Source organism: Papio anubis, chromosome 7 (genome assembly GCF_008728515.1).
Source record: "Papio anubis isolate 15944 chromosome 7, Panubis1.0, whole genome shotgun sequence".
NCBI classification, from domain to species: Eukaryota; Metazoa; Chordata; class Mammalia; order Primates; family Cercopithecidae; genus Papio; species Papio anubis.
In genome coordinates, this window is record NC_044982.1 from 7269365 (window position 1) to 7556236 (window position 286872).

At 48.0% G+C, this 286872-nt stretch overlaps 1 protein-coding gene and 3 long non-coding RNA genes across 10 annotated transcripts; all 4 read left to right on the top strand.

Moving 5' to 3' along the window:
- The first annotated feature begins 19656 nt into the window (after window positions 1–19656).
- On the top strand, window positions 19657–123907 carry BCL11B (BAF chromatin remodeling complex subunit BCL11B). Of its 5 annotated transcripts, none has more exons than XM_017960318.3 (4): window positions 19675–20772; window positions 34067–34432; window positions 60653–60865; window positions 116992–123907. In XM_017960318.3, exons 1-4 carry the CDS (start codon window positions 20715–20717, stop codon window positions 119034–119036), a joined length of 2682 nt encoding a protein of 893 aa, XP_017815807.1. In that variant the 5' UTR covers window positions 19675–20714; the 3' UTR covers window positions 119037–123907.
- An 11060-nt stretch (window positions 123908–134967) lies between these two features.
- LOC116275687 lies at window positions 134968–139418 on the top strand. The gene is made up of 2 exons (XR_004184779.1): window positions 134968–135443; window positions 138596–139418. It is a non-coding gene; the product is annotated as an uncharacterized LOC116275687 (long non-coding RNA).
- A 14465-nt stretch (window positions 139419–153883) lies between these two features.
- On the top strand, window positions 153884–178170 carry LOC116275686. Its single transcript, XR_004184778.1, has 2 exons — window positions 153884–155803; window positions 175837–178170. It is a non-coding gene; the product is annotated as an uncharacterized LOC116275686 (long non-coding RNA).
- Window positions 178171–193267: 15097 nt separating this feature from the next.
- On the top strand, window positions 193268–239268 carry LOC103886488. 3 transcript variants are annotated; one of them, XR_004184777.1, is made up of 6 exons: window positions 193268–193365; window positions 194395–194475; window positions 210068–210260; window positions 235310–235406; window positions 237458–237542; window positions 238754–239143. It is a non-coding gene; the product is annotated as an uncharacterized LOC103886488 (long non-coding RNA). The 3 variants fall into 3 exon arrangements; XR_004184776.1 differs by adding an exon at window positions 239222–239268 and having other exon boundaries at window positions 235310–238861; XR_004184775.1 differs by having other exon boundaries at window positions 235310–239143.
- The last annotated feature ends 47604 nt before the right edge of the window (window positions 239269–286872 follow it).

Sequence of the window (286872 nt, forward strand, 5' to 3'; positions counted from 1 at the left end):
CTGGTTCCTGGGCTTCGGAGTGAGCTCGGGATCCCTGGCTCTGCTCCAGAATGAAGGAGGCTGGAGGTAGAGGGGAAGGCCCCATCGAAGCCCTTCTGCCACCCTAGGGCCCACCTTGGTTCAGGTGGGCCTCGCCTTCTTATGTCTAGATGAAGGCATGGCCTCTCGCTGGCCTTTCACCCCATCCTCTAACAATATCTACAGGCTGACTCCAGAGGGGCCTTCCCGACCCTAGCCCTACCAAGTCTCGCCTTGGCCTAAACCCTTCAGCATCAAGTTCGCCAGCCTAGCACCGCTCCTTCTGGCTGCCTGTCCCCCCTCCCTCCCTCTGCCCCCTTGTCTTCTCCCTTCCTCCTTCTTTGTCCTTCTTTTTTCTTTCTTCCTTTCTTTCCTTCTTCCTGCCTTTTTCCCTTTCTTCCCTCCCTTTCTTCTTTCTCTTTTCCTCCGTGCCTTTTATTTTTCTTCTCCTTTTATTTATTTATTTTTTTAAATAAAAGCTATCGAAAAATTAGTAAAACTACTCTGTATTATACTTAGTGGTGGATGCATGTCATTACGCATTTGTCCAAATCCAGAGAATGTGCAGATCAAGAGTGAACCCCTGATGCACACGGCAGATTCGGTGATATCAGCGCATCAGTGCTGGTTCCTCAGTTGTCATGAAGGCACCGCCCTGGTAGGGGATGTTGATTGCCTGTGGGGGAAAGGGGTATAGAGGAACAATATGACTATACGTCGTACCATCCGCTCAGTTTTGGTGTGAACCTAAACTGCTCTTAAAAACCAAAGTCTCGGCCGGGCGCGGTGGCTCACGCCTGTAATCCCAGCACTTTGGGAGGCCTAGGCGGGCGGATCACGATGTCAGGAGATGGAGACCATACTGGCTATACGGTGAAACCCACGTCTCTACTAAAAAATACAAAAACTAGCCAAGCCCGAGATGGTAGAGCCTGTAGTCCCAGCTTCTCCGGGAGCTGAGGCAGGAGGTGGCATAGCCCGGGAGGTGCTGGGGCAGTGAGCTGAGATCAAGCCACTGCACTCCAGCCAGGCGACAGAGCCGAGACTCCATCTCAAAACAAACAGAACAAACAGTAAAACAAAAAGAAAAAACAAAGTCTCCAAAAAAAAAGGAAAGATTTTCAGGTTTCCAGCAAAGGCAGACAACCATATAATAAACAGCATGTGCCCTGCACTTGCTTTAGGAGAAGATCTTTTTGGGAGGCGAGTCTCGCTCTGTCATGAGCTGGGTACGTGTAGCGATCTGCGGCTCACTGCAAGCTCCGCCACCTCCCGGGTTCCGCCATTCTCCGCCCTCAGCCTCCGAGGTAAGCTGGACTGGCGCTCCTCCCTCCCGGCTAAGTTACACTGTTTCCATTACAATAGAGAGCAGGGGACTCTATATTCTTTCAGGATAATCTCGATCTCTGACCTCGAAGATATTACACATGTCATTGAAATTATAGTGCCTGCAAATCTTTTTGTTTGCTGGCCTCTCCTGGTGGGGAGGCAGCAGGCACGCGGCCACTCACTGTTTCACCCTGCATCGTTCCCTCACCCATTCACGCATTTGCTGACTGGTTCAATCCCTCATCCATGTATCCATTGAGTTGAGGGTCCATGCATTCATCCACATTTCCTGGGAGTCTCCTTGGGGTGGGAGCTGGGGACATGCAGCTGAATGAGCTGTAGTCTCTGCCTAAAGTTACTCAAGGTACAGGGGAGGGACAGAAAGAAAGCCCAGCAAAACCTGGGACCCAGGGGGTGCTGTGGAGCTGGAGCAGGAGCAGGACTAAGTGATGCGTGGGCTGAGCAGACAGAGTGAGTGTCTGCTGGAAAGGAGACTGTGAGGATGGCAGACTTCCTGGAGGAGGCAACCCTTGGCTGTCCGGGCTCTGAACAACCAGCTGCAGTGTTTTACTCGCTGCTGAAACCTGGCCAGAGCCCGCCAGGTGGAGAGAAATAGTCCAGTGATCAAGGTGAGCACAGTGCTTGGTTTTCAGGGATCAGAGGGTGGCTCAGCTGGGGATGAGGCTAAGAAGCCAGAGCCAGACACCAAGGGCTCTCCTCCTCCCCAAGACTCTGAATAGAGGCAGTGGGGAGCACAGGGTGCCTTACAGTGGGGGTGGCACAGGCTGATTGGTGGCCTTTTGTCCTCCCTGGCTGTAGTTTCTCCATTTGTGACCTGACAATCCCCAGGATTACCTGGGCTCTGGAAGTGTACTCTGGAATCATATCCATCCTGACCCATTTGACAATGAGCTTCCTTAGAAACAGTTGCTGGATCCCTGGCAGTTTGCAATGTTTTGATTTTCCCACACTTAGCATCAGATCAAATCTTGTGGTCCATGAGGGCACAGCTCAGCCACTGAGAGATGTTGGCATGGTGGCAGCAGGGCCTGTTGGGAGGCCCCTCTCCCGGCTTGGGTCCTGATACATCTCAGTGCAGTGCTCTTGTGGAATGGCATGGTTCTTTTGACTGCTTGTACACCCACTTTCTCATGAATGAGCCCTGGTTTCTTTAAGAATACAGCAGCCTCCTGTGGAGAAAACTTGTCTGGGTTGAGGGCCAATCTCTCAAGCCTCTCCCAGGGCACAGTGAGTGGAAACTAGGAACAGAGCACATGGAACATCCTATGGTGTGAACGTGTCCCCTGCAGCCCCTGCCAAATTTATAATCCTAAAAATTAAAATCCTAGCCTCCAATGTGATGGTATTAGGAGGTGGGGCCTTTGGGAGTTGATTAGGTCATGGGAGTGGAATCCTTTTAGATGGGATCAGCTCCCATGTGAGAAGGCACACTGGAAGGATGACCACTCTCTCCAGTGAGGACACAGCAAGGAGGCAGTCTGCAAACCTGGAAGAGAGCCCTCACCAGACGCTGGCTCTGCCTGCACCTCGAACTTGGACTTCCCAACCTCCAGAACTGTGAGAAATAAATGTCTGTTTAAATGTCCGTTGTTTGAGTCACCCAGTTTACGGTATTCTGTTATAGCAGGCCCGACTGAGACAGAAGGAGTGAAGCCCTGAAGTGCTCTGCTTCTCTTCTCTGATCCATGAGGATTCCCGCCCTTTTCCTGTAAGTCAGGGTCCCTCCTAAATGACTGGAATTGGTGAGCCTTTTCTAAGCCTTTGTCAGGCCTATTGGAGACAAAGTTCTATGGTTTCCCAATGCTTATTTCTCCTTTGTTGATTGACGGATGGAAAAAGGATTTGGGGAGCCATGAGTTGAGGAAGGAGTCCTGGGCCTGGGAGTCAGAGGCATCAGGGCCACCCCATGGCTCAGGCACTACCCCAGGCCTGTGACTCCCCTGCCTCCCCCTGGCCTCAGACTCCCTCCTGAAGTAGGTGGACTGCATTATCTCTTGGTTCCTTCCAGCTTAAAAATTCTGTGTTCTAAATCCATCCATCAAACCCTATTTTGAGGGCTTTGAAGTGAAGCCGGGGTGTTTTTACCTTATCCCACACACCTACCTCACACCTTCCAAAGTTCCAACGTCTCTTTTGATTGGCATGTCAAGTGGACACATTTCTGGACTGGAGGGGCCTGACTCTGAGTCTCTGTTTCCAAGGAGCTAGCTGCTCACTTCCAAATCCTGCAGATTTGTTTGCTCCTGAGGGCACATTGCACAACGAGGAATAAAGTCTCCTAGATTATTGCCTCTGTATTACCTTGAAAGCCCCATGCTTCTTCAGGGTGATGGCAGCAAGCACAGTGAGTGATGGATAAAGGAAGAGTGCCAGCAGTGAACTTCAGAGGATGGAGGGAAAAACCCCAGTCAGCTCAGAATAAGATCCTGCATGTGTTATGTAACAAACCCAGGTGTGCGGGCACTTCCGTTGACCCATGGTCCTGATTCCGAAATTGACTGGTGAAGAAATTTCTAGTCAAGGCCCCTTCAGTCAACACAGAGTAACTGTGCACACTCTCTTCCTGGACATGGCACCAGTGGGCACTGCCAACCACACTCGGGTGCTGGTCTGCATTTCCCAGCTTCTCTGGAGGTTCGGGTTGGGTCATGTGACTGGCTCTGGCCAATGGTCTGTGAGTAAAGGTGATGAGTGTCACTTCGGGGCTGAGGCAGTTAAAAGCCAGTGGGACTCCTCCGTCTCCCTCTTCTCCTGCCATGGAGACCCTGGAGGCCATGAGGGGTGGCTACAGGGATAGGAGGACCGCCAACAGCCTAGGGCAAAAGAGGACATGTGAACCTTTCTTGTGTAAACTTCTTAGATAAAGAGATTAAGTTGTGTAGCAGCACAGCCTGAGGTACCCTAACATGAGGAGGTAGACACAACAGGACCCGTGTCATTGAAAAACCCGACTTTGAACCCTGGGTCTGCTGCTACTGCCTGTGCAGTCTTGAGCTGGTTGCATAGCTTTACAGGCTTCCCTCCTGTAAAATGAGACGGATGTCTAACCCGGCGGTGGGGGGGTGTGGTGTGTAGGAAGAGTGGATGTCAAATGTCCAGCTGCTGCCTGGTGCATAAGAGGGGCACAGCCTGGGTCTGAGTCAGCCCTCTGTGAACCCTGCCCCACGACTTCACTCCTGCTGAAGGCTCAGTCAACTGGGGGAGACCGTTCCATAAACAGCGAGGTCGCATCCACCCCACCATATGTGTCTTTGGTCAAAGTTGCAGAAGCCTGTGGTTGGGCGTGAACCCAGCACTTTGCAGAAGTGTGAATTCTTAATTTACCTCCCCGACAGTCACACACACAGGAGAGAAGGCAGCAGAGCCAAGCAGGAACCCATCCTGCCCCAGGCCTGAGCTTTCTTAAGAGGCTCGTGGGGCAGAAAGGTAAAGCAGTTTCTTCCTCATCTTCCGTGTGCAGGAGCAGAGGCGGATCTATGTGCCTAGATAATTTCATTTTGTGGGGCACTCAGTGGAGGAGTGAAAACAGGGTTTCTTCACTCTATTATGTCCAGGAGGGTTTTCAGTAAAGCACCAGAGAAATGTGCCTTTTATGTAATTCCATTTTCCTGTCCGGTAATTTACTCCTAGTTAGTTGTTTCTCTTGTTTTTAATTTTTTATTTATTAAACACAAAAATGAAAATGAAACCAGCTACACACCAAGCTAACACTTCAGTGGCTGAAGACTTTCACAGGGGTGCAGTCTTATTTTAGGGTCAACTTTGTATGTGGTTACTTGGAGGGTGTGATTTAAGGGCCACTACAAATATTCAGCCCTTAAATATTTCCTCTACTGAAGCATTGTTTTCCCCTAAACCCTGGCTTTATAACTGGAGCTTGAACTATGTGCAAAGTCCCAAGCTAGGATGAGAGGGTGGCAGGGGATGTCTGAGTGGGAGTTCAGGGCAAACCTGCCACGGTTTGGGCCTCAAGATATTCACAGTCCAGTCATTATTGCTCTTTTCTGAGGTTGACAAGGAGGGCCACCAGTTCTTGTCAACATTCTCTTTGCAAATATGAAGTGCAGGGAAATCTTTACTTATGTATTTTTAAAGACAGAGTCTGTCACCTAGGCTGGAGTGCAATGGTACCATTAGAGCTCACTGCAGCCTAGAACTCCTGGGCTCAAGTAATCCTCCTGCCTCAGCCTCCCAAGTCGCTAAGACTACAGGCCTGTGCCACTACACTTGGCTAATTTTCTTTTCAAATTTTTGTAGAGATGGGGTCTCACAATGTTGCTCAGGCTGGTCTTGAACTCCTGGCCTCATAAGGTCCTCCTGCCTCAGTCCCCTACAGTGCTGGGACTACAGGTGTGAGGCACTGCACCCCGGCCTTGGGGATACTTTCCACTTTTGCCACTTCGTAGAAAAGGCCTGTGACCCCTGAGCCTCCGAGGGCAGGGTCTGTGTCCAGATAGCTTGGCTCTGCTGGCCTGGCCCTGGCTCATTGTCCAGCACAGGGCAGGAGCACGCATTCATTTCCTGGGGTTGGTGTAACAAAGTATTGCTAACTGGGTGGCTTAAAAAAGAGGCGCTGATTGTCTGACAATTGGGGAGGCTAGAAGTCTGAAATCATGATGTCTCCATGCCACGCTCGCGGTCCGGGGGAAGATCCTTCCTTGCCTCTTCCTAGCTTCTGGTGGTTGCCAGCATTCTTCGGTGTTCCTGGCAGCTGTCTGGGTCCAGTGTCTACCTCCGTTGTCACCAGACGTCCTCCCTGTGTGTCTCTGTGTTCACATGGCTGTGTTTTTAGGAGGATACCAGTCATTGCATGGAGGGCCCACCCTGACCCAGGATGACCTCATCTTAACTAATTACATTTGCAAAGATCCTCAGGCAAATTCACAGGTACAGGGCTTAGGACTCCAACATATTATGGTGGGGTGGGGGGCATGATTTGACCCACAACAGAACACAATGCATAGTTACCAAGTGACCATGAGGTGCTTTGGGAGCAGGGAGGGCATTGGTAAACAAGGGCGAACGGGTCACAGAAAGGAGGGATTTGCATCTAAAATGTGTCTATGTATTCAAATATTGCGTGGCACTGTGTTGGGTGAGAAAGGGAGTCTTTTAGTCAGTTTACCACTTTGCCGAAGCCCAGGGTTTTTGTCTTCCTAGGGCCATTGTGCATTTTTGTTGACTATTGATTCTCCCCTTCATTGAGCAACTGCACTGAGGCCAGATCCTAAGTTGAGTTCTGATGAGACGGAGAAGCAAAGGACACAGTTTCTGCCCCCAAGGAGCTCCCAGCCAAGCAGGAGAGAAGGCTGTGGAAATGATCCTTCTGATACCACAGCCTGCCGATGTCATCTGGAACTCTGGGGGGATTGGGGGAAAACAGGCAGAGCCAGATTTTAAAAAACCCTGTCCTTAGCCAGGTGTAGTGGGGGGCGCCTGTAATCCCAGCTACTTGGGAGGCTGAGGCAGGAGAATCGCTTGAACCCAGGAGGTGGAGACTGCAGTGAGCCGAGACTGTGCCACTGCACTACAGCCTAGGTGACAGAGCGAGACTCTGTCTCAAAACAAAAAATGAAAAACAAAAACAAAAGCAAAACCCTGTTTTGTATTTTTGACTTTTATTTTATCCAAGTCAGGACTCCTGGTATGAAGAATATTTGACCTCATGACTATTGGGGGACACTGGGGCTCCCTGCCTAGGGTCAGGATGTTCTCTGTAGATATCAGGACGTGGGTGCCCATGACAAGGGTGCTTTGCTGCCATGGCCCAGGGCTGGAAGCACAAGCTCTCAAAGGTTGGTTGTGAAGCTTCCAGGGGAGATGGTCCTCTGCAGGAAGAATAAGAGCCATCCTGTAGCCTTCGCTGTTCCAGAAGGCTCCGTGGTGAATACATAATTAGGCCCTCTGTAATTACCAGTTTGAATCTGCCTAGGACACTAGGGCTCCCACCCCCTAATTTACCTTATAAATTTATTCTGCTAAAAAAGTCGAAAATGTCAGTCTTCTGTGAATGCTGCATAAATGAATTATCTCCCCGATGACAGAAGGTGGGGAGCGGGGAGGCTTCCAGAGGACATTTCTCACTATGAGTGTCGGAAAGTGCTCCACGCTTCACGAGCACCCAGCAGAGAGCCCAACCGGCTGCTTCCCGTGCCCACGGAGGGCCAGGTTCCAGCAGGTTCTGTGTAGCTGGTTGGCTCACCCCAGCAGGGCGAGCAGAGGTGGCTTTAAAATCAGCCTGTTTGGCCGCTGTGAGAGAGCTTTGCCTTAGCGTGCAGTCTCAGGTGACGGAGGGCCGCAGACAGAAGGAAAGGAAGGAAAAAGCATGGCAGCTTCTTAAAGAAGGTCTCATCCAACCACGTCCCACAGACCTCCCCGACCCAGGATGGTCTCACATCACAGCATGGCAACCATCTCCTTGATTCTTTCACAAAGAATAGTTTTACAAAACGATTTATTACAACGTACAAGGCTGGGCGCGGTGGCTTATGCTTGTAATCTCAGCACTTTGGGAGGCAGAGGCAGGCGGATCACTTGAGGTCAGGAGTTCGAGAGTAGCCTTGCCTATATGGGGAAACCCTGTCTCTACTAAATATACAAAAATACAAAAATGAGCCAGACATGGTGGCGGGCACCTGTAGCTCCAGCTACTTGGGATGCTGAGGGAGAATTGCTTGAACCTGGGAGACAGAGGTTGCAGTGAGCTGAGATATTGTGCCCCTGTACTCCAGCCTGGGTGACAAAGCCAGAATCCATCTCAAAAAAAAAAAAAAAAAAAAAAGTACGGCAGTCTTTAGTGACATTCTAGGAGGTTTGGGAAACAAAGTTCTTTTTTCTCTTTTAGAGATGGAGCCTCACTCTGTCGCCTGGGCTGGAGTGCAGTGGTGCGATCTTGGTTCACTGCAACCTCCACCTCCCGGGTTCAAGCGATTCTCCTGCCTCAGCCTCCCGAGTAGCTGGGATCAGCCCGCCACTACGGCCAGCTAATTTTTTGTATTTTTAGTAGAGATGGTGTTTCACCATGTTGGCCAGGCTGATCTTGAACTCCTGACCTTGTGATTCACCCACCTCGGCCTCCCAAAGTGCTGAGATTACAGGTGTGAGCCACCACGCCCGGCGGGAGACAAAGTTCTTTTAAACCCCCCCCAATCTCATAATTCTCACACAATAGCTGCTGTTATTTCTGAATCTCCTTCCAGTCTTTTTTTCATATGTAGTCCATTATTTTCGCCCTGAGTAATTAGCCAAAAGGTTCAGCTGCTATACCTTTAATTTTTAATTTTTGGCGGCTGATAATAAAAACCATAAATGCAGATTATAGAAAATATGGAGACTGAGAGAAGAAAATGAACAATGATTCCACCACCCGCAAACTCCCATATGCTCATCTCTGAACCTGAGAGCTTTCTTTCCAGTTTTTGTCCCATGGCCGTAGTTTTTCTTTTTCTTTTCTTTCTTCTTTCTTTCTTTTTTTTTTTTTGAGATGGAGTTTTGCTCTTGTCCCCCAGGCTGGAGTTCAGTGGCCGGATCTCGGCTCGCTGCAACCTCCGCTTCCTGGGTTCAAGTGATTCTCCTGCTTCAGCCTCCTGAGTAGCTGGGATTACAGGTGCCTGCTGCAATGCCCAGCTAATTTTTGTATTTTTAGTAGAGACGGGGTTTCACCATGTTGGCCAGGCCGATCTGGAACTCCTGACCTCAGATGGTCAAGCCGCTTCGGCCTCCCAAAGTGCTGGGATTACAGGTGTGAGCCACCACGCCCAGCTGGCCGTGGGTTTTCTAGTTTGCCTATGTATTAGGTCTTGTAGTGAGGTCCAGCTGGCTCAGTCGCTGATACCCTCCTATGTGCCTGTCACAGGCACAGAAGACAAGGTAGGATCTGGACTGCCTGCTTTGAGAAGTTCAGAGCCCAGTGACCTGCTACTAGCAGATAACACCTATAATGTTTTCCTCTGGGTATTGGCAAAGGTCAGCCTGGTCCCTGGCACAAAGTAGGTGTGCTATGATTTGAATGTGTCCTCTCCAAAATTCGCATTGCAACTCAGTCCTCATTGTGGTGGTATTCAGAGGTAGGGCCTTTGGGGAGATGACTGAGTCACAGGGGCTCTGCCCCATGAGTGGATTAGGAGGGAAAGGGCTGGAGGGAACAAGCTTAGGCCTGTTTGTGCCATGTGAGGCTATAGTGTCTGTTACCTCTGGAGGATGTGGCAACAAGGCACCAACTTGGCAGCAAAGACTGGGGACCTCACCAGACACTGAACCTTCTGACGCCTTGATCTTGGACTTGCCAACCTCTAGAAATGTGAGAAATCAATGTCTATTCTTTTTTTTTTTTTGAGATAGAGTCTCGCTCTGTCACCCAGGCTGGAGTGAAATGGTGTGATCTTGGCTCACTGTAACCTCCGCCTCCCAGGCTCAAGTGATTCTCCTGCTTCAGCCTCCCGGGTAGCTGGAATTACAGGCACCTGCCATCATGCCTGGCTAATTTTTGCATTTTTGTAGAGATGGGGCTTCACCATGTTGGCCAGGCTGATCTTGAACTCCTGACCTCAGGTGATCTGCCTGCCTTGGCCTCCCAAAGTGCTGGGATTACAGGCATGAACCACTGTACCCGGCAATGTCTATTACAGCAGCGCTAAGACAAGGTGCTTCATCAATATTAGTCGATTATGTACACCAGTGAAATCTGGGGGGACGTTCCCATTTCATTCCCGAAAGGTTGACGTGTGCACCGGATTGAGTTGAATGTGAATCTCCTGTTTCATGAGTATAGCGCCTCCGTAATAACATCTGTCATTTATTCAATGCCTCTTCTGTGCCAGGCCTGTGCTGGGGGCTTTCTGAGAGGTCATCTGATGAGATGCCCCCAGAGGCATTGGATGTAATAGAGGAGGACCTGGGATGCCAAGAAGAGAAACCGCATGAAGGCTTGTAGCTAGCAGCGAGCGTGGCGGACACTTGACCCTGGTGATTTCAGAGGCGTACTTCAAGCTGTGTGTGCCCTGTCCTGCTTTTCTCACAGGCTGCTGGGAGGACAAACTCAAGTCCGGGAAGCAAAAGGACTTTGAACAATAAAACTCTGTCCCCCCGTGAGTTGTTTGTCTGTTTCAAATTTCACCAGCAGAAACTTCTGTCTTACCCCACTCTCTCCACCCCATTTCTCTCTGCCTCAATTATCTAGTTTCGTAACTGTGGTGTGTCTTGTTGGATTTTGCTGTCTCAAACAAACAAACAAACAAAATCTCTTCTACTAACTGAGTATACTGTTTCCTTATTGCAAACTTTGTTTCTTTCTAATTCTCTTCCTTCCTCCATGTCTTGATCCAGCATTGACTTTGTCTTTGCTGTTCTAGTTCCACATCTGGTAATGTTTTCAGCGGCCTGTTATTGGCTTGCAGGATGGCTGGAAATCCAACCCGGGTATAGGACAGTGTAGTGGTTATACACAGAGACAGACCTGGAGCAATTTGGACTCTACCTCGTGGTGGCTGACTTCGGGCTTCCTGTCTAAGGCGGATGAAAGTCTTTCTCTTCTGAGGATTAGATAAGATAAATGGCCTAACAATGTAATTAGACAGAGTGTCTCTTTGAATGAGCAGGCCTTGGGGGTCTTGGAAGAATTCTGCAATCTGTGCTCAGGACCCCTGAGCCCTGCTGCTTTGCTTCCATGGCACTTGGGACACACGACCATGAGTCCATGTGATGGGCTGTACTCTCACGACTCTAATCGCCGAACTCTCACTACTCTAATCGACTATGTCATCAAGTTTTGTTTTCCCTTGCTCTGTTCCTTGGAGCTGGGGTGGTGTGTCAGATTCAGACTTGCCTGAACTTGGAACCTCGGTACCGCCACCTCACAATATTGCCATCTTTGGGCCCTGTCCCCTGTGGTGTGCTTGGCATACAGCAGGCGTCCCATCCGTGTGTGTTGTTGAAGGAACATATCACAACCATGCTTATGATGCAACTGCTGCATGGCGAGAGACCGGGCCAGGCGCTTTGCTAAGACCCACTCATCTCTGCTTATACAAAGCAGTGAAGCCCATCTGACAGGGAAACCACAGAGCCTGAGAAATGAATGCCCTTTTCCCAGCCGACTCAGCCAAAGCTTGAGCCTCCAGATGGGCACCCCTGGCAGCATGTAGCAGGCCAGGGTTTTCAGGGCAGGAGAGCCATTCTAGTTCAAGGCAGCAGGCAGCCCTCATGGCTGGTGGGGAGGGGGCTGACAGTCACTGGCCATTACTACTAGCAGCCAGGTTTTAGGGAATGACGCCTCCATTTTTCACTTAGAGGAAACCCTTGATGTGCACCGTGGCAGTGGCAGAGGCTAATTGCGCGGAGCTGGGCGCTAATGCAGCCGCTGTAATTCCTGTCACCTTCTCACAGCTCAGTGGGAGCTTCCGATGAATAACTCGTGGCATTCAGGGGCTGTGTACATTAGTGGCAGGTGTCACCGTCAGAGGTCGGGCAGGGCACTGGTGCTCCACCTTGCCTTGTCTTTAATTAGTGGAGGAAATGTGTCAGAACCGACACGACCACTGACCAGCCTACCAGGTCCTTTCCAATCTCAGTGAAATCAGCCGTTAAAGATGCTCATCTCAGGAGGAGAACAAGTCTCTTATGCTTCTGGGGAGAAATCACCATCTGGCAAGGGTTTCCTGGCCTTTGGGGGTCCCCTTGCCACCTCCTCTGGGCCATCTGGGGCTCCCCTGCATTTGCCCATTACTTGGGAACTGTAACCCTTAGGGATCAGAGGGAGCATGGGAACAAAACAATTCAATAAAGTCACAATAAAGCATCCAAAGCCCTTCATACTTTTTCACTTTCTTTAACTCAATTTATTTTTCATTTTGTGGACAGAGATTTAGTCTGGGTATTAGTTTATGATTTTTACTGAAGGAATTACTCAACACACACACATATAAAAAGGAAATATTATTTTTATCATTTATTTTGTGCCATGTATACCATAGGAGAAAAAAAAAAACAGAGCGAAATCACTTCAGCACCGCTGTGTTTTTCATTACAAAGTTATTACATATAGAAATTACTCCAAATTATCTGAAATGAATGGAAATTATGAGGTTTAAATTCCCCAGGTTACTGCAGGCACAGCTCTGGAAATTTATTTTGTCATCTTGCTGAACATAATTGCTACAACAAAATTTCTTCCATTTTACAACTGCAGCATAACTTATTTATACCGGTGTAGCTGTAATTTTACATCAATAAGTTGCATGGGAAGGAATACACAGGTGGTAATTGAAAACAATAATTTGTACTGAGGTCCAGGTGGAATGGTTGGCTCAGAAAAAGGCTCCAGTTATTATCGGCAACAGCTTTGTGTCACTGCGGCCTCTTCTCATCCCCTTCGCCAACACCGGTCAAACCATCCAAACACCTTCAATCACATCCCTATGGCTGCTGCAGTGAGAGCTGCAACTTGTTTGACTTTCCACCATGGCCCATGTACTCTGGTCTGGAAAGTGAGGCCACAGGGTGCTGGGGGTACCCAGGGAGGCCCGTGCCGCCTCTGTGCCAGCTCCTGCCCTTTCCTTCTGCTGCTTTCCAACTTGCCTCTGGGTTGGGTGCATTTAGGTACCCGGAGCTAATTAAGGTGTTTGATAGATTTCAACTGGAGTATGAGTTCTTGCCAGAAACATCAACAATTCGATTCCCCAAGCACAATGCAGAGTGTTAAATCCACTAATGCTTTATACATTACTGTGTTCCTTCCCAGCCGGAATGTGTGGTCTGGGTACAATACCAAACTGGTCCCCAAACAGGCGTCCTCACTCTTCAGTCTCTAATTGTTCCTGTTAAGCAGATACAAATAATGAAACTGCAGATGCCTGTGCTAAATCCCAACAGCTGATGAATCTACCCATTTGAATCCAGAGGTCCAAATACAGATTTAAAATAATTGACCATAAATCTGCCTTATTTAGAATCCAGATCATCAGAGTGGTCTGGGAACAGGTCAGAGATGATCTTTTTTGCTTCTGTCTAGTGTTAATTTCATGATACATGTGTGTGTGTGATGGGGCCGGGGCGGGGGAAGAGGGAGAGAGAGGGAGAGAGAGAGAGAGAGAGGCAGGCAGAGGGGCTTTGTCACAAGTTCAAATGGGAAATGTTTTTGCCACATCCATATTATAGAAGCCATTCTTGTTTCAATGATTCCAAAGGCTTCAAATCACAGTGAAATCATTTTTGTAAAAGGATCCAGATTAAACTAATACAAGAATGCACAGTAATCTAGTGTCTCGGTTTTCCCTGGGCAGCATTAATTATCTTTTGTTGTAGCAAATTGTCTGCCTTGTAAATTGAGCTGAAAGTGCATCTTCAAGCAGAGGCAATGTTTTAATATGTACATAATGGAACAACTTTCATAACTTCCACATACTATAGAAATATGATTTCATCTTCAATCATGTGCCTGCAGTTAAAACTTTGTGGCGCAGAGCCTCGTTTGTCAGCTTGCAACCTTAGCCCTTCTCTATTAAACAGAGAGAAACCACTTACGTGTTTTCTAGGATACAAACTACCTTTGTTGAATTCACTCGAAAGCATCCGTGGCTGTTTCTAAAACTACAAAACAACAGTTGAGATCTCCCAGAGCTCTCTTTCTTTCCTAGCTCTGGAAGGCATATCTGAAACAAGGTGTTGGCTGATTTTTAGTTTTGTTTATTGGTAAGCTCCCCCATTGCAGCATCCTCATTAGCTGAGCCTGTTGGAGGGATGCTAGCCTGACTCATGTCTCTCTCTCCTTCTCTGTTCTTCCATAAGTGAGTGCTTCCCCCTCACTTCCTTTGTAGTGCATCACAGCACAGATAGGAGTTTTCAGAGCCTGGGATTGCGGGTGGGGGAGACCTCTCTTCTGAGTCAGATGTCTACAACTCCAGCTTAGCATTTACTGAAACTTCATCTTTCTCAAACTGCTTAAGGATACAAACTAACTAATCCTCACAGCATCATCAACCCCTTGTTAGGAAGGTGATCATTACTGCCTCCATCCCTAGTCCTCCCTATTTCCTATCACCAGACACCTCACTGTTGCTCGGTCTCAACGATAGCAGCTGACAGCCAGAGTCGGAACTGAAAATTCCCTTCTGAGTCCCTCGTTTGAACCACTTTAACTCTCTCTTTTTTCCTTGTCTGTGCGCTACACTGGGCAGATGGATGGTCACTAGACCCCTGAATTCAAACTCATGGATGTGTGTGTCTTCAAAACAGAGCTCTCAGCATCTTCAGGAAAACGGTCTTCCTTGCAGTTTCAGTTACACAATTTGGAGACTTAGTGACAAAAGAGAAAGCAGCAGAGAGACCCTTTTGCATAACACACACACACACACACACACACACACACACACACGTGCACTCACACTACAGACGCTCAGATCTCTGTATATGTGAAGGGTGGGGGTGGAATTTGGTGCAGTCTGATCATCTTCATGAACAATATTTCTCCCAAGTCGACCAACTGGGTGATGCCAGTCCCTACCAAATTTGAATTGATGACTCAACTAAAGAATTAAAATTAGCAAGACAAGAAAATTCCAAATGAGGTGAGAAAGCTGTAGAAATAGTTCCAGATCCTCTAGTACTGAGCCATTCAATATCATTTCTGATGACAGGGACAGAGCTAGGAACATTCAATGTGGGTGTGAGTCCTTTTCATATACGGGGAGCTGGGTAAGTATTTTTTAAGGAAAATAATACATGAATCAGGAACAGTGAATTTGATTTAACCCCTTGTAGGCTGCAGATACAAAGGCAGCAGGCAATGATGCCTCAGTTTTCCTACAGCTTATCTATGCTTCATACAGTTAAGCAACAGTCGGAAATATACTACTGTTTCAAGGCCAGATATTACTTGCAGAAAAAAATAAGGTGCAAATGATGTCATGTTTTAACAAAAGCAATGTTGTTAAATTCAGTACACCAAAAGAATCCACCAAACAACTGTTGAAAGGCAAGTTTTGTGGTCCTGACTCTGCTATCAGGTGACAATGTGAAAAACTCCTCTAAATCCAGCAAAGCTTTAACTGAGTGCTTATGGCGCCCAGAAATTTGCTGTAATTTTCAGAAATGACATAAAATAATTCTAGAAGATATGGCAGGAAACCCAAAAGGCCTCTTTTGTCTTTTTATGCCTCTGTATTTGATAGCTGCTAAAGATTCTAGAAGCGTAAGGAAAGAGATAAGGACCACCTTGGGAGCCTTATTAATATGTACATAAATACGATTTGCTTGGTGCCTCCACTGTGGTTTCCTCACAAGTTAGAATAAGTCCATCCACTGATCAGATCAGAACATCGTATTCATGTTCATCTTCACAGTCAAGAACACTTATAGACCCGGAGGAACAGAAATGAACAGACAGGCGTTGCTTCTGAGTCTGCCCTGTACCTGTGAATATGAAATGATTTAGCTTCTCTTTGCATGGATTTCTTCTTCTTTGTTTTAAAGCACCAAAAATGAAGCCTAAAGTAATTTGGTAAGATGTGCTGTTGTATTGCTACAAAGTTGACTGCGTTTTAGAGGGTGGATCTGTGTTATAAAGAAAACAACAAAAACAAATGAAATGTCAGTTTTCTTTCTGCAGAAACATTAGGACTTCCCGTTTCTACTGACACTTCTTATCTTGATTCTTTCCAAATTTTTGTAAAGAAGTAAGAGATAAAATATAACAGCTCAGAAGGCAAAGATAACATTGTAGAATCTCGAATAGAGTCCAACCTCAGCTGAGTTAAGTATTGAGAATCGTTCAAAGAATTTTAAACAAAAAGCCTGGCTTGGGGGTCACGTGTCTGTTTAATCTGCCCCCACTGCATGGCGTGTTACATGCAGCACACACAGGGAATTAAAGCCCCACATAAGGTTAATAAAAATGCACTCTGATTTGATGAAATGATTTCTGATTTCTGAACTATTCCTCTATAAAGAAATTTAAAGTGACTGAGAATATGGAGGATTATCTGCTGGAATGCACTGTGAAGCTAGAAAAAGAATAGCAGGGAAATATTTGTGAGTTCAAAAAGCTTTTTGACATCTGCTCTGTGTGTGTGTGTGTGTGTGTGTGTAAAGATAGTGCAGAAAAGGTGGCATTTATTTCCATCTGATTCCAGCATGCACAAAGCCCCAGCTTTGGGCCCAGCACACAGTAGGTCTGCAGCAGGTGCTGCAGGAATGAATCTGGTTTTATATCAGTTCAGGACCACATTTGGACCCACACTTTTTCCTTTTACATTTTCATATGTGAGCCACCTGCACCCTCTGTTTTGGGGTGGGGAGGGGGCAGGAGTGACTTGTATTTTAAACAAAGGCTTGGTGAAGAAGAGGTGGGGTGGGGTGCGGTGGGGTCGTGCAGTCACCTTCTCAGGAGAGTCCTGGATCTCCTCTCGCCTGCCTGGGGTGCTAAGGCAGGGGTGGGGACGGGGCTGTGGGCCGAGGTCGGCCACCCTCCTCTCGCCCCGCCTGCTGTCTGGGCATCTAGAGAGTGGGGAAACATTAGTACGGGGCCAGCTGCGGAAGCCAGGCAGGGTCGAGGGAGAGGTCAAGGTCGGCCGAGAGGCGGCTATTGATCCGGCTTGGAACGCGAGACAGGGAGCGCAGCAAGACTAAAGGGGGAGCTGTGAGACCAGACATTAACAGCTTTGCGCGCTGATGAGGCCCGTGCCAGACGGGCAGAGGGAAAAAGAGGAGACTGGAGTGGCAGCTGGGATCGCTCCCTGCCTGCGCCCGGCCGCCTCTTGGGAGAAGAGGAGGAGGAGGAGGAGGGGAAGGAGGGGGAGAAGGAGGAGGAGGGGGAGGAAGATGTGGAGGAAGCAGGGGAGGAGGAGAGCGAAGGGGCCAGCTCAAGGCTGGGCAGGGGCAGGGCAGCCTCTCCCCGGCTGCCGCGAGGTGGAGCGCGCCGGCGGGCGGCGGCGTGTCCGGCCCTGCGCCCTCCCGCCCGCGCGTCCCTCTTCCCGCCGTCGGGGCAGCGCGGGGCCAATGAGGAAGTGCTCTTCGGGTCGGTGGGGCCCTCGCTGGCCCACGCCCGCTACTTCCTGCTGGGGGTGGGGAGGGGGTGCCCCCTCCCCAGGCACGGCCCCTGACCGCACGCGGGGTGGTGGCTGCAACTGGGACTCCGAGAGCCCGCCTGTGGAGGGGCCCCCTTTTCCTGAGGGGTCCTCCCCATCCCTCCTTGCCACTGGCGGGGTCTCCCTTCCTTGTAATCAACCTGAAGGTCGCGTGTCGGGATTTCAAGTCCCGGATCGCCCGCGGCGCTGGGCTGCAGGCACGCTGCGATGTTTTGGGTCCAGACCTGTCCCTGATGCGCTGTGTGTCCTAGGGCAAAGTGCTCACCCTCTCTGGGCTTCACATCGCCAGTTCTCAGAAAGAGAGCGCGAGCTGATCTTTCAAATTTAGAGTCTGCGCGAGTAGGGATGGCCAGTTTATGAATGTCTTAATAAGTTTATTAAAGGTGGGTGAGGGCATATTTTTCTTACTTAAGCCACTTTCCTGGAAAGATTTTTGCAGTGAGAGGGATGGCAGAAGAGGGAGGCCCTTGTAGACTTTGGACCACGTGGAGGTGGGGTATTGGGAGTGGGCAGCCGGGTGCAGCCTGCCTGGCCAGGGCGAGGAGGTACAAGTCCGCGCCCCGCCCCCGGTCTCCGTCCGCTCGGCCTCGCGTCCGCCCACCCTGGAGCCCACAGTTTACAGAACTGCAAGCCAGGGCACATTTTATTGTTATATTTTTTAGGGTATGGGACTGGAAAGGATCTCTTTCCATTCTCGCTCAGGGACGCTGGGCGCTGTTAAATTGTTGGTGCCATCGCCCCACCCAAGACCTTCGGGACGAAAACAAAAACCCCCGTGTGCCCCCCGAGGAAAAGGCCCCGAGGGAGGCGGCGCCCCTGGAGGCGTCACGGCCTCGCTATGCGTCCGGGTGAAGCCGCCGGAGCCAGGCCTGGGGGCGGAGTGGGGTGGGTGCAGCTGGACTCGCCCGCGAAGCCCAGCGGGAGCCAGGCCCCGACCCGCCCTGGCCGCCTCCGGAGAAACCCTGAGAATGGAGAGGAGGCCAGCCGCGTGGCGCGCCCAGCCCTGGAGGCCAGGTCATCAAATTCACAAAGTTGGCCGCAGCCTGGGGAATAGGGGGTGTCCACGGGGGCCGTGGTCCGGCCTTATCCCCGGGCCACGGACAGGCCCCACAACTCCTCTTGTCCTCGCCGGCTGGAGATCAAACGGCTGACAAGGCAGCTGCGTCCTTCCCAGTCTGACAGGCATTTTCAAGTCCTACCCTGGGCTGAGGAGCGCGGGGGGCGGGGTGTGACTTTCAGGTTGCTGTGATTGTCAGGGGCGCCTCCTGGAGTCACCCACCCGAGTATCTGCGGAGATCTGGCCACACCTACTCCTGGGCCGGCAAGTCCAAGTCCCTCTCCCACGTGCAGCGCCCCGGCCCCTTTACCCTCTCGCTTGCCATAGACCCGGTTTAGGGGGTGGGGCCGTGTTTGACCCCTAGGAGTTAATGGGGGTAAGGTGAGGGGAGGGGACAGAGATTTGAGTGAAAATCCTTTTCCAAATGGGACTCAAACAAGGTCTCAAACACTTCTCAGCCCCTCACGTGTTCTTGATTCTGTTCTTTTGGTGTCGTTTATTTTGTCTTCCTCACCCTCCCAGAGTCTGTAATACCAGGATTTATATGGAGACACTTTTTGGAAGTTGAACTCCAACATCCACCACCCCGCCCCCGCCCGCGACCATAAAACAAAAGTAAAAACTTCCAAGCGACTTTTCCACGGAAACGAAGCAATTCTTACTGTCCCCCAACTCCCATGTCGACCCCAACCCTTTTCCACAGTCCACGCCCCCACCCCCAAAGTCCAAGTCCGAAAGAGCTTTTGGGCGGGTGGAGACTTGCATTGATTCAATTTAGTTCACTCACACAGTATCCCGGCCCCCTTCTCAGGGGGTCCTGCTCCCAGGAGGGAGGCGATATAAGGACGATTTTTCTTTTATTTTAAAATACGCTGCCCAGTGTCCCCCCCGCCAACCCCCTCCTGCTTTTGCGCAGCCGGGGCTGGGGGGAGATGAGGAGCGCACAAAAACGCGGTTTGCACGTGTGTCCGGCTTGGGCTGCGGGTGTGCGCAACCGGCGACTGTGTGTGTGTATGTGAGTGTGCGCGCGCGCGCGAGTGTGTCTCTGTGTGTGCTTTCTTGTTCTCTTACAGGGTACAATGTTAAAAAGCCACCGCTAGTCGCCCCCAGTGCTCCGACTCTCTGGGTCTTTTTGTCTCTAGTGCAGATTAAACGTCACGTCCGCACTTGAACTTGAATTTTATCCCATTGTACAGAGGCAGCCCCAGCCATAGAGAGACCGAGAGCTCCCAGAGAACCCGGACTCCGCCATCTTCACGTTGCAATCTATAGCTCCCAGTCTGCGCCCGCACCGACCCAGGCGCACTGGGCGAGCCGCCCCTCCGCCCCGCTCCCCCCGGGCCCGCGGCGCCAGGGGAGCGCTGGGGAGCGCTCGCGGGGACTCGGCAGCCCCTCCGGCCGGCGCCAGCCTGCCAGGTGAACTGGGAAGGAGCCTCTCTTGGTGTCCCCCCAGAACCTCGGAAGGGTCAGTCTCCGAGAAAAAAAAACAAAAAACAAAAACAGGCAGCCCGCAGAAAAACCCAGAAACAACCGAACCGGGGCAGTTTTACATTGCTTTGGGTTTTTTGAGGGGGCGGGGTGAGGGGGTACGAGACAAGTCCCCAAGTTTTCTTTGCTTTTTTTTTTTTCCTTTGCTTTTTCTTATTCTTTTTTTTTTTTTTTTATTTGTTTGCATTTTTTTTTCTTTTCCCCTCCTGGTAGAAGTGCGCTTTCCACCTACCAGACCCTGAAAGAAAGTGTCAGGAGCCGGTGCAAAATCCAGTTTAAGTTCAAGAAGACATTTGCAAGTGCAAGAGGCCAAGCAGTTTGAAGAAGTGTAAGAGATTTTTTTTCCTTCGAAAGAATATATTTTTAAAGAAACCAGCCAGTCCGCGGAAAGCAACAGCAGTTTTTTTTTTTTTTTTTTTTTTTTTGCCTCTTTTTCTTATTTTAGATCGAAAGGTTTTTCTTGCTTTTCTTCCCTTTTTTTTCTTTTTGCAAACAAAACAAAAAACAGCATAGAAGAAAGAGCAAAATAAAGAAGAAGAAGAGGAGGAAGAGAGGGCAAGAGAGGAAGGGAAAAAAAACACCAACCCGGGCAGAGGAGGAGGCGCGGCGGCGGCGGCGGCGGCGGCAGCGGCGCGGCGGCAGCGGCAGCTACTCGGACCCCCTCCCCCGGCTCCCCCCATCAGTGCAGCTCTCCGGGCGATGCCAGAATAGATGCCGGGGCAATGTCCCGCCGCAAACAGGGCAACCCGCAGCACTTGTCCCAGAGGGAGCTCATCACCCGTAAGTGTCTGCGGAGTGCGCGCGAGGGGCCGGAGATGGGGCTCCGGGCGCCTGGGGCTGGGGACACGGAGCCCGGAACAGCCGAGCTGGGCCAGGCGCCGGGGCCGCCCGCTGGCTGGCAGAGTCAACGGCGTCGGCCTGGAGCATGGCGGGGGGCGGGGGCCATAGGAAAGTTTCTTTGCAGCCGGGGGAGTTGGGGCGCCGAGCAGCCGGACGCGCCTCGGGCTCGGGGGCCTGCGGAGCCGGCTCCGGGCCGGGGAGGGGGCGTGCAGGCTAGAGGAGTGTGTGTGTGCGCGCCGAGCCCGGCTGGACGCTCGCCCCTCCGAGCGGCGTGTGTGGCGGCGGCGGCGCTGGTGGCGGGGTTTGGAGAGGAGGGGGAGGGGGCTGGGGGAGCGGAGGGGGAGGGGGGAGCCGGGAAGTGGGGAAAAGTTGGCGAGCGCGTGGGTCCGCGCTGACGGCGCGGGCGGAGGAGAGCGGGGTGCGCTCCGGCTGGGGGAGCCGTAGGGCCAGGGGCGGCCGCCGGCTCCGGGTTCCCGGTCCCTGCGCCCGGCCCAGCAGGGTGCCGGCCACGCCGGTCCTAGGATTCCGCAGCCGCCTTTCTCTCCCCTCCTCCTGCTATTTGCAAAATAATCCAGCTGCGCGGCTGTTTGCAGGGCTCAAGCCCCCCTCCCCACCCCCCATTTCCCCACCTCCGTCTGTCTCTTGGGATGATCTTGTCTTCTTTCCCCCACTTCAAAAAGGTGGGGGGATTGGGGTTGGTGAAAAATCCCCGCCACGAGGAAAAAAAAAAAAAAAAAAAGGTTGTCAGTTAGGAGTGGGAAGAGAGTGATGCGCTCGTAAAATAGTAAAAGGAAAAAAAAAAAAAGAAAGAAATAAAAGGAGACCCATCAATCTCGTATCCATCTTTCTATCTCAGTATCTTTCATCTTTCCTATCTAAATAAACAAGGCAGGTCGCAGTGGAAATCCACCGGCTGAAATCGTGTAGATTTCAAGCATGTGGCTGGGCGGGCAAAGTCAGGCAGCGGGGCAAGACAAGCAGCAGCTTCCACCGTCCCTGTTGGGTTTATTTAGCAGAGGGGAAAAGCGAGCGCGAGCGGGCCAGGTACGGTGTTTGCAGGGGAGCCCGCTCCGGGTCCCCGCACACTTGCACCGGGAAGGTGGCATCGCCGCGCTGCCCGCCCGCCGCAGCCCGCGGGGCCGCTTCTTCGCTGCGCGCGAACATTTCCCCGCCGTTCTTTCTCTCGCGGTGCCTGGGTCGCCGTTCCTTTTTTTTTTTTTTTTTTTTTTTTATTGCATTAAAAATAAAACATCCTCTGGGTGCCATCGAGACCGCGGGCAGGTTGTATGTCTGCAATCCGCCGCGCACCTCGCCGGGCTGGGGCCGGGCTGGGGCCGGGCTGCCCGCGCGGAGCTAGAGAGGGCTGCGCGCCCAGCCGCCGCAGAGGACTGGCTGCGGGGCGGCCGAGAGCCGAATATTTATGTTATATTTTAAAAAATTTAAATAAATAAATAAATATATAAAGGGGTTCTCCCCTCCCCTGAAAATCCAGCATAGGAGCCATCTGCTCGGAGCAATTGCTGTTGCCATCTCTCCTTTGTTACAGCAGATACATTAGTAAGAATTTGTGGATTTATTATGATTATTTTTTGGGGGGGAATAGAAATTAAAGTGGGATTCGCCTTGGGAGAGGGATGCCTCTTTGGAGGGAGGGAAGAGGACTTCTCTTTTATTTTTCGCCATTGTAACATCAAAGAAGACTCGCCGGCTGCATTTAAAACAAAATGTTTTGCAGCCAGATTTGAGCTTGGTTTGATCAAGGTCTTTTTTGCCAGTTGACATTTCGATCCTTTACCAAGCCACAGCAATCGCTTATTCTACACCCTTCCCCCTTTAGATGGGGTGGTTGTTAAAACGTCTATACTTGCAGAGGCTTAATTTCTCCAGGAGGCAATTTGCCCCACGTAGCCTCTGTATAATTGCAAGGGTTGTTTTTGAGGAGGGGGAATTGGGGGGGGGGGGGGGGAAGGGGGAGTGAATGGGGGTGCACTGCCAAGCTGGCAGCAGCGGCGAGCCAGGAGTGGTTGCAGTTGTGTGTAAGGGAAGAAGCAGGTAGGTTCTCTTTGCTTTGGCTCTCCCTCTCCTGGCATTCCTGGGACATCAGGCGAGAGCCCTGGCCAGACCACTGGTGGCAGCTGGGCATGAGGGTGAGGGGTGCCTGGTGCAGCACTTTCCCATCCTTCATTTGTTCCCTGTCTCACTCAGCCTTGCTCAGAGCTGCACTGGGGAAAGCCAGCTGACACTGGAGCAGTGGCAGGGAGGGAAAAGAGAGAGGCAAAGGAGAAGAGAGGTGAGGAGAGAAAGGGGAAGGAGACCAGAGGGCAAAGGAAAGCCCGCCTGCCTTCGAGGGGTACATGGAGCCCAGGCTATGTGTACGGGTTTAAGCTAGGAGAGTGGTCCAACCAGTTTTCAGACAAGGCTGTTTATTATCCAAAAGCAGCTGGCTTTTCGTCTGTCCTGTGTCACCCCGGAGGGAGGTGGGAGTGCAAGCAGGGGAAAGGCAGGAATGGGGTGCACTTTAGCCTCTGTGGCCTCTGGAGGTGCCTCTCCACAAATGATGCAGGAGCCGTGGACTCAGGGTGCTTTGGAGCCCTGGTTGGCAAAGCGGGCGCTGTCGCAGCCTCCACTTGGGGTTCACATTTTAGATTTTAAATTCAAAAGATACCCCTTAAAACATGGTCCATCTTTATCAGTGGGGTGGCAGCTCCCAGGCCTGTGGGGCAGCAGCCTCAGGTCCTTCAGGGATGATGCAACTGCAAATAACTGATGGCCTGGGAAACAGGAGGGCACACAAATAGCACGCATGGTCTTTGTGGGTGGGTGGCAGGCGGGCGGGGGGGGCGGGGAGAGAGGGGGGAGGGAGCGTCTGAGAAGGGCTCCATAATGAGCTAGTTAAATTTACAGACAGGACCAGGGACAAGAGGAGTGAGGTAAAAAAGAGTGAGAGACAGCTGGTGATGGAAACCTGGGCTTCTGGTTTGCTTCAAAATGTTTGACCCAGATGGATATGGCTTTTAAAAGCAGAGGACAGACACAGCTATTAATAAAAAAACAAACAACAAAACAACACAGTGGCAATCGTGCCGAGGGGAGGTTAAGGGGGATCGACTGACCAGGCAGAGGAAAGGGCCAGAGCCTGCTGTGCCAGACAGGGCGAGGGTGAAGGCAAGAGTGCTTAAGCCGGAGAAGGAGCTTGATGCTTTCTGAAGAGACCAAGCAAAATAAGATGTCCACGGTCAACTGCGTAACCCCAATCAAGATGATTTTCTCAATAACCCACCAACAGGTTTCCTAGGAAGATTAGTAATTTTCCGTATGAATTCACCATTTTGTAAAACAACTAGAGACCCAATATTCAATGCAAAAGTTAGGCTAACTGTTAATTCCATGGTTGCCTTTTAAATTAGATTTTGCTGTAGCTGTATGTTTTGAAGGCGGCGGTGTTCACAATTATCTTGACTCCCCAGGGTACAGTATATCTCCCATGGTCCACATGTCTTTCAAAATTGGGCCTCCGATAAATTTCATAAGACATAACTCTCTTTTTTTTTTTCTGGTTAGTTGGTGGGGGGAGTGAAGTTCCTCTCCCTTCTGCACAGAAGGGAACCCCATATCATTAGAAGTGTGATATAAGTCAGCTGCTCTGATTCAACGGGAGAATAAAAATGTGTTCATCAAAGGTGTTATGCCAGGCTGATTTTATTCATTTGTAATTCACACCTGAGAGAAAACAGCAGTGAGCATATTTTAACAACCCCTAATATTTTTAAAGGGTCTTTTTTTTTTTTCCTACCTGAATGATATGATGTATATATGCATATTTTTTTTCTTTTTTTTTTTTTTTTTTTTTTTTTGATGGGGAAGTTGCTATCTGCCTGTGCCTGGCCTTGGCGATTTTTTGTCTGGCCTTCGAAATATTTCGTAACAGAAAACTAGTCATTTCTGAAGTACTGGGGTGTATGCAGTTGCTTTTGTGAAGCCGGCCTTAGAGACATCGAGGCTGGGGTTAACTGGTTGTGTGTGTTGCATCAGTGACCAGTGCGGAGGGCTAAATGGGTCCTACTCAACCCAAGGGAAGGCCAACTTTGGGTGCATTTGAGAATAATTAGAATTATGTCTCAGGTGAGACCAAAGCACAGAAAACAGTGGTTTACAGATACCAGTTTCCAGCGCCTTCTCAGAATCGAGTTCTTGGCACTGTCTTATAGCTTAGAACACGGCTTGCACCAGCCTTTACTTATCCCCTTTTCATCTCCTATCTCGATTGCTTTGCATTCTCTGTTGCTTGTTGTGATAAAATACTTTCCAAAATAAACTTTCAGTTGAATTGGCTTTTGGTTGATGGCAAGCTGAAACGCCGAGCCGCGCCTAGCGCCACTTGGCAGCTAGGGGGAGCTCGGTGCCCGTGTCATGGCTTGGCGCCTTCGCTACAATGGGCTAGGAACGGGCTTCCATCAGCAGCGGCGGCAGTTTACGTTGCTGCAAAATGTCTTAAGTGTGAAGTTGTAATATTGATTTTCCAGCAGAGATTCGTGCAGGACAAAATGAGAATATAAGTTTGAGAAATCTATTTTCAAGCTATCGCCATTGATTTACAAGCCCTCACTTGGCAGATGGGGGCATTTTCTTTTTCTTTGATTTTCTTTCTTTCTTTCTTTTTTAACAATTAAAATTGTGAGTTTTGAATGGGTGTGTTTTCCCTGATTTGTCCATGGTTTTGACGTTCTGAAAATACTGCTCCGTTATTAAGGCGCTGGTGATCGGGCTGGGGAGGTCTGGGAAGAGTGCACATCATTTTGGGGAAGGTGTACTGCTCATTTCTGTCTTGTATGTCACAGACCCAGGGAACAGTCGAGAGTTGCTGCTTTTGGGAGTCGTGTACCTAAAACAGCTTGATGAATGGAAATCCTTTTAGCTCAAATTTTATAACACTTGGATTCTCAATTCCATTTATTAGGTAATGTTCCCACTGTACTAAGGGAAATAGTGCCGTTCCCCAAAGATTTAAAATGCCAACTCAAATTACATGTAAAACTTTGTTTGGAAAGAGTATGTGATTGCTAGAACCAATGTTGATCACATCTTTCACCCCAAACAGTTGTCCTTTATGGATGGTTTTCAATGAGACGATTTCTCCCCTAAACATGTAATTTAGTGATGGGGAATATATGTGCTTTTGATCATAGGATTTCTAGATTTATAATGTCTTCTTTCCCAAGTTCAAGAAATCTGCAGACTGCACCCTGAGTCTTATGCTAGAGTTCAATATATGAGCAGAAGAGGTTACCCTGAGACAGGAAAGAGTGCTTTATTCTAACCTAAAAGAGAAATAAATTAGGTCAGACAAAAGCCTAGTGCTGTCATCAGCTGGAGAAAGAGCCTTCACTCTCCAGAACAGAGGGCCAGCAATTTATCTGATTATTTCTCTACTTCATTTAATGTTTGAATCGAGCCAGTTGTAAGCATGTAGTGGCAGCGAGCTTACTGGACCACTCAGAGATGAAGAGGCACTGTCACCTCGAAGTCTTGGGCTGGGCGGTGGTCTCTGAGCTGCAGACAACCGTTAAAAAATCAGTTTAGTAATCTCCAATCCTTTGCCTTAGAACTCAGGGGAGTTTCACAAGCTGTAACTAAACACAGATCATAGATAAGACAATGCAGGAAAAAAATATATGGGGGAGGGAATGGGAGGGGGTCAAGTTCTTGTCCCTTGGAGACTCTCCTTCATCTCCCGCAGCTTAAGGATGGACCCTCTGGCTGCCTGGTTAGGCCTCACCTTCAGCTGAAACTCTCCAAGGACTTTGGCCTCTAAGTTAATGCTGGCTTCACATCTGGGGAGGACAAGGAGAAAGTAAATGCTCTTTGGGGGCTGTACCCTGAACCACATGCTTGAGTTATTGATACCCGCAGAGCATACTTCTCTGAAGACGGTGTTAGCTGTAGACACACTTTTGTATTTATTAATGGGGAGGGGCACCGAAGACACTAGAAATGAATGTCTGTGTCATCCAGCTGCCGTGAGTATGCTTTGTCACTTTGCGACACTCTTTTGACTCACGCCATTCGGTCTGAGGTCCTGTGCGCTCTGTCCTGTCCCTACTCCCTGATCCTTCTCAACTTCCTTCCGGTCCCAGGGAGCCAAATGTCAGGGAGATGTGCTCAGGCTCAGTCCCCCCCCCCCCCCCCGTTTCTCCATCCCTCCCCAAGAAACGCCGTGTGCTGACTGCCTCCCTTGAGCAGTAGGTTTCCCAGGACGTGGGTAAAAAGTACCGAGAGCAGGCTATTTGGAGATGCGTGGAAAGAGAAGGACACATTTCTTGCTGCTTCTGCACAGCCAGTGAGGAGGGTGAGCAAAGCAGCCTCGTTTTTTACTGGCAAAAGTGACACTAGATGGAGGCTCGATGAATGGTGCCACATTCACGGGACGTTGGTCCAGCATTTTGACATATGCAAAATGCTTTTGTGCAGTTGCTGAAATTCAAGAAATTCAGTCTTTTTTCTTTTTCATGTGGCAGCTGATAATTTACTTGGGTGTTGAATTAGCCAGCCTGAACTATTTTACTGTAATGAAATCCCAGACCACACAAAATTAAGTCACTTCAAAGTAAAAAAAGAAAAAAAATCCTCTCTTTTACATAACTTCTTTTTTATGCCCCCCTCCCACTGAACTGCTGAAATACAAATACATTTGTGAAATGTTCTAGTGAGTTTTCTACTAAAACAACACGCAGAAATGACCGAGAAAAGTTGAATGCCAATATTGTTGTGATTAACATGTGCCTCAGAAATGGATTCGCTGCTAAGAATTAAAAAAAGAAGTGTGTGTTTGGGGGTCATGTTTAAATTCCTACCTTGGAAAAGAGATGTTGAAAGTACTCCTGCCCTTGCTGTTTGCTGTTGGCCTCAGAAGATCCAAACTCCTCCAACTAAAGCCTTGAGGTCCAGTGTCCTGTGTGGAGGCCCCTCTTTTCTTCCACACCTTTGAAAAAAGCATAACATTAAATAAAAACAAATCTCTTCATTTGGCCACAAAGAGTGCTTTTATATCACATCATTAGGAGCCTGTTGTGGCTCTGAAGATGGAAGGCATTTGCAGTTTTATAGAACCTGCTAAATGTGTTGAGAAGGACTGCTATTGTGGTAAATCTTTTCCTTTTCTTCTTCTCTAAAGCGCCTGTTTTATTAGTCAAGCCTTTAATTTGTAACCTTTTAGTGATGGCCGAGACCTGTGGATATACCTGAGTACTGTTTTCCTTATTCACTTGTTCTTTTTTCTGCTCTTGTGTTGGGGAGACCCAGACTCCTGGGCTCAGTTTTTGGGGTTCTGGAGAGGTGTGTGCAGTGGGGGAGAGAAGGAGGTTGGGCTCCGTAAAACAACTGAGAAAATGTTTCAGGGAGCTGCTTCAGCATTCTAAAATCAGGCTGGGGTCCTGCAAACAGTCTGTACATTGGGAGGTCCTCCCCAAACATTCGACTTTCCCGCCTGGAGTCTGTAGACCAGAGGTATGGGAGGGACGCTCTTCCTGTATCTAAACCCTCTTCGGGATCTGGAATTCCCACCTTCTGGTCTGCAGGCCAGCCCCAAAGTTTCCCCCGCTGACAGAGTCAGCGGGACCCTGATCATTTTCCTGGGAAACCCACACTGGGAAGCGTGTTTTGCACTGGCCGCCTTCCCTTGCTCTCCCTCCCACAAGTCAGAAATGGCTATCGAGGTGTGTGCCTCAGTTGAGGAGGGGCAGACAGGACCTCCTGGGGTGGTGGCTGTGGTATGCATCTGTCCCTCCAGGGAGGCAGCCTTTGGAGGGTGTCAGGGGGCTGCAGAGCTGACCTGGAGCAGGCTGGACTCCTCTGACTGTCTACTGAGAGGGTCGAGGGTCAGGACAGAGAAGGGTGATCTGGGTCATGCTTCCTGCTTCAGACTCCGCCTGGTTGTGCCCTCCCAGGGTCCCCACCCCCACCTTGTGCCCCAATAACCCTTCAAGACCCCTCGTGGACATCCTCCTGGCACCTGCCTCCCTCTTATCTCCATTTCCTTCTCTGCTGGGCACTTCATTATTCCCTCCGTTAGGGGAACTTCATAAAATCTCTTGTCGTGCCTTTAAGCGTCATCTAGTCATAGATTATTTTCTCCACCAAGAATTGATTCCTGCTCTCTCCCCCTCCACCCTTCTCGTCCCCCCTCCCTACGGTTGTTATTTTCTCTTGGATCCAATAAATTAAAAATGGATGGCAGCTCAGAAAGTGTTGTGTTCCGTCGAGTGTGCGTGTGGTGGCGTTTCCGTGTCGCCTGGAGTCCCAGCCCCTCCCCGAGTGTTCACGGAGAGGAGATGAAAAGATCTCTTCGTAGATTATGGGTAAGCATGGGCTTGCTGGCAAGAGCTCCCTCTTCGTAGGAAGCAGGTGTAAAGTCTCCAGTCGGATGCAAGCTCAGGCGGATGGATGCTGAACATTTCTTGTAAACATGCGTACACATCATGATGGCGGTTGTGACGTTGGTGGCACACGATTTTAAGAGCCTGGGACCCATCCCCCCACATCCTTCCCCTTCCCACCCCCGTCATCACTGAAACAATAATCCTGTATATGTTTCTCCTGGACTGTAGCTTAGCCATTAAAGATAAGAGAGTTGGATTTGAATTAATGCAGGGTAAGGAGGAGCAGCAGCCCATGTGCTATGTATGTAGCAATGTACATGTGTGTGTGCAGGCAGCCACGCACATGCCCGGTGCTCTGGGGACAGCAGGCAGCAGACCTCTCGGCTGGAGTTCCCCTAAGGGCAGGTGCATGGGCAGTTGTTAGAGATGGAACAGGGAGGGCGGGGCCCTTGGCACCCTCTGTGTGGGGGAGTCACTGGCCAGGTAAGGCCCTGCTGAAAGCTTGCAGCTGCTGGGGGCTTGTTGGCTGCTTGGCTGGGCCTGTGTTAACGATGTCTTTCCATTTCTGTCTTCTGCCTCAAATTCCTTCCCAGCAAAGCCCAGCATGGGGAAGTTTGTCTTGGGATCAAGTGCTTCCCTTTTCACTTAACAACGATGTCCATTATTATTTGTGAAGCCTGATTTCATTGCTTCTAAATGCATTTACCAGCTGGGAGGAGGCCTGGCCTTGTAAATAAAATGTGGTTTTGTTGTAAAAGAAAATCTAACTCGTGTGTTTGTGTGTGTGTGTGTGTGTAAATACAGATTTGTCCCTTCACTTTAGGATTGAGCATTTCAGAATCCACCTCAGCCTTCTGATAGCTGCCTTTCGAACAAGTTGCCTGCTGCATCCATTCATTTTTCCTCTTAATGAGTCAAACATTTGAGCAATTGCTCTACTTTATTCGGCTCATAATACATTGAGAGCAGCAATATTCTGCAGGGCTGCCCGACACTTGGGGAGCTTTTCATGGAAGCAGAGATCATCTCAGAAGAAAACCTCGTCTTGCCTTTATTTTTTTTAAGGCCCGAGTTTGCTGGACAAGACTGCATGAGAGGCTGGTCTGTAGGGTCTGGGAATTTGAAAGGCTGTTTTCATTGGTCTTTTTCCTGGTGCTTTTTCGTCTCTGGGTGGCAGGTTGGACCACTCTGCCTGTTAGAACAGAGGTCTGGTTCTCTGAGGCTGTGCAGAGCCGGGAGACTCAGGTGTCCATAGGGCAGAGAAAGCGGGGTGCCCCTTTGCCCTTCCCAGGGCTTGGCCAAATGTTTTTCTCCTTTTATTTCTTCCATTATCGATACAGTTCTAAGGAGGGACACATGCACACTTATGCAGGCACCCTACACGCCCAGCTCGGTATCAGCTTGCCAGCGGAAATGAAACCACAGTCTTTGGGGGTGTCTACAAAGGCCTTGAACGTGAGCTCTCAGGCCCACTTGGTCCACTTACTCTGACCCAGAAATTTGGGGCTGGGGGTGACTCTGCTGCCTGATGTTGGGGGTGACCTTGCTCCCTTCCTGGGAAGTGTCGCACACAGCAGGCCAAGGCACAGCCCCACAGCCTGGGTGGTGGGGAGAGGAAACCCTGTTCTTTGGAATCGGGTGAACACCCTGTCATCTCAGGGGGTTTGACTTTCAACGCTGAAAGTGGGAGGGGAAGGAGATTGTTTTTGTCTGTTTCTTTTCCTCCCAGACTCCCTTAGAGGCAGGGAGTTGGATCTCTGGTCTGGGAGGTGGAGATCCCAGCTCAGAGCTGAGCCCTGGAGCCCTGGATAATCCCGGGGCTGTCTCGGGGACGCCAGCAGGGCCTGGCTCCCAGGTTGGTTGGCTGCTAGGACTTGACGCAGAAATCAGAGCTGCAGCACAGCAAACGGCTTTGGACACCTTCAAACCCAATTACAGGGGCTCGCAGGGCTGCTGCATGAGGAAAGTGAAAAAGCAGAGACTGCCAAAAAAAGGAAAGAATACCAGATGTTACCAAAAATAAAAATAAAAAAAAAAAAAAAGGAGAGAAAGGAAAAAGTGCTGGTACATAGTCTTGGCAAAAGAGGAAGCTGAGAAGGAGAGGTGCTTGCGAACAGGCATGTGTGACCTCTGCTAATTTTTAAATTCATCTGTGTTTCTTTTGAATTAGAAAATGAATATGAAATTGTGTAGTTGAAAACCTCCCAGCAGAGAGGAGATACTTAGGCTTGCTAGAACTACTCAGGAGGGCGGACGAGGCTGAAAAAGTTAATAAAAAAAAAACAAACAAAAAAGTAAACCGAAGATTAAATTTAAAAAACCAAGAAAACCTCTTCGCCCTCAGAAAGGACGGTCAAGTTGGCCCTGTGGATTTGTTGTTGTTTGTTTTGATCAAATCTTCCCTCGATGCAGGAGTTTCCCAGGCCTGGACAGGGTGGCATTTAAAATAGTACCAGGTACCGCACCTCGCCCCTTTTTCATTTGAATTCTCAATTTCATTATGTCCTTTTTTGCTTTTCAGCTCGTTTCTTTTGTGCTTCTCTCTCTATTTTTTAACAAAACAATATTTTGACATCCTCCTCCCATTTATTGGAGCACCTTCTGTAAAAATGGCGCACAATACATCCTTATATTTCTAAAGAACTGTTTTTACAGCCCTCTCCTTTGGCTCTGAAATTATGTATATGTAATTGGTAATTAAAGGTGCGAGCTTTTCAATATAAACAGTATTGCTCAATGTTAGATCATTAAAGGGAAAAAGAGGCACCAAATAATTACCTTTTACATTCTGACAAACCGTTCACAGGAATCCAGTCTCCCCTAGAACCTCTGTTCGGTGGGAAGGTTGTGATTACATTTTAACCATAGCAAAGCATCTTTTCATAAAATAAATTGGTAAATTAATTACGTGGCATTGTCTTCAAACCCCTTTTTAAGTAAACTCCTATTTCTTTTTAAAGTGTAATTAATGGTTTCTGGGACTGGCTTTGTGAGGACTGTTTCTTTACCTTGTAGGTTCTTTTTGTTAGAGAGATGCAGACAACAGATTTAGGATTTCCTCGTCTGCGGGGCGTTTTTGTACTGCCACATTTCTGATGCATTCTACATTTAATTCATCGAGGGCTCTGTCTGCTTTTCTGTAACCACAGATGGGATCTCAAACGGTAGTTTCTCTTCTTAGCGATACCTACATCGCTACCTGTCCACACACAGTTCATACGTGTGCGTTGTACGTCACGTGTCGTTGTATATTCCATATTCAGTTTCACACATGGACTCTCCTAGGCCCTGCATAGGCTCGTGTTCAGAAAATAGAGAACAGTGATTTATGTGTAGGATGGGAGATGCCACAGAATTTTTTCCTTAAATTATCTGTTCTTTGGCTCTGGCACTTCAATAACTTCACTGCCACGGAATGTATTTTCCTCCCTCCCATTCCTTCTCCCCGTTCCTCTGTGGTTTTCATTATCCTTTCCTAAATACCATACAACTTCAAATTTACCTGCCTCCTCGGGTTTCAGACCTTTGGCTGCCCTCTGGCTTCTCTGAAGACCCCGCCACTCGTGCCTTCTCTACGACTACTGACATTTGCTCTCGAAAAATCCAGCCCGAAGTTGCTCAGACCCCGAGGGGAATGTGAAACCTCCACACTGTCCACTTCTCTTTATTTATGACACTTTCTGCTGCTGAATCTTCCAATTTTCCCTTGAGGAGGTTGCTGCTTGTTGAGGCATTTATTAGCTTCCAAATATTTGGGTCCTAGGTTCCCTACTCCCCCCGACCCCCACAAAAAAAAACCCAAGAGAAATCTATCGGCTGCTAAAGAAAAATAAACACACACAGTCCGTTGAAAGTGTGGTTTGATATCTTCTAAGAAATGCTTTTGGAGTCTGGAGAATTTTCTTTCTTTCATTTTTCTGGGAGTGAAAATAAAATCAACAAACAGAAAAGGACAGTGGGGAGTTGATGAGTATGGGGAAATCTACAGAGAAAGGGAAGTCTGACCGGGCCCCGGGTGCTTGGCAGGGAGAGCCGGCTTCCCAACTCTGCAAGCCGGTTCCAGCCTCCCTTCTGCTGCAGTGCTTTCTCCTAAGATATTTTTTTGGAACCTGACACTCACTTGTTGCTTTCTGAGCATGTGGGCTTCCTTCTCTCCTAAGGACGGACCCCGAGACGCCCATCTGGGTTTCTGTTTTCTAGTTTGGTGTGTTTCCAGGTCCCAGGTAGAGGAATGTCAGTGGGATTCGCATGAATGGGGAGGGCATGAATGAAGGTGTAAGGGATGGGAGGGGTGGGGCTCCAGCCCAGCAGGGGGAAAGGGTTCCAGCTCACTGGTTCTCAGCCCTGGCTGCCCATTGGAATCACCTGGGGAGTCTGAAAGAATATTCCGATGTTTGTTCCCAGGGTAATTGGTCAGGGGGATGCTGCCTGGACCTTGGGATTTTTCAAAGCCTCCAGGTGATTCTCAGATACTGGAAACTTTCAGAGACATGTCACGATCTCATGCTGTCAGCAGCCACGGTGTGTGTGTTTGCGCGTGTGTTCGTGTGTGTTCTTATACTACGTTGGTGAGAAACTGGCAGAAAATAAACTAGAATGCAGTAAGATCAGCACTACTTATGTGGCAATGCCCAGGGGGCATGACGTTGCTCCCAGAGCCTCAGTGTGTGCCCGTCTGTCCCGTGGGGGATGCTCACCAGCCCCCAACCCCAGGGAGGACCTGGTGAGCTCTAGCAGCCAGCAGCAGTGGGGTCTGCTTCTTGGTGGGGATGGGGTGGACCGGAAGTCGGGTGCTGTGACCGCCTAAGCCCATCTCTATCTTCTCTGCCCCTTCCCTTTCTTCTTTCTGTCTCCAGCAGAGGCTGACCATGTGGAGGCTGCCATCCTCGAAGAAGACGAGGGTCTGGAGATAGAGGAGCCAAGTGGCCTGGGGCTGATGGTGGGTGGCCCCGACCCTGACCTGCTCACCTGTGGCCAGTGTCAAATGAACTTCCCCTTGGGGGACATCCTGGTTTTTATAGAGCACAAAAGGAAGCAGTGTGGCGGCAGCTTGGGTGCCTGCTATGACAAGGCCCTGGACAAGGACAGCCCGCCGCCCTCCTCACGCTCCGAGCTCAGGAAAGTGTCCGAGCCGGTGGAGATCGGGATCCAAGTCACCCCCGATGAAGATGACCACCTGCTCTCGCCCACGAAAGGCATCTGTCCCAAGCAGGAGAACATTGCAGGTATGGGATGCTGTGCTTGCCTGGTTGCTGCAGAAGCCACCGCCGGGGTCCCACGCCCTCTGTCTGAGTGTACTGGTGCAGGGGAAGGCCCAGGGGCTTCCAGGATGGCCTCTGGGCCACCAGCCAGGGCTCCCCCTTTCTGAGAGTCCACCATCCAGGTGACCTTCAGGAGGAGACAGGCCTGGGGCTCGGGGAGGCCCAAATGACTGATGGCTGCTTGCTTTTGGTGAGGGGACTCTGTCTCAGGGGCTAATCCAGAGGTGGTCAGAAGCACAGAATGAAAATTTGGAAGTCTGGTTGGCCCTCTCTTTGCTACTGATCTCGGCTTAGTCCCTGATTTTGAAGCTACACAGTCTTGGGTTAGAATTTGTCTTCACAACTTGGACATGTCAGTTTGCCCGTCTATGAAATGGAGCTAAGGAAACCCACCTATTAGGGTTGCTGTGAGGATTAATGAGCTGTTGCATGCGGCATGACCTGGTAGGCACTTAGGAATGGGAGTGCTTATTCTCTCCCCTCTCCTTTCTCTCTGGACTCAGTTTCCCATGTGTGAAAAGAGGAGTTAGGCCCCCTGATCTCAGACGTTGCTTCTGATGTTGCCTGACCCCAGGGGCCGGTCCCAGGCAGGGGTGTGGGAACTTGTTGGAGCACTGTGCCCGTTGGGGGAGGTTGGACATGCCCTTTGACATGCTCACTCATTCGACCACTGGGACAGCTGGTTTTACCACCTTGAGAACAGGTCTAGGGCCCCTCTGTCCCCAGGCATGGGTCTGCTCACCACAGTGAGTTAGCATGAAGTCCCTCCCTCTTGGCCAGCACCATGGCATGCTGGAACCTCTTCCGGGGAGCCACTGCTTTCTGTGCAAACCAGAGTGTTTGTTTCTGGTTTATACTTCTGAGCCCAGGAGGCCTGGGGGAGAAAGGAGGGCCTGGCCAGCCTGGGTTCCCTAAAAAGCAGCAGCCCGTCCTGGAGCATGACGGGCATCAGAGTTTATGCAGACGAGTCTTCAAATCCTGATGGTTGACTTTGGGTTAGCCACTTCATGGGTCTGAGCCTCAGTTTCCCCATCTGTCAACAGAAATGGTAATACCAGCAGGCCTGGTGTGAGGATTAGATGAGCAGGGGCTCTTAATCAGTTTTTTGCCTGTGGCACTTCTCTCTCAGGGGCCTCCTCTGGCTCTGCGGCATGCAAGTAGGTGGCTGGCTGGGGAAACGAGTGCATTGATCATTACCATGCTTCCATCATGGAAGGTAGCATGGGCTCTGGAGGGACTCAGGCTTTGGATGCTTCTAGGAGGGTGAGACAGATGGGCTTGGGCACTCATCAACACCCATCACCCAGGACGCAGTCAGGGTAATGCTGCAAGCCTGTCTCCCCCAAGTCTCCAAAGCTTTGTGACACTGAGCCTCACTTTGCTCACCTGTACAAGGGACTTAGTGAGCCCTCTCTTTTGTGGGGAGACTGGTGGTATGTAGATTCCTGCAGCCTCCTGCCAGGCACTGGGGAGGCATCAGTGAACCAGATTGGCCTCTGGGCCTTGCCTTGTGATGGGTGCCCTAGCATGAAGTGTCTCATAAGCTTTCCAAGATGCAAGGGGCTTTGAGACATGTCCAGGCCACAGGCATGTAAACACTGGCTTCTCAGAGTGCTATGAACACCCGAGCAGCGTCTCTTCACCGGGCTGAGCCACCAGGCCAGAGAGGTGCTGGGTGCCTTTTGTCTTTGTTGATTGATGTTCTGGGGACAGTTTCACCTGTAGTGTCAATGCCTGGCCTCAGTGCACATAGATCTTTCAGGGGTGGCCTTGCCAGGGAGACTTGGGCCACCTATTTATGTTTCAATGGAAAGATTGGCTGCTTTTGCCAAAAGCATCCAAATCCTCATTTCACATTGAAGGCATTTCCCAGTGAGAGGCTGCAGATCACTGTGGCAGGTTTGTTTAAGAAAGTGACTAAATGTGATTTCATAAAAGGCAAAGTTAATCTCCAAGGCAGCTTTGTCCTCATCCTTCCACCCTCTGGCTCCCCTGTTTTTTTTTTTTTTTTTTCTGGGTTGTGATACTGCAGCAGGCTACAGTATTTTTATTTTATGTGTGACGAAAGATATTCTTGGCCTTTCTGTTCAGCAACAGGACGAATGGATTTCTTCATTCTAGAAGAAATATGTAAAATAATCCCTTAGAAGTCTAAAGAGATATGTTTGTTCAAAGCATTTAAAATGTTATTTTAATCAAAGGCACAAAACAGTCTACATGCTGTGTCAGCTGAAGACGACCATCCCATTTTAACAGCACACCATGCGCCTGCCTTTCTAGTTCCCATTCCTCCTATTTCCCTGCCTACTTGGGCACCAACTTTTCTTTTCTTTTCTTATTTAATAAAAAGGAAAGATTAAAGAATAAAACTTCAGTGGCTCAAATGTATAAAGTAATTTAATATGGTGGGAGCATTAATTATTTTAGCTTAATTGAATTCTGAGGACTGCAGTAGTTGCATTTTTGTAGACAAGCCCTGTTTATTATTTCTCTGTGTAGATTAACAGTAAAGGAAACACAGATAACTTTCAGTTATTTATTGTAAAATAAATGTGTCAATTCATGTGTAAAGCAAGCTGCTCAGAGATAATTGAGTCTTTATATTTTAAGAGGGGGACTAGGAATCACGGGCACTTCTCCGCCCAGGCTTCCGGAAACCCGGCCAGCTGCTGCCCACGCTCCTGGCCCCCGGGCCGGCTGTCCCTCCATGCTTCTGCCTCCCGGCCGGGACTCCAATGAGTCCTCCAATCCCTCCATGACCTGCTATTGTCCCCAGGGCCTTGCTGGCCCTGGCCAGTAGCTGGTGAGTGGGTGGCTGTTAATTCTTGGACTCTACCTCTGGCTTTGGCTGTCCAGGCGCAGAGGAGTCCAGGGTGAGGTGACCTCGAGGGTCCTGGTGGCCCTGAGGGTCCTGCCTTTCCCAGGACCAGCAACATTCCCAATACCCAGGCAGGTCCCCGCTCTTCCTTGCTACGAGGTGCTTCTAGAAGTGGGGACTCCAGAGACAGACCCGAAGGGGGTTCCTCCCACCCTTAAGGGAGATCCCAGGGTGAGAACTGCAGGCGGATTCTGTCAATCATCACACTAGGTCGTGGACCCCATATCAGCTGTTTCCTCAGGACAGTCAATCTGGAGAGTAATTACTATTAATTTTTATTTTTGGTAAATGATAGAGAAGTGGGAAGGTAGAGGGAGGAAGTTTCTGAAGCTTTGTTTTCTGGAGGGCATTCATTCATTCATTCAGCAACTGAGCACCTGGGACCCTTCCTCCGCCCTGGGTGTCCCCACCTGGATCCCCAGGTAAAGAGCCCCCAGAGGAGGGAGCAGACGTCTGACATGGGGATAATGGGCAGAGCGTGAGCTGGCGGCAGCCCAGCTCTTGACGTGTGCATTCTGGGTCCAGGACCCGGCTCCCTGCTGAGCATTCGCTGTGGACAGAGGGAGGTCCTTGGAAGCTTGTTTCAGGCCTGTCTGGGGATGGGGCGAAGCTGATCAGAGGCAGGGTCTTTAGCCGGTGGTCTGACTCAGGGCAGCTATGGTGCCTCTGATACATTGCTGCCTATAGGTTTACATTCTTTATGTTTCTTAAGGTTCCTGCCTGTGGCATCCTCCCTGCCTCTGTGGGGGTTCGGGGGAGCACAGGACCCGTCCGTTGGGGGAGCTGAGAGGTGTTCCAGGGTTTGCAAAGGGCACGTGGCGCTGCCAAGCCGTTATCTGGGGGGGGGTGTTTTGAGGACGGGTGAGGAGAAAGGGGCTTTCAGGGTGTTTGGGGTTTAAAGGCTGCTGCTGCTGTGTGGGAAAGAACACAGCCCCAGTCAGAGCCCCACCCTGCTCCCTGCCAGCCTCCGGCAGCGACGTGACCTTCTGAGCCGCGGTTTCCTCATCTGTCATTGTGACATTTATGATGAGTGCCTGGCACACGGTGGGGGTAGGTGTGCTGCAAATAGGAGCTTTTCCTGGCGCTCAGCTTTCCCTCCTCCGCGGCGTTTTCGGGCGTTAGAGCAGCTTGTACCGGTCTTCTTGGCACTGAGTTCCTGTCAGGGTTGGGACAAACCTCCACTGGGTTGTGGGACTAAATCCACCATCACAGGCAGTGTCAGCATGGGGGAGACTCTTCCGTCCGATCTGCCTTTTGTTAGGTGACTGTCCCTTGAGGATCTCTTTGCTGGCGGTGCACTCTGGGGAGCTGGCGGGGGGTTTCAGGGTGAGGGAGCACAGGCTTTGGCGTCTCCCGGGTCGAATCCCAGCCCCATCACTCACTGCTGGCCACCTGTGTGAGTCACTTCACTTTTCTGGGCCCACGTTTCCTCGTCTGCACCTCCTTTTGGGTTATGCTGAGGATGAAATGAGGAAGCACCCACCTGGCACAGGTTGGGCCTGAGGCAGATGATCGAGAAGTGGATGCTTCTGGAAAGCCAAGCACAGGAAAGCGTGGACCCTGCTTGGCAGCATGCCGAGTGCGTGCTTTCCTTGGTCACTTAACCTGGGATTGCTCTCACGGTGATTTCCTACAGGTTCCTCTGTATAATTCCCACTTGATAGTCGCTGAAGGGGAGGTGCTTGATCACCAGGAATTTGGTTTTGTCTGTTATCAGCCCTTCCATAACCAAATGAAGCTACAGAGGGAGGAATTAACTATCAGCTGTCACTCATAAGCCTGCCTCCCTAACCCTGCAAGTCCCAAATGTCAGTTTTCTGGAGAAGTGTGGAGATAGGCAGCAGGTGACAGGAGGTGGCAGGTCCCCCTGGGCTTGGAGGTGGCAGGCAGCCCTGGCTGCAATGCCCCTGCCCACTTGATATGTCCTCATCTGTAACCCAGGGAGGACCCGGGATGTACCTGGGAGATTCTCTTAGCAGGTGGGGCATAGACAGGGTTTGGTTTGGGGTCCCAGTGACCCATTGCTAAGCAAAACGTGTGAGAGGAAAGGACTTCTGACGAGCCCAGGGATTTACATGCTGCTTTGAGAATGTTCTCTCCAGACTTTTAAAAATAAATAAAATAAACGTGAAAAAAAAATTGTAGCTTGGCCAGTGAGAGAAACTAAATCACTTGCTTGTGCTGGAAACTGGAGATAAACCCCACTTGCAGGTCGCCTTAGAAAACTTGTGCTTGATCTATTTAGAGTTGTTATTTTCCCTTCAAATTAAGATGAGTTAAATCCATGTGTGTGGTGGCATGGATTATCTTTTTTTATTATTAAATCGTGACAGCTAATTATTAGTTCTGTCTGCACTGAGGAATAGTGCGGTGTTCTGTCTGAGGGACATGGCCCTGGGCTCAGGCTGGGGTCTGGGTGTTGGGATGACTGAACAGGGCAGAGTTCGGGCTGGGCTGGTGGGTGGTGGGGAAGAGGGGGCGCTACCTAGTATCCCTCATTGTGCTAGATCCTTTTCTTGGGTTATCTCACTTAATTCTCCAACCTTGAAATATATATGTCTAACCCCACTTTGAATTGGGGCTCAGAGAGGTTAAGGGAGTTGCTGAAGGTCACACAGCAAAGCAGAGTCACACCTGGGTCTGTCTGGTTTCCTTGGATAGCAAGGGGTGTGGAGGATTTTGGGGATGGGTATTCTAACTCTGTCTGTCTGGCTGGTAGGGCCTTGATGGCAGGCACTACCTCTAACCCCATCCAAAATGGTTTTTGGAGTCCATCCCAGATAGGAACCTGTGGACACAGCCAGGAGTCCTCAGACCCCCAGGGACTGTGACCTGCAGTCTGTGGCTTTTGTGTATACTGTCCTGTACTTCCTAATGAGGGCATTGGAGAGATCAGTGATGACAAAGAACGCAGTCCAATGTAAATTCAGGTGCACCTGGGCCGGAATTTTAGATTTTTTTCCATATATTCAATTATTTCTTTTATTTTATATTGACTGTTGTATAGACTTTTCCCCCATACATACAAATTATTTGTTTTATTTTGTGGAATTGTGGTTTTGCCAGGGACTTGCTATGTGACTGTCAGCCAACTGTTCGCCTCACCAGGTCTTGGTCCCTATAACTGGAGATACACTCCTTGTGTTTTGGGCTTGTTATAAGGTTTGAGTCAGACAAGGTATACATAGAACAGGTTCCTGTGGGTTTTAGCTGTTGTTAATAATGCACATCCTACCCGTGGGATCCAGAGGAAGGGTCAGGCTTCCTAGCCTCCCGGAAGGACCTTGCTGCCAACTCTTCCCTTTTCACCTGCTTTTAACTTGCCTGAGCTTACGTAACTAGTTACTGGCAGAGCTGAGTCCAGACCCCAATTACCTTGAGTCAGGACAGGTGACTTTTTGCCATCCCAGGGTGCCCAGCCCTGTAGCTTGAGGCCATCTCCCCTGGTGGAGTCCCATTTTTCTCAGCTGAGAAAGGGGGGAGCCCTTCCTGTCCCGCTGGCCTTCCAGGGAGACGGCAGACCCACCTGCCATGTGAACTGTGCAAACCAGCGTCAAGAGTGTGTGCAGCTAAAATAGGTGACATCAGCACCAATTGTAGTTGAAAGTTTTTTGGATTAAAAAAAAGAGACCATACTGGTCACATAAATGGGTGGTTTTTTTTTTTTTTCCTCTTAAGGTTTGAGGCCTTATTTATAATGTATGTGGTTCCATACTTCCAGCAGTAATTCAGGAAACAGGAGAGAGAGATAAGGTAAGAAAAAGAGAGAAAGGCAGCTGGGCTCCCAAGGGGTGAACTTAACCAACATTCAGCCTGAGTTAATACTATTATTCTTAGTTTGTCTATTTGACAGTAAATAGTTAGTAATTGACTAAAGTTTTTTTAATCAGGCATTTGACAGCTTTTTTGGGCGGTTGTTGCTCATTTTCATGCTTGGCTAATGCATTAACCACCAGGTCTAGAATCTGTTAGGAGTGGGTTCTGCTGATAATCTATAGAAATAAGGCTGGCTGGCTGTCACCCCATCTCTTTGGGGTCATCTTTTCACTGAGGAAACAAAGAGATTGAGTTTTTCATAATTTCATGTAAAATTTATGTATTTATTTTTGAGACAGAGTCTCGCTCTGTTGCCTAGGCTGGAGTGCAATGGCGCGATCTCAGCTCACTGAAACTTCTGACTCCCAGGTTCAAGAGATTCTCCTGCCGGCTGCGGTGGCTCACATCTGTAATCCCAGCACTTTGAGAGGCTGAGGCGGGGGGGATCACGAGGTCAGGTGATTGAGATCATTCTGGCTAGCACGGTGAAACCCTGTCTCTACTACAAATACAAAACATTAGCCAGGCGAGGTGGCGGGTGACTGTAGTCCCAGCTCCTCGGGAGGCTGAGGCAGGAGAATGGTGTGAACCCGAGAGGTGGAGCTTGCAGTGAGCCGAGATCATGCCGCTGCACCCCAGCCTGGGCGAAAGAGGGAGACTCCATCTCAAAAAAAAAAAAAAAAAAAAAAGATTCTCCTGCCTCAGCCTCCTGAGTAGTTGGGATTACAGGCGCCTGCTTGGCCAATTTTTGTATTTTTAGTGAGATGGAGTTTTGCCATGTTGGCCAGGCTGGTCTCAAACTCCTGTCCTCAGGTGATCCGCCTGCCTCGACCTCCCAGACTGTTGGGATTACAGGCACGAGCCACCGCACCCAGCCTGATGTTGAATTTAACTCATACTTACTAGATCTTACTTTGTGCCAGACACTACTCTAAAGACTCTGCAGATACTAACTGGTGTAATCCTCCCTATGACCTTATGACATACTAATATCAGCCCCACTTTATAGAAGAGGAAACTGAAGCCCAGAGATGTTAAGTTATTTACCCAAAGTCACATAGCGGTGAGTAGGGTCCCAGGGTGTCAACTCTGGCAGTTATGTTCTTCACTGTGGTCATAAGTGTGCCTACATTCCCATCCACTGTCTCTGTCCCACGAGGGTGGTAAATCAGATATTACTTTCATTTTGCAGAGGAGGCAACTGAGTCATAGAGAGGTGCCTTGCACAGTTGTCCTGTGAGTCACCGGCTCAGTTATGCCTAGAGACCAGGCTCCTGGGAGGGAGAGCATTAAGAAAAATAGCGAATGCATGCTGGGCTTAATACCTAGGTGATGGGTTGATAGGTGCAGCAAACCACCATGGCACATGTTTACCTATGTAACAAACCTGCACATCCTGCGCATGTACCCCAGAACTTAAAATTAAAATAAAGAAAAGAAGATGGGCTCCTGACTTCCCAGGGAGGCCCTGGGTCTTCACTGGGTCATGTCCCAGGAGCCCAGGCCTCATGGGATCCTGTGTTCTTGAACTGGGGCTGGTGCAGGCCCTTTCTGCTCCTGGCTGGGCAATGAGTGATTTCCACTCTGAGGTCGAATCTTGGTGATGGGACTTGGGTTCCAGAGTGGGGTGAAAGAACCAAGACAGTGGGCACCTACCTGTCCTGTACATATCGGTAGTTGCGTGTTGACTGCATTTTGGGAGGAGCTGGCCCCCTCCTCGTCATGAGTTATAGGCAAGTGGCCCTGTTGAGTCCAGAGTGGGGAGAGGCAGACACAGTGGACTCTGGCCTGAGACCTAGAATGGCATCCTACTGTGGCTGGCATGCTGTGTGACCTTGAGCAGACAGATCTTCCCCGTCTCTGGGGCTGAGCCTGCTGGGCTGAAATGTGAGATGGAGCCACCAGTGGTTTCTAACAGCTGCAAGAGCCAGGCAGAAGGTCATGGATTGCCCACCTCGATTCCTTTCCCACCTAGTCGTTTCCCCAACTTTCCTCATTTTTCACATTAATGAGACTTAGGAGTCAGTTTTCTCTGAAGAAATTGGTGGTGAATATGAAAACTGTTAGATTGAAAGCTTAGGTCTTTCTGCCCCAGGCTGTGAAGATCCGTCTGGGAGAATTTGGTCCACTCACTGTGAGGTTAACAGTTCAAGCTCAGAGCCCCTCATGTGACCAGGCCCAGTCCCTAATGTCCCTGTGTGGTTTGGCATTCTTTTCTTTGTGATGAGTGTACCCTGAATTGTATAAACCTTGGGCCCTGCAAGATCTGGACCCACCGTGGCCCAGAGCCTGCTGGGGGTGGCCAGTGACCTCTGGGCACACAGGGAGTGGGAGCCTCCTGAGGGCAGGGTGTGATCAGGACTTGTGAGCCTTGAACTGGACCCAGGGAAGAAGAGGCCTTGCTGGAGAAGGCAAGGCACCCTAGGCTTCATTTTATTTATTTCTTTAAGTTTTCTTGATGCCTTCTTGCTGGTCTGCTCGATTTGGTCTGTAGGGCCCTGGGGTGTCTCAAAAGGAGGAATCTGTGCTGAGGGTTGAGAGAGGAGAGCAGGAAGGGAGGGAGGTGGGACCCCTTGATGAACCCCAGGTCTGGGAAAGCATCTGCCTCTGGCTGCTCAGACAGCTGGGAAGCTGGGACCACAGACTTCTCTGGGCGGAAAAATAGTAACAAAATAGCCTTTTTGTTGGAGGTGAAAAGTCAGACTCCCCCACTCCTGGTGTGGAGAGAAGGCAGCTATTCAGATGCACCAGCCAAGGGCAGGGTGAGCCCCCCAGCCCAGGACAGCCTGCTTGGTCTCTAAGCCAAGGCAATATTTGATCAGGGCTGTTTTCCCCCATCCCCTGCCCTGGGGGCTGAGAGCCTGGGCAGCTTCCATGGCCTTCAGGTTGCGGGAGTAGACACAATCTCAAAGGTGCAGGCATACAGGTGCGTGGGTCAGAGTCTACTCAAGATGAATCCAGAGGCACAGAGCCCTAGGGGCTGGTAGCCCCAGTGCCTAGGCTTTGCTTCTAGTGATATGGCACAGACGAAGCCATCTGTCGAAACCACAAGAGTGTCCAGAAAACACGAGTCTACCTCCTGACGAAGGCAGGTGCCAAAGGCATCCTGGAAAGGAGTGGAGAAGGTGGCTTTATTTCAAAGTCTTTTTCAGGGCAGAGCACATCTTCTGGAGAGTGTAGCCAGCCAACCAGGGATTCCAGGCTCCTCCCTTGGGGTTTGAGGGCAGAGACTGGCTGTCCCGGGCTCAGAGAGACAGCAACTGTCTGAATTCTTCTCTGTTCAGGAGAAAATGGGACAAACCTTCAGCGACTCCTTCCCACCTTCAGCAGCTGGCTAAAAACTGTTGACGTTGGTAAACCCAGCAAAACTAAGTTTTCCTGGGGCTGGAGCTGGTTCTTTTCTCCTCCCACCTCAAGTTCAAAGCCAGCCAATTAAGAAAGCTAAACAGTGTGGTCTTCTCTCTGCATCACTGGCTTGTAAAACTTTCCCTGCAAACTAGGCGACTTTATTTGTTGGGAAAACGAAGTATGTAATTTTCCTGACCTGGCCTTTGCTTTGAGGAGACGGGGAAAGAGAGAGAGAAGTAATTTCCAGAAACAGACGGCCCCGAGGAGCAAAACAAGGTCCACACTCCAGCGTCAGGGCAGCGTAGACTGCAGCGCGGTGGTCTGGAACGCTGAAAACAGCGTGTTGCGGAGAGGCGGGACGCGAGGCCCCAGGCTGCGAAGTCCTCTGGGGCCTGGGTCACTGTCTGCGGGGTGGACATCGAAGTCCTCCTAATTCTGCTTCGGAACCTCTGGGCGCCACCTGCCTCCCCACTACTGCAATTTTCCGGTTTCCTCGACGATTGCAACTTGCAAGTCTCCTTTCGCTTCCTTCCATCTTCAGCAGCCCCTTCTCAAGCTTGGCCTCCTCCCCTCCCCGCGACGGTGCCTATCCTGAGCAAATCATACCCATCCCCTCCGCCGCCCGTGAGACGGCCTCCCCCTGCCCGGCCCGCAGGGGACTCAGGCCCTCCGAGGGTTCAGTGGTTGGGGTCTATAGCCCCTTTCATTGCCACACCGGAGAACACAATGGCCTTCCCCGAGGCCAGGGGCGCAGAGCTCCGCGGGGGCAGCTGCATCTCCCGGGTCCCCGCACCCGGCACGGCGCGGACACTTTGGCAACTTCAAAACTGCGCGGGGGCCTCCCCTGTGAGCGGTGCCCCTTTCCCGGCTGGCCCTGGCCCGGTCGGGAGGCTCCTCGGCACTGCTCTGAGGCCTTCGGGCGCGCCTGGCCCCCGCCTGGCCGCCGGCCTCTGATTCGCCCACGGCCTTGTGCCCATCGTCCACCTCCTTCCCTCTCTCTCTGACCCGGGCCCGCTGCGCAAGTTGATTGTGCCTTGGTGGGGCGGGAGGGCCGAGAGGGCTCAAGGTCCATGCATAATTCGGGGGCTTAATGGAGCAGCTGCCTGAGCCGGGCGGCGAGGGGCGGGCGGAGGCGCAGCTGACCCAGCCAGCGTCTGGCCTCCCTGGGAAGGCGCGCTCCTTTCTTCCTCCCCTGACACTCCCCTCCCCCACTCGGCCTGGGTCCGAGGAAGGCGGGGGGTGGGCGAGTCGAAGGGCTAGCTTTGGGAAGGGGTTTCCCTCGTGCATCCGTGCAACTTTTGCTTTGGGGGGCGGGGGCACGCAGTGAATCGGAGCCGCCTCGAGACCGGCTCTCGAAGGAGGTGGAATGCAGGTTTCTTCGGAGCACTCTGCAGCCCTGGAGTCTTTTTTCCTGGCCCCTTCCCCCCCGCCCCCTGTCGGCCCCCTGTCGGTCCCCAGCCCAGCAGCAGCCCTGCGAGCACGCCCCTGGCCTCGGGCCAGCCCCCTTTCCTTGCAGCCGGCGGAGATGGATGGAGGCGGAGACCCAAGGTCAAGGGCGGGGAGCCAGCCGGCCCCGGGCCCCTTTGTGCGCACGGGGCCGCCCCTCCTCCACCAGTCGCCTCCTCTCTGGCCCTTGGGCGCTCTCCCGGGTGGGTGACCTTCCCGGGCATGGGGAATGTGGAAGTGGTCCCCTCCCCGAAACCGCTCCGCGCCAGTCAGGTCGCCTCGCCGGGTGGCATTCTTCCCGGGTGCTGGGGGCGCACGGGGATCTCTCTTCCGCCCGCCGCCATTGCCCTGATGAGTGGTGCCGTCTTCCTCAGCCCACCTTGGCGGGACAGAGCGGGCGGTTCCCGGGATCCAGGTGAGGCCGGGACGGAAGGAGCCTCCGGGAGTTCCCTTGCACAAAAATGTGATCATCCAGGGGCAACAGCCCCATCTCAAAGTGGGGACTTCGTGGGGACCTTATTTTCTTCCCGAGTGGGAGGAGAGTAAACCCGCTTTTCTCAAGGACAAAAGTGTTTTCCCAATTGTGTGGGAATGGAACCCTCCACTAGAGTGGGACACCGAAGCTCCTGGAATCACAGGGATTTAATGTCAGTCCTCCTTCTAGCCTGACTTCTCTTAGGGTAACCCCTTCCAGCAAGAATTTGTATGCAAATCGTCACCTTGCTAGGAGTCTCTAGTTTTGTGTCTTAAAAATTGGCCTCCAATTGTTTAAAGCACTTCGTCAGGCCCTTAAAGGTCCAGAGAAGCAGTGGTTGGACGCCCAGCCTGTCCACCACAAAGCTCTTGAGAAAATGTTCGAACATTTTCCCAAAGTTGTTACTCTGGAAATAAAATTGTCTGCTGTTCGCCTGTAGCCGATTAGAAGTTTACCTTCACTGTGACAGCTTTTCCAGGCTAGGATTGGAGCCACATCTCTATTTTCCATTTTTCAGAAATAAATCTGAAACAGGCAGAATAGATTTGCTATAATAAGAGTCAAGGTAGTTTTAAAAATATGCGTATACATATATACTTATAATATGAAACAGTATATTACACTTGCTGTGCTCTCAAGGCTACAGTATTGTGTAAACGGCACCATCATGGCGTTTTGAGTAAGAGTTGATTTTAAAATCTCAGATTTAGCTAACCCGAACTTTGAGCAGCCAGCTTTTCTGGTGGAGGAATCTGAAGGCATTTGTCAATTTATTTTTTGAAAGGCCTCCGGAAAAGGTAACAAATTCAACACTTGGGAGCTCAAAGCTACTGCCAGTCCTGGACAGGAAGGTTTTCATATCTGTCTGAACTTGCTCGCTGATTTCTCAGACGTCCATTTATAACAGTTCTAACAAGATAGAATCTGCCTTTGAATATCTGTAAATACGGGTAAAGATCACAATCCAGCACTCATAATGGTCCAAAACGAACTGGCAGATTCTCGTGTTTGATTAGTATTTATGTTACCGGATTCCTTTACAGAAAGAAAGATGAAACGCTAATTTTGTGTGTGTGTTTGAGGGGCCCCATCCTAGGTCTCTGCAGTTCATTTAAAGGGATGTACATTTTAGGATTTTTGGAGACCAGGGGTGTGTATGTTGGGAGGGGCGGGTAGTTGTTCATGTTTTGCTTGAAAGACAGGTGACCTGTGGTTGGCTGAAGTATTGGCTGGTACAGTGACGGGGAGGCTGACTTTTCATTTTCCTTTTCTTTATTTTGACGGCTCAACAGTGATCAGAATTACGCGTGATTTCTCCCTCTAGGTTTGGGCTACGGCTTGGACAGTGTGGTGGAAGGCTCTTGCTCAGGATCTTCCTCGAGGAAAACTGGTAGCCCCCAGGGTGCTCTGGCGTCTTTGCAGGCCACACACTTTCCGTGCTTGAGTGGCAGGGTGGGCTGCCCTGCAGTGTGTGGTTCCGAGCCCTGCCATGTGTCTGTAGGGCACTTGCCTTGCTTTTTTTTTTTTTTTTTTTTTTAGGAGCAATGTGTGGAAGATTTGCCTAGAAATGGGGGGTTCTGTCAGCTGGATCATGTTGAAATACCAGTGCAATTGGTAGCCAAAGGGATCCTGGAGAAGCCTCCTTCGGAGGTGCTGTGTTAAGCATCTTCAATTTTATTGCTTTGAGAAATCTGGATTTTCGTATAGGATTTCCTACAAGGGTGGCTTCCGGAGTGGCACCTGAGTCCTGCTTAGAGGTTCAATAATATTTGTTGTTGCTGGAGCGTCAGGGGCCGTCTCCCTGCTAAAGCAGCAGAATCTAGAGGTTGGCCTGTGGTGTGGGGCAGTCTCAAATGCATTTACTTCCTAAACAGCCCAGGGCAAACCAGTTCATCTGTTAGTTTCTTCATCTATAAAATGGGGCTAGCCAATTGTTTACTTCCCTGTCCCTGTTCAGATATGAAAACAAACCCGTAGGTAGGAGTGAAGCAATTGCTGATTTCAAAGACATCATAAAAATGGAGAACTGTTATTTTTCAGTCCATGGGGGCAGGGTGACTGATTTGCAAAAGGGAAAGGAATCAAATAGCTACTTGTAGAGGGTGTAATTTTTTACTGCAAGGAGGAAGAATTAGGGGCTTTGGGAGGAGGTTTATGTGGGGAGGGGGGCGCTTGGGTTTTCAATATAGTAACCGAATACCAATAGGAAACTCCCCCCTTCCCTATTCTTCATTTTAGAGGACTGTTCCCCCGCCCCAGCTCCTTGTTATTGTTGGGATTGTCACGTGATTCAGAATCTTGACACTGAATAGTGTCACTGTTGACCTTAACCCGAATACCCCAGAAAAGGTGTTTTTCCTGATATTTGGTCTCAGGCCCCAGAAGGAGAGTTGCTGGACAGGGGACATACGGACTTGGATTGGGGAGGAGTGCATACAGCAAGCAGTCTTTAAATGCAGAGTCTTGCTAGGTGCCGGTGAGGAAGGAACTCAAAGTGGACCGGTGAGGAAATTCTCACTGCCTCTCAGAGCTCACAAAAATTGGTGCTCATCCCCATGGAGCACGTAGCCAGCTGCTATGAAATGGTACCTTCACTAGGGAAGCCAGAGGGCCTAAGCGTCCTGTTGGGGCTCCATTTTACTTTTTGGTTGTTGCTTTTCTTTGGAAGAGGCCTGGTTTCTTTTTCCCAGCTAAAGCTGGATGACTTGAATTAGATTTTTAATAAAATAACCTCTGGCAGGGCCCAAAACCTCTGGATTAGTCTTGTTAGTTAGGAAATACAGAAGCTTTCTTTATGTATTTGGTTTGTTCACCCTGGCTGGGCCAAGACTTCGGGACGGAGTTGTGGGGTAGGGGTGGGAGGGTGTGGCCCTCTCCTTTCTCCATGGGGCCTTGACCCAGCCCCTGTTCACTGGCAGTGGGTCTGGAGTGAGGAACGGCAGATACCCGGAGTCTGCGATGGTGCAGGCTTAGAGCCAGGAACTGTCTGGTGCTTCTTAATTGAATACAGATCTAAGTAAATTCCACGTGGGCATGCAAGGCTGGGCAAGGAAGGTAGTGATATTCCCCTCTCCATGGCTGGACTCCTAACCCAACCTGACGGGCCTCTCCGCCCGTCGCTGTACCCAGCCCACATGGTTTGCGAGAAAAGGTAGGGAAGCAGGGGGACAAGATCACGCAACGCCCATGTAAATACTGTCTGTATGAACTGGGTCTTCCATCTTTTGTTAGTGGCAGCTCGTTAATTAACCAGCAGATTAGTGCTGCCTTCTTTTGACACACGCATGTATTTTGGGGTAGAGGATTCTTGTTCTCCTAGAACTCTGAACCCAACCGTTCAGGAAGTCTCCCTTCAGCGCCGCCTGCGCCTGCTCCCTCTCCCCCGATGTCCTCCCCGCTCCCCTTTTCCTGTCCCCTTCTACCCACCCTTTCCTTAAACCCAAGTGGGCTTGTAGTCGAGTGGAGGACAGACACGTTAAACACAGCTAAATAAATCATGTTTACGCTTGGCGTTCTCGGTAGTGAAAAATCTGTTGGCTGTTTTTACTTCCTTATTTCTCAGCATTTGCTTCCTACCTGCTTTTGAGCACATGCCCAGAAATAGTAGTTTTGTCAAATGAGGGGATAATGCCAGCCAGCCTTTCTCGCTGCCAAGGAAGCTGCTGGATTTTGCAAAACAGAGTGACGTTTTTTTAGTGACACTGATGTTTTTTTCAAAGAAATTAGGATGTAGAATAAGGATATTAAAATGCACTTAGGGAAGGGCAAAAAAGCGACGTGGTCACCCCTGCAGCACAGGGACAGCAGGTTTCGAGAAGAAAGGTCTCATTTTTGTTTGCATTTGGCCGCTCCAAGGGCAGGAGGCAGCTGTCAGAGGCGGAGGAGCTGAGTCAGGTTCCCTTCGTCTCAGCCCCAAGACTTAATTTTCTCTGCCATTTTGGTGATGTGGTGCGAAGATTTTTTTTTTCTTTTTCTTTTGGGTTTTGTGTCTGTTTAGTCTCTGAGGCCTCCTGAGCGATGCTTGCTGCCTTCTTCCTCTGAGATTACAGCTAGATTCTCGCCCCGATCAGGAATTGAAGCTCGTTGGGATCCTAGCTACACTGTGATTGCTTATGTGTGAGAGTGGCCCCGGAGGCCTCCCCGCCTCTGGGCTCTTACCTACGATGTTGTTTTGGGGTATATTTCATGATGGGGTGCTGGGCAGAGAACTTCCTGGATAATTACAGCCTAACAGAGGCTGTAGATTTTTAAAAAAACAATAAAAAAACAGTTTCAAAACCAAGTAAGTGGCATATAAATACTGGGCACTCCTGTAGGGAGAAGAGGCTTGTCTTATCGCGGAATCTTTGCAGAGTTTCTGCAGTAAATTCTGTCTGAGGTCCAGCACATCAGCTCTGTTTCAAAGACAGCCGAGGAAAAATAAAATTACAACAAAATCAAAGTCAGCGTGCTATGATTTCCCCCAATTTCTAATGGGAATACTCTGCAATAGAATTGATATTTCCATTGAGGACTGCGCTGCCGGTTTCTTTAATTACATTAAATAGCGGTATAAACCTCAGCTGAATGTAAACCTCTGTTACAGCGGCGTCTTGAGCGTGGCTGGATGAATCGGAAGGAGCAATGTTACTAGTGTTAATGTGCTAACAATCTTTATTAAATTAATCCCGTGAAGTGTTAATTTTTACAAATTTTGTTGTGCACACACTGCACGTCACCGCTAGTGTGTTAGGAGATGAAAACAGATTTCACGTCAAAAAATAAGTAAGGAGGTGGCTGTCAGACTGCTCCCTTAGAGGAAAATTTGTGATTTTTGTCATCAAATGTTACCTGTGCTGAAAAGAAGGCTTACAATATGTATATTAAATGCCATCTACCTACAGAAAACGCAGTTAAAGGAACTACTTTGTTGAAAGTAATTACAGGCCTGTTCAATTTTTTAGTCAGTGACATTTCAGACTTGGCTTAGGAACATAAAGAGGCCATAGAAAGATTTTGTTCTTATGTAATGCAAAGCACTGAACCTCAGTATTCTGTAAGTCCATTAGGAAAAGGGAAAAAGAAATGAAAGGGAAAAAAGAGATTTAATCATCAACAAAACCCAGGGGAGAGCTGGATTTTTTTTTTAATTACAATAGTAGAAATCAATTGTCTATAATTCTATTAAATGCAACCCAAAACAAAATGTGCATTTAAACTATAGCAGGGTCCTCCTTTTTACAATTTGATTTCTTCTTTCTTTCTTTCTTTCTTTCTTTCTTTCTTTCTTTCTTTCTTTCTTTCTTTCTTTCTTTCTTTCTTTTTCTTTCTTTCTTTCTTTCTCTTTCTCTCTTTCTCTCTTTCTTTCCTTCTTTCCTTCTTTCTTTCTTTTTAACCTTCTACTAACCAAGTTTATTTCTGTTCCATCTGAAGCAAAAAACCCTGCTGGCCCTGTGGTTGTCTGTTCCCTTATTGCTCAGGTAGAGTTTTATGGTCTGATCTTAAAAAGGTCGATGATGCTTACATTCCTCATATCCATGACTCCATCTGCACCTGAAATTTCTGCTCCCTTTTTTGGCTGCTTTGGGCTTGAGTCATCCCAATAACCTCCTTGCTGGGCACTCCGTTTTCTTTATGTTCTTTTTATTGGCTGTGCTGTTTATTTTCATTCTTAATTCTCCGGGATTCTCGCAGCTTAGCCTTCCTCCTCCTGTTTATTCCATTGCACTGTCTGCGCATGGCCATTGAGCAAAAGCCAGCACTGGAGTTTGTGGGACCTTGGAACCACAACTTCCTGAACTCCCCAGTTTGTAAACATGTTTTATAGAGGGCCACATTCTTAACACGCGTCAGGATTCAGTGTTTTCTGGGTCATTCCTCAAAGGTCAGGCACAGTGGATGCCGAGGGGATAGAAAAAGGTGTCCTTAGTTTAAAACTCACTATAGGCACCCAATCTGAAGATGAGTTTCCTGGTTTTTGCCTTGTGTGACATGTGACTTCTATCTTAACTGTGTATTTCCACTCCCACCCCCAGCTCTAAATTAATGAAGAAATAGGAACGTATCTGAGGGATGCCTGGCCAAACTTGTCATTGGAGTCTGGCCCCTAAGTTCTGTCTGGGAAAGGGCTACAGGGTCCCAACCCTAAGTCCTACATTCTTTATGCTTGGAATCCAAATGATTTATCTAACAACTTTACTTTGGTTTGCAGCCTGCCCTCACTCCTCATCGAGTTATGCTTCATGCACATGACATGTAGGATACTGTTTGTGGCTCTGGACGCAACCAGAGAGAAAATTATTGCAGGATCTTGAATTAAATTGTCTTAGAAAGCAGAGACTGCTGAAGGTTGAAGCAGCTACCACATCTCTGATAAGAATACCTAAATTGGGAGGAAAAGGGGCAATTCCTCTGTTAGGTATTGACTGGCTGATGTTGCTGGTGAGATTTAGAGAATCTCTCAGTTGCAATTTGTCCTTGGCGTCTATGGACTCTGGTTGGATGCACGCAAGACATCTTAACATGTGCACATTGCTGATAGATGAGTGTTTGTGTGTGTATGTGCATATGTATGTGTATATAGAACCTCTCTTATAGGTAATAGATGTGCATACACACATTTTTCTTACCAGTGCGACACATGGCTTCACCTTCTGTTGTCCTCAGGTCTGCCCATTCCCGGATGGTGGGCCCCAATTTGGTGGACCCTGCCTGCCTGAGGTCATCCGGAGGAGTTATATTCATGTTTGTATCTGTGTCCTGAAGCCGTGATGCATAGGAGCAAAGGAATGATGAGCATCCCGGCTGGAGGACAAGTGGTTGTGGTTTATTTGCATTTCAGTAGTTAGGAGCACGGCAGGATTTTCCCCGAGAGACAAGCAAAAGAAGAGTCCAAGCTGCGTGTCCCTCACCGTGCCCCCCTACCCCCTGCAGATGCCCACTTAGGGGCTGGAACGGCCAGCCCCCTCCACCTCCGTGGTTCACAGAAGATGGCTGAGGGATGCCCTTTCTCCCCAGCAACATCTGAAGTGTCCTCTGCTCCCTCACAGGGGACTTGGTGCTGGAATTTGTGATGTAAGCTCACCAATCCTTGGGTCAGGGTGCAGAAAGGGGATTGGCAGCCCTGGAGTATTTCAGCGGCCTGCGTCTTGAGGAAACTGGAGTTGGCAGTCAATGACACAGGTGCTTTCGGACCTGGGGAAGGGGTGTGCCCAAGCGTGCCTGCTTCTAAATTGCAAGAGGCAGCTACTGGGGAGGATGTTCCCTTTCCAATCTCTGGTGGAAGGAGGAGAAAGGTTTCGGTAGTGTCGTTGGGGGACACGATCACTCCTTTGCTCTGCCTCTCCATTTTCTGGGACGAGATTTCGGAAGTGCTCCAAGAGGAGGAGCTTAGACTAGGGCAGCCTGGCTCAGGGTGCTCCCCGAGGTGTGCTTCTAGTCTCTCTCACGGCCGAGCCTTCTCACGGTGGGTGCAGAGCGATACCCTGGTGGCCACACAGGGTTGTGGGTGGCCTGTGGGGATCTCTGGATGGTCATTTGTGGAAGTGATGGTAGAAGTGGTCTCAAGCCCAAAGATGAGCAACTTGCCCATGTTCCTGGAGGCCCCTGGCGAGCCCACCTCACTTCTTACAGCCTGGCACCCATCAATGACCCTCTTTGGGTCCATTAGGGCCTAGATGGTTGATGAGGGATGCTGGACAGGCTCTTTCACCTGCATTTGAATTCTTACCGTCCTCAGCCACCTGCAAGGACTGCTGTCTTTCAGCCAGCTGCCCGCGTAGAGGCCAAACGTAGGTTCGAACTGTTTTTATGTCTCCTGTGTAATGACCCCGAAGGAACTCTTTAAACACAGCTGTGCAAACCCTTGTGAGACCTGATTTTCCCTTTTCGTTGCTCTTCTTTCCAAGGACACCTACATGTTCACCCCCAAACCAAAACCCATGGCAGCAAGGAACTAGAGATCTGTAATGGCCATCGGGTGCCCAGACAAAACAGTGGTGTCTGATGGAGAATGAGAATCCAGGAGTGGGAGGTGGGGCCTGGGGATCCCTGTTGCCCTGCCTGGCATTTCTAGGTCCCCCAAATGCTCCGGGGCAGTGAGCTGAGCCATGTGGCACACCCAGTCCCTGTCTGGTCCTGCCTTGGGGACCCAACCTAGACTTGCAGCTTTTCATGGTATCCTGCCTGTTCACTTACATGCTTGGCTTTCCTTTCTGCGTTATGATGATGATGATTGTTGGTATATATTTACAATGAAATGGAAAACAAGTTCCAGTCATTGCTGGTTCCTAGACCTTCATAATTAAAAGTTAAAAAAAACTTTGGGAGGCCGAGATGGGTGGATCACAAGGTCAGGAGATCGAGACCATCCTGGCTAACATGGTGAAACCCTGTCTCTACTAAAAATACAAAACATTAGCCGGGCGAGGTGGTGGGCGCCTGTGGTCCCAGCTACTCCGGAGGCTGAGGCAGGAGAACGGCGTGAACCCGGGAGGCGGAGCTTGCAGTGAGCTGAGATTGCGCAGCTGCACTCCAGCCTGGGCGACAGAGTGAGACTCCATCTCAAACAAAACAAAACAAAACAAAACAAAACAAAACCTAAAAAAAGAAATGAAATAATACCTGTGGAGTGAAGGAATTTATTTTTTGAGTCGCCCCTACCCCCAAAGACCTGTGTAGCTCTGAAAGTGAGCAGACGAAGAAGGCTCCCCTAAAATTGTTCTTCTCTATTCCTGCTCTCTCAGCCACTCCCCCTCTACACCCTCCACAACCCCCCCAAAAAAAGGGAATTGAGAGAAAGACAAATGATGAGAAGGCCGGTCTTGTCAGGTGAACGCCCAGTACCTGTCTCATTTAAGGTAGCACTCCACTTCTTTCAAATAGCAAACTGCCAAAATGGATGTCATGGGCTGCTAATTAGATGTATTTTAACTGCAGGATCATTTTACCAGCTAATACTGTTATTATGTGCTTCAGTGTGAACCCATGGTGGAGCTGTTAAAATATGAGCGTGCAGTCTTAGCAGACGGCTCTTGGAACTGTTGGGTTGGGTGGAGGGGCTTGTCCTTACGGCTCTGAAGATCCCCGGGCCAGGCCCTGTGCTGAAGGTCTGCACCCTTTCAGCTTCTCAAGAGGTGCCCCCTGCTCTCCCGAAGACCATCTTCTCCTTGTGTTTAGACCAGGGCCTGAGCCTCCAGGAGGCCTGAGCTCTCCAGTGTCACGTCCCCTTCCCTCTAGACATCAGGGTTCCCTCTGGACCAGCCTGGAAGTGCCAGATGACCACAGTTCATTCCTACCCAGAACAGGCAGGCCTGAATCTCACGCATTGGGGTTTTCAAGTCTGTGCTGGCTTCTCCTCCATCTTCCCTCTGTAGCAAACCGGAAAAAGAATCCTAATTTCCCGTTGGGGTGGGAGAAGATGAGCTAGGATCAGGATAATGATTTTTAAATGCGAGCCAGGCATTTGACTTCATGTTATTTCTTTTCCCCCTCACCCTCTTAATACATAGCATTTTTTTCTATCATCCTTAAGACAAAGTAGCTGGCAAAATATTTAAGTGATCAGAAAGAAATATTTTTATTTGCCCGCGTGCGAATTGGGTTATCTGCCTATCTTGTTTATGAAATTTGGCGCTGCCTTTCCTGCACAGTGCGTTCGCCTCTCAAATCTTTCCCGGCTCCCATTTCCATATTTCTGCGTGCTTGTTCTTTGTTAATCACTTGGCAAGCGCTTATTTGAATATTAAAAATTTCTTTAATCATCAAAGGCAGGAGCACAGTCTCATGAATATTCATATTTTTCCCCCTCCTCAGACTGAATTCTAGTTCATTACCCTGCAGTAAAAGCCAAACAGCCATCAATCGCCCTCATTACAGGCTCTGGCGTTTTGATTGGCTGCCTGCTGCCCAGAGCTTTTTTTTATTTTTTTAATTTTTTCCCCCTACTCCTATGAGCTGTCTTGTACCTGCCAACAACCAAAAAAAGAAAAAAAAAAAAAAATCAACAATGCAAGAATAAATTTCTCTGGTTGGAAAACAACTTTGCAAACTTGTCAAACAGTCCTTGTGGCTTGCTGCTGCCACCGCTGTAGCGTCCACCAGCGCCACCTCCTTCCCTCCCGCCGTCCTTCTCCCAACCAAAAAAAAAAAAAAAAAAAAAAGCCCAAGATAAAAGAGGGGGGGGAGAGAAAAATAAATAAATAAATAAAAAGGGAGAAACTTGAGCCTCAGAGATGAATATTTGTCAAGAGAGTTGACGTAAGTTTCATTTGCATAATGACTTTGTACTTCTGCATTAATAAAATTTGCATATGAAGCCATGTTAATTACTCCTGATCATGCTTTTTGCATTCATGCATAGTAATTTTCTCCGACTTGTGAGAATTAATGTCTTGGCATGGGGGGAGGGGGCGCGGGGACTGTCAGGTTCCCTTGCCAGTGTCCCTCACTCACGCGCGCTGCCTCCCTGGCTGTCTCCTTCCTTGATCTATGACTCATTTCTGCACTATGGTAGGAGTTCTCAGCTTAAAAAAAAATGTATCAATTGAAAGGCACCAGTAGGGAGAAAAATACACGTCTCCTGCACAGTGTCTTCCAGACCACCTCTCTCTAGCTCTGAACATGGAATCTGTAACCCTCCCATTTGGGAGGGGACGCCCCAGAGGCTTCAGGGGTGGGAAAGGCTCGAATTCCCCCCAAAACAAGGCTGGGGCTTTTCCAGGCGTTTTTATGTCTCCACGCTCCTTGGCGGTGGGCGTGTTCGCTGGGTGAGTGCGCATGTGTGAGGAACGGAGCCGGAGCATCTGCAAAGTCCCTCTAGAAGAGAGAGGGTGACAGACCCCTGTGGAATGCTTAAACTCGTGAAGGCATCAAGAATGAGCTTATCTGTCATTGCCCTGTTTTGGAGCCTAAGAAGCGGGATTTTAGGGGCCTTATATTTAGACTTTTTTTTTTTTTTTTTTTTTGTGCATAGACCTCCAAAGAAAGCATTTTTTTAGGAGTGTCTTGCAGGTCTTTGTAGGGTGATTTGCTGTGTTCAGAGCACATTCTCTTGCTTTCTTTGCTGGGCAGTGATGATGCCTTGGAAAGGACCGTAGGGAGTGGGGAAAGTTTCAGAATGAAAAGTAAGAGAATGATAGTGACTATTTGGTGAGTGTTTCCTGGATCCCTGGCTCTAGCTCAGCGCTGACCTGACTCTTCCTTTAAAGTTGAGGGAGCTGAGGCTCTGCGAAAGTGACTCACCTTTGGTCACGAGGCCAGGAGACTGCCAAGGAGGAATTTGAATACAGTCCTCTGGCTGTGAGGCCTGGGAGCTCTGGTGGCTTCCTCTGTGCGTCTGTGGGTGCATACCCTCTCCCCCAGTCTCAAGGACTCCTTAAGTGCTTTCTGGATTTCCCAGCTACACTTTAAAGGCAAATAGCCCTCCTCTGAGGAAGGGTGGGGGCTGGGAGGTAGCCTGGGACAGGTACTGAGGCTGTTTTTTTTTTTTAAGTTAAGATTCACCAGATATAAAATTGACCATTTTAAAGTGTACAAATCAGTGGTTTTGAATCTGTTCACAATGTCGTGCAGCCGTCACTCCTGTCTAAGTCCCGAGCATTTTCATCACCCCCCAAAGAAACTCCATACCCATTAGCCACCCCTCCCACCCCTACCGGCTCCCCCCAGCCCCTGGCAACCACTGCTCTCTGTGTCCATGGATTCGCCTCTTCTGAACATTTCGTATCCATGGAATTATGCAGTATGTGGCTCCTTTCATCACTTTGGGCGTTTGCAGCAGCTTCAGATTTCTTGAGTTGCACCTTTGGGAAGGGCTCTGGGTTTAAGCTGCCCCATGGGGAAACCTCTCCCAGGGTAGAAGGTGCTCTGGGAGCCCCAGAGAGGCCCTGCAGAGCTTGGGATTAGAAGCCTCTCTCCCGGCTGCCCCGCTCCCCTGCCTCAGTTGAGCCGGCCCCTGGAGCAGGTGCACTTCAGCAAGGTCAGAATTCCTAGTGAGGCTCTGGGGAAACCTGTCCAGGGCGGCCTAGCCTCTGATCCCTATGCAGGGAGCAAAACGTGGTGTGTGATATCGCCTTTACAGACCCTGGCCTGAGCCCCACCTTGCATGTTTCCAGGAGAAGGGTGTGGCCAGATGCCTGTTTTCTACCTGCTCTGCAACTGTTCCTCCCATCACGGAGGCAGAGTCAGCTCCTTAGCACCTGGGACATCCCTTACCAGGCCTCCAGGTGCTTCTGCTGGTTTCTCAGTCGTGTTAAATGGTGCCGGCTGTGTTGTGGCCTCACCCAGAACCCAGGGACCGGAGCCTGGGATTGGCCTTTGCAACTTCCAATGGCTGGATTGAGCCCAGGGATCTCAGACTTCCGCCCACTACGTGGCCCTTGCTCTAGAGATCCCAGGACCCCCGGTCACGTACCCAGCTGCAGCCCTAGAGGGAAGCAGAGCATTGCGGGCTTTGGGGACACAACTGGGTTCCAGTCTCAGATCTCCCTGAGCCTCAGTTTTCCCCCAGTGGAATGTGGATCTCTGCTGAGTGAGGTGGCCGTCATGACGATGGATGACCCAGAGCCCTCGGTGGTCTGCAGGGAAGGCCTACAGAGGGATTTGAGACCATGTGTGGACAGGATCAAATGCAGCGTCCGGTGCTGGGAGCTTCAGGCTAGGGCAGGCTTCCAGGAGGAGGCGGGCCCTGACCTTCCTTGAGGGACGTCACTAAATCTAGCATGGCTTTCCCATCAGCATCTGAGGCTGAAACCGTTTACTGGTTCCTCAGCCACATCCTTCCAGGGCTATCCCCAGCTCAGAAATACCCTGGGCCCTAGGCCTAACCTAGTATGAGGTCTTTGTTGGCTCAGAGGGGTCCGAGCAGTGTTAGTGTTAGCTTTGACCTCTTGACGGGACACTGACAGCTTGCAATCCCTAAGCAGGGGGTCTTCTTAAATGCCCTGATGCCTTGATCCTGGATAACCCATGTTTTAGAGGAACCAGGGCTGCAGAGAAAGAACCCTGGTTCTGGGGCCAGACAGCTGGGGTTTGGATGGGGCTGCTGATGCCTGCAGTTTTCTGCAGTCACGCCATCAGTTTCCTGGTCTGTGTAATGGGTGTAATGGGTATTCTAAGCCACAGCCGCCGTCAGTGTGTTAGGAAGTTCAGTCTAATGAAGGCTGACAGGCTCCTGGCTCATGGTGGCTTGCAGGATCCCGTGGCTCTCCTTGCGATGGGGGAATCCACGTGGGGGCCCTGGAGTGGGCAGACTCCCACCCATGCAGACCTGTGCTGGGCCTCCCTGGCAAAGCCGGCTGGGCCCAGCTGCCCATCCTCTTGTTGACGTTTCCTTTTTGTCTTTCTGATGCTTCCCTGCTCAATTATTTACCCAGGGAATTTGGGCTTCTTCACTTGTGGTTTTGGCAAGGGCTTCACACAAATGTTTTGCCCTGGTGGTCTCTTAGCCATTTAAGATAAACGGCTAAATCAAACGCAGGCCTTGCCGCGGAGCTGAGCGAGCTGTGGGGCTGGGCAGAGGCGGGGTTGGCCCTGGCCCTGTGTCCTTGCTGTCACATGGCGGGAGGCCTCCCAAGCCAGGCCGAGACATTAGGAGGGGGTGAGCAGCGCCAGGGTTTTCTTGGGGTGTGGTGGGGGGGTGTGAACCTTCTGAAGGGCACTGGGGCTTGGATGCAGCATGCTCGGTGCTGGGGGCTGGAGAGAGCCCCCAGCTGGTGGTCTGCCCGGCAGGAGGCTAACAGTGCCAGACACCTGGAGGCGGACCTGAGGTGTCCCGGGCCTGTACCAACAGCCCATCCTGATATAGCAAACGGGAGGCTCTGCGCTTCCCAGCTCTTCCAGGGAGGGGTAGCCCGAAGTTTTGGAAACAAATCCCCAAATGGAACCTGTTTGCTTGCTCCAGAGGCCCCCACGTGGGGGGTCCTTCCTGCGAGTGGGGCCCTGACAGCCCCCATTCACCCAGCCCCCTGCACTAGGCCCTCAGAGGCGGAGTCCTGCCTCCCCGACAGCCCAGCCTGGCAGCTGTGGAAACAGGGCCCTCCCCAATGCCCCCTGCCAACCTCCCCGAGCCCATTCCCTCACCTGTGTCCCGATTGCCTTCCCTGCAGGGCCTGGCACCCCGGGGGCCTCCCACCCCCGAAGGGTGGCCTGAGCCAAGCCCCACGCCCCGAGCCCCGTCCCACCCTGTGCCTCTCACACAGTCCAGGGCCCGACTGACCAGTCTTTTCTATTGTTTTTTCTCCAGGGCCGTGCAGGCCTGCCCAGCTGCCAGCGGTGGCCCCCATAGCTGCCTCCTCCCACCCTCACTCATCCGTGATCACTTCACCTCTGCGTGCCCTGGGCGCTCTCCCGCCCTGCCTCCCCCTGCCGTGCTGCAGCGCGCGCCCGGTCTCGGGTGACGGGACTCAGGGTGAGGGTCAGACGGAGGCTCCCTTTGGATGCCAGTGTCAGTTGTCAGGTAACAGACGACGCCGCGGTGGGGGGCGGGCCCCCGGGATGGCGGGTTGTGCCATGGGCAGCGCTGGAGCAAGGTGGGGACCCAGGGAGGAAGGGCAGCTCCCACCCAGAAGGTTTTTTGGGGTGCCAGGGGAAATGGTAAAGAATGTTCGCTGAACTATGAGCCAGGGCCCGGTGCCCCTTGGTCAGGAGTCCCCCATGGTGCCCCCACCCGTTCTGAGAGTCTTGCTCCCAGAATGCATTCCCCAGCCACCCAATCCCGCTTCTTTGGGTTGTTTAGCTACAGCTTAATTGGATAACACTTAACATCTGATATTTTCTTCTGCCCTTGCCACTGCCACCCCTTCCCCCACCCCAGACAACCCCCTGCCCCGCCAAGACAAGGCTAGGGGAAGATTCCTTGGTTGTCTGTGTACATTGCTGGAGCCGTCCAAAATGCTGAGTTTCTCTTTGGGAGAATGTGTTGCCCATTAGCTTTGAAAAAGAAAAAAAGTGGCTCAAAAGGAGCCTCTTAAAAAGCTGCGGCCACGAGAGGGAGTGAAACACTGTGGGGTGTGTGAGGGCTGGGGGTGGGGGCTGAGTACCTGCTGTGCGTCCGGCTCTGGGCCAGACCCAGACACAGCTGTTTGTGCCGACTCATCCCGCTCTCCTGGGAGGGCGGTGTGGCTGCCCATTCTACAGATGGGCAGATGGGGCAGTGTGGTGACACGAACTGGCCTCCTCTACATGCCCTGCCTCTCCCCAAGTGGAACCCAAGATCTTGTTCTGCCTAGCGTCTCTGGGAATCCTTGGAGTCCCTGGGAATTCAAGGGCAGAGGGCCCTCTCACAGGTCTATCCCCCCAGCATCTCGGTAGGGCCTGGTGTGAAAGCACTGTGGCCACGCAAGCCAGGATGCTGACACAGACACATGTGGTGAGCGGCCGTGGCCTGGTTTCTGTGGCAGGGGCAGGAAAGGAGAGGGGGGGATGCAGAGCTGGGGCAGATTTGATTGGTCCCTGCTTTGTCACTAGGCATGTTGCAGGCTTTCTCTTGACTTGAGTTGTGAAAGGAAGACAATTTTTATTGGGCAGGTTTTGTTTTTAATTGAAGCTGTCCCCAGGGACGGTCCCTGTTGGAGCCACAGCTCTGCAAAAGGCCATGGCCACAACTCTGTAAAAGGCCACAGGCAGCCCCTGCTCCCAGGTTCAGCACTCCCTGGGCTGCAGAGCTCCCTTGTAGGGTGGCCTGGAGCCTTTAGTATACCCTCCCTGCTGTGACAGGTGGTGACATCATAGGGTCTGGCTTCCAAGAGGGAGTTCTGGTTTCTTACTGGACTTGTGCCTTAAGTGCACAAAGCAAAACCCAAAATCTCCTGGGAAGGAGTCGGAACCACTTGCAAAGACGCCGGCTCCCTTCTCTGGGCTGTGCTGGTCCCCAGGTGCTCGGGGCTCCTGTCCTGGCTCAGTAGAACTGTTCTGTGAGTCTGTGGAAGGCCCTGCTTGCTGAGCAGGGGTGCCTGCTCTGTCTGGGTGGTTGCCCTGCTCTCTTGGCTTCCTGTCATTAGCGCTGCAGCCCCTGCAGCTACTGGGGGGGCCGTGCTATCAAAGATCAGCCTGAGTGTTTATTACTGGACGCGGTCGAGTTCTGTGGTACAGAAATCTGATCTCGCCAGAGGCTCACCCAGGGCTTTGCTTAACCCTCTGTTGGCCCTACTTAGAAGTTGCTGAAGTAGATGAGACTCATCTAGAGGACTGAGCCCTTCCCTCATGTGGCCAGGCCCGCTTAGCATCTTTGTATGGTGCTGAGCAGGAACTGTTACCATCCCCATTTTGCAGATGGAGAAGCAAAGGCTCGGGGAGGGAGAGTGGCTGGCCAGGGTGGCAAAACTGGGATTTGTCCTTGGCTGCCTCCTGAAAGGCCACCCCTCTTCCCGTGGAGCCACACTGCCTCTGCTGACATCCACAGGAGGTCAAATGAGCTTTCCACTGCCTTAGCTCTGGGGGACTCTGCCATCAGCAAGTCCTCATACATGCCATTAGGATCCTTGTGAGGGCTGTTTATGGAGGGCCTGCTGTGTGCTGCATTGTGCTGGGCATTTGTGTGCCTTCTTGAATTTAACCCTCACAGCAACCCTAATACTTTACTCTCCTCACTTTGCAGATGAGAAAATGTTCAGAGACGTTGAGTTCTCACAGCTCATCCATCCATCCATCCATCCATCCATCCATCCATCCATCCATCCATCCATCCGTCCATCCGTCCATCCATCCATGCATCCATCCATGCATCCATCCATGCATCCATCTATCCATCTGTCCATCCATCCGTCCATCCATCGGTCCGTCCGTCTGCTTACATCCGTCCGTAATGTCCGTCCGCATCCATGCGTCCGTCAAATCCATGCGTCCAAATCGATCCGTAAAATCCATCCTCGATAAAATCCAAATCCTCCGGGTCGTCAAATCAAATCCATCCATCCGTCCGTTCGTCCGTGTATCCGTCCAGCGTCCGTCAGATCCGTCATCCAAATCCAATCCAAATCCGTCAAATCCGTCCGTAATCCATCCATCCAAATCCATCCATCCATCCATCCGTCAAATCCATTAAATCCATCCATCCATCCGTCCAAATCCGTCAAAATCCATCCAAATCCATCCGTCCATCGGATCCGTCCAAATCCAAATCCGTAATGATCCGTCCATCCATCCGTCAACCATCCATCCTCCGTCCATCCATCCGTCAACCATCCATCCGGTACTCGTCTATTCCATCCGTCCATCTATCTGTCCATCCATTGCGTCCGGGCGTCCAAATCCGTCATCCGTCAAATCCAAATCCGTCCATTGCGTCCATCCGGTAAGTAAATCCGTCCATTGCGTCCGTCCGTCCGTCCGTCCGTCATCCATCCATCCATGTATCCATCCATCCATCCATCCATCCATCCATCCATCCATCCATGCATCCATCCATCCATCCATCCGTTCATCCATCCATCCATCCGTTCATCCATCCATCCATCCGTTCATCCATCCATCCATCCATTTATTCATTCTTTAGCTTGAAGCCATTTGGAAGGCCCCTAGCTTGTAGCACTGTGCACACACAGGAAGAGTCGGCAGGCGGGTCCCTGCCCTCTTGTAGCTTGCAGTCTGGTGGTGGGGAGAACAGAGAGTGGGGACCTGCAGAAGGGGAAAGAGGAGCAGGGAGGGAGGGAGTGGCGGAGGTGGGATTTGATCCCAGGCTGTCCATCCAGCACCTGCCACATCTTCGGCTTTGGCTCTTCATCTGGCATTAAAGGCCTTTTTCGATTTTACGCCTTGAGAGCTGCCAGGACTCAGAGCCTGTGAGCAACCAATGCTTGATTGCAGTGCTCTGGGAGGGGCGTGAGGAAGGGCAGTGTCCTGTTCCTGGGGTTGGGACTGCAGGAGGCTGAGCCCCTAGGACTGCTCCAGGAGACCCTTCTAAGGGGCCTGTTCTTACCTCCTGCCCTCTACCACCATGTCCAGTACAGTTTTCTGTTTTCATTCGGTCCCAGTTCATTGGCCCGCACCAGCTTGCACCACCATGTTTCCTGATCAATTTCAATACCTGAAACTATCCTATTCTGGTGTTTTTTTGTCCCTTTGTGGTTTGTGTCCCTAGCACTGGGCTGTTTGCTTAAGTGTTTTTAGTGCCTGTTTAATTAGTAGTTGGAATGGAGTCATTAAGTTCCCAGTAGCCTGTTAGGAAGAAGCAGGCCTTTGTAAAGATGGAATGGGCCTGCCGTCCTTACTTGGTTTTGTCCCTTTTCAGATCAGGATGCGCTGAACCCATCTCTTCAAATTAATACGGAGAACCCCAGTGTAAACGTGTTTCACACAGGTTAATTGCGTGCCTGTTACTGCATCCGCAGTTATTTATAGAAGGATGTGATTTTACCGGGGGGAGAAAACCACACAGGTATGTGTGTTTGTGCACACCCTGGGCTGGCAGCATCCCAGGTGGTCCTGCCTCCCGAGACCCCAAGCCTAGACCTCCTTCCAACGGTCGCAGTGCGGAGAAGGGACTCGGGGATCCTGACTCTTTTTGACTCTGCTGAAGGAATGTGGGGCTTTGAGTCTAGGCATTCCTGGGAACTGAGATTTCTTCCCTGAGAAATTTCACGTAGAGGATTTGGCACAGTGGCTGTGGGGTCAAGAGCCTCAGACTGTGGTCCTGGTCTTTGCTTCAGCTGGCCAGAGGCCCTAAAGAAGTCATTGCCTCAGTTTCCCCTTCTGTAAAAATACATCTTTGTGTGTATATGCGTATGTATGCAACATTTGAAAACGAGGCTCATGTTATTTTCTGAGACAGGTCAGCGTGGAGCTGCTGTGGGTGGAGTGAGCATGGGGCTAGCTAGGTTCCCAGGGCAGGGCGTGGGGCATTCAGAGAATGGTTTGGACACTCTTGGGCTTTGTGCCCCGCATGCTGGAACCCTTCCCTGTTCTGAGGCTTCCACGATTGGAAGGCGGTCGTCAAGTGTATGAGATTGCTTGGGGGTGAAGGCTGTTCTGCCCCGCGTAGTCATTTCCCCTCTCCATTCCTCAGTTTCCCCATCTACAAAACGGAGCTACGGATAGGACAGGCTCTGAAGGGTCGTTCTGGGGATTGTGTGAGATCATATGGGCCAGGTGCTGAGAACAGCGCCATGTGCCGAGTGAGCCCTGTCGAAGTTAGAGTCCATGCACGAGCCGAATGGGTTTCACAACACTGGGACTCCGTCAGGTCTCGTGGCAAGCTGGATCCTCGCTTTCCATTCTTAAAAGTATTTAGCCTCTTGGCTGGCTCAGATCATGTACCAGCTTTGGGAGGTGGAATAGGAACTGAGACACTTCATTGCATATTTAAAAGCTGCAAATGGTCATCAGCCACAGTGATTAATAAGTGTACTTGGTGAAGTTCAAGGTCTCACGCAAGAACACACAGGATCCCAGCTCAGGGAAGTGGAAGTGTTTGGATTTAATAGAGGGAGTCAGTTGCAGTCATTAGTATATGCTGAAATCACAGGGCAATCTTGTAAAGTTAAATTCAATTTACTTTTCTACTGAAATTGTGCTTGCTGTGTTATTTAACTAGTCTGGGGTTTCTTGGCATGGGTTAAAGGGACAATAAAGATAAAAGAATACCTGTAAGTAAATAGTAGGGTTTAACCATAGAATCTATCCTTTTCTCCTCCTTCAATTATATCCCAGTGTTCATTTTGTGTTGGTTTTATAACCAGAGCCGTCCAATGGGGCGCCGTGGATTAGACCACCCTAGCTGTGGAAGCCTGATGCAATTAATACAGTCTGCCTGGAAAGTGGCCTTATTTCTGGAAGTTTTATGTTAATGATATGGTCTGTGCTTTGCACATTTCATACCAGAACAAGAAGCAAGCTGTAGTTTCATTCTGGACTGGGTTTGATTAACACCGGAGGATCCATGGGAAGCCAAACGGTGATGCGGACAGAGATGGTAACCTCACCAGGCCCCTGCTGATGCGCCGCCTTGATTCTGGTGCAGGGGGTGCCAGAGGCACTCCAGGAGGGCGTTAGATTGGCCACTGAGACTGGAGGGAGGGGTGAGTATGGGGGTGAAGACAAAAAGAACCGTGTGAGTGAGCGTGTGTGGACAGCAGAGCTCCGTCATGGGAACGTTGGAAAACGTGCTCATGGGATTCCCTTTGCAAAGTAACGTTTGTTGTTAGGATCCTTCTGGGCTAACCAGACAGGTCCCAGGGTTGATGGGGGCTGGCTCGATGTAGGAAAAGGGCTTTCAGGGGAGTTATTAAAAATTTAGAGAGTCATCTGTATGCCTTGCAATGTCTACATCGCCCAAGGGCCGGTGGTCCCAGCATCCGCAAACCAGCATTTACAGCGCTGTTGCTCTTCCCGCATGCAAGTGCCATTGATTCCACCCTAGCACCTGCCTGCTTCTTGAGGTCACACTGCTGCAGAGGCTGTCCCTGCCCGCCTGCCTCGAGAACCCAGATGCCTCTTTCTGTGACCGGAGGAAGTGCCAGGAGAAGCCATGGAGAGCTGCAAGGCCCCCAGGGTGGGGGAAGCTGATTCTCAGAGTGCTGGAGGTAGCCAAGGGTGGCAGGGCTTGGTGGATGCCAGAAAGTCCCCTGTCCCACATAGCTGGAAAGTGACATTTCCTACAGCATCAGCAAGGGCCAGAGGAGCTGAGGAGTTGGGGGCAACAGAAGGGCTGCACTGTGGCTCTGTTGGGGGTGGGGCACCTACCAGCATGACTGTCCTTAGATAAAAGAGGCCCCAGCAAATCCCTGAGTGGAGATCGCTGCAGCCTCGCCAGATTCCATTTCACTCTCTGAGCTGGCCCTTCAGACGTTCTGAAGGCAGAGCTAAATCAAAGAATTCTGTTCAAATCCATACAAGATGTTGCTGTTTTTCTGCTCTGACAGGAGAGGCATTTGGAAGTGCAGTTTCTTTCTTTCTTTCTTTTTTTCCTTTTTTTTTTTTTTATAGCTGTCTTAAAAAGGAGTTTGGCTGTTTAGCACAGCTGGTGCTCATTACATTATGCACTGGCAATAAGATAGCATGTGTAATTAATTTTTAATGCAGTGCTGGATGCAGCGCTTTCAAGCAGTTAGTGGATGTGAAGAAGCAGCACTGGCCATGGACATCAGAGACCTCAGAGCAAGGCAGCCCCGTTCTCCTTTAAAGGGACTTGGAAAGTGGCAGAGGAGGCTGGCATTGCCCTCTGTGTGCAGCAGACTGGCCCAGAAATGGGTTCTTGGGTGACCTGAGGTCAAGTCAATCTTTAACAATCCAAGACCAGGGATCCCAAGAGATCATCTCCTCCAACCCCTTCATTATATAAATGGGGAAACCAAGGAAGATAGTGGGGATGAAGCCATGACATGTGGGTGGCAGAGCTGACTCATATACCTGGGTCTGCCCACTAGGCCATACTGCCCCTCTTGAGTTTTTATTGAAAACCAGAAGAGGAAATTCATCACCCAGTGGAAGCCACTTAAAGATGGATCTCTGCCTGACCGTGAGGCTCAGTGTGAAACCTGCAGTGAGACTGGGCAGCAGGTAGAGCTCTGATGTTGAGGAGCCCCACGTTGGGCGCCTTGGACTTCAGCTCTGCTATCTGCAGTGGGAGCACACTGGGCACATCCTGGGTTTGAGACTCTGGGGTTGTGCTTTGACAGCTGGCTGCCCCGTCCCCGTGGGGCTCTGTGGCATGGATGCGTGTTTGAAGTTAAATGTTATTGTGGACCCATATTAGACTGCAGGCATGGTGGGAAGCTCTAGAGATGGGGCCATCTCGGTCCTTCCCTTGCAGTGAATGGGTGTGAGTATGTGATCCTAGGCTAGCCACTTACTTCCTCTCTCCAAGCTTCAGTTTCACCATCTGTAAAATGGGGACACTGAAGTATTCGCTCACCATCCCTCCACTGGCAGGTCCCATGAACAGCTACCATCTGGGTGTGGCCATAGCCCATGACCAGCGCCTAGGGGAATCAGAGGGGAAAGGCCAGTGGGAGGGGAAGGAGGGAGAAAGCTGAGCTGCTGGAAAGCCTTTTGAGACCGTGGCCTTGGGTACCCAGCACACCGGTGATGACTTAGCTCTTGGAAAGCCACTTGCCTGGGAGAGTTTCTTAGTATGAATGAAGGCAGAGGAAGGGCCAACATCATCAGCATTCCTGGGGCTTGCCACTGTTTGCTAAAGGGCCAGCTCAGTCCTAGGCATGACATCTCATCGTCATAATGCTCCCAAGAAGAGGCACTCCCCCACCCTTTTGCTTATGAGGATAGTGGGGCTCAGAGAGGCCACACAACCCACCAGGGGTCACACAGCACACAAATAGCAGAACTTGGACAGAGAGTCTCAAAACAGAGATTCACACTCAGGTCTGGCCAGCCTCCCAGCTGTGCTCGGAGCTCTCCCCTCCAGCTTCCTATTGGGCTGTAGTGGACAACAGAGAAGGAGCTGCTGGTAGAAAACCAGATCAAACTCCAATTTATTTCCTGGGAGGGTCCTGAAGGTCGTCCTTCATGCACTGGTCATCCTTGTGCCAGACCCTGGGCTAGACTGAGGGATCTGGAAATGGGCATGACAGGGTCCTTGCCCTAGAGGAACTCACCATGGTGGAGGTGCCCATGGAGGGCCTCCTCACTCAGCGGATATGAAATGTATGTCTCCATGGCGCCTTTCTCTATTTGAAAAAAATGAATAATTTGGCTGCCGCCCGGGTGCTCTGTCCCTTATTGCCATGGCGCAGCTCAGGAGCAGATCTCAGGATGGGGAGGTGTTCCGCCTGAGGACAGCTTGTCCCTGTGCTAACACTGCTGAGCGCAGGGGTACCTTCTGTGAGGATTTTTACCTGAATGAGGCACAAGTGGGGCCTGACTGCATTGGAATCCACGTGATTATTGGTGTGGTTTTGACTCTCGTTTTATCCAAGGGTGCAGGGGGGCCAAGGCTGGTCCATAACTGTGTGTTATGTGGAAGAAGTGAGAGAGTAATGGGTTTTCCATGAAAGGTGGTGCTGCTTCTGGAAACGGGGCATACGCATGTTCATCCTCATGGAGCAGCGCTGTATCACACCGAATTGTGTGAACTGAGGGTCACCTGGACCACTCTTGGAAAATGCTCCTGACCCCCATAGGGTTCCTTTCAGAGAATCTGTGTTCTCTGCACCTGAGATCAAATGTGTGCCTAAGCAATTCTGGTCCCTGGCTCCCACCACCCTACCCTCTCCACAAAATGGTAGACATGAGGGGCAGGTAAGGGAACAGAAGAGATCTCTTTGCAGATATTATATTTTTTAAAAATGGTCCTGTGTAATAAGCAGCAGCTAAGGAGACAGAAAGACAGTAGATGAGGAGAGTGCCGATATCTTCCATGGGGAAAAATGAATGAACTGAAAGAGAATATTATTTTTCTAGAATACAGAAAGCTGTCCTCTCACAGATCAGCTGGAATTCCAAGGTGGATTACGGACTTCTTCCAACTCCCATTGACAGTGTTTCTTACTAGGCAAAGGGAAGGGCCACTTTTTCCGAAAGGGGAAAAAAGCTTTCAGACAAAGCTTGGACCAACCCCTGAACTGCAAATTAGCTCAAGTGACCATGCATACTTATATTCCTAATTTAAATAATTATTTATGTCAAATACTCATTGTGAAACTTGAAAATGTGGTATTACATTTACATCAAATAAAGTTTACTTGTAGCAGAAAGAAAGAGAGAAAGAAAGAAAGGAAAGGAAGGAAGGAAGGAAAGAAAGAAAAAGAAGGAAATGAAAGGGCTGGGCTTACGGGAGCTGGGAGGGTCGGGAGATCTGCTGGGGTTTTACCGCTGGGAAATGTGAGGCCGAGGGTCCAGTCCACTGTGGGCAGTGACACGTGTGGATGTCGTGTCTTCTGGGAAGGGGCCTGCTGACTCCAAGCTTCCTCCAGCCCTGGCTGGACGTAGAGGGAAACAAAGTCACCGATCCTCAGTCCACCAGAAGGCAGTTTTGACCTTGAAGAAGAGGGCTGGAGCATGGGCAAGATTTTCTCATCCGATCACCTCAAATTGGGTTTTGGGGGTCTGACTGGGAGTCAGGGACTTGGCATGTGGTCCCACGCCAGCCTTGACCAAGTCCATTTCCTCGACCAGGCTCATCTCTGTGTCTCCAGTGGCTGGGGCGGGGCTGAGTCCCAGCAGGTGCCCAGGAGATGCTGGGGGATGATGAAGACCCAGAAAAGGCGGTGTCTACACCCATGAGAGAAAGCAGAGGAAACACAGAGAACGCTGCTAGCCACATTCTTTTATGAGCGTCCTCCTTGTTTTTGTACACAGGGCAGTGGAATCCATTTTTTTTCCCCACGTGAAAGAAATCACAGCCCTTATGAAAGCCTGAGGCGTTCTTTGTTGTTTTTATGGTGGGGGGAGAGGGGAACCAAATGTACTTGACTTTTCAAACCTGAGGGCAGGGTTGGGGTGGAGGGGCTGTGTTCTGTGTGTATTTCACAATTAAACCCAAATAGTCTAAACCATGATATATAGTTTATTCCAACATAATCAAGGCTGGTCACTTTTACCCAAAAAGAAGTGGGACTAGAACCCTCGGTGGGCAGGGGCCCCTCTGTGGGGCCAGCGTTATCCCGGGGAAACCAGATCAAACTCAGATATGGTCCCTGAGAGGGTCCCCCAGGTCTTCCTTCATATGCTGGTCATACATGTGCCAGACCCTGGGCTAGAGTGTAGGGATCCAGAAATGGGCATGACAGCGTCCTATAGGAACTCACTGCGGTAGGGTGCCCCAGGTGGAGCCTTCTCTCCCAGATCTGAATTTGGGCTTTCCAGGCAGCTCCTTTCATAGTTCACAGGTGAGAGGTGACAGGACCTGCTCCTGGTTTTTGCAGATGTGAATTTGTTTTCCTTGCGCATCTGGTGGACGGCACAGGCGGGATTTGAATTCAAGCCTCCTCGAGCCTGCGGCCCACATGGGCATCCTGCTCCTGTCCTTGCGTCTGGCTCCTGGCCTGCCCCTCCCACCCGGCCTCGTACCTGGCAGGTGTGAGTAGGAGCAGCCAAGGGAGAGGAGTGAGCTCGTGAATCATGGAGCTGCTGCTGGGCCAGCCTGAGCCCCGGGTAATTAGAACGCCAGTATTGTATGATTCTTAAGGAAGGGATCAGAGGGCTCAGGACTTCTCCAGGGAGGTGAATGCAAAAATGGAGTCACTACCTGCAGAAATGGGGGCCCCTGGAATCTTTTCATAAAACAGGACATTTTTAATTATTGCCTTTGTTAAGAAGTGAGGAATGGCTGGTGGGGCGAGGCCCGCTGGGTGCGTGAGTCTGCTCTTGGTGTTGTATTTAACCAGTCCTTTCTGACTCAAGTTCTTTTGCATGAATTTCCTTGCGTTTTATTAGCCAGCTCAGTTATTAGCATTTTAATCTTAAAAAATACCATTGATCAAGGGTCCACTCTGTGCTGTGGGCTTTCTGTGTATCTCCAGTGATTCTCACAGTGCTTCGATGGTGAGTTTTTTAAATTGTGGTAAGATAAACATTAGATTTACCATTTTAACCATTTTTAAGTGCACAGTTCGGTGGCAATAAGTACATTGCAATTGATATGCAACCATCACCACCGTCCATCTCCAGAGGTTTTCCATCATCCCAAACAGAGCTCTGGCCCCATTAAACACTAACTTCCCATTTCCCCTCTCCCCAGCCCCCCATTCTCCATTCTGTCTCTCTGAATGTGACTATTCTAGGTTCCTCAGGTAAGTGGAATCATAGTGCTTGTCCTTTTGTGCCTGGCTCATTTCACTTAGTATAGTGTCTTCGAGGTCCATCCTTGTTGTAGCATGTGTTACAATCTCCTTCCTTCTTGAGGCTGAATAATATTCTATCATATGGATAGACCACATTTTGCTTATCCACCCATCCGTAGATGGACAGTTGGGCTGCTTTTGGCTATTGTGAATGGCACAACTAAGAACATGGGTGGACAATAATCTGTTTGAATCCTTGCTTTCAGTTCTTTTGGGTTTATACCCGGAAGTGGAGTTTCTGCATCAAAGGGTAATCCTATATTTAAATTTTTGAGGAATTACCAGACCGTTTTTCACGGTGGCTACACGGTTTTACGTTCTCACCGACGGTGCACAAAGGTTCTTATTTCTCCACATCCTCATCTGACTGTTGGGTAATTTTAGTGTTTTTTGGACAGTTGGAGTTGATAGCCAAGGAACCTGCCTCTCAGGGATGCGACAACTGTCCCAAGTTAGGTGGGTAACAAACCTGAGGGCGATTTGAATCCAGCCTCAGCCGGCCTGGGTGTGGCACCTGTAGTCACTGCCAGACTGCTGGGGGCTACTACCTTCAGTATATTTTAGTTGAGGGTCTTGAATCCCCTTTGTCTTGGAAATGGTTCCCCAAGACAGTTCTCAGCTCTGTCTCCCAGGACAGCTTTTTTTTTTTTTTTTTGGTTAACAAAGCTGAACATTTAGCTACCTTGATAGTTTGGGGAAGAAAATTCTAAAAATGGACAATTTCCATTGTTCTTTCTGTTGTGTCTTCAGGATGTTGATTTGAGTGTGACTTAGCAGAAGGAACCCCGTATTTGGAATCAGAATCCCTAGGAGCGAGGTAGAGCTCACTCGGTGTCCTGTGCACGCTTTGGCCCTCTCTGAGCCTTGTGGGGTCTTCCTGCCTGATGGGAATCATCACACTGGTTTTGCCTCCTTGGCTGGGCTGGGAGGGACTGGGGACAGGGAATCTCAAGTGAGTGGCCTTGAGTCCTTTGTGTATTGGGATGGTAATTGCAATGATTTTTATTAGTGGTTGTGTTTTCTCTCTATTGTCCTGTATTAGTGTCCCAGGGCTACTGTAGTAAATGGGTACAGACTGGGTGGCTTAAGACAATAAGAAATTGATTCTGTGGTCGGGTGCGGTGGCTCACACCTGTAATCCCAGCACTTTGGGAGGCTGAGGTGGGTAGATCTCTTGAGCCCAGGAGTTCAAGACCAGCCTGGGCAACATGGCGAAACCCATTCTCTAAAAAAATTAGCCAAGAATGGTGGCATACACCTGTAATCCCAGCTACTGGGGAGGCTGAGGCACGAGGATCCCTTGAGCCCAGGGAGGTTGAGGCTGCTGTGAGCTGAGATCGTGCCACTACACTCCAGCCTTCGGCAACACAGTGAGACCCTGTCTCAAAAAAAAAAAAAAAAGAAAGAAAGAAAAGAAATGTATTCTCTCACAGTTTGGGAGGCCACAGGTCCAAGACGGAGGTGTCGGCAGGGCCGTGCTCCCTGATTCCCTGCCTCTGTGGGCACACAGCTTTCTGCTCTGGGTTTGTCTTCTCTTCTGAACAATTAAAATAAAAAAGACAATTGTCTTTGGATTCAGGACCCACCTAGACCATCCGGAATGATCTCGTCAAAAGCCTTCACTTAATCACACCTGCAGTGATCTTTTCGCCAGATAAGCTCACATTTACAGGTCCTGGGATCTGGCTGTGGCCCCATTCAATCTTCTCTGCATGCCTCTTGCTGGATTCTAGGCCCTTCCAGGGCAGGAAACCCAGTTGGTCTCCTCGGTGGACTGAGGTCTGGGACAGGTTCAGGCACTTACAGGGGATTCCCCAAGTGTCTCCTGCATTGAACCTGGAGCTGGTTTTTGACAAGATGGACACATGTTCCTTTTTTCTCAGGAATGTGGTGGTTCTGAAATGCCTGGCCCTTCGGCACTCAGACTTCTGTGTTTCTGGAAGGCAGTGTGGTCACATGTGGCCCCCAGCCCTGCCACCACGCTGAGTCAGAGCACAGCTATTAACAATAGGGCGGGGGGATGGTTTCAGAAAATCTGCGGCTGGGCGCAGTGGCTCATGCCTGTAATCCCAGCACTTTGGGAGGCCGAGGCGGGCGGATCACGAGGTCAGGAGATCGAGACCATCCTGGCTAACACAGTGAAACCCCATCTCTACTAAAAACACACACACACACACAAAATTAGCCAGGCATGGTGGCGGGCACCTGTAGTCCCAGCTACTTGGGAGGCTGAGGCAGGAGAATGGCGTGAACCCGGGAGGCAGAGCTTGAAGTGAGCCGAGATCGCTCCAGTGCACTCCAGCCTGGGCAATAGAGTGAGACTCTGTCTCAAAAAAAAAAAAAAAAAAAATCTGCAATAATTATTATGAGAATTAACAGAGTTGAATAGGAGCTAGAAATAACTGGACACACACTTGCCTATAATCCAGATTTTAAAAGAAAATATAATTATTTTTGTAAACTGGCTCTGAGAAGCCAGGAGTATTTTTAGTTTGCATCTTCTAAGATACGGTACATGTTTTCAGGGGGAGGAGCTTGGAGCCCACTGGCATGTGATGATGTCACCAGGTCAGAGCACACCTGAGGCCTGTGGGGAGGGGGTGGTGGCAGGCGGCGGGGTCGGAGGTTAAGGAGCCCAGTTCTGAGTACCATTTTACTGAGCTTGTATTTGAGGAGAGGTGCTCCACCAGCCTACCGCGGCTTCTGTGGGTGCTGGAGCCTGGGATGTCCCGGCTACTCCCCATCTGGAAGCCGGTAGCATTGAGAGAACAGCAGCTGGTTCAGCTCAGAGGCCTGGGGGTGGGAGTTCCCCCTGGATGAGGTGGACCTGACAGGGTCTGAGCGGACCTGCAAGAAATAACCAAGACTTGAGGGAGAACATTCCACGGCTTTTTCATTTGGAGCCAAACATTGCCTCATGTAATTTTCTCCCTGGTTTTTCCCATTGCCTCTGCCAGGGTCCTTGTGCCTGGCACAGATCCATAATAAAAGGCCCTGTGTGTGTGTGTGTGTCTGTATGTGTGTGTGTTTGTACGGGTGAGAGTGTATATGTGCATACATGTGCATGTGTGTACACGTGTATATGTGAGTGTATGTGTATGTGGGTATTTGCATATGTCAGCATATGTGTATGTGTGCACATGTGTACATGTCTGCATATGTCAGCATATGTGTATGTGTGCACGTGTGTACATGTCTGAGTGTATATATAAGCATGCATGTGTGTACATATCTGAGTGTATATATGAGCATGCATGTGTGTACATGTGAGTGTATATATGCATATTTGTGTATATGTGTGCATGTACACACACGTATTTGTGTGTGCACATGTGTATGTGGGTATTTGTGCATGTCAGTGTATATGTGAATGTGGGGATGTGCATGTGTGTACATGTCTGAGTGTATATATGTGCATGCATGTGTATGTGTGTAGATGTGAGAGCATATGTGCACATGTATGTATTTGTGTGTATGTGCACACGTGTGTGCATATGTATGTATGTGGATAGTTGTGTGTGCATATGTGAGTACATATGTGTATATCTGAGTGTATGCAGTATATGTGCATATATGTGTGTGCATGTGTGTATGAGTGATTTTGTGTGTGAGCATGTATGCATATGCATATGTGCATGTTGAGTGTGTGTGTGTGTGTGTGTGTGTGTGCAGTCCAGGGAGAACTATCAGCACAGAACAGGCCCCTCCCAACCCCTCATGCTCCGTGTTTATGGTGAGGGCACTTGTGATTCTTTCTCTTCCCTGAACTTTCTGATTCTTCCTGGATTGTGGTGTGTGTCCATCCTGAGGCCTGCTGAGGCCTTTGAGGGCGAGTCTCTCTCTAGAACTGACTTCACCTTCTCAGTACCTCCTCGGGGAGACTGACCCCCCTGCCCCCAATCTCAGAGGGAGCCCACAATCCACAGTGCTGGGAAATGTGGCCAGTCTGGTGTGTGACCCACCAGGAGTGAGTGCAGAGAGAATAAGGGCTGTGGAGGTGGACGGTGGGTTCAAATCCCGACTCGGATGTCTCTGAGCTTTGGCCTTGGGCGGGTAGCCCAGCCTTTGTGTGCATCTGGTTCCCCACCTGTGGCATGAGAACAGCACCATCTTACGACTGAGAGTGGGCGGCTAGCAGTGATAATGGGGTGCTGTGCTAAGCGTTCATTGTGGGCTTCATCTTCAATATCCCTCACCCCAATTCTGTGAGGAAGGCACTTTTCACATCCCCTTTTTACAGATGAGGAAACGGAGGCAGTCCGATTTCAGAACACTTTACGGCTTTATCCTACCTTAGAGTCTTTCCCTGTTACACTGTGCCGCCTTAAGCAGCAGCTGGCCTGTGAAAGGGGCTGAATAGTAGCAGGTATTACTGCTATATTTTTATTGTTGTTATAACTATGATTATTATTATTGCAGTCACTGTCATTGCTGCTTCCCCGGGAGGAGGCATTCCAGGGTCCACGGGGCTTTTTCCTCTGTTCCCGGCGCTGCCCTCTGTTCCTGGGGGCCGCATTCATCCTCTCATCTCTCAGCCGCTACTTCCCTGCTTTTCTCCTCCGTTTCGGGTTTGTGTGTATTTGAGGTCTCTTTCTCCTCTAATTGAGATAATGAACACAGTGTTTCCAGAACCACTGCACTAAAAGTCAAGTGCAAAGTGATGGTTTTCATTTGTTGTTCTCTCTCTTTCTCTCTCTTAATATACATCTCTTTAAGAAGGGATTGGCTGAAAGCAAACAGCTAATAACCTATGGATTTATGGAGGCAGTGTGAGCTGGCTTAATAAGCTTTTATACCTGGAATCAGTGTTCTGCCCCTTTAAGTTGAAACTCCAACGTGCCTTGGTATTTTACAGTGCCTGGTTTCGTTTATGCTGGAGCCAGACTTACTATGTGAGAGCCGTCCGCATGCTGGAATTAGTCTTAAGCTTGCTTCTGTGGCGTTGCCAAATTCCATGTTTGTGTTTTATTTAGAATTCTTTTCACGGCCAGCCGATTCTGTACCGGCACACATAGGCACTGTTGCGCCCCATGGAGAAAATAAGCAAGCTTGCGTTTTCTTTGGCAGGGGCCGCGGCCACAATAGACTGCGGTCTCCGAAACATTTTTTAAAAGCTATTTTAACCCATAACAGATGCATAAAGTCGGCTCAGGCATGCCAGTTTTCTTAGTTTTAATTAAAAAATAATTACAGTCTAATGGGATGTTAGTGACACATTTGGATGAATGGTGGGTGACATTATCTGCAACTTATAAATTAGTGCCTCTCCCTTGGCCGGAGCAGGGGTGGGGAAGGGCTGGGGAGGGAGAATGTGGATCTCTGTTCTTAATTGCAGGGTGGGGGCTGGGGGAGGTGGGGGTCCTTCTGGGCATGGAGGCAGCCAGTGGAGCCCTTGGTGAGAGGTTAGCATCGCTCAGAAGGGACATTCCGCTGTGGCTGTCCAGGTGACAGTGCTGTCAGGAGGAATGGTGGTCTGGGAGCATCCCGCACCCCTGCATGCTTGATGAACTCACCTGTGGAGTTCTTCAACCGGGAGATGGCTGTACCTGGGTGCTGCAGCCTCAAGCCAGCACTTACTTCCTGACCCCCGTGACCCCTCCCCTGCTTCAGGGGAGAAGCATATCAGTTAGAAGCACATCGACCTCCTGGGGCCATGGGAATAAGATGCTGCTGGGAAGGTAAAGAGGCAGAACAGCACCATCCTGCCAGGTCCCCACGCTCCTAAGAAGGCTGCATCCAGATGCTCATCCTGTTTGTTTGTTTGTTTTTAATATTTAAATTTATTTTCAGTTCCAGGATACATGTGTGCAGTATGTGCAGGATTGTTACATAGGTAAACGTGTGCCATGGTGCTTTGCTGCATGTTTTTTTTTTTTTTTCTTTGAGATAGGGTCTCACTCTGTCACCCAGGCTGGAGTGCAGTGGCATGATCATAGCTCACAGCAGCCTCAACCTTCTGGGCTCAAGTGATCTTCCTGTCTCAGCCTCCCAAGTAGCTGGGATTATGGGCGTGTACCGCCATGCCCAGCTAACTTTTAAAATTTTTTTGTAGCGATAGGGTCTTGCTATGTTTCCCAGACTGGTCTCAAACTCCTGGCCTCAAGTGATCCTCTCTCTTCAGCCTCCCAAAACATTGGGATTACAGACATGAGCCACCACACCTGGCCACACCTGGGTTCAGATTTTATGTAGAAGTTGCCCCTCATTGAAATCTGGAGCGGAGGGCAGTAGGCTGAGGTGTCCCTGGGAGGCAAGGTCTTTGTGGGAATTGAAGCTAGGAACAGGCAGGGCCATGGACGGGGGGACACTGACCGTGCCAGGAGGGAAGGGGAACCTCTGTGTTGTTTCACCAAGGGGGTCAGTAATGTCCTCTCCACTAATTAGGTAGCTGATAAATGGTGACCTGTTGTTCCCACACTTGAGCCCAGGTTCTGCCTGTCCTCCGTGGGGTCTGAGGACCAGGTCTGGGGAGAGGGAGGAGTCAGTGTCCTGGGGCCCAGCCTCTGGGGACTTGCTTCCTCTCCAGCCCTGCTGGGAGGAGGAGCACTGGAGGACTGGGATGTGTCACCTTGAGCGTTCCAGCATCAGAAGCAAGATGCTGGCCCCAGCAGTACCTTGGTGCCTGGGCGCACTGGGCAGCCCCTCAGGGGCCCTTGCCAGGGGCCCCGTGCCTTGTTGCCAGCTGCTTTCCAAGCAGTGCCCCAGAGAGGGGATGGGACGTGCCCCAAGTCCCTGCGCTGAGCTAGGACACATGTGGCTGACACTGGACTCTACGCCTTCCCCTTAGACCTTTGTGCTCTGCTAAAGCTCATGGACTCTGCAGCCTGTGGCGTCCGGGAGTGTGGGAGACAGGCACAGGCTGGGGTTCTGCATTTGTACTTTCGGGGTGGTAGGACTTACCATTGCCCGTGGAGTAAAATGAGGGTTTCTTAGACAATATTTCCCTGAGCCCAGATTCCTCAGAAGTGAAAATTAAGTTCTTCTATTAAAAACATGAGTCATACCAGCCCAGATGAGAGTCATTTTGGCGTTCCTCGAATTTTTGGAGGGGAAACGTCGCATTCATGTTAATCCATTCAATTATACCTCATTGCTGAATAACGTGCCGGGCATTCTGGGTGGCAGCCTCAGCTGTCTGATTAGTTGGGGCTGTGTCTGCCGCACTTGAGAGGCAGCAGCTCGGGGCCGCCGTCCTCTTTTGTGCTGGCACACCCAGGTGGGCCAAGCCTCTGCTCTGGGGCTCCCTTCTTCATTCCGGGGGCTCATTGGGAGCCTCGGCATGGTCTCGGCATCGGATTCTTGCGAATGATTCCTGCCCAGCTGAAAAGGCTCCCTGTCTGTCTGCTCATGTGAATTTTACGCAGATGGCAGTGGGTCGCCCGCTCTGCGCTGGCACAGGGTCTAGGGTCCCCTCTCCCCTGGTGGGCGTCCTGCTCAGGTGAAGGTGGAGAAAGGCTTGCTTTTATTCCCTCGGTGATGTTATTTTATCCTCCCAGAAGCCACCAGTGACCAAGACTGGAACCAAAGCAGGAGATGTCACTGGGTTTGGGGACAGACCCAGAGACTTCTTGTCTAAAGACAGCACATCCTGCTTTGGGGCAAGGGAGCCAAGCAGGTGGAGGAGGTTGAAGAGCATCATGGCCCTGGGACCAGCCTTCTGCAGTGCAGTCTCTGCCTCTCGCATGGGCCCCGTCAGGGCCTGGGTCACAGGCAAGTGGACACTTGCTTCCAGATTCAGCTCCTGGGGGTGGGGCGTGGAGGGGTTGTTCTCTGGGAAGTCTCTGCTGAGCTCAGGGCTGAGGTCCGTGTCACCTGTGCCCTCCCCGATGGGCCCCTGTGCTTCCCCATGGAGACACCTATCACGGGGTGGGTCTCCTTTCCTGTCTCCTTGGCTGTCCTGGGAGACCAGGCTGTGAGCTAGCCTGGGCCCTGTTTGTCCCCATAGGCCCGGGTGGAGGTCTGGCCCCCATGAGGCTCTCCGTGAGCGTTTGTGAATGAATGAAGTGAAATTGAGTGAAATGAAGCTGACTGAGCAGACGCCCATTGTGGCCAGAGACCCAAGGCAGGTGCATTCGGAGCCTCAGTTTCCCGCCGTATTGGCTGCCCGCTCAGGCCCAGGGGAGGCTGCAGGTTTGCACATTTGGACAATATGGGGCTTGAGCTGCACACGCTGCAACTGTCAGACCAACCTGGAAGGTTGCCTCTCTGGGTGCACCATTTGATTTTTGGGTGCACCATTTGATTTTTGGAAATTTTGGAGAGGTCCATTTTGCTTTTGCTTCTTTATTCAGCAAGTTGCTCCAGCCCCCCAGTGCTCAGGTGAATCCCTGCGTAGGAGCAGTTCCTTGGGTTGATGGCACCTCTTGGAAAAGAAGACAAAGTGTAGGGAGGACGAGAATGAGTGGAAGTCGGTGGGCAGGATGGGAGAAGCTTTGGGCTTGGAATCTGATCCAAAGTGTGGTTTCTGAGTTTGGAACCAACTCTTCTGCTGGGATGTGTGTTGGGGAGTGGGGAAGGGCAGGGGTTCAAGTTCATTTACTTGTATTAAGTTGAAGTTTCCTCTTTTTATAAGTAAGAAGCATAGATGATGAGAAAGACAGGCTGGAAAGGCAGACTTTGTTTACTCATTAAATTTTCCATAAAATAAACACAAGTTTAGAACCGAGGAACCAGCGGCAGGGGGTACTCCAGAGGGCAGGGCAAAGTTTGGTGTGAACCTCTGGCTGGGAAATGCACCAGCAGGTCAGAGTCACACATGTGAAAGAGGTCAGGTGCAGCCTTGACAAGTAAGGATGATGGACTCGAGGGACCTGGTGGAGGGGGGTGTGCATGCACGTGTGTTTGTGCATGAGTGCAATTGTGTACATGTGGATGCATGTGCATGTGTACATGCATGTGTGTGCTTATGTCTTGTGCACACATGAGTGCATGTGTGAGTGTGCATGTGTGTGTCCATGGATGCATGAGTGGCAATGGCAATGGCAATTTTACGCTACACCCTGAGACCAGGCTCTGTGGCCAGCTGCCGTGAGAAGGAAGACAGAGCAGCAAAAGGCACAGGCCAGGACGGAGTGAGGGGCCCAGACAACATCCAAGTACCTGACTCTGTCCTGGGCCCAGAGGCTGTCCAGCTGCAGGCTCTCATGGGGACCCCTTTATTCCCCTGGTTGCACATGGGCTTGGGCTGGGGATTGGAACCTCTGCTGCTCCCACAGTGCTTTCTTTGGCAGAGAGCCTGACGGGGAGCCAGGCAGGCCTGGGCAGGACCTGGCTTTGCCTTCTTAACTGAATGACCTTGGCCCTCACTTCCATCTTCCTGCCTCAGTTTCCTCACTTGCTAAAAGGAGATCACGGTATTACCTGGGTAGGCATGTGTGGATGACTCAGGACTGGACCCGCATCTGCAGGCCTCAGGGAGGGGATATGTTATTGATCTTATTATTATGGTCATTGTCATCGTTGTTAGAGGGGATGGTGTCTTCTCCACGGTGATGCAGGGGTCTGGGGCCCCAAGTGCAGCTAAGTCAGGAGGAGGTGATGGTGAAGACTGGGCTTCCACCTTGGGCTCCTCCGCACATCAGTGTCAAAGTCATCCCTGCTAGACCAACTCTGGGGCTGCAGTGCTTTCCTGGATCTGGCTTTGGGGACATCCTTATTCCCCATTGGGAAGCCCTACCTTCAATCTCTCTCTTCCCTAGAGTGGCCGTCTACACCTGAGTGGGAAGAGCCTGGCCATGGACCCAAAGCTGAGGAAGTTGGTTTCTTAGTCCTCAGGCATGAGCTACTTGGGCTCCTGTGGGAGCCTTTTCCAGACCCAGAATGAAAGGACTGGAGCAGGGAGGTGGCCAGCTAAGGAGAGAGAGCTCTTCTCGGTGATTTCTCCCTGGATAAAACCTTCTCAGTAAACACACTTCTGCAGTCAAGATGGGCTAGAAAACCTGTGCCTCCTGTTTACTGTGGGCTGAGAAAGCCCAGGGATATAGGGCAGTTGCAGGCAACTCTTCCTCTCCTTCTCTGGTTTTGGCTATTCTTTTGGACCTGCGCTCCCAACTTTCTACTTTCTGCAGTGATTGTTCTGTCTCTTTTGTTTGTTTCTCCTGCAAGGAATAGGATGCGGTTGTCCAGAGGTGCATTAGAGTTGGGCGTATCCGTAGCACGTGTGCCTCCATTGCTCCGTCCTATACCATAGCAGACATCACTTGTCGATCACAGCACCTCCTTCCCCTGGGTCCTGGCCTGGATGCTTCAAGCTGAGAGGTAGGGCTGCTTCTGCTAATCAATCATGCTGGCCCAGGAATTGAAACTCAATTTCTGTCCTGGCATGACTTTCCTGAGAGGAAATAGTAAGAGAGTGTACCACCTTGCACCATTTCCTCAGCCCTTGGTGAGAGTCTCGGGGGGCTCAGAGGTCTTCCTGGTTATGGGACCATTGAGGGGACTTAGCTGGAGGCCTTGGCCTAAGTGTTGCCGCGTGGAGATAGTGGCTGCCCTGTTGAGAGCTAGTGGGCGTCAGGCCATCCTGAGCACTACATTTTTGCGGTGGTTTTGCAGTCAAGGTGCACAGAAGGCAAGGCTTTGATCTGAGGTCATAGATTTAGAGGCAGAGAGGACAGCTGACCTGGCCAGTCCACTCCAGGGCGCTCACCTCTCATCCACCCTCGGGCTTCTTCCCCAACCCTCAGCCTCCTGGCTCTCTTGGCTTCCTGCAGCTGTGGCCCTGACCCAGCCTGAGGCTGCGGTTCTCCCCTGCCTGGGGCCAGGCTTCCCAGGGGCTGGGTCCTGCATTCCTGTGGCACCTTGCTGAGGTTGTGCTGGGTGCATGCTTCTCTCCCCTGGTTGTCCCAGTGTCCCTGGCAGCTGTCATTGCTCACAGCTCTGGGCTGGGCTGGCCCTGGCACTGACCTCATTCCAGCCCACGACCAGGCTTGTTCCGTCACGTGGCCTCCATGGTCTCCACGGATTCCATCCCAGGGCTGTGCCCTGCTCTCTGGTCGCCCAGGAGTCCCCTGCGGATGTCAGTGGAGGCCGTGTTTTCCTAAACAAGAAGCGGAGTTTTGGGGTCCAGTAGGATTATAAGCTGCGTGAGGGGTGGAATCCCCTGCCTGAACCATGGCCTGTCTTTCACCCTTTCCCTTCAGAGTCCTCGTCGTGACTCTGTGGCAGGACGGCAGCTCCCATCTTACAAATGAAGAAACTGGGACTCATAGGAGTCCAGGGCCTCTTGTGGGACCTCACAGCTCCAGAGTGGCGGAGAGGGAGGTGTAACCAGGTCTCAGACTGTAGCCCTTCTCTGTCCTAGACACATTTTAGTAGAGCTCTTCCCCACTGTGTAGCCCATCTCAGCCTCCTCTGCTGTCACTGTGCTCTGTTCCCTGGGACGTGCCTGGCTCTCACATGGAGCCTCTCTCTCCACTTCTTGGGGGCTCGAGGTTTCCATGTCCACATTGGCCTTGGCCTGGCTGCAGCGTATGTGGCTGTTGGAGCTGAGGGCAGGGACAAGCGTCATGACCTCTGTGTCCTGGTATCAGCGTCATGTCCAACCCTGAGGGGCCGGACGTCTGCTGGGCGGGTGAATGGAGCCAGAGCGACTTCTCCAGCGAGCACTCCTTTGCGCAGACTCGACTACTGTCTTGGGTCAGAAATGCCTCCAACAAGGGGCCCAGTGGATTCTGGGAAGGGGCCCTGCCCCGAGCCTGCCCGGACAGTAGGGAGGCAGCGTTATTAGCTAGAATCCAGTCTGAAGCCAAAGGGAACCTGAAAGCCCCCTTTCCTCTTGTTAAGTGCAGCCCCGTGCTCGCTGTTGCTTGGGTTAGCTTCCCTGTCTGCAGCTAGAAGGAACGGCCCTTTTATTACTTCAGCGCTTCAGGAGACCTTGGGAAAGCTAGGTGTAAATATTAGAGCCTGCCAACGGCCAGTGGCAGCAACTGCTTAATAAACTCCAAATAAATAACATGGTGATTAGCTGGGATTGCAGCCCCAAGATGCTGGCCTCTGTGGAGGAAGGGTCCTTGTCCACGCCTGGGATCTGGGGCTCAGGGAAGTCCGAGGCACTGTGACTGTGACCCAGGTGATCACACCAGGCTTTTCCAGTGGGGGAAGGGATGCCAGGCCCGAGCAGGCATCTTTGTTCAAACTGTGCCACTCGAAAGGACAAGGGACAGGACCTTTTGCCTCTTGCTTTAAAACATCTGGGCTCTCAGACACCCCTGTGGGAAAGTAGACTCCTCATTGCGACATGCATGGCCCCTGGGACTTACTGGACTCATCTCCCTATGCTGTCCGCGACCGCCACCACCCAGCCAGGCCTCCTGGGGGAGCCTTCATTTACAAAGCACCCGCTGTGTGCTGGGCATGGTGCACCTGCTCTCTCCAGTCCTCCCAGTAATGCTGCTCTGCTGGTGTGGGGAGATGGAGACTCAGGAGCTTCTTACTTGCCCAGGGCCACCCAGCTGGTGGGAGCTCAGTTCCAGGTTGATCTGGGGACAAGATCTGCCAGAGCCCTGTCCCTCAGGGCTGCTATTGTTGGCAGCTGAGCTGTGCTCCACTGGGCCCCTTGCTCCACTGGGCTCCTGGGTGCCTCTGCCCTTTGGCCTGGCTGGACTCTGCCCAGCAAGCCCTCGGCGTCCCCAGGCAGCCGAAGGAGCTCCTGTTTACTCTCCGGGAAAAGCTCCCCCAGGCAGCACTTGCACCTGCCTCTGGGCTGGCTGATGATGTCACATCTTCTTTGTGTGGAATGTGAAGGCCTCCAGGGCACGGATTGTGCCTGATGCCTCTAGCTCTGGCTCGCAGCACCCAGGGTGCACAGGAGGTCAGTGAGGGTCTGAGTGAATAGGGGGTGTTTTTGGAACCTTCTTGCCCACCAGAAACAGGAAGGGCACTGGAAGTGACTGACGTGAGTGCCCAAAGCTCCCGCAGCTTTGTGGGGGATTTTCTGGTCCCAACGTCTCAGCTAGAGGGACTTTAGATTGGAAAGGAAGGGATGAGGCGCTTTTGGCCAGGTGAATTCTGAGAGTTAGGTCTGCAAAGGCTCATCAAGGTGCAGGGGGTCCCCTGAGCTGGAGCAGCTATTGGGTCCTCTTGTGTTTTTTCTTTCTTTTTTATTTATGTCATAATAAAAGGAATTGGAAGTCTTTTGCTTTAAGTGAACCAGTAATAAAAGCATTAAAATGATGGTGAAAGAATGAGAATCATACAATCAAGGGACAGAAAAGGTAGTCCTAGTAACTTGCATTGCATAAAAACCTGGAATTTACCTCTGAGCTTCCTGGCAGCCTTGGCAAAAATGGAAACATTGTGATTTCTGATTCACTTATGAAAATAAGTAATAGTTCAGCATAGAGAGTTTTGGATCAACTGCAAGCCTGGAGGGCTTAATCCTGTGGTTTTTCAGATAAGATCGGGCTTTTATCTATGATAAATCGCCAGATAATGAAGTACTTTAGACTCTGTGGGCCAAGTGGTCTCTCTTGCAACAATAGTAGTCTCCTCCTAATCCTTCTGGGGATGTGTTCCGAGACACCAAGTGGATGCCGGAAACCTCGGGTAGTAGTAAACCCTATTGTATTGTGTATTCCTATACATATATACCTATGATAAAGTTTAATTTATAAATTAAGCACAGTAAGAGATTAACAACGATAATTAATGATGAAATAGAACAGTTGTAACAATATGCCAGCATCATTGCCCTTGTGCTTTGGGGCCCTTATTAGGTAAAATAAAAGTAACCTGAACACAAGCATTGCAATACTACCATAGTTGATCTGATGCCCAAGAAGGCTACTAGTGGCTAAGGGGCAGGTGGTGTCTTATAGCATGGATATGCTGGACAAAGGGAAGATTCAGGTCTTGGGCAAGACAGAGTGGGACGGTGCAAGATCTCATCACACTACTCGGAGTGTAATGAGATCTTAAAATTTAAAACTGACGAATTGTTTATTTCTGGAATTTTCCACTTAATATTTTTGGACCATGGTTGACCTTGGGTAGCGGAAACCCCAGAAAGTGAAATCATGGGTAGCAGGGAGCTACTGCATTCAACTTTGCCACTGTAGCGCAAGAGTACCCGTGGATAATTAATGAACAGATTGTGGCTGTTGTTTCAATAAAACTTTATTTACAGAAACAGGCAGACATCCATGGCCTGTAGTTTGTGGCTCCCAGAGATAAGAGATAGTATTACCCTGATGGATGACTGTGACATCTTCCCATCTTGACCCTGTTGGAGGCTGAGATCTTCTTGTTCTGTGTCCCTGGACCACCCTCTTCCTCTGTTCCTGGAGAGAGAGTCTGGTCCAGGAGGCCTCTGACCCTGGCCTCCATTGGATGAACCTCGCTGGCTCAGGTGTTCCCTCCCCAAAGCCTCTGTCCTCTGTTGAGGGTATCGGGGGTCCTTCAGGCTCCCTTCCCACAAGACTCCCCTCCCAACCCCTGGCTACAAAGGGCTGCCTCTTTGGAGCTAACCTTCCTTCAACAACTTGATTCTGCAAGGAGAGATCTTTGCAGGAAGACCTTGGTGGGAGTGGTTTTCTGACTGTCTGGACTTGGTCCACTGTGGTTGAGAACCATACTGCTCCTGGGAACTGGTATGTGTGCTGCTATTTTCTTTTAATTTTGGAGGTAAAATGTGGGAATAGAACTTTCTGGGAATTCTGCTCCTTACCACGTACTCTGTTTGTTTATTTACATATTCCTGACCTCATTCCACAAAGCTGGGGGGTGGAGGAGGCAGATGCTTCAAGTGTCCTGTCAAATTTTGGGCTCTTTTTTTCCTGCTCTGGAAAAGGGAGCTCATCTCAGCATCACAAAGGTTCACAGAGCACCCCGGACAGGGTGACACAGGAGGTCCTCACATCGGTCCTCCCCTTTCCTGGCATGCTGGTGTAGCCGGCGCCTGGTCTTTGGCTGCATTTAACCAGTCATTGTAGAAATGGGAGATGCAGGCTTTGGGAGAGTCCGTGAATTTTCCCAAACTATCAAACATGTGGAGCACCAGAGTGAATGCAAATCCTCCACTGGCCCTTCTGGCCTGTGCCATCTCAGTTAGGGACTGTCCCTGGGTGCTCATTTTCAGGGTCTGAGACCCTGTGGCCACAACTCCATGAAGAAATGGCCAGATAGGATGGAGCCATCATGACTACCAGCTGTAGAATTCTCTCTTGACAGCCCAGGAGGGCCCTCGGTTCCTTCAAGGGCCTGTTTTAATTTAATTCCCTCTTCCTACTGTTGTGAAAGAGCTGTTTCCATTAAGTAAGGACCACTTTATGCTCCCTTTCAAAGTAATGTAACTGGAGGGGCATCCCCTGAACACCTGCCCACAGGTGATCTGGGACGTGGTCCACCTGTCGTGTCCCAGGTACGCCTCCACCCAAGGACCAGGGGATAGACTGTCATGGTGTTGTCACATGAAGTGGGCTGAATTTAGGCCCCAAGTTACATGTCTGTGTTTTGCTTTGCCCATGTGGCCTTATTGTGGGTACGTTTATGAGTTTCTTTAGGTTTTGAATATTTTTGAATGAGGAATGCAGGCAGCCCTTTGTGACAGCCTTCAGAGACCCAAGGATGGAAGGAAGACGCTGGTGCTTGATTTTGTCTAGAACATTCTTTTTACCCCTTGGGCTCGAGCTCTCGCTCTGCCTGGGTGTGGGGGAAAAGGGACGTCATTGGTGAGGGAGAAGGTTCTAGACTCTTGTTAGGCTCTCAGATGCCTAGCACTGGCCTGGCCCCCGGGAGGTGTCCAGGGACTGCCCCTGGGATGAGCAGATGCTGAGCATTGGCAGGAAGCTGGTGGAGCAATGTGGGGCGGAGAGGGTGTTGGTGAGTTGCCCCACCCGCCTCCCTGAGCACTGTGGGGTGAATGACAGGGCTGGGAGAGCAAAGTTCTGAGTTCCCCTGCCTGCCTCCCTATCCCCTACCCCAAGGCTACTGGGTGGTGAAAATGCCTTTGGCCACTGCAAATGGAAGAGCTTGGGTGCTCAAGGCAGGCCAGTGGGTGCGGGATGGGGAGTGGTTGTTAGGTTGTTACAGGTGCCTTAGCCTCTCTGCACTAACCCCAGGGAGAGAGAGGCCTTCATTCCAGACGCCCTGGAAAGATGAGTCCACAGACTTCCCCAGAGGCCCACCAGGCAGCTTGTGCATGGATCCTGCCTGCAGCAGCCCGGCCAGGGATGGGTTCACAGGTGGCTCATTAGTGAACCCCTTTGGTGTGCCCACCTCCAGCCATCACCCCCAAGGCAGCGTTTTCCACTCTGAGGCCGAGCTCTGACTGAGCAGGGAGAATGTCCATGCTTTGGACACTGGGTAGAGCCTGGAAGGCTGGGGCGGGGGCAGTGGCTGGAAGACCACGAGGAGGAAGTCTTTCCGTCTGCAAGGGCCTGGGGGACTGGGGGGCCGATGGCATCCTGGGCACTGCTGACCTTCTTGTGGCACTTATTGGCTCAGAGGGGGAGGTTCAGGGGAGCTTGGGGCGCCGCGATGAGATTGACTAGGCCACAAGAAGAGGGAGGTGGCTGCTTCCTTCTGTGCACCCCCCGCCGCAGCCCTCTTTCCCCGTCTGAGTTAAAGGTTCCACTGTGCTGGCCTGCAATGATGCCTTTTCAGTGTCGGGGGTAGGGGAGCTCCCTTCATAACCACGTCCTCTCTTGTCCAGCGCAGAGCTTGGCCCAGGAGACGCAGTTTTCAGGCCCATTTGTGCAATGACAGAGTAAAGAATAACTCACTGAATGAACGGGTGAATGAATGAACTCCTTGTGAGTAGGGACCTTCCCAGGACTCCCATAGTGCCTTGCACATAGTAGATGCTTAGGAAATGCTGCTCAGCCAGTGGATCCATTCCGAACCCACTTCTCCTTTCTTCATCCTCACTGACACTGACGGAACGTGGTGCATCTTTTCTTTTGTTAACCTCTTTGAACCCGCCTTTAAGAAATTAAAGTTCTGGATTCAGTGTCAGTGTTCTGTTGGCCCCAGGCATGCGTGTCAGCATCCTGCCACTGAGAAGGTCTCGGGGTCAAGTGAGAACTTTTCATCTCAGAAGTCTGTCTCTGTCCTGGGGCTTCCCGGATTATTTCCCTCTTTGATGATGGGATTTGCAGGAGCAGAGCTGAGCCCTGTGGGGGCCTTCTGTTTGGTGCCAGGTCATGTGGCTGACTAGGCCTGTTCTGCTCACTGGGGTCACGGGGGATGAGAACGGGGCCACGTGGGGCAGTGGAGCGGCCCTTGCCTTCCAGATCTGTGGCTGGGGAAAGCCACAGCCTCAATTTGTCTTCTAGAAGGTGGGAGTTGAGGTCGAGTATGGAAGGGCCCAGCTTCGTGCCACAGTGGGGTGTGGACATTGAACAGCTGAGAGCCGGGATGAGGGGACCCTGGGTGTTTCTTAGTGGAAACAGCTTTTCACCGGCTGTCTGACCCCAGAGCACTTGGGCTGTGAGGCCCTGGATTCTTGGCGGGGGTTTGAATTAGATTTGCCTGGCTTCACTCCCTTCCTGACCAGAGACCAGAACCCAGAGAGGAGAAGGGACGCTTCCGGGTCACTCGGCAGGGGCAGCACTGCATGAGACCCCAGGCTTGTTCTACCGGCTCCAGGCGGCCTTGGCCTCACTCACTGTTCCCTGCCGTGAGCGAGGCTGAATGAGGCTGGGGCTGGGGAGGTTGGACTGCCCTGTAGCCACGAGGACTGTTAGACTTGGGCTCTAGAGGCCGACGGGTGGCCTCTGCTCCCTCCCTGGGGCTCTGTGGGCCCTGCCTCCCTCTCTCTCCCTCCCATGCCTGTGAGTCCTCAGCTGCACTCCTTGCGCTGTGCGTGGCTTCAGGAGGAAGCTGTCTTGTTTGTCATTTCTGGTCCAGGACTGGGCTCTCCTCTTCTACTTCAAGGCACATTTTCGGCTGATCATGAAATTGCTCCCAACACCTTCTCTGATGGAAGGGCAGTGAGCTGGCAAGCTGGGAGGCGCAAGTGTCCTCCTGGGATGGGCCTATTAAAAGAAAAAGCAGGAAAAAAGAACTCTTAAAAGCTCCTACCACATGCAAAACTTTCACCAGAAACAAGTGACTCTGGTGCTTATAAAGAGGCCAGTGGCTGTCTATGCAGTGACTCACATCTGTAATCTCAGCACTTTGGGAGGCTGAGGTGGGAGGATAACTTGAGTCCAGGAGTTTGAGACCAGCCTGGGCAATATAGTGAGATCCCGTCTCTACACAAAAATAAAAAATAAAAAAATTAGGCTGGGCACGGTGGCTCATGCCTGTAATATCATCACTTTGGGAGGCTGAGGCAGACGGATCACGAGGTCAAGAGATTGAGACCATTCTGGCCAACATGGTGAAACCCCGTCTCTACTAAAAGTACAAAAATTAGCTGGGCGTGGTGGCACTCACCTATAGTCCCAGCTACTTGGGAGGCTGAGGCAGGAGAATTGCTTGGACCTGGGAGGCAGAGATTGCAGTGAGCCGAGATGGCGCCACTGCACTCCAGCCTGGCGACAGAGTGAGAATCCATCTCAAAAAAAAAAAAAAAATCAGCCGAGTGTGGTGGTGCGTGCCTGTAATCCCAGCTAATCGGGAGGCTGCGGTGGGGAGAATTGCTTGAGCCCAAGAGGTTGAGGCTGCAGTGAGTGGTAATCGAGCCACTGCACTCCAGCCTGGGCAACAGAGCGAGCTGTCTCTACCGAAAAAAAAGAGGCGAGTGTTTCTGGCTGATGCCCCAACTTCTTCCTGCCTGTTGTGTGCTCAAGGACCCCCCTTGGAGCCTAGCATTGTTCTGGTCACCAGAAATAGAGAGGAATGGTTCAGCTCCTTGGGGTCACCCCAGCATAGAGCCTGGGAGCAGTGTGAGACACCGAGGGATGGTGAAAGGGAGGCCAGGAGCTCTGCAAGGGAGTCTGAGCCCAAATGTGAGGCAAAGACTTTCCCAGGTGGGCACAGTGGAGGGGCAGCTGCACAAGGCAGAGGGGATGCCAGTGTTGGGTGTGAGCGAGGAGACACTTCTGGGATGTGCCAGGGAAGGTGCAGCACCAGGGACCTGGGACAGGGTACAGAGAGACAGCCCGGGTGGCTGCTGGGAGCAGAGCAGGGTGAACACAGGGCCAGGACAGGGACTGGGGGGCAGGTCTGTTTCCCTAGGGAGTAGCCTTGTCATGGGAGGTGGGGGCTTCTGGCTGTGTGACCTTGGACAAGTTACTCCACCTCTCTGAGCCTTGGGTTTCTCATCTCTAAGCAGGGAGGAAGCCCCCAGTGATATGGTGGTGATGATGACAGCGATTCAGGTTGCCGCAGGCTTTCATCAGACTCTAGATAAGAGAGGAGCATCGCCCAGTCACCATTTGTGTCCCGCCCTCCCTTAAAACAGTATTTGGACTGTTACTTGTGCGTGACAACTTTTTAACTACCGACTGCTCTTCAGCCGGTGAAGGTCAATTTGCTTTTCAGGCATTCTTTACAATGAACCTTGGTTTTGCTTCCAGGGTGAGAACTCCCTGGTGAGGGTTGTGTTTTCCTCTATAGAAATGATCTGCACGGGCTACCGGCCACTTCCCTCGGAGAACTGGGATCCTCTGCGGCTTCGATCCTGCTCTTAGGAAAACGCTGGAGGCCTGGTGGGGGGTGCTGTATCTCCACTGTCTGACCTGCCTTGGTGCCCTGGCTTCTCCTCCCATGCTGGGTCTGGCTGTGCCACTTCCCCAAGCCAGCAAAGTCTGGTCGGAGAGGATGAAGGATAGGGAGGCTGGACTCCCCCTGGCCAGCCTGTGGACCGCTGGGGGGCTGCTTCCCATGCAGTTTGAGTCAGCTAATATTGACCAGGGGCTGCTCTGTGCCAGGCCTTGGGGGAGGGTCCCAGGCTCCGAGGTGAGCCACATGCAGGCAGTCTCTGCCCTCTGGAAACTTCTTGTCCAGGACTTGTCGGCTCTCATTCCATCCTGGGTTAGCTCCAGTAGTGTCTGTGCCAGCTTCCTGCGCCATGCCAGGGACATGTGGCCATGTGGGTCTGTGACCCAGCCCTGGAGCTGGCATTTGCTGGGTGTCCAGATGGGTGGGCCATGTGGTCTGAAGATAGATGCCCCGCCTTGCTGCCTCTTGGGCAAAGTGGCATCCCTGGGCCCAGGCAGAGATTTTCTCACCTCTCTGAGGGACAGATGCCCAGGTCCCCAGAGGAGGCCTGTTGCAGTTGGAGGGCTTCCAGATGTCAGCAGACGCCTTGCCTTGCATGGCCAGCTGTGCCTGTGTTGGTGATCTTGGGCACTGCCCATATCCTCTAGCTCCAGCTATGGATATTGGCTTCTTAGCACTTGGCCTGGCACGGCCCTGGGCTTTCTGAGTGGGAATGACAGAGCTCCGAATGGGGCTTCAGCCCAGTGCCCCTCCCCTGCCCGTTCTGGGTGGAATCTGAGCTCCCCAAGGCTGACCAGCGCCTGTGCTCCTGCGCCAGGACAGCAGGTTCTTCTCTTAGCTGCAGACCCCTGCAGGGTCCTGGATTCCCAAATTCTCACAGTGGGCCTCATGGGGTTTCACCACGCACCCGTGATGTGTGTTAATAAGACTGTTTAAAAAAAAAAAGACGAGAGTCCCTGTCTGTGGTGGAATTTGGTGCCTTTCGAAGCCGAGGGATGGAGAAGTCAGGGGGAGCTCTTTCACAAGAAATAGACTCTCATATCTTGGGATTTGGGAAAACAGAACTGGCGAGGTTTTTTTTTTTTTTTTCCCTTCCCAGGCACGCTGTATTATTAAGACACTCTGTCTTATAAGGGATGTTGGATAATTAATCCTGTGGTGAGGCAATAGCAACAAGCGTTCGAATATATTTAAATAATGAGGAAGTTCTTTAATGTGGACCCGTAAAATAATTGTGGGCCGGTGGCATGAAAAACAGAGGGTCTGTATTTATTGAAATGTACTTTTCCCCTTTAGAAGACGGGGATTTTTCTTTTGTGTACACACACACATACGCACACGCACACACGTGCACGCGCGCGCGCATGGACACACACACGCACACACACACACACATAGCATTTAGCCAGAACCCTGCTAAGTCTTCTCCCTTTTCAGTCAAAAAGAATCAATTATGCCTTGTGGTCGCTTTCCAAAAACCACTTTTGATTGTGTGATTCTGTTTCAGTCGAGAGCGCTCCAATCAGTCCCTCAGAAACAAGAAGGGGGAACGAACCCTCTCAGCAAATATCTGGGCGTCTGTGCAGATTCTCAGCCATTGAGGATATTGACAGCAATCAGAATTCCTCGGCTGTTGAAACTTCGCCTCTAATTGAACTGGGAAAGGTAAACCCAGATTCAGGGCTCTGCACGCTGTAATTGCAATAATTTAATTTAGCTATTTAACCTGTAATTCAGTGGTATTTATTAAGGAGCATGGGAGAAAATGAGGCCATTAGGAGCCAGAGATGAATACATTGAAATGAAAATGAACACTTCTAACTGCCAGTTGACCTTCGGTTTGTAGCAGTTTTTATTAGGCTGGTCACGGTAATTACCAGGACGTGGATCAGGGAGGAAAAGCGAATAATTCAGTAATGAACATTTTTATTCATTATCTCACATTTTCAGGAAGCGGACAAGTATCGCAAAAGTGTCAGTGATGCTTCCTTTCTGTTTGTTTTTTAAAAAAATGATTGTTTGTGGACAATGGCCCTGCGCAAAGCATCCTTCAGTGGTGAGCAAGTGGTGTCTGGGGAGTCTGAGCGAGATGCTCTGGTGTGTCACGGGGCTGGGGTGCACTTGGGGATGGCTGACCTAGTCAGCCTGGAGGAGCGCAGAGAGTCGGAAGTCTGCCAGCCTCAGTCACTGAAGGTTTTCTAAAACTATTGATTAAGTGGAAAGTTTTTTGCTGTGCTGACCAGGGGAGGGGTGGAACAGGTATTCTCGTGTGTTAGGATTAGCCCAGACAGGGCTGTTCTGCTGAGTGCAAAGCAGTGCACTTTGGAAGGTACACTCTGTTTGGAAGGCTGGGGGTATGGCTGAGAACGTGTCCCGAAACCTTTCATACCGTTCGATCCAGGAATTCTACTTCCAGGACCACAGCCTGAAGACTAACCAGGGACATGCATAGGCTCATACGCACACACCTGCAGCGTCCCTATAATCGTGGAAAAGAGAGTGGTGAAATAAACATGTCCCAGCCATAAGATGGAACATGACCCAGCAATTGAAAGTAATGATGTCAGGGCACTTCTAGCGATGTGGGAAAATGTCAAGCACAAATCAAAACTGTATACAGCAAGAGCTCAGCTATTCGACGTCTGTGTGTTCTTGTCTATCTGAATCCACAGGAAAGGGACCGAAAGGAAACATTGACATTTTAAGAGAAGTTATTTTGGTGGATTATATTTCCTTCCATATCCTTGTCTGTATCTGTAAAGGTTTCTACAAGAAGAAAATTTTCCTTGAAAATCAGACAGTGCAGTGACATTGATCTCAAAAGTTGCAGTCACTTTTGCTCAGTGGAAAGAAAAGTTTCTAGCTGGGCACTCTGCATCGGCAGTCTCTGCCAACCTTGTGGTTTCATTAGCTCCTCCTCCCACTTCCCAGAAAACCGTCCAGCCCTTCGATGGATCAGGGGGATACACACTAAGCCCACGCGTGTCAGCCAGCTGTGATGGATAGCTTCCCGACACAGCCAGCGTCCTGTGCATCTGGGAGGCATCGTCTCTTTATTGCTCTGATTTCCATACCTGGCTTGCGGCTTCAAATTGGAAGTCAGGGGCCTGCACAGCAGAGTCTGCTGTCCTCTTCTGGGGCTGGGGGTGCATGACCCAGAAAGGGGGACACTTGGTGAGGATGTCTCCCTCGCACCCAGCTGTCCAGTTGATGGCTTCCGTCTCTGAGTCTCCGCTCCAGCCGTCTGTCTGCTTCGTTTCTGGCTGTGGTCATTTCCTTTCAGATAGAGACGTTAGAAATAATCATATTCTATTCACGCGGCGAGGAAGAGTGCGTGCGGGGTGTGTATCTTGGCGTTGTCAGAAGAACCTTATTAGATATGAGGCGAATCCTCCTCCCCACAGCAAGGGCTTCATTTCCTCCCTGGAGCACCCCTCACCACCCTCTGACACCCAAAGGAATGAACGGGAGGCTTGCCTCGTGAAAAAAAAAAAAATTCTCTTTCCAATCTTCAATTTTCCAACTTCACTCATTTTCTTTATTAAGGGTACTATGGATATTGGAAAGAAAGAGATAAAATGACAGCTCTGCCCTGAATCCAGAGTGGGAGACCTTGCTTTGCATACTGACTTCAGCTGACTGGCAAGAGAGGGGCCAGGGCTGTCTTTAAGCCCTAGGGCAGTGCCTGGCACACACTGGGTCCCTGTAGGCGTCCCCTTCTGCCCTGGGGTCCTCCTCTCACTCATCTGCTCATTGCTTCTGACCCACTGCTGCCAACTGTATCCCTAGACGGTGCCCTAAAAACAGACGATGTTAGCAAAGGGATGTCGTGTAGCCCGAGAAGGTGCAGGCTGGGGAGGTGGAAAGGCATGCGTTTAGCTTCTGGTCTGGTGTGGGGCCTCAGTTCCTTCCCCTGTAACAAAATGGGTATGCTTGCAGTCTGAGAATAAACTCCCTGGGATTATGAATGCGAAACCTTCGGGCCAGGTTCCGAACATGGAAGGAACGGGAACATGGAAAGTTCTTGGTAAATGTTCCCTTTCCTCCTTCCAGCCCTGAGCCTCAACATCACCGTGTGATAATCCCAACTGGTGAGGATCCCGTGCAGCCTTGGTTGAGAAAATGCCTGGCTTATGAGGTGCTCATGTGAAAAAGTTCAGCGTTTGAGGTGTGTCACATGGCCTTGGCAAGCATTTGGATTTTTTGAGTGGATGGGTTTGCACACTCACTGCACACAGAGCTCCTGTTCCGTTTGCAAGGTCCCCTCTCTTATGGACACAGGTATCCTGTCTGATGGTGGGCAAACATCTATCCAGTGTGCAGCTGACCAGTGGAACTGCTGAGGCTTCAGCTCCTGGGAATCTTGGGGGGCATCTGTGAAGACAGCTGCAGACAGGGAATGGTCAGGGCACGTGAGCCGCTGCAAAGTGAAAGCTGCTGTGGCCTAGGCCCTTAGGTTTTCAACCTGCTGGGAACAGCTTTGACCAGGATAGTCGGGGACATGGAGCTGTCTCCCTGAAAGATGGGCTGGCTGGCCTGGCTCAGGAGGGGAAGGGGAGGATGCCAGGACACTGAGGTCTTCACGTTGGAGGAGTGGCTAGTGCACCCCCAGCCCCTGTTTTTTTCAGGTCCACAGAACGTATCACGGTGCTGTGCCCCAGTCACCACTATGATAAAAACGCTGCTGTCCTTGCTCGTGTAGAGGAACTTTAGAACCTTTCCTCCTCCCCTGGTTGCCTGGTTACAAGATCATCTGTCATGTGTTCCCCGAGAAGAGGGCTTGGGCTGGGGAGACACGGGCTGGGGGGCAGCACTGGGAGATGGTGTTCGCTGTTGGGAATGCAACGAGCACCTTCGATCCCATCTAATTCCCATTTATATTACGCTGGACAGCCCCACCACCCAGCTGCCCTCTCGAAGCCTCAGACCGCTGGGGTTTTTTTTGATGCATGAATGAAGACTGGGAAGTGGGCCAGGACTTGGCTCATGGGCTTCTTCATCATTTATTAGCTTCTAGTTTTAATTGTTTCCCGACTTCTTTCCAGATATTTATCTAGGAAGAATTGTCAGTTCTCACTGCGCCACGCAGACGCAAGGGGCGGGTGCAGACTGCAGAATTTTAAGGGCTCTTCTGGGCAGCAGGCAGGAGGGCTGTGTCAGCTCAGTCCAGCAGGTGTTGGCTGAGCACCTACTATGTGTCAGATGGTGTTGGGTGGTGAAGGGTGACAGGGATGACTGGAACGAGGCTCCCACTCTGTAGGGGCCTGTCATCCTGGGGGTGGGGTGCTAGCTCAAGGAAACTTACTTATGCTTTATTTTGAGCGCTTTCCCTGCTGCAGGCCCTGGGATGGATGTAAGCTGTGTGACCTCAGGTGGGTTGCTTTACCTCTCTGAGCTTGGATCCTCCATGTGGATTCCAAGGCATACGAATCTTGTGGGGGTTCATGAAGATACACTGAGGCACTCAGCAAGTGCTCAACAAGGGCCAGCCATTGTTTCGGGGGTGCAAAGCCCAGTGCAGTTTTCCTGGCTTGGGGGCTGTGGTGTGTGGTGGTGTGGGCAAGGATAGAATGCTGGGTGCCCCATTCGCCTTCAGCATTCTGGTCTCACCTGCGAAATGGAAGTGCTGGGGAAGCCCCACAGAGAAGGTGTGGGGAATACTGGAGAGTCCTGGGCAACTTCTCTTCCTTTTCTTTCAGAGGAGCCCTGGGTCAGAGTAGACCACTGTGTTGGTGTCTGTGGTGGATTTGACAGTGGGGCTTGAAAGTACAGGTCAGGAAGCCAGGTGATTCGCTCCGTACATTTCCTGAGAACGCATCTCGGCTCGCTGTAGGTACTTTTCAATCCCCTGATCATCTGGGTAGAAAAGGAGTCCGAAGGCTCGAGTTCCTGCACCAGCCTCATCCTGGGGCTGTGCGACCTCAGGAAGCCCTTTCTGCCTGCTGGGCAGCCTTCATTTTCCCATCTGTGCACCTGGGGGAGATGGCTCTGTGCTAAGGTGACTTATTAGTGGAAGGAGCAAGGGAAGGCTGGCTGGACTTGCCTTGTTGCCTGGATGGCCTTGGGTAGACGCGCTTTGTTCCTGATCCTTGGCTTCTGCACTTAAGAGCTGAGGTAAGATGGGATCCTGGTAAGGACTGACCAAGGTCCTACTGGTCGGGTCCCCGTAGTTCAGGCCTGTCTGCATCCTCGGGGGTTGCTATTATCGAAGGCCGTCTGCTGCACGGTTGAGACTGCTTTTGAGCCAAGTCATCCAAGCCTGGGTCCCAGCTCCTTCACTTCCTGTAGGACCAGCCACACAACCCAGTTGAATCTCACCTTTCTCCCCTGAGTGACAGGGAAAATATTAGCTTCCTCTGGGGGCCATTTGGCAGACAAGGCATTTCACACCAAAGGACAGATTCAGAGAAGTTACGCACCTTCCCCAGGGTTGCCCAGCTAATAACTGCCGAGTCATGGCTGGTTTGGAATAGAAACCCGAAGTATTCAGTCCTTTGCTCAAGGTGCATGGGCAACACTGGATGGGGTTCTGAGTAGTCCACAGGGCAGAAGCCTAGAAGGATAGAGCTTTGGCCATGCCTACAGGCCTCTTCCTGGCCCTGCAACCCCCAGGGATGTTGTCCAGGAGCACTGGCTCCTTGGCGGGCCCATCTTACCAGACCTGGGTGTGTTCTGTAAGTCAGTGCAGTCCAGGGAAGGCTTTGGCGGTTTGCTGACTGTGACTTCTGCTGTTAGGGGACAGTCCGGGGCCAGCAGCACTTGCTCTGTGTTGGGGCTATGAGGAGGGAGGACAGGTGTCCAGGTGGTCGCCCTGTCACCTGCCCTGAGCTTCCTGATATTTCGACTTCTCCATCATGTTTGGAAGAATTCATGTGCGGGGCCATGCACGTTTCTCACAACATTCCCATTCCTTGGAAAATCATTGAATTTGTCATTTGCTTTGGGGCCATATTGGCAGGCAGAAACCATTGAAACCCCCAGTGCCCCCGTTTACATTGATAAGCATTGGGGCCAATAAAATGGCTGGATCTCATTGGCTGGAGCACTGCTTTGGGAAGGCTGCAGAGAAGGAGGAAAAATAACAAAATCCTTCAGATTGGTCAGCCTGCTTCTCAAACAGGAGTCTACAAGTGCATTTTAGATTTGGGGTTTTTAAAAGACAGATCCCTTCTGAAATTTGGCCAGAAATGATTTGAAACAAAATGATCACAGACTTGATTAAAAAGGAGTGCTATCAAACCCTTTTCATGGTCTGGACCAGAACTTCTGTTGGCAGTGGAGTTTGTTAGTGTGTGCGTTTGGCTGTTGGTTTCTCTATTTAGTTATATGTATTCTTACTCTCTTAGATTTGGCTTTAATCATTTATTTCATTTTTTTAGAAGGTAAATTTTTTTTTTTTCTTCAGAAAAGAGAGGTAAGAGGATTGGGGGAAGGTCTCTCCTCTGCAGCCAGAATCTGAGTTCTCCAGCATGTTGTGCCAAGTTGATGGCTATTATTCCCCCAGAAGATAATGTCCCTTTTTTTTTTTTTAACTTCCTTTTAACATTCTGCCCTTGGCATCTGTTCCAGGCATTGTGGACGAACGTAGACTGTGTTCTGACAATGGGTTAAAGCAAGCACTTATTGAAAAGCATTCTCTACTTAATTACATTTCCTTCTTCTGGAAGCTATTTTAATTTTTTTTATAATCACATGTTAATTGTGTATTAGCGGGGCCTTTCTGATTAGTTGAAAACATAATGAAACCTTTGTAAACAACATAGAGAGAAAGAAAGAGGAGTGTGTGAACAGAGAGAGTGGTGATGAGCCAGTTCTAAGAGGCTGAAATCACTACATTTCTTGATGCCAGGGAGGGGCTGAAATTGTACCTGGAAGGCCCCTTTTGAATGACGACTCCTTGGTGGCAATGACTGACCACGGTGGCTGATCGGTGACAGAGAGGGGTTTGGGGGTTTGTTCATGAGCAGTCCCATCTCATCTTAGCCCCTCTTAGCCCCATCCTGCTGTCTTGCACTCATTTATTCACTCATTCATTCATTCACTTAGTTATTCACTTATTCACTAATTCACTCACTTCTTCATTCACTCACTCATTTATTTATTCACTCTTTTATCCACTCACTCATTCACTCACTCATTCATTCACTGAGTTATTCACTTATTCACTAATTTACTCATTCATTCATTCATTCACTCATTCATTCATTCACTCTTTTATCCACTCAGTCATTCACTCATTCATTCATTCACTCATTTACATTTTGATCATTAAATAGCATTCTCTATTGAGCACCGACCAGAGACAGGACTCTTCCATGCATGCTCTGGAATCTTCCCACCATCCTCAATACAGGTGTCACTCGCACTTATGGATAAGGAACTTGGAGCTCACAGTTGAGCTCACTCATTCATGTTCAGCCAAGGCTAGGAAGCAGGAGAATCAGATCTTTCTGGCCCACAGACCCAACCCCAGTGTGGTTCCCAAGTTGCCATGTCCCTTCCCATCCAAATTTCAGCCGGTCTGGTACACCTGGTACCTGGCAGGACAGCAGGAGGGTAGAGGAGGCCACAGGGCTGGGCCTGTGTGTGTGTGGTGAGGACAAGGCGAAAGGTAGCATGCTGTGCTCCCCAGAACGTGCCGGCATTGTTTTATTTTCCGCCTTCTAACGAGAGCCACGTTTCTTGATTGAAAGCACCAGCCCCAGTTTACAGTCCCTATTGTGGCGAGCGGGGCCCCGAAAGCCCTGCTCTGTTCCCCATTTAAAGGGCTGGGCTTACAGGGGTTTTGCAGTTCCCAGGCTGTTATTAGGGAAGCGTGGCTGGGGCGCTTAAAATGAAAGTGCTACTGTATGCGAGAGCCAGGTTCACCGTGTGCGCTCCAAGGAAACGCTGCCAAGACAGTATTATGAACAGCCGCCAAGCAAAACACACGCATTCCGTCCAGTGGAGCCAGCTCACTTCTGCAAATAGAGGAAAAATTGACTTTCTGATTTGGAGTGTTTCTACAACTAAGAAGAATCACTCCAGTGATTGTTCTAAAAATATTCTGGAGGCAGCACGTTCTTGAAGGCCTCGGGATTCTGAGCGTCCCTTAATTGTACTTTTTATGTAATCTCTCTGGATCGTGTTTAAAAAAAAATCACTTAAGCTTGCGTGGTCATCCTCCTCCCCCCGTCACCCCACATAAGTGTTGCTGCTGCATGAGAGAGTGGCATACGCAGCAGAAATTGTATTTTTATCTCTGACTTCAGGAAGTATATTTGTTTTTCATCTCCTGCAGCCGCCGTTGCAGGGCTCACAGCTGAGCCACCAAATCTAGGGCAGCCCCTGACATCCCTGCCTTAGTGGCCAAGCCCAGCTCTGGAGGGAAGTCACTCGGAGTTTTTTTTTTTTTTTTTGGTGGAGGGCTGTGGGCAGGCAGGGGGTTGCTGACAAATGCAGTCCCCCTGCCCCCTCTGCCATTTCAGGCTGCCTTCCCCCTTCACAAGGCGCGGAGTTCCCTAGGAGCCCTGGATTCTCAGCTTCAGGCAACTCTGGAATTCAAATGATTTCTACAATGATGAAATTGACTGGGATTCCACAGCTTCTTTATTGCCAGAAGTAGATGGTGTGGGCCGCTCCTCTTCTCTCTGTCTTTTCAGTTCTCTCCACCTCTTTCTCCCTTTCCCACTCTCTTCCTGACTCCCCACTTTCTCTTTCAGTCTATTTTCTTTAGATTTAGGGGCAGTGCCCACAAGGAAGCCAGTGTTTAAGTTGACGGGTGTGGCCCAGGGCTGCCCACTTTTGGGACAGTTGCTATGTGGACTGGCTCATCCTTTGCTGGGGAGATGTCCTGTGCATTGTAGATGTGCAGTGGCATCCCTGGCCTCTCCCCACTAGATGCCAGTAGCACCCCAAGCCTAAGCCCCTCAGTCTTGACAATCACAAATATCTCCAAACATTGCCACAGGTTTCCTAGAGGGGCAAAACAGCCCTCAGTTGAGAACCACTGTTCTAGCCTGTTTTTTCTAACTGACAACAACCGAGAAAAAGCCTGGGGGAATATTAGTATCTGTTTTGAGGCTCAAGAATAATCAATAATAAAAGAGTAGAATCAACGGCCTTGAAAATTGGGACTGAATTTCCATTGTTAGATTTTACCCCCAAAGTATATTTTAAAAAGAAGTAACAGGATGACCCTGATTGGAGGGTGACCCCCCGTGTGGCTGAAGCGGGCAGTGGGAGTGGAGGTGGTGAGCTGTCTGTCACAGTCGCACCTGTAGGAGTTGGAATGGCCAGGTAGGTCAGACATCTGTACCTTCAAACACTCACGCAGTTTTTCTCTGAAATATTTCCCAATGCCGAGCTTTAGGACAACTCTTCTTTCTAGAATTAGCTTACTGATAGCCTTATTCGTGAACGGATGCTTTTGAGAAATTTGCCAGTGGTTTTGGCAGTGTGTGTTGGAACTTTCTCAGTTTTACCGCCCTTCCTCCCTCCTTTCCTTCCTTCCACTTCCCTCCTTTCCTTAGAGATTTTTTTCCCCATTGTTAGGAATGGGACCTAGCTAAAAAAACAACAAAACAAGACAAAAAAAGGCACAGACGGCTGGGCGCAGTGGCTCACGCCTGTAATCCCAGCACTTTGGGAGGCCCAGGCGGGTGGATCATGAGGTCAGGAGATAGAGACCATCCTGGCTAACACGGTGAGACCCCATCTGTACTAAAAATAAATGCTTGAAGTAGGCCAGGAGCCTAAGTCCCCGAGCTACTTTCGGGAGGCTGAGGCAGGAGAATGGCGTGAACCGGAGTGAGGCTTGCAGTGAGCCAAGATTGCACCACTGCAGTCCAGCCTGGGTGACAGAAAGCCGAGAGACTCCGTCTCAAAAAAAGAAAAAAGAAAAAAGAAAAAAGGCACAGGCAAGTGCCTTTTTTAAAAAAATTTTTTTATTTTTTATTTATTTTTATTTTATTGTTTTATTTGAGATGAAGTCTCACTCTGTTGCCTAGGCTGGAGTGCAGTGGTGCCATCTCGGTTTACTGCAGCCTCCACTTCCCGGGTTCAAGCAATTTTCCTGCCTCAGCCTCCCGGGTAGCTGGGGACTACAGGTGCATGCCAACACGCCCACCTATTTTTTTGTACTTTTAGTAGAGACGGGGTTTCCCTGTATTAGCCAGGATGGTCTTGATCTCCTGACCTCGTGATCCGCCTGCTTCAGCCTCCCGAAGTGCTGGGATTACAGGTGTAAGCCCCTGCGCCCGGCCCAAGTGCCTTGTTTTAAAGACATATGCTATAACTGTTTCCATGTTATGTGGCTTTAAATGTTGGCTCATTACTGGGACACCCAGTAGGGTCAGGTGCCAGCATCCATCAGCAAAACCTGTCTTTGGGAAATCTAGATTTGGATTGTCAGCAGGTGCTGTGCTGGGCTTCCTTGGAGTGCCTTGAGAGTAATTTCCTGGGCTTAGCCCACACTCCTGCTTCTGCCAGCCAGCCCAGCCAGCCTTGAGGTGCTCCTGCCACTTGGAATTCACAGAACTCCACCTCCCCTGGGCCTGGACCTCTAGGCTTCAGGTTCCCTAGTGCCCCTAGTCCCCTACAGGGGTCGTCTTGGGAGCCTCCTTGCTCCAGGTCACCCAGTATGGGCAGCTGTTTCCCAGCCCTTCTCATCCCCCACTCTACCTCGTGCACTCCCCTCTGGCTTTGTCAACAGCCTGGCCTCCTCCTGCCCCTTGGTGTCGATGATGCCTTTATCCTGCCCTCATGGGTGGGGGGCAGTCCTGGGAGAACCAATGGGCACAGCTGCTGAGGACCACAGGCTGGAGCCAGCGGTGTGATTGGATCTAGCTGCTGACCCAGTCGCCACTGTGCTGGGGTGTTGGTGTCTGGAGAGGGCTGTGTTAGGAGCGTGGGTGTAACTCCTTGTTGACATTAGTTTCTCTCCTGTACACTGTGTGTGTGTTTGTGTGTGGGTGTGTGTGTGTGCTATGTGGACACACACCGCCCCCTGCATTTTCTCGTGAACCTGCATGTGTGTGTGCATGTAGTGTGCGTGCAGCTTGTCCCTTCCATAACCTCCCATGGTGGCGTTCGGTGCATCTTAGAGTCCTCTGATGTTCTAGCGGCACCAGGCAGCTCGACTGCGCATCCGGGCACCCGGTAACTTCGGCACTGTCAGGCTGTGCCTGGCGAGATGACCACGTCCCGGCAGCCAGCAGCGGCTGGAGGAAGCTTGGCACTGTGGCAGAGGCAAAGCGCCGCTGAAGTGCCGCAGGTTTTTCATATGGAAATGTGAAATAATGGGGTGATTAAATAGAGCTGTATATTAAAGTACATCTGACATTAGAATTACCATAATGTGCTGTAGCCTTAGGCTGAGTACTTTATTTGCCATCTGCGTCGGCCCAAAATCCCCCGGGGAAGCGCTAAAATATTCTGAATAAACTCAGCTCGAGTTCTTATTGAGAGTAAAATACCATTTGTGGCACGTCGTATTGATTCGTCTTAATTGTGGTGCAGAAAAGAACATTCACTGGCTGATGACTTTTGTGCTCGGTGACAAGCTGGCTGGAGTTACTCTAGCACTGCAGTTGGTTAACCTGGGCCGACGGCGGACTTGGCCAGGCAGGCACCTGGGCTCCAGCCACAGGAGCTGCAGCGCCATCCCCCGCCCCAAGCCGGTGGCACAGCTGGGGCTCCCCGCCAGCCCCCGGCCCTCCTCCTGGGAGAGGGTTGGGGAGAAGGAAGCCCATTGCAGGGGCAGAGGAAATTCACACCCTGCGCCTCAGGCCTCTCCCTATGGCCAGCCTCGTCTTTCCCCAGAAAGACAAACTGACCTGCTGGGGACAGAGAGGCCACGGTTTCAGCCTCAGCCCCAGCCCCAGCCCCAGCCCCAGCCCCAGACCAGCCCTTGGTTGGAGAGATGTACTCTGCATATCGAAGGAAATAAAACTAACAAAAGAAAGGAAAAGAAAAAAGAAGGAAAAGAGCCCATCCACCCAGGCAAACCGAAGCTTGGTTAGTTACTGGTTAGTGGTCGTGGGACTGGGTAATGGTCTCTGAACCCCACTGGGGGGAAATTACTTGCAAAATGCATTAAAGATAAAAGAAAACACTTGGTGATCCAAACGGTGATCCCCCCATTCATAAGGTCCAGTTTTTTACCCTATAATTGCCTATCATTATACACAATTTAAATATTCAAACATTCTCCACAAACCCTGGGCTAGCATGTTTTTATTACAAATTCAGAACAAGGGAATAACCTTTAACTTCAGAGACAAATGAGACAAATTTACAAGTGCATATCTGCTGTTTTCTTGTGCTTTATCAATCCCTGCGGACCGGAACACTTTTGCTCTAACGCCACTCAGAACAATATACATATATTACTACTTGTTTGTAGTGTGTCGGTAATGAGTCCCCTCTGCATTAGCTAACCTATATAACTCGGTGGCGAGGCTCTCCATAACGTCAATTATCTCCTTGGAGCTAAACGTACACTCCATTAAAATGAGATTTACTGCTCTGCCATACTTCTTGGGGTGGAATGTAGAGATTTTTTGTGGATTTAAAGAAAGGAAAGATGGAGGCTTGCCTGGTGAAGGAAGTCGTGAATTATGGAGAGGGGAGACTTCCTGTCTCGAGGAGGAGGAGGAGGAGGAGGAGGAGGAGGAGGAGGAAGGCCCGCAGAGGGTGCTTCTGGGGAGACTGAGATCCTACCTGTGAGTGAGAAATAGCTACACACTGGTCCCCGCTCACACACCTGCAGCCGACTCCTGGCTTTTTCTTGCCTGTTTATCTCCTAATTCCCTCTTTATTTGTCCATTAAATGATAAGGATGGTTTGCTCTGTGCGTCTCTTTCACATTCTCTGCAAAATTCCTGTCCCCAGAGTTCTAGAATCCTTTCAGAAAACTCTCATGTTGGGCGGCGTGGGGGAACGTCACCATCAAAGTGAGCTCAGCTATCGGCCCACCAAAACCCACCGGAACAGCGTAGGCCCTTTTCAGGGAAGTTCACAGAAAGCAGATTTCAAGGGACTCTGACAACGCCTTCTTTATTATTTCCAGTGATTTCAGTGCCTTATCCGAAGGGGGGACCTCTAAAGACAGCCTCTAGGAATGTGCTGTAGTTTTTCACGAATGCTCCAGATGACTTGCCACATGGAAAATTGCTCTGTGCGTCCTGCCCCAGCTCTTCCATCTTACTGACAAACACCACTGTTTTCACCCTGTGCCGTGATACCCCTGCGGCTGGCAGTGTTGCTTTATTCTGGGGTTGGGTGGCTGTTTCCTGAGCCTGAAACTGCATACCTGGGCTGACCAAAGAATTGAGCCGTTGAAATAGAGACTGTCTTGGGAAATCTCGGGTGCATGGTACCTGCAGCCATAGTTCAGTTTTAATACTTCCCTGTTCCACCGATAGCCTGGACTGTCTTGTCCCTGAAGGTGGATTCACAGGCCTAGGGTATTCAGATGTGAGGCTTGCTGGAATCATTGAACTCCTGCTGTAGAGGGTAACATAGAAACCACTTTCCTTGCTAGTGATCTTCATAGACTGGATTTTAAGTTTCATTCCTTTATACCTCATGGTTTCGCAGCTTGGGAAGGGTGGCCCTCTGAAGGGTTCACCTGCATCCTTTTGTTTATAGCGATTCTCCCTTATACTGAACAGTTCTTGACTTGAGTAGGCCTTGAGTGTGGGCTTGAAATTTTTCATGGACAAAATAGGAAAGTTTTCACTATGATGGGATTTACAGCAATGGAATTTGCTCTATATTCAGCTAAGTTTCTTGCGTGTTTTCAGAACCTCCCCCTTTTCAATTTCACCTTCAGTTCTTCCTTTCTTTGAGTCTGGAGTCCCACCTCCGCCTTTAGGCATGCAGTACCTCTGGCAGGCCTGCCCCTTCCCTCCCTTCTCTGCATGATGCACTTATTTTTTTATTTTTTATTTTATTTTTATTTTTTTGAGACGGAGTTTTGTTCTGTCACCTAGGCTGAAGTGCAGTGGCACGACCTCAGCTCACTGCAACCTCCGCCTCCCAGGTTCAAGCAATTCTCCTGCCTCAGCCTCCAGAGTAGCTGGGACTACAGGCACCTGCCACTATGCCTGGCTACTTTTTGTATTTTTAGTAGAGATGGGATTTCACCGTGTTGGCCAGGCTGGTCTTGAACTCCTGACCTCAGGTGATCCACCTACCTCGGCCTCCCAAAGTGCTGGGATTACAGACGTGAGCCACCGTGCATGATGCACTCTTATTTTCCCTTCTGAACGAACACCAGGGTCTCCTCCTCGGAGAGTCTTTTGTGGTCCCCCCAGGATGTCAGCCTCTCCCTCCTCTGGGTTCCGCACTGCTTGGCACACCCTTCACAAGTGACTGAATGGCCTGAACCTTGCCTAGATATTCCTGGAGTCACTGGCCTCTTGCTCTAGACTTTGGGCTCCATGAGGACAGACCTTCATTTCTTTGTGTCCCTCCTCTTGGCATAGGGCCTGGCACAGAGTGGACATATCGTGCATCTGTGAAGGAAGGGAGGAGGGAACAAGGGAATCAGTTTTGTTGAGAAGTTGATGGTGAAGCCGTGCTCTCATTTCTTGCTGTAACGATACCATTTCTGAGTTGCCAGATGTGGTGAGGTCTTGGGTCATCCCGATATTCCTCCAGGGCTTCCCTGGGAAAGCACCTCGGGAACAGGGTGTCTTCTGTACACCCAACACTTACCCTGGGTCAGGAGGGCAAGTGTGCGGGAGTGAGGACAGCCCTGTAGAATGAGCCAGGCCTGCACTGGATGGAGACCCCTTTTGTGGAATGCTCTTGGGTATATATTTGCCTCTTCGGTTGCATTTCCCGTTTCCCCCAACCTGCCTCATTCTACAGCAAACAGAGCTGCTTTCTCCATTGCGTGGCCCAGTGCCCTGCACCTTGAGTGTGCTCACACAGCTCCCTACCTTGTGGACCTTTCCCTCCTTGACCTGGGCACATCCGGTTCTCTGTGTCCGGCTTGAACATCACTTGTCATATAGATTTTTAAATTTTTTTTGACAGAGTCTCACTCTGTCACCCAGGCTGGAGTGCAGTGGTGTGATCTCATCTCACTGCAACCTCCGCCTCCCGGGTTCAAGCAATTCTCCTGCCTCAGCCTCCTAAGTAGCTGGGATTATAGGCATGCGCCACCATGCCCAACTAATTTTTGTATTATTAGTAGAGATGGGGTTTTACCATGTTGGTCAGGCTGGTCTCCGACTCCTGACCTCAGGTGATCTGCCCGCCTTGGCCTCCCAAAGTGCTGTGATTACAGGCATGAGCCACTGTGCCCGTCCTCATCATGTAGTTTTGCTGCCTGCCTCCTCCCCAGGTGCTCAGAAGTCACTCGAGGTTTCTGCTCTGTCTGACAATTCTCTGTGTCTACAGTTTAACCCGCTCCCATTCCCTGACCCCCACCTATGACCTCCTTGAGGGAGGAAAGCAAGACTCGCTGGCGTTTTTGTGCAAATCTGGCTGTCAAGGGGAATGCTGGGCCTCTTTGTTTGAGGGGTGCAGGCCCAGCTTCCTAGGATTTTTCTCAAATCCTGAATTAAGTCCAGGCAGATGAAGCCGCACAGCTCACCTCTGCTGCAGGAGTCCCATGAGGGTAAGTGGACGGTCACCCAACACTATGGGGTGAGCGAGGTTTTCTCGCTGTGTGCGGCCTCTTTCTTCTGGTCCATTTCCTGCCCTCGAAGGCCTGCAGCTTGGCCTCCCGGGCTGGCTTACTGGCAATCCTGGGTGCACATGGAATGATTGGCCAGGGCTGGTCACAGCAGGGTTTGCCGTCCCCATGTGAGGGGCAGCAAGTTGTGAGTCTGGACCCAGCACAGGCTCTGCGGTCAGACAGACCCATGTGTGCATCTTGGCTCTGCCACTTACCAGCCCTGTGACCTGGGGCCCCTCACTCAACTGTGATGAGACTTAGTTTCTTTTTTCTAGAGAACCCGAGTTAAAACCCACTTTCCAAAGTGGTTGTGAGCATCCACCTGAGAGCAAAAGGGCAACACTGGCACGTGCAGGCTGTAGCCATGTTGAACACACCAAGGTCAAGGACAAAAGATGACAGTCTAGTAGGGTGATCAGTATGAAGCAGATCTAAATACAATGCTGTGGAATGCTGAGGGGATTGGACTTAGGCTGGATCTGAAAAGTTATTTTAGGGGGAAAGAATAAACGGCAGGTATTCCAGGAAGCAGGGATGGCACCGGCAAGGGCATGGAGGTGTGAAAATGCGCTGCTCAAAGGGAGGCACCGAGAGGGCGAGCGGGCAGCGCATGGGTGTGCACAAGGCAGGCAGTGAGTCTGGTCGGATCCTGAAGGCTGGGGTGCTTGATACATCGTCCTGGGTATCAGGGAGGCCCCACCAGCTCTGTGATTTGGGAAGATCCATCCCTGGTTCTGGGGTGGGTGGCAGCAGAGGTAATGGCATACTGTCTTGGTTCTGTGTGTAGTCTCCTGGGATCCTGGCATGCTTTGGTGGTTGGGATGCAGCTGGCTTCAGGGTGGGGGCAGTGCTAGGTGTGTCCTCTGCCGGGGAAGAGACGTCCTTTGTTGAGACTGCTGAGTGGAGCCCTGCTCTCTGGAGGGGGCCTGGTGTGGAGGGTGGCATGCGGACTGTGGAGTTGCAGTGTCTTCACAGGTCTAGTCCTTGTCTTGGTGGGACTTCAGGAACACTGACCATGAGAAAACACAGAGAAAGTCCCAGTCTCTTGTCACCTCCCATGTACCCAGTGCCTACTGCATGTCGGTCCCCATTTGGGGTATTTTACCATGATGAGCCCTCATCCTACAGCGAATGACCCAGGAAGGCAGGTATTGTTTTCACTGTATGGATGAAGACCCTGAAGCCCTGTGATGTCCAGCAACTTGGCCGAAGTATCTGGGCTTTGAAGTGCGTCTGGAAGGAACATGGCTCACGCTGGCAGAAGGCTAAGAAGACTCCTGGTCTGTCGGATGTCTTGGCTGCTGGCAGTCCTAAAGCGCAACTTTGCATTAGTCACCATGTTGCAGGCTGGTGTCCAAACAGTCCACAAGACCAGCGCAGTCCCTGTCCTCAGTGAGCTTGGAGTCTAGAAGATGAATTTGAAATAAATAATCTAAGGCCAGTAATTTCTTCTTGAGCAACTTACCCAAGTTCTCTGGGCTTCCTTTATTTCTTCTGTCAATGGTCACTGTGTGTAGAGTTAGGTGGGGTCTAAATGAGGTGATGTGAGAAGGAGGTCTGGCATCACGTGGGTTTTGAACCCCCAAGTTGAGTCAAGCCCTTGAATTCTTCTCTCTCCCAGCACCCTGAACTTCTCCTAGCACCACTCATAATTTGCATTAAATAATGGAATGGGTTATTGGGGGTTCCCTGTCTCCCCCTGGAGTGTGGGCTGCACCCTTAGCTACCAGCATAGTACCTAGCAGATGAAGGGTGGCCAGATCCTGTTTGTTCAGTGAATTAATGAAAGTCAGATGTAGATGTAGTTCTCAGCAGGACACACAGTGCTATCAAGTTTATTCAGCCCAATCTATTTTGATCCCACATTTACTGGCTTTAACATGTACTGAGATCCAGGGATGGCAAAGAGGTGCAGGCAAGCTTTATTTGGCAATGACTGCCTGGAACCTGGGGTTAAAGAGGAGTCCAAGGCCTGGAGAGAGAGTGCGGGGATGAATTGGCAATGTCTACCACAGGTCTTGGTGTGGGGGCAGTGGCTTTCTTAGCTAGAGGCTGGTTCAGCACATTACCATCAGAGGAGACCATGTCTTGTGGGTCATAGTACCGCTGCTGCTACCATCAACACTTGCACCCCTCAGTGGGCCACTTGCTTTGAAAGGTTTTTCTCTTCTAAATGGCATCTATTATTTTTGCCATGAGATAATCAGCGTGATTTCATGGAGTTACTGCAATTCTAGCCAAAAGCAACACATTCTGGCATTTTTGTTAGTACATGGGCTGAAATGAAAGGTGAAATACTGAGGCCCAGGTAGCTAGCCCCATCCCTGCCCAGAGTGTGTCTGCTGCTCTTCTGACCAGCGTTTATCAGAACAGCGTAACAAGAGCACAGGCTTTACTGTGGACAGCTGTGCAGCCCCAGGCGGATCCCCTATCTCTTTCCATCCTCAGTTTCTCCATCTGTAAAATGGTGATGATAATGGTGGGTACTGCAGGGGTTGTTGGAGCAGCATGAGAGGTCCTTGGTGTGCTTAGCTCAGGGCCTGGCAGGTGGTAAGGATTTCATAAAGCCTTCTTGTTACCACTGTATTATTTCCCTAGTTCTGCCTTTGTCTTGGAGAGAGCTGAGGTTTCACAGAATGCATTTGGAACAGGCAAGGATGGTTATCAGTTCTGCAGATGGCTATGCCCAGGAATGATATAGACATGAAACATATAGACCCCTGAGGTGCCCAGCTGACATCTCCTTTCTGACGTCATGAAAGAGGATAGTTTTTAAATGAATAAGGAGTCTACACAACTGAGGGATAACACTGATAATTACGATCATTTTGTAACTGTGGAGACGGCATCTTTAGCAGACGGATTCTGGAGGCAGACTTAGTGGTTGGCCAGTGAAACCAGCCATCTCCTTGGGTACTGGGTACCCTGAAGTCCACAGCGGGGAAGGGAGCTGCCACAGGGGGCCCTGGGATCCGGCTTCCCATCCCTGGATTCGGCCACTTCGGTGTCTGCCTCACCAGGTCCGCAGTGGCGTGTCACACCCAGCAGGCTCGCTTGCTCGCTCTGTGAAACGTCTCCCCTTATCCTCTCCAGGGTCAAGGCCTGTGGTGGACCTGACCGGGTTCCATCCAAGCATCATCAGTGCCTTCCACTGGGAGGACACTCACAGTGTGGTGGGAGAACCTCCTTCCTGGCCATTTTCATTGTGAAACAGGCCCTGACGATAAATCCCTCAGGTGGTGCTATGTGCTGAGGTGGGCCTGGAGCCTGCTCAGGGGTCCAGAAGCCTGAGAGGGGCGTGGTCTGCGCCTTTCTGGCTGTGCCACTTTGCTTCTCTGAGCATCAGTATGTTCACGTGCCAGCTGGGTACAGTTTTTGCCTGGCCCCCCTCGAGGCCACAGTTAGCAAAGATGGTTTGAGTGAATGCATGGGAAATGCCATGCCTAGGGTAAAATGTTTTGCAACCTGTAGAGGGGCCTGTGAAGCCAGGACCCAGTTCTTACTTTAGCCCCCCAGCCTCGGGATATCACCCCGGGCCCTGCTTGAGTTGAGGGGGTGTCTCCTTGCTGCTCCTTCTCGAACAGCAGTGGGCCACTAAATCTCACCCAGGCAGGAATGCCCTTCCCTTTGGTATCACTTGGCCTTAGGAGGACCACTATCAATTACGGCCTTTTCATTGGATAATAATTTCAATTAAAGGTGTGTTTTTTATTGAACATCTCTGATACCTTTACTGGTATTATTAGAGTAGCTAGCTTAATAAGGAGGAACAATTATTTAAATGCTCATAAAAAAGCCTAATGGCAGAGGGAGAGTCACATTTCATTGCAGGAGTCCAGTTGCATGTCGGTTCCCAAGCATCATAATAAAAAACGATGTTTCCTCAATGTTTGCAAGTTTCTGCTTCCCTAGAACCTCTAACGCATGAGGCAGGCTGCATTAAATGTCCTCCAGGGTTTCATTATTGCTGGAATTATACTGAAAGTCATCCCTGAAACATCCATGGCCAGGTACAAGGGTGGATAATAAAAAAGCAAAACGTGCAAAACCCGTCGTAACGCCTGCATAGCTGTGTGCGATTTATAGGCTGTGCCCACATACAGGAGCTCATTCGGTCTCCCCAGCCCTCTCCGGAGCCAGGTATATTATTCCCGTTCTACTGATGAGGAAATCAAGCCTCAGAGAGGTTAAATGACTTGACTGAATTCCCCCTTCTGGGAACACCAAGGCAGAGGGCTATGGACGCACTGCTGCTGTCCAGGGTTCTCAGGACCCAGGGTATTGCATGTGAGAAAGATGCCCAGGAGCTCTGTCTAGAGCCAGTGGAGCAAAGAAGATCCAGTGTGAGTTTCTGTCAATGGATACAAAAAAACGTCTGAGAAAGGAAGGAGGACCGAAAGAAGCAAGGGAAGACGAGGCCCTGGGTCTGAGTCGCCAAGCGTGACTTAGTGAGCCAAGTGCAGCTGACGTTTCTAGGTCTGTAGGCCAGGCTTGATGTTGCTGGGTAAATCGCTTCTAAATAATCTAGGCCTTGACCTATCAGTGGGAATCTCAGCAGCCTGTCTGGGCTGAGCATAAAGTTGTCACCCCTCTCCACAGTGCAACCTCCAGCTCACCTGTGGGCAGGTGACCCTGAGTTCCTGGAGGGGGGGTGACAGCCAAGAAACATCTGGTCCCAGGAAGGGGAGTGGGCCAGCCTCCAGTCAGAAGCAGCCTGCTCACTAGGGGTCTTTTTCTGCACTTAAAAATGAGCCGTCCAAGACTGCGTGCCATGTGTTCAAAATATTTAGCAAGTTTTCAAATAGAAAAATGTTCTGAGTGACTCTTCAAAGACTTTCTGACATCGTTCTGTTCCTAAAAGTGAGCAAGCCTCATGCTCAGGGCTGCTTCTGGGCAAGAGATAACCATGGAGTAATAATAAGGAAATGAACATTTTATTAAAAAAAGAAGGGAGGGGGGACTGGAAAGAAAGTTGTCTAGGGTGGGCCTCTGAGGGCTGGGCGATTTTAGGATATCGGAAGGCATCAGATCCTGCACTGGAGGCCGTTGCCTGCAGTGAAATCTTGCCATTGTGTAGAGGGAAGTATTGGAACCAAAGAGGTTCACGGACACTGGTCCAGTAAGAGCTTCCCGGGCAGGACAGGTGGCCCTGAAATCCAGCCTGAAGAATAAACATCGCTCTTCTCACCTGATGGTGAATTATGGACAGGTAACTCCCTCCCTATGTTGCTCCAAGTTAGTTTTAGAAGCTTTTTTTTTTTTTTTTTTTTTTTTTTTAAGATGGATTTTCGCTCTGTCGCCCAGGCTGGAGTGCAGTGGTGCGATCTCAGCTCACTGCCACTTCCGCCTCCCGGGTTCAAGCGATTCTCCTGCCTCAGCCTCCAAATAGCTGGGATTATAGGCATCTGCCACTACACTCGGCTAATTTTTATATTTTTAGCAGAGACGGGATTTCCCAATGTTGGCCAGGCTGGTCTTGAACTCCTGACCTCAAGTCATCTGCCTGCCTCGGCCTCCCAAAGTGCTGGGATTACAGGTGTGAGCCACCATGCCCAGCCAGAAGCATTTAAAGCAAACAAACAAGAAGTGGGAACACTTGAGCTCTTTAGCACGTGTAGCTACCTGACTTCCAGTAACTACCATTTTGCATTGAAAAAACCTGTGACTTGGCCATTTCGGCTGTAGAGCCGCCTTCATTGCTGGCCTGCCTAGGAGCTCTGCATTTTCCTCTGATAGCCACGTTCTTTCCTCACCAGCCACAGAACTTTCTAGAAAATCTGTGGCCACCCTGATCAAGAAACAGGAAGTGCTTTGGAGCACTTCCCAGGGAAAGAGATGATGAAAAAAAGATTGGGGGAAGGGAGGTGGCCTGACTTGAAAACATGAGGAACTGGAGCGATGGAAAGCCGTGAATTGATTAATTGGAGTGGCTGAAGGGCGGTGCAGGGTACAGGAACCATCTTTAATTTGAAGATCTATAACCCTGGTGGAAGGGGCACTTCATTTGCGTTATTAACTCCTATGTCAGAAAGGGACGTGTATCTAGCTTCTTTTTTTATTACTTATTTATTCTGCCTCGTTCCCAAAAAGGGTGTGAAGAGTCGTCTAAGTATGGCTTCTGGCCAGCTCTCCTGTGAGGCTGTCTGAGCTAAGGCCTGCTGTTCCCCAAGTACATTCACTAATAAGCGGAGGACAGAAATGCTGTCCCCAGAGAAGCTGGGCACTTCCTCTGTTTGCTGAGGGTGCACAGAAGGGGAGGGCTGGGCTGTTGGGGTGGCCTGATGGGGAGAGTCGCGGTCACCCAGGGCCTTGGGAAGGCGTCCCTGCCCTGTCCGAGGTGGGGAGGCTTCCCCTCAGGGGCTCCTTCATGGGAGAACTGAGTTACCTGGAGGACTGAGACAGGAAAATGACCCAGACACCCTGGAGAAAGAAGACAGCCTCAGAGGTGCTCCTTGAGCTGTTTTTAAAAGAGGGATGAGGCCGAACTTCAGAATTCCTTTTTCATTTCTGTCCTCCTTACCACCGTCTTCTCCTCACCAAACACACAGAATAGGAGAGGAGAGGGAAAGAATCCCTATGTAATGCCAAACTCGTAAAAGCGTGGCTCAGTTTCTAGTGTTGGTGTCCTGGGCCAACTGGTTCTGAGGTCGTGGGGGGAATCTCCACCCTGCCCCTCAGACAGCACGAAGCCTTCTGTGACGCTGCAGGCATGGGATGTCTTGGGGAGGTCCCGGCCCCTCAGAAACTGGCAAGCCCAGGTTCAGACAGAGGCACAGGCCACACTCAAGACTGAAGCCCTTGGATGGAATTCAGGGTATTTGGTCCCCGAGTCACTTGATTTTTAAAAGATGGTTTCCAAACGAAGGTTTATGTGCCTATAAACACTGCTAAGAGTGCAGCCTTCCAGAAACATAATTAGTGGGTGGAAAATAAAAATGCTGTCTGCCTAGTTCAGAAGGCCTGTAATCGATTGGTGGAGAGGGTGAGACGGAACTGTTTTCTCCACTTCCCACGGCACCTTACTGATATTGGGTATGGTCATTCATTTGCACGTCTGACTTCACCAGAGCTTGTGGCTCCTGGACTTTAGCATCTGCGTTAAAATCTTCCAGGTAGAAGAAAGTTTGAGAAAACAAAACGGGTCTTTCAAGATCTCTCATGCCGTGTCTTCTGCCGGATCTGAGCTGCGATTCTTGTTCCTCTTGCTTCCCCAGCTAGTGAGTGTGATGATGGAAGAGGGGTCCTGTCTGCACCATCTCTTTTATGCAGAGTATTAGGAGAGGTACATGCTGGAAAAGCGGCGAGCTTCACCCACAGGTGCAGGAGGGCATCCACAGGCGGGTTCCGGAGGAAATGTTCAGCCTCCATTTTGTGACAGTCTCAGTGATGGACAAAGACCATGACGTTTTGGCTCCGTACCAAGAGTGGCCGCTACAATTTGCTGCCCATGTGTGTCACCAGAGCCAGTTGCTAACACGTCAGCATTTGCCACTGTTCATCCTGACTGCCCTGTCAGATGTGAGGATGTTCATTCCTTGCTTAGTATTCTGGCAGAGGACTTTGAAAGACTCATTGAGGCCAGTGTGCCCCCGCCTTCCCTGGGGGTCTGGAGGTGGAATTCCAAGCGGTGTTTGGGCGTGTCTGTGAGGACACGGGGTGGGGGCAGCTGTCACAGTAGTAGCGGGTCTTCACGGCATGTTAAATTTCTTCTGTTCCTACGAATCCATGTTCAGGTGTACAGTGCTTTCTGCACAGACGGTGGTGTAGGAAACACGAGAATTTCCTAGAGCTAAAAATCCCAAACGTTGCAGAGGTATTGCAGTTATTTCTCTTAAAAAAAAAGAAAAAGTTTGCAGGATGGTACAGTTCGATTTGTGCTTCTGTACAACTCCCTGGAATCAAATATCAGAATTGGTTGTTCTCAAAGGGGGTGGTGATCTTGCCCCCCTTCCTGGGAAGATTTGGCAAGGCTGGAGACATTTTTTGTCCTCGCAACTGGGGGAGGTGGATGCTCCTGTCATCTATCTAGTGGGTGCAGGCAGAGGATGCTGCTCAACATCCTGCAATGTGCAGGACAGCCCCCACCACCCAAAGAATTAGGATGTAAATGTTACTAGTGCCTTGACTGAGAAACCCTTGCCTAGATGGTTTCGGGTGTGGAGCATCCTGGAGGGTTGGGATTTGCCAGGGCTGTTACACAGTCCAACCTTGACAGAATTCCTACTACTGGATCGTATTCTCACAAACACGATCTCCCGTGGTCTCGGAGGTAATGGGGCTCATAATCCCTTTCCTTTGAGGGAGCAAGGCGGGCCTTTACACAATTGAAGTAAGTCGCTGGTGCCTAGGTGGCGAGGGCCGCTTGCCCACAGACCCTGCCTCTTCGGCCCCCCAGCCAGGTGGAGACAAGGCCGGGCCTGCTTGAAAGCCACCCTGCAGTCCCTGTCAGGCAGGGCACTGGGATCCCGGATCGGCCTGGGCCGCATCCCCCAGGCCAGTGGCCCTGCGGTGCCCGCGCCCAGCTGCTGCTTCTCACGCTGTCTCTGCCTTTCTGTCCGTGTGTTTCCCCAGGTAAAGATGAGCCTTCCAGCTACATTTGCACAACATGCAAGCAGCCCTTCAACAGCGCGTGGTTCCTGCTGCAGCACGCGCAGAACACGCACGGCTTCCGCATCTACCTGGAGCCCGGGCCGGCCAGCAGCTCGCTCACGCCACGGCTCACCATCCCGCCGCCGCTCGGGCCGGAGGCCGTGGCGCAGTCCCCGCTCATGAATTTCCTGGGCGACAGCAACCCCTTCAACCTGCTGCGCATGACGGGCCCCATCCTGCGGGACCACCCGGGCTTCGGCGAGGGCCGCCTGCCGGGCACGCCGCCTCTCTTCAGCCCCCCGCCGCGCCACCACCTGGACCCGCACCGCCTCAGTGCCGAGGAGATGGGGCTCGTTGCCCAGCACCCCAGTGCCTTCGACCGAGTCATGCGCCTGAACCCCATGGCCATCGACTCGCCCGCCATGGACTTCTCGCGGCGGCTCCGTGAGCTGGCGGGCAACAGCTCCACGCCGCCGCCCGTGTCCCCGGGCCGCGGAAACCCTATGCACCGGCTCCTGAACCCCTTCCAGCCCAGCCCCAAGTCCCCGTTCCTGAGCACGCCGCCGCTGCCGCCCATGCCCCCTGGCGGCACGCCGCCCCCGCAGCCGCCGGCCAAGAGCAAGTCGTGCGAGTTCTGCGGCAAGACCTTCAAGTTCCAGAGCAATCTCATCGTGCACAGGCGCAGTCACACGGGCGAGAAGCCCTACAAGTGCCAGCTGTGCGACCACGCATGCTCGCAGGCCAGCAAGCTCAAGCGCCACATGAAGACGCACATGCACAAGGCCGGCTCGCTGGCTGGCCGCTCCGACGACGGGCTCTCGGCCGCCAGCTCCCCCGAGCCCGGCACAAGCGAGCTGGCGGGCGAGGGCCTCAAGGCGGCCGATGGCGACTTCCGCCACCATGAGAGCGACCCGTCGCTGGGCCACGAGCCGGAGGAGGAGGACGAGGAGGAGGAGGAGGAGGAGGAGGAGTTGCTGCTGGAGAACGAGAGCCGGCCCGAGTCGAGCTTCAGCATGGACTCGGAGCTGAGCCGCAACCGCGAGAACGGCGGTGGTGGGGTGGCCGGGGTCCCGGGCACGGGGGGCGGCGCGGCCAAGGCACTGGCTGACGAGAAGGCCCTGGTGCTGGGCAAGGTCATGGAGAACGTGGGCCTGGGCGCACTGCCGCAGTATGGCGAGCTCTTGGCCGACAAGCAGAAGCGCGGCGCCTTCCTGAAGCGCGCGGCTGGCGGCGGGGACGCGGGCGACGACGACGACGCGGGCGGCTGCGGGGACACGGGAGCGGGCGGCGCGGTCAACGGGCGCGGGGGCGGCTTCGCGCCGGGCACCGAGCCTTTCCCTGGGCTTTTCCCGCGCAAGCCCGCACCGCTGCCCAGCCCGGGGCTCAACAGCGCCGCCAAGCGCATCAAGGTGGAGAAGGACCTGGAGCTGCCGCCCGCCGCGCTCATCCCGTCCGAGAACGTGTACTCGCAGTGGCTGGTGGGCTACGCGGCGTCGCGGCACTTCATGAAGGACCCCTTCCTGGGCTTCACGGACGCACGACAGTCGCCCTTCGCCACGTCGTCTGAGCACTCGTCCGAGAACGGCAGCCTGCGCTTCTCCACGCCGCCCGGGGACCTGCTGGACGGCGGCCTCTCGGGCCGCAGTGGCACGGCCAGCGGAGGCAGCACCCCGCACCTGGGCGGCCCCGGCCCCGGGCGGCCCAGCTCCAAGGAGGGCCGCCGCAGCGACACGTGCGAGTACTGCGGCAAGGTGTTCAAGAACTGCAGCAACCTGACAGTGCACAGGCGGAGCCACACCGGCGAGCGGCCTTACAAGTGCGAGCTGTGCAACTACGCATGCGCGCAGAGCAGCAAGCTCACGCGCCACATGAAGACGCACGGGCAGATCGGCAAGGAGGTGTACCGCTGCGACATCTGCCAGATGCCCTTCAGCGTCTACAGCACCCTGGAGAAACACATGAAAAAGTGGCACGGCGAGCACTTGCTGACTAACGACGTCAAAATCGAGCAGGCCGAGAGGAGCTAAGCGCGCGGGCCCTGGCGCCCCGCACCTGTACAGTGGAACCGTTGCCAACCGAGAGAATGCTGACCTGACTTGCCTCCGTGTCACCGCCACCCCGCACCCCGCGTGTCCCCGGGGCCCAGGGGAGGCGGCACTCCAACCTAACCTGTGTCTGCGAAGTCCTATGGAAACCCGAGGGTTGATTAAGGCAGTACAAATTGTGGAGCCTTTTAACTGTGCAATAATTTCTGTATTTATTGGGTTTTGTAATTTTTTTGGCATGTGCAGGTACTTTTTATTATTATTTTTTCTGTTTGAATTCCTTTAAGAGATTTTGTTGGGTATCCATCCCTTCTTTATTTTTTTTTTTAAAACCCGGTAGTAGCCTGAGCAATGACTCGCAAGCAATGTTAGAGGGGAAGCATATCTTTTAAATTATAATTTGGGGGGAGGGGTGGTGCTGCTTTTTTGAAATTTAAGCTAAGCATGTGTAATTTCTTGTGAAGAAGCCAACACTCAAATGACTTTTAAAGTTGTTTACTTTTTCATTCCTTCCTCTTTTTTTGTCCTGAAATAAAAAGTGGCATGCAGTTTTTAAAAATTTTTTTTATTTTTATTTTTGTTTTTGGGGTGGGGGATGTGGATGTACAGCGGATAACAATCTTTAAAGTCGTAGCACTTTGTTTCAGAATTGGAATGGAGATGTAGCACTCATGTCGTCCCAAGTAAAGCGGCCTTTTCTGTTGATTTCAGCTTTCATATTACATAAGGGAAGCCTTGAGTGGTGGTGCTAGAAGAGGCACCCCACAGACTCAGCACCGCCAGAGAGGATTTTGGAGGGCTCCTCTGGGAAATGGCCCGACAGCATTCTGAGGTTGTGCATGACCAGCAGATACTATCCTTTTCTTGGAATATTGGCGTGCCCTGGGGTGCCATGGCTGCTATTCGCTGTAGATTAGGCTACATAAAATGGGCTGAGGGGTACCTTTTTGGGGAGATGGGGTGGCCTTCAGTGACACAAAAAGGAAGAAACTAGCGGTGTTCTTTTAGGCGTTTTCTGGCTTGACGGCTTCTCTCTTTATCACCCCCACCACGTAAATCTCAAATCCTATGTTGCTACAAGGGGTCATTGATCATTTCCCAAGCAGACGAATGCCCTAATGAATTGGAGTTAGTGTTCTCTCATTTAATGCACACTGATGATATTGTAGGGATGGGTGGGGTGGGATCTTGCAAATTTCTATTCTCTGTTACTGATAAAGCACGGGAGGAGTTCCATCAGAAGGTGCCCAGCGCTACTTCCCAGGGTTTTTTTGTTTTTGTTTTTGTTTTTCTATCTCATTAGGTTGGAAGGTACTAAACATTGAACTGTTGAGATTAGACATTTGAATTCTGTTGACCCGCACTTTAAAGCTTTTGTTTGCATTTAAATTAAATGGCTTCTAAACAAGAAATTGCAGCATATTCTTCTCTTTGGCCCAGAGGTGGGTTAAACTGTAAGGGACAGCTGAGATTGAGTGTCAGTGTTGCTAAGCGTGGCATTCACAATACTGGCACTATAAAGAACAAAATAAAATAATAATTTATAGGACAGTTTTTCTACTGCCATTCAATTTGATGTGAGTGCCTTGAAAACTGATCTTCCTATTTGAGTCTCTTGAGACAAATGCAAAACTTTTTTTTTGAAATGAAAAGACTTTTTAAAAAAGTAAAACAAGAAAAGTACATTCTTTAGAAACTAACAAAGCCACATTTACTTTAAGTAAAAAAAAAAAAAAATTCTGGTTGAAGATAGAGGATATGAAATGCCATAAGACCCAATCAAATGAAGAAATAAACCCAGCACAACCTTGGACATCCATTAGCTGAATTATCCTCAGCCCCTTTTGTTTTTGGGACAACGCTGCTTAGATATGGAGTGGAGGTGATTTACTGCTGAATTAAAACTCAAGTGACACAAGTTACAAGTTGATATCGTTGAATGAAAAGCAAAACAAAAACAATTCAGGAACAACGGCTAATTTTTTCTAAAGTTAAATTTAGTGCACTCTGTCTTAAAAATACGTTTACAGTATTGGGTACATACAAGGGTAAAAAAAATTGTGTGTATGTGTGTTGGAGCGATCATTTTTTTTCAAAGTTTGCTTAATAGGTTATACAAAAATGCCACAGTGGCCGCGTGTATATTGTTTTCTTTTGGTGACGGGGTTTTAGTATATATTATATATATTAAAATTTCTTGATTACTGTAAAAGTGGACCAGTATTTGTAATAATCGAGAATGCCTGGGCATTTTACAAAACAAGAAAAAAAAATACCCTTTTCTTTTCCTTGAAAATGTTGCAGTAAAATTTAAATGGTGGGTCTATAAATTTGTTCTTGTCACAGTAACTGTAAAGTCGGAGTTTTAGTAAATTTTTTTCTGCCTTGGGTGTTGAATTTTTATTTCAAAAAAAATGTATAGAAACTTGTATTTGGGGATTCAAAGGGGATTGCTACACCATGTAGAAAAAGTATGTAGAAAAAAAGTGCTTAATATTGTTATTGCTTTGCAGAAAAAAAAAATCACATTTCTGACCTGTACTTATTTTTCTCTTCCCGCCTCCCTCTGGAATGGATATATTGGTTGGTTCATATGATGTAGGCACTTGCTGTATTTTTACTGGAGCTCGTAATTTTTTAACTGTAAGCTTGTCCTTTTAAAGGGATTTAATGTACCTTTTTGTTAGTGAATTTGGAAATAAAAAGAAAAAAAAAACAAAAACAAACAGGCTGCCATAATATATTTTTTTAATTTGGCAGGATAAAATATTGCAAAAAAAAAAATTTGTATGTTAAGTCCTATTGTACAGGAGAAAAAGGGTTGTTTGACAACCTTTGAGAAAAAGAAACAAAAGGAAGTAGTTAAATGCTTTGGTTCACAAATCATTTAGTTGTATATATTTTTTGTCGGAATTGGCCTACACAGAGAACCGTTCGTGTTGGGCTTCTCTCTGAACGCCCGAACCTTGCATCAAGGCTCCTTGGTGTGGCCACAGCAGACCGGATGGGAAATTCTTTATTTGTGTTGAGTGGAAAAAAAAAAATCAGTTTTTGTAAAGATGTCAGTAACATTCCACATTGTCTTCCCTTTCTCTAAGAGGCCATCTGTAAGATGTCAGATGTAGAGGAGAGAGAGCGAGAGAACATCTTCCTTCTCTACCATCACTTCTGTGGCGGTCACCACCACCACCACCTCTCCCGCCCTTACCAGCAGAAAGCAATGCAAACCGAGCTGCTTTAGTCCTTGAGAAATTGTGAAACAAACACAAATATCATAAAAGGAGCTGGTGATTCAGCTGGGTCTGAGTGAAGTGACCTGCTGTTGAGACCGGTACAAATTGGATTTCAGGAAGGAGACTCCATCACAGCCAGGACCTTTCGTGCCGTGGAGAGTGTTGGCCTCTTGTCTTTCTTCCCTGCTTTGCTGCTTTGCTCTCTGAAACCTACATTCCGTCAGTTTCCGAATGCCAGGGCCTGGGATGAATTTGGTGCCTTTCCATATCTCGTTCTCTCTCCTTCCCCTGTGTTTCCTCTCCATCCTTCATCCTCCATTGGTCCTTTATTTTTTTTTTTCATTTTTTATTTAATTTCTTTCTTCGTTATCTGTTCCTCCCCTAATCCTCTATTTTAATTTTTTTTTGTAAAGCCAAGTAGCTTTAAGATAAAGTGGTGGTCTTTTGGATGAGGGAATAATGCATTTTTAAATAAAATACCAATATCAGGAAGCCATTTTTTTATTTCAGGAAATGTAAGAAACCATTATTTCAGGTTATGAAAGTGTAACCAAGCATCCTTTTGGGCAATTCCTTACCAAATGCAGAAGCTTTTCTGTTCAATGCACTCTTTCCTCCTTGCCACTTACCTTTGCAAAGTTAAAAAAAGGGGGAGGGAATGGGAGAGAAAGCTGAGATTTCAGTTTCCTACTGCAGTTTCCTACCTGCAGATCCAGGGGCTGCTGTTGCCTTTGGATGCCCCGCTGAGGTCCTAGAGTGCCTCCAGGGTGGCCCTCCTGTAGTCATAACAGCTAGCCAGTGCTCACCAGCTTACCAGATTGCCAGGACTAAGCCATCTCAAAGCACAAGCATTGTGTGTCTCTGTGACTGCAGAGAAGAGAGAACTTTGCTTCCGTTTTGTGTTTAAAAAACCAACATGGAAGCAGATGATCCCAAGAGAGGCCTCTAGCATGGGTGACCCAGCCGACCTCAGGCCGGTTTCCACACTGCCACAACTTTGTTCAAAGTTGCCCCCAATTGGAACCCGCCACTTGCCATTAGGGAGTCTTTCATGAGGAGAGGAGGAGACTGAATTACTCTAAGCAAAATGTGAAAAGTAAGGAAATCAGCCTTTCATCCCAGTCCTAAGTAACTGTCAGCCGAAGGTCTCGTGGAACACAGGCAAACCCGTGATTTTGGTGCTCCTTGTAACTCAGCCCTGCAAAGCAAAGTCCCATTGATTTAAGTTGTTTGCATTTGTACTGGCAAGGCAAAATATTTTTATTACCTTTTCTATTATTGTATGAGCTTTTGTTGTTTACTTGGAGGTTTTGTCTTTTACTACAAGTTTGGAACTATTTATTATTGCTTGGTATTTGTGCTCTGTTTAAGAAACAGGCACTTTTTTTTTTTTATTATGGATAAAATGTTGAGATGACAGGAGGTCATTTCAATATGGCTTAGTAAAATATTTATTGTTCCTTTATTCTCTGTACAAGATTTTGGGCCTCTTTTTTTCCTTAATGTCACAATGTTGAGTTCAGCATGTGTCTGCCATTTCATTTGTACGCTTGTTCAAAACCAAGTTTGTTCTGGTTTCAAGTTATAAAAATAAATTGGACATTTAACTTGATCTCCAAACCTTGTCCTTTTCTGTGTCTTTTAAAGGTGGGGGGTGGACAGCTTATTTCCAAGGGCGAACTGAAGGTCTTTCTCCATTTTCTTCCTGACCCAAATCTTTAAGCCCATTGAGAGGATGACAGGAAATCATGGCACGAGAGCCCTATAGTTCTCTTAGCCCCTGTGCAGCAGTGTGATCTAGAACAGTGGTTCTCGGCCCAGTTGCACATGGGAATCTTCTGGGAGCTTTTAAAAATCTCAGGGCCCAAGAGACATCCCAGACCAATTCTCTCAGAATCTCTGGAGGCAGGTCCCCGTATCAGCATTTTTGAAAATGATCCAGGTGATTCTCCTATCCGACTGAACTTGTGAACAAGTAATTGAAAAGAAAATACACTTGGTTAGGAATGATTAGACTCAAGTTGAGCCTAATTCGGCTCCCATTTTCTCAATACCCAGGGAGAGCTCTTGTGAGCCACGGGGGGATCAAAATCCAGGGAGAAGGAGACCCTGCCCCAAGGGTCTAAATGACTCTGTGCCCTTGGGCAGGTCCCCTTGGTTTTCCCATTTGTAAAATGAGGTTGATGAATTTTGTTAAAACTCATTCGTGAGGAATGAGGAAACTTTCATTGGGGATGATCAAAGTTAGCCCTTGCAGAATGAAGTAGCTTTAACTCCGCATTTCCCAGTGCTGGGCCTGGAGCAGCCAACAAGATGGGGTGGAAGGAGGCAGGGCTGTTGGGTTCCAGTCGCACTGAGGCATGAAGGAACCTTTGGTTCTCTCCATGTGAGCAAGAGAGAGGCAGGTCCACCCTTCAGCATGAGGGAACAAAGGGCCCACTGGGTTTTTGACCATTCTTTTTCTATGTTTTCTGTTCTTAAAGGGACAAAGAACAATCTGCTCACACCACTTCTGCAAACTATCACTGGGCACTGATGTGAACCAGGTACCAAGAATTCAGGCAGCCCAAGAATCTTCATAAAGAGACTTTACAAGAATGAAAATAATAAGCCATGCTTGCTAAGGTGATTTGTGGGCTCTCTGCTCACAGAGATGAGAAGAAAAAGAAGGGTAGCATGTTCCTCTATGTCTTGTCTTCAACCCACACAAGCCATTGTTCTCCCAAGGCCACTGGACAAGAAGTGGGGTTTGAACTCCAGCACCAGAAATGGAGCTGATGGTTATTTGAGACACTTGCCTTGCTTTCTAGGGCCTTAAGGAATAAGAATTCCCGGAGAGAAAATTTCCTTTTCCATAGGTCCTGGGCTCCAAGTCTTTTCCCCAGTAGGCTTTAAAACACAGATATTTGAGCCTTTTTTGTTTGGAGACAGGGTCTTGCTCTGTTGCCCAGGCTGGAGTACAATGGTACAATTACAGCTTACTGCAGCCTCAACCACCTGGGCTCAAGTAATCCTCCTGCTTCAACTTCCCAAAGTAGCTGTGATTACAGGTGTGTGCCAGTATGCCTGCTAATTTTTTTCTATTTTTTTGTTTTTTGTAGAGATGAGGTCTCCCTATGTTGCCCAGGCTAATCTCAAACTCAGCCTCCTGGCCTCAAGCAATCCTCCCACTCTGCCTGGCCAAACCTTAATGTGTCTGTCTTTCCCACCCAGAAAGCTAGGCAAATAGCAGAACTGAAATGCTGTTACTTTTTGGCTGGAATACAGCAGGATATGCTCATTTTGGGGAGACGCTCTCCATTTTAGAGGTGGGGAACAAACCCCTAGGTTGAGTACCAGGAATTGATTGGGAGGAGGGAGTTAACACTCATGAGTACCTGTCTTCACACTTCTGGTCAAACTTGGGGATTACCCATGGGGCAAAGGAAAAGCTCACTTCGGTTCTCACCATTGTCCTGTCGGTAACCAGCTCTGAGACCTTAGGTCAGTCCCTTCCCTTTTCTGGGCCTTGGTTTCCCCATCTGTAAAATGGAGAGTTAAGGTAGTTGGGAAGGAACTATTCTACCTTTGAACAGCTGGACCCTGATGAGAGTGCCACATGTGTACAGAGTCACAAGATATGATGGGAAAGGTAATGTCAGAAATGTTCGCTGTTCAGGTTACAAAAATCGGGGCGAGGATGGATTCTCAAGGTCAGAAAATCCCATTTTACTGTTGGCTATGACTTGGAGTCTTCAGCCACCGTGCAAGCCACAAGGTCCCCATGTTTTCCAAGCACTCCTAATTGTGGTTTGGGACAATTAAAACTAGAAAACCTCCCTGTCTGCTTGCCGATAAAACTAGATGAATAGGACTTGTTGGGTTTCTTTTTTAATGTTAATGCAATGGAAATATAGAATGAGTCTCACGTAACTTTTGAGCTAGGGAGGATACAAATTCTGACTTTCTTGTGTGCAGATGAAACCTTAGTCACTAATTGCCTGCCCTGCATAATCTTCAAAACGGTTTTATGGGATCCTGCTTACAGACCACATATGATATCCCAAAGAAGTCAAAAAAGGTTGAGCTTGGAAGTCTCTTTAATTCCCAAAGCAAAGACTGAGTCAGATGTCAGGACTGGGCACAGGGAGGTCTCTGGCCTGGTCTTTGTCCTCAAGGAGAGAGACATGTTATGAAACAGGACAGGGTAGTGTGGGCAGTGAGAGGGGCCAGGAAGATGGCGTGACTAATCAGCCTGGAAGAGGGAGGATTAGGGAAGTTATGCTTCTCCATGTAAGATGAGTAAAGATTCACCAGGAAAATGAGGACCAGGGAGGGAGCAGTGGTCTGTCTTGCAGAGAATGCGCATGGAGGTTGGAACAGCCCAGTTAAGCCCAAACAGATGCAGGATCCCAGAGCTGGCTGGAACCCTTAAAAGTCATTTACTATAACCCTATGTAACATAGAAACTGTGTTAGTTTGTTTTCACACTGCTGGTAAAAACATACCCGAGACTGGGTAATTTATAAAGAAAAAGAGGTTTAATGAACTCACAGTTCCATGTGGCTTGGGAGGCCTCACAATCATGGTGGAAGGCAAAAGGCATGTCTTACACAGTGGCAGGCAAGAGAGAACTTGTGTAGGGCAACTTCCCTTTATAAAACCATCAGATCTCATGAGACTTATTCACTATCATAAGAACAGCATGGTGAAGACCAGCTCCCATGATTCATTTACCTCCTACTAGGTCCTTCCCATGATGCATAGGAATTATGGGAGCTACAATTCAAGATGAGATTTGGGTAGGGACACAGCCAAACCATATCAGAAACAGTCTCCCAAACACTGGCGTGTCGTACATCCATCCATTTATCCATACAGCCACTTAATTCATCCAGCCAGCCACCAGCTTGTTCGTGTAATAAACATTTCTGTAGCATCACAGACCCTGCTGGGAAAATAGGGGTCAGTACGACTTCCCCCTGCCTTCCCAGAGTTTGCCCTTCAGTGGGCAGGATGGGACATCCATCTATCTATCTGCTCAGTTATTTATTCCCTTAAGTCTCCTGGAGTTCCTACCGTGTGCTCCACCCTCCTAGGCCAGGGGGTACAATACCTGCCCTGGAAGAACTCCTGATTAGCTGGGGAGGCAGTGAACAGACAATCAGGGCTCAGTCTTCTGGATAGGAGCTTAGGGTCTACCAGGAGGCTGGAGGAAATGTTCATGCTTTTCATTACAGACAAGGAAAACCAGCGCTCGCCCCACTGTGCCAGGTCACAGCCCAAACTATCAGCCTTTACTATGGTTTATTTCTCATAGACCATAACAAAAATGAAATTGTGTTTCTGTGATCTTTCATAATTAAAAATATTTAAAGTAAGTAATGCCCAGTTTAGGATGCATCACAAGATGTGAGCCCAGGGGTGCTGTCTAGAGGATGTAGGTGGTTTCCTACCTATCCAAAACGAGAAAGTGATGCTGAAGTATTTGCTCATTGGCCAGGCCCCATAAGGGCTTTTTTTTTTTTGACTGAAAATGCACTGCAGGCTGCATTTGCAAAGGTTTGCAAAGGCTAGGCTGGCCTCCCAGCAAAACAAGGAGCTATTGAGGAGGGAGAGTGCCTCCTTCCTGCCTTCTCTTTTCTTAGTCTGACTTCTTTCCGTCAGCAAGATCTTACTAAGCATCTGCTCCTGGTCCTATGGTGCAGCAGGGAAGCAATTGTGCAGAGCAGAGGGGTTGGTAAGCAAAAGAAAAAAAGGAAGGGGCAGACCGCAGGTAACACCTCAGACCCCTGACTACCTTTGGCACATGGCACAACCCAGCCCTCTTGCCTGCATTTGGAAGTTTAATTGAGGGTTCAGCTTTGTTACCTGTATCATGTTTCAACCACTTTTCCCTCTTCCCTTTGCAAAGCTCTGGGGTGGTGTGTATCAAGGGCCCAAACGATCTTCTGACTATTTGATCTGGTGACATCATTCTTGGAAACCATACTAAGAATACTAATTCGCAATTCCTAGAGAGAGGAAAAGCTATGTGCCCATAGATGGCCATTTCGACATTTCATTAAATACTCTGTTAGTAATTTGCATCCTTCTTCATTCCTCAAGATTGTGAGCAGGCCAATAGGAAATGTAATAAAGCATAAACAAGCAGCAAAACATCAGGATCAGAGAGATTAAAAGCTCTAGTAAGATGTCTACACCTATGTAAAAATATTGCCTAGAGAAGACGGCCATACGTTGCTATACTTAAATCATAAATTTGAATCTAAGCTTCTTTTTAGCCAAAGGGAAAAAAGAAATGTGGATACACTGCTTATTATTCATGCAGACAAAATATGCCAGGGAGTGACATGCATGATAGCAAAATTTTGGAAGCTGCCTCTGTGTTCAACAGTAAAGGAGTGAATGAGTGAAGAAGAACTCGTTCATTATGGAGTATTTACATACATCGAAAATGAGGGGCTGAAGACTTTGGTAGCAACAGGAAAACTGTGTATGAGATAATGTGAGTCTAAATGATCTAGTTGAAGGTATGTGTGGACATGGATGTGTATCAGATGCAGATGCTTGGGAGGAAAGGCTTTTCAGGAAGGTATTTCTCCTACCTTTCCAAATTTTCAGGAAGTTAGTCCTGTTGCCTTTGCAACTGAAAATATTCAAATGAATGTGTTCTGGATGGACTTTCATGGATGTCTCACCAGGATCTTCCATTCCTTGGAGCCATTTGCTTGGCTAATGGTGACTTTCTGGTGCCCATAAAGGTCTGCATGCAATCACTGCTGGATGTGGAAAAGCTTTGCTCTCTGCATAACCAACACTAGGCACATCACAAGCCATCTTTTTTTTTTTTTTGATTAATCTCTAAAATAATTCCTTTTCTAGAAAATCATCCTAAGGAAGCTATAATACAGCCAAAAATTTAGCTCCAAAGATGTTCATTGTATCTATATTTACGATAGCAAAAACCGGAAATAAAGAAAATGCCCATTAACAAGGGATTAGATAAGCAAGCGGTAGGATGTCAGTGCAATGGAACATCAGGCATTTATCAAAAACACTGCTGTCAGAATAACATACATGGTATTGGAGAGGTGTTCATGATGGACACATTAGGGGGTTAGTTACCTACTTGTGGTCTCACAAAGACACGATGAATCAAACAAAAGTGTGGGAAGGAAATGCAGGGGAGGGACAATGGTGGCTGTTTGTGGCCGTTTGCAGGCTGTTTGTAGCAGGCCCCTTCAGGTTGCATGAGGGGGGACTGATTGTCATAGTGGGATGTAAAGTAGGGGTTTTCCATGGTAAGAAGTTGGTGGCTTAGACTTAAATTGAAAAAGGTAAGAAGGAGATGGTAAGAAGATATCTGATCCAGTATCTGTTTGGGGTGCAAATTAGAGCTGATGGGATTTGCTGATGGGTTAAGTAGGGGTGTGAAGGACAGAGCGGCATCGGGGTGATCATGAGTTTTTCAGCTGAGCAACAGGATGAATGACCATTTACTGACCTGGTGGAAGACTAGAGATGTGTGAGGAGGTAGGGTAAGGGGAAATGGAAGCAAGAGTTCTCTCTGGCACAGGAAGCTAGAGACAACTAGTTAAGTGCGTACAATGCCTATCTCATCAGGTTGTTGAGAGAATCCAAAAATTAAGGCCAGGCCAGGCCATGTGCGGTGGCTCACACCTGTAATCCCAGCACGTTGGGAGGCTGAAGTGAGTGGATTTCTTGAGGTCAGGAGTTTGAGACCAGCCTGGCCAACATGGTGAAACTCCATCTCTACTAAAAACACCAAAAAAAAAAAAAAAAACCTGCAAAGCAACAGTACAGTGTACTCACTAATAGGCATGCTGGGTGTAGACTGCCTGGGGGTTTTGCTTGGCTGTCACCTACAAGCTGTGAGATCTTGGCCCAGTCATGTAACCTGGTCATGCCTCAGTTTCCTCATCAGTAAAAATGGGGAAGTAGTAGCACCTTCCTCATAGGGATATGATGAGGATTCAGTTAATTACTATTTGTAAATGTGGCTGAGTACACAGTGAACCAAACACCTGGAAAATTCTGAGCACCTATACCTGTCCCCTTTCTTAAGGAGAACTAGGGCTCAAGTTCTCACTAGGGTTTGACCATGTTTATCAGTAAAGACAGCCTATGGGACTCGGCAGTTCGTCTGAATTTCAAGTTCTAACCCTTATTTCCAAGTAGGACATCACAAGGCTGCACTGGAGGGGCACGTTAGCTTTGCTACCCACACATCAACATCCAGAGCAAGGTTGACTGTAATGTCTATTTTCATCTGCCATTGACGGTTATTTCTGAAACTAGCTACAAGAAAAATTATTGTTACCTAACAATTCTATCTACTGTGGCTGATGAAAATAAACAGAAGGCCGGGCGCGGTGGCTCACGCCTGTAATCCCAGCACTTTGGGAGGCCGAGGCGGGCGGATCACAAGGTCAGGAGATCGAGACCATGGTGAAACCCCGTCTCTCCTAAAAATAGAAAAAATTAGCTGGGCGCAGGGGCGGGCGCCTGTAGTCCCAGCTACTCGGGAGGCTGAGGCAGGAGAATGGCGTGAACCCGGGAGGCGGAGCTTGCAGTGAGCCGAGATTGCGCCACTGCGCTCCAGCCTGGGCGACAGAGCGAGACTCCGTCTCAAAAAAAAAAAAAAAGAAAAAAAGAAAAAACAAAAAAGAAAATAAACAGAAAAGTTGTTAAAGATGCTTTCCATTGTGTTGTGTGTGTGTGTGTGTGTGTGTATGTGTGTGGCAGGGTTTCACCCTGTCACTCAGGCTGGGGAGCAGTGGTGGGATCTCAGCACACCGCAACCTCCACCTTCCGGGTTCAAGCAATTCTCCTGCCTAGCCCTTTGAGTAGCTGGGAGCACCTGTAAAGGAGTATGCATGCCACCATGCCTGGCTAATTTTTGTATTTTTGGTAGAGATGGGGTTTCACCATGTTGGCCAGGCTGGTCTCAAACTCCTGACCTCAAGTGATCTGCCTGCCTTGACCTCCCACAGTGCCAGGATTACAGGTGTGAGCCACCATGCCTGGCCTCCATTGTGCTAGTGATGTACACTGAACATGGTTGTTTTGTCCTCTTGCTTAGTCCATTCCATTTGTCCAAGTTCTCTTGTGTTTTCTCCTCTGAGGACTCTCATGGATCTGATTCCTTAGTGGTTTGTGATTTCAGATTGTGAGCTCATCTTTGTGGGTTTCTCTTGGGTGTGTCTGATGTGTCTTGGCTTAAAAAATATCCTTCAGTGCACTTTCATGGCTGCCTCTATAGGAGCTGAGGGCCTCTAGTTGTTCTGGAAAGGGACTGTAAATCTGGATCCCACAGATTCTGGCCCCAGCGTGTTTTCCCCATCCCACGGCTCAGGTGGGCAGCCCTCGTGTTTCACCACTTCCTGGTGAGTGTAGCTTTTCTTGTCCTGTTTCTACTGATGGAGAAGCTCTTCAAAATCCAGGCTTTATGCAGGAGGTTCCATTCCAGGTGCCCAGCCACACATGGACTTGTGCCCATATGGACATTGGAGCTCTCTAGTTCCATTTCTGGGTCTGAAATCCATGAACTATGAAGTCAGTTCTCCTCACTCTGGGTTTGATTTCTTCAGCTTTCAGGGATTCTCTTTTGTGCTTGGCTATATATATATATATACACACACACACATATATTTATTAATATATACACACTATATATATTGTTTTATGAGTGTGTGCATGTGCATAGCTATAAATAAAATGAGATGACAAGTGTTTGTGATATTTTATCCTTCTAGAAGTCTTTTCACTGATTTCTAGGACTTAGCAATGGAAAAGAAATATCTGCCTTGGTAAGTCAGTACATTTCATTTTGTATTTGAGCCACATAACTTGTTGCATTTCCCTTTTTTGCTGAGACTGCTAGGGAGCTCAGTGTTCAATTTAATGGTCAATCATAGCCACAGTATTAGTTTGAGAATTTAAAAAGTCCTTTCTTCCATTTATATTATTCTTGATTTACCATTGCAATAGCTTTATTGTATATGTAATCTTATTGTAGCCTCCATAGTATGTCTTAGAAGATGCTAAGGTAAAGGATTATTAATAAATAAAGAGATAAATCCCTCTACCCCACGAGCCATTCCAGTATACTGCTCATGCTATATCTGAACCTCCCTGGCTGTGATCAGTCACAACTGCCCCATGACAGCTCCAGCCTGCAAGGTTGCACTGCTTCAAAACATCTTGTGTATTGTTTTCTCATGAGCTTAGAATTGTTAGTGCAGCAGAAGGAACCTGGAATTTCTATCTGGGCGCACCTGAGGCTGAGTAGAAACCTCTACTCTGCCTCTTACCAGCTAAATGTGTGGAGTCTGCAATCTCTCAGCCTCAGTTTCCTTATCTGTAAAAAGGGGACAAGGATCTTCATGCCACAGAGCACTTGAGAGGATCAAGCAAGAAAATGCAAACAAGGTACTTGGTACATGAAAGCTGTACCTACAAAATTCCATTTGCCTTCCCGTTCCCTTTCTACTTGTGATTCCCACGTTCCTAGAAAGTCGCTGACACCACCACACACCCTTCCAGCTTCTTTGCCCCCTGCTTCCCACCCCCTCCCCCCTACTTTGTAGTGAACTGAGAGCCTTTGGCCTTGCCCGCTGTTGGTGAAGGCTCACTCCATGCCCTCTCCCCAACCGTGTGTGAGCCTTGGGGGAGACTTGCCTGGCATTGTCATGGAGACATCCACTTGGCACAGCCCTGAGAGCCTGGCAGCTGGGCAGGGATTGGATGGCATGTGAGAAGGTGGCCAGCTCTGGAGGTGGGCTGCTACACAGACCGGCCTGCCCCTCACTCTCCAGGGGTGGCTGGAAGACCTGGCAGATGAAAGCAACTCATGGGGCCTTGTCCCTGTCTGTTTCCCCGCCTCCCTCTCATGCTTGCTCTCCTCTCTCTGCCCCGCTTTCTCAGCCTGCCTGGCTGCCTCTCCCGGAGTCTCCCTGCCTCTGTCTCCAGCTTGGTCTCTGGTCACTTTCCCAGTATCTCCTTACGCTCTCGCCTGTCATCGCCTTTCCTGCCTCTGTCTGCTCTCTCCTGCGCCGTGCACTCAGGGTGCTCACCCTATGAGCACCTCTCTGGGCAGAGACCCTGCTCCTCCCTGCCCAGCAGCCCACTCTGGCTCATTCCCAAGGCTCTAGGAAAGGAGGAGACCCTGTCTGGAGGCCTGGCTGCCTCTTGGAGAAAGCCCCATAGGTTCCCGGAAGATGTGGAGCCAGAAAACCTTATTAGTCTGGTCCTACTCACACTTTCACTAGAAGAATCCTTATTAACGGTGCTAGTTAAAATGCAGACTCTCAGTTTGCACTGCGCAGAGACTCCGGGTCCATAGGTCGAGGGTGGGGCCTGGAATGTGGATTTTCAACACAACTCCTGAGAAGTCTGATTCAGGGGTTTTCTGGGCCACATGCAGGGAGCTCTGTGGGGGTCCCAGGGCTGCTTCTCCTCTGCCTGCGCCGGGGCAGCTGGGGCCTCCTGGCTCCCTGTCTACCACTCTTCATGAGGCTTCACTCTCAGTGAGGCCGACAGGAGACAGACTGAGAGACAGGAAGACCCCACAGACTCAGGGATCAGGCCAGAGATGGTGGCGATGCAGTGCGTGAGCCTCGGGCTGGGAATCTTCAGCCCTGTATCGAATCCCAGCTCTGCCCGCTGCCCGCCAGATGACAGGTCCCATAACTTCCTGTCTCTTTCTCTGCAAATTGGGGTGGACAAGACATCTCCACAGCTTGGGAGGATCGATGAGGTAATGAGCAAGGAAGGGCTCTGAAGAGCTGATGTTTCTAGACATGTATCCAAAAATGATGAATGTGTTAAATAAACAACCAAAACAAAACAAAACAAAACAAAACCCGACGATGGCAATTCCCAGCCACTTCATCTGCATCAAAGCATCCCTCAGATGAGCCCTGCTGTCCCCCGGAGCACTGGCAGCTTCTTTCCAGATATTTGCCTTTCTTTGTGCTCTCCCTGTGCAGGAAGGGAAATCCTGTCCCTTCCTGCACAAGGCCCAGCAGGACTTGTGGTTCCAAGTCCCCTCTGCCCTTCTCCTGGACTCCACACATCGCAGACTGTGTGGTGCTTTCTTACCTCTGGCCACATCTGCCCTGGCCCTGTACCCTGTGGCTTTTAGCAAGACAGGTCTGGAGAGCTTAGGAGTGGGAGAAGGAGGTGGTGTCCTGCTGTGCTACTTGGGGGCACACCCACCTGCAGGGTGTCCAGAACCCTAGAGAATCAGCCATTCTGTCCCTCACAGGCACTATCAGAGTAGCATGGCAAAAAGGGATTTAATAGCAGGAAACAAGAGCAAAGCAGGGATTTGCTCTGTGGGCTGCGAAGGAGGCTGGGATTTGCTTTTGTCATGGGACCTTCCTTTCTAGGCCCCTTTGGACTGCAGAACCCTTTGGGTTCCTCCCCAGTCTGGCCACTGCCTTCATTCTGGGTTCCTAAAAGAGCTTCCCTCACAAATTCCTTGGATTTTAGCCTCAGAGAAGCTCTGGAGCCGGACTGACCTGGTCCGGAACCCCTTTCGGCCTCTTCTTATCTGTGTCTCAGTTTCCATTCTGTGCCTCAGTTTTCTCATCTGTAAAATGTGGATAACAACAGGACCTCCCTCCTGCAGTTGTTGAGATGACTAAATAAGATACGGCATGCCAAGTGCTGAGAACAGTGAACCCAGGAGGCACCTGCTATTTCATGCCAGCTGCTGTCACAATCTCCACATTCCAATGACCTGACATCATACAGGTTTGTTTCTTGCTAGTGTCACAGTCCCATAAAGTGGTGGACAGCTTTCCGTGTGGTGTTTCAGGGATTCTAGCTCCTTCTGTCTTGTTTCGCTGCCACCTTCTAGAGTTGTGCCATCCAGTAAACTATTTAAATTTAAAGTAATTAAAAATCATCAACATTAAAAATTCAATTCCTCAGCTGCACTCTCCACATTTCAGGTGTGCAGTAGCCGCATGTGGCTTGTGGCTATCAGATTGGACAGCGCAGACAGAATCTTCCATTCTTGCAGGAAGTTCCATTGATGAGTGCTATCTAGAGTCTCCTTGGGGGACTTTGCTGGGTCGTCTGCATTGAGGCATTCACAAATATGTGAGTCTCACACAGGGTTCCCCATGGGCCAGGCCTGGAAGCGGTGAGTATCACTTCTGCCCTGTCTCCTTGGCCAGAAAGCCCCGAATTAACCTGGCCCCAACAGAATCAGCGGGCTTCAGCATGGCACTCAAACCCTTCACAACTGGATCCAACGCATCTGTCCATTTCCCATCGCTATTCCATTCTTACAGCCTCACCGCCACAAGCGGGTGAAGGAAAGAGAGAGCACTGGCCACTGGCATACTGTGGAACCTCTCAGAAGACTCTGGTACCTCCTTTCTAGAATGTTCAGCCAACTTCCCCTCACATCTCCTTGGCCTAAAGTCAGCCCCATGGCCATTCCTGAACAATTCTGTGGCCAGAAGAATGCCCCGGGCCAGTTGGCTCTGCTGCTGCACATGGCAGAAGGCTGCAGGAGACTCCAGGGGGCAGGCCACTGGGCCCCAGCAGAGCCCCACCTGTGCCTGGTGCTCTGCTGGACCCTGGAGGTGCAAGTCTGACCTTGGGATGGTCTCTGCCGCCAGGAAGTTCAGAGCCCTGTAGCAAATCCTACTTGTAAACGAGAAGGTGCCAGCACCGGGTACATGTGAGAGTCGGAGGCAGGGCACTGGGGACTGTGAGCTGAATGGTACGGCATCTCCAGGCACCATCCCGTGGGGCCTCAAGAACCTTGATGGTTCATGTTTAGATGCTCTGATTTTTGTGCTTTTGAGTACAAAAGCATCTCCGATTTTCCAAAGGAGTAAGAATGACTCTGCTGGGCCACTGCTTGTTTCTCTCTCATTTTTCATTCTTAACTCCCTGGGTGCTTCCTCTTCTCACCCAGCCTGGCCTCCCTTGCTTCTCTTGTCCTCCCCCGTGCTGAGTTTTAGCTTTCTAGGTGCTTTTTCACATTACTCCCTGCTTAACGAATGCAGAGTGCTGTATTTATTTATTTATTTATTTATTTTGTCAGAGGCGCCCAAGCATTTAGCAGTTACCAATGATCAACAGTACATTTTGCAAACAAGTAATAAATTTTAACAGCAATTTGTCTACGAATCGTGACCTTTTGATGATGTATTTGATTTTTCCCGAGAAGTTGAACTTCTTTGTCATCCAAGTTTGATTCATATTTTAATTTTTTTAAAAGCAAATGGTCTGTATAACACACTGCAACATTGAGCTGATTGCGAATGCTATTTTGGTTGCAGTCAATATTTCTAATTTATGCCGTTCGAGATACACAGGGAGCCCCCGGCCCACTTTGCTAACAGCTGCAAATCCACACATCTCTGCTCCTGACATTTTATACTTTGTAGTTTTCTTAATGTTATATGGATTTTTTTTTTTTAAAGGGAAGAATAATTATGCCAGTGCCTTTTAATGATGCACTTTTAACCAAAGATAAAACACGTCCCCGCTTCTCTCCATTCTACCCTTTTGGCCTGGGTGTTGCAGATCACTTTCCTATGGAAAAGGTTGTCGACTCTTTGAATCCCCCAACTGGCACATTACTTTGTGTTAATTACCTCAGGACGAGAGAGTGGCTCAGAAGCAATCATCTTTGTTTGTTAACACACCCTAGCTGCGGCACCACTCTCCATAAATAAAACATAACTGAGATTACAATGTCATGTTCACCGGGACTTCAGACCTTGGTAACTGCTCTAGTAGAATGCACAAAACATCCCTCGGCAGCTGGTCTCCCAGAGATGCGGTACAGTCAGGACGGCTTCTCATTCCTCAGTCACCCTGTGCCCACCAGGCCCTAGCTGCATCTGTAATCCTCTGGTGTTTTTCTGCTGGTAAGGCTGGCAGGAAGCTGACTGTTTCTCCTCTAACTTAAAAAGGTTAGGCTTGTAAATATGCAATGATATTTTTAGCCACTTGGAAAAGGTTGGAATGGACTAACATCATGCGAAACGGTGGTCAGGAATTTAGCATGCATGAATTGTAGAAATATCTAAAGTGGCCAGGCGCGGTGGCTCAAGCCTGTAATCCCAGCACTTTGGGAGGCTGAGACGGGCGGATCACAAGGTCAGGAGATCGAGACCATCCTGGCAAACACGGTGAAACCCCGTCTCTACTAAAAAATACAAAAAACTAGCCGGGCGAGGTGGTGGGCACCTGTAGTCCCAGCTACTCGGGAGGCTGAGGCAGGAGAATGGCATAAACTCGGGACGTGGAGCTTGCAGTGAGCCGAGATCCAGCCACTGCACTCCAGCCTGGGCGACAGAGCGAGAGTCTGTCTCAAAAAAAAAAAAAAAAAAAAGGAAATATCTAAAGTGACCCTTAGACAGAGATCTCCATTGATTTCTTTATTCATGCCGGTTTCTTGTTACACACAGACACACACACACACACACACACACGGAAAAAGGAGAGATGGTTAATACGAAATATGTTCAATAAATTAGAACAATATGAACAGTAAGATTAGGCCAAATGCCAATTTGAAGAGAAGAAGTAAGATGAAAACTCGCAAGGCACAGGGTTCTAGAGTTTGATTTTCAAGTTTGGCTCAGAGCTTCCCAGCTGTCAATGGGAAAAGAGATATAGTGAGTACCGTTATCAGTGTGGAAAGAAACACAGTCGTTCTTCTTCAGGAGGAGCAAAGTGTTTCCTGGCACTTTAATGTGAAAGCAGTTTCTCTTACGGGTCCTCATACGGAGTTGTGTTTCTCAGCGTGTGGCCCACAGCCCACTGGTGGGAGGTGACAGTCTTCTGGACAGTCAGAAACTGATTTAAATGCACATTCAGAATCCAGTTCTTCGAAGCGAGTGATGCACAATCCTATTTATTTTTGTTGTTGTGCATGACTGATGTCTACTTCGTAGTAATTCACTGAGTTACTAAAGGTTACCCAAATATAGGTCTCATACATTAGTTAGTGCATTACTAGAGTTTACCAAGGACTCTCTTTTAGCATTCTATCAGGAAGTCTGACTTCCTGGTAATATTGCAAAATCCCTGGCAATATTCTTGGCTAAAACGCTCTTAGCCAAGAACATAGGCAAAGAGCTCAAATTTCTTTAATTTTGAGGACTCATACTTTGTTCTTACTGAATTATCAATGTGGTCTTGAATTCATGTGGTTTTTAATAGTTTCTAGTATTATATTCATAAAAATATTGGTAGAAGAGCTTTTAGGTTTTAATTTTGTTCATCTTTTTTTTCTTGGTAATTGCTTTGGAAAATGGACATGGGTAGGGTAATGAACTGCAAGATAATTTGCTCCACCTAAGCAGATGTGAGACAGAGGAGTTGAGAATCCTTTATAAAAGGAACCACAGTAGGCCTCAATGGCATACCTACAGCCATGTAGTTCAGGAAGAGAATGCAGTAATCCTACGTGTGTTCACCTAGAAACAGAACTTTATTTTAAACTACATGCAGCAAAACGGAGAAAATTAAGAGGAAAACTAAATCTACAATTGCAGTTGGAGATTTCAATATTCCTCTCTTGATACTTGATGAAACAAATAGAAAATGAATAAAAGTGTAGAAGACATCACTTTCAACTAACACTGTTAACTCATTGACCTACTTGACATTTAGATAACACTTCAATCAACAAAAGCCAAATGCACATTCTTCTGAGGAATGCAAGAAACATTCACCAAGGCAGATTATATTTTGGGCTATGAAACAAGTCTTAATAAAATTAAGTGTTTAAAAATAATACAAATAGGTTTTCTGACTATAATAGAGTTAAGCTAGAAGGCAGCAACAAAACAATATCTGAAAAATCTCAAAATATTTGTAAATATCATACATCTCAATAATTCATGGGCCAGAGAATAAAATTACAAGGAAAATGAAAAAATATTTTGAACTGAATGAAAATGTAAACAAAACATCAACATTTATGAGATACAACTAAATTAGTACTTAAGGAGATATTTATAGCATTAAATGCTTCTATTAGAAAAGAAGGTCTCAAATCAGTGATCTAACATTCCACTGTAAAAAACCAGAAAAAAATAGAGCAAACTACACAAAAAATAGAGGAAACTGAAAAAAAAAAAAAAAAAAAAAACCCCAGAAAGAAGAAATAATAAACATAAGAGAAAAAAGGATTGAAATAGAAAGCAGAAAATTAATGGAGAAAATTAAACCCCAAATCTAGTTTATTACAATTTTAATATAAAGTTTTATAATTTTAATATAAAGTTGACAAGCCTATAGCTGTACTGATCAGGAAAAAAAGAAGACATAAATTGCCGATATTAAGAATGAAAGAAAGGACATCACTACATATTCTGTATATACTGAAATAAGAATACTATGAACACCTTTCTGCCAATAAATTCCACAATATAGATGAATGGACAAATTTCTTGAAATACACAAATTATCAAAGCTCACCCAAGAAGAAGTAGACAGCCAGAATAGCCCTATATGTATTAAAACAATAGAATTTGTTGTTAAAATCTTACTCACAAAATATCAAACAAACTAAAAACCCTCAAAGCTCAGCTGTCTTCACTGGTGAATTCTATCAGCCATTTAAGAAAGAAATAATATTAATTGTATACCAACTCTTCCTGAAAATAGAAGAGAAGGGATTAATCTAACTCAAACCATTCAGAGATGTTACCAGAAAAGAAGACTGCAGACTAATATCCCTCTTGGGCATAAGTCCTTAATAAGATTTTAGTGAATTAAATCTAGTAATATATAAAATGAGAACGCATCATGACCAAGTGGATTTTATCCCAGGAATTTAGAAAAACCAATTAATGTAATTCATCATGTTAGCAGACTAAAAAAGGATAGCCACATGGTCATCTCAGTGAGTACAGAAAATATATTTGACAAAAGCACTACTGAGCAATGATTAACTCTTAGCAAGCTAGTTATATTAAAAAAACTTCCTAAATCTGCATAAGCTTACAGCGAGCATCATACTTAATGGTGAAAGATTGAACCCTTTCCCTGAGATTAGGAGCAAGACAATGATATCTACATTTACATTTTATTCATCATTATATGTGAGGTCCTAGATAACGCCATAAGGAAAAAAAAGTTTAAAAAGTCATACTAATTGGAAAGAAATAAATAAAATGGTCTTTCTTCACAGATAGCATTATCTTCTACCAAATACCAAAGAATATACAAACAAGCTACTGGAACTGATAAGTGAGTTTAGTAAGGGTAGAGGATACAAGGTCAATATATAAAAGTCAACTGAATTTCTACAAAATATCAATGAACAGTTGTCATTTGGAAAATTTAAAGATAATATCATTTATAATTATATAAAAGATACATTTAACGAAATAAATTTATTAAAAAATGCCTGTTTGTACACTGAACACTACAAAATGTCAGTGAGACAAATCAAAGAAGATCCAAATAAATAAAAATATATGCTATGTTCATGGATTACAAGACTCAATATTTAGTCTCCTTACACTTAACTGAGTATATATTCAAAGCAATTATCATTGAAGATCCAGCATAATTTAAAAAACCAGAAATTGAAAAGTTGATTCTAAAATTTATATAGAAATACTAAGGACCTAGAATAGCCTAAATAATTTTTAAAAATTGGAATACTCACGTGACTTGATTTCAAGGCTTATTGTAAAGTTATACTAATCAAGACTATTGGTATTGGCATAAAGGTAGATTTATAGATCAATGGACTGTGATCTAGAGTCAGAAATAGAGCCACACATATATGTTACTTTATTTTTGACTAAGCTCTCAAGTCAATTTAATGACCAAGTGAATATCCGTATGCAAGAAGAAAAAAAAAAGAACCTCAGCCATTACCTCCCCAACTGGAAAATTAACTAGTCAAAAAAATGAACTCAAAATGAATTTCAGGCTTAAACGTAAGAGCTAAGATGATAAAACTTCTAAAGAAAATGTAAAAAAAATTCATGACCTTGTATTAAGCAAAGATTTATAAAATAAAATACAAAATACATGAACTAGAAAATAAAATAGATCAGTAGATTTCAAACGTAAAATATTTTCTTTTCAAATGACCCCACTGAGAAAATGACTGAGGCAAGCACAGGTTGGGAGAAAATATTTGCAAAGCACATATCTAATTAAGACCTGGCATCCAGAATATTAAAAAATAAACTCTTATAACTTAATAATAAAAGACAAACACTAACATTTAAAAAGCATAAGATTTGAACAACGATGCCAAAGAAAATATATGAATGTCAAACACATGAAACAATGCTCAATATCATTAGTCATTAGAAAAATGTAAATTAAAAACAGAAAGAGAAGCCACTATACACTAAGTATAACTGCTAACATTAAAATAAAGACTGATGGTAGGGTGTGGTGACTCACGCCTGTAATCCCAGCATTTTGGGAGTCTGAGGTGGGCTGATCACTTGAGCCCAGGAGTTCCAGACCAGCCTGGGCAACCTGGTGAAACTCCGTTTCTACAGGAAATACAAAAATTAGCTGGGCATGGTGGCATGAGCCTGTAGTCTCAGCTACTCAGGAGGCTGAGGTGGGAGAATTACCTGAGTCCAGGGAAGTTGGGGCTGCAGTGAGCTGTGATCATGCCACTGCACTCCAACCTGGGGGACAGAGTGAGACCAACTCGAAAAAAAAAAAAAAAAAAAAAAAAGACTGACAATAAAAAGTGCTGAAAAGGATCAGGAGCAACCGGAATGCTCATACATCACTGTGAGAAGGCAAAATAGTGCATAGATTTGTAAAACAATTTGGCAGTTTCTTATGAAGTTAAACCTAGCAATTGTATTCCTAGACATTTGCCTGAGAAAAATTTAAACATAGGCCCACACAAGGGCTTTTCCCTAACTTTACTCTTAAAAGGCAAAAACCTGGGACCACCACAAAAGTTAATCAGTGGTTGAATAGATGAACAAAATAGAAGACCAGCCAGCAATAAAAAGTAAGGAACTATTCAAACATTCAAGAACATGGGTGCATCCAAAATGCATTTTGTTAAATGAAAGAAGCTCAAGACTCTATATGTGTTATTTCATTTATGTAAAATCCTAGGAAAGGCAAAACTGGAGTGACAGAGAGCAGACTAGTGGATGGAAGGGTGGCTGGAAGGAAGGGACTGCCTCAAAAGGACACAAGGGAACTCTTGGGGGTGATGGAAATGTTCTGTGTGATGAATATAGTGGTGGTGGTTACAGGACCATATGCATTTGTCAAAACTTACCAAATTGTACACTTAAAATTGGTGAACTTTATTGTCTATAAATTACATTCACTGAAGCTGTTTGAGAAAAGAGAATGAATGCCTGCCCTGAATTTCAGATATTCCCAGGAGAGCAGGAAAGTTGTGGAACTGGGGAGAAGTCTGCCACTCGGCAAACTTCCAGGCAATTTTAATTATCACAAAGAATTAATATAACAAATGTTTTGATTAAGTTGCTGAATGTCAGGACTTTGAACCAGAGCCATGGCAGACTCACTAATCAGCCATGCCCTTTCCTCATGAACCTGGTTGTTACCTCAAAATCCTTCTCCGTTGATTACAGCAACCACAACCATTTTACTGGATATAGGCTTGGAAATGAGATCATCTCTAGATCCACTGCTTTACACACAGAATCCTCACACATCTGGGCAAATTGGGCCTCGGTCTTCTCCCCCTCCAGGGGATCGCAAGTCTATTTTGGGAGGAGGACCCCCAACTGGATGCCATGGGGCTCCTTGTGGCTCACTGGGAACTACAGATTCTCTTCATTCCCATCATATGGATCAGAAACACTTTCCCTAGCAAGGTATGTGGCTCTACTACAGGATACAAACAAGTTTCTATATCACAACATTATTAATTCGTAAATATTTTTACGAAGCTGTATTTGAGGATAAGGATGAACACTTTCAGCCTACTTACCCATTTCAATGGGAAAGGCAGACTTAGCAGGCTAAGCTGGTGTCTGATATCAAGGTGATGTTGCGGGTGGCACTATTGCCAAGTCCGCAGCCACAAGAGGTACAAGATGTTCTTCACTGACTTACTGATCCCTAGGCACTCAAAAAAGTTCATGTTTTACTTTTTAGAATAATTATTATTGTTTTTATAAAAAAAGATGTTCATTATTTAAAAATTTTAAGCAACACATAAAAGTACAAAGATAAAAAGCAAAGGAAAAAAAATTGCAACCACCACAAATCCTGTCATTTCCCCACCCCCCCGAAAAAGCATCGTTAACAAAAGTGACCATGATTTGAGCATCCCTTTAGAGTAAATCAGATGAATGAGGGTCCCTAGACATATTTCATGGCAAGTTTAGAGAAGATCTTGCCAAGAAAAAAAAAAAAGGATCATGTTTTCAACAATCAAGAATTTGGAGCCTTTATATATTTTTACAATATTCTTTTCATTTTATTTTATTATTTTTTAGACAGGGTCTCACTCTGTCACTTAGGCTGGGTGCAGTGGTGCAGTAATAGTTTACTGCAGCCTCAAACTCCTAGGCTCAAACGATCCTCCCATGTCAGCCTCCCGAGTAGCTGGGACTACAGGTGTGTCCTACCACACCCAGCTAATCTTAGTTTTTGTAGAGACAGGGTCTGGCTGGGTCGCCCAGGCTGGTCTTAAACTTCTGGGCTCAAGCAATCCTCCCACCTCAGCCTCCTGAAGGGCTGAGATTACAGGCGTGAGCCATGGCTCCCAGCCTCACCCACTTGCTGACCCTCTCTGCCCTGGCTTCCTATCTGCTTCTCTCTGAACGGTCTCTCGGCATCTCCAGTGACCCCCTCACTAAGTCCAGTGCCATTTTCCACATGTGTTTGATGTGCTTTCAATAGCGTTTGACAGAATGGGCCACCTTCCTTCTTGGCGAGCCATCTCCGCTTGGCTTCCAGGACTCTACACTCACTGGCTTCCTCCTACTCTTTCTCCCTCTCTCTTGTCAGGGATAACTCCTTTCACTCAGTGGTTCTGAACCCGGGGACTCATGAGAATAAAGAAACATGGCCCCCGCGCCCAGCCATAGGAGCTCTCCCGGTGTGGCCACATCTAGCCTGTTTGGAAAATGTCGCTGCTGCGTCCCGTGCCACACACTGCTGCACACTGCAGGGTTTGCATCTGCTTCTCTCTGTGACGGGCAGGTCCCTGGGCTTCTGCTTCCCTGTGTTCTTTCCCCCCTAGAGCCAGTCATGGGGTTCTTTCGCCCAGGAAATTCTCGGCAGTGTGTCCATGGGTATAGGAGGTGAGTGTAGTGAAGAAAGCATGGAATTTGGGAATAGCCAGACCTGGGCTCAAATCCTGACTATGTGGCCTTCGGCGGGGGGTCCAACTGGCCAAAATGAGGCCCTTCCACACTCTTTCCCTGTCACCCGGGGGCCTCTGTGTCCCTCAGTTGCATTCTTGTGGGGTCTCCCAGGGCATGGAACATACCTCCACTCCCACCTGCTCTGGGGAGCCAATGTCAAAGTCATAAAAAAAAAAAAATATATATATATATATATATATATATACACACACGCTTTTAGCCAGACAGATCAAAACAAAAATATATGTATATACTTTTAGATCACAAAAGTTTATTGTTTTTTAAAAATATCTATATATATACTTTTAGATCACAAAACAAAAGTTTATTGTTTTTGTTTTTTCTTTTTTTAAATGAAATTTAGCCAGGTGCGGTGGCTCACACCTGTAATCCTAGCACTTTGGGAGACCAAGGTAGGCAGATCACCTGAGGTCAGGTGTTCAAGACCAGCCTGGCCAACATGGTGAAACCCCAACCCTACCAAAAATACAAAAAATTAGCCAGGCATTGTGGCATGCTCCTGCAGTCCCAGCTACTTGGGAGGCTGAAGCATGAGAATCTCTTGAACCTGGGAGGTGGAAGTTACAGTGATCTGAGACATCACTGCATTCTAGCCTGGGCAACAGTGAGACTCTGTCCCCTCTCTCCTCCCTCAAAAAATAGAAACCTGATATGGAATCCAAGCACCTAATATAAGAAGTATTATAAGTGTGATTTATTAGGGAACATTGGTTTTGTAAGTTTGCATTCATGATGTTTACCAATCCCAGCGCTGGTGTGGGTTCAGCTGTGGCTGCTGCCTCCTCTGCAGGGCTGGAGGTTGGAACTTACCATCAGTGTCTTCAGCTGGATAGAGCTGATCTTAGGGCCCGGGGAGAGAGCAGGGGGATCTGGCTCACATTTGCTGAGGGTGGTTCAAGGGAGGTTCCAGGAGAAGCTCATGATGAGATGGGCTCTTGCAGGATGAGTGGGAGTTTGTCAAGAGAAGATGGGGTGAGGGAGATGAAGCCAGGGGAACAGTGTGGATAAAGACACCTTTGGAAAATGGCCTGGAGCTTGGGTGAGGCTGGAGTGTGGAGCACACGTGGAGGAAGATGGAAAAGGAAGAGGCTGTCAGATTGTGGAGGACCCTGAATGCTCCTCCTGGAGACACAGGTAATGCTTTAGTGAGAGAGCCACCAACAGGGTCTCAGAGGCACACGGGAGAGGGGCTGGTGGCTGGTATTGCCCTGTGATCAGGATTTCCTCTGGAGTTTCGGTGTGTGTTTCTTTGATGGCACCTTCAAGGACCCCTTTTCCATGCAGCGGACCCACTGGGTGGAGGTTAATGAAGATGCACCATCCTTTTTCTGCACGGTGTTGTGACGCTCAGCAAGGTGGGGGGCGTTTTCTAGACAAAGTCCTGAGGCTCTGCATCTGTAACCTACTGCGCTGTTGTCGGAAGGAAGATTGTAAAAGGCAATGCTTGGAGTTGCCAAGGGAGGAACAGGACCTCTGAGCTGAGTTAATTACCACCTTGTAATGTGGCAGGAAATAGGGCCCCGAGGTCTAATTCTACCCTCGGTAACATTTGGACATTTTATGGAAGATGCTGTAGTTTACGACAATGCACAAAACAGGTAATTGTTGAGCAAAATGTGCATGTCAGAACTCAGTGACCTCTGTGAATCACGCTCCGTTCCTGGTGTCTTCTTATGGTAATGAAGTGCACTTCTGTTCTGTTCCTGTTGAACTCTTCCTGTTCTCCCAAGAGTAACTGGCAAAAGGGATGGATGGGGAAGTTTTTGCTTTTTGTATGCTGGGAAAATGTTTAAGTGTGTTTTCAGAGAAATTCTCAAAGTTTGGGAAAAATAAAACGAGGACAGCGAGAAGACTGTTGAAAGGCCTCCATGGTTGGGCCCCACAGTCTTAAGACCCCAAGATCTTAAGCTCCTTGGGAGTGAGGGACATGTGAGGTGCTGAGGAATGTCATGAAAAGCAAGGGAGTGGGGGTCAGGAGGGGCAGCTCTGATCCCAGTCCTGCTCCATCTGCTCCGTCAGTATTTAGTTATTTATTTATACTATACCTGGTACCTAAAGGAATGCAATAAACAGTACAAGAGGGAAGAATTTTTAAGTGAGGTGATCCGGGTAGGAAGATAAGGAAAAAGAGAAAGAAAATGAAATCAGAGGTGAGGTTAGTCCATGAGGTGCTGCCACATATCCTTTACGCTTGCTAGAAACTTGGCTCTGAGCTTCCTCGCTGCCAAAGCAAAGAGGGTAAAACAAGCCACTCCCTGTTTACAGTGACCTTAAGATTAAAATCAAAAGTCAGAAGAGTTGTTCAGAGGCTCAACACTAAATTGCCATTTCTATAAACACCACAGGGACAGGAATAGCCTGGAGTGGTGGGAAAAGCCTGGGCTCTGTGGTTTCCAACCTGAGTTTGAATCCCAGCTGTGATATTTTGTCTCTGGGTGGTCTTAAGCAAGTCCCTTCACTTCCCTGAGTCTCTGTGCCCTCATCTCTGAGGTATTGGACTTTGCTCTTTTCTAGCTGTAATGCCCTGTCTTTGTGCAGGCATTGTGCTAGGCAGAGGGGGGACGTGCCAGCCATCTCTGCCATTCATGGCCTCACACTTTAGTGTGAGCTCCCAATACTTAGAGGGTCAAGGAAGCCTGGCTAATGCTGATGGTGTGTGGAGCAAGGAAGCTTCTCTGAGGGGATGTGGCCTAACCTGGTTACAGAAGGGGGAATAGCAATTCTCTAGTCAGACACAGAGTCCTCTAAACAAAGAAAAAGAGAGAGAGAGAGAGAGACTGAGAGATAGAAAGATCGAGAGAGAGGAGATTGAGAGGTAGAAAGATTAAGAGAAAAATAGATTGAGAGAGATTGAGAGAGAGAGATCGAGAGAGATCAGGAGAGAGAGAGACTGAGAGAGATATTGAGAAAGAGATTGAGAGAGATATTGAGAGAGAGACTGAGATAGATCAAGAGAGAGATTAAGAGAGAGATAGAGAGATTGAGATAGATCAAGAGATAGATTGAGGAGATCAAGAGAGATTGAGAGATAGATCAAGAGAGAGATTGAGAGACAGAGACAGAGAAGGAGAAATTGAGAAAGAGATTGAAAGAGAGAGAGAGAGATTGGTAGTGTCAATGAAAAGATCAAACTGTAAAATATTTAAAGAGGTTTATTCGGAGCCAAATATGAGTGACCATAGCCCAAGGCACAGTCTCAAGGGGTCCTGAGAACATGGGCCCAAGGAGGTTGGTTTTACACATTATAGGAAGGCATAAGATATCATTCAATACCTGTGAGGTATACATTGGTTTGGTCTGATTGGCAATTGGCTGAAAGAGTTAAGTTATTATCTAAAGAGCTGGAATCGTGAGAAAGGAGTGTCTGGGTTAAGATAAGGGGCTGTGGAAACCCAGGTTCTTGTTATGTAGAGGAAGTCTCACAGGTGAGTGCCCTTAGATGGCAAACGGTCCCTATTTAGATCTTTAAAAGGTGCTAGACTCTCAGTCAATCTCTTCAGTATTGGGAGGGTCTGGAAGGGGAAAGATCTAGTTATGTTAATAGCGATTCTTTACAGATGCAAATCTTCCCCCACAAAAGATGGCTTTGCAGGAGCATTTTGAAATATGGCACAGAGTGATATTTTGGGGCAAAGTGTTTTGATTTCCTTCTTTATCCGTCATGTGATGTGATGCAAACTCTTGGGCTCTCCCCAGACCTACAGAATGAAAGGTTGGGATGAAGCCCAGGAATCTGAATTTCAGTAATCCCTGCAGGTGGTCTGACATATGCGGATGTTGAGAAGCACAGACACAGGGCATGCTGGGGGGAAAGACAGGAAGTCACCCCAGAAGCCAGCAGCAGACAGGACTCCTGAATGTGTGCCTTGAGCAAACGTCAGTGTCAGACTCCTTAAATGGAGTCAGAGATAACGTTCCTGAAAATGGTAGCAGCCGGGCCAGCCAGACCCAAGGGCCCAAGAGCAGCACCGGCCTCTGGGAGGAGGGGAAGAGGGTCTGGGAAGAGAGAATCAGGCAGGATCAGAGCAGAGGGAGTCCCTTGGCCACGCTGGTGGAAGGTGCCCCCCAGTTTCCCAGTGCAGAGACCTGGGCTTGAGATTGGCAACCTCTGCCCTGAGGAGCTGGGAAATGTAGGCTCCAGCTTCTTGAGAGATAGCAGCGAACTGGTGAGCATCCCCTTACATCCACCTATGTGCCCCCATGCATTTCTCAGGACAGATAATTAACATTCTCACGTGTGCTTGAGTAACTATTTTTTTCCTGATGTTTGTGCTGTTGATTTAGAGGAAAACACAAACTCATTTTAAAAGTTTACTGATTTCTGGGCTGGGCGCAGTGGCTCACACCTGTAATCCCAGCATTTTGGGAGGCCAAGGCGGGCGATCACTTGAAGCCGGGAGTTTGAGACCAGCCTGGCCAACATGGCGAAACCCTGTCTCTACTAAAACTACAAAAATTAGCCGGGCGTGGTGGCTGTCATGCGCGTCCGTGTGAAGAGACCACCAAACAGGCTTTGTGTGAGCAATAAAGCTTTTAATCACCTGGGTGCAGGCGGGCTGAGTCCGAAAAGAGAGTCAGCGAAGGGAGATAAGGGTGGGGCCGTTTTATAGGATTTGGGTAGGTAAAGGAAAATTACAGTCAAAAGGGGGTTCTCTGGCGGGCAGGAGTGGGGGTTACTTGGTGCTCAGTGGGGGAGCTTTTTGTGCCAGGATGGGCCAGGAAAAGGACTTTCACAAGGTAATGTCATCACTTAAGACAAGGACCAGCCATTTTCACTTCTTTTGTGGTGGAATGTCATCAGTTAAGGCAGGGCAAGGCTTTTTCACTTCTTTTGTGATTCTTCAGTTACTTCAGGCCATCTGGGCATATTCGTGCAAGTCACAGGGGATGCGATGACTTGGCTTGGGCTCAGAGGCCTGACATTGACGCACGCCTGGAATCCCAGCTACTCGGGACACTTGGGGAAGAGAATCGCTTGAACCCGGGAGGTGGAGGTTGCATTGAGCCTGGATTGTGCCACTGCAGTGAGACCCTGTCTCAACAAAACCCCAAACAGACAAAATTTGATTTGATTTCTTTGTGTGTTTTTGTGTTTTCTCATAAGGGATACCACCCAAGATACAGGTTTTTTTTTTTTTTTTTTTTTTTTTGTGGGGGCTTTGTGAGATGCGTGAAAGGAAAATAAATCTCCCCAAAATTACTAAGCCAAAGGGAAAAGTGAAGCTTGAAACTGCATAGGGCAAACCTGCTTCCCATTCTATTTGTAAATAAGACACTTTCCTCGCAATTTGCCCACAAGGAAATTCTTTGTGGCCGAAGGAAAGGCAGAACTCAAAGTCATCCTCCCTCTGCTCCCATGAGACAAACGTGTATCTGATTGCTTCCTTTGCACTATTGTGTTACTAAACCAGACTAAGGTATAGGTGACTATTCCTGTAAACTGTGCATTCAGTGAAAGACTAATCAGAAACTCAACAGAATGCAACCGTTTGTCTCTTATTTACATATAACCTGGAAGCCTCCTTTCCACTTCGAGTTGTCCCACCTTTCCAGACTGAAACAATATACATTTTACATATATTGATGTCTCGTGTCTCCCTAAAATGTATAAAACCAAGCTGTGCCCTGACCACCTTGGGCACGTGTCAGGACCTCCTGAGGCTGTGTCAAGGGTGCGTCCTGAACCTTGGCAAAATAAACTTTCTAAACTGATTAAGACCTGTCTCCGATACCTTTTGGTTTACAGATGTTTTGACATTATAGAGGGGTCCTCATCCTCGACAGGGCTGGGACCCAGTGACCCTGGAGTTCACTGCGTGTGCCTTGATTCCTGGCCCAGCTTTTGGGCTCTATGATGCTTATATATCTTTGTGACATTTTCATCAAGACCAGGTTAAAAACCCCTCCTTGGCATATTAGCTAGGAGTTCTTTGATGACAGTGACAGAACCCAACTCCAATAGGTTTGAACAAAAAGAGAATTTATTGTTTCTGGTGAGCCTTCGGGTATGGCTGGATCCAGGGCTTTAAGCAATGCTGTCAAGCTCCACCCCCACCCCACATCTTGCAGTTCTACTGGCCTCTTCTTGGCTTTATCCTATGTAGGATGGAGCTGGCATCTCTCAGCAATAGTTTCTAAGCTTAGCAACCTTGGCAGAAGCCTCTGCTTGGCCTTACCTGGCTCATTTACCTATCCCCAAACAAACTGCTGTGGCCAGGGGTTGGGATGTTCTGATTGGCAGCCTAGCCCTGGGATGAATGGGGAAGACGGGTCAATGACTGTCCTACCAGTAGCACGTGGAATGGAAGGCTCCTCCAAGGGACCCTGAGAGCGGGTGGGGAAAGAGTGCTACGCAGACATGGTGTTAGGTCATGCCATTTACTCCAAAGCTCCACGCGGACTCACTGACAGTCAGAGGCAAGATTCAGAAGTCTGGAGGGGCCACCCAGCTGAGCAAGATGCAGGCAGAATGACTGGTCAGTTGGTAAGACCTTTTTCCGCGAAGTGGTTACACACACTAGGAGGCTGCCTGCGCGGGTGTGAGGCGTGGTGACATGCAGGAGCCCAGGACTGAGGCTGGGAAGGGCCAGGGGACTCAGTTCTCTTGGAGTGGGTTACTGTGCCAGAGCCAGGGCCACAGGAATGCTTGGTCCCAAAGATCTTACCTTTTTTTTCCTTTGAGACAGAGTCCGCCCAGGCTGGAGTGCAGTGGCGTGATCTCGGCTCACTGCAGCCTCTGCCTCCCAGGTTCAAGTGATTCTCCTACCTCAGCCTCCCCAGTAGCTGGGATTACAGGCATGCGCCACGATGCCTGGCTAAGTTTTTGTACTTTTAGTAGAGAAGGGGGTTCGCCATGTTGGCCTGGCTGGTCTCGAACTCCTGACCTCAGGTGATCTGCCTATCTCAGCCTCCCAAAGTGTTGGGATTACAGGCGTGAGCCACCATGCCCGGCCCCCAAAGATCTTGGATGAAAGAGGAGATCTCGCTCAGTGGATCTGACTGGTCTGATGCAGGTCCAGCCTACGTGGACAGATGGTTGAGGAGCTGTGCCCCATGGCTTGAGGCTGGAACATGGGTGGCAGAGCAGGAGGAAGATTTGGCAGGGCTGCAACTGAATGGTAGCCTCAAGAGTCAGAGGCTGGGTCCAATTGCTGGCCCTCTGTCAGGGTTCCCAGTCCCCACCTTCCAGCCACTTGCAGACTCCTCCTGGCACCTCCCACCCCTGCAGATGTCCATGCATCCACCCAGCCTTCATACTGCCCTTGAGCAGGTGCTGGGGCTGCAGAGATGGTCACACCCAGCTTCAGCCCTTGAGAAGCTCAGGTGAGAACAATCCCTACCTCCAGGTGGCCATCCTAGCCAGGCAGCCTCACGGAACCTCTCCCCTACCTTAGGAGGTGACCCCCAAGTGCATTCCACTCTCTGAGGACCACACAGGGAAACCCACACCACAGCCCAGCCCTGGACCCCAGCCCAGTCTGACAGCCCACAGTCCTCCCCACAAGGCTTATCTCCTGCAGCCATGGAGCAGAGAGGTGGGGCCTGGGTAGGACCCCAAGTCCCTGGGTGGGAAATTATGCCATTTTCTGCCTGCCTAATCAAAAGCAAAACTCTGAAGGGAGGAGAATGCAATTCTGTGATTGGTTTCAATTAAAGATTTGCTACTATTTGATTAAGATGTATTATTGATTTGGGATTGTTCCAAGCAAAAGCCCAAGCTCGCTTCCTGGTGGGATGGGATTGGGAATTGATGGGCACCAGGCAGGCTGGGATCTCTGAGGGCCAGCTGCACCCCAACTTCTTTGTCTTCTTTTTACAAACTTGACTGTGACCATGTTGCTGCTCTAGTCAAAGCTCATCGCTGGGGAATGCAAGCCCTTCCTGATCCGGGGCTGAGGGCGCCTCCATTGTCCCTGGACCCAGCCTCCGCCTGGTGCCCCGGCCTGGCTCTTTGCACCCTCACCGTGCCCGCGTCCTGCCCTTGGCTGCATTCTGTTCATTTGGATCCTTCCGTCTGAAACACCTTTCCTGTCTATCTCTATGCAGTTCATTCCACTTACCTTTCAAGCTCTCAGGTAATGTTCATATCCTGTACCCCCAGGCCTTCAGGGTGCTCCCCAGGCCACCTGCATGTGGTGTCTTCACTCCGCAGCCCAGGATGCAACTCACATCTATGGAGGTCGTGGGGAGACACAGCTCCAGGGCGAGGATGGGCCTGCACCAGCCGGAGGCCCTGTTGGGAAGTGTGGAAGGGCTGGCGTGGGTGAGGGGCCTGAGATCCCGGCCATGCTGATCCCTGTGGTCATGACTCAGGGCAGAGGCTGCCTGTCCCAGGTCCTCGTGTGCCCTCTGCCCAGCACATTAGGGCTGCACAGGGTTTGTGGGACTGGACTGATTCCGCTGTCCCCCTGTGCTTGTGCTTTCTCACCTGCAGTGGGGAGGTGGTGAGGGTCCCCTCCTCCAGGCTTTTGGGCAGAGTCCAGTGAAGCAAGGCATGAAAATGTCCAGTCCACAGCCCAGCCATGACAGGAGTACCACAAAGTGCCATGCCCTGGACACCAGCCTCCTCCAGGTCTAAGATGTGCTCGGAGGGGCCGTGTGTGCTGTCTGAAGGTTCCTTGGTGCACTCGTCACTGTCAGTTAACACTTCCATCCAGGCCCCACGCAGCCAGTATTTGGGCGAGGACATTCTCACCCTTGTGTGGTTTCCCTGGTGCATTTCACATCCAGTCCGACCCTTCGAACAGCTTAGCAGGGACCATTGGTGCCTCCCCAGCCCTAGTCACCCACAGCCCCGTCCCCTGATCATGGACCCTCTCTTCTCTTTTGGGCCAGTATTATTTTGTATAAGCTTTGGGCTGTTTCATCATCTGTCTCCTCAACCAAAGCTTGTTCCTTCTGGGCGTCTTCATGTTCCCTGCAGGGGCTCCCTGAGGCTCTGTCCATCCTAAGCCTCTCATTCAGCACTTGAGGCCTTAGGCGCCTCACTCCAAACTCAACTGGCTCCCCGACTGAATCTGTGTTTAGCCCCTGCTGTCCCAGAAGCTCTCAGTCTTGGGGAGCTGGATGCTTGCAGATGAATGGGAGGGGTAGAGTAGCAGGCTGTGGAAGCTCTTGGCTGTCTGGGTGAGAGGGAGGTCGGGAAAAGGTTCCTGGAAGAAGGCACTGCCCTGAGCCTTGAAGGACCACAAAGAGTCTGTCAGGTGAATAAGGGAGCATGGTTATAGCTCAGAGGGAGTGGCTGGTGCAAAGGTGGGGGAGGGCCCAGTGCATGAGACCTTCAAGGTGTTCAGCCTGTGAGAGCACAGAACCAACGTGTTGGCAGGGCTGAGGCCAGGAGGTGACCACACCTGCTCAGAGAGCACCTTATGCATGCTCCAAGGGTGCTGGACTAACCTCATTATGCACAAGAGGCTCCTCCTCCCTCTGTGCGTGTATGGGGCTCAAATGAGGCTATTCATGGAAGAACTACATTTCCCAGAACTCTCTGCATTCAGTGTAGCCACATGATCAGCTCTCACCAATGGGATGTTAAGGAGAAAGCAGGGACTCTTAAGGACCAAATCTTCATTACTCCTTTCTCTTCCACTATCTGTAAGCAGAGAAGTCTGAGGTCCCAGGGACTGGCAGAGCCACAGGATGAAAGGGACTTGAGGCTCTCCTTCACTACCAGGAGGAAAAGCACCTGCTGCAACCAGGAGTCCTTGCATTGAATGATTGCATAAGTGAGAAATGAAGTTCTATTGTGTTAAACCTCTGAAACTGTGGTTTTTATTTGTAACAGTAGCTGGCATTGCCCTGGGGTGGCAGCAGGGCAGGGAGAAGTGGGTAAATTAGGGGCAGGAAAATCATTTGAGAAGTTGTTGGGTGGGAGAAGCGAGAGAGCCCAAAGAGATAGGTATGATGCAGGAGGTGCTCAGAAAGGGGGGCCCCGATGACCCACGCAGAGATGGCTCCTGGCTTGCTGGAAGGTGGCGCAATTTCCTGAGCCAGCAGAAGGGGGCAGTTTGGGATGGGTGGGGCTGAGGTGACAAGTTTGGTCCCGGCCATGATGAGTTGGAGCATCTCTGGACCACCTAGCGGAGAAGCCAGAGAAGCAGTAGATTGTCTGAAGCTCCAACGAGAGGCAGCAAGAACTGCGGCTGGAACCACAGATTTAAGAGCTGGTGGGTGGCTGCTGAAGTAGCAAGTTCAGCCTTGGGCAAAATGCCTTGGACTTGATCTTGAAGGCGTTAAGGAGGCATTGGTGGGTTTTGAGCCAGGAGTGGAGCGACTGGATTTGCATTTGGGGAATTTCATTCTGGTAGCCAGGAGGAGGAGGCTGTAGTAGACGGGGTGAGCATAGAGGCAGGGAGGCCTGAGGACCCTGCTGCTGCTGCCCTGGGCTGGGAAGAAGGGGCAGAGGTAGAGAGGTGAAGGAGGGGAAATTCACTCCTGAGATCTGGCTTCACTGTCTAGGGGAGGGCTGGAAAGGGCGGGAAGGAGTCAGGATAGAGAGGGGCTTTGCTGCACACAGACCGCTGGGTTTAGTCCCTGGGAGAAGGCCTTTCTGCACAGAGCCCATTCTAATACCCTATAGGTGTTTATTGAAAATGCATTCTTAAGGGCACTCTGGCAGAGCACAGCTGTTAGTACATGTCATACTTAAAGCAATTTATTCCTCCCTCCAAATCATAAAAGTTTGCTCGTTTCACGTGGGGAGAGCAGCACATTGGCATTTTGTTGCTCTAATGGGTAATTACTCTCCAGCGACTGATGGGGGCTATATTTTCTGAACGAAAAAAATGGTGCTTCCAGGCTCTGTCCATTGGAAACAGCAACACGAGTTCAGCTACAGTTTTTAACTCTCCACCCATTGACTATTAATTTTTCTGACTCCGTATTGATTTTCTGTGCTGTGGTTGGGGTCTGGGTTTGGTGTGGGATACAGAACCTGTTTCCTGGGCGATTCGGTCACCCTTCAGCCCCTAAGTGAGGAGGGGTCCTGCCATGTCATTGATGGGGCCACAGCCACCTCCCCACCTTCCAACAGTGGATTTCTTCATCCAGGTAACTACCCACCTTCTATTGCATGCCTGGCACGCTGCTAAGCACGCGTCACCTCTGAGGAGCTCACAGACCAACATTCTTCTGGAGGAGGGAGCAGGTTTTGAGGGTAGGTGATGAGTTTCTTTTATTCAATGCCTGGGGTTTCCCGCTGGCCCCCACTATGTTGCCTGGAAGATGGGAGCTCTTGTGAAGCAAGAGCAGGGTCCTACTGGACCTTCTCCAGCTGCCTAACCCCTTCGTGTCTCAGTGTTCTCCTCTGTCAAATGGAGTCGCTCATCCTGCTCAACCCTCCCCCACAGGGGTTACTTGCATGGCCTTCCAGCTGGCCTCCTGCCCACTCTTTCCTGACCCCAAACACTGCAGGCCGGGCTCCCAGCTGGCCACACCAGAGTTGGATTTGGCTGCAGCCTGTCACTTCTCCATCTTCAGGACTCCAGTCCCCTACCTGCACCACAGGGGGCTGCTAGCCACCTCCTGGGCCCGTCCAGGGACCACTCCCCATCAGAGCTGCCATGTACATTGCCTGTATTTGTGTGCCTGAGACTCATACTTCCCCCTTCCCAAGAGACTGCAAGCACCACGAGGACATCTTTATTTGTTTGTTTGTTTTGTTTTGTTTTGAGACGGAGTTTTGCTCTGTTGCCCCGGCCGGAGTGCAGTGGCGTGATCTTGGCTCACGGCAAACTCCGACTCCTGGATTCAATTGATTCTCCTGCTTCTGACTCCTGAGTAGCTGGGATTGCAGGCACCCGCCACCACGCCTGGCTAATTTTTGTATTTTTAGTAGAGACTGGGTTTCACCATGTTGACCAGGTTGGTCTCAAACTCTGACCTCCTGATCCGCCCACCTCAGCCTCCCAAAGTGCTGGGATCACAGGCGTGAGCCACTGTGCCTGGCTGAAGACAGTCTTTAATCACCATGGTCTGTGCAGCGCCCGGCACAGTCCCTGGCCCACAGCGGGTCCTCCGTAAAGAATGTGAGATGTGGATCACACACCTCCAACGTTCTCCTGGTATTGCTTAGGTTTGGAGCTTTTTCTGGGTCACAGAACACTTTAAGAAATTGACTAAAGCCACTCCAGGAAAGTGGGTATGGGCACAATCTCACACAGAGACACTAGTTTCTTCTGAGGCTGCCTGCAGCCCTGATCTGAGAGCTCCAGGCTGCACTCGGCCCCGCTGACATTCTCTCCAACCTTTAAGGCCCAGCTCATGTCCAAGTGGGAGGGAGCGCTGCCTTGGCCCTGCAGAATGATGCTGTTGGAGGAAAGGAGGCAGAGCAGAATGAGGGGCAGGCAGGGAGGAAAGAGAAGATCACAAGAGAGCACAGAAGTGGGGCCATTCCAGTACGGCGGTGAAAGTGACAGAGAGGCTTTGCGGGAGGTCGGGGCCGTGCCTTTGCTTGATGATAAAGGACTGAACCCATGCTGACCTGAACTTGCTTAATTCCTAGGCTATGCTCTGAGCCCAGGTTTTAAACATGACCCTTCTGAGAACAAAATTCAGAGGGCAGAATCTTGCATTTTTAACTTCAGATTCAAAGGAACCACTTCAGGAGGAAACAGGCAGAAAAGAGCCTCAGACATCATTCGGCCAAGCTGCTCTTGATCAGCTGGAGACAGTGTGACCCCAGAATGGGAAGGGGACCGCCAAGGTCAGATGGTGAGGCAGAGAAAAGATGGGGCCCATATTCCCCACTCCAGGCGCAGTGGGAGGACGTTGTGCCAGCCGCCGCGTCCAAGGAGAATGGCAGAGGCTGAGGTAGGCCGTGGAGGCTGCTCAGCTGGAACCCTCTAAAGGGGCCTGCCCCTCAACTTTGCCCAGTGTGCTGTGCGGCATGCCCGGAGTCTGGTGGGATCCGCTGGGGCCGGATATCTGTGGATAGTAATATTATCCTGGGGACCAGCTCTCAACCCGGGGATTTAGCAACCATGGTCTATGGATGGGTGGAACATGATGGAACCCCCACCCTTGAACAACAATGCCTTGCAGGTATGACAGGCTCAAAAGGGAGTTGAGGGGGCTCGAACAAGGGTACTTGTCGGTCCCACTGAGGAGCCCGTGAGGCCTGCAAAAACCGCTCTGGGTCCATGCTCATCAGCTGCTGTGGCTTTGGCCTTGATCTACCCCAGGTCCCCAGCCTTGCAACCCCCGGCCCTCCATACAGAGTCTTCTCTGCTTCTGCCTTTGCGTACAGCAGTATTTCAGAACCCAGGAGGCAGGGCCTGAACTCTGCTGCAGCTCCCTGCCTCTTGGCTCTTTTTGCCGTGCTCACGGCCATGGCGTCTGTGTCGTCCCTTTGACTACAAGAGACATTTATTTGATTTCCGGTGCCAGCTGTACTGTGCGCCGTAACCTGCACCCATGCGTGAGTGGTGTGAGCAGTGATGCCTGGCCTTGGACAGCCTGAGGGCTGGGGCGTGTTTCAGGTGTGCCCTCCTACCCCAGGGCAAGGGAAGACTAGCGGAGGGAGGCGGCATGGCACCTGTGGGAGACAGGATGTTCTGCAGACATCTGGATGCATCTGGCTGGGAGGCGGAGTGGCTGACAGCCGGTGGCCTTTCCTGATTGAAATCATGCACAGTCTTGTGGGGCTCCTGGGAAATGCCGTCCTATCTGACTGTGGGTCTCCCTCCCCAACCCCACCGGCTTCCTTCCAAGAAGCCTGTTTTGTAACAGTTGGCCCTGGCTCTCCCGTTCTCGCCTAGAGAGGAGACTGTCATCCTTGAAATGGGGCCTTATAAACCTGTAGCTGAGACAGGACATGTTTCTCACTGGAGCACTGAGCGCAGAGGGTGGGCGGGGAGGCCTCACTGGTGACAGGGAGATCCACTTTCCCTAGAGAGAAGTCACTTTGTAGAGAGATGGGGGAGAACGTGCCTCGAGGAGGAAATTCTTCAACTCAGCTGCCACTTCTGGTGACGGCAAAGGCCACTGCTGGCATCTCCCTTGTTCTTGGTGTGAACATACTCTTGTGGGAGAAATGTGACAAGTTCTTTTTCCCTCCCAAGACTTCTCGTGCAAACGGAGCCGTGATCATAGTCAGATGCTCCCCAAATAAGGAACCGCTTTGGGAGGAAACAGAGGGAGAAAGCAAAATACAGAAGGGGTTTCACAGCACTCGCAACTCTGCTGCCCTGCCCCCAAGAAACAGGCCTCGTTCCACCCCCTGCCCCCACCCAACTGTGACTCCCTGCCTTGGCTCTTCCTTACAAACATGAGCAAGGACTTTTACTTCTGACTGCAGGCAGGGGAGAGAAGACTCAGACGTTGTGGGAACTGTCTGCCTCCGTCTCTCTCAGAAACACCCAGAGTGGAGCGAGAGCTGTGACCAGGAGGCTCCTGTGACGGGGTTCAAGAGCTCACACATCTGAGAGGTGCTGGGAGCGTGCTCTGTGGTTGGAAAAGAGGGGAACCTGAGCCATGGCCTTATGATGATGCTTTGATTTTATTTTTCTGGGGGAAAGAAAAAGTGGGTGGGAGCAGAGCACAGCAGATTCCCTACCGCCCGGAGTGACACAGCTCCCTGGACCTCCGTTTCCCCGTCTTTAATGGGAACAACCCCAGAGCCCCTTTGCCTCTTAGGATGGCCATCAGGATAGAAACAGATCATGACATGACGCGGCGTCTTGCGTCATGCTTTTCAAATACTGATCTGCGTCTGAGTGGCCCGTGCAGCTTGGAAGATACGGATCCCAAGCCCAGAGGTTTTGCTTTTACCTAGGCTCATTCCGATGCCCCTGGTCTGTGACAAATTTGGAGGGCTAAGGCCTTCATTCCTCGAACAGAAAACAAGGTCCAGAGAGGGAATGGGACTTGACTGAAGGGACCCCATATGGCAGAGGTGGGCCTAGGATTTGAACCTTTTTATTCTTCTCTGTTTTTAGGGCCCCAAGTTTTCACATATTTCACACACCCTCATGGGCTTGCTCAGGAAAAGGGGAAGGAATTCATATCTGCTGCGCACTTGCAGGGCGTTAGGTCTGAGCTGGCACAACCCTGGAAGACAGGGCCTAGGATTATCCCGTTTGATAAAGAGAAGTAAGGTTCAAACAGAACAACTGACTTAGGCCCATAAGTATAGGGCTGGGATTCAGAGCTGGGTCTTCCTGACTCCAGCTCCCCGGGGGTCAGACTGTAGAGCATGAGGAACCAGCAGTTCTTAGCATCTTTCCCCATATACCCTGGTACCAAGCAGAGCGGCCGTATGCTGGTGCCAGTTTCATTTCTGGAGGACCCAATCCCTCCCCTAGCCTGCCGATTCCTTGGAACGAACTCACTCCCTGCTGTTGGCCCTGTTGAGGAGTTTGGTGTGCGGATGCCAGTGGTGGTGAGAGAGGGGGACAGTCACAGGCTCCCATCTGAAGCCTTGCTGTCAGCTGTTTCCTCCCCCGCAGTGTGGAGGCTGCAGCAGCGCTGAGCATCCCTGCATGGCCAAGCGTTCCCAGGCCTCCTGAAACTTCAGGCTCAGAACGAGAAGGCAAGGCTGGCTGCTCCTGAAGCTTCCTCTGGTCCTCTCTCTCCTCCCTGGGCTCAGACCCCCAAACTTGCAAGGGGACAATGCTCCCTCCCCAGCCCATTCCTGCTAAGCAGCCGTCAAGACTGAGAACCAAGGGCCATGAAGTGCCCATTTCTCCGCACCTCCTCTCCTGGACACGGCTCCTCTCCTGGACGTGGCTCCCCTTCTCAGCAGCTCCCATGGGCAGCCCTCCAGCCTCTGCCTGCACACTTCCCATGATGGGGAACTCACTACTTCCTGAGGTAGTCAGTGACATTTCTAGGCACTTTAGATTGTTATAATGTTCTCATTTGCATTTTTTTTTTTTTTTTTTTTTTGAGATGGAATCTGTCTGTTGCCCAGGCTGGAGTGTGGTGGCATGATCTCATCTCACTGCAACCTCCATCTCCTGGGCTCAAGCAATTCTCCTGCCTCAGCCTCCCAAGTAGCTGGGACTATAGGTGCATGCCACCATGCCCAGCTAATTTTGGTATTTTTGGTAGAGACAGGATTTCACCATGTTGGCCAGGCTGGTCTCAAACTCCTGTCCTCCAGTGATCTGCCTGCCTCAGCCTCTCAAAGTGCTGGGATTACAGGCGTGAGCCACCATGCTTGGCCACAATTTTTTATATACCTTAAGTATTGTATACATAAATATATACAAGTTACATGTTACACATATAAAAATCATATATCTAAATGTATATGTGCATCATATATAAATTATATAGTACATTATATAAAATATTATTAGTCATTTGTTGTCAATATCCCACTCATGTATTCAAATGTGCCTGCAGGAGGCTGGGCGTGGTGACTCACACCTGTAATCCCAGCACTTTGGGAGGCTGAGGTGGGTGGATCACCTGAGGTCAGGAGTTCGAGACCAGCCTGGCCAACATGGTGAAATCCCATCTCTACTAAAAATACAGAAATTAGCCAGACATCATGGCAGGTGCCTGTAATCCCAGCTACTCAGGAGGCTGAGGCAGGAGAATTGCTTGAACCCAGGAGATGGAGGTTGTAGTGAGCCGAGATTAAGCCACTGCACTCTAACCTGAGAACAGAGTGAGACTCCATCCAAAAAAAAAAAAAAGTGCCTGCAGGAGGCCCACAGAGATGTATACAAACATGATCTCTGCTCCTTCATCCCAGCATCACAAGCCAAGCCCAGGGGTACCTTCACATCCCCTGCTCTCTTTCCCTCTTTCATTTTACCATTCCACCATTTTATCCTTCATACTTCCATTTCTCCTTATTTATATGGGGCTAGGCATTTTCTCTCTCTTTCTCTCTCTTTCTCTCTCTCTCTCTTTCCTCTCCTTCCTTCCTTCCTTCCTTCCTTCCCTTCCTTCCTTCCCCTTCCTTCCTTCCTTCCTTCCTTCCTTCCCTTCCTTCCTTTCCCTTCCTTCCTTCCTTCCTCCCCTCCCTCCCTCCCTCCCTCCCTCCCTCCCTCCCTCCCTCCCGAGGATGGAGTCCTCCTCGAGATGGAGTCTCCCTCTGTCGCCAGGCTGGAGTGCGGTGGCGGATCTCAGCTCACTTTGCAAAACTCCGCCTCCAGGGAACTTTAAGCCCTTCTCACCTGCCTCAGCCTCCCAAGTAGCTGGGACTACAGAGCATCCATGCATCTGTGACTAGTTTTTGTATTTTTAGTAGAGGGCGGGGTTTCACCCGTGTTAGCCAGGATAGTCTTGATGCTCCTGACCTCGTGATCCGCCCGTCTCGGCCTCAAAGTGCTGGGATTACGGGCTTGAGGCCACAGCAGCCTCTTTCTTTTCTTTCTTTTTCTTACGTTTACCAGGCACCTGCCACCTTTCGGCTACTTTTTTTTGTGTGTGTTTTTTAGGTAAGAGAGGCCGAGGTTTCACTTTCATGTTGGCCAGGCTGGTCTCGAACTCCTGACCTCGTGATCCACCCTTCTTGGCCTCCCAAAGTACTGGGATTACAGGCATGAGCCACCGTGCCCGGCTGGGCACTGCTGTTTCTTGGGGAGAGGGACAACAGGCACAGGAGCAAGGGGGTGACAGCTGAGCATCCACTGAGCGCCCGTTATAAGGAACAGAGAGACGGCGAGAGGAGGAAGGGGAGAGCGGAGGAGGATCTGGGGCAGGAGAGGGCATGGGGAGAAGGCCCCGTCTTTCCCCTCCAGTTCCCAGGCCCACGCCTCTGGCACGGTTGTCTCATCCTCTCAACCACCACTGTGTCCTGCTTCTTTACTATTTTCCTGCTGTTCCCTCATTGAGCCTTTCTAAGATTCCTGTGAGATTTTATTCTAGATTTTATTCTCTCCATTTTACAGATTAGGAGACTGAGGCTCTGAGAGGTAAAAGGACGCATCAAGTAGCTAGCAAGAGGTTGAGCCTGGATTTGAACCTGAGGCTGTTAGACTCTCGTCCTATCATGGTAGAGACAAAGAAAGGAGTGGATGGGAGAGATCCTGACAGGAAAGAGAGACCTGGAGAAATAAAGACAAAGTCAATGGAGAAAAGCCAGCGAGAAGCAGAGAGATGCCAGCAAGAGGAGAGAGGAAAGATGGAGCAGGAAGAATAGACTCTTTCCAAGAGATGGAGGGAGAGTGACACAGAGAGAAAGACGTGCAAGTCAGCGGAAAAGCAGGGATGAAGTCAAGAGAGGCAAGAGAGCATGGAGGCTAGACTAGAGGCAGGGCCAGGAAGGGAGGCGTCAAGCAGGGGCCGTCCCAGGGCAGGCCCTATGTTTTTCGCCCCAGCTCTGGCTGGCTCCTCTGCAGCCGTCTCTGATCTCTGTGTAGCACCCTGAGCTCTGTGCCTGACGGCCTCCTGGAGAGGATGCTGCCTGGAATAGGTGCTGCAGGAGCAGGGAAGGAGGCTGGATGGAGCTCCAGGGAGCCAGGTCCAGTGCTGCACAAGCGGACCCGCCTCCCTGGACAGGTCTCATGGTCTCAGGAGGCCTCAGAGGAGGTCTCACAGGCAGGAAAGCAAGGCCCGGAGATGGGAGGGGCTTGACTGAAGGAACAGGACACTGGGAAGGAAGAGACAATGACTGCATCTCTTGGGCAGGCTTTGGTGTCTGAGTTGAATACGAACAGCCGGTCAACAGCAAAAGCCACGAACTCCAATACATCCCCTCTTCTCCCTGCCCGCTGAAGCTCCAAATTTGAACACCCTACTGTGCCGCAAATAGTCGGTAAAGCCAAACCCGAGTGAGTGAATAGGAGCTGAGATCGAAGAGCACTAGGCGAGGAGTCAGCAGCCTGGATCCCTGGCTCTCCTTCACCCACCTGAGCCTCCAGGGCAAGCAGGAACTGTGGACACTTGTCTTAAAGGCTGGCACAGGGCTCAGGAGGACAGATGTAAAGGCACACGGCTGTAGGTCCCCAGCCTGTGCTGGATTTGTCTTTTCCTCTTCCCCCAGATGTCCTCATCTGTGAAATGGGTTGGTTTGACTGCATGGGTTTTTCAGCTGCTGCTAGCTCTGACATCTGGTGATTTGATTGACACTAGTGGCTTTGCTAGACCAACTTGGCCAGTGGACCCAGGGCACTGTCTTCATTGGCAGGCAGAGAACTTAATCTCTGATATTTCTCCTCGTTAAATTCAGCTTCATTCAGCACAAAACAGCTTGGAGGGGCTTGGGACTTTCCGCCCAAGGAGTTTGGGAATGGATGGAAAGGAGCGAGAGGAGGAGAGGGGGACTCTTCTCCAGGGTTCACTGTTGGGGGAGTCTCGGTTTAGGCCTGCTGTCTTGATTCGTAGTAATGATGTTCCTGGTGGCGCCTCCTGGCACAACACACCCTCCCTCTCCAATCACACACTCGCACACACTGATGTACCACACACCAGACACACTTGCACACACTGATGTACACCAAACACATACTTTCACAGATATATTCTTATGTTCGTGCACCCACGCACACATACACCAGACACACTTGCACTCACTGATGTGCACTTAAATATGCACTCTCACAAATGTATTCATACATGTGTGCACATGCACACATACACGCTGTGTGGAAGAGAAAGCGTGTCTGGTTTCACAGGCTATCAGAGACAAACTTTCTGTTTATCTTGGAACTGGCTCCAATGAGCAAATTCTCTCCCCCTTGGAGCAGCCCTGGCATTCCTATCTTGCTTACTGGGAAGAAGGGAGCGAAGGATGAATTTCTTATCCTGTAATGGGGGTGAGGGGGGACTGGAAGGCAAGTTACAACAGCAAGTGTGAGCGCAAGTGTGTGTGTGCGTCCTGCTAGCTGGGTGGCTGGGCTTGGCAGGGACCAGCAGCAGGAGTGATGCATCGCTGGAGGTCTTTGTTGATCCTTTCCACGTTAGGAAACAGTGTTCTTAAGGTTGATTTTGTGAGCTCAGGTTTCTCCTCCTTTCACTTGTTGATTGTACTGCCAAGGCAGTGTGCCAGAGAGAGAATCCCTCATTTACTCAAGGAGAGAGAGCGAGAGCCTGATCTGCTTCCTCAGAAGCAGGCTTAGAATACCAAAGCATGACTGAACAGCAAAGCTGCCTTGTCAGTGAGTACCCAACTTAGGAGCAGTAACGGCACTGGCTATGTGTAGGCTCTCTCTTTCTCTCTGGGCCTGTAGCGCAGATGTCAGGAGCACAGGACTCACCACTAGACAACCTGGGTTAATACCCCTGATCTGTCACTCACCAGGTGCAAAATCCTGGGCAAGGTACTTAGTTCTTTGCGTCTCAGTTTCCTCATCTGCAAAGCAGCAATGGGAGCATTAGAGGCAAACACAGAAGCATTTGCGAGGACTATCCAAATTAATCAACGGATAATACAGAGAGAAGTGTCCAGCCTGTGATGAACCCTAGTAAGTGTTGGCTATTATTATTCCCCTACACCTGGTTTTATGCTAAACCATTTCCAGACATTCTCCCTGTAGGATGCTTTGAAGGGCACTCTGCAGTTATTCCCATGACGATCGTGTGGGTTGAATGACTTGCTCAAGGCCATTCAATTGGTTGGTGGCAGAGCAGGGACTGGAACTCACTGAAGTCAGTGAGCTCTCCTGTGGGGTGGGAGTGGTCTCCCCTTTCCTGCCGTGTCTTACCTGGGGATGCTTACTACCTTTACATTGTGGGCCAGAGGGAGGACAGTGGTCAGCGGCCTTTGAAACTCACTCAGCTCCACATAAGTGGGAGGTGAGACCTGGGAAGCATTCTTCCAGGTGGTGGTAGGGAGTTCCTTGTGGTGGGAGGTAATCAACAAATAGATTCACACTCATTTGAAATGGATGATCTTTCAGTGCTATTCATGCCACGCAGCACAGCAGTATGTGCTGAAGATGCAGGGGTGAGGGCCTGCTAACTGAATTTGTCGAGTGGTGTGAGGGTAATGAGCTTATGTAAAACCAGTGGACCAAAAATACAGACTAAGAAAACCCCAAGGCCGCACGATTAGTAATAGGAAACAAACATGCTATTTTCCCTCATTTTTTTTCTTGATGTTGCCATGAAGGGTTTCCTCTCATTCATCAGAAATAAAAGCCCTGTGACAGTTGGACGTCCTCAGGGCCTGCACTGGCAGCCACGGAGTGAGCTGGAGGGGAGCTGGGGCCCAGAGACTCCTAAGTTCTAGGACTGCCTCTGCCTCTGCCTTGCTGGATTTGAACCCAGCTCGTCTGGCTGAATTCATAGCCTGTGCGCTTAACTCCACAGCACTCTGCACTTCCAGCTATGACGCAGAGGCTTCTGGGGGGAGTCAGAGCTATTCAAGAATGGTGGGTGGGTATGGGGCTCTGGAGGTGGGCTGGGCTTCTGTGTGAGAGGCCATAGACAGACCTGCTTTTCTCTTCTGTTTTTGTCGCAGCCCACCCTCTGCTCTGGCCTGTCAAGGCCACCTGTGTGACTCTTTGGCAGGCTCTGTGGGTAGTGTGGACAGTGCCGTCATCCTGTTTGGCTGCAGGCTTGGCCATCCTCCATGGATTTTCCATGGCCCATTTGCTTTTCTTTTGCTTTAGGGGGGCTGATGGTTTGCACACCTGCCAGGCAGTTCTCCCCAAGGGGTCTTGGAGAGCCTGGCCTACAGAACATGAGTGCCATAGCTCTGAAGGCAGCCCAGCCTACTTGAACCTTGGATCCTGGGATCCAGAGCCATTCATGAGCCACGTTGTTTCTGTAGTGAATCTTTACCCACTTCTCGTGAGGACAGCCTATCCAGGCCCTGTGGGACAGCAGGATTTAATGCCCAGAAGTAGAAAGACTAGGCTGGGCATCAGGGGGCCAAGGCTAGGATCTCTGTGCCCCTTCCTGACTGCAGCACTGTGGGCAAGTTGCCATCCCTCTCTGAGTCAGGGTTTTCTCATCTGTAACTTAGAAATGATCATTTCCTTCCCTGCCCGGGGCACCTAGATGTTGTAAGAATCAAATGAGATAACACAGAGGTGAGAGTACTCAGTAGGTATCAATCACAGACCTACTATATACATCGCACCCACTGACCATGTTGCACATGATCACAATTCAAAGAAAACCAACCAATTAACCAACCAATGACCTACCAACTAATCAGCCTACTGACCAACTTACTAACAAACTGACCAACCAACCAACCAACCAACCAATAAACGGAGTTGCCTCCCAACTAACCAAACAGTGGAGCTTAGCATCTTGTTGGGAAGAGACCTACATTGAAAAATCCCACAGAGAAATACCGAGCGCCCTTGCTTGGATGGAGAGGACATGCCACCATGACAGCCTCTGGTGGAGGGGCAGGGGTGGGAGCCGTGGGGCAGGGTCCTGATTCAGGGATTTTTCCGGCACTACCACTCCTCTCTTTCCCCGCTGCTCCCAGCCGCACCCAGGCTCTGGCTCCCGGATGCGTTCCCAGGGCCTCCACCTGGAACCTCGCAACAGTCTCCTCATCGCAGTCTCTCCTTGGGCACACTGTGGCCAAAATGTCTCCTTTCTGAAGAGTGATGTGACAATGTCATTTCTCTGCTTAAAACCCCTTATAGGCTGCTCCTGTGTTAGCCCGGAGAAGCAGACTCTGCCACATTTCCAGAAGCACCCACCTTACTCACTGGGAGGTGATTGAAAACGTTATTTCCATAATAAAACAAGTGCAGGTAGAGAACAGGGGTGGACAAACTTGTGGGGGCGTGGCTACTCTGGGCTGCATGTCCAGACCCTGGGGGCTTGCCTTCCTCTGCCACTGAAGGGACGCTGGTGGGGAGCGTGGGAAGTGCTGTTCCTCCTGCTGGAAGGAAGGTCCTTTCCCACCTTCTGCTGCAGCGGCTCAGGCCATCTCTTTGTTGTGGACACTGCTCTGACAACCTACAGCCTGGCAGTGCCCAGGGCAGCATTGCCCACCTTGCCTGTCAGGGTGGCCTCTCCAGTGCAGCTCCTTAAGGCCGAGACTACAATTTGTCTTCCTCGGCACCTCCAAGGCCTGGCCCAGGGGCTGGCCCAGCGAGGGCCCTGGGAGGGTAGGTCCGTGAAGTGAGAGATGCTCACAGTGGGGTCTGGGGCAGGGAAGAGAACAAAGGCAGCAGCGTGAGGCTCAGTCATGCCCTGCCTGCCCTCTGCTGCTCCTTTTCCTCAGTGGGCAGCTCCCCAGGAGGCGTCCCCCATGGGCCTGGTGGGGGCCTGAATGCATCTACAAGGAAATAGTAGTTTCATTTCAGGGTGCTCTTGGCCTGTTGGCCCTATTCTTAGAGGCAGAAGCAGAGGAGGGGAAGGTGCGTGGGCTCAGGACCCTACAGCTGCAGGTTCAAATCCCAGTTCCTCCACTTAATAGTTGCATGACCTCTGGAAAGCTATTCCTACTGTTTTAGTTTCCTCATGTGTACAATGAGAATAGTTACAGCCTCCCGCCCATAAAGTGACCATGTTCAAGTAAGTCACTGCGGTGCCCAGGCGCGGCCATTGCTTTCCTGGAGGCTCTCCAGTTGAATGGGGGGCGGGGATGGAAGGTGGGCTTCCTTGCAGCTCTGCTCCCTGCTCATTGGAAGATACGGCTCTAAGGTGGGGATTGCAGGGGCTTTTTGGTTGCTCCACATCTCCAAAGGCCATATCTCCGAAGTACCACATTTTATTTAACTTCAGAAAATTTGCAACCATCATCTGTCCCATTGGTGTCATAAGCTTCTCATGTGCTACTTCTCTCTCTCTCTCTCTTTTTCCAAAGAAACACACCCACTAAGAAAAATGCTGTGACAGGTTGTGAGGTTGTACGTTTCAACAGAAACATCAAGGTCTAATAGATCCTGCCCTCTTAAGTGAAGTCCCCGGAACGAGATGCCGATGCAGATTTTCAAGGGAAACAGATCCGGGCTTTCAAAACTCTCTACTCACAATGAAAATATAAAAAGACGGGTCTGAGGGAATAAAGGGAGAGATTTTGCGGGATGATTCTTTGGGAAGAACTGTACCCAGCCCTTTCCCTAGCATGTTGAGGGGGCATGAAGAGATCCCTCCTCCACCTCATCTATGTTGCTGTAAAGACATGATTTCATTCTTTTCTATGGCTGAGTAGTATTCCATGGTATCTGTATACCACATTTTCTTCTTCCACTCATCAGTTGATGGGCACTTAGATTGGTTCCATGTCTTTGCAATTGCCGCCACCTCAAGTTTAGTGGGAGGTGCTTCCTGCCTGTCCCTTTCAGGGTGGACACAGGGGACCTGCTGGCCAGCTCCTGTCTGAGAGGAGTAAAAGTTACCTGACAGCTGAGCTGGCCACATGACGTGGCCTCTACTCGCAGAGGTGTGTGTCCTGTGGACCCTGTGTGAGCTCAGCACAGTGACGGGGCCAGCTCTGCTCCAAGGCTCCCCCGTCCTGCAGATAAGGGGTGGGAATAGGACCTGCCTGGGGGCAGTCGGCTAAGGTCAGGGGAAGAGGGAAGGGGAAGGGAAGGGGAAGCAGACCCCCTGCCCTGGCTGATCTGATCTCAGGGCAAGGAGACCCTGCGTGGGATGGGAAAAGATTTCACTTTAAATCACATTGAAAGTTTTAATGATGACAAGGTATAAGACGCTTTTAGTTGCTGAGGTGACAGTGTGTGGCAGCTTAAGAGCTTAAGGTGATGACAGAGCTTTTTTTTTTTTTTGGTGGAGTCTCGCCCTGTCACCCAGGCTGGAGTACAATGGCGTGGTCTCGGCTCACTCCAAGCTCCGCCTCCCGGGTTCGAGTGATTCTCCTGTCTCAGCCTCCCCAGTAGCTGGGATTACAGGCACCCGCCACCACACTCAGCTAATTTTTTTGTATTTTTAGTAGAGAACGGGTTTCACCGTGTTGGCCAGGCTGGTCCCTGTGCAAGCATGACACACAAATTCGTAAAGCGTTCCATAATTTTTTGGCTGGGCGCGGTGGCTCACGCCTGTAATCCCAACACTTTGGGAGGCCGAGGTGGGTAGAGCACTTGAGGTCAGGAGTTTGATGACAGAACTTTTATTGCCTGAGTGATCTAAAGAGTCCTGAGCCCTTTGGGACTGTGGGAGAGTCCAGGGCAGGGGGAAACTCTTCATGGGCTAAGTTTTAAAGAAACAGTAGGAGACAGAATAGAGCCGCCTCATGGTTGAATTCTGTGAATCCAGCTTGGTAGAGACATCAGCTCACACACGAAACCAGGGAAGGGAAAGAGGCCGATGCCTTAGCCCAGGACAGCTCCCTTCCTTGTTGGAACCTGGTTTTCCCTGACTGTGAGATGAGGCGTGATCCCCCTCACCTAGGCGTCTGCATTATCCCATCTTGGTCCCAGATATCCGCCCCACCCCATTTCCCTTACCTCTTAAGCTCCTAGGGCTTCAAAGACACTTGGGTCACGGCTGGGCGCAGTAGCTCACGCCTGTATTCCCAGCACTTGGGGAGGCCGAGGTGGGTGGAACAGTTGAGGCCTGGGTCCTGAGTGGGTGTGCATGGCAGCGCCCTCCCCGCAACCTGCCCTGGGCAGGGTCTGAGGAAGCAGCGTGCACTCTGATGTCCCCAGTCTCTGGTAGCCTCTATTTTACTCTCAACTTCTCTGAGTTTGAGACCAGCCTGGCCAACATGGCGAAACCCTGTCTCTACTAAAAATACAAAAATTAGCTAGGCATGGTGGTACCCACTTGTAATCCCAGCTACTCAGGAGGCTGAAGCAGGAGAATCACTTGAACCTGGGAGGCGGAGGTTGCAGCGAGCCGAGATTGCACCATTGCACTCCAGCTTGGGTGAGAGAGTGAGACTCTGTCAAAAAAAAAAAAAAAAAAAAGAAGATGAAAGAAAAAAGAAAAGAAACTTAGAAACTTAAGTTACCAAGACCCTGCCCTCACGGAACTAGGACTTTAGTGAAGAGAAAAAGGAACTAGACACAAAAACAAGTGCTGTAGGCTGGCAGGCCCACTGTGGACAAGGTGGAGCTGCTGTCTCGCCCAGGCAGGCAGAGAAAGCTGCCGCGGGGTGACCTGGAGGAAGGGGCTAGGTGAGCCCTGCGGATACCTGCGGGGAGGCCCCAGCAAAGGCTCCGGGCAAAGGCCTGGAGGTGGGTGCACGCTGAGTGTGCTATGAAAGAGCAAGGGCCAGTGAGGGCAGGCTGGGGGGCTGAGAGCAGAAGGCACCAGGGGCCTGGAAGGCACAGGGCCTTGAGGGCGGAGGTAAGGCTGGTTTTGGCTTTGGCGGAGTTGATGGTATGGGTGGTGGGTTCCAGGCACAGGAGAGGGCAGATCTGAGTTTGAGATGAGTGTGTCTCCAGCTGGGTCCTGACTAGGACTGAGCACACAAGGGCTGAACCTCGCAGGGCCCTGGCACATGCCTCTGCCCCGCTGTCTGGGGGAGAGCATCCTGGTCAGGTGCAGGATTTGTTTCAGACCAAGGGACACCTAGGGCAGCAGCTTCACTGAGGACATTAAGACAATGACTGAAACAGCCTCTTTCTTGAGCATTTACTGTGGGACAGGCAGGTGTTACGAGCCCTGTATGACTCATCCTTATGGCAGAGCTGGCAGGTGGGTTCCATTGTGATCCCCATTTTACAGATGGACAAACTGAGGTCTGGAATGGTTTAGTGCCTCACCTGAGGTCCCATGGCCAATAAGAGGTACAGCAGGATTTGAGCCCAAGTGTCTCATGGGAAGACCTGTCCTCCTAACCACTTCTTGCCTGGCTGAATTAACCAAAGGATGGATGTGAACAAGGAGGGGAGGTTTTTTTTTTTTTTTTTTTTTGAGACGGAATTTTGCTCTTGTCGCCCAGACAGGAGTGCAGTGGCGTGATCTCAGCTCCACCACAACCTCTGCCTCCCGGATTCAAGGGATTCTTCTGCCTCAGCCTCCTAAGTAGCTGGGATGACAGGCATGTGCCACTATATTGGCTAATTTTTTGTATTTTTAGTAGAGACGTGGTTTCTCTATGTTGGTCAGGCTGCTCTCGAACTCCCAACCTCAGGTGATCCGCCCGCCTGGGCTTCCCAAAGTGCTGGGATTACAGGCGTGAGCCACCATGCCCAGCCTGAGGTTTGCTTTTTGTCCTTGGAGCCTAGACCCCTCTGGGTAGATGGAGGCTCTCTTCATCTTTGAACCATGAGGCTGGGTGCTGGGCATGGTGGGCACCCAGAATGTATTTGCCAGCTCTCTTGAGGCCGATTGTTACCAAAGCACTTACTGAAGGGACATCTTGTTCATTAAGACTGGCCAGATCCTTTGCCAGGCACTGCTGGTACTTGGGGGTGGGGTGGGAGCATGTTTAAGATTTAATCCGTGTCCTTTAAAGTTTTTGTTTAGCAAGATATTTTTGGTGGGCAAGATATTTGTTCAACGTCTTGATCAAGAAAACATCTTGGATTGAATGTGCATTTTATAATTCGTTGGCATTACTAATCTTAGTAAAAGTTCCCAAAGAGCTTTTTTTTCCTCTTAAAAAAAAAAAAAATTAAAGAAAGAAGGCAGCCCGCAATAGGGCAGAAATGCCAAGAGAACATAATAATAGTAGTAATGTGTGTTCCCTCGCTGCTAATTGCACCAAATTTTACCATGTGCTCCCGAAGCAAAGCCTGCCTGCCGCTCTCCAAACCCAGCTCCTCCTGCAGCCACTTAACAGGGGTGAGATAATCATTCGTTAATGCTGCTGCTTCTGAGGGTGGCTGCCATGGCTGGACCCTGCCTTTCAAGCACCGGGAGGCAGCACCTGGGGCCTCCATTATTTAAGAGCACAGCGTGCCTTCTCACCACCTTTGCCTGGTGCTGGGTGCTGAGGCTGGCCCAGGGCTCTCTCAGGATTGGGTCTCAGAGCCAGACAGGACTTTAAAGAACAGTGGGCATATTTCAGGTAAGGAAACAGAGCCTGAGAAGCAAGAGGGAATAGGGGCTCACTCTATTATTCAGCAGTGGTTTCTTGAGCACCTATTCCATGCCAAGTAGCAGGGGAGGACTTAGGCATGGCTCTGCCCTAATGTTGGGTAGGGGGCAGCCAAGCACCCAGAATACTTGGGCGCAGGTGGACAGGTGCTAGGAGAGTGGGTATGGGGGATGTGTGAGCCCAAAGGTGAGGCCCCATCCTCCCCCTGCTGGCTCTCTGCCACTGTACTCACAAAACCCCAGGCAGTATTTTGATTGCATTTACAATTGGGAAACCGAGGCCCTGTTCTGTCTCACGGTGCTGCCCTGGTGTGGAGGCGGGCCTTATGCTCACTGTATGCCTAAGAAGGCTGGGGCGCCCCACTCCACAGAAGCGCAGCCAATGCCCACCCACTGACACTGGGCCTCTGGACGCTGGAGAGATGGCAGTGAACAAAGCAGATGCGAGCCCTGCCTGCCCAGCACTGGCGTTGGGGTGATGGGAACAGAGACAACAAACAAGCTAGTAAGGAAGACGATTTCAGATGCCATCAGTGCACGCAGAGAAAAACAGCAGGGCCACGTGAAACCGAGTGACCGGACCATGTGTGGAAGAGGCCAGATAGGCCTGGACATGAGCTGTGTGTATCCAAGGGACAGAAAAAAGGCCCAGAGGTCAGCCAGGGTGGATGTGGACTAAACCCTCAGCTTCTGCTTGGGCTCCACCATTGCTTGCTGTGTGACCATGGGCAGATGACTCAGCCTCTCTGTGCTTCTGCTTCCATGTCTATATAATGGAATAGTAATAGGACCTACCACATAAGATTCTTATGCATATTAGAGAAAACTAAAGAAACACACACACACGCGCACGCACGCACGCACGCGCGCGCGAGCTTGATCTGTATCTCTATCTGTATCTATAGCTACCGCGCTTAGCCAAGTGCCTGACGGAGAATGCGCCCTCAGTGTGCACAGCGGGGGACAATCTTTTCCTCTCCCATGGCCTGCGTGCAAATCCCACAATGCGCCAGTCCTTCTTTCCCTCCAGCGACTCTGTGGGACCATTGAGCCTGCTTCACGAAGTGAGGAAGCCACATTTGAATTTGTTAAAACAAAAAACAAAAAACAAAAAACAACAAAAGCCCCAAACCAAACAAACACTGCGCGACACGGGACGCTGTTTCCTTCAGCCGGCGCCTTGCACAATATGGTGCGGTGGGCCGGGAACGCTTGGCCACAGATGGCGCGCTTGGTACCAGCCCTGTTTTCTAAATACCCGACTCCTCAGTGTAAATGATAGCGTCGCACACATGGTGCCGCTTGGCTCCCGGGAGGCTCCGGAGACCACGCTTTTCTTGGCCTGCCGCCCCGGGTCCGGCGTTCTCCCTCCAGATGGCGGGCATCAGAATCTCTCAAGACGCGGGGTGTGGCTGCTGACACTCGGGTTAGAAGCAGGGCCGTCCCTCATCCTCGCGGGGCCAACCCGGACGACTCGTTCTCCCACCTGTGACCTCGGAGGGAATGCAGAATTGAGCAGCTGGTGGGATGGGGAGGGAGCCTCCGATGACATCGCAGTGGGGCTGAGACTTGAACCCAGCTCCTTTGGGGCCATGTTCTTGAATTCTCTCTCTTCTGGGACAAGTGTGCATTTTCAGGAGTCTACTGCTCAGCACCCCTCAAAGGCACAAGGGGACGGGGAGACAGGGACGTTCATCCTACGCGAAAGAAGTCTCTGGTTTTGCGCCATCCTCCAGCAGGCAGCCTGGCAGAGGGGGAGGAAGGCCAACTTGGCATCCATACACCCTGCAGGTTGAATTCTGTCTTCACTCTGTACTAGTGATTTGAGATCACTGAATCCAAAGCCCAGCTTCTTTATCTGTCAGATCAAACTAATGTACAAAGGGCCAGGCTGGTGGCAGGGGTGGGGGCACTCTGTCCCAGGCACAGGCAAGAAGGGGCACACTGTCTGCAGGGAATTGAAAACACTAAAACGGACTCAGACTGAACTGGCTTTTTATGGTCACTATGCACTGGCAGTTGTAAGCATCGTTGGTGATAGAATATTCTTCCCTGAAATATTCTTTTGTTGGTCTAAGTTTGTAAATAATCACTGCATTTTAATAGTGAGTCTAAATATCACCTCCTTCAACTTCACGTTCACATGGTTTGATGACTTTTCCTTCAATATGTATCATATTCTAGATGAAAGTTATGCAGTCAACCCCTAACATGCCCAGACTCAACTACATGGGTTCATTTGGAGAGTAAGTGCCTAATAGCTTGGAACCATTCCCATGTACTTTGGGCACCTGGTGGTACTATATATTTCTGCATTTAAACAGTTAATTTGAAATATAGCTATAACAGCATAGTGATTGATGAAAGACAGAGATGTAGTGACTTGGATTAAATGTGATAGTGCACGGAAGTACTCGTCCAAGGGCAACCCCTGGCACCGGGCTGTTGCTTAGTTAATGTGAGCTGCCTTTAATCTAGAAACACGGGCCCTTCAGTTGTAAAAATGGGCCTAATACCATCTTACGGAGTTGTGGTTCAAAGAGCAGCTCACGTAACTCCATGCAGTGTAGTTCGCTTTTCTGGAAAATGCAGATCAGAATATCTATTCCAGTGAAATCCAATGAGGCCGCCTCCATCAAGTGCCTGGTTGGGCTATCAGACCCTCTTCTCGGAGTCTGATCCAGTTCCACCCCGTATGTAACCCAGGGCTCCATTCCCCATTCTTGCCCTCTCCTTCTGGACCCGAAACTTGGCTTCCTAACATTGGCTGTGCCAGAGGACAAGGAGTCTGCTTCCCCATAGTAAATTGAGGTCATGGCTTGCAAGAAATAAAAACTGATGTTGTTAACATAAGCAAATGGCGCTTTAGTGGAAGGCTATCGTGGGGTGTCTGTGTGTTGGGGAATGGGGGAGCTCCTGAAATGAGGAGGAGCCCTGAGACCAGACTTGAGGGTGGGCAGAAACCAAGAGAACCTAAGAAGAGGAGGACCAGGCAGTAGAAAGTACAGATATAGTCTTGCACATGGAGTGGCCTGGCTGGGAGGTTACCAGCACCACATTTGAGCTGCGGCAGCTGCAGTGAAACCCCTCCTTCTTCGTCACATGTGATAATTCAAGATTCAAAGCCTGAAAGGCAGGCATGGATTGGCTGAGTTTGGGTCATATTGTTCATCCCCTGCTTTACTAGGGAGTGGCGAGACCTAGAATGTGGTCCTCTAGGCTTCAAAGTGGGAAGCTTGTTCTGGAGTCACTATCAGAGACCCCACTCTGAGGCAGAGCTGATTCCCCCAAAGAAACCTGAGATGCGCTCTGGGAGGGGAATGGATGGAAAGTGCACAAAACTCACCCTTAGCTCTTTCTTCTCTCCAGGTCCCTTAGTCCTTCCAAGGGAGGTTCTCACAATACCTGACGGATGTGAAAGACTTGACTTCTAGACCTGTGTCTGAGTTGGGTAATGTTTCTGTCTGAATTACAGAGAGCCTGGAATTTTTTTGCTTGTGGTCTGAGAGCTGGGTGAGGGTGAGGAAAGACAACTTGCCTTGAATAAGCTTCTAGTGCACGCAGAGTTTGTACTGTGCACTTCACATTCATTTATCTCTTTTAAATTATAACCAGAGCCCCTGGACATATATATTATTATTCCTATTTTGCAGGTGGAAAACAGGTTCAGAGGACTCAAGTGAAATTACTAATTGTTTCATTTAGGACTCTTGGATGTAACTATCAGAAATGGGTTCTAGTTAAATTAAGTCAAAGGTTAAAGTGGAAGGAAATGGGTCTGATAGAATTGAAGGGAAGCAAGTGAATCAGATTTGGAAAAGACAGCAACCTGTACTTCCCTTGGGATCCAAGTAGCAAAAACCAATGGTGACTTTTAGGGAAAATTAGTTCCAGGATTTTCCTAAACCTATGCCATTGGGAGAGACAGTGACTTTCCTGGGCATATCACCTGGGCAGTCTCATACACTCCCTACCCTTAGAAGGGTCCTACACTGGGTTTAGTGCTCTGCTGTTGCCATATTGAAATTCTTAATAATTTTGTACAAGGGACCCCGCGTTTTCATTTTGCGCTGGGCCCTGCAAGTTATGTAGCTAGTCTTGCTTTGTTTAGGTGAATGCAAGGCATACTGATTGACAGTCCTATCAAGATTGCATACAATGGTGATGAGGTATTTTCCTAAATCAATACTGGGAATGTTACCACACAAAGTGGGGGTGGGGGCAGGAGGGTGTGGATGCTGGTCAGTCATGCAGACCACAGGTATTCACTACAGTTCACACCTGGTCAGCCCAATATCCCCACACATCTTTTCTCCCATACACACAGTGTTACCTTGCATCATGTCACTTCTACCCAAAGTTCATTGACTGGTAGTCACAGGACTTTGACATGACTGCAAAGGAGGCTGGAAAATGAAGTACTCAGGATGAGGAAATGAGATGGAAGAGCATCTAACCAGTCCCTGCCACAACCAATTTGCCCATAACCATAAGCCACCCCAAATATACTACATGTTGTATATTATACATATTGTGAAATCATTGTCAAGGGATGAGAAAAGATTGACAGTTGAGATCAGGAATGAAGAAAAAAAATAAAATGAGTGCCTTGTATAAACATATGATTGCAAATGCTTTCAAATTAATATTATTGTTGACACAGCTCTTTGCATCTAGGTATAGGTAAAAAATAAATTCAAAATACGTATTGGAATTAAAAACAAAATCAGTAGATGCAGTCAGACACAGCTGAGAAAAGAACAAATGAATTAGAAGACAGAACTGATTAAGACTCTAGTACATAGACTTAGAGATGTAAACTATTATAGGCATGGAAAATATAAAAGAGAACCTAAGAAAATTTGAAGACAGAATGAGGTATGTCAGCATACGACGAATAGGATGGAAAATATGGAATAGATATCAAATATGAAAGAAATAGCAATTATAAGAGAAATGAAGAGACATAAAATAGAGAATGAGAAGCTTCAACATAAATCTAACAGGATGCAAATTATTGAAATAGAAAATATGAAAGAGAATTTAAGAGATATAGAAGAGAGAAAATGAAGTTCAAACATATGTCAAGAAGGAGAGGCCAGAGTAAAAGACAGTGAGCCAGTATTTAAAGAAATAAGAAGCCTGGGCAACATGGTAAAACCTTATGTCTACAAAAAATTTTTTTAAAAATTAGCCGGGCGTGATGGTGTGCACAGTAGTCTCATTACTTGGGAGGCTGAGGGAGGAGGATCACTTAAGTCTGGGATGTGGAGACTGCAGTGAACCATGGTTGGGCCACTGCCCTCCAGCCCTAGCTGATAATTTTTCAGAAGTGCAAAAATACTCATTAAATTTCATGTTTAGGTGTTTTTCAGTGGAAGTGTAGAATATCAAGGATAAAGAGAAAATCCTAAAGGCCAGCCAGTAAGACATAAGTTATCTTCAATAGAACAGTAATCAGATTGTCAGCCAACTTCTCAAGAACACTACCATATGCAAGAAAAAATGATATAGTAGCTTTGAAACTGAGAGAAAATAATTGTGAAATCAAACTATAATTTAAGGGCAAGGATAACATAAGACATTTTTGGATAAAGCAGAATATAGAATAGATACTAAATGTATCATGTGTGAATGCTTCCAAATATAATTATTAAATGAAGAATCTAAGCAAAAAAAAAGAAAAAAAAAAGGAAAAAAAAAGAAATCCGGAGTGGGATGCAATACAAAATAAACAACATTAAAATTTAAGGGTAAACACTAGACTCATAGAATGCATAACATCTGAACCAGTAGTAGAAAATAAAAGACTTGATCAATCCAACAAAGTAAATAAAAGGGGAAAAACCAAAGAGGATAAAAAAAAGTGTGAAGGTAAAAATAAATCCACATACATTACTAACCATAACAAATGCAAGTAGGTTAAACTCACAATTAAAAGACAGGCTTCAGATTACATTAAAAATTTATAAGTATATGATGATTATAATATACACACCTAAAACATTCAGGAGACATTTAAAAATTAAGGCATAGAGAGTAGATATACTAGGCATTTGCTGATCCAAAGGAAGTTAGTGTGATGTTTGTAATAACAGACAAAATAGAATTGAATGTGAATAGCATTAAAAAGTAATATTTAAAGACACCTATTTCATATTGCTAAAAAGAATAATCCAGCAAGATGACATAACAACCATTACTTTGTATGTAACTAACTATACAGCCTCAAAATATAAAGAGCAACAGCTGTCAAAATGACAGGGTGTAATTGATAAAAGTTGTAACAAGATAGGTTCTAATATCCACTTCCCAGGAATGGATTGATCAGACAAACAAATAATAAGTAAGAATATAGAAAAACAAGTGTGACCTGGTAGAAAATAAATACAAACATTCACATCAGAGACCATACATTATTTTCTAACTGGCATTGTTTACAGAAAATAATAGTATCTTGGACCATTAAGGAAGTTATAGCACATTCCAAATAATGGCCAATATACAACCCACATCCTCTGACCAAAGTGAAATAAAATGTTAACGATAAAAAGTTAGTTATTTCCCCTGTATTTGGAAAAATTAAATATAAATCATACTTCTAAATAATCCATGAATTAAAGAGGAAACTCATAGGAGAAAATGATAAAATATGTGGAACTGAATTACAATGAAATCATTACATATAAAAACTTGAGCGATACAAGTAAACTTGTACTTAGAGGAAAATTAATAGTATCATGTGCATTTATTAAGGGACAAAAAAGTCTGAAAATAAATGAGTTAGGTGTACAATTTAAGAAGCTGCAAAAAGAATAAATCACCCCTCCTCCCAATAGTCTTCTGCAAGGAGACTAGAAGTGGAAATAGTAGATATAATTGGATTTATCACCTGATTAAACTCATCTAAACCTTCTGTGTTCTCCACATTGATCAGTTTTGCATTGATGGGGCCTGTAGAATTGAATATGGTTGTGATAAGGATTATCATCTCTGTATCTTTCAAATATTTAGTGATTGCAATTCTCCCACGAATGTGGTATTTATTTTTATCTTTTTATTTGGAAATAAGTTCAAACTTGCAGAGAAGTTGCAAGATAGTATACATAACTACTTCTGAATCATTTGACCGTACACTGGTGACATTATGTCCCATCATTACTGAATGCTCCAGTATGGATTTTCTTAAAAAAATTACAAAAAGAAAGGTAGAAAAAAAGTTATGCTCTTATATAGTCACAATACAAGTATCTGAAACAGAAAATTATCATTCATACATTACTACAATCTATTCATAGACTCCATTCAGTCTTACCAGTTATCTTAACAATGTTTCACATAGCAAAAAGACCCAGAGTCACGTGTTGTATTTAGTTTTCATGTCTCTTTAGTTTTCCTAAGACTGGAACTGTTTTTCAGTGTTTCCTTGACTTTCATATCCTTGACATTTTAGAAGATTTCAGACCAACCATTTTGTAAAATGCCCAATCAACTTGGCCCTGTCTGCTGTTTCTTCATGATCAGATTCAGGAATATGCATCTTTGTCAGGAATGCCACAGTAGTGATGTTGTGTTTGCCTCTCTTCATGCTGTATTAGCCTGCTCAAGCTGCCATAACAAGAAGTCATAGATCAAGTGGCTTAGATAACAAAAATTATTTTCTCATGGTTCTAGAGGTTAGAAGTCTGTGGACAAAGTGCTAGCCAGCTCCTTTTCTGGCAAGGACTGACTTATTGACTTGTAGATGGTTACCATCTCACTGTGTCTGCACATGGCCTCTTCTCTGTGCAAGATTGGAGAGAGGGAAAGAGAGCTTTGTTGGCTCGTTCTCTCCTTATAAGGACAGCAGCCCTGTTGAATTAGGGCCTATCTAATGACTTCATTTAACCTTTATCATATCCTCACACGCCCTATCTCCAAACATAGTCACATTGGAGGTTAGGGTTACAAAATCTGAATTTTGACGAAACACAGTCAGTCCATAACACATATTATCAGGTGGTATATAACTTGGTTTGTTTCATTACTGGCCTTTATTGCAGGTGGTATCTGTCAAGTTTCTCTAGTGTAAAGTTCTTCATTTTCCTTTTGTAATTAGTAACTGTTTCGTGGAGGGACACTTGGAAATTATGTAAATATTCCACTCCTCAAAAAATATTTATTAACACATTTTATCATCGATTGATGTTTCTTGAAATTAATTATTATCATGATGGCTGCCAAATGGCGATTTTCTGATTCTACCATTCCTTGTACATTAAGGCGTGCTATTTTGAGGAAAAACTTTCCTTTCTTCTCATTTAATTAATTTAATTTACACCAGCATAGGCTCATGAATTCTATTTTATCCAATGGTTATAATCTGTTATCACTATATTGGTTCTCAAATTGTCCCTTATTTGTCCTTTCCATGAAGGAATAATTGGTACTGGATTAATTCTTTCACCATAAACAACTAGAACACTAGACAAAACCTATAAAATGTCTTCAGACGTTTGACAACGGGCAGAGCAGGATAGTGATCTCTAGAAATCATGAACAAACAACACAAACCCTATCATTACCCTCAGTTTCTTTCTGGAGGAATTTTATAACCCTGATGCAGGGAAAGGGAATTCAAGCAGAGCACAGCAGATTTGTTGAGCTAAGGCAACAAAAATCAGAGTTCAAGGAGGACTGAGGTGGTTAGAATTTGTGGAACAGAGTATCAGGGAAAAGGTGGCTGCACGGAGAATGTGCTCCAGAAATCTCTGAGGAGCACCATGTGTCTTTGATTGAATACTGCTCTATACATGCACAGGGTTAGACTCTATGAGCCTGGGCAAAGAAAACCATGGGAGACAAAGCAATTACTGTTGAGTGGTAAGTCAGACAACTACCACAACCCACAGAGTTGTGAATTATTGGAGTTCCAACCAACCAGAGTGAAGGGCCCTTGTTCAGTGCTGAGAGCGCTGAGTAGGAACTCTAGAAAGGCCATGACTTAAGAGTAGGGACAAATGAACCACACGGTAAAATCAAGTCTACACTTACTCTGACAAGGTTTTCTGACAAGCCTCGAAAGGGTAATGCTAAACTGCAAGTAAGTTAACTGCTTGCCAGAACAAAGTCAGTGCTCTGAAGAAAGCAAGCAAAATCCAGCCACTCTACAATGGAACACTCACAATGTCCAGCAGCCAGCAAACAATTACTAGATATGTGTAAAAGCAGAGAATAATAGTGCCCATAGCCAGGAGAAAAGGGCCAGTCAATAGAGACAGACTCCATTCCATTCCATATATGTACACTCATATATATTCACATATATACATTCATATATATACTAAAATATTCATATATTTTAGTATGTAAAGGAACTACCAAGCAAGGACTACATATATATGAATATTTTAGTATTTTAGTATATAAATGAATATTTTATCATTCACGTATGAGTTTATCAACATATATATGAATGAATACTAAAATATTCTACATATTTTAGTATTTATATATTCATACATATATTCATACATATGAACACACTCATAAACATACATATGAATGAATATGAAAATATTTGACATAACATATATATGTTGATAAACTCTTATAAATATGCTAAAGAATTAAAAACAAGACAATGACAAGAGAAATGGAAACTATAAAAAAAGCCAGTGGTGGTTCTAGAGCTAAACACTACAATGTATGAATTAAAAACACTTACTGGATCTACTTAACAGTATATTAGAAACTGCAAAAGAAAAGATGAGTAAGCCTGATGACACAGTAATAAAAAGTATTCAAAGGACAGAAAGAAAAAGGCTGAAGGAATGGACAGAAGCCACAATGACCCATGGCACAATACTACACAGTCCAAAATATCTCAGAGTATCTCCAATCTGGAGTCTGAGAGAGAGGAGGGAGACAATGGGCAGAAAACAAATTTTCTCCAAATTTGGTGGAAAATATGAAGCCACATATTTACGAGTTTCAATGAACCCCAAGCAAGATTAATAAAAAGAATCTCTCAAAACCAATGAAACAGAGAAAAATTCTGAAAGCTTTCAGAAGAAAAAGACATATTACATACAGGACAACAGAGACCAAAAGGTATTCTGGCTTCTCTCAGCAGCAGTACAAGCCAGATACCATAAAGACATATTTAAAGCGTTGAAAAAGCAAAAAAGCAACCAAACCTTGCCACCTAGAATTTTATATCCAGCAAAAAATCCTTCAAAATGAGAAGGTGAAATAAAGACATTTTTAGACAGGCAAAAGCTAAGAAAATGTGTCACCAGCAGACCTGTACTAATCCAATATATGTCAAACCAAGTTTTTCAGGCTGAGGGAAAATCATTCTATGTGGAAATTCAAATCTACAGAAAAGACAAGGGTCAGAAACTGCAAATAAGTAGACATTAGAAGGACATTTTTTCCCCATTTAAATTTATTAGAAAAGAAAACTGACTGTTTAAACAAACATGATAACACACTGTGGGATTTATAATACATATATAAATGAAATATATGGCAACAGTAGTGCAAAGGATGTGGGAAGGAAAATGAAAGTATAGTGTTTTAAGGTTCTTATATCACATGTAAACTTATATGATACCATTAGAAGATAGTCTGTGATAGTTTAAAGAAGCATATTGTAAACTCTAGAGAAATCAATAAAAATAAATTGAAGAGACAGAGCTACCAAGCCTATTGAGATGATGAAATGGAATACTAAAATATTCAATTAAGCCAAAAGAAGGCACGAAAGAGAGGAAAAGGAACAAAGAATATACTGAATAAATATGAAAGAAATGGCAATAGAGTAGATTCAAATCCAACTACATCATTAATTATGTTAATTGTAAAAGTACTAAACAGTCCAATTAATAGGTGGATATCTTCTAGTCTACAACTCTATGCTGTGTACAGAAAATAAGACTTCAAGTATAAAGAAACATTAAAAAAGTCAAGTGATGTAACTAGAGTCACAATGCAAAGACTAATAAGGAAGTTGAAGTGGCTGGATTAATATGAGATAAAGTAGACTTCAACTTAAAGGATATTACCAAAGATAAGGGTGGGCATTTGCAAATTTTAAATGGCCAATTCATTAGGAAGATATCCTAAAGAATATAGTTCTAGATGCATATGAATCTAATAAAAGAATGTCCAACTACTTCAAAAAAATTGGACTGAATTAAAATGAAAAGTAGACAAATGTACAATTAGAGTTGAAGATTTTCAACACTATTCTCTCAGTAATTGATAGAACAGAAAATAAATTAGTAAGAATATAGCAGACTCAAGGTCAGGTGCAGTGGCTCACACCTGTAATCCCAGGACTTTGAGAGGCAGAGGTGGGTGGATCATGAGGTCAAGAAATCGAGATCATACTGGCCAACATGGTGAAACAGCGTCTCTACTAAAAATACAAAAATTAGCTAGGCATGGTGGCACATGCCTGTAGTCCCAGCTACTCGGGAGGCTGAGGCAGGAGAATTGCTTGAACTCAGGAGGCAGAGGTTACAGTGAGCCAAGATCACGCCACTGCACTCCAACCTGGTGACAGAGCAAGACTCTGTCTCAAAAAAAAACCCAAAAACTAAAACAAAAACACAAAAAGAGAATATAGCCGACTCAAACAATCAACACCATCAACCTGCTTGATATATTTGTTATTGACTGCTACACACAACATGTAGCAAGAAAATACATTTTTTTCAAGTGCATCATTTATTAAGATAGGTTATATGCTGAGTCATGAAATAAGTCTCAATAAGTCTAAAAGGGTTGAAATCAACAAAGTGTGTGTATATATATAAAATTATTATTTTTTTTCAGTCGGAGTCTCACTCTGTTGCCCAGGCTGGAATGCAGTGGTGCAATCTCGGCTCACTGCAAGCTCCGCCTCCCAGGTTCATGCCATTCTCCTGCCTCAGTCTCCCGAGTAGCTGGGACTATAGGCGCCTATCACCATGCCCTGCTAATTTTTTTTTTTTTTTTTGTATTTTTAGTAGAGACAGGGTTTCATCATGTTAGCCAGGATGGTCTTGATCTCCTGACCTCGTGATCCGCCTGCCTTGGTCTTCCAAAGTGCTGGGATTACAGGCTTGAGCCACCGCGCCCGGCCAACAAAGTATATTCTCTGACCACAATTAAATTAAATGAGAAAGCAATTTTTAAAATAAATCTGAAAAATATCCAACTATTTGGAAATTAAACAACATACTTTTTTTTTACACTTTAAAATAATCCATAGGTCAGAGAAGAATCATAAAGGAAGTTAGTATTTTGAATGGAAACAAAATAAAAACAAAAGATAAAATTGTGAGGTTTATGTTTTTTAGAGGGAAACAATTTTTTTAAATACTTATATTAGAAAAGATGTAAAGAGGAAAAATGTAATATAACCTAAGATTTCATGTTAAGAAACTAGAAAAAGAAAAGCAATGAAAACCCAAACTAAACAGAAAGAAGGAATAAAATATTTAAGAGCAGCAGTCAGTGAAATAGCAAATGTAAAAACAATGGAGAAATCCATGAAACCCAAAGTTTGTTCTTCAAAAAGTTAGATGAATTGATACATTTCTGAATTGACTGATCAAAAAAGGGCATCTATGTCGAGACCACCCTGGCTAACACGGTGAAACCCCGTCTCTACTAAAAATATAAAAAATTAGCTGGGTGTGGTGGCAGGCGTCTGTAGTCCCAGCTACTTGGGAGGCTGAGGCAGGAGAATGGGTGAACCCAGGAGGCAGAGCTTGCAGTGAGCAGAGATCATGCCACTGCACTCCAGCCTGGGCGACAGGGCCAGACTCCGTCTCAAAAAAAAAAAATAAATAAAAAATAAAATAAAATAAAAATAAAATAATAAAATAATAATTAAAAAGGGCATCTATGACTCTTTACCAAATCAGGAATAAAATAGAGTCTATCACTAGAGTCTGCAGACATTAAAAGCATACTAAGAAACTATTATGAAAGTCTTTGTATCAATAATTTCAACAACTTACCTAGAATTAATAAATTCCTTGAAATATACAATTTATCACAAGAGACACAAGAAAAGACAAATATCAATAATTCTGTATAATTAATATTAAATTAAATAGAATTAAAGACCTTCCCACAGTGGAACTTCATGCCCAGACGGTTTAATTGGCAAATTCTGTTGAATATCTAAGGGAGAAAAGATAATACCAATGTTATGTAAACTTTCTCAGGAAGCAGATGAAAAGGGAATACTTCTCAACTGACATGATAGCATGATAGGAAGATAATACAAAGCAAATATTAAAAAAAGTACTGACTGATTTCCTTCATGAATACCGAGGTAACATCCTTAACAACATTTGTCAGATTACATTTAGAAATATTGACAGGAGGCCAGGTGCGGTGGCTCAGGGACAGGTAATCCCAGCACTTTGGGAGGCTGAAGTGGGTGGATCACAAGGTCAGGAGCTCGAGACCAGCCTGGCCAATATGGTGAAACCCTGTCTCTACTAAAAATACAAAAATTAGCTGGGCATTGTGGTGTGTGACTGTGGTTCTAGCTACTTGGGAGGCTGAGGCAGGAGAATCGCTTGAACCCGGGAGGTGTAGGTTGCAGTGAGCCCAGATTGTGCCACTGCACTCCAGCCTGGGTGACAGAGAGAGACTCCATCTGAAAAAAAAAAAAAAAAGAAAAGAAAAGAAAGAAAAGAAATATTAACAGGATACAGTTAATATGGAAGGTTGTTTTGATAGTCAAAAAACAAGCAATGCAATTCACAATATTACCAGAGAGAAATGATTATCTCAATCACTTGATAATGTGTGACATTCATAGATTATAAAAACTATCAGAAAAGTTGGAAGAAGAAAGCTTTCTGAACACATTAAAGGGCGTCTATGGAAAACATGGCTAACACCATTCTGAAAAGACCAGATGTTTCTCCCTGAGATCAGGGACAGGTAAGGACGATAATTTTCACCATTTATTTTCACTGACTTGAGGTCCTAGCCAGTGCAATAAAACAAGAAAAGGGAATAAAAGGCATAGCAATTGAGAAGAAAGAAAGAAAACCATCTTTATTTGCAGATGACATGATTATGTGCATAGAAAATTCTAAGAAATCTGAAAATGCTACAAAGTGAGTAATGAAGATTTCTTGTTACAAATATACAAAAACTACTGTATTTCTATATACAAGCAAGAGTAATCGGAAACAAAATAGGAATAAATTGAAGAAAAGTAATGCTGAACACTACATAATAATTTGAAGGAAATTAAAGAAGATATAAATATACGGACAGGTATACATGGTAAGAATCAAAGCTGTTAAGATACCTGAGAGTTTTTTTTTCCCTCCTCTGACAATACTCTAACATCAAACTTGTGTGGCTTTTCTGTACCAGTTTTCCAATTCTCCAGCACACACTGGATATCTGACAATTCAATGCAATTCTGACACCAACCCCTGGAATGAGTGCAGACTTCATAGATGAAAGGTGTAGCCAACCTCCACCCAAAGACTGACCTACTTTAGATGCCAGATGCAAAGGGGTTACCCAGGCTCCTCATATTTCTGCCTAACAGAGTACAAATTTGGGTGTTCCCACAATTTCATTTTCAATGATTTTCTAGAACGGCTCACCTGATTAAAAACAGTATTCTACGGGTTAATGATAAAGGCTAATACTCAGGAACAGCCAAAGGAAAGAGATGCAACCAATGGGGCAGAGCTACAGAGGTTCCCCTGTTCTCTCCAGGGGCTCTGGAACCTTGGTGTGTTCTCCAACCCAGAAACTCCTGGAGTTTCCTTGTTCAAAGGTTTCCTAGGACTCTTAGTTGGTTGGCGGATGGGCCTGGAATTTTCAACACTCTAGTCACTTGGTCCTTCTGGTGACCCACTGCATCTGAGAGGCCTCACCCTAAATCACCTCATTAGCATAAACTCAGGTGTAATTGACAAGTTGTTGTTAAGAATAACAAAAGAAGGGCCTGCAGAGCAGTGACTCACGCCTGTAATCCCAGCACTTTGGGAGGCCGAGGTGGGTGGATCACTTGAAATCAGGAGTTCGAGACCAGCCTGACCAAAATGATGAAACCCTGTCTCAGCTAAAAATACAAAAATTGACTGAGCTTGGTGGTGGGCGCCTGTAATCCCAGCTACTCAAGAGGCTGAGGCAGGAGAATCGCTTGAACCCACGAGGTGGAGTTCTCAGTGAACTGAGATTGTGCCACTATACTCCAGCCTGGACGACAAAGCAAGACTCAATTTCGGAAAAAAAAAAAAAAAAAAAAAGAATAACAAAAGACACTTCCATCAACTCCCATCACTCAGGAAATTCCAAGGGTTTTAGGAACTTTATGCCAGGAACTAAGGACAGAGACAAAATAAGCTTATTATACTACAATTTTATCTCTACCCAAATTAATTTATAGATTAATTTATAGATTTATCCTCCAATCAATACATCAGTTGGATTTTGAGAGAAATTGATAAACTGATTATAAAATTTATATGAAAATGGAAAGGACCTAGTTTGGTCAAGACATTTTTTGAAGAGTAGAGCAAATTTGGAGGACCCATACTATCTAATGTTGTCTACAATTCAACAGAACTACAATATTCAAGGCAGTGCAAGAATAGGCATATAGATGACTGAAACACAACCACACATATATGATTAATGGATTTTAACAAAGAGGCACAGGCAATTTCATGGGGGAAAAATAATCTTTTCAGCAAATGATTCTGGAACAGCTGAATATCCACATGGGAAAAATAAAGCTTGACTCTGTCTCATGTCGCTCATCAAAGTGAATAGATCATATGCTTGACCCAAAGACTTAAAATATGAAACTTCTGAAGAAAACACCAGGAAACATATTTCTCACCTTAGAGTAGGCAATGCATGCTTAGGATGCAAATAGCACTAACCATAAAAGAAAATTTAATAGTGACTCGTGTCTGTAATCCCAGCACTTTGGGAGGTCGAGGTGGTTGGATCACTTAAGCCTGGGAGTTCGAGACCAGCTGAGGTAATATGGTGAAACCCCATCTATACAAAAAATATAAAAATTAGTTGGGTATGGTGGTGCACAGCTCTGGTCCCAGATGCTCAGGAGGCTGAGGTGGGAGGATTGCTTGAACCTGGAAGGTTGAGGCTTCAATGAGCAGTGATAGGGCCACTATGCTCCAGCCTGGGTGACAGAGCCAGACTCCGACTCAAAAAAAAAAAAAAGGAAATTTAATAAAATGGACTTCAACAAAATGAAAAACTTTTGCTCTTCAAAAGACACCAGTAAGAAAATGGAAAACTGCTACAACTGGAAGAAAATGTTTCAATACATGGGTCTGGCAAACAACTTGTATTTCAGGAAGATTCTTAAAACAACCCAATAAATAATGGGCAAAAAGTTGAACATGCACTCCATAAAAATGCTATATGAATCGCCAATAAGATCATGGAAAGATGTTCAACACCACTAGCCATCAGAAAACTCAAATTAAAACTACAGTGAGATACTACCATATGCCTACTAGAATGACTAAAAAAAAAAGGCTAAAAACAAACAATATTGGTGAGGATGTAGGGCAACTGGAACCCTCCAACATTGCTGGTGGGAATGTGAAATAGTGCAATCACTTTGGAAAACAGTGCAAACGTTTCTTTTAAAGTTCAACATGGCCTTATGATAAATCCCAGAAATCCCACTCCTAGGTATTACCATAGACAAAATGAATAGATATATCCACACAGAGACTTCCAAATGAAAACTCAAGCAAGCTTTATTTATCATATCCAGAAACCAGAAAGAACGTCAATGTCTATCAATAGGTGAATGGATAAACCATTTTTCATAGGTTGGAAAACTACTCAGAACTAAAAATGAATAAATTACTGTTATGCATAGCCATTTGGATGAATTTCAAAAACTTTATGTTAGCCAAAGAAAGCAGAGACACCAAAGCATACAGGTTGAGAATGCTTTATCTGAAATGCTTGGGGCCAGAAGTATTTCCAATTTCAGAGAAATATTTGCATTTAAATAATGAGATATCTTGGGGATGAGACTCAAGTCTAAACACAAAATGTATTTATGTTTTATACACTTATGCACATAGCTTGAAGTTAATTTAATACAATGTTTTAAATAATATTGTGCATGAAATAATGTTTGCGTTAAGTACTTACATGTGGAATTCCCCACTTGGGGCATCATGTTGACGCTTAAAAATTTTTCAGATTTTGGAACATTTCTGATTAGGGATGCTCAACCTGTGCCTGCTGTACGATTCCATTTCTCTGAAGTTCTGGAAGAGGAAAAACTCACAGTGACACAAGTCAGATCAGTGGTTGCCTCTGGAGAACCAATTAAGAAACCGCCTTCAAGAATTTTAGGGGTGATGGGAATGTTTTGTACCATGATTAGAGTGGTGATCACATAGTCGTACAGGAGACCGTGGAACAACATGAGTTCGAACTGCTTAACTGCTTGGGTGTGCTTATATGTGGATGTTTTTCAGTAAATTTATTGGAAAATGTTTTGGAAATTTGTGAAAATTTGAAAAAACTCACAGACAAATCACATAGCCTAGAAATATTGAAAACATTAAGGAAAAGTTGTGTCATGAATGCATAAAATATATGTAGATACTAGTCTATTTTACTATTTACTACCACAAAATGTACACAAATCTATTATAAAAAGTTAACATTTATCAAAACATATGCACATATTTATAGACCCTATGTGGCTATAAATACAGTATAGTGCATAAAGGTACTGTCTCTTCCTTATGATTTTCTTAATGACATTTTCTTTTCTCCAGATTACTTTATTATAGGAATACAGTATTTAATATAGATAATATATAAAGTATGTGTTAATAAATGGTTTATGTTATCAGTAAAGCTTCTGGTCAACAGGAGGCTTGTAGTAGTTATTTCAGGGAAGTCAAAAGTTCTACCCAGATTTTTATTTTTATTTTTTACTCTGTCACCCAGGCTGGAGTACAGTGACACAATCTCAGCTCACTGCAACCTCCACCTCCTGGGTTGAAGAGTCTCGTGTCTCAGTCTTCCTTGTAGCTGGGGCTACAAGTGTGCACCACTATGCTCAGCTAATTTTTGTGTTTTTAGTAGATACGAGGTTTCACCATGTTGGCTAGGCTGGTCTCAAACTCCTGGCTTCAAGAGATCCACCTGTCTTGGCCTCCCAAAGTGCTGGGATTATAGGTGTGAGCCACTACACCCAGCCTATACCCAAATTTTCTACTGAGTGAGGAATCAGTGACCCTAACTCCTGCATTGTTCAGGGGTCAACTGTATATAGTTGTCAAAATTCAACAAACTGTAATAATAATAAGTACATTTTATTATATGTAAGTTGTATCTGAAGAAAGCTGATTAATTTTTTTTAATTTTCCAAATTTGGCCAATATGTGTCTCTTCCAGTTGGCTGGCCCCTGTTCTTACATGTTCTTATCATTCCTCGAGCACTTCCTTACTTTCTGCCACAGAATATTCCTGGCTCATCTTGTACTTTCTCTGTCCCACCCTGGAATCATACATGTTTCTAAGCAAGCTTTGTTCCTTTTAGTGGACAATGATATTTAGAAACCAAGATGCGGGCACTAGGTTTACTCATTGTTATTGGGATGTCACAGCTCTCAGTTCTTCTCAGTGGACAGAGCTAGGAAATAGATGTATACACACTCACCCTTCCACAAACACATGTTCACACCTAGTGTTCACACTGAGAATTTTATTCTATCTATAGTGAAAAATGAGTTCACCCCAATGCCTCTGATTCCAATCCAATGTGTTTCATGCCAAACCTTACCATCATGACTTTTCTCTCAGGGTGACACAGGTGATATGTTAATTAGTCATTTCACGTCTATGTGCCATTGGCTGTTACATTCTCACCCTGAGTGTGAATCAGAGTCTCTTCATCTTTTTCTCTCTTTTTTTTTTTTTTGAGACAGAGTCTCACTCTGTTGCCAAGGCTGGAGTGGAGTGGCACAATCTCAGCTCACTGCAACCTTCGCTTCCTGGGTTCAAGTGATTTTCCTGTCTCAGCCTCCCTAGTAATCTCATTTCAAATGTCACTCCCTCAGAAAGACTTTTCTGGGGCTGGATGTAGTAGCTAATGCTTGTAATCTCAGCACTTTGGGAGGCTGAGCCAAGTGGATCACTTGAGGCTACGAGTTTGAGATCAGCCTGGTTGACATGGTTAAACCTTGTCTCTACTAAAAATACAAGAAATTAGCCAGGCATGGTGGTGCATGCCTGTAATCCCAGCTACTGGGGAGGCTGAGGCAGAAGAATCGCTTGAACCTGGGAGATGGAGGTTGCAGTGAGCTGAGATTGTGCCACTGTACTCTAGCCTGGGTGACAGAGTGAGACTTCATCTCAAAACAACAACAACAACAAAGAAAGGCTTTTCTCAATTACCCTGCTTAAAGTCAGCCTTCTTCAAGTTCTCACTTCTACAGCACTCTTTATTTCCTCAGAAATAATGATCATGTCACCCTATCTTGTTGATGTACCTCTCTGTAGGGCAGCGCCCCTCCTTCCCTTGTGAGAACATAAACTCTCAAGACCTCTGTCAGTCTCACTCATTTCTGTATTCACAAGACCCAGAACCATGACTGGCATATAGTAGATCACTGAACAGATATTTGTGAACTAGGTGAATGGGTAAGTGCCCCATCTCACATCACTGGTAGTGGCTTCCTACACAGGTAGGTTTGACCCTAAAGTCCACACAAGAGTCAGAACTGCATGCTGACTCTTGTCTATGGGAAGGACAGACAGGTAAATAAATAAATAAATAAATAAATAAATAAATAAATAAATATCAAACTGTGTTAGTCTGTTCTCATTTTTTTATTTTTATTTTTATTTTGGAGACAGGGTCTCTGGTCTGTCACTCAGGCTGGATTACAGTGGTGCTGTGTCGGCTCACTGCAGCCTCAACTCCCTGGGCTCAGGTGATTCTCCCACCTCAGCCTCCCGAGTAGCTGGGATTACATGCACCACCACATTTGGCTTATTTTTGTATATTCAGTAGAGATGGGGTTTCACCATGTTGGCCAGGCTGGTCTCAAACTGTTGGCCTCAAGTGATCTGCCTGCCTTGGCCTCCCAAAGTGCTGGGATTATATCAGTGAACCACTGTGCCCTAGCTGTTCTCACATTACTATAAAGAAATACTCCAGACTGGGCAGTTTACGAAGAAAAGGGTTTTAATTGGCTCACAGTTCCATAGGCGCTACAGGAAGCATGGTGCTGGCATCTGCTTGGCTTCTGGGGAGGCCTCAGGAAACTTACAATCATGGTGGAAAGAGAAGGGGGAGGAGCAGCGTTACATGACCAGAGCAGGAGGAAGGCGGGGGGTAGGTGACACACTTTTAAACAACCGGATCTCATGAGAACTCACTCAATATCACGCAAACTGCACCAAGGAGACGGCACCAAACCATTCCTGAGAAATCCACCCCCATGACCCAGTCAACTCTCACCAGGCCCACCTCCAGCACTGGGAATTACAATTCAGCATGACATTTGGGTAGGGACACACACCCAAATCCTGTCACAAACAAACAAGCGATAAGAACACAGCAAACCCCATTTTCTCTCTCAAGGAAATAACCATTTACAATGTAAAGTAAGTGGCAAAGCTGACTAGCTGAAAGAGTTAAATGAAAAAAATAAGAAGGGTTAGGAGGTGCAGGGGAAGCCAGTTAAACTAGTTTTTTTTTTTTTTTAAGTGATTTTTTTCTCTCTCTCCTTTTTTTTTTTTTTTTTTTTTTTTTTTGCAAGAGGCCTAGGTTTGCAGTCTGCAGAGCTATCTACAGGGCTGGTGGGAGACCCCTGAAAAGAAACCGGAGAAGCTTGCTGACAAAAGACTGGAATTCTGGTATCTCTTTTGTTTTCACCCAAGTCTGTGGCCACTGACATTCCTCTTTTCCACCACGGGTGGATAATAAGCCCCCTTCTCAGGAATCGAAATGCTCTTATACATTTTAATGTGACCTTAGACAGCGCTGTTCAGAAATCACAGGCCCATCTGACTACACTTGAGGTTGAATTGAGCTAATGGTATTCACCTCATCTTTAGATGCAAAATTGGAAGATAAAAAGACCTTGATGTGAAAAGCAGGGGGGGATGTGAGGGAGGGGAGGTGGACGGGTTGCGGGGGGCAGGAGGGGGGAAGCAGATTAGAGATACTGCTTAAAAATCACGTGATTGTGCGTTGATAACGAAATGTCTCCTCTTTCCCAAATCCCCCATGGGCTGGAGAGATGTCCTTATTCTTTTATTTTTAACGATAGAATCTTTTTATTCCTGAGCTGGGGAAATTTGAATGTTGCTGCATATGTGGCCAGGAGATACATTGACCTTTAGCAAATCTTATTTTAAAAAACCCAGATTGAACAGTTATTGCAATATTTCAGCCCTGTAAGATGAAAAGAGAGAGAGAGAGAGAGAGAGGAGAGGAGAGAGAGCGCGCCTTCTTCCTCTGTAATCAGATGTGGATTAAATTTATTAAAGATGCTGTGTCTCCTTTTAAATGACTGGCAACCCTCTTTCTGAATTATCAGGAGCTGGCTGGAGACATGGCACCCTTCTGATTTCATCTTAAGATGACAGAGAAAAGTCTAAAATGGGAGAAAACTTGGTTCCTCTCTGTTGCTCTTTGGCTCAAACTTGGTTTTCATCCATTAAGCCAAATGCATTCAGGGCCCCATGGTGAGGCCCAGAAGGGGATGAGGGTAAATGGGAGGGTGGGGGCACAGGGTGTGGTCAGATCAGCTTCCCAGGAAAGAAGCTGGGAGGGAGCCCCTGCAGCTCACATAAAATGCGCAACCCCTAGAGACAGGCTCATTTCCAGCTTTGACGTGCCTGCTGTCTGTCAAGGGCCCAGTGAATGCTTCCCACCCGCAGGGCTCAGCCGCCTCCAGGACCCAGGGGCCCATTGGGCAATCCATCACGGAGCACACCTGGCCTGCCCAAAGGACACAGCAGGTAGGGAGGGGTGCGTGTGGAGGGCGGGCTGGGGAGCGGTTGGCAGGGAGAGTGGGACCCCAGGTTAACTCCAGAGAATGGATCCGAATTGCTCAGACAGGACCTCAGGCCTCTGGGCGTATCCATCCAGAGGGGTGTACATAATTTATCAAGGTAGAAAGGGTGACAGATTGGGATGGTCTGGCCTTTGGCTTTCAGCTTGTCTGTATTTATAGAATTGGATGCTTGGGCCTGCAGGCCATTGCGCTCTGACTTTAAAATTGGGCATGCTGACTCAGGTACAGCTGGTGCATGGAATTGTTGAATTGTTTTTGTTTTCTGTTTTTTTAAATTTTTTAAGACATGGAGATCTCGTTTGCTCCCATTTATCGCAACCATGAAGCTGCTGTGGGGACATTTCTCCATCTTTCTGAGACTGAGGGTCCTCCGTACGTCTTCGCAAAGGATGTCCCCATAAAAGGGAAATTCTGAAGCGCATTTCTAGTTCCAATAGAATTGCCTTTGTGGGTTCTTGTTTGGGAAGAGAAAGTGGCAATCCAGGGTCACTGTGTCCCATGGCATAATTGTAGCAGAAGGTTGGCTACGGCAAGCCCACTTAAAGACTGAATTTATGAGAGTTCAAAATTCACCCACCCTACAGAGAAAACACTATAGTTCTAATTTTCCCTTAGCTTAGAATTCATTCATTCATAAGGAAATTCCAGACTAAAAGATGAGTTTGCCTAGAACATCTGGGTATAATATATGTGTGGAATGAATGGAAAGGTGAATAAATGCCTGAGTGAATCACTGAATGGAATCTACAGTGAAAGTGAAAGTCACACTAAGCACAGGCATTTCAGTGAGTGCTGAAAGTAAAAGATGAGTGAATGAGTGAGGGAGTAGATTTCAGACTGAGGAGAAAGTGGGCAGGACACAGAGTAGGTGCTTCTTAAAACACAGTTCAAGTGATTGAGGGGGTGCGGGACAAGCTCCACGGGCATGTGGTAAAGTCTCCAGGACAGGACAGTGAATAATGGATGGTTTTACTTTCCCCATAAGGAGCTCATGGGGCGGGTGGGTTACCCCTTCCTACTACTAGAGGAATAAGTTAGGTCGCTCCAGAGCTCCTGAAGTCAAGTTCAAAGCAAGCTGTGTCTGGCTCCCAACTGCAGGACTGCCCCCTCTGTTCTGGGATGTTCTGCTGTTCCTCCTTGGAGTCCTTGTCCTCAGGGCTTGGCCCTGGTGGCAGGATGGGCTGGCTTGCTGCCTGAACAGCACACCTGTAGAGCATGCTGCCCAGCTTGGTGCTGGGAATCTCCTAGAAAAAAATGAGAGTTCCCACCCCTGCCCTCCAGGGCCTGAAAGCTTTCTTTCCATTGCGTGCCTAGAGCCCAAGGGAGAGCCAGCTCCTCCTCACCGTGTCCTGACCAGTCCTCAAAAATGCACTCTTGGAGGCGTGGAGGCTAGGGAGGGGTACTTGGTCAATCGCTTGGACCGGGGCCACTTCGCCTGAAGAATCCTTCAGCTTGGATACTTCTGCCAGGGGTTCTGAGACACGGGCCTGTGTCCACCTGACCCAGCCAGGCCACCTTGGTGGGGCGAGGATGGGGTGGGGTGCAGGGTGGGGCCGTGGTTAGCTGTGGCACTAGCGGGGACTGACTTCTCCCACCCCAGGAATGTGCTGACAGCTCTGAGTGTAGAATCCCCAACCTTTGTCAGCAAATCACAATCTAAAAATATTACAAAACTCCTACAAGAATGACAGATCATCCGTGCACATGGCTACTTACAAGTTGGACTTACTAGGATTGTGTTTGTGGAAGAAGAGGGCTGGCAGGGGCATTAGTGAACGTGCTTGGGTTTTTGGATCCACAATTCATCTTGAGGTGTGAGACTTTGGGCCATGGACTGTCCCTTCTGAGCCTTGGTTTCCCCTTTCTAATGAGAAGGCCTGTGCCATGGGGGAGTCGGCGGGGAGCGGGGGTGTGCTCGGAGGAATGGAGATACTCGTGCGAATGGCTGGGCATAGAGTAAAACTGTGATGGGCAACTAGTGGTTATTTTTGTTTGCAGAATTCTGTGTTTGATAATGAAAAAGAAGGAGAAGAAAGAGGAGGAGGAGGAAGAAGAGAAAATAATAGTATTTCTTGAGTTCTTACTATGCAGTAGTTTAAGCACTAAGCCCATCGCAACACTGTAGTGCACAACCCTAAAGTTACTATTAGGGTCCCCACTTGCCAGTTAGAGGAATGGGCTTAGTGAGGTGAGGTGATTTGCTTGAGGTCACACAGCTAGTAAGTGGCAGTGCCGAATTTCAAGGCCCACCACCCCCGCCAGAGTCTGTGTTCTCACCTACTGTGCAGTGGCCAAGTCTGGGTGGCTGGTGTCCACCATGGGAGAGAACATCTTGCCTCGGACCTTATCTTAGTGCCACTGGGCCCAGGGAACAGGGTCAGAGCTGAATCACACATGGTGTGCATCTTAGGTGCTCATGAAGTGCCAAGCATTTGTTTGACACAGAGGGTGGGAGTCAGTGCAGAGTGCCTGCAGCTGAGGGGCCCAGTGTATTCAAAGAGGGATTGAACTAGCAAATATAGGCACGCTGGGAAAACTGCCCCAAACAGTGGCCCCAGTGAAAAGAGGCTTCCTGTATTTTGCCACACATATTTGGAGTGGAAATTATCGTTGAAGATAAAGTGCTGAGCTGGAAGCATGGCCTGCCCTGACCGTGCTGCCTGTGGTGAGAAGTGTTGGTGGGAAGGGGTGAGGAGTGAGAGATGGGGGCCTCCAGTGAGATCAATGGACTGAACGGATTTGGGGACATGTGGTGAAACCCGACCAACCTTGGCCTTCAGTGAATGGGGAAGAAGGCTGGACCTAATAGCCCCATGCGATTTGAATGTCGTGGGAAAAGTTTGCACTTTGGAGGATGGACTGGACTCCTGCAGTGACCGTCCACTAGCTCTGATCTTGAACAAGTCACTTACCCTCTCAGAACCTTCTTCTTTTTGTTTGCAGAATGGGAAACATAATAAGCCTCCCCATGTAGATGTCAGGGCTAAGATATTAAGTACTGGGCGCCTAAAAAAGTACATTTTTGGCCAGGTGCAGTGGCTCACGCCTGTAATCCCAGCACTTTGGGAGGTGGAGGTGGATGGATCACTCGGTCACGAATTCAACAACAGCCTGGCCAACATGGTGAAACCCCATCTCTACTAAAAAATACAAAAATTAGCCAGGTGTGGTGGCAGGTGCCTGTAATCCCAGCTACTCAGGAGGCTGAGGCAGGAGAATCGCTTGAACCCGGGAGGCGGAGGTTGCAGTGAGCTGAGATAATGCCACTGCACCCCAGCTTGGGTGACAGAGTGAGACTCTGTCTCAAAAAAAAAAAATGTGCATTTTTAAAAACATCAATTTTGATATATAATTCACATACCATACAGTTCATCCACTTAAAGTGTACAATTCAGTGGTTTTTATGTAGTCACAGATATGTACAGGCATGACCACAGACAATTCTAGAACATTTTCATCACCTCTAAAAGATAGCCTTCAGCTCTCACCCCACCCCATCTCCCCATCCCCGCCAGGCCCCTGGCAATCACGAACCCACTTTCTGTGTTGATAGATTTCCCTATTCTGGACTTTCCCTATGGCTGGGATTTTGTGATCTGCAGTGGGCTTTTGGCTGGCTTCCTTCATTTAGCATTGTGTTTCTGAGGCCTAATCGTGTGGGAGCACGGATCAGTGCTTCGTTCTTTTTTGTGACTGAATCCTATTCCATTGCATTTATCCATTTACAAATTGATGGACATTTGAGTTCTTCCCACTTTTTGGCTATTCACTCTGCAATGAACATTCATGTACCTGTTTTTGTGGACATATGCTTTTATTTCTCTTGGGTGTATACCTAAGAGCGGAATTGCTGGGTTAGATGTGAGCTTTATGTTAAATTGTTTGAGGAACTACAGACTGTTTATACAACGTGGTCACCCCATTTTACATTCCTACCGGCAGTGTAGGAGGGGGCTCTGCACAGTTCTCAGGTACGTCTTTCTGCACCCGACAACATCTGACAAACTCAATCAGATACCCACAAAGCCCCCAGTTCTCACACCACCGAGCCCTGCCCCTTGCTTCAACCTTGCCTCCCCCTCTTCTCTGCAGGGGCCTTCTGTGTGGTCACCCTTCATTACTGTCATGTAACTCCCTGAAGGAGCCCTTCCCTCCCATTCTGGACCTTCCAAAACCATCTGCTTACCTGGCCCGGTCCTTCACAGACACTCTTTTCCGTGGCCAGTTCCCTATCTCCACAGAGCCCTGCCTTCCTCCTCCAGTGGGCCCCTGACTTCCCACTTGCCATACCCCTCTCAGTACCTGCCCAGATGTTGCAGAAGCTGGTGCCAGTGGGTGTAGGGGAGAATGCCTGAATTTGGACTCAGACTAACCAGAGTTCTGATTCTGGTGCTGGGATTTATCAGCTATGGAAGATCAGACACATCCCAAGCTGAATAGCATCAATAGTCTGTCCGGCAGTCAATGTTTGTCAAATGTGTGAATAAATAGGTAAGAGCAACACTCAAAGGGTAACAAGAGGTGGAGCTTAGTTACTCCCCAGGGAGCTAAGGGAAACCTGATGGAAAGATTTTAGTCATGGGAGAGATGAGGACACTGTGACCTAGGGAGACAGAGTGGCCTCTGCAAGGTCATACTGTGACCGTGGTGGGATTAGAAGCGAGGCCTTTCTGTCTACCAAATCTGACCGTCCCAAAACCCTCCCTTAACCTTCTAGACAGGGACATAGCTCTCAGAAAGGGCCCAGGAGCTGACGCCGTTCACAGTGGACACAACTATCAGTTTGTTCCTTGAGAGAAAAGACACAGTTCCACTGACCTGCAAGTTAAACATACATCCCCAGAGCGCGGAGGTGTCTGGGACCTGCTCTGCTTCCCAGCCAAGCCCAGGATCGTGAAGAGCTGGTCTTTTCCACTTCCCGTTGTGCTGATCAATCAATAACCTTCCAAAAGCGAACAAGTGTTTCCCTGTTTGCCATCACTGGTGAAACTGTTGTTACTGAAGGCTTCTTTATCTATCATCCACTTGCAAGACATCACAGGAGCTAATAATAATTAATTTTATGTTATCGTAAAATACCCATAACCTCTTGTCATTGGAACCATTCTTAAGGATACAATTCAGTGGCACTAAATACATTCACAACATTGTGTAATCATCACCACTATCTATACCCAAAATGTTTTCGTCATCCCCACCAGAAGCTCTGTGTCTATGAGAAACAACCCCCCCTTTCCCCCGCCCTCGTGCCCCAGAGGCGAATTCTTATTTCAAAAAGGCCCCTCTCCTTGCCCCTCAACCATATCCCTCTTTGGGAACATTTTTTTAAATAAACACCAGAGTGCACATCCAACCCTGCTGAACACAAGGAAGCTGCCTGGATGATCCTGGGCTCTGAAAACTAATTAGGGGAAAGGGAAAACTAAAAACAAAGATTCCAAAAGCAAGAAACCTGGGCTGCTTGAAGTTACTTTCTTCCTGGAGGGTGGGGCCCGCCCCGGGAGATGGAAACCTGGACGGAGGTTTGTTTTTGAAACGTCTGGGCTGGGCTTGGCCTGCTGGCTCTCCTGGACGCGGCTGGAGCTGCCAGTCTCCCTTCGCCATGCAGACCATGAACTATTTCTTTTGCTCTCTGTTCCAACTGCCTCTGAGACCCAACTATCAGCTCCCTCTCCCACTGGGGTCCTGAAGGCAGCTGGGCATGGACACGTGGTGGCGGGAGTCAGCACCGGAGGGCAGGGGAAGGCTGGCTGGTTGGTTTGTTGGGTTTGATCCTAGGCTAAAAGAAGAAAAGACTCAAAACATCCATCTGTGGTTCCAGATATCAACAAGGGGGGAATCAAAAGTACCTGAAATGTTCGTGTCACACCGAGATTTGAGTCTACAACTTTCTAGCTGTCACTTCCAACAGGAGCTTCAAACCTTTGAGACTCAGTTTCCAAATTGGTGAGAGAAGATAACTTGTATCTTGTTAGAAATTTCTTTATTCTGCAATAGGAACACAGTGTCATGGGCCCTTGGTGGTCTTTGGAAAAACTCCTATTCATCCTGCAAATCCCAGCTCACATAACCCCTCTTCAATCCAGAGAACCTCAGAAGAAAATCATTTCCATCTCTGTTCTATTTCAGTAGCTAATACAGTTTTTTTTGTTGTCATATTTACAGCTCTGTTCTGTTATTCATATTTTTACTCTTCTGCTGGGCTGATCTCAAGGGCAGAGACTTTGCCTATTTGTTACTGTGGCCAGGACACAAAAAGTGCTTGGAAAACATGAGATGCTCTTTGCATTCTGGTGACCCTGAGGCCTATGTCGTCGATGCTGGGGCCCATGGAAGGTAGCATGTGGGATACTAGGCAGGGACCACAGCTGCTGAGAGAATCTCTTCTCTCTCCTGTGAGTGAGGCCACCTCCTTTTGCACAGGAAACCACAGACACTCTGAGTCTTATCTTTGGGTGACCTTGGAAGGAAGGCCCAGGCTCATGACTAATTTCCGGGGCCATCCTCTCCCAGGATTATGAGAAGCTGCCCTGGGCCGCCTGGGCAGGGCCGGGCGCTTGGCCTGGGAGGCCAGCTGCACCTGAGGTCCTGCTGCTTTCTCAGGCCTGTTGAGACCTGGCTTGCTCCAGCCTCCCGGATCTGTTGGTAAAAAATAATTATTTGCTTAAAACATGTAAAGTGCTCCTGCGATTTTAATCGGTTTAATTTAAATTTTAAACGACGGATCTTCAGCTTCTAATCACTTTGAAACTGAAGTGCTTTTCACCAAATGTGAAGTGCTTTAGGGTTGGAAATGATTATGTGTAGGACAGTAAAAGGGAGGAGAGAGAGAGGGGAGACAGAGAGAGGAGAGAGGAAGAAGATACGGAAAGGAGAGCAAGAGTGTAACTCAGAATTAAGCTGGAAAACCGTTCCGCTGAGCTGGCCCACTGTCAGGGCAACATTCAGCCCTTCGGAAGATCTTAGCAGAGAAGAGATGATGCTGCCTACAGCCTCATGTAATTCAAATCCAAAATTTATTTTTCATATCGACACAAAACTTACATGTACCATGAAATTTACAACAACTTTTTCTAAGGTTTTCTAATTGCAAAATTCTGTTAAGGCTTCTGATGCTGAACTTCGTGTGTGCGTGTCCCCTGGCCCCTAGGCCCCTAGGGACGTGCCTGGGCTCCCATGCAGGTCACCCAGCACTGGCCACAGAGCAGCTTGGACAGCTGGACAGAGGGTGGCTGAAGAGTTAGAGATCGGAGTTAGGTGGGCAGGGCTCCAGGGTTAAGATCCTGCTTGAGGGCGTGGCTCCTGCACAAGGGGTGTGTGTGTGTGTGTGTGTGTGCATGTGTGTGTGTCTGCGCATGCGCGTGAGTGTGTGTGTTGCTGGAAACACCTGACTGCAGCTGGCAAGGCTGGGTGTTCTGGGAAACATGAGAGCCCCTCCATGGCTGCAGGGCGCCGTGGAACCAGGAAGCTGCAGCCCGCAGAGGCCTCAGGCTCAGACAGGGTCAGGCAGCTGGGGTGGATGGGCCGCCCACAGCTGCTGCCCAGGCTCCCCTGCTATTTTCTTCTTTGTTTCTGTACAGAAATGCTGGAAGACCAAGAGAAGCCAGACTGAAGTCTCACAGGCCTGCCTTCCAATTTTGCTTCTGTTACTTTCTTCCACCTATCACTTTGGGCTGGTTTCTTTGACTTTCTGACTTCCCAAGTGTTGTTTTGCTCTTTTGTAACCAAAAAAGAAGCCCTTTCTTTGTGCTGCATTGGCTTTTCCAGCAGGGTTTTCCTAGCTTCGTCTCTGGGCCCTGCAGTGTCCCTGCCCTTGCTTCTAAAATCTCACCCTCCAGGGAGCTGGGCTGGAGCTTATGTGAGTCCCTGTCATCCTTGGAGCTTCTCCGTGGTGGGCCTGGGTCCGGCTGGTCTTTGCATCTCCAGCACCTACCCCAGGGCCAAGAGCTGAATGCAGTTCAGATTGGAGGCTTCTGGAAGGTTGGAGTGAGATGCAGGGGAAAGACCATGTGGTTTGGACCAGACAGATTAGGGTTTGATTCTAGGCTCTGCCATTTACAACCCTTAACATGTACTCACCAGTCTGAGCCTTAATTTCCTCTACTGTAAGAATGGAATCAGCCTCATACAACCCCCAACATAACTTCCAGGTAGGTTAAGTATGTAAACGTGAGAAGAGAAACTCTAACACATTTAGAAAATAGAGTATCTTCATGACTTTGGGGTAGAGAAGAACTTTCCATTTTCCTCCCCTGCCCCCCCCAAAAAAAACCCCAAAGGAGCATATTGATACATTTGACCATATTAAATTTAAAATTTTCTGTTCAATTAAAGGTACTCTAAAAGAAATGAAAAGGCAGGCTACAAACAAGGAGAATACATTTGCAATACACATAACAAATCAAAGATTTGTATCCAGAGCATAGGAAGAATTCTACAAAATCAAGATAAGAATAGAAAAGCAAACGCATAGAAAAATGGGCAAAATATCTGAATGGACAGTTCATAGAACAGGCACCACATGAAGTTCCAAATAGCTGAAGAAACTCCCAATCTTTTTAGTAATTAGGAGAATGTACATTGAAACTCTGTAAAGCTAGATTAGCAAAAATATCTGGCAGAGAAAGAAAATGCATGGGAGACCCAGAAAGTGGCTGGAGCTAACTGTTGAGGGAGCTGTCCACCCTGGTGAACTACCTGCCCCTCAAGCAGCCCATGATAACCTCCCCAGGGCAGTGTCCGTCTGCAGACTCCAGGAGAGGACAGACCCCAGACTTTCCAGCAGCCACTCCTTCTACCATGTTCTTTAGGTTTAATTTGCTATTTCCTTTTCCAGATTCTTGAGATGGAAGTTTGCATCATGGTCTTTCAACTTTACTTCTTTTATAGTATATACATTTAAGTCCATATCAATTTCCCCCTAAATATGGCTTTTGTGCATCCCACGAATTATCAAATCATGTAGTTTAATTATCATTTAGTTAAAATATTTTCTAATTTCCATTGCATTCTTTTTGTTTGACCCAGTGTATTTCTTAGCAGTGTATTTCTTAATTCCCCCAAATTCTTAATTTTATTCTTAATAACTTAATTATTAATAACTTCCATATCCTTGCTAATGTTTTTGGTCTGTTTGTGCTATCAATTAGAAAGATATGTATTAAAATTTGCCATTGTGGTGATGATTTTATCTATTTCTCCTTTTAGTTCTGTTAGTTTTTGCTTTATATATTTTGAGCCTATGTTATTAGGTGCATGCACATTTAGAACTATTATCTCTTTCTGGAAAATTAGATTTTGTATTTTAGAAAATACCTGTCTTTGTATCTAGTCACATTTTCTTCCTTGAAGTCTACATTGTCTTATATTAATGAGTTATACCAGCTTCTCTTGGTTAGTGTTTGCATTAAGATATCTTTGCATCCTTTTACTTCTAATCTTTCTGTATCCTTATATTTGAATTGTGTATCATGTGAGCAGCATGTTTTTCTTAAATGTTAAATCTTATCTGACAGTTTCTGGGCATTTCCACTTAATATAACGACCAATATAGTCTATTTCTTCTGTCCAACCTATGTTTTTTTAATCTTCTTTCTTGCCCTCTTTTGGATTCATTCTTTTTTTAATTATTCTTTTTTTCTCTTCTCTTAACTTAGTATTTATATGTTCTTTTGCTATTCTTTTAATGATTATCTTAGAACTCTGATTCTCAGAGTATTTGGTCTCTGAACCTCTTTATATTCTTAAAAATTGTTAGACAAAATGATTTTTATTTTTCTGGATTACATTATCAATATCTTATTGTAAAAGAAGTTAAAACCAAGAAAAATTTAAAATATTTATTAATTCACTTTAAAGTAATAAGTACTAGTTATTAGACATAACTTATTTTTGTGAAAAATAACTACCTTTTCTAAAACAAAAAATACTGAGAAGACATTATTTTCCATTTTGCTCTGTTTCTTTAATGTATAGCTTAGTAGAAAGAAGACAGCCATGTCCTCATACCTGCTTCTGCATTCAATTTGTTGTGATATGTTGTTTTGGTTGAAATACGCAAAGAAAATGTGTGGCCTCATTCAGATATGTAGTTGGAAATGAGGGGACTATTTAATGGCTTTTTCAGAATACTGAGGTTATCTTCTTTAGTCATATACAAAACATTCACAAGTGGTAATTTCTTAAAGGTTAGTAGCAAAGTGGAATCTGAAGCCAGATCAATGAAATTTTCATAAAAATCTATTGGTCTCCCTCACAATTTGAATAGGTTTTCACTCATGTGTAATTTTGTATCAGTGTTCACTGGTCATTTGGAAAATATTGCTTCACTGAGTTATTCAGGTCTTCCAAATGTTGACACATTGATTATATAATATTTGAAAATTACATTTGTTTACGTCATCATAAACAAAATTCTTTAAATATTGGGAATCTATCAATCTCAGGATGGCCAAGGTAAGTTTTATAAAATTGTAATTATTATTTGAAAGCTTAAATTATGTATCATTTATAACATACACTGTACATTATTTTCCTGAAAGTGACATGTTTATTACCTTAAATTTTGAGAAGATGTCTATCAAGTATTCAATTTGGAACAACCATAGTTTCTCTGTCAGTTATTCTTGCAAGTAAAAATGGTCTTGGATGAAAAAGTGGCAGTGCACCTCGCAACTTAACTACACAAGTGCTTTTCTTGAGATCACCATTTGATTTCAGGATAAAGCAGCTGTGCTCCATGCCTATGTTCTATTTCATCACATAGCATATTTTAAAATGTGTAGTCCAAGTTTGTAAGTTAATAATAATTAATACTTTTTCACTGTTCCAGCAAGCGTAGTCAATTGCCCTTTCTTTTTTTTTCTTTCTTTTTTCTTTTTTTCTGCAATTACACGGCAGTGAAGACTACAATGACTAGTAGTACAATTTCTTACCACTGTCATGCTTTATGCAAGCTGCCAGAAGTTTTATCCACTGTGGCTTTTGCACCATCAGTACAAATATCAACAAAGTTAAAAGAGGTAAATAAGCCTTAGTACTATGAAAATAGTTTTGCCCTTGGGGACTCGCAGGGGTCTATGAGCCACATTCTGAAAACTGCTGCTCCAGAGATGATAACAGGTATCTTTGATTTTTTTTTTTTTTTTAACAATACTTTTCCCACTTCTTAGACAATGCAAAAGTCTTAGAGTACTTTAACATCGGGTGGGCACAGTGGCTCACGCCTGTAATCCCAGTACTTTGGGAGGCCGAGGCGGGTGGATCATGAGGTCAGGAGATCGAGACCATCTTGGTTAATACGGTGAAACCTTGTCGCTACTAAAAATACAAAAAATTAGCCGGGCGTGGTGGCGGGCGCCTGTAGTCCCAGCTTCTCGGGAGGCTGAGACAGGAGAATGGCGTGAACCCGGGAGGCGGAGCTTGCAGTGAGCCGAGATGACGCCACTGCACTCCAGCCTGGGCGACAGAGTGAGACTCGGTCTCAAAAAAAAAAAAAAAAAAAAGAGTACTTTAACATCATTTACTTCCTTTTCTGTTTATATGTTATAGTTTCTAAGCATTTTATTTCCCCGTATTTTTCATATCCCACAAGTCATTATGTTTTGTATATTAAGGCTCATTTACATACACCTACACATTCACCTTTCTGTCATTTTTCATGTCTTCCTGTATTTCTAAGCTCCTGCCTGAAGACTGTCTATCAGTATTTCCTTCAGTGTTAGTGGATTTGCCAGTGTGAATTCTCTCAGTTTGAAAGTGTATTTCTCCCAGACTGAAAATGCCTTTATTTCACCTTTATTGTTGAAAGATATTTTTCCTGTGAATTCTTGGCAAATTTTCTTTCCAATACTTTGTAGGCAGCATTTGATTATCTTCTGGTTTTGTTTCTATTGAGAAGTCAGATGCCAGTATTATTCTTGCTCCTTTGAAGGTAATGTGTATTTGTTTCTCTCTGATATTAAGATTTTCTCTTTGTTTTTGATTTTCAATAGTTTGGGTAAAATGTGCCAAGGTGTGGTTCCCTTTGTATTTATTTCGGTTGGGGATTCGTAGTGCTTCTTGAATCTTTCTAAATAAAACTGACCACTTTTTGAAAAATTTCGGCCATTGTTTCTTTTTTTTTCATTTTTTTGAAATGGAGTCCACTCTGTTACCCAGGCTGGAGTGCAATGGCACGATCTCGGCTCACTGTAACCTCTGCCTCCCAGGTTCAAGCAATTCTCCTGCCTCAGCCTCCTGAGTAGCTGGGATTATAGGGGTGTGTCACCACACCCAGCTAATTTTTGTATTTTTAGTGGAGACAGGGTTTCACCATGTTGATCAGGCTGGTCACGAACTCCTAACCTCGTGATCCGCCCACCTCGGCCTCCCAAAGTACTGGGATTACAGGCATGAGCCACCATGCCCAGATGCAGCCATCGTTTCTTTAAATATTGCTTCTGCCTTACTCTTTTTCCTGTTTTTCTGGGACTCCAATTTTATGTATCGTATATACTTCTTACATTTTCTCTTGTCTTTTTCCTGTCTTCCTGTCTCTCCATGAACTATTCTAGACCTTTTCTTCTAGCATATCTTTTAGCTTACTGATTATTTCTTCAGCTATATCTTATTTGTTCTTAAACCTATTTACTGAATTTTTAATTTCAGCTATTCTGTTTTTCAGTCCTAGACTTTATGTTTGAATCATCTCTACGGTTTCTGGTTCTCTGTGTAATTCTCAATCTTTTATTTCCTTGAACATAAGAAGCTAGCTATTTTTGAAGTCTGGATATGATACCTCTGGTAACTGGAAGACTTATGGAAAGTTTCCCTATTGTTTCTCTTTGTTGTCAGCTACGTTATTTTGCCTTCTCGTGTGTGTGGTTTTGACTGAATATTGGAAAAATTGTAGATTTAAATTGAGAACTAGGATGATCATATTATATCCCTCTCTAGGGAAGTCTAGTGTTTGGTTCTGGCAGGGCGCTAGCAGTGCTTGATCTCCTGAAGTCAATTAGGGATGGCGAAGTTTCAAATAGGACTTTAATCCCTTTGGAGGACAGCATATTTCTGGTTTGCCTTTACTCCTAGAGTATACACCTTTAGTGTCATTTAAAAACCAAAACTCAATCAGTCTCCCCGTGAAAGGGCAGAAACAAAGAAAAGGAGAAAAGAGCATAATAGAAAAAGTGGACACCACTTTTGGTGTTGGTGGTTTAGGAAGTCCACCAGCTGATGGTCCCTGAACTTTAATTTTATATTTAAATTTACAACACTTGCAGTGTTATAAATTTTTCAAAATCTCATGCTGTGTTTGTCTCATTGAGTTTTCTTCTTTTCCTGGATTTTGGCCCTGTAATTCTTCACTGTCTTGATAACTCTCCAGTGCCTTCAGGCATTTAATTTTCATTTTTGAATTAAAAAAATTATTCAGATTTTCTAGGTTTTAAAGTGGGGAAATTGGTCCCAATTACCTAGTCTGGCATTGGAAGAAATGTGGCCATCTGGTACAGCTACTTTTGATTTGGCCTTATCTGGGAAAATTGAAGATATTTGTATTCCATAAACTAGAAATTCCACACCCCAAATATTTACCTTAGAGAGAAACTTTTGCAAATGTAAACAAGGAGTTATAAATAAGAACGTTTATAGCAGTAGTTTCTAAAATAGCAATGCCAACCAACAGGAGAATGGATAAATCAATTGTGGCATTATTATTTATGTGGCATTTTTTTTTAATTCTTATAAAAATAATACAGCAGTGAAAATTGGTGAACTAAAGTTACATGTATCAGAACGGACAAATCTTTTGAATGTAATTTTGAGCAAAAATGTGATGTGCAAAAAAAAAAGCGTGTGTGTGTGTGTGTGTGTAGTAGTATTTACATTTGTAGCAATGTGGGTCTGCCTAGTTATAATAGACACTGAACTGAATACAGTTTTATTTCTTTTCCCTCAGGTAGAAGGGGATGGGTTTGTGATCAGGAAGTGGCCGATAGATGATTCAATTTTGCTGAAAATATTTTACTTCTTAAACTAAGTAGTAAATATAGCTGGGTGTTTCTTGTAATTTAAAAAATATTCTGGATTATCTTGTCTTGGATTGGTTAATTTAGTTCACTTACATTTATTTACATGATTGATTTCTTATTGTTTCTATTACCTTAGTTTGTTATTTTTCTTTTTTCACTTTTTAAATATCCTCTTTTCTTCTGTATTGCCTGGGTGGAAGCATTGATTAAAGGTTGTTTTTAAAAATTATTCATTTGCATATTTTTATTCCATTTTTATTCTCCTCTACTGCTTTGAAATTTGCCCTTTTGTTTTCCTGATTGTCCTGGACACATTATCATGCATATTTAATTTAACGACATACTAAGCAATATCTTAATCCCCTTTGATTAATAAAAGGACGTTAGAATATCCCAAATCAAGTTACTACCCTTCCAACTTACAAGTTATTGTTGTGTAATATTTTAATTCTATGACTTTTCTATGGCTTTATAAATTAGACTTTATTATTACCTTATACACACATTGTTTTGTTAATGTTCATGCGTGTTTATCAGCCTATTTGCTCACCATTTCTTCTTGCTTTTCACAAGGATCTTTTTGTGATTATTTTCTTTCCTTCCTTAGGGGAGGTGTGGTGGTTTACTCCCAACCACATGTATCTGAATATTTTTGTTTTACTTTCGCTCTTGTTGGGTACACAATTCTGGGTTGGCATCTCCACACTTTGAAGGCACCATCACATTTCTTCTGGCTGTCTTTATGGAGGTGAAAAGTTTGTTTTCAGTCTTCTGATTATTCCTTTCAAGATTGTCTCTACTTTTTGTCTGGCGGCTTTAAAAAAATCTTATTTTTGCCTGTGGTGTTTTAAAGATTCACTATAGGCATCTGAAAGGACCTGAAACATTAACTCTTACTTGGAGTATATTGTGTAATTTCTGAATCTTGGATATGTGTCTTCTCTTTGTTCTAGAAAGTTTTCAGCTAATATCTCTTGAAATATTACCTCTATTCTTATATATCTCACTCTCCTTCTAGGACTCTGACTAGATATATGTCAGAGCTTCTTATTCTATTCTCTGTATGTCTTTCATTACCTTTATATTTTCTGTTTCCTTATCTCTTGATACTGTATTTTGGGTAATTTGATCAGACTCTTATCCTGGGGTTCACATATTTTATTATTAGTTGTGTGTAATCAACTTGTCAAGCATCCCTTGAATTTTTAAAAAATCAATTAAAATTTTCAGTTTTAGAAGTTCCGTTTGGTTATTTTTCAAACCTATTTGGTCATTCCTGATGGTCTCTTGTTTACTTTTTATCTTTGTGATTCCAATGTTATTTTCTTTATGCATTTCTTACCTTCTTTTTACATTTCATACATTGATATAGTATGCATCGGATTATTTAATATCTGCAGTCCTGAGGTGTTTGAATCTATTATTTGTTACATTTATTGACTGCCACTGACAGATACTTGCCATCTTCTCTTTCTGTGACTTTTCATAGTGAGCTGACTGCTTATTTTTTAATCTTATTTTCAGATTTTTTACTCCTGAGGGCCTAAATGAGGGATGCTTTCCTCCAGAGATTTCTGTCTAGTTCTGCTGTGAATCAGGTGCACCGAAGACCTGAAGACATATCCATCACCTTTGAGCATCTCATATCTGCAAGGACTGCCAGGCTCAACTCCTCCACCTTGCTCTTTGTCCCAGGCTCAGGATCCTAATTGCAATGGTAATTGGTGCTCATCCTCAAGGCCAGCAAACCTCTTCATTTCATACACTGCCAGCTTATCCCAACTGTATTAGTCTGTTCTCATGCTGCTAATAGAGACATGCCTGAGACTGGGTAATTTATAAAGAAAAGAGGTTTAATAAACTCACAGTTCCATATGGTTGGGGAGGCCTCACAATCATGGTGGAAGGTGAAGGAAGAGGAAAGGCACATCTTACATGGCAGTGGGCAGGAGAAGTGCCAAGCAAAAGGGGAAAACCCCTTATAAAACCATCAGATCTCATGATAATTCACTCACTACCACAAGAACAGCAGTATGGGGATAACCACCCCCATGATTCAACTATCTCCCACAGGTCCCTCCCACTACATGTGGGGATTATGGGAACAATTCAATATGAGATTTGGGTGGGGACACAGCCAAACTATATTGCCAGCTTTAGATTTAACTCACATTTTGAGGAAGACTGGCCAGTTTGAAGACTTCCACATACCTTGAAAGCCCACTGATGTGTCAAAAAGTCCATGTTATTGAGGACAGTCTTGTTTTGATTTGTGACAGTCTTGTTTTGATTTGCGACAGTGCCTTTGCGCACTTGATCTGCCATTCTCTAGGAGTGTGGAAGTTATTTTATTATTCTGTATTAACCTTTTTACTTCTTTAGCTCTCATAAGTACTGCATGATAAAGGTGATCATATTTTCTACTTTGAAGAACTATTATAAGTGTTAGGAAGCCTAGGAAGCTGCTAGCACTTAGTAGATGCTAAATAAATGGTAGCTAACAACAATACTAAAGGTGATTCAGTATTTGCTGAACCTGATTGAACATATATTGATGGTTATAGGTGGACAGACCTTGGACATATATCACTTAACCTTACAACACTATAAGGTTGGTCATATTGTCTGTCTTTTACAAATTGGGAAACTGAGGCTCAGTGAGTGTACGGAGCAGCATCACTTTATTAAATGATACGAACTATACAGTAGTGTCTAATGGAACATTTGGCTCATCCATTTATTCATTCGTTCTTTCGGAAAGTACTTATTGAGTGCCTTTGCCCCGGGACTGTGGTGATATATAATGGGTGTTTGCCTTATCAGGGTCCTGGAAAAAAGCGACTCTGACAATTCTCCCACCCCCTCCACTGTCCCTGAGCCTCACAGTTTTCTCAGGATGTTGAGATCTGTGCATCTCACTTTCCCTTGGGGCTTGGACCCTCCAAGCAAGTGGTCCCTAGTAATAACAATTCTCCTATAAATTAATTGGAGCTTGTGGGCCCTGCGTTATAAGCACTGCAATGCAACTTTGTTTTAGGACAGTTGTTTGAATTAAGGTGCAGATGTGATGTGTGAGTGACAGTGTGTCACCGGTATTTAGTATAGGCATACCTCGTTCTTTTGCACTTTGCTTTATTGCCCTTCACGGTTTTCATTTCTTTTCTTCAGATTGAAGGTTTATGGCAACCCCCGTTAAACAAGTCTATTGGCACAATTTTTCCAACAGCATGTGCTTACTTTGTGTTTCTGTGTCACATTTTAGTAATTCTCACAATATTTCACACTTTTTCATTATTGTTATATTTGTAATGGTGATCTGTGATCAGTGATCTTAATGTTACTCCTGTAACTGTTTTGGGGCACCACGAAGTGTGTCCAAATAAGATGGTGTGCTCTGGCTGCTCCATTGACCAGCCATTCCTCCATCTATCTCTTTTTCTCCTTGGGCCTCTTTACTCCGAGACACAACAACATTGAAATTAGGCCAGTTAATACCCCGTACAATAGCCTCTAAGTGTTCAAGTGAAAGGAAGGATCACATGTCTATCGTTTTAAATCAAAAGCTAGAAATGATTAAGCTTAGTGAAGAAAGGATGTCTAAAGCTGAGACAGGTTGAAAGCTAGGCCTCTTGCACTAATTAGCCAAGTTGTAAATGTAAAGGAATAATTCTTGAAAGAAATTTAAAGTGCTGCTCCTGTGTACTCATGAATAATAAGAAAGTGAAAACAGCCTTATTGCTGATGTGGAGAAAGTATTAGTGGTTTGAATAGATAAGACCAGCCACAACATTCCTCCAAGTCAAAGCATGATCCAGAGTAAAATCCTAACTTTCTTCAATTCTATGAAGGCTGAGAGAAGTGAGGAGGCTGCAGAAGAACATTTGAAACTAGTGGAGGTTATTTCATGAGGTTTAAAGAAATAAGCTGCCTCCATAACATAAAAGTGCAAGGTGAAGCAGCAAGTGTTGATGTCAAAGCTGCAGCAAGTTATCCAGAAGATAATTTAGGTGGATAATTGATGAAGGTGGTAACACTAACAACAGATTTTCAATGTAGGTGAAGCAGCTGTATATTAGATAAGAAGATGCTCTCTAGGACTTCCATAGTTAGAGAGGAGAAGTCAATGCCTGGCTTCAAAGCTTTAAAGGACAGGCTGACTCTCTTATTAACTGCTAATGCAGCTGGGTGACTTTAAGTTGAAGCCGATGCTGGTTTACCATTCTGAAAAGCCTAGGGCCTTAAAAATGATGATAAATCTATGCTGCCTGTGCTCTATAAATGGGACAACAAAGCCCGGATGATAGCACATCACTTACAGCATGGTTTAGTGAATATTTTAAGCCTGCTGTTGAGACCTGATGTTCAGAAAAAAAGATTTCTTTCAATACATGACTGCTCATTGACAATGCACCTGGTCACCCAAGAACTCTGATGGAGATGTACCTGGAGATGAATGTTGCTTTCATGCCTGCTAACACAACATCCATTCTGCAGCCCAAGGATCAAGGAGTAATTTCAACTTTCAGATCTTATTATTTAAGAAGTACATTTCGTAGGGCTAAAGCTACCATAGATAGTGATTCCTTTGATGGATCTGGGTAAAGCAATTGAAAACTTTCTGGAAAGGATTCACCATGCAGAACACGCATGATTCACAGGAGGAGGTCATCAACATTAACCGGAATTTGGAACAAAAGTTGATTCCAATCCTCGTGGATTACTTTGAGCATTTCAAGACTTTGGTGGAGGAAGTAACTGCAGATGTGGTGAAAGTAGCAGAGAACTAGAATTAGAAGTGGAGCCTGAATTGCTGCAATCTCATGATCAAACTTGAATGGATGAAGAGTTGCTTCTTATGGATGAGTAAAGAAAATTTCTTGAGAAGGAATCTACTCCTGGTGAAGATGTTCTGAACATTGTTGAAATGACAACAAAGGATTTAGAATATTCTGTAAGTGTAGTTGATAAAGTGGCAGAGTTGACTCCAATTTTGAAAGAAGTTCTGTGGTAGGTAAAATGCTATCAAACAGCTTGCATGCTGGAGAGAAATCTTTCTGGGAAGGGAGAGTCCATTGATGTGGAAAACCTCATCAATGTCTTATGTTAAGAAATTGCCACAGCCACCCCCAATCTTCAACAACCACTACCTTGATGAGTTAGCCGCCATCAACACCGAGGCAAGGCCCTCCAACAGCAAAAAGATTAGGACTGGTTGAAGGTTCAGATGATTGGTAGCATTTTTTAGCAATAACGTATTTTTAAATTAAGGTATGTATATTGTTTTTCAGACAGACTGCTACTACACACTTAATAGACTACAGTTGATATGGTTTGGTTGTGTTCCCACCCAAATCTCTTCTTGAATTATAATTCCCATAATTCCCATGTGTTGGGGAAGGGACCTGGTGGGAGATAATGGAATCATGGGGGTGATTTCCCCCATATGTTCTCATGGTAGTGAATAAATCTCAGAAGATCTGATGGTTTTATAAGGGGAAACCTCCTTTTGCTTGGTTCTCATTCTCTCTCTGCCACTGTGTAAGCCATGACTTTCGCCTTCTGCCATAATTGTGAGGCCTCCCCAACCACATGGAACTGTGAGTCCATTAAACCTGTTTTTGTTTAAAAAAAATAAATTACCCAGTCTCGGGTATGTGTTTATCAGCAGTGTGAAAATGGACTAAAAATACAGTATGGTATAAACATAACTTTTATACACACTGGGAAACCAAAAAAATGTGTGTGACTCACTTTATTCTGATATTCATTTTATTGTGGTGGTCTAGAACCATGAGTGCAGTATCTCCAAGGTATGCCTGCAATTAGTAATGCCATTAGAAGGGACTGATGAGCCCGTGGGTATTCACAGCCTGGCCCATAAGTAGCTGGTGCTCTTGGTGAGAGCAGGGTTAGCACCATTGGGTCCCCTTGTTCTCTCCAGAGCTGTCTGGATGACAGGAAGTGCATGGCATTCTGGCTACTACTGGCCACCTACTGGAATTTTCTATTACTTCTCATCACATCCAACTCTTCTAGAGGCCTTTAGTCTGCTGTGACAATACCCCCAGCCCCTGCACTGTCCCTGAGTCCCATAGTTTTCTCAGGATGGTGCGATCTGTGCATCTCACTCTCCCCTCAGGGTCGGACTCTTCCTTCAGCTCCCCCAGGTCTGGGGAAGAGGCTTGGTTATGTTCTACTTACAGATGATAGTAAGTGTGCCATTGGGGTGAGATTCATAAGCTTAGAAGGCAGCGACCTGCCTGGGCTCCACCTTGGGAATGGTGAACCTAGTCTTTATGCAGGATTAAACCTTTTCTGTGCATTTGTAGATGGGGTTGTGTGGTGGTGAGAGGGAAGAGGATGGGATGAAAATGAGAGCAAGCCTTATATTTTATTCTCTCTCTATCAAGCATTCATTTATTGAGCATCAGTTTGCACGGCTAGTGAGTATCAGGGGATTCAAACCCACGTCTGTCTCGACTCTGCAGCCCCACTCCTGCTACCCGAAGTAACGCTCCCCTCCCAGGGTAGCTATAAAGCATTTGAGACACTGTCTACAGCGTGGCCCCACAATGCCTGGAGTATAAGAACTCGGTGTGCGGTAACTTCTTTCTTTCTCTGAGCAAAAAAGAAATCTTAAAAGAAAGTGAAAAATCTGTTGCCTTGGAGAAGTTTGAGAAGGAACCAGAAAGTGTGTGGGAAGGAATTCGCTCAGCCTGGGCTGCCATGCCGGTTCTGGTGGGCTCCACCTCCGAACGTCCCCTGGCTGATGGGGGCATTTAACCACCTCCTCCAGGTTTTGTTTCCCCCACTTCACCCACACGGAACAGCAGTTCTCACACCCAGACAGGCTGGCGAGTTAGCATCTTTCCATGATGAACGGTGCTGCACCAAGCCTTATCTTTCATTTATGATGATTATACTTATAATGAAGGACTGCAAATCTGACAGATTGAAGATCATCTTGAAGGCTGTACTTTTCATAGTTCTTGCAGTTTGGATTGATTTGAGGGAGAGAAAAAGGGAGAGAGGCTCTCTGTAAAGAAAACATGATTTTTATGTGAATAGTCATTACAGACCAGGATTATATTATATTCATCTACCCATGCAGAAACGACACCGGCAAACATCCTTCCTTTATTTTCCTGAGTAAAAGAAGGCCTCGTGGTTTAACAAGCCGAAGGGAACACATGCAATGAATGAAGTGGCAAAGTAATGGCCTCCCCATCCTTCCTCCTGCTCCTGGAGAGCATCCCAGTGTCAGACATGGTTAGCCTGGAGATTTGGCTTTTTGCCTTTCACCTTTGGACAGGTCACTTCATAACCTTGAGTCACAGCTACTCATTTTAAAGGTGAGCCTCTGGTTTTGTATTGCTGTGTAGCAAGCCACCTCATACTTGGTAGTGTAAACCATCAATACTCATTTATTATTGTAATCTCTCCTGGTTCTGGGCTCAGCCGGGCAGTTCTTAGGCAGGACCTCTCATGGGGTTGCAGTCAGATGGTGGCTGGGCTGGAGTTACCTGGAGCTTCCACACTCATGTATCTGGTGCTGGCTGCTGGCTGTTGGTTGAGATTTCAGAAGGGATTGTCAGCAGGGACATCTACTCGCAGCCTCCTCGTGTGCCCTGGGCTTCTTCACAGCGTGGTCACTGGGTCATCTGTTGTTAAACACACTCACTGAGGCCCATCCAGGCTCAAGGAGAGGACACACAGGCTGCAGCTCTTGCTGGGGACATGGTAAGGCTCTGGGATGGGAAGGGGCTCTTTCTGGAAAATATAGTCTGCCACCATAAGGATAATAATTGGTGTTTGGGTTGCTGTAAGAATGAATGAAATAATGTTAACAGGCAGTGAAGTATAGGGGAAAATGTTTGAATTCTGGAGTTAGAGTAGCTTGGATTTTGATTCTGATTCTACTACTTCCCAGCTATGAGAGAAGCTGACCATGTTCTGGTGGGTTCTGTCCATTAGGACTGATTGAAGAGGGGGTAAAAGTAGGGGGATACTTCAGGTATTTTTCCTTTTTGCTTTCCTGGTGTGTCTGGTGGGCTGTTGCTAGTTTGTGTAGTGTTTATCAGTGACTTTCCTGCAGCAAGACTTACCTCTTATTTAAGATGATTATGTTTATAATGAAACACTGTGTATTTTTTAGATTGAAATCACATAGGAGGTGATCCCTTATCACAGCCCTTTGATTTGGGCCGATTGAGGAGTTTGCTAATTTCTAATACCTCTCTTCCTGGGTCATAGCAAAGACAAAATGAATTAACATGCATGAGCTCGAGAGTGTAGGTGTTGTGGTGGATGGGCTGAGTGTGGATTTTGGGATCAGATAATGGGTTTGGATCCCAGTTTGGTTTTTCATTAACTGGGGAAACTTACATAAGTCAGGTCCTGTCTCTGAGCCTCTGTTTTCATTTCTCTAAAATGGGATGATGCCCTGGGTTACCAGGTTGCACGACTGTAAGTAAAGCCTCTCATCGCATGGTATATGTGAACCGTTTCCCCAGAGGTGTCACAGGCCCAGTCTGCATGGCCCTGATTGCCTCTGTCATGCACAGCTGTCCTGAGGGTGAGAAGAGGGATGGTGGAGAAGGGCCAGTGTGAGCCTGGGCAGAGAATATTATCAGCAAAGGTTTGCTCCCCTCCTGCCTTCCCTGAACCCTGGGTGGGGAGCAGTGAGTTTCCTGGAACCCTTGCAGAGAGGTCTTTTCTTCTGCCTCCATGACAAGTGGGCCCAGATGGTTTCACTGAGCGCTTCGCTGGGGACTGCGGAGTACTCTAGGTTTCTCACAGCCGACAGCCCTGGGAAAGGGGCTGCTGCTGTGGGTGGTGAGGCTGGAGAGTCAGGGGTTCATTAGCCGTGGTTTGGATCTGGACGGGCCTATCATGTGGCTGTGCAGTGTGTCGCACTGGTTTTCTGATTAGTCCAGTATGTTCTCAGCCACTTAGCCCCTTCGTTATCTACTTGCCCTTTGGAGCCTTGAGGCAAAGTGCTGGGTTTGTGGATGGGATTCAGATGGACCTGAATTTGAATTCCTATTACTTACACCCTTACTTACTGGCTGTGGGACCTTGGCCAGTCGCTCATTTCCTCCGAGCTTCATTTCCATTATCTATAAAATGGGAACAATAGCCCCTATCTCTCTGGCTGGATGTATGAATTAACTGGCACAGAACCCACATAACTGAGTCATTAATTAGATGGTATTGATTATTTATTGAGTGACCAGGAAGCTTTCCAGGTGCTGAGATGTGAACAAGTAGGCAGTCTGGGTACTTGGGGGCAGCAGCTGAGCACAGCTGAGTAAACTGGTCAGATGGTGAGGGATGGTGCTGGTCAGATGGTGAGGGATGGTGATCCATGCAAGGGGAAGATTGCAGGTGCAGGGATGCTGTTCTGTGGGTCATCTGGGAGGGCCAGGCCAATGAAAGAGGGATTTGAGCAGGGCCTGGAGGGGGTCCCGAGTGAGGACATGGCTCTTCATGGGAAGACCAACAGCCAGCAGGAAAAGCGTGCAGGTGGTCGAGGGGAGGCCTCATGTGGTGGGTGTTTAAGTATGAGATGAAGTGCCAGGAGGTGTGGGCAAGGGCGAGTGCAGGGAGAGGAAGGAGCCAGACAGTCCCCACCTGCAGGCCACCCCAAGTAGCTCAGCTTGGTCAGGAAATGCCCTGTTGCCTCCTTTCTCTTAGTATTTTACCACTTTTTAATAGACCTTTAAACAAAGTACATTTATATTTGCAAATAACCTTAAAAAAAAGCTTTGCAGTTTTCCCATTCCCACAAAAAAACCTACTCTTCAGTGCAAAATAAGTCCCATCCTTGCCATTAAGTGGCTCACTTAGAATCAGCTTATATTTCTAGTTCATGCCTTACACATCTGCTCAAATGACCCTCACAATGATCCTGTGAGCCATTGTTACTATGCCCATTTAACAGATAAGGAAACCGAGAGGCAGAGAGGTGAAGGGCAAGAACAAGGTCACACGGCTTGCAAAAGGCAGACAGGACGTAGGCCTGGGTTTTCCCGACTCCGACTCCAAGATTTTTCCGCAATCCTGGCTGATGACGTCAAGTTCTGGAGCCTTTGACCTCTGACGGCCTCCACCTCCCCTCCTCTGTCTGCCTCCAGCATCTGTTTCTATTGCTAATGTCGGTGTCTGAGACGCAGGCATCTCCCTAACTTGCCAGGCTTGATGAAGCTCAGTGAATTTCTTTTAGTGATGATGGACATAATTAAGTTAGCAGAGGAGATGTCTCATTGCTGCCAGTATCAAATAAAAATGAGAAGGAAGACGGGTTGCACTTTAGCTCTGAACACGATGATGAGCTCAGTCAGCTGGAGGGTCAAGTATTCTTGGAAGAGGGAGGACCCCAGCTGAGGGTCTGGTTGGTTCTTAGGAATATCTCACATGCACCTTGTCCTAAGCAGCAAGCAATGATGACAGCAGGCGTGGAGGCTGGGCCATGGAAAGTGAGTGCTTGAACCAGACAGGTAAAAACGTTCTTGAGAATATGTCAGTAAGTGGCATGCCCTTCATTGGTTCTCAAGCTTCAGTGTCTGCATAGATAATCTAGAAAGCATGCTTAAAAAAATCCAGATGCCTTTACCACATCCCCAGAAGTTTAAATTCAGTCTCTTTAGAGAGGGTCTTGGGATCCTGATTTTTATCAGTCATTCCACATGATTCTGGTGCAGGAGGTTCCAGAAACATTGGCACAGGGGTTATGTGCATGAGCTCTGGAGTTTTTCGGTTGTGTTTTTGGAGCTGGTATGACTCAACACAAGAGATCTAGCCTCCTTAGTCTTTGCTTCCTCCTGCTGTGGAATAAGCTGTAATATACCTCCCTCAGAGAGTTGTTGAGGAACATATAGGACCATGCACATAACATTGCTTTAGTTTTGAATTGATGGGTTGCCAAGAGTAGGAGGCTCAGCCTGCAGGTGGAGGACCAGTCAGCGATACTTGAACATCAGTTGCTTGGGGCTCCAAGTCCAGCAGATGCCAACTCCATCAGCAGGACCAATCACTCAGTCCTTCAAGGTTCAGCTCGGACATCATTGCCTCCAAGAAGCCTTCCTATGGCTTTATGCCTTGAGCTCCCACTACCTGCTGCATCCCCTTCTACGGAAACATTTTTCACATTGCACCAAAACAGTCTGCTGCTATATTTCTCTCCCTGAGCTGGACTGCAAGCTCTTCAGTGGAAGGGACACTTGCTCATCCTTGCTTCTCTGGGACCCAGCACATAGTGCATTTTGCACAGCTATAATCAGGATATCGAAGCAATCTTATATTGCTTTTGCCTTCCCTCCACACAGTAAGCATTTGCCATGGTCTGAAGTCTTTATCCTTAGCATTTCTATTGCTGCCTAATGTTCTACAGAAGTGTTGCTCTCTGAATGTTTGAACTATTCCCTTATGAAGAGTCCTCCTGTATTGCTGTTACAAATAATGTTGAGGAGAATCTTTGTGTCCCTCCCTGGTTTGCACAATGGGCTCCTGCAGATTATAAAGAAAACCACTAGATTCTAATAGTAAATAATTTCAATAGATCATTGTAACAAGGTGGGATGCAATCCTCAACCACATAAAAAAAATGGTCAACCTCACTAGGTATAAAATGCCAACTAAAATGATGCCTGATGTTTTATCTACTAAATTAGCAAACTTGAAAATAATGGTAATTTCCAGCACTGATAATGACATTAAGAATTAGGTGCGCTTGTTTAACATTGTCTTTGGCAGTGGAAATTAGCACTATTTGGCAATGGGTTTAAAAATCGGTAATCCCACCACTTGGAACACCATGGTAAAGAAATGACTTCTCGTACAAATTGGAGGAAATCACAAGTCTGTTAATGGTTACTCATACTCTTTTGCAATACAGAGTCATCTTCTCTGTAGAGAAAGCAGCTTCCGTAGGATTCTAGCCCTAGATGGTATGAGTTCCAGACTGGAGGTGGAGGGAGGGATAAGAGCAGCCTCTGTGAAGATGTGATTCTTGATCTGAGACTTGCAGGGTCAGCAGCTACTTGTCCAACAGATGGGAGAGTGGGAAAAGGGAGAGATGGGTATCCCAGCATTTGTGAACGTGTGCGTGTGCATGCCTGTGTTTGTAGAAAGGTGAGTGAGTACTTGGGTGTGTCAAAACAAGAGTCTGGAGGGATTGCAGATCGTGAATTCTATGCCATGCTTGGCTGTCCCCTGAAGGTGGTGGGGTGGTACTGAATTAGAGAAGTGACACGGATTTTAGAAAGCTGTCACTGACTGCTGGGTGAAGGATGGAGGCAGGGAAGCCAGGTAGGAGGCTGTCACAATAGCTCAGGGGAGAAATGTTGAAGGTGGGCCCGTGTGAAGGTGGATTGGTTGGAGGGAAGAAGATGAATTGCAAAATTTTAGGAGCTCACCCCCACTTTTCTGTATGACCCTCCTCCAGGCACCTTCCCTGGGGAAGGTTCCACTTTGCCGGGCCTCTTCCCGGTACACGGGGTCTCCTGGAAGCCTGTGGTGCCCATCAGCTCGCGCACATTGCAAACTCCGCTAATGGCATGTTGGCTAATTGCATAATGCAGCTATCTGCCTGTGAATTGAGGCCCAAATGTTGTTCTTTGCAGGGTAATTATGCGGGATAAGTGAATGGCTGGAATATTTACAAGATTTTGTCCCTTGGTCGATTTCCTTTCTCAGAAGACAGCCGCTGTGTGGGGTAAAACATAAGACAGAAAATATCTCTGGGACTTGCGCAACGTGGCCACGGGAAAGCTTGTGGTGTTTGAGAGAGGAACATGCAAAATATTAAGTTTGGGTAAAAAAGAGCATACAACTGTTCCATCCTTGAAATGCATATGTTCCTCTGATTGACTGACACGGCTGGATTCGGCTCTTGCCTGTTTCCAGCCAAGGAGTGCGTCTCATTTCCAGCACTGGCAAGTCAGGGTGGGCACAGGTCCGACATGGTTCCTGGGTGGGTGGCTGGGTGTTGGGTTTCTGCTGCATTGGATGTGAATCCTGAAGCATCCGTGGTTGTGACTTTGACTGAGTGATTTCCATAATCTGGGCCTCAATTTCCTCGTCTGTGAAACGGGGAGAGCAATGTGTCTTTGGAGTGTTGTCATGGGGGCTCTCAGAGACGAGGGAGGTAAAGGGTTCCCTATGAAGTATGGGATTGAGATGAGGCTTCTTTCCCTCCTGGTTCAGACCAAAGGCAAGCCCCGAGTTGGGCATTGTGGAGCTTCCTGGGGACTGAGGAAACCCTGACTAGTGTTGCCTGTTTCAGCCTCCTCCCCATTAACTCAGCTCAGCTGCGTTTGCTGGAAGCCTGGGTGGAAAAGAACTTTGTTGAAGGCCTTGCCCTCTTTCTGAGAAAAGGTGGTGAAAGTGGATCTGCTTTTCCTACCTAATGCCAAGCACTGTGGGAGAAAATGTTTTTATTTTATTTTATTTTTATTTTTTTGAGACAGACTCTCACTCTGTCACCCAGGCTAGAGTACCGTGGCATGATCTCGGCTCATTGCACCTCCCTGCCCCCAGGTTTAAGCAATCCTCCCACCTCAGTCTCCCCAAGTAGCTGGGACTACAGGTGCATGTCACCACGCCAGGCTGATTTTTGTATTTGTGTGATAGAGACAGGGTTTCACCATGTTGGCCAGGCTTGGCTTGCACTCCTGACCTCAAGTGATCCTCCTGCCTTGGCCTCCTAAAGTGCTGGGATTACAGGCATGAGCCACCACGCCCGGCCTCAAACATGTTTTTAAGACACACATGATCCTTGGAAAGGATTTTCATCTTCATGCTTTGCAGAGGACATTAGACGCTCAGAAAGGTTACATAACTTTCTTTGGGTCACACAGCTCACAGGTGACAGGAGCTGGGTTTGGACTCATCTCCAATGCCTGCTCCCTCTGGGGTAGGCCGGGGTGCAGGAGGCTCCCTTCACCTTTTGATGGGTGTGAGTGGGAGGTGTTTGTTTTTCCTTCTCAAACTCCAACTGTGGGCCTTAGCTGGAGGTCAGATGAAAGCTGCCTTTGTCCTTGGTGCTCTTCAAACAGGTTCTGGTCTCTGCATCTGAATGGCTTTTCCCCAAAGTGCATCTGGCTTCTTGACAAGGCACCATCCACCCCCGCTGCCCTCTCCCAGCCTCCCTGCTGTGGGAACCTCCCATTCCATGTTCTCCTGGCCGGCAGCTGCCTTCCTTAGCCTCGTGAGTCCCTGTTCTCCCTTAGTGATAGGGATGTGGGCTCCCCAAAGCTCACAACACAGGGAGGAAGTGCTGCTGTGAGGGTTGAAGAGCAGGCCAGAGTCACGGGCAGGAGTCTTGGCCTGGTTGCTTATTACCTGCATGCCTCCAGACAGGCTCTCCATCGTCTTGGTGCCTCGGTGTCCTCATCTGTCAAATGGGAGTCATATGGCATGTCCCTCCAAGGGCAGAGGTTGACGGAGATGAAACACAATAACGAACATCAAGCGCCTGGTTTGTGGGAAGCGGTCCATCTTAGGCCTTGCTGTTATCGTCTCGTCTCGTGAGTGATGGAGCCTGGTGCAGTGGGCAGAGTCCAGAGGGGTTAGGCAGAACTGGGTTCTCTGCTCACCTCCCCTGATCAGCTGCTTGGCCTTGGGCAATTGCTCCATTTCAGGGTACGTTCATGGGGACGTTCATCGGGGGGTGCTGAGTTGAGAAAGGAAAAGCCCTGGGAGCTCAGGGTGAACTCAGACACCCATCCTAACTGCTGTGCAGTGACATGGGTTATAAATAGTTTCCTCTGGCCAACATTCGTTGAGTGCGTACCTCGTGCAGGCACTGGGTGGGGACAAGATGCAAGCAGAGTTCTCAAATGCAGTGGTTTACAGTCCAAGCAGACAACGGGCACGCCATAGACTGCAGTACAGTGGGTGTATGGAAATACACAAATTCAGCTTCTCTGCTCTCCCAGGTTGTGACCTCCTGCCTTCCTATCCAACAAGTCCTGGCCTTCCCAACACTGAACCTTCCTGATCGCTTCCTGACCGATGCTGTCGTGTGAAGTTAGGTCTGGTGATTCTGGCAGCACATCGTGGCTAAGCTCATCCCAGGCGCTTGGCCCTGATCGTCCCTGTGCCACCCTCACTGCCCGGCACTTAGAGGCTACGTGGAGACATGGGCAGGGTCCAGGCAGATACAGGACAAGGGCTTGGCTGTACTCACTGTCCTCCGCTTGGTGCCTGGTGCAGGCCCTGGCACACCGGGGGCCCTGGGAGGTTGGTCTTGTGTAGTGATTCCTGTTCTTGGTGGTTTCCTTTGCTCTGTGTGCTCAGCCCCCAGTGTGTAACAGCGAATGAACTTGAGCTGGTGAGGAAATGTCAACTCCTATTTATCTCCCCAAAATGAACCAAAATATTTTTTTGAGAGTGCAGTTTGGAAACTCCTGAGGTTGTCAAGTTGAAAAAAGAAAGAATCGAGATGTGCTTTATGGAATGTCGTGAAACATCATTGGCCTTTTGAACTTAACATGACTCAGTGTGCCCAGTGAGTTCAAAGCTTGGTTAGGTTAGGTGAAAAACTAGCACAATAAAAGTTGGCCAGGTGCAGTGGCTGACACCTGTAATCCCAGCATTTTGGGAGGCTGGGGCGGGCGGATCACTTGAGGTCAGGAGTCCTAGAGCAGCCTGACCAACATGGTGAAACCCCATCTCTACTAAAAATACAAAAAATTAGCTGGGCGTGGTGGCGCACTCCTATAGTCCCAGCTACTTGGGAGGCTGAGGCAGGAGACTCGCTTGAACCCAGGAGGCAGAGGTTGCAGTGAACCAAGATCACGCCACTGCACTCCAGCCTGGGCAACAAAAGCGAAACTCCGTCTCAAACAAACAAACAAACAAACACCTCAAAAGTTTAAGAAACATGTAGGAAAGGAAGTACTTGAGACTGAAAGTTGTTTATATGAATGGTGTGTGTGTGCATGTGTGTGTGTGTCAGCACATTCTGAAAGGACTTTTATTGTGGTGAAGCATTTTGGACCCCAGGCAGCCTGTTTTAGGTATATAGTAGGTGCTCAATAATTGCTCTTGGATTATATTGAGTGAAGCTCCCTGCTTCACATCCCACTTTTCTTTGCCAGGGTGTATTATTCCAAAATTGCTGGCCAGCAGAGGGAAAACACCTCAATGGTCAGATTGAGTTGGTTTAAAAATTCATTAGCAATTAGTCTGCCCTCAGTACGTGGTATTCCCAGGTTTATTCACCCTTTGGTTTGTTCAGTAGTTGCAGCCCTGAGCAGGGTGTACATAAAGGTGACAGGCAAGTTTGGGTTTCTGGGTGTGTAAGTTCCTTGGGCTGCCATGACCTAGTACCATAAACTGGGGCTGCAACAAGAGATATTTATTTCTCACAGTCTGGAGGCTGGAAGTCCAAGATCAAGGTGTCAGCAGGGTTGGTTCCTTCCGAGGCTGTGAGGTAGAATCTGTTCCAGGCCTCTCTCTGTGGCTTGTAGATGGCAGTCCCCATCCTCATGTGGCTTTCTCCCTGTGTGTGTCTGTCCCCAAGTTTCTCCTCCTTATAAGGACACCAGTCATACTGGATTAGGGCCCACCTTAATTCCTTCTTTTTAATTATTACCTCTGTAAAGACTCTGTCTCCAAAGAAGGTCGCAATCTGAGGTGCTGGGGTAAGACTTTCCATATGAATTTTTGGGGACGCAATTCAGCCCATGACATAAAGACTCCCAGGCCCAGTGGGGAGGCAGGAAGTCCATGGACTGCTGCAAAGGAGTGGGAGCGAGGTACCTTGGAAGAAGAGAAGTAGTGGCTGAATCTGCTCAGGAAGATCCAAGATGCCTTTATGGGAAGCCATATGCAGGCAGGAGGGAAGGACTGAGCTGGAGTTTGCTAGAGTGCGGAGGTGGGTGGAGGGAGGACACTCTGTCTGACCGTGTGCCAAGTTCAGGAAGTATGGCTGACCTAGAAGGCTGCCACAGTGCCCTGATTGGGCCATGGGTGCCATGTGGACAGTGGGGGAGAGGAGGCTGCAGGCAGGCTGGGGCCCACAGTGGGGCTTGGGCTTCAGTCTGAAGGCCATTGGAGTCTGAAAGCCGGGCAGCCTAGAAAGGTTTTGCCCAGGGCAGGAACAAGATCAGATCTGGGCTTAAAAAAATTCATTCACATTCACTCATTTGACAAATATGTATTGTTGGTTCTTTATTGAGGGATCTTGGGCCCTGGAGTCATTCTTCTGTTGACGAGCTAAGTGACCTCAACTAAGTTAGTTAACCTCTTTAGACTGTAGAACTGGGACTTAATAGCAATGCCTGCCTCCTAGAGTTCTGGGATGAGGAGGTGTCATAAGGTACTTGAAAACTCGGCTTAGAGCTGCTGTAGAGTTGAGTGTTCAATAAATATGAGCTACTAGGATGGAGGAGACAACAGGAGGAGCAGGAGAAAAAGAAAAGAAAAAGGAACAAAAGGAGGAGGGGGAGAGCCGTTCAGATACAAAGCCAAGAACCGTGCACTGAGGAAAGGACAGGGAGGAAGACCAGGGGTCTCTGAGCATAGGCCGTCCAACCCAGGGAAGCCTGACCTATCCGTGCTGGATGTGAGCATAGAGAGAGTCGGGGAGCCTGCAAGGGGAGCTGAGGTGAGGCCAGGAGGAGCTGAGTATCCTCCAGGGGCTTGAGTGACGCTTTGGGTGTTGGCATCTTTCTCCGAGCAGGCACTTCCCTACCTGTGGCCAGCAGACAGCCACTGGCTGAAGGGAAGGGCTGTTTCTATATTTCTGGTGTGCACACGCAGATGATAGTTCCTGCAGATAAGCTGTCTCTGGAAGACTGGCCTGTCCCCTTGGCTGTTCTCAGTGGAATGAATTGGGTTTTGGGTGCTATCTGAGGTAGTGTCCTTTGGGTGCTGGCACCAGCCTTGCCTTGCTCAGTTTAGGAGTTGCCATGCTTCTTGGGGCAGTCAGTGTATATTTTCTTGGGGCCTTTCAGTGGTCCCTGTCATTTTAATTGCCTCCTGTCGCTCTGCAGGAGGACTCAAAAATGTGTTGAGAAGTGGGATCCAGCTCTGCTTGAAGCATTGACTCATCTGTGAAATGGGGCCTCATAGACCCAAGGCTGGTGTGTCTGCTGTGTGCTTTCCGACTGGAAGGTGCCTGTGCTGTTCCGATTCTTATAGGCATCTCAAGTTGTTGTGGGGGAAAGGAAATGATAACCATGAGCAATGGTGGGCTGGCAAGCATGTAACAACCAGCTACCTGGAAAAAATTCTGGTTTGTAGTGTTTGCCAATTTCTTTGGTGTAAACACTTCCACCATGGCCAATTTCAAGCCACCAAAGGATGTTACTTAACCCTGAGTCAGGATCTCCTGAGATGTGCCATTGCTGCATCTGGGAGCAGACACAGCACACAGTCAGTGGGGGCCATTAATTATTGTCATTATTTTTATCTTAGAGGGCTGGAAATGTCACACTGATCTGCCGAGTGAAAGAAGTCAGCAAACATATCGGAAGCAGATAGTATGGTTTGCTTCCAAACTAAGCCAAGCTAAGAACATTCACATACACTATCCGTTTAGTCCTCACATTCCTTTTTTTTTTTTTTTTTTTTTTGAGATGGAGTTTTGCTCTTGTTACCCAGGCTGGAGTGCAATGGCGTGATCTCAGCTCACTGTAATCTCCACCTCCTGGGTTCAAGCGATTCTCCTGCCTCAGCCTCCCGAGTAGCTGGGGTTACAGGCTCTTGCCACCATGCCTGGCTAATTTTTGTATTTTTAGTAGAGACGGGGTTTCACCACGTTGGCCAGGCTGGTCTCAAACTCCTTACCTCAGGTGATCTGTCCACCTCAGCCTCCCAAAGTGCTGGGATTACAGGCATGAGCCACTGGACCCAGGCAGTTCTTGCATTCTTCCAAGGCATGGAGATTTTACTCTCGTTCTGTAGATGAAGAAACTGAGGCTCAGAGAGCTTAACCAATCTGTATAAGTCCCCAGCCAATAAGTGGCAGATGGGGCCTTGAACCATGAGGAGGAGGAAAGTGGTCAGAAGTAATATTAATAGAAAACCTTCACTGAATGTTTGTCATATGTCAGGGACACTCCCTCATATAATGCTCACAACAGAATTACTTACAAGGTGGGCATGATACTCTGCCCAAAATAAAGATCATATAGCAGAGGCTCAGAGAGGTTAAGGAACTCACCCTAGGTCACACAGCTAGAGAGTGGTAAAGCTGTAACTTGAGCCCAGTTCTTTCTGCTTCTAACACTCAGGTTGCCACACCACCCTTGTACTGTGGCAATCACATTATGTCTTCTACAGTCTGCTATTGGTAAAGATCTCTATTTTCAGTTCCCAGACTTATATAAAATATCACTTCCATTTTGGATGTCCCACCAAGCACACATGGGTATGAAGAAATGCCTGACACAGATGGTACAGGAGAACATGGGGCTACCTTGGACTGGGCCACTGTCAGTGTCCATGGCCTTGGGCAAGTCTCAGCCTGTCCTTGCCTCTGTGGACACATAGGCTGGGCCTCTAGGAGAGGCTGGTGGTGAGCCTCCAGTTCTGTTGTCTCCCATCAGCTTGGGGCAGTCACAGACATCAGCACTACCTGCAGGGAGAGTCACTGAGCATCTTTTCCCTGGGAGTGGTTGCTGGTGGCTGGTGAAGAGAGAGGATGGAGCCTTAGAGAGGCTGGATTTGGGAAGCTTTTCCTTCACCATCTCAGGAGAAGAGGAATTATCATAGGCACCTGGCAGGTGAATGGTCAATGAAAACAGAGTTTCGTAGAAAGTTTCCCATGCTCTGCAAGACGCTGGCTGAAGGAGGGTAAAACGGTGGGGCTGGGCTGGGGCTGGACTGGGTTGGGCTGGGTTGGGTTGAGGCTGGGCTGGGGCTGGGCTGGTTTGGCCTGGGCTAGGTTAAGCTCGGTTGGGTTAAGCTGGGCTAGGTCTGGTCTGATCTGGCCTGGTCTGGTCAAGGGCTGAGGCTGGGTTGGGGCTGAGCTGATCTGGACTGGTCTGGTCTGGGCTGAGGCTGTGACTGGGCTGGGCAGGGCTGGGTTGGGTTGGGGCTGGGCTGGGGCTAGGGCTGAGCTGGGCTGGGTCTGAGCTGGGCTGGTCTGGTCTGGGCTGGACTGGTCTGGGCTGGACTGGTCTGGTCTGGTCTGGGCTGGGCTGGGCTGAGCTGGGCTGGTCTGCTCTGGGCTGGACTGGTCTGGTCTGGGCTGGGCTGGGCTGGCCTAGTCTGGTCTGGACTAGACTGGTCTGGGCTGGCCTGGTCTGGTCTGGGCTGGGCTGGGCTGGGCTGGTCTAGTCTGGTCTGCACTGGGCTGGTCTGGGCTGGCCTGGTCTGGTCTGGACTGGGCTGGGGTACTGCTGGGATCCAAACTGTGTCTGCTCTGGCAGAGGTGAGAGGTGGGTTGTTGTTTAGGGAGGTGGGGGCTGGGAGTGGGGCTCCTAGGGTCTTGGGAAGGGGAATGAACACAGGCCTTGGAGGCAGAGACCTGGGGTCTTGGCAACTGTGATCAAGTTACTTTACGGCTCAGAGCCTCAGCCTGCGCATCTGTAGAGTAGTTGTATGAGCACAGCCCCCAGAGTGGAGGCTGAAGTAAGGAATAGACATAGAACCTGGTATACAGAAAGTGCTCAGTGGACAGCATTTGTCTCCCTCTCCCTTGAGGTCCCTGTCACATATCTCTTTGCAAATGGTCATGGACTAAGGCTGTTATTTGACATTCCCTGTGCTCCTCTAGCCCCAAGCCCAGGGAGGGCACTGGCAGGTGGCCCTGAGACCGCCTCTCCTCCTGGGAAGCCCCGCGTGTCTCCAGGCTCTGGAGCAAGCCTCCCAGAGCTGGAAGGCGCCGTTTGTGTACGTGGGCCGCCGCCCTCCACCGCCCTCCACCGCCAGGGCTCTGCAGACGCTGGCTCCCAGGAGTCAGGACAAAGCCCTATTATGCAGGGCGCTTACACTCACGTCTGAAGTGTGTGAACCTGCCGACCCGCCCGCCCGGCCCACAGAGGCTAGAGTGGCTCTGCCTAGCCATTGTTCCCACAGGGTAAGGGAGGTCACCTGGGGTGAGGCCGCCCAGGGCGTCTTTTGAGGCTGTGGAGGATGAGCCCTCTGTTGCTGGGATGGGAATAGCTGTTGTCCGTCTTCCTCTTGCTGTCGTCTCGGTTGAAGGTGGCAGGCTCTGATCTGGAAGGAAGGATGCCCAGGCTCTGTTTAGCAGCGGGAGGTGGGGATGCTGGGTCCCAGGGTTGCATTGGGAACGGAGTAGGTGTGTAGCTGGAGGATGCGGAACTTGCCGGAGCAGCAGAGGGGTAAACCACATCCACTCATCCCGTCAGTAACTATTTGCTGAGAGCTCACGATGGGCCAGGCACTGTGGATGCAGCAAGAACAGATACAAATCTCCACTCTCACGGAGGCCTGTCTTCCAGGGAGGACTTCTAGAAGACCTCACCTGGCGTTTTCTGGCTTTCCAACTCTATGAAATGATTCACTTTTCCACTCCACACTTACTAAGCCAGAGAGATATTCATTCATTCATTCATACACTCATTCATTCATTCATTCATTCATTCATTCATTCAACTAATGCTTATTGAGCAGCACCTACTATGAGCCGCACCCTTCATTAGCAATCAGGATGTCTTAGCTTTGGTTGCCCCAAACAAATCTGGAGACAAGGAGTCCTGTGTTGGGTGGTTTATTAGGATGCGCTTCCAGAAGAAACCAGTAAGGGGTGGAGGTAGGGGGTGAAGAAGAGGTCAGGGGACTCAGCCATAGAGGGTGAGATTTCAGGGACACTTCCAGTCTTAGCCTGATCTCCTGGGGGAGTTCTGGGGGCTTAAATTGTAAATTGTGCCTCAGAGCTTGTCCTGAGTTTAGGCAAGGAGCTGATGGCCCCAGGGCCTCACCAGGGCTGTTCAACTTGGGGCACTTGGGCTCTCTGAATGCAGCTAGTGTAGCTCGGGTAGCCCAGGCCTGTCCTCTAAAGGGAGTCACAGGTTTAGGTGGATAGAGGCGAAAGTGATAGAGGCCATAGAGCCAGGAAAGGCTCACCCAGAAATGTGAAGTGAAAAGTGCCCCCAGACTGGAACTAGGCTTGCCCAGGATGGAGCCTTGGCAGGACAATGAGGTGGGGGCAGGGACTTGTGGGTCAAGCACTCCCTAGAGGCCCTGCCTCCTTTATCCCCCAGCCTAGGGAAAGAGGCATCAGGGAGGGCTTCTTGGAGGAGGTGACCCTATGGTTGCAGTGGGTGCAGAAGGGTTGATATACAAATACACGCACACACACACACACACACACACACACACACACATGCAGAAACTTGTGGCAGGGTTGGGATTTGAACCTAGGTCTGCTGATTCTAAAACCTGTGTTTACTTCATTTTGCTTTTCTCTACATTAACATTTTTTCACCCAAGGTCGTGGTTTCACAGAATGGGTGGAAGGCGTTTTAGTGGTCATCGCAGCCAGCTCCTTTGGTTTTCAGGCTGGGGAGCTGAGCCTTGGAGAGCGGCGATGGCTTGCTAGTGTCACACAGTGGCTTAGCGCCCAAACCCTGGCCTCAGAGCCCCAGCCCCAGACTTGCCAAGCCTCAGTTCCTGCTGACTCTTGCATCATGGAATTTTGGGCTCCGTGAGTCTGCAGTACAGACAGGACAGGCTACGTCCTTCTGGGAAAGGCCTGGAGGTTATTTGGATGCAAAGATGAAGAAAGGCTAGTGGGATAAGAAGACAGCGTTTGTCTGCCTCCTGCAGCAGAGCAGTAGGGACTCCCCCGGTGAGAACAGGGCATCCTGGTAGGGGTGAATTTGCAAAGTCCATGTCGTCCATGTTGACTAGTAAATTGGCTTAAGGCTTGCAGTTCAGCCATTCACCATCCCGGAGACTTGCATGAAAGGTGAAAACAAGCTTTCTAAGCCCCTGCATACCCATCCCACCATTTTAGGGGTGGAGAGTGAAGATCAATTGAAAGAAACTTCAGCTAGAAAATAAGTCTGTGCTCAGCTTCGCCTGGGGTGCATTTCTTATCTGTGAGTAATGACTTTTTCACAATCCACCTTTTATACTCATTTCAATAATGTGCCTTAGTAAGCCAAGGTTCTCTTAAAGGAGAAGACCTTATTTATTTCCTGCTCTGCTTTGGGAGCGACGTAACTGAGTCAAGAGTCCAGGCAAACCTTGGAAGATTCATCTTCCAACCCACTCTCTCATCCCTGAAAAATTAAACCAAGAATATGTCCCTTCAATCTTGACCAGAAAACCAAACAGAACAAAAAGCCCCAAGCCCCACGCCCCAAAGATTTCAAAGCAAACACAGCTTCAGGGGCTTTTGAAGGTGGAAGGTGAAAGCCCCAGACAGGAAAATGCACTATATATCATGGTGGCCTTTGGTCACAGCTGCTGGCCAGCGATTCTGGGACAGGTGGTCACAGGGCTGGCTAGCAGGGTTGGCTGGCAGCAGGCCTGGTTCCTGCCACAGTGGGTTGAGATGCTGACCTGTCCCTCGATCTCACGTCCCTGTGGTATTCCCAGTGTCCATCCACCTCCGTCTTCAGATGGTTGGGACGTTTCTTGATTCTCTGCAGCTTGCTGATGGAGAGGCAGTACCTCTTACGGTGTCAACCTGTATTGAAGTACTCTACAGGGACTTTGTATGCATTGTTGCAATTCGTTAATAAGAGATGGTTACTTCTTTACTTATTTTCTAGGTTTATAGGAAATAAAGGCTAGGAGAGGCAAAGCCAGTTGGCTCAAGGTCATATGGGTGAACATTTCTCTAAAGTTCTGCTTTCCAGACCACAGCAAGTCGGCAAGATCAAGACGGTCTTAGAATTAAGTTCTTGACAAAAAGAATAAACCTCTGTCTCACGCACTCTCTTCCTCTTGTCCTTCCACAGCAGAGACTGGGGTTGGCTTTCAGCACAATCAATGATCTTTTACTTTTTGCTCTTTGAAAATATCTGTAGCTGTGGGTCAGGCATAGTAGCTGAGTGAGAATGTATGTGTGTGTGTGTGTGTGTATATATATATAAAATATATAATTTTTTTGGTTGGGGTGTGTGTGTCCAAATATTAACTTCTAATCCTCTCCCAGGAAGGAGATAAACAGTCCCTCAGGACTCAAGCGGAATATTTTTTAGCATCTTGCACTTTTGGTAAGTGACAGTTTTGCAAATTGCGGATAAAGAACTTAAATGTCTAATTAAATCCTGAAGATGTACAGGAGTTTGAAACGAGTGATTGATGCTCAACGGAGGTGCGGCTTCCTGACAGAGGCTGCCTGACAGGGACTGCAAAGCCCGTTCAGCAACTGATGTCTTGTTGTGATCCGTGTTGTCATTTTTTCATTACTGATTAAAATTAAAAATCTGCTTGGCAAATCCATTGTAAAAATTCCCTTCATGAGCATCGACGGGTACAAATTATTTTGTCAATCGTCTGGCAATCAAAATGGGGCTGGAGACGGTTTCTAGCCCACACTTCTTTATTATCTCCCTCTCGCTCACGCCAGTGACTTTTCACAACAAAGTTTTAAAAAGCGTAGGTAGCAGGCTTGGCAGCGCTTAAAAATTAAAGATTCCTCTCTATTTTTTAATGAAATGTTCTGTTTGTGTGCACCCCCTTCCCCCACTGAGAGCGGAGGGGAAGGTTCGTGGTGGGAGAGTCAGTCTGTGCTATGTAATTGTCTAATGCTGTGTAATGACAGGTGAATAATAGTAATAAACGCCTTTATTAGGATAAAAATCTGTTTTGAGAATGGAAGCGTAAATTGTCTAAAGCTGCGAGGCAGAAAAGGAATCTTGCTAACCTGCAAACCGAGTGGAAAATATTTACAGCAACTTCATTAGGATGGTTTTTGACTTGGTATCCACGTGTCATGTGGAGGATGGGGAAGGCATGGGAAGGGAGGACAGGCAGGTGGCGAGGAGCTGTGTGTGGTGTCCTGGGAGACAGAAGACCTGGATTCCAGGAGTAGCTCTGTGCTGTGTGCCCTGGGCAGGTCAGTTCCCCTCTCTGGACCCCAGGTTCCTACCTTGCAAGTAAAGTGATTGGATCCCTTAGGCAGTTCCTGCATCCTCTCCGACACACACTCTGCACATGTGATTATTCATCTGAAGCCTGGAAGTCAGCAGGCATTTAAAGATCCTCAAGATTCATCCTCTCATGCATTCTGTGGTACAGGAAAGAGACCGTTGCTGGGTTTGGAGCCTGAAGCGCTGGGTTGGAGCCTGGTCAGCCATGTAGGTGTTCTGTGTCTTGGGGAGTTCACTCATGTCTTTGAGCCTTAGTCCCCTGACTCTGTGAGCAAATAGCCGAGGCACACCCAACACCACGCCTACCACATGGCAGGCACTGAATCTATGAAAAAAAAATTAAAAAAAATCGCAATCAAGCATACAAAAGAATCTTTGAAGGCCTCTGAGAAAGAAGACTGTGTGTGTGTGTTTCCTAGGGCCCCGGATCCCCAAAGCTCCCACAGGTGACTCCAACATGCCACTGGGTGCTTGCATTCTACTCAGTGCAGTTGGAGGCATCTGCTCTTGGCTCTCAGAATCTCCAGAGCAAGAACTGATCGCATCTATTTCTGGGTCCCCACAGCCCAGCCCATTGCCTTGCACCAACTAGGTGCTTTGCATATGATATGGAATAAGGAATGAATGCCTGATGGAAGACGCCAGGAGGGAACACAAGAGCATGAACCTCCCCAAAGAAGGCTTGAACCCAGTGCCTGGGCTGGGATCTCCACAGCATCCAGTTCTGATCCTCACAAGCATCCCTTCCAACTAACACGAGGGTCTGTATTCCAGGAGGAGACACTACGCTCTTTCTGTGGTTCTCAGATACATGAATGAATGGGGCTGCGAAAGGTGTGTTTAGTACCTTCTAGAACTGTTGACTTAGACTTCATTAAAAATGTTTCATTTTGTGTGGAGTTGTTTGTTTATAATTTATGCACTTCATTTTTCCCTTTCTTGCTTATAAAACCTAAAGGTTTCCAATCTTCCAGGAAAGGGAGAAAAAGAATATATTTCAAAGGGATTGAGATTGCAGGGTCATTTTTAATAAAAAACAATATGCCTTCTGTCTTTTTATAGACTTGTCTGCTTATTAAATACCTTGAACAAATCACTGCATGGAGAAAGATTTTGTAAACAGTTGAAATCAAGAGGTTCAGAATTCCAAATCTACATGCTTTTGTAACTGAATTGGAATATTTATATCTCTTCACACATAGTTGGCATGGATGCCTCATACAGAGAATAGGCATATTGGAAGATACAAATAAATCTACATTTTCCTCCCTCTGTAACACAGCAGGAACAGGACGATTGGCAATAAAGGCCATGGGTATTTGAATGGTTAAAAAAAATCCCTTTAATGATTGGGCAATTTTCTTTTGGATAATGGTTTATTCCATTTTATAAAATGATTTCCCCAAACCTATATTTTGTGGATATTTTGCTGATGTGCCAACCCGCAGCTGGAAAGATGGGAGCGCTTTTTCTACACCCCTGAAATGTGAGCTTATGCATAAAGTGGCTGGTGAGAGTCCTACATCCAGGAACTCCAAGGGGCCAGGCTCTGTCCTCTTCACTTCTGAACGAGGCTGATGCAGTGAGGCTGATGCAGACATTTGGGGGGTGTCAGCTGAGATTCTATTGTCCATTTGCATGTCCACCCATTCACCTTATGGACCCATCGTTGTTGAACCAAGTTTAATTACATTCATTTTCTCCCCATAAACACTCACCGAGGACTTTGTGTTGTGTGTAGGCAGTGGGAGTCCAGAAATGAACCAGACCCATCCCTGGCCATGGAGGAACACCCAACCTAACTGGAGAGACAAAGGTGGAGAAGGAGAGAGGACTGGGTAAGAGAAATTTAACAATAGGATATGGAGTGAGTCACTTTCGCATTCCATCCTAGTTGCAGAATCCATCAATAAACATTAATTCTAATTGCTATCTATTGCATGACCTAGAGCTGGGGTCAGCTGACAGCCCTCTATCACATACCTCTTCTGTAGCAGTGGCAGACATTACTAATTGATATGGGCACTCTTTTCACTTGAGCCAGGAGAAACCATCACCAGTCCATTGGAGCTGGCATGGGAGAGTCAGTCTCGGTGTCAGTTAGAGTCCGCTCATTGGGAAGTGCCTTGAGTTAGAAGTTGGGAGACAGGCCAACTCTCTGCGTAACACGGGCAAGGCTCTGTTAAATGAAAAGACGATAGCTGATCTTTAATGCCCTTTCCAGCTCTGACATGTCAGCCACAAGCAGCTTGTCAAGGACATCTTTAAGTTGGCACGCCTTGGTTGAGGACCTACTGTGTGTGGGGACATGAGAAGTACAAGACACTGCCATTAAGGAAGAGATGGGCATGTCCTTGACCAATCCTAATAGCAGCCAGAGTGTGAAAAAAAAAAATAATAGAGGTTGGTTAAAGAACTCTGGGAGGTCAGGGAAGGAAAATACCAGTTACGGGGAAGACTGGGAAGGCTTCACAGAGGAGCTGGTGTGAAATCTAAGCCTTGATGGGTGAAAAGGAATCCAATAAGCAGAGATTTGATTTGCCATTAGAGTGAAGAAGTTCCTGCTCCTCCCTCCCAGCGCTTCCATTTCCATTTCTTCATCTGCAAAGTGGCATGGTGTCGACTACCTCTAATCAAGATTGAACAAGACAACAGCTGGAAATGTGCCTTGTAAATGATAATGTTTTATGCAAATGTCTATTAGTATTCTTAGTCCATTCATTCGTTCATTTTAGATTTGTTGAGCACCTACTCTATGCCAGGCCTTTCTCAGACCCTGGGGATAAGGAGGGGAATAGGACATGCCTCCCCTTCCCAGTAGTCTGCATTCTGGCTGGCACGCTACATTTTGCTGGACATCCTAGGGTGTGAGTGTGCGAGTGTGACACTTCAAATTGTCTTTGGCAGTTGAGGAGATCACACGTGGTGAGTTTAACAAGCACATGTCATGCAGTACCTGCCTTAGTTTCTGGGATTTAGAGCAAATAACCATTTCTGGAAAATGTTTTGTCCTTAGGAGGTAGCTCTAGTCTCCTGGAGACACCCCAGAATGGGTTTGCTGATGTGTGGGTGAGAATAAGAATCACCATCATCAAGACAAGAAACAGGAGCTCATGCAGGCGGAGGGCTTAACATGCCCCTGTCTCGGAGGAGCAATCTGAGGTCCTGGATTCCCTACCAGCTGCAGGGAACCTCACCACCACAGCCACCTCTTACTCTCCCAGGGGAGCCCACAAGTCTACTTTTACTGGAACTTGGAACTAAGGGTTGCCAAGGTGAATGTCTACCTCAAGGTCTCATAGCACATATGTGGCCCAGTGGCCATGGCTCCATGGAGCCCAGTTGAACAAGCCTGTCCCAACCAGAATTGATTCCTGCACCAGCATGTCGCCTGTTTCTGAGCCTAGGCCTCATGGCGACAGTCAAGGGTGGTCAGGGTTAGGAGCGTGAGTTTGCAGCCAGACTGACATGGGCCAAGTCCTGGCTTCAACACTTATTGTGTGAGCCAGGCCTTGTCACCTCCCTGAACCTCAGTTTCTTCATCTGTAGACTGGGATTTATGTGAGCTGAAGGGCTGTAGGAATGATTGGTTAAAAGGAAGACCGAGGAAGTGCTTGAGCACAGGCTGAGAGTGAGACCCGTGCTCAGAGCAGCTGTTCAGCAGGGTCCTCTCAGCCTCCCAGGAGAGGCTGCTGGGCCGTTTTATAATCCACCCCTGAAGCTGACATCTCCAGGCCTGAGCGCACGGTGTTCCAAAGCGCTCCCTCTGTGTCTGTTGGTGTTGATACATACTTGTCGTGGGCGATGTTCCCACTCTCAGACATTTGGTGGAATCATGAACACCCATTCCCACCCCGCTTGATGCATTTTCATGTTTCTTCCCTAACAGGCTTGTGTCGGCTTTGGGGTTCCACCATCTTGGAACCTGTGCTTCTGGTTTGCCTGGGAATGCAAGGTGTTTGGAGACTGCCCAGGTGAGCGGCCTGGGTGCTGGCATGATCCTTGTTGCTGGAAAAAAAAAAAAAAAAAGAAAAATCAAGGTCAACGGCAAGAGTGAGGTCAGAGGCCTGTCCCCACCTTGTGCCCATTGACTTCCCTTTGCAGCCTCCTGTGCCAGTAAGGCTCCCATACTCTGGAGTGCTGGGTCTTATCCTACTACTTCTAACCACATGCTCACTGTGAGCCTCTCCGAGCTTCAGTGTTTATGAAATGGGAACAATAAAAATCTCCACCCAGACATTAAATGATAGAATGGCACAATGCATGAAAACAGCTGTGCCCTGTGCTGGGCTCATGGTAGGAACTTGGGGAGAGTTGTAAGGTCTTGATGTCAGGAAATATGTGCCAGCTTCCAATTCTATGGTCTATGTCATCCCACTTAAACAATCACAATAAGGCTTAGGGAGGGGAGTGCACAGCCAAGTGGAGCCGAAGCAATTTGCTTTATCTGCCAGTGTCCTCTTTCTGCCTCACCCGCTTGAGCCCAGGTTCAAGGCTGCTGGGACCAGCGGAGGGCATGCGGCATGCTGAAGATGGGTCTGTGGGTCTGACCAGAGACTTGGACTTTGGCTGGATAATCTGAGGCCTCGTGTCAGCCAACCACAGCCCTGGGTTTTACCAGTGGCTTCCTTTGGACCCTCCCTCTGGAAATGCACGTTGATTCCCAATGGCTGGAAGCATCAAGCATGTGCGGCCCCCAAACCTCAAAGGGGGTTTGGCAGCTGTGGCTTTTCTGGCAACAGAAGCTGTTGATTTATTTTCCAAGCCAAGTGGCTAGTTGAGTATGCCAACTACAACCTACTATTAGAAGTTCCTTGCTGTGGTCTGTGTGAAGGCCCCAGGGGAAGGGCCCCACATGCGGCCATGTCCCAGGGTCTGTTCTTTCCTCCATCTGAACTCTCCCAGCCCCTTGTCCATCCCCTTGATCAGTATGGGGCTGGGGCAGGAAATACCTCAGGGGCTTCCATGCGAGTCTCTCTTACTCGTTGGACTGTGCAGACTCAGGAATATGCATTTCTGTTGATGTCATAGACTGGGAACAGAGGTGGTGATCTGGGGTCCGTGGATGGCTGTAGGCATTTGTGTCAGTCAGGTTAGGCTGGGTTATGCTGCAATAATAAATAATTCCAATATCTTGATGGCTGAATCCAACATGGACTTACATCTTATGCATATTACATTCCAGCAAATATCAACTGGGGGCTTGGCTGTGTTGCCTTGGGCTTGTTGTTGCTCAGGGACTCAGGCCAACAGAGCAACCATCACCTGGAATGTCATCTATTGCCATTACAGGGTAAGTTGCACACTGGCTCATAAAGGTTCTACCAGAGAGTGACACACATTACTTCTGCTTACATTTCATTGGCCAAAGCCAGTTACATGGTCCTCCTAACTTCAAGGCACCAGAAAAACATCTATTATGTTCTCAGAGAAGAGCTCAGAATATTGGTACACGGTGTGCTCATGACTGCTACACCATTGATATGACTTGGCTCTGTGTCCCCACCCGAATCTCATCTTGAATTGTACTCCCATAATTCCCATGTGTTGTGGGAGGGGCCCGATGGAAGGTAATTTGAATCATGGGGGCAGTTTCCTCCATACTGTTCTCATGGTAGTGAATAAGTCTCATAAGATCTGATGGTTTTATCAGGGATTTCTGCTTTGGCATCTTCCTCATATTCTCTTGCCACCACCATGTGAGAAGTACCTTTCACCTCCTGCCATGATTCTGAGGCCTCCCCAGCCATTGGAACTGTAAGTCCAATTAAACTTCTTTTTCTTCCCAGTCTCAGATATGTCTTTGTCAGCAGTGTGAAAACAGACTAATACAACCATCTTGCTGGATTTCAGTTTACAACTTTAGGGGAGTTGTCTTTTCTTTCTGAGTCTCAATGCACCGACAGGTAAAGGAGGGAACACAATGTTTATTCAATAGGTTAAGGTAAAGGTTGGGATAATATAATTAAGAAATACTAAACACAGTGCTCATTTCCTTGTAGGTCATCTGTAAATTAATGAACGAATACTGGGCATAGAGTGATGAGAAAAAAATATCCCAGGACTTGGTTCCAGCTTTCCTGGGACTTATAGTATAATGGGAGGATAATAAGTCACATACATAGAGGGGAAAATGACCTTGACAGGTACTTTAAAGGGGGAATGAGGTACATCGATTGCAGAAACAGCTCTACCTGCCCACCCTTTCCTCCCTTTCCTGTACCTAAGCCCTTTGCTAAGTGACATTGCAATTCCTCCCATTAAGAGGTGGCTGCTATTTCTCTACCCTTTGAATACAGGATGATCTGTGACTTGCTTTGGCCAATAGATTGCAGAGAAAGTTATGCTGTGCCAGTTCTGATTCTAGGCCGCCAGAGGCCTTGCAGGCTACTGCACCCCATGAGGATGTGGCCAGGCAAGCCTGCTGCAGAAAAGAGACCACAGAGAGTACAGAAGAGCCACATCAGCTGAAGTGTCATAGGCCAGCCAACCCCCAAGCCAACTCAGCAGTGAACTGTTCATGCAAGAGCCAGTCCAGCTGAGATCAGCTAAGCCTGGCCCAGATGGACAGAACTGCTCAGTCATGTACAGACAAACAGAAATCATACATGGTTGTTGTGTTAAGTTTCAGGGTGGTTTTGTTACGCAGCCTTATTATGGCAATACATGTCAAATGCAGAGAGACCCATGCTGTTATGAGAATGTATAATCAGAGAATTTGACTCATCTTGGAGGCCAGGTGGGGCGTCCCTGAAAAAATCAAGACTGAGCTAAGCCCTGGTGGAAGAGTAGATCAGGTGTTAACTAGGTGAAAGATAGGCAAGCACCCTCCAGCAGAGAGGATGGTGTGGGTGCAAATGCCCAGAGTGGGAGGTGCATAGCCCATTCAGATGCTGAAAGGGGCCAGTGTGATGGGCGGCCACAGCAAGAATGTTGGTTCCCCATCCCAGGCCCCCATAAATAAACCTTTTCGTTTCCAGAACGTCCCACTTTTCATGAGCAATATTAATGCTGCACATTCTTTACTGTGGCCAGGGACCGTGTGTGCATAAGACGGGCCTTGAGGGCTTCCGCTTTCCTGGGTGCCTGGGGAAGTCAGCAGTCGATCCTAGGTGTCAGAACTGAAAGGGCTCTTAGAGGCTGTCCGGTACAACCCATCCTTTAACAATTGGGAAATGGAGGCTGGTGAGGGACTGTGACTGGCCTAAAGTGTTCTAGGGAGGACCAGGTATGTGTGAAACTACTCACTGCTTTTCTTCAAATGTAAGTCCCTGTATGACCAGGGTGGGTCTACAGGGCCCAGATGACTCAATGAAGAGTTTCAAAGAAACATCCACAGCAGTTGCAGACGAAACCATTATAGAGGGGAGGGATAGTTCTGTTTAAATATCTACCATATGTCAAGTGCTATGGGAGGAGCCTCATAAAAGATCTTTTTATTTAATTCTTTTTGCAACTCTATGGGGTAGGTGGTTTTTATTTTTATTTTATTTTATTCATTTGATGCACAGGGGAACTCAAATCCAGAGAGATGAAAATCTAAGTTTCTACAGCTAACAAGTCACAAGGATTTCCCTGACTTCAAAGTCCATCTTTTCTTCACTCCAACATGCTGCCTTATAAACCTAATTCTTTTCTGATGGAATTGTTTGATTTTTTTGTTGACTGTGGGGGATATTAGATGTAGCAGATATTTATTATTTTTTGGTTAGTCAGCACTCAACCCTGATCTCTCCTTGGGAGCAATTTGCCATTGCAAGCCCTCCTGGGTGAGAGCTATTCCCGCAAACTCTTTTCCCCCATTGGGCTCTGCCTAAGCAATGGGGCAACCAGGAGGAAGACAGCAGTTACACAAAACATTCTGAAATTCATTCCAGTTGGTTTCTGTGATCCCATATCTAGGAAATGTACACAATTCACTGAGCAACATAGCTCGCCTAGGCCCTTGTACTTGGTGGAAGTCAGCCTTTGTATTTCTCTTGAAGTGGTTTAATTCTTAGTGGATGAACGACCAGTGTATAATTGGGAGTAGGTGGCAGAGTGTTTCTATATAAAGAAGCCCAAACTGTTGTGAGATCTTCAGTTTCTAGGGTCAGATCAATGCAGCTTGACTCAGCTCAGTGGAGCCCAACACAGTTTAGCACAATTAAATTCAGCTCAGTGGACCTCAGCTCATATTACCTTAGCTGGGCTCAGCTTAACTCAACTCAGAGCTCAGATCAGTTCAGCTTAGCTCAACATGCTGTCTTTAACACCACCCAGTTTGGCTTAATTCAACACAGCGCAGCGGTACTCAGCTTACTCAGTTCAACCCTACTCAACCTAATGGAGCTCAATTGGCGACAGCTTTGTTCAGTCAATCACAGAGGCATTTACTGAGCACCAGAGTTGGACACTCTGAAGGCTGTTTCATCCAGGAACTCATAATTTAGTCACTGACATAGTTTGAATATAAGGAAGAGTGTTAATAGTAATCCATAAGCGAAGACTATGAAAGCTGGATGGAAGAGACATCTATTCATCACTGAAGATGTTGAGAAAGCTTCTTGAAAGTCACGTTATTTCAGGTAAAATTTAATTTTGACTAATGATGAAGAGCTAGGGCAAGAAGGCAGTGCAGAAAGAGGAAATATCCTGGTATTAGGTTGGGGCAAAAGTAATTGTGGTGGTTTTTGCCCATTACTTTCAATGGCAAAAACTGCTGCAATTACTTTTACATCAACCCAGTTAATGCCTGGAATGGGTAGAGTAAGTGGAATGACTGGGGAGTGGGCATAGAGTGAGTGTCATAGGAGATAACACTCAAAGTCAGGGAGGGGTGAGATTTAAGGCAGCTTTGGGTGGCATGCTCAGGAGTTTGGACTTTTTCTGTCAGAATAGTAATCTACTAGGTAATTTCATTTTATTCTTACAAAAATCCTGGGAATCATTTAGGTTAGGGATGGTAATTCCCATTTTACAGATGAAGAAATGGAGGCTTAGAGAAGAAGTTAATGCCTGTCCAGGTAGAGGATAGTTGAGTTGGAAATTAAACCAGTTGGAGAGAGCAGTATCCTTTTTGTTTTTATATCCTTGGGCCCACAGCTGGTATTCAAGAGCTGGAGTAGGGTGTGATTCAAGCTATATTTTCATACTGCAAATTTCCAGAGAGCAGAGGAGGGATAGGAAGTGGTTTACACAGGAATTTAGTTAGAAGAGAATGAGAAGAGAATGAGTATCTGGCAAAAGGTAGATGCCTCAGGGATTATGGAGGGGAAGTGCTGGCTAAACACATGTCTTCGAGTTCTCACAAAGTATCATGCAGTATCTAGAGCACATTTAATTGAGTTTGAAGATCATGGTCTCAGTTCTCCAATCCTCTTACCCTTCTAGAACCTGAAGTTCTCATCTGGAGAAATAAAGTTTATAATACAACTCCCCTAATGATTGTTAAAGTGTAATTGAGAGGCAAGTGATAAAAAATAAAAAGCTTTCAAACCTAAGAAAAATATAGAGTATTTTAACAAATACCTATGTACCCACTACATAGAATAAATAAATATTAATGTTTCACTAAATTGGCTTTGACTTTTTGTTTGCTTTGAAAACAAAATCTTTGACAGATTGATGTGGCATTTGTATCGCTCTCCAAATCTATTCTCCTCATGCTTTGTTTACTAAGGTACTATTCTCTCAAATTGTATGTGCCCCTTTCAGTAATTTTACTAAACATGAACATAACTATAAACAACAAATAGTATTGTATGTGTGTTTTAAACCTGTATGTACATGACATCATACCGTATCATTCTTCAACTTGGGTATTCTAATAGATGATTTTAATCCATTTACATTTATTGTGATCCTAGGACTTATTTTTTGTTTTCTAAATATATACTTTTTGTTTATTACTTTTTATTGTCCCTTTATTTGCCATCTGTTGCAAAGGGCAGCAAACTGTGGACTGTAGGCCAAATCCAGACAGCTATCTATTTTTGTAAATAACATTTTATTGAGACATTGCCATACTCATTTCTTTACATTTTGTCTATGGTTGCATTCGCACAACAGTGGTGAAGTTGAGTACTTCTCACAGAGACTGTATGGCTGCCAAAGATGAAAATATTTACTATCTGGCCCTCTATGGAGAATGGTTGACAATTCCTGTCTACAGTGTTGATTTTATTTTTTGTAACTATTTGTTTGGAAGTAATGCATTCTACATGTTTTTTTTTTTTTTTTTTTTTTTTTTTTTTTTTACCAGTTGCCCTCCCACCCCAAGTATTAAGGTGAATATTAACAAAAATCTACAGCTATCTCTATCTTCTTCCCTAACAATTTATCTCATAGCTCTTTAATTCTGAACTCTCCCTCCATTTAAAAAATATTATTGATGTTTAATATTTTAGCTCTACCTTATTTTAACCCTTACACTAGTCATCCTTTTTTCTTTCTTTCTTGTTTTTTTTTTTTTTTTTTTTTTTTGCAGTTAATACTTATTTAGCCTTATAACACATTTACCAATTTATGGTCTCACATTGCTTCTTGTAGTCACATCCTTCTTTCTGGTTTTTAAACAATTTGTAAAATACTTAATCACCAAAGATTATACGGTATGTAAAAAGTTTTTCTCTTTGTTCTTTGTGTTTGATAGTTTCACTATATTTTATATTACTTGAGTCAATATAAGGCCTCAAGTTTTTTCTTCAATTCTGAAAAATTGTCAGTTCTTAGCTCTTCAAATATCTCTCCCACATTATTTCTTGTTTTCCTCTCTGCAACTCATATTAGACATAGTAGATAGAACTGTATGAAATTGATGAGAGCCGACAATTTTTGACCTATAAAAACAGTTTCAGTTAATATATTGAAGCTACTTTTCATATATGATTTGATATACATACACATTATGTAATAATTATCATAATCAAATTAGTTAACATATCCATCAACACCCATGCTACACATTAGATCCCCAGAACTTGTTCATTTTATAACTTAACGTTGTACCCTTTGACCAACATCTCCCCATTTCCCTCATTTCCCAGACCCTGGTAAACACTGTTCTACTCTGTGGTTCTATGAGTTCAACTTTTTTAGATCCTGCACATACATGAGATCAAACAGTATTTGTCTTTCAGTGTCTGGCCTGTTTCATGTAGCATAATGTCCTTCAGTTTTATCCATGTTGTTGCAAATGGCAGGATTTCCTTCTTTTTAATGGCTGAATAATATTCCATTGTATATATATCATATTTTCTTTATTCATTTATCTGTTATGACATAGAAACTTAGGTTGTTTCTGTATCATGGCTGTTGTGAATAATGCCACAATAAACATGAGGGTGCAGATATCTCTTTGAGATACTCCTCTGGGTACATACCCAGAAGTAGAGTTGCTAGAGCGTATGGTAGTTCTATTCTGAGTTTCTTGAAGAACCTCCATCCTGTTTTCCATGGTGGCTGTACCCGTTTAAATTCCCACCAACAGTGTGCAAGTGTTCCTTTTTCTCAATACTCTCACCAACACTTGTCTTGTCTTTTTGATAACAGCCATTTTAACAGCTGTCGGGGGATATTTCATTGTGGTTTTGAGCTTAATTTCTCTGATACCTGGTGACGTTGAACACCTCTTTCTGACTTTGGTTCCTTTCTTTTTATAGTACTTTTATTTCGTGCAAATCTGTGGCTGATAAATTGTACGCCTGAAAACGTCTTTTTCGGTTCTCTCTCTGGAATAGTGGGCTGCTAGTACCTTCTGTAAGCCTTTCACAGATTGTACCACTGCCTTTATACTTGCAGGGTGCTGACAAGAGGTCTGCTGGTTTTTTTCACTCCTTCCTGTCTTTTCTCTCTGGTGACTTTTAAGTTTTTCTCTTTGTTCTTGACATTTGATAGTTTTACTATATTTTATATTACTCAAGTCAATATGAGGCATCATTTTTTTTTTTTTTTTTTACCAATTCTGAAAAATTGTCAGTTCTCAGCTCTTCAATTATCTCTCCCACATTCTTTCTTGTTTTCTTCTCTGCAACTCACATTAGATGTAGTAGATACAGCTGTATGACACTGCTGAAAGTCAACCATTTTCGACCTATAAAGATAGTTTTACTTAATATATTGGTGCTTCTCTTTTTGTCATGCAGAACTCAAATTATTCTCTCATATTTTCTGGTTATTTATCTCTCTTTTTCCTGTATCCTGTGTGATTTCCAAATGTCTGCTTTAGAGTTCAATATTTTTGCTTCTATGTGTCTAGTCTTCTGTTTAACCTGCCTTTTGAACTTTTCTATTTTAATTATTATACTGCTAATTTCTAGAATCTCCTTTTAGTTCTCTTCAGATACGCCTTTTCTTTCACATACTATTTTGTTCTTGTATGTATTTCTTCATTTGTATTTCTTCCTGTCTCTCTTCAAAGATTTTAAATATGCTTATTTTAGAGATTTTGTCCCAAAAGTTTCTTTTATTTCTTGTTCTTAAAGTGAACTTCTCTCCTTTGCTATGTCTTTTGATGGTACTATACCTTAGGGTTTTTTTTTTTTTTTTTTTTTTTTTGCTTGTGTGGATTATAATTTTTTATCGTGAGCTCATCTTCAGTGGGGGTAGCTTTCTCTAGAGCTTGGTTTTCTAGTTTTAGAGGTATCACTTCTGAGTAGTTTTACATTTGCCTCTGCTAGGATCCTATGTGTTTTGTCAGTTCTGGACCAATTTTAGAGTAATGTTTTAGCTTAGCTTATAGTTTCATGGGTGAGCAATGCTTTCTGGTCCCTGGTTTTATGCAGAGGCTCAGAGACATATCTCTGCCTCAGTTCAGCCTGAAATCTCATTTCCTCTCCTAGTCTCCAGTTCCAATAATCTAGTCCAATATCCTGTGAAATGATCATTTTCAGCTTTCATCAGTTACTCCAGTTTGAGTTTTATCTTCACTTTGAGCTCCTGGAGATTTTTCTTTCCTTGCTTTTAAGCTTGGCTCTGTATTTGAAGAGTTTTTTGTTATATTGTATCCAATATTTTTATTTGTTTGGGCTGGAGATGGGTGAAGTGGACAGTCTTTCTGTGCCAGCTCAGTCCACCATATGGACTGGGCATTTGAACATCCACGTTATTATTATGGATATCTTTATTATGATAGAAGCCTCATAAGTCACCAGAAATAAGACAATTGCTATAAAACCACTCTGTAAACTGTGAAGTTCTCTATCAATAGATGGTATGAGGTGCTCAATATCCATTCCTAAAGAAGGAATTTAGGAATACCATCTATTTATTGGACTGAGTGAGAGAGCTGCCTGTATTTGCCATCTCAGCTTTCTCATGTATCTGTGTCATCCATGTGACCTCCACTGGCCAAACCAATGGTCATCGGTCCTCTTTGTTCCTGTGGCTTAGCTGACTGTTTGATCCTTCTCGGAACTCTTTCTTTTCAATGCTTCTGGGACATCATACTCTCTTACTCTCTCCCACTCCTTACTGGCTGCTGTATCCACACTCCTTTATCCAACTTCTAAAGTTTGGGTGTTCCTGGGTTTTCTTTCCTTCTCTGGCTGCCATCCATCCATGGCCCCATCTCCAAGCTGTATCCTGAAGTTAATATGCTTCTCTCCAACTCCATTGTTCCCACAGCAGCCCATTATCTTTTGCCTGGACTGAGAAAGTCTCTTAACTGATCTGTGTTTTTCTATTATACTTATTTTGCTATTATCCTTTCCCCATCTAGCAAGCAGAATCAGAATGCAAGTTAGACCCTGGAATTCTATAGCTGCAAACTCATCAATGACTTTCTGTGGGGCCTAGATTAAAGCCCAATGCAGCCCCTCATCATGATTTTTAAGGCCTCACCTGATATACCCCTGCATCTCTCTGTAGCTTTACCTCTTCCACCTCCTGGTGCTTTCATATGCTCTGGCCTGGACCTCTCACTTCCACTCCAGGGCCTTTGCACTTGTAATCCTCCTGTCTGGATCACTTTTCACCCAGTCACTTTTCCATGTCTACTTCTTTCATTTCATTCAGCCTCAGTTTGAATGCCAGCTCCTCAGGGAGGCCTTTCCTGATTCCAGGTGCTGAAGTAGCACAACTCCTCCCTGCAGTCACTGCTTTGCTCTTCAAGACATTGTTATCTAATATAATCTCATTTATTTCTTAACTTGCTCATGGCCTGCTCCCCCAGCAGGAAGAACGTGAGCTCTACTAGGACAAGGGCTGGGTCTGCCTTGTTCACTTTTGATTTCTAGCATTGAGAACCATGCCTGGTCCTTTGTCAGTTCTTAATTTCTTTTTCTCCAAAGACGTGAATTGACTTTATGCTTTATGTGTGTTATCTCTTGCAAGTCTCTCAACCACCCTACAAAGTAGAAATTCCTGTGCCCATTATAGAGATGAGGAAAGTGAGACTCAGAGAAGCATGATCTCCAAGGTCTTAGAGCCAGGAAGAGACAGAGCCAGGCCTCAGGTTTTCCCGGCTGGATCCAATGTCCCTGCTCATTCTCTTGTATCAGATTGCTTCTTCTGAGCAGATTTGGGGTTTGGGTGCAGAGGTCAAGACACAAACAGTTGTTGAGTCGGGATGTCTCTTTTGTTTGAGAACAAAACCTTTTCTTTAAGCCAATGAGAAGAATATTCAAGTCCCCGACGTCCCGCACCGGATGACACGCTTCCTTGAAAATGCCCACACAATGGTCGGCATTTTGCACAGGCATTTTTTTAATCAACTCTGTTTTGGAGTCTTTCGAACCATAAAAAGATCAGTGTGAAACCACAGAACTTCTATGTTTCTTGCACTCTTAAAACTAAAGAAAAATAAGGTTTGGGGGGGAGGTGGTGGCTGGATTATTTGAACCATATTTTGCAAACGCTAGCTTCTCTCGCACTCTGAGGCAGCTGGTGCCAAGTTGCAACTCGCCACAAATTTTTATGGGCCGAGTTATTAACCTTTGCAAATAGCTGCCTGCAGTGGAATTACTGACAGGGCCCAGATCCCTGAGCAGGAGTAGGGATCACTGCAGGGCCTACTGAATGCAGAGATTTCCACCCTGGCTCTGGAGATGTCATCTGTCCTTTGACTGCACATGCTCACTTGTGCCGCAGATAATTTCCTTGTTCTCTCATTCACTTGGAAATTTTGGGAATTGGCACTAGCAGTACATTGGCCCATAAGTTAGCTCCGAATGAGGGGAGTATGCATCTTGATTACCTGCATTGTCTGGCGTGGAGAAATGGCGTGGAGTCAGGCAAAGGATTTCTGGTCTGATGGACTAGAGTCCTGGCTTCAGTGACCAACTCACAACTCACAAGCATTAGCTGTGTGGGCCAGTGCTTTATCTGGGGCCCATCCTCGGTTCCCTCATCTGTAGAATGGGCCTTCTAATCTTGCCTTTTAGGCTGGGCATGAGGATGAAATGAGATAGGGTGTGGGAGACAGCATGAACTGCAGAGTTGGTGAGACCCAAGACTGGATCCCAACACCAGCTCCTACCAGCCGCGAGATCCGGCTAAACTTCTCTTAGTCTCTGCTTTCCCATCTTCCTCACTGGGTTATGCAGAGGCTTAAATGAGATAATGCACATAAAAGTTCTGACACCAAGCCTGGCTCCTTGATCTCAATAAATAGAGATCATTTTTATCTTGTTCCTGAGAACCAGCTCCAGTAATGAATGGTACTGGGCATGTCCTGGAGGATAATCAGCAGTATTTTGAATGTGTTCTTAGGCCATCTGGCCAACTTTTAAAGTTTTCTGGGTTGGTAATCATGATGAGGTTGGTGTGTATCTGTGTGTGTTTTACTTAAACTCTGAGAGATTGGGAAAAGAAAGGAAAAGAAAACCCTTTGTTCCGTGGAGAACGTGTTTCAAAGAAAAAGTCATCAGCCAAGACTATTCAGACCCTTTTGTTGTGTGTCGAAGAGATGATTATTTTGTAGGCTCTGGGGCACTTAAACTCTGTCCAGAAATTCCTTTGGTAAATAATAATAATAAAAAATATCCTTTGGAAATAATAGAGGGGATTTAGCAAATGCCTTTCTTTCAGGAATCTCAAAGGCGTTCATGTAATTTCAGGGCTTTAGTGATTTTCTTAAAAGGGTTTGACTTTCTTTTCTGCATCAGCCGGAGGCACGTTCACAGGAACTGTAGAGCTCCAGAGCTGGAATGGATCCTAGGGGTGATTTTGACCAGCCTGTCTGCTATAGCAATAGGGGAAACCAAGGCACAGGTAAGTGATGACACAGCTGTGATACCAGGGCTCAAATGCAGGACTCCTGATAACTACCCAGCACTCTTTCTGACTCTGCAGGCTTCCTGACTTCTGTGAGTTCCACATTCTCCAAAACGCATCTGAAGGCTGACACTAGATTGACATCTGACATGTGTTTGCTCACTGCATTGCTGAGATTTCACCTGTGTAAGTTTAACAGAAGCAGCCGGTGAACAATGAGAGTGTGGACTTCCCCTTGGGGCTCCTGTGCTGGGGCTGTGAGTGTCCAGCCAAGCAGAGGACCACTTCTGGTTCCGGAGTCAGACTGGCTGCTCATTTGCTAGCTGTGTGGCCATAGGCAATTCACCCAGCATGCCAGATCTGTTTGCTTTACCTTTTTTTTTGAGACAGAGTCTCACTCTGTCACCCAGTGGCACAATCTTGGCTCACTGCAACCTGCAACCTCTGCCTCATGGGTTCAAGTGATTCTCCTGCCTCAGCCTCCCAAGTAGCTGGAATTACAGGCATGCATCACCACCACACCTGACCCATTTTTGTATTTTTAGCAGAGACGGGATTTCACCATGTTGGCCAGACTGGTCTCAAACTCTTGACCTCAGGTGACCTGCCTGCCTTGGCCTCCCAAAGTGCTGAGATTAAAGACGTGAGCCATGGTGCCTGCCCTGCCTTACCTTTAGTGGCAATAACTAGTTACTTGGGTAGGTTTTTTGGATAGACTTAAAAATCTACACACTGTGGTCCTCCATCCCTAAAGCATGTGTCATGATCAGCACATGTCAAGCCTGTCTCTCCAGTTCGGAAATGTCTGTCGACAGACCATCTTCCTTTTGACTCATTCTCCATTGAGCCTGTTCATTCATTCATTCAGCAAACATCTTCTGAGCCCCACTGTGTGCTAGGTGTTGGGCGGACTCGGTAGCCAGGACGAAACACGAATCCCGACATTATAGACCTCACTAAGGAAAAACAGAAAAACGAATCATGGCTGCCACCACCACAAAAATGTGTAACTGTCTGGGTGACATAGGTTATGCTGCTGTAACAAACATCTCCCACAGTTCGTGGCTTAAACACAACATAAGCTTAGTTTTTGCTTTTTTTTCTTTTACTTAAAGTTCTGGGATACATGTACAGAATGTGCAGGTTTGTTACATAGGTATATGTGTGCCATGGTGGTTTGCTGCACCTATTGACCTGTCCTCTAAGTTCCTTCCCCTCACCCCCACCCCCGAACTGGCCCTGGTGTGTGTTGTTCCCCTCCGTTTATCTGTCTTCTCATTGTTCGACTGCCACTTAGAAGTGTGAACATGCGGTGTTTGATTTTCTGTTCCTGTGTTAGTTTGCTGAGGATAATGGCTTCCAGCTTCATCCATGCCCCTGCAAAGGACATGATCTCATTGCTTTTTATGGCTGCATGGTATTCCATGGTGTATATGTGCCACATTTTCTTTATCCAGTCTATCATTGATGGGCATATGGGTTGGTTCTATGTCTTTGCTGTTGTGAACAGTGCTGCAATAAACATATGTGTGCATGTGTCTTTACAGTGGAATGATTTATATTCCTTTGGGTATAAATCCAGTAGTGGGATTGTTGGGTCAAATGATATTTCTTGTTCCAGACTTTTGAGGAATCACCATACTGTCTTCCACAATGGTTGAACTAATTTACATTCCCACCAACAGTGTAAAAGCGTTCCTATTTCTCCACAGTCTCGCCAGCATCTATTGTTTCTTGATTTTTTAATAATTGCCTCCTGACTGGCATGAGATGGTATCTCACTGTCATTTTGATTTGCATTTCTCTAATGACCAGTGATGTTGAGCTTTTATTCATGTGTTTGTTGACTGCATGAATGTCTTCTTTTGAGAAGTGTCTGTTCATATTCTTTGCCCACTCTTTGATGTGGTTGTTTGTTTTTATAATTTTTGCTTTTGCTGCAGGTCTGACACTGGTCAGCAAGAGGACTCTGTTTGCCATAGATACTCAGAAATCCCGGCTAGGTAGAATCACCTCAACTTGGGCCTTTATCATCACTGAGGCAGCAAAAACGAAATGTGAGAATTGTACATGAGTACCTGGTGTGGAGAGCTTCCACCCAGAAGTGACACACTTTACTTCCGCTCAGATTTCGTTGGTCCAGGAAAGCTACACGGTCACAATTAGTTCAAAGGAGGTGCGGACATGCAATCCTACTATGTACCTGGAAGGAGAACTGGCATATCTGTAAGCCTCAGTTTCCCCTTGTGTAAAAACAGGGGCGGGGGGTGGGTGGTGCCAGCTGGCCTTTGCTTTCTGGTTGTGGCATCCAAGGTCTGAGCTCTGTGCATGCAGAGGCAGCATCAGGTCTTGTCTCTTCAGGGCGGGAACAGAGCTCACTTCTGTTCACCTGCAGGGAGTTGGCGGAGAAGTGGGTGCAGTCAGGGTGTAGAACTAATTTGGGTTTCTGATTTCCAGAGAGATGCCTTTATTTTGGGCCTTCTTTCCCTTCTGCTCTGAAATTCTGGCAGAAGTGTTTTCAAGGTTATGGTTATTACATCAATTATTTTTCTAATTTCTTTTTTGAGTGAAATCCATTTTTGCAGAGTGAAGAAAGAGCGGTGTGAAAGGGGTTTAACAAGTGATGGGAAGTCATAATTTTGGCAGGAGAAATCGTGACACTTTCAAAATGAGTAATTACGGACGGGGTGTGCTTGAAACCAACTTTCACAGCAAATTCCCCTGCTGTTTCCAATTGGTTTTGCTGGTTAGTTTTAATTCTTGCCTTGGCTTTTTCCACTGCTGCTGGAAATCCTTCTCCCATGGCTGTCGGCCCCTCCAGAAGTGGCCACATTTCTCATGCCAGGGAACTCATGGGGGGCGTTTTGATATATGAACTTGGAGATCTGTCTTTTATGCAAATCCCAGGCCACTACCTGGGGGGGTGCCAGGGACCTCCTTGGAGGTTTTATGACTGAACTAAATTCCAAATGACAGAAACTTAACCCCGTCAATTTGGGGTCACCTCCCTCCCTGGAGATGAGCCTGCATGCTAAGGGGCTGGTAGCAGGGCTAGGCATGTCCACCCGTGGCCATCATCTGTCCACGTTGGCGCTGCTGAGACCTCCTTTTCTCTCACCTGGTTTGACCATGTTCCTTGCCTTCCAAGAGAAATCCTCTCCCAGTCACTTTCGGGCCAGCAGAGAGGCCCGGGAGCACCTGAGAGCTGTTGGTGGCTTCCCCAGGCCCTCCTGCAGCCGCAGCCAGGCTGCTGTTCCTGGGCTGCTCTGCCCAGTGAAGGAATACCATGGGCTTGCCACCTCCCTGGGTTCTCCTGGGGAGCAGAGCAGAGCTGCACTCTATTCTCAGACGGGCCAAACTCCTCCTCTGCCACCCAGGACTCAGCCCTTTTCTCCATAGAAAATGCCCACACCCACCCCTCTGACTTTCTCTTTGGCTCAGATCATTTTCTCCCCTTCATCCTCCGTGATGGGGTCTATGGGGAGCCGTCAAGGCTGAACAGCCCTGGTCTGGGTTTGAACCACCCCTTGGGCCTGTGGTGGGAGCGCCGGACCCTCGGATGTGCTCCTTTCCTGTGGTGGGGCGCTGGCTCCTGATGGAGCCTGGTGGGACTGCTGAACCTTGCCTGGGTCTGCACCCTCACCCCGGCCACCCTCCTCCCCTCCGCCTGGCAGGCTCATCCAGGCTGGCTCAAGCATCACCCCTTGGCAGCTTCCCCTTGCTCCCCTGCTCCCCGATGTGTCGGCATCCACAACTCAGAGCACTTGTTATGTTTGAGTCCAGGAGTTTAGCCAGCTGGGGGCGTATCTTCTTGTATCAGTCAGGGTTGGGTCAAAGAAGCAGAACCACTAGAAGGGACATGTGAGTACAGACAGAAAGGGATCTACACCTGGGTTTTGACGGCAACCTCACAGCTGCGGGGTCTGCTGGAGCAGTCCCTGTAAATCTGTTGCCTTGGTGTCTGAGGCTGGAGCTTCAAGTTTGCAAAACAGGTAGCTGGACAGGAGAGTGGGAAGTGGGGAGGTCAGGAGTCAGCCAGAAGCACACACAGAGCTGAAATGCAGGAGGACAGACAGGAACCTGTGTTTGCTTGTGCTGCCGCCATTCCTGATGATGTTCTTCAGGGTGTCCTGCCCAGAGAAGAAGCAGACGCCTTTCAGTTTGGAGCTCAACACATGCCTGGCCCAGGAGTGAGAGAGCTGCAGGAGCATCCTGTGGGAGGTGGAGCAGGTGCAGGCGTTGGTGCTGCCCACCCCAGAGAAGCCGGCCTGCACATAGGCAGCACACATGGCCTGCAGAAGGGCCTGTCCTGGACGGCTGAGCATGGACATAAAAGCAGCTGCCACTTCACCGCCACCCTTCAAATCCATATGAGGATGTCTCTTGGGCCTCACCCCCACTGGACACCTCCGGAGAGCAGAATTCCAGAAAAGGTACTCCAACCTCACCAGACTGGTGCATCCCTAACTGCCACATTCCTCCATTGGCTTTGAACTGCTCAGCAAGAGGCATCAGGTCTAGTTCAGGACATTTCATTTATTCAACAAACTTTTGTTGAGCCCTTACTATGTGGCAGCCCTGTGTCACGTGCTGGCAACACAGAGATGAATCAGACCCAATCCCTCCCCTAAGGACCTGCTAGATTGGTGGGAGGGACTGGCTCAGAACCAGGCACCACTCAGGCAGAGGTTACTGCAGAGATGGTGTGGGGCTGTGTCCATGGCGGCTGGGGGAACCGGGCCAGGCTGGGGAGAAGCAGGAGGCCAGCAGAGGCTTTGCAGAGGAGGGCCTGCTTGAAGGATGGAGCAGGAGTTGACCAGGCAGAGGAGGTAAGAAGGTTCCAGGCAGCAGCGCGTACAAAGGCCCTGAGGAATAAGGAGGCACTCGCATTGCAGAAGCCATGTGTCCCAGTCTGGCCAGAGCGTGGAGGGTAAAAGGCCTTGGCTGAATGAGATGTGAGGTGGGAAAGGGCAGCATGGGCCAGCATCTGCAGGGTCTTGGGCTCCTGGTGAAGGAATTTGGTGGAGGGGTGCATAGGGGTGTTTGCTGCTGGGTGTCCAGGGGTCAGATGGAGGCTTTGGAAGGTCCTTGGTGCAGCAGACCTACTCTGAATGGGAGGGGGAACAGTGCAGCTGGGCTGGTTGGAGGTCAATATGATGACCACTGGGAGCCACGGTGGGGGCCTCCACAGATGCATGAAGGACAATAGACTTAATTATGTCACTGTCCTTTGCAGTCTCCGAAGGAAATGACAGAAACCACAAGGGATGGCCTCCAGTCCTAGGGGAAGAGGAGCAGTTCTGTCTAAAGGCTGACTTTATTTTCACACTCCAAGCTCCCACCTCCGATCACTGAGGTGGTTTGGGGGTGGGGTCAGGGCCAGGGCACATGCTGTGCCCACCTGCAGGAGGGGAGTGGGTCCCCAGACACCCATGTGGTTGCCCCCTGTTGGGCCATGGAGAAGGAGTGCGAGGGAGGCTGGTGGGAGGGCTCGGAGGTTGGCCGAATGGAGGAGTTTCCACATGCAGGCCATGTCGGCCCAAGTGTTCCACTGCCTCTGGCCACTCATGGCCACATCCATGGGCTTCCGTCCTGGCACAAGAACATCAGCCATCAGAGGACAGCCACGAAGGCCTTCGCTCCTGACATTGGCCTTTTATATAACGTGCTGCAGCCATAATAGAATTCTCCTTAAATTTCAAATAGAAATTTTCATCTGAAGTGTTTTGGGAAGGGTATTATTATGGAGCTTCTAATTCCCACTGCCGCTAAGTACGTATTAATAACAAGGAGAGGTATAGAAACTGCAGCTCCAGCCAACAGCACTTGACATTTAGTAGATGAATTAACGTTTATAGTGAAATGGGTTTTTAACTAGTAATATTAGAGGTCTTTGTTCCCAGCTTTTCTTTTGCGGTGGCTTCGTTCTCACCACGTCTCTTTCTCCCCTGCTCCCTTTCCTCCCTCTTGGCGTTGGGTGTCTTTGTGTCACGCATTTGTGTGCTCTCCCTGCCTCCTGTTTTTCTCAGCACGAGCCCAGCTCACATACTCTCTGGAGCAGTCCCCTGGCATTGGCGCTGGGCTCTGGTAACAGAGGCAGGGGACAGGGAGCACTGATCCCCTGTCCATCCTTGTTTGCAGCCAGGCTCCTGGGAAGGTGTGGGCCTCAGAATTGGGCCCTGGTTCTGCTACAGGTCCTCATGGCTGGCCAGGCTGCTCTCCTCACCTCTCTGAGCTGAAACTTGCCTTCTCTCTAACGAGGAATTACCTACCACATATAATTGTGAATCTATTAAGTGAAGTGATGCAGAAAGTAACTTCTATAGGCTCTGGCACTTGGAGGTGATTCTTAAATATAGGTTTCTCTCCAGTCTGTCTTCGCTGGGATCAGGACTCAGGGTACGAGCACTGGACAGGGAGCAGGAATCCTGGTTTGGACCCATCCCGGTGACTCGCTCACCTCGGGACATTAAGAGAGGTGCTTTTCTGCCTTGGCCCTCAGTGGCCCATCTGTAAAATGAACTGGGTTAAGGACACATTTAGCAAGTCCTTTTCAGGTCTCCATTAGAGAGTCCCAACTGGGCAGCCATAGAGGATGGAGGATGGGAAGGAGAAGGAGGAGTCAAAGGCCAGCAAGGTGAGAGCAGGCATCCAGCACTGGGGCCATGATTTTACATCCGTCCTTCTCCAGGTCCTTTCTCAGCCTCTGCCCTCACCAAATCTTTCCCAAGGGCAGATGGTGCCAGCCCTGTAGCTTGTAGGGAGGGCAAAGGCCCCAGGCCACCCAATTGAAATTGTAGTTGAGGCAGGAGGGTAGGGGGCGAGGGGAAGGCAGGCAGACACTGCTAGTCCAGCTGTGAGGCCAACCAGGGAGGAGGTAGGACAGACGGACACGCTGTGCTCCCAGAAGCCTCCTCTTCCCCTGGCTGTCGGGACCATCTCCTCTGGGTGAGCTGCGAGAAGCAGCTGTGTCATCTCACGGTGCTCTGGTCCCTCATTCCTCAGGGCAGATGCAGAGACCCCAGCGGAGCACCCTAAGACCCTGGGAGGTGGGCAGGAGATGGGTCCACTTGATGGAAGGAACCTAGGTTCCCTGGAGCCAGGCCACAGGCTTCTCTACCACAGACTGAGATGTGAGTCAGAAGTAAATTCTGGCTATATTGAGCCCCTGAGATTTGAGGTTGTCTCTTATAGCACCTAGAACACCCTAAGGAATATGGGGAGAGGGAACCCCAGGGGGTGAAAGTTGACATGGATTAATTGTGAAAATCTATTTCTTATCAAACAGGGTTCTTTTGGGTATGAGTGACAGAAACCCCACTTGAAATGGCTTAAGGATAAAATGGAATGTATTAAAGTCCAAGGGGTAAGTTTGGCTTCAGGCATGGCTGGATCCAGCTGCTCAGACACAGTGACAATCACCCTCACCTGACTCTTCCTCTCCCTCTCCCTCTCTGTCTGTCCCTCTTTCTCTCTCTCCCTGACATATCCCCACACTTCTGCTTTTCTCTGTGTTGGCTTTATTTGCTACAAGGTGGCAGAGATGGCACTAGCAGCTCCAAACTTAGCAGCTCATTCAGCCTTGAGGAAGGAGGTAGCATCTTTCTCAGTCATTCCAGCTAAGGGTCTGGAGTATACTTCCTGTGACTGACTCACTTTGGCCTCACGTCTGTCTCTGAGGCCATGTATAGTCATTTGGTGGTCAGGCTCTGGTTGGCAGGCCTGGGTTATGTGACCACCTTGGAGCTGGGGATGGAGCAGCCTTGGTCAACCCATATGGCCCAGGCATAGTTAAAGGGAGGGTGACTGGTCAGACGAAAACACATCCATCGCCCACCATCCCTGGCCAATTTCTGTGCGTTCCCACCATGCTCTGCATTTGTTGGGGGCGGTTAGGGTGGTTAAGTAAGGGACCTGGTCAGGAAGAACGTGGCCCACGTCCCTGTCCCCTGTCCTGTCCCTGTCCCCTGTCCTGTCCCTGTCCCTTGTGGGTGTGGCTTGGGGAACAGATAGACAAACTTTTATTGTCAGATCTTACGGAAGGAACTTCCTTTCTTCCAGCTGCATCGCATCCGGTGCGGTCTCTGGAAGGGGCGGGGGAGCCTCCTTTATTGAACGTGTTTTTCTGTCCTGCAGAGAGGCCACCTCGGTGGTGTCAGGGTTGGATTCCCATCCTCACCCTGCTTCTTACAGGACAGGCATCCCTGGCCCAGCCACTTCCCCTCACTCCCTTTGCAGGCCCTTCAGAAGACCAAGTTGGGTCTGAGCTCTGGCTGCCCTGGACTGTAGGAGATGCTCAGGGCCTGTCGGAGACTCTGCCTTCCTCAGCCTCAGATGGTCCCCTGTCAGGGAGATGGGGAACTGCTTTCTTTTTTAAAACCAATGTTTAAAATGGTGGTGAAATACACATAGAATTGACCATCTCAGCAGTTTTTCGGTAGCATCAAGTACATTCGCATTGCTGTGCCCCATGAATGGCACATCCATCTGTGGAGCTCCTTTCACCCTCCCAAATGGAAATTCTATCCCCATTAAATAACACCTCCCCATTCTCCACTCCCCCAGCCCCTGGCAGCCTCCATTCTGGTTTCTGTCTATGATTTTGACCACTTTGGGTATCTTGTATAAATGGAGTCTTACAGTATTTATCCTTTTGTGTCTGGTTTATTTCACCTAGTGTAGTGTTTTCAAGGTTCACCCACGTTGTAGCACGCACCAGAATCTCCTTCCTTTTTAAGGCTGAACCATATTCCATTCTACACATACACCACGTCTTGTTTACCCATTCATCTGTCCAGGGACTCTGGCGCTGCTTCTGGCTATTGTGAAAAGTGTTGCTGTGTACACGGGTGTGCAAATATCTGTTTGAGATGCTGCCTCTCATTTTCTGGGTGTATACCCAGAAGCGGAAGTGCTGGGGCCAATGATCATGCTATTTTTAGTTTTTTGAGGAACTGCCATACTGTGGGAACAGTTTTTAAAAGCCCTTGGTTCCATCAGCAAGGGTTGATAAATCAGGGGAAAAAAGGATGAAGGAAAAAAGAAGAAGCCTTACCTTTGGGGGCTGAGATGGCAGCCGTGACAGGGGAAAGGATGTATTTTGACTAGCAAGCCAAGCAAGCGTCATCCAGGTGCTGGGCAGGGCGGCAGAGGGAGGGGCCGGGAGGAGTGCAGAGCCTCCCGCCTGGATGCCCGGCCAGCTAGCAGCACGGGCAGCGGCTTTATGTTGATGGCAAATTGTCACTTTGGCGGAATTCAGGAACGCTACTTATGTCATTAGGCGGCAATCTATAATTAACGCACTCAAGGCTGTGTGAAGGGTAGGATTCTTCCAGGGACAGCTAGAGCGATTCCACCTGCATCTTCTGGGAGGGGGGTAAGTGGGGATGTTCACTTCAGCCAGCAGCTGACACCTAATTAGTGGCAATTGTATTGTTCTGAGGCCTCCTCCACCAGGAAGCTTCAGGACTCCCAGCTGGAAGGGAGGCTGTCTCAGAGGTGGAGACCAGCCGGAACAAAGAGCTGGAGAAGGAGGTGTGATCCAGGAGAGCCTGGGAACCATGGGGAGGCCAGCTCATCTACAGAGTCATTTTGATTCCCGGCCATGGAGCCCTCGAATGCCAGGGTCAAGGATGGCTCAGTTCAGCCGGGCTCCAAAAGAGTGGACCAGACTTCTCCAGGGGTTAAGCAACTTTTAAAATGTCGACAGGGAAGGGAAAAGATTGTGGAGCTTTCTGACCACGGGGCTGCCTGCAGCCCGGTTTCCCAAGCCATGGGCGGGCTTGGCGTCTGACTGTCCCCTCTGGAATGTCTGGGCTGCAGCCGGGGCTTGCTCTAAATGAGAAACAGGCGGGAAGGGCTTAGCGGGCCTGGCAGGCCGTGGCCAGCTCCTCGTGCGGTCTGGGCAGGGCTGCTTGGCACGGGCCACCGAGGAGGACGCACTGGCTGTGCAGGCGGCCCTCCCACCAGTATGGAAGGCTTCGGGGGCCCTAGGCCAGCCTGTTCAGGCCAGCGCCTGCACGGAGGGAGGGCAGCCATCTCAGGGACCGCGGCAGAGCACCGCCCTGGAGGGCAGATGGAGCTGGTTCTGCTTCTGGCCCGGCCCCTTCTCCTTCTGCAACCTTGGGAACGTCGTTCACAGAGTCTCCGTTTGCTCACATTGGAAATGGAAGCAACAACGCCTCCCAAGGTGGTGGGGTGATTGCGTCTCATGGAACAGAGGTGGTGCGAGTGGTGACACTTCATAGACAGCTGATACCTGGAAAGATCTAGGAGGCCAGCCCAATATCCTGGTTTTATAGCCGTGGGAACTGAGGTTCAGAGAAGTTTGGGAACTTACCCATGGTCACACAGCAAGATATAGGCAAATAGATTCTTTTCTAAATCATGGATTCCCCAAATCAGCACTTTTTGCTAGAGCCCAGCCCACAAGAGTGTTCTCCGGCTCCCTCCCAGCCTGGCTCTGTCCTCTCTTCCTCTTTCCAGCCCAGGCTTGGTCATGGTAATCTACACTTGCCTAGAGCTTCCTGGTTTCCAGCGTGCTTCCCTGTACATTTTCTAATTCCAGGGGATGGAGAGTCTCGGATGTCCCCAGGAGCTTCCAGATCAGAGTTGGCCCTGAAATTTGGGGTGGCTCAGATCAAACCCCCCTCCCCACCGCTCTCCCACCTCCCAAGTGGTGAAATCTGGTTTTAGACTTCCTGCTGGTGGATGTCTGTTACACTTTTTGCAAAAGGCCCAGGAAATGGTATTTCTCCTTCACAGTAGTAATCCTTCTCGTCAGCCCAGGCTGTGTTCTTAGTTCGCTTTACACATTAAGAGCCCAAAGGGTTCAGTGACCCACCAAAGGTCCCCCAGGGATAGTGGGGAAGCTGGGATTCAAGCCGGAGCTGCCTGTGGGCGGCGCTGCTGCCTCCGCACCATCAAGGCTGTGGAAGGTGGAGAAAACGCCTGCCGGCCTCCGTGTCCGACCCCTCCGCGGGGAAGAGAGCATGAGGACTTGAGTGTAGGTTGCTTATCCGCGCGCCACCTAGGGGGTTTGACTCAATCACTTTGAACCTGTTTCTCCAACTGAGGTTGGGGTAATGATACACAGAATATATGGATGTGAAGGCAAGAGGGGGACCGCGGAGGGCACCCCGTGGAAACCCTGAGAGGTCTGGTGTCTGGAGTGCGTGGCCCTGGGAGGGCGGGGCTTCAGGAGAAGTCTCCCAGGCCAGATTCTAGGGGAGCTCGGAAGCTCAGGACAGAATCGGATTTTATCCTCTTGGTGCCATGAGACTGAGGGTTTTAAGTGGGAGGTGACATGATCTCTTGGTGCTTTGGAAAGATCAGCCTGTTGGCCAAGTTGGAGACGGTGGCCTGGAGGGTCAATATGGGAGCAGAAAGAGCGGGGGGGAGGGGCAGAGAGAGGGAGGAGGAGGCAGCAAGGGGCGCCTTTGTTCCCGCCTTCCCCTCTTCCCTTCCTCCCTCTCCCTTCCTTCTCTTCCTCCCCTCTTTTCCTCCCCCTCCCACTTCCTTCCCCTTTCCTTAAAAGACAGAGTCCACAGTGTCTAAGTCAGTACCCTACTGGAAGTTTGGGGTTTACTTCCATAAAAGAGATGGCGCTGGCTGTGACTATGGAGGAGGCATCCTCATGGTTAGGACTGAGGCCGAGCAGCTCCTCACCTTCCTGCCATTTCCTCCTCCTGCTTCCCAGAAGCACCAGTGCCCCAGACCCTGAAAGGTGTCCACTGGACCCCGGGCTGGGCCAGCAAATGACCTTTCAGAGGCTCCCGAGATCGGCTCATCACAGGACAGTGGACACTCTCCTTAGCAGCCCCTCACTGTAATGCACGGTACCCACACCTCCAATGACTCACCTGCCTCCCAAGTCCAGGGGGCTCCTGGCAGCCAGCTGGGCCCCACCTCTCCGTGTGTGGTCCTGTGGAGTCCCAATCCTCCAAGATGATGAAGGGCCCCAAGAAAGGCTGTAGCAGAGATGTGTCAGGCTGCAGGGGTGACCAATTCCCAACTTTCTTTCCTTAAAGAAGGGAAGTGGGGATGCAGATCCTTGATCGTGATGCCGCTCCAGGGACCAATTCTGCTCTAAGTTATAAAAATCTCCCAAAACCCTCTTTCAAGGCGGCATTTGAAATAATATCTTAGGCCACTGCAAGAGTTGCCTTTGTGCACTTGTGCTTGTGCTTGGTAATGAGCATGCCTAGCGTGTGGGTGATGTCTTGGGAGGCAGGAGGGGACCCTCCAGATCAGAGTTGTCCCTGACATTTGGGTGGTCCAGAACAACCCCCATTACCCACCATTCTCTCAGCTTCTCAAGTGGTGGGATCTGGGGAGAATGAAAACGGGACTGGAAAAGAGAGCTGAGAACATACCAGTTGGAAGAGAGGCACGTGTTGGAGCAACGCCAAGTGACCCTTTTGTCGTGGTGTGAAGTGGTGGTTTACAGACCGATTGCTTGTATGTGAGCTTCATGCCTTCGGTTGACCTTAGTGCTAGATTTCCATGTTTGTTTAAGATGGTGCTCGTAAGTGTGTGTGCTTGTGTGAGCACCTGCATGCCTATGTGTGTGTGTGTGTGTGGTGTGTGTACGTGTGTGTAGAGGTGAGGGGTGCTTCCTTATTTCCCAAATGTGCTGAAAACAGCACTTGATGAGTGGGTTCAGCCAGACTTTGGGCCCTGGGATGGCCACTGGCCTAAGTCACAGGTGCTGCACCGGCATCCACGGCATAGAGACGATGAGCTTACATCAGGAGTAGGGATAGCAGAAGGGGTTAAGAAGTTTCCCCCAGGGTCAGTGCCCCTCTGTGTCCAGTGGAAGATCTATGGGCCTTTAAAGTGATTTATAAAAATGGAAGGGGGAGCAATGCCCTTTCCTCAGCTCCAGCGAGTCAAATCAGCAGCCTCCACTCGTATTGATTGCCCTACTTGGTCTAAACACACATTAGCAGGGGAAGACCATAAAAATTAATCCTCCTCTTCCATCAAATGGAAGGCCATCTTCCCAGCTTCCCTGGGGCCGGGTGATGTCATGCGACTTCTTGTTGGGAGAGAGAGATTTGTATGAAATCTGATGAGACTGTTTGCATAGAAGCTAATTAGGATGGCCGAGTGGAGAGAGGGGCTTTGGTCTCCCAGACACACCTCTAAAGACCCTCTGGGTTAGGCAACGCTCCACAGGAAGCCTTTTTTCCAAGTCTTGACCTACAGCTGACCTAACTGGCCAATTTCTGAGTTTTTAAAGAGCAATGAGCTAGTGTGATCAAGATGACGATGGCAACAACAGCAACAACATCTTTCTTCCTACCTATTTCCCCAGCTCTCCTCTCCTGCCTCTCTGATATCTTCCCTCAAATGGTCTGCCTGTCCTTGTCCTTCCATAGTCATGGGGACATTTGAAGCTGAGGGAGCCCTGGGGCTGGGAGGGCTTGGGTTTGCATCCCAGCTGATATGTTTGGCTCTGTGTCCCCACCCAAATCTCATCTTGAATTGTACTCCCATAATTCCCACGTGTTGTGGGAGGGGCCCGGTGGGAGATAATTTGAATAATGGGGGCAGTTTCCTCCATACTGTTCTCATGGTAGTGACTAAGTCTCATGAGATCTGATGGTTTTATCGGGGGTTTCCCCTTTTGCATCTTCCTCATTTTCTCTTGCTGCCACCATGTAAGAAGTGCCTTTTGCCTCCTGCCATGATTCTGAGGCCTCTCCAGCCATGTGGAACTGTAAGTTCAATTAAACCTCTTTTTTCTTCCCAGTCTTGGGTACGTCTTTATCAGCAGCATGAAAACAGACTAATACACCAGCTCTGACGCTTATTTTCTGTGTGATTTTGGACAAGTTGCTTTATCTCTCTGAGCCTCAATTTCCCCCTGTGTAAAATGGACCCAGTAATACCCACCTGGCAGGGTTAGTGTGAGCATATGTGACACAGTGCAGGTTTTCTCAAGCTGCGTCACAGGTGACAATTTTTGCCCTATCTGTGCCCTTGGTCTACTGCTATTTACTTAATAATTTTTTTTAAATCAATTCACACTTTCCTACATACATTTAAAATGGAGACATTATACTATTATTATAAATGGACAATATAATACCATTTATTATACCATTTATTATAAATACAATACCAATTAGAAATGCTCAAAAATACTTGGGTGTAAATCTAGCAAAACTTGTACAAAATATATATACTGAAAGCTACAAAATGTGGATTAAAAAATCACAGAAGGTCTAAATAAATGGAGGGACATGCTGTGGTCATATGTTGGGAGATTCAATAGAATAAAGATATAAAGATATACATTTTTCCCATATTGATAAAGAGGTTTCACACAACTATTATTAACATTACAGCAAGATTTTATATTCTAAAATTTACATGGAAAGACAAAGGAGCTAGTGTAACTAAAATAATTTTGAAAAAAAAGAATAAAGTAAGAGAATCATTTTACCTGACTTTAAGACTCCTTTTGGAACCACTGTAATCAAAAGAAATATAGACCTATGAGCTCAAAGATGCTTGTGCACAAATCACCTAACAGCTCACTACATGTCATTCAACAAACATTTACTGAGCAAGTGCTATGTGCCTTTCCTGGGCCTTGCACCCATGCTATACAAAGGATTACAACACTCTTCCTGCCCTTAGGGGAGAGACAAGCTGAATGCAGAAAGTGTGTGTGTGTGGGTATGCGTGTGTGTGTGCATGTGTGTGTGTGTCTGTGCATGTGCACCTGCGTGTAACCATGGGAGAAAGGGCAGTAGGGAGTCAGAGCATCCCAAAGAGACGTGTGCTGTGATGAGGGCCCTGATACCTTTCTTCTTTCCCCTCATTTTCATTCCCTGTCTTTTGTTTTCTTCTTGCTTCTTATGTCCTATCTTTGGGAATATTGCAATCAGGAGGAAGTCGTATGCCATGCAATAGTCTTTGCAACTTTCTAGTCCTGCAGTGGAGATATTTCAAAAATGCAATTTAACATGCACCCCAATATCCAAAACTGGGAAAAGTGCAACAGCTCAGTGGAGTCCTGCCTCCTCTCCAGACCCCCAACAACTGCAAGTCAGCCTCCTTGGAAGTAGATGCTGCGATGGAGTTTGACAGGCAGAGTATTTATTAGTGATCAATACCTGTGGGTGGGCAGGGGAGGAAGGAGGGTTGGATGCAGGCTGACACTTTAGCCAGCCCTGTGGGGAATGTATAGGGCCCAGTGTATCTACACCTGGGGAGTGGCTCCTTCAGGATTCTGGTCACTGTGTTCCTGGAGGGAATGTAGAAGAGCAGGTTAACTGGACGAGCTACAGCTCTGGTGCGCTTGCTGCTCTCAGCACTGTAGCTGGCGATCGTGGCTGAGCTCCTCACCACCTGCTGAAGACCCTCCCCTCTCAGCTGGAACCGCTGCTGGTCTACCCGGTGGTCTGAGTTCCTGGTCAGTGTGACTTTCTCGGGCTGGGGTGGTTGCACTTATCCATTTCCCATGTGACTGGGAAAGAGAGCCCTGGAGGAACCGGTGGATCCTATGCACAGCCTCTGTCTCTCCTGCTGTAGATGCTCCATGGCGGGTGGCTGGGGCGGGGTGCTCTCTGGGGGGCACTAACATGCCTCAGGGACTGTCCCACTTTGTGCCTCCCCCACATGCCCACCTGTAGGCCATGACCGCAAACTTTCTTGTCCCCAATGTCTCTTTATAACCCCTGTCCACCACTGTTCCTGAGTCCATACGTATTCTAATCCCCGAGCCACTTCTCCTTCCGCACACAGTGGTACCACCCAAAGCTCTGCCCGGTAGGAGGGTTCGTAAGGGAGTCCACACACAGGCACTGGTGTGAGCTGAGGGACAGAGGTCGGCACAGCTGTGCTGCCTGACAGAGGGGCCAGGCTACCTGCAGTGCAGCTTGCTTATGGCATCTGATCCTACTCAAAATCCATCCTAGAGGCCCCAGGTCTGCTTCGTGATGGCTGCCGCGGGCTGCATAACTCAGGTCATGGTGGGTCCCACAGAACCTGGCTTGTGATGGGCACTTCTGGATACATGGTCACTTGTTAGCATGTGTGTATTAACATGTCTCTATCAAAGTCCAGTGGCATGGTAGGAGTGATTTTTCAAAAGGTGCCCAGTTATCTATTGCAGATGGCACATGCCTGCTTTAGAACCCCTGGGGCGTCCTGCACTGTGATTTTTTTCTCTGGGGCTTTCTGCAAGCTCCACATAGCTCCTTTCCCCACCACCAATATTTCTAATACCATAGCATCTTCTGGGTAATATGGCCCTACTGGCAGGGTTGATTGCACTACAGCCTGGTTCCCGTGGAGGTCGGCAGCAGCTCCTGTCATCTGATATATTCCTGAGTCTGGAATATCTGCCCTTAGCATGCAAAGAGGCCTGCCAGGCACAGTGCTCCCTTCTTGGGTGGTGGGATACCCCATGCCATACTTATGCCCCTGGCCACTGGGTCTCTCACATTTTTTTGGGATATTGGGGTGCATGTGTTTTACCAAGGCCTACCTTTTGCTGGCTGCTTCTTATTCATCTGACCCAATAAGCAATATATCATTGCTGTAAGAGATAAATATGGCATTCTGTGCAGTGCCCCAACTGCCCAGGTCTCTTTGGGAAGCATTATGACAGAGGCAATCGAGTTACAATAGCTCCGGGCCAAACTGTGAATTTAGACTGTTGCCCACTCCCCGCTGGCTACTTATAATGGTAATCGTGTCTACCTGGCTTCTGGTGGTGACAGAGTCACCACCTGGCCTCTGCTTCTGGGAGACCTATTACCCCTCTTGCTGTCAGGGAGTCCATTTCTGCAGAGACCTTTTCTGTCGTCAGCCAGAGGAGGGACACTGCTGCTGTACATTTCAGTATGCAGGTGTGCCTCTCGCCAGCCCATTCCTGAGATCTGAGATCTTAGTGAATGGCGTGTCCTCTGGGTCCTTCCCTGGAGTGCAATTATCTGGTGACCTTCTGGTGTGACATAACGTGTCCATTCCAGTGTACCAGTGTACCAAGTTCCTCCAGCCGTTTTTTTTTTGGTTTTTTTTTGAGACAGAGTTTCGCTCTATTGCCCAGGCTGGAGTGCAGTGGTGAGATCTTGATCTCGGCTCACTGCAACCTCCTCCTCCCAGGTTCAAGTGATTGTCCTGCCTCAGCCTCTGAAGTAGCTAGGATTACAGGCGCTTGCAACCATGCCTGGCTAATATTTGTATCTTTAGTAGATATGAGGCTTTATCATATTGGCCAGGCTTGTCTCAAACTCCTGACCTCAAGTGATCGGCCCACCTCAAGCCTCCCAAAGTGTTGGGATTACAGGCATGAGCCACCGCACCTGGCTCCTTGAGCCTTTTATTGCCTTTCTCAGTATCTCCCAGGAGCTGGTAGCTGGGCCGGGTCCTTCCTTGGACAGTGACTCAGTGAACCCCCTGCCCCGACATTCCATCAGGTGCTTGGTTGGAGGTTCTGCAGAGGAAACTTAGCACTTCTAGAGTGCAGTTTGGAAATTGCTTGGGGGCAGAGGTGGGGGGATATCCTGAGCTCTGGAGTCAGATAGGCTAAGACAGGTTGCGTAGGTCCAGATGAACACATCTGGAGTCAGATGTCTTCAGTTACTGGTTCTGCTGTGGTCAGGCTGTGTGGCCTTGAGAAGATAATTAGCCTCTCTGAATTTTATTTTTTCGATGTCTTGTGAGAGTTGAATTTGGTGTTTCTAGGATGTTTAGTGTAGTTCCTGAGAGTAAGTTCCCAATAGGTAGCTGCTGTCCTTCTTGGTCACACATGCTCCTGCAGGGCTGCAACACCTTGAAGGAAGGCTTGGGTCAAGGTCCTTCCTTTCTCACTCACCAGTCCTGTGATGTTGAACAACTCACAGTCTCCCTGAGCCCGTGTTTCATCCCTAAAGCAGCAAGTGCAATAGTAGCACTCATCCTACCTTGAGGCTCCTGGGAGACAGCTGATGAGAGAGGGTTTGGTGAACGCCCAGGCGTGGTCCCTGCAGGAGAGAGTGTTGCTCTTCCTTCACTTCTGTGGCCTGTAGACGTGTCCGCCAGAAGCCGAGCAGCCTTCCCAATCCATTCCCCTCTCAAATGGACTTGAAATTTGCTCCAAAGTCAACCATGAGTGAAGAGTAATTATGATAATGTAGGAATTTCCAGAACAAGGTGCCAACCATGCATTTCTGGCCAGAACAACCTGTGGACTGTATTGGACACTTGGGACAGATCTGGGTCTGGTTGAGAGCACGTTCTTAAGGAGACAGCGTGTCTTGCATGACCCACCTTAAACACCAGAATCCTGACTCTAAGGGCCAGGTGGTCTTGCTGAAGATCGGAAGAGGCTCCTTGGCCCAGGGCTTGGAGGAAGATGGTGGAAAGACTTGCTGAGCGTAGGAGCACTCACATCCTGGGACAGAGTCTGCAGTCACCATCACACCTTTTCATATACCCGAAGCACTGGAGGGGGAACAGGGGCCTCTGACTTTGGTCTCTCATCTCCCTTGTGGAGGACGGGAAGAAACCTTCTATCGTATGCCTGGGGGAACAGCCTTGGCTTGTCTGGATCTATTCTCGTGTGTCTCCTGCTTTGTCTCCTGCACCCTCAGGTATTACCCTCTAACTCTAGGGCTTGTTTTGAGAAGGCTTTGCTTTGCTAACATGTCCTCACAAAGTTGCCTTTTTAAGGGCCACAGAGGAGACCCTGCTTCCCTTGATGACTTCTGGGCTGAAGGTGATCATGTGACCCTGCAGCTCTCTCTCTCTCTCTCTCTCTCTGACCCACGGGTCATCCCCTGGCCTCTGACATGAGGACTGCACTATGGTTTCTACAGGATCAATGCTGTTCTTAGATGGTAAGGGATGTAAGAGTCATTGAACCCATCTTGTCATGAAGATTTATTTCCTGCTCAGAGTGCAGCCTGGAAACAGATCCTCCATTGTGCAGTGCTGGGACTTCCTGTGCAACATGAAAACAGATCCCCCATTCTGCAGTGCTGGGGCATTTCCTGTGCAATCTGCTTAGCGGTCCCCCTGGAAGCAGGAGCATGTGGACACCATTGCTTAACCACTGATGTCTGGTATGGTGATCAGCATGTGGTAATCATCCATGCATATATCCCCCAAACTGTCCTGTTCCCTTCAGAGTGTTTAAGACCTCATACTTCCCCATTTAGAACACTCACATGGCTGTAAGTACCTCTCAGCACAGCACTTCCTCTGTAGATGGCAGATACAGATGATGCCTCTTTGTAGGTGATTAAGGCCAACACCAGACCACAGTGCCCAGAGGGTGAGAGGGGATGAGCTGCCCTTGGAGGTTCCCTTAAGAACCTGGTTTTGTGAATTGATCAGCATTTGAGGACACCCAGGGGTTCACAGGCATCCACTCTTTCCGCTGACAGTTTAAAAGCATCAGCAAATAGGGCCAATCCACACTCATAACAGCAACAATGGGAAGGCTATCAGGAACTTTGCAGTTTTAAAAGCTGTTTAGCCTTCTCAAAAGAGAGTTGGATTAAACTATGGTTCTTAACAGGGCTGCATATTAGAATCATCTGGGGAAAACTGCTAACGCACAGATGTCCAGGCTCTCTCCATGGGGGTCTGATTCAGTAGGCCTGGGTGGGGGCTGCCTATGATTTGCATTTTTTTTCTGGTGTGGGTGAGGGTTGATCCTTTCAGTAAGCCTGTGTGGTAGGCGCAGCCTGGAATAGGATCACTATTTTCAAGATGAGTAGATGGAAGACCAGAGAGGTAAGTGATCAGACTCAGGCCAGAGCTGATTTTTTCTGCTGCTTTGTTCTTGTCTCATCAAGCCCACCATTTTGTCTAGAATGAAATGGATACACCGCAAAGTGAAGGGAAAGGAAACTGCCCCAGCAGAGAGAGGGCCCTTGTGATGGGTTTTCTCTGGGGGGCTGGACTCTCGTGGGGCGCCTGTCTTCCCACTGCTGGGCTTGGGCCATGAAGGCACACTTTGGGGAGCACCAAGATGCTTCTCAAATACAAAAGGCAAGGCCTCGGGGACTCCTCATCCGGTGGGCACAGCCTCATTAGGGTCCTTGCCTTGGCAAAAGACATCTGCTTGATCCAAATATTTATTCAATTAATTCCTAAAAAGAGGGGAGAAATTTCCTCAAGTGCACCCGTTGAGTTATCTTCCTAACAATGTGGAAATGTTTCATTAAGGGTGTTTGTTTGCATAATGTCAAAACATTGGCACAGATGTTTTGCTGTCTGTTGGCCATTGTCCTCCCCTGGGCAGTTATGGAAGCCCCTGTCCCATCCCTGTCCAGCAGGCAAGCACAGACCTGGAGGGGCTTTGGGGTGCCAGTGGCCTCAGATCTCTGACGCATTGTTTAGGTACATTGAGTTAAGAGACCAAATGTGCTGATAAGAAGGGAAGCTTCCCATCCCAGGATGGTGTGTGCCTTCTGTGGGAATGACTGTGTGGGAGACTGCTGCCCAGCATGGATCATTCGACCATGGAGGTTCCCTTCACCTCACAGATCACTGTGTCAGGGAGATGCTGACATGAACATGTTAATCCAGTCCCTGTCTAGTTCCTTTCCACCAAAGCTTCAATATGCATCTGATCTCAGAATATTGGATTTTTCTTTGAGGAAAGAAATAAATGACTTATCTGGGGAATAAGTCCAGAGTTCCCTCCATGCATTGCACATTCTCTATATTGGGCTAAAATAAGGTTTGCTGATTCTCATGTAAATCTCTAAAGCCTGGGTGTCATCATATGAGTATTTTATGTGCCAGGTAAGTAGGTTGCATCCCCAGGAAAAAAAGAAAGAAGGCAAGGAAGAAAGATTAGCGATTGTATCCAAGGGGAAGGAGAACAGATTCAAATACTTTAAGTGCCTATAGCTTCTTGATTCAATGGCCGAGAAATATGATTCCCTCTGAAAAGCAGTCATTTTGGTTTATATTTGGAATTATTTTGAAGTGTGGCAGATATGTTCTTTTTGTAGTTGTTGCTGCTGCATTTCTTTTCCACCTTTCCTAAGCCTGACAAAATGATGCTTCATAAAATCCTAGTGGGTTTTGCTTCTTTCCTGTGTAGCTTGTGCAAGACTGATGGAGAACAAGTTACCCTGCCGACTGCAAATATTTATTGTGTGCCTGTATGGTTTGGGCCAAATGGGTACCTCAAATCAGAATCTTATGCATGTTTTGGTGGCTCTGAGGAGTGAAAAGCAAGGAGAACACATAAGGATCTTATCAATATGACTTTGCCAGGCTGATAGGAGGACAAAGAGCCATCTTTTCTGACCCTAAAGCCAATGGCAAATGTTCAGGACTTGTCAAAAATACAAAGCAAGAATCAAGGTGAGTTAGAGGCATTGATTTTAGTCTATGTCAAATGCACAAAATGTTAGACAGTGGGTATATGTTCCCAGACTTTACTCTGAATGCAGCACTGTAAAGGTGGAAGGTCTTTTGACATATTTAGTCAATTCCCTTGTTCTACTGCTGAGAAAACTGAGGACTCTGACAGGTGAAGTGACCTACCCACTGTCATGGAGTTGAGATGGGATCGAGAAGGTCCTGCCCTATCAACAATTTTGGCCAATTGCATTTTCCAACGATGGAGGCAGCCATGTCTCCCATCCCATGTACTCCTCTTCAATGTGACCTTGCCACCCTTCCATCAAGAGGTGGATCTGTTTCTCCACCTGCTTGAATCTGGCATGATGCCGTGGCTGCTCTGACCAATAGACTATGGCTGAAGTGACACGGTGCCAGGTCCAGGCGTGGCTCTTCATGGCCTGGCAGTTTTTCTTCTGACTTCTTGGTTTGCTTTCTCTCCAAATCCAGCCACCATATTGCGAGAAATCCAAGCCACATGAAGAAGCCATGCATAGACAGTCCCATTAACAGTCAGCATTGACTTTCACCATCTGAGTGCACCATCTTAGAGGCCAGCCAGTTGAGCTTTCAGATGACCTCAGCTGATTCAGGAGAGAATTACTCAGCTGGGCTCAATCAATCCTCCCAGCTGTGAAAGTTAATAAAAAAAATTGTTGGTTTATTAAGCCACTAAGTTTTAGGGTTACTTGATATGCAGTAACACTTAACTGGAACATTACTCAATACTAACATGAAAACTCATGCTTGATAATCACTCTGCACTTTTACCAACTACTCTCCCATTTATTCTAAGATTCAGTGTTTTCCTAATGGAAGGTCATGACTCATTAGTAGCTCATAAGACCAATTTTGTTGAGTGCCAAAAGTTAAATCAAAGAGAATTAAATGCATCAGAGTGCATTATACATAATAAGGCTAATAATTGTTTTGTGAAATTTTTGGTTCAATTATGTGTGTGTGTGTGTGTGTACTGGATTTGGTATCTATTTTTTATTGTGGGTTATAGAAAAAAATGTTAAGAAAATGCTGATCTAATTTGGCCCTTCCTACTGCTTTGACAAGCAAGCAGGGGTGGTGTCTTAGTCCATCTGGGCTGCTGTGAAAGAATTCCACAGACTGGGTGGCTTATAAACAATAGAAGTTTATTTCTTATGGTTCTGGGGACTGGGAAGTCCAAGATCAAGGTGGCTGCAGATTCAGTGTCTGGAGAGGGTCTGCTTCCTGGTTCATAGATGTTGCCTTCTCATTGTGTCCTCACATGGTGGAAGTGGTGAGAGAGCTCTCTCAGGTGTGTTTTATGAAAGCACTAATCCCATTCATAAGAATTCTGCCCTCATGACCTAATCATCTCTGAAACTCTCCACCTCCTAATACTATCACCTTGGGAGAATGGGATTTCAACATATGAATTTTAGGGGGACATAAACATTCAGTCCATTATAGAAGGTTTCATTACCTCCTTTCCGTCAATGAGGAAACCAAAATTAGAAGGCAGATTATGTGGCAGACCTGGGTTTCTCCTCCCCTCCTGTCTCCCCAAGTATAGCATGTCATACAACCTTCTTACCATTCTTAAAATATTTTAGATCTTTCAGGAAAGAGCCACTTTCTTGAGCTGGTGTGTAGAGGCAACAGTAACAGCAGGTGACATACATGTGCTTACTCTGTGCTTGGCCCTCACTGTGCTAAGGACTGTACACGATTAACTCATGGGAGGTGCCATAATTATGCCCATTTCACTGGTAAGGAAACTGAGGCTCAGAGAGTCTCTTTAATTTAGCTAATGTTGTGCTGCTAGTGGCTGGCAGAGCCAGAATCCAAACTTATGTAATCTGTCTACACTCTTATCCATTCAATTATGGTTTTTCTCCTCTAGTTTGGAAAACTCGAGTGTGAGAAATCCTCTCAGCAATCTTGCCTGTTTGCTCAGAGCACTAGCTGAGGCTTCCGAGGCAGGGCCATGACTGCCCTACTTCCACCAGGGCAGCGTGGTGGGGCCTCCTGTCCCATAGAGGCACCAGGTGACTCTCAAGAGTTGCCACCCTGTCCCAGGGTCTGGAGAGAGGCCAGGCCTGTTTTTTTTTTGTTGTTGTTTTTTTGTTTTTTTAATTTTTATTTTATTATTATTATACTTTAAGTTCTAGGGTACATGTGCATAACGTGCAGGTTTGTTACATATGTATACTTGTGCCATGCTGGTGTGCTGCACCCATCAACTCATTTACATCAGGTATAACTCCCAATGCAAACCTGAGAAAAACAAGAAATGGGGAAAGGATTCCCTATTTAATAAATGGTGCTGGGAAAATTGGCTAGCCATCAGTAGAAAGCTGAAACTGGATCCTTTCCTTACTCCTTATACGAAAATTAATTCAAGATGGATTAGAGACTTAAATGTTAGACCTAATACCATAAAAACCCTGGAAGAAAACCTAGGTAATACCATTCAGGACATAGGCATGGGCAAGGACTTCATGTCTAAAACACCAAAAGCAACGGCAACAAAAGCCAAAATTGACAAATGGGATCTAATTAAACTAAAGAGCTTCTGCACAGCAAAAGAAACTACCATCAGAGTGAACAGGCAACCTACAGAATGGGAGAAAATTTTTGCAATCTACTCATCTGACAAAGGGCTAATATCCAGAACCTACAAAGAACTCAAACAAATTTACAAGAAAAAAACAAACAACCCCATCAAAAAGTGGGCCAGGCCTTTTTTAATGCCTGAGAGTGAGGACGTTATTGGGTGAACGCTTCCCTTTTGTTTACAAGATGAGAATCAACTCTGGTGGTTAAATAGTTGGTGATGGCAAAAGAGTTAAGATAAGAATGTCTCTGTGTTCTTAAAGGCCCATTTCCTCTCCTTCTTGCTTGACTTTCACTTCTCTCCCGACTGTTTACTTGTCTCTTGAAGTTCTCTAGGGAGAAAGGAGAAAATGCCTGGCCTTCAGAGCATCTCTATTCCTCAGTTTCCTTGCCTGGAAAAACCAAAGCTTGGGTTGGACTGATCCAGTGGTTCACAACTGCAAGCATTTTTCCTTCTCAGGGGACACCTGGTAATATCCAGAGACATTTTTGTTTGTCATGCTGGTGTGTGTGAGTGTGTGTGTGCATGGGTACACTGCTAACATCTAATAGGTAAAACAGGGGATTTTGCTAAACATCCTACTATGTACAGGACAGTCCCCACAACAAGGTAGCATCTGGCCCCAAATGTCAACAGTGCCAAGGCTGAGAAACCCCAGATTAATCTATTAATATGAGAATCTCCACTCACTGAGTACCTACCACATGCCAGGTAGTGGAAGGAAGCCAGAGACAAAAACAGACAAACATGCAACACAAAAAGCCCAAAGACCCTTAGACCCTGCCCTCAAACAGCTTGTGATATAGTGGAAAAGCCAAATGCATACATTTCTTCAGGAATGAGAAATACCAGCAAGGAGATGGGCATGCAGTGTCCTGGGGCTTGCAGAAGGCGACCCCAGAGAGGCCAGCAGAGGCCAGAGCTGTGCCCCACTCCCAGAACCTTAGCACATGTTGTTCCCTGTGGCTGGAGGCTTATTTCTCAGGGAGTTCACTCATCTCTTTGGTCCCTGCCCAAAGGCCACTGCTTTGGGAAGCTGGGAAGCTTTCCCTGACCCCCTGAGGTCCTCATAGCACTCCTGACTAGTATTTCTGGCATTGATCTCAGTTTGCGATTTCACATTTGTTTTTCTGAGGATTTGACTATTGTCTGGGAACCTCTCCTGCACACACCATCCATTTATAAGCCTCCCGTGTCCTGAAAACAGGCTCTGCAGCTCCTCCCATTGAGGGCAGCCCATCAGAGGTACTCTCTTGTGTATTCTGACTTCTCAGAGTCCCTGTTGCTTTTGAAGTAAAGCCCAAATGCTGAGCCCCACACCTTAGGCCCCTTTGCCTTTTGCATTTTGCCCTTTGTCAACTGATTTTTATTGCCCTCTGGCTCCAGACAGCTCCCACTTGTAGCTCATTCAATCCTTGGTTGCTGTGACCCTGTCCTTCTCCCAAAAGCCCAAAGTGGCTTTCTGCTTTTCTGCAGGTAGCCTTTTGCCCAGAAAGATCTGCACATTTCTCCCTGTGTCTGATTAGATCATAGATTTCCTTAGATTATAGACTTGTCTTGCTGCCTCATCTTTCAGGAAATCTTCCCTCTTTCCCTCATGCCTAAGTTAGGTGCTGGTATGGTTTGGATTTCTGTCTCTGCCCAAATCTGATGTGGAACTGTAATCCCCATTGTTGGAGAAGGGGCCTGGTGGGAGGTGACTGGATCTTGGGGGTGGACTTCCCCCTGGCTATTCTTGTTACAGTGAGTGAGTTCTCATGAGATCTGGTTGTTTAAAAGTGTGTGGCCCCTCCCACTTGGCTCTCTTCCTTCTGCTCCAGCCATGTAGAACATGCCTGCTTCTCCTTCACCTTCTGCCGTAGTCGTAAATTTCCAGAGGCCTCCCAACCATGCTTCCTCTTACAGTCTGAGGAACTGTGAGCCAATTAGACCTTTTTTCTTCATAAATTTCCCAGTTTCAGATAGTTCTTTATAGAAGTATGAGAACGAACTAATACAACTGGCTTCCTTTGTGTGGTCAGGGCATCCTGGGCTTACTGTAGTTTTCAAATATTTGTTGTACTGAAATTTCCTCAAAGGAGAGGATGGGTGGTACTGCTGGCAGCATTTCCAGCACCCACCTCAGACCCTGGCACGTTCAAATATTTATTGAATGAGGAAATCAGTGGATACCAGTTCTAGGCCCTTCCTCCCTTCTGATTCCCTACATCTCGTTGGGAATGGTTGAATTCACCTCCCTGGGGGCTGCTCTACACCAGAACATTCTTGCACGTCCTGCCAGTCAGTTTTCTTACCTTCCTGGATGTAAATTTATGTTAAAACATTGCCAAGCAATGTTAGAACTGAGGCCAAGCTCCTGTTTCAGTGATATAATGGTAATAAATAGAGGGAGAATTCAAAAAATAAGAAACAATTATAAAAATGACCAATGCAATTTGTGAGTGATCAAGCAATCCCATTACATGTGTGTACTGATTGGCCCACTAAACTGGATGTGTGGCTAAAGATGTTGAACTACCCAAATGTATGTTGCTCAGGACCCACAATATAATGGTGGTCTTAAAGATTTATGTTTTCTTAGATCATTAAGGTCTTAGATGGCCTCATTTCTCAGGTGTGTTTCTAGCTCTTTAAATGTCAGCAGCAGAACACATGGGCAGGTTCCATGCTGCCACTTCCATCACTTCCCTGGCATATAGTAAGTCTTCCTAAAGGTTAGCACAGGAAATGCTCCTCTGTGTCCAATGCCTTGTTAGGCACTGTGAGAAATCACAGTATGAATTAGATATGCTCTTTGCCTTCCAGGAGCTCCCTGTCTTATAGGAAAATTAGGACATACATATTCATACCACAAACTCTAGACAGTGAATGAGAAATACAGAAAAACTAGAATGGATTCAGAAATGTTGAAGCAAGAGAGAGAAATTCTGCCTGAAATGTTCAGAGATGGTGGAAAAGATCATATTTAACATGGGTCCTGAAAAATTAGAGATTTGAAAGAATAATTATTCATGTAACACCTTGATGCATAAAGTTTAAGGAGAGGTTAATCCAGGTAGAGAGAATGGCCTGAGAAAATGCCCAGAGGCAGAAAAATGAGGCCATGATGACTTTGTTTCCTACATTTTCTCCTAGAAAATTTGTAATTTTAGGTTTTTACATGTAGGTCCATGATCCGTTTTGAGTTGATTTTTGTGTATGGTGTGAGGTATGGATTCAGGTTATTTTTTTTCCTGTGGTCAGTCCTGCTTGCAGTCTTTCCTGGGACCAGGTCCAGGTGTCCCTTGGAAAGTAGAGCCCTCATAGTCCACAAACATTTCAGAAATCACCAAGACACGGTGGTAAGAAACAAGGGTGTGGCTGTCCTTATGACTGATGTTTGGGAGAAGGCTGAGTGCTCCTTAAAAACACATGTGTCTTTGGGCTTTGCCTTTTAATTGTGGAAAGAGATTTTGTGAATAAGCATTTTAGTTTCTCACTGAAAACCAGGAAATGGGTGCTGTTTTCTGTTTAGCCTCACCTGCTCCATAGCAGCATCTTGAGCCCTGGTAACTGCATGTTCCCCGTGTCCTGGGACAGGGTGCAAACACATCTGGTGACCCCACCCCCATGGCATACCAATGTTCCCAATGAGGTGACAAACTGAAAATGCAGAACTACCAAAATATATGAGCTCCTTTGGCCTCCTGGTCCCCTAGCAAGGGCGCTTGCATACAACTGGTGCTTAATAAATGCAGGTTGGAATGGAAGTAAAGTGAAACCTGCTGATCAAGGGGAGACAGCCTTCTGACCATCTGAACATCTCCAGCCCAGCAGTTCCATTGTGTTTTTTAGAAAACCATCAGAGCGAAGTGAACAAAAGGCTGACCTCACTCCACATGGGAATCTCCTGAATGTGCAAAGGAAAGAGCAGCACATGCATGGCACCTGCCTGCAGACCACAGGTGGACTGAGCTTCTTTAAGCGCACTCTAAAGAAGACAGGAAAAGCTACACAGTGAAAGAAGACAGGGTTCAGGGGGACATCATCATCTCTGAAGCTACGACATGCAGGCACTGTGCCTGGCACTTCACATAGGTCTTGTGGTGACGTCTCCCCCAAATCCCTGGAGGTGGAGGACAACCACCCCACCTCGCAGATGAGGAAACAGACTCAGCAAGGTGGAGTGAGTCAGCCAAGGTAACCCAGCTGGCAAGTGGCACGGCTGGGTGGAATTCCGGCGTCCTGGCTCTTCTAACTACTTTTTGCTGCCTCCTGTCATTGGACTGAAAGATTCCCTGTTGCCCTTGTTGGCTGGGAGTCTCCAGCTTCCTGCTATCCCTTCCTCCTGTCCCGGACACTTGCTCCAGATGCTTGAGTAGGACCAGAGCAGAGCCCCATGCCCCTGATCCACTGTTTGGGCATCTGTGATTGCAGCTCCCCTTGATGGCACATCGTGGTGTGTAGGGGGGTTATCCACACCACACAGACCTCACTGGACATCCCTGAAGACCTTCTGTGGCCAGGCTCTGGGCTTCCTCCTACTGGTCCAGCCACTAGACCCTCAGGAGTGCCCCATACAGGGAGACCCTGATTATTACAACACCTGCTTTCAGAGAGGGAATCCAGAGGAAGGGTTTAGAATAAGGGCCCCCATTTACCCTTGGGTGGTGAGAGACTTGGAGACAGAGGCCAGGAAGGCTTCCTGGAGGAGGTGATGAGCATGTCTGGCCTCAAAGGGCAAGTCGGATGTGAAACCCTGGTTCTCAACCCTGGCTGCACAAGGAATCACCTGGTATTCTATGCTGGGCCTTGAGGCTCTGATTCAGTTTGTCTTGGGTGGGATCTGGGCACTGGCATTCCTAAAAAGTTTCATGAGTGATCCTAGTGGGCTCAGATACACCAAATTAGGAGAAGGGGAAAGAAGATGATCTTGGGTAGAGGCTTATTTCGAGGCATCGACTTCTAGGACAGCATGGAGTGTGGGCGGAGGGGGAGGTCTGGAGGGCCACTGGGGCCAGGCCAGGAAGGCCTTGGACCCTTGTTCAGGGCACTTGGACCTTATCTGAAAGGACCAATGCAGGCCAGAGCACTGAAGATCGTGGCAGGGGAAGAGCCTGCTGAGCTCTGGACTTTGGGAAGTCCGCTGGTGGCCTCAGAATGGAGGGTTGGTGGTGAATGAGCAAGTGAATGGGTGAGATGGGGTGGGGTATTGTGGGGAGGGCAGGTGGTTGGTCCAGTGGGAGTGGGTGGGGCCAATTGATCTCCTGTACCCTCCTCTGAGAGGCCTGGAACATTTGGAGGTGGGGCCCCAGGGAGCCCAGAGCAAAAGGAGATGCCCTGCACGGTGGCTTACGCCTGTAATCCCAGCACTTTGGGAGGTCAAGGTGGGTGGATCACGAGATCAGGAGTTCGAGACCAGCCTGGCCAACGTGGTGAAACCCTGTCTCTACTAAAAATACAAAAAGTTAGCCTGACGTGGTGGCAGGCGCCTAGGACAGTGTGGGCAGAGCCACCAGGATGTCCTGGGGACAGGAATGGATAGGAGGCAGTTCCCACCCCTGAGCTCCGATGCTTACATCGGGAGTTTTTCTGGATGGAGGGACAGGTCGCAGTGTGCACCTTGATGCAAACATTGCCTGGAAATGAACTTGGGCCTATTTCTTTGAATCAGAATAATTTAATTGCATGGCCTGGGCTCTATCCTACGCCTCTCCATCCCCCAGCTGCACCATCTCTAAATACTGAGGCACCTGAAGCAGCGGCCATTTGATGTATCATTAAATACACCTTCTCACACTTGGCACGTAAGCCCTGATAAAGTTTCACCTTTTAACGAAATAAATGACTCAATTAACAAGACGAAAAACAGCAGTGTGGTGGCAGGCCCACTTGGTGGCCGGAAAAAAAGGACTGGAGAAGAATTATCCCAGCAGGGAGTTAATGTGGGCAGAGGCCCGGTGCGCAGTGGGCATCTGCTGACTGCCAGCCTGCCAGCCTCGGGTGGACGCGGGCCTGCTGACCACGGCTAGGCGGGGGTTGCCCACATTCTGGGCTGGGGTCCAACAGGGGTTGTGGGATCCAGGGCACTCCCCCAGGCAGGACCTGTGTGTGTGTATGTGTGTGCTCACGTGTGTGTGTGTGTGTGTGTGTGAACACACATCCCTGCCTTTGCCTGCCCGAGCGCTTGGGATCACAGTCAGCCGTGTCTTAGTGCCGAGGCTCCCCCATGCTGGGCTCTGTGCTAAATGCTTTATGTGTTTTATCTCTATAGGACAGAGGCTGCCCTGAGGGGGCAGGACCCAGGGTCTGAGTTCAGGCTTCCTACAGCTTTGGAATAACAACTCCCCTCTTGGTTTCCATTTCCTCCTCTGCAGCTAGAGATAGCTGGACTAAGGCGGAGGTCTTACAAGGAGACAAAGGGTCTGTGGACAGGTCTGTGAACCTGGCTGAGGAAATGCAACTGCAGCTTTGTTTTCTCTACCCTCAGTTTGTAGAGTATGCAGGACTAGGTAGGCATCGTATGCACAGTGCCTGTGACTTGGGTACCAGTTGGAATCTCAGATATTTTCCTTTTCCGTGGCCGTGGCTGCAGAAAATTCAAAATGCCATTTCCACTCCTCGATACTTTGAAATGATTGATAGTTATTAGAACCTCTGGTGGGCTTGTTATTTAATGCGTTAATAAAGAAGCACATGCATTTCTAGGTCACAAATCTGTTAATATTTGATAACTTTCAAAATAATTGGTTTTCTTTGTCGTCATATATAGTTTATGGCATTTTATTTCATGCAGGCAAAACTTGATTCTGAGAAAAGGTACCGGGCTTCACTCATTGGTCGGAAGATTCCATGGCAGGAAAATGACCGAGTGCCTGGGCGAGGGATTTCCAAGGGTCCTGCGAACTCCGATGTCCTGGGAGTCCATACGGTTGGCACACTCATCGTAATGATGACCACGTATGTGAGGTGCTCACTGTGTGCCCGCACAGATACAATTTTTAAATTGAGGTCTATTTGTGTATGTCAGAGCCTCAAGCTCTTAAGGGTCCAGATGGATGAATTTTGACAAATGTATACATTTCTTCAAACATCACTCCAAGCTATAGAGCATTGCCATGCCCCATAAAGTTCTTTGTGTCCCTTATTGGTCTATCCCCTCCTTCCCAGTCCCAGCCAGAGGCGGCTACTGTTTTGTGCCACCCAGATTAGCTTTTCCCCGTCGAGACTCATGCAGAGGGAGCCATGCTATGTGCTCTCTTTTGCACCTGCTGTTTGCCCTCAGCACGTGCCTCTGGGATTCATCTCCACGGCTGGATGAGTCTGCGGTCGCTGGGTCGTATTCCATTACATGAATTATATCCATTGTATGAATTATGCTCTTTGTATTCTCATATTGATGAATTTGGATTGCCTTCACTTTTTTTTCTTTTTGGCGTTGTAAATGTGTGCACAAATCTCTCAGTCACTTGCATGGCGGTGGAGTGATGAGTGGAAGGCCAGCTGCCAGGTGTGGGGAGGGTGGACCCCATCCCCTCTGAGGTCCCCCAGGCCTGACAAGCTACAAATGTGACTCACTGGTGTGGAGCACCTGCTGTGATGTGGGGCCTTCCCCAGGCTCTGGGAGCACCTGAGTTTAGCCAGCACTCCGCCTGTTGCTTTTGCTTTCTATGTGGTTTGGTTTGACCTTTGACTCTCTAGGCATAGGGACTGACCAAGAGGGGACAGGAGGCACTAATACACCGTTAGTGATGACCATGATCCAGGCCATGTGCCACAGCTTTCAAGAAGTCTCCCATGAAACAGACAGTGTCGCTCCCATTTTACAGATGAGGAAACCGAGGCTTACCCTCAAGCTAGCACATGAGTAAGAAGTGAAACCAAACACACACATTCAGGGTTAGTGGGTGTTATGGATGGTGAAGGTCATTCTCAGATCTCGGGTTGGGGGAGGGGGGACCTGAGCTGGCCCCTCTAAATAGGACACAGCTCTGACACTAGACCACAGGGAACGCAGCTTTTTAAATGAAGTGACACATCTCATGTTTGTGTCTTGTTTATGAAATGAATCATATTATAACAAGTTTATTTCCTGCCTTCCCCACTGGACTCTGCATCATAAACATATTTCCAAATCACACGTCTTCTACATTGTTTTTTGAAATGTTCTTTTGTATAGGAATACCATGTATTTCTTATATCTGATTTCCAGTTATTTGACCTTTTGGTTATTTCAGTTTTTTTTTGTTTTTGTTTTTTGAGATGGAGTCTCGCTGTGTCGCCCAGGCTGAAGTGCAGTGGCGTGATCTCGGCTCACTGCAAGCTCTGCCTCCCGGGTTTACGCCATTCTCCCACCTAAGCCTTCCGAGTAGCTGGGACTACAGGCGCCCGCCACCACGCCTGGCTAATTTTTTTGTATTTTTAGTAGAGATGGGGTTTCACCGTGTTAGCCAGGATGGTCTCGATCTCCTGACCTCGTGATCTGCCCGCATCAGCTTCCCAAAGTGCTGGGATTACAGGCATGAGCCACCTCGCCTAGCCAGTTTTTTTTTTTTTTTTTCTGTAATTAGTAATACTGCAGTGAGCATTCATGTAGATAAATCTTTTTCTATTGTGCCAATTCCTTAGGATACATTTCTTGAGATGGGCATGTACCCTCTTGGTCTGTTGACACATATTGCTGAATTGATTCCAGAAAGGGAGAACCAAGTTATTCTTTCATCAACATTTTGGGGACCCCCTTTTGTTTGCTCCTTGGCCAGTGCAATAAATAATGTTTATTAAAATTTTACCTTTTTAAAATAACTTTGCTAAGTTGACAAGGAAAACAAAGAGAGCAGGATCACTTTAGTTTGCATTTATTTGATTGATGGGGAAGATGGAGAGCTTTTCACAAGCTTGGAACTTGCGTATTTTTTCTGTTTGGGGAGTTGCTTATTTGTGGCCCGCATCTGTTTTTCATCTCCAGATAGCACCCACTGGCTCCGGCAGGCGTCCTCGCCCTGTGCTGCTCCCGGAAGCCTGCAGGCTGCACTGGCCACACGGCACTGGCCACCTACCCCAGCTTCCAGCCTGCTCCACCTGGCCCAGTCATGGCTCTGAGCCCTCCCCTTGGCCATGCCCGCTGTCTTAGCAGTGACCCTGTGCCCTGTGCTCGGCTCTGCCTCCCAGCCAGGGCCATTGCTGCCTCCCCGGCTCCATTGCTGGTCCCACTCTGGCTGAGCGTACCTCCACGTCAGTCGTCATGGAGACTGCCACCGGGTTCTTGGGGCTGATCCCGGGCTCCTGGTCTGTGCCCTCCCCGCTTCTCATGGGCTGACTCCAGCCTCTTGGGCAGGATCTAGAACCTGGGCATTGACCATGAATACACAGGAGAAAGAAAACACAATAATTTTGTCCTTAGGGAAGGCACAGCCACCAACATGGACAGACATTTTGATGTCACTAGTTCCAAATTCCTAACCCATGGCTGGGTTCCCGCTTACGACAACCGGCTGTTTGTTTGTTAACAGCCCTGGTCTTGGACCTTCATCTTCCTCTGTGTTTCTGGGGACCGGAGCTCACTGCCTCCCAGGTGGCCGTTCCATTTCAGGCCAGTCTGCTTAGCGGGTGCTTTGGGGCTTGTAACATAGCACCCACTGATGGTCTCTGTTTAGGTTCCCCTGAAAGCGGAGACCAGGGCAAGGACTTGGGTGCAGACAGTTTGTTTGGGAGGGAGCTGGGCGAGTGAGGTAGGGAAGGGGAGAGGCTGATAAAAAGGCGTTGCCCCGCTGGTCACCACTGCAGGGAGCTGGGGCTCCAGCTCTCTGGGGATTGTGAGGAAGTGTGCGGGGCAGGCCTTGGGGTGTTCCCTCGAAGGATGGGAGGCAGGGGCTCCCGACCTCTTGGATGATTACTGTTTTGGGGAATGCCACATCCCATACTCTGGGCTGCACCTGCTCTTGGGCCACGCAGTCTTCTGTGGCTCCAGAGGAGCAGCGAGACCCCACCATGGGTACTGGTGGTGGGGCACTGGCAAAGTGCATGGAGGCGACCACCAGAGCTGCACTCAAATCACGGGGTACACAGGGCTGAGGGAAGGGGATCTGCATGTGCTTCACTTGCAGGACCACCCTCAGGCGTGAGAGGGGCATGTGAGGGGCTGAGACTGCAGAGCGAGTACCTGCATCAGACACAATGATGGGACCTCCCAACCATTCTCTCTCCCAACCAGCACTGATGTTGGCTCCAGATCCCCAGAGTAGAGGTGTCCCAGCTATACCTGAGGAGTCTGTGTGGGCTCCCTGCCTAGGTACTGTGCCATCCAATGTGGGGTCTCAGGCCTCCACATCGTTGACCCATGGCACGTCCCAAATTGGAACATCAATATCTGGAGATAAAATTCTATGGCCAAGTAAGTCTGGGAAACCTTGTATTTTCTATCCCCTCTTGGAGAGTCACGGTGGAAATTCACACAGTAAAGGCTCTGAGAAGTCCTGCAGCCGAGAAATGTGTTTCACTTTATTGACTCCAGGGTTTACCTCCTTTGACTGACTGTGGGGCATCAGCCTAGCAGCATCTGAGGAACACGCTTGCTGAAGCCTCATTCTGTGGCGTACACCCTGTAGCCGACTGTGTATCTTTATACGTGACCACAGTCACGGTCACTACTTCGAGGTAAAGATCCATGCATGTCTCTCCTTGCCCTCCCAGACAAAGTGCATGTGACGCCTTGCTGCCAGCTGGACTTCCGGGAGCCCTATGGGGTGGATGGCGTCTTCCGAAGCCAGGGCTGCCTCACCCATGTGCAGAGGGGCGCTCTCCCTGCTCCTCTGCCTTCTGGCTGGGGCCCAGTCATGCTGTTATCATGCCAACTTGCTGGAGCTCCTGGAGGGGACCCAGTGCTTCCTGCATGAAGACTCACCCTGGCAGCTCTCTCCCCACCAATGCGGAGACCCCTCTCCCCCAGGTCTACTTGGGTGGTCCCCGTGTGTCCTCCACTTCCCTCTCATTTTAGTGAATGATGAAAAGTTCTCAAGTTCAAGATCAAAAGGATTTCTAAGGACAGAGCCAACACACTGGCAGCTTCTTAAAGCCGAGCTCAGCAGCAAGGTGCCAGATGCCAGGCAGAGAAAGGGGCCGAAATGGGCCTGCAGTTAGGGTGGGAGAGTGCCCTGACGACAGGGAGTCTCTGTGATTCCTGTGGTTGTTCCAGCTCAGCTGGCCACGGGGCCTCTCTTTTCTGTTTCTGTTTTTTTCTTAAGCCTCAATTACTGTTCCAGAGCTGAGGCTTCTCAGGATTCATTACAGCCAATAGCCCATTTTCTTTGGATCCCATTTGGGGTGATCTTCCCTGCTTTTATCGTACTTTCCAGGCCCCGCTAACCTCAACTCTTCGATTTTTCCTAAGTTCCGGAATGCATAAAGGGGCAAAATCTCCATTCTGATGGCAAACACAGCCTTTTCCACGCGGGAAGGTGTGCTTTCTTCAGTGCTGGGGACATTTTTGCCTTGGTACTCAGTGACATTGTAAGCTTGACAGGGCCCTCTTTTCTGCCAAAGGAGAGGACAAGCAAATAGAGGTTAGCAGTGGCAGAAGAAAGTAATTGAAGGGTGTGGAGGTGCCCTAAACATCTGATACGGTTTGGATCTGTGTCCCCGCCCAAATCTCATGTTCAGTTATAATCCCCAGTGTTGGAGGTAGGGCCTGGTGGGAGGCGATTGGATCACGAGGGTGATTTCTCATGAATAGTTTAGCATCATCCCTTTGGTGCTATTCTTACGATAGAGTTCTCATGAGATGTAGTTTGGTTAAAACAGTGTGTGACACCTCCCCCCGCCCTCCTCCTGCTCTGGCCACGTGAAGTGCTTGCTACCCCTTTGCCTTCCGCCTTGACTGGAAGCTCCCTGAAGCCTCCCCAGAAGCAGAAGCTGTTATGCTTCCTGTACAGCCCGCAGCAGGTCTTGCCCCTACCTGAGATGGCGAGGAGAGGCATGCATAGATCTGCACTTGAAAGCAGGAGCCATGACTGTGGTCACGTAGAAGAATACACAGTCAGCTCCGGGGGTACGCCACAGAATGAGGCTTCAGCAAGCGTGTTCCTCAGATAGTACTAGGCTGATGCCCTGTAGTCAGTCAAGGGAGGTAAACCCTGGATTGAACAAAGTGAAACTGCGCAAGGACAGATGGATACAGCATCCTTTCACTCCTCATGGCCTTTTGCATAAACCTTCTCCAGGTCAGGCATCTTTGCTTCTTTGAGCCCCAGTTCTTCATCCATAAAATAGAGCTAAGATCATAGACCTCACTGGGCTGTCGGGAGAATGAAACAGGCTTCTGCTCTCACAATGCCTGCCAGAGCTAGGGTGGAATGAATGCTCTCTTTCTCCCTCAACTGTGATGTGAGTACCTGTACTAGTCTATCCTCACATTGCTATAAAGAAATACCAGAGAATGGAAACTTGCAATCCTGGCAGAAGGTGAGGGGGAAGCAAGGATCTTTTTCACAAGGTGACAGGAGAGAGAAGAGTGAGGCTGAGAAAATGCCAGATGCTTATACAACCATCAGATCTCATGAGAACTCCCTCATTATCAGGAGAACAGCATGGGGGAAACTGCCCCCATGATGCAGCCACCTCCCACCTGGTCATGTCACCTTGACATGTAGGGATTACAGGGATTATAATCTGAGATGATATTTGGGTGGGGACACAGAGCCAAACCATATTGGTACCTTACACCACACATTGGTAGGGTATTTGTAAATCAAGTAGAGGGAATGATTAGATGACTTCCAAGATATTCCATGAGAAAGCAAGTTGTCACCTGTAAAGCACCAGACACATCATTGCAATTATTCCCACCTCAATGCCACCAGGTCTCATGACACCCAGTGATGTGGTATTAAATGGATCCATGGAAAAATAGGTCATTGATTTCTCAGCTCACAAAATTTTACAATTTAGTGGTTCTAAGATGTCTCTATGGACCTGGTATGATGTTGAAAAAAAAAAAAAAAAGCCTTTGGAGCCAGCCAGACATGAGTTTGAAGCCTGGTGCTACCACTTCGTGGCTATGTGACCTTGGGCAAGTCAGGTTATCTCTCCCTGGCACAGTTTGCTTATCTGGAAGGTGAGAAGACCATGTCCTGACTCACAAGGCTGCAGGGCGCTCCAGTGAGGTCCTGAAAAGT

Bases quoted from the DNA above. Each gene is read 5' to 3' on its own strand.
- BCL11B (XM_017960318.3), top strand. From the start codon at position 20,715: ATGTCCCGCCGCAAACAGGGCAACCCGCAGCACTTGTCCCAGAGGGAG. The intron at 20,773-34,066 runs GTAAGTGTCTGC...TGTCTCCAGCAG, and splicing joins CCAGAGGGAGCTCATCACCC to AGGCTGACCATGTGGAGGCT. The intron at 60,866-116,991 runs GTAACAGACGAC...GTGTTTCCCCAG, and splicing joins ATGCCAGTGTCAGTTGTCAG to GTAAAGATGAGCCTTCCAGC.